The following is a 288,358-nucleotide window of genomic DNA, read 5'->3' on the forward strand; positions in this document are numbered from 1 at the left end:
ATCTCAAGGTGGGTGGCGCATTTACGTCGTAGATGTCTATGGGCTCCAGTAACTCTTTAACACCAGGTGGGCTGTGAGCTCGTCTACCCATCCAAGCAATAAAAAAAAGACGCAATCCTGTCCATCGACAGCCACGACTACTCTGCCAATAGTATCCGACTAGGAAGACGACCAATGGAAGCCGAACAAAACATTGACTCTGTTTTGTTTCTACCACAAGATACGATACGTTATTTTGAATTGCGAAAAAAAAAAAAAATAGAACGAGATTAAATTATTTCCCTCCGCAAAGTATTTCATGAAGGATCATTTATAAACCGCAACGAATACTCAACCGGACGTTTTCCTGTACTCGGGCCACTTTGACCGTCGCGAACTTGAAATGATTTATCATGGGTTGGAAAACCTTATTTTTGGTCCAAAAAAAATCGGTTATATGTAAAGTCGGCTTACTGACGATAGTTGAACGTGAAAACGTCATAAGAAAATACTGATGGAATCAATGGTTTCATTTTTGAAAAGAAAATTTTAATTTTATTTATTTGATAGATGTTTTGTATGGACAATTGAGACCACGTTCACTTTTCACTGAAGTTCATACTTGAAAACATGTAAATGTATTATTGTATAACAGCTGTCCACGCGGATGCATCGCTCGCTCAAGTAGGAGAGAGACAGATGTCGAACGCTGCCGAACGCGGAGGCCGATTGTGCCTCTTTGTCGCTCGTTGCGCGCTCTCGCTTTCGCTTCAAGCCTTATATGGAACGCCTCAATGAGTCATGTTTTTTCGTGCGTGCAGCCGGCTCCATCGAATTATAAGACGTTGTCACGTCAAAACATGCAGGATTTTTGCCCGGGGACAGAACAGCTTACGGCCCGGCTACATTTACTGTGTGGTGCTGGCCTAAATCAGGACCACCTTGTCTCTTCTTGTGAGCATCTTAAAAGCAGAATAGGGGATTCAATGGAGACAGAAAAACAGTAGTCTCTGAATGTTATAAATGTAGGATGGATGAGAACGGAACGTATTAAAAGAGCGTGGGTCGCAGAATTAAGATGTGAGCGAGAGAAAATGGTAAGAAAGAGAGAAGCGAATAAAAGGAAATGTAAGACGGTGTAATTGATTGAATGCGTGAGCTAATTTTAGTTTTAATAATCGGGAATCAGTTCAATAGCGAATCAGTTTTATTTTATGTGCCACAATCCCAATTCTAAATATATTATTATTTCGATCACCAAACTGGCATTTAGTGGTGGTAGGGCGAATTGCAGATACGTACGTATAAGTACCACGATCCTGCCTATTTCTGCTGAGAAGTAGAATTTTTCTCTATTTGAATTGCGAGTCAGTGTTTGTACAAACCAAGTGACTTCGACTTGATGTATCAACATGGGTGGAGGCATTCTGATGTCACCAATATACAATACACCAGGAGCTCGATCACCTAAACAAGAAAAAAAAAAGAATCAAATCTACTGTTAAGCACATTAACCAAGACCACCACCTGTCCCATTGTAATAGAATTTTTTTAAAGAAATGCTAATATAATTGTTTTACGATAGATATAATGTACAATACTTAATTTTAATTAGCTTTTCGCCTTTTTTTCATACCTCGATACCCCTAAAACTCAAGGTATCTTAATTAATATTAACGTAACTTAGGTCATTGGAATGTCGAACGAATGTGAAAACGAACATGAAAATTAAACTTACTTAAAAATAATCAACGTTTTCTTGTTTGGTTTGGTAACCCTAAATTCTTCTTACGGATAACTTCTCAGTGGTACGTACCCCTTTGATTATTAGTTTTGTGATTTAGAAGCCTTATAAAGTTCAAGTTCGGGTATTCGTCCCCCAACAATTTCCTTTTGTCCCCCATACTTCAATGTACTGGGTATTCGAACATCACTTTGATGTTATATTCTCTTGGATTTTCCTTCGAATAGTTGATTTTTACTTTGACGTAAGCGGTCATGAGAATGAAATTCGGAACTTGTTCAGAAACATTCTGAATCACATCAGTCTATGTGTATTACCATTGATAGAACACTTCATTCCGATAGAGGCACCCGTCACGTGCGGACGTGCCCATCGACCACTCGATCGCCCGGCCTTTGTTCGCCCGGCTTTTGTTAGCCCGGCCATTGTTCGCGCGGCCTGTGTTCGTGGTACATCTGCCGACAAACTGCTTTCCTGGAAGTGTTTAATTGTTTTGTTTCTTTTTGTTATTTCCGTTTTGTTGTGTTTTTTCTTTGTCCTGTAGTAATCGCGCCGCATCGCCACCTGTGTTCAATAGAACCGCTCAGGTCCGAGAAGTTGGGGCCTCGCCGCAAGGCGAGTGTTTTCAAGACCCAGGGCTGCCCCACCTGGGAACTCAGCGATCATGGACGCTGTATTCGCGGAATTCCTCCGACTTCGTCATCCACAGCTCGCCTCAGAGTTTCTGGCTTTCAAGGCCAATCACACTGCGAGCTCTCTCGAAGACTCCGCCGTGCTCGCTGCTCCTGCGTCGCCTGTGCCTGCGTGCAAAGCTTCTACATCGAGCACCGCAGCCTCCGTCGTGCCTGCCGTTCCCGCATCGCCTATACTGGCGAGTAAAACTGCTGCGTCGTCCGCCGTGGCCACCGTTCCAGCTGTGCAATCATCCGCGGCCTCCGTCGCGCCCTCCAAAACACCTGCTCGTAGGTCACCTGCGCCCGCCTCCTCGTCCTCTGACTCTGACTCGGAGATGGAGGTCGACCTCGCCCCCGCCTCATCGACGGATGGATTTACCCTGGTACAAAAGGGTAAGAAGCGTGCCGCGGAGTCTCGAGCTCCCGCGGCCGCTAAAATTAGCAAAGCCGCGAACGCGTCGCGCCCCCGCCCCCAGACTCCCGTTGCGCCTCCAGCCCGTGCCAGTCCGTCGCCGCGTCCGGTGGCACAAAATAAAACCCAGTCCCCTCCTCCGGTAATCCTTCAAGAGAAGGCAGCTTGGGATCGAGTTTCCCTGGCCCCTAAGGCCAAAAATATCAATTTCACGAATGCCCGTAGCCTCGCGAACGGCATCCAAATAAAGGTGCATTCATCTGATGACCATAGGGCCCTCACCTCTTACCTCCGTAAGGAGCGTATAAGCTTCCACACTTATACGCTTCAGGAGGAGCGCGAACTCCGCGTTGTAATACGCGGAATCCCTAAAGAGTTAGATGTAGAGCTCGTAAAAGTCGACCTGTTAGATCAAGGCCTACCAGTGAATTCTGTGCACCGTATGCACACCGGTCGCGGTAGGGAGCCATATAATATGGTTCTAGTCGCTCTCCAGCCTACCCCCGAGGGTAAGAAAATCTTTAACACACAGACCGTCTGTAGGCTCTCTGGTATCGCTGTCGAAGCCCCCCATAAAAAAGGCACTCCTAGCCAGTGCCATAACTGTCAATTGTATGGGCACTCTTCCCGTAACTGTCACGCGCGCCCCCGATGCGTCAAATGTTTAGGCGATCACGCGACGGCCCTATGCACTCGCGATCAAAAAACCGCGACGGAACCGCCTAGCTGCGTCCTGTGTCGAACACAGGGTCACCCCGCAAATCACCGCGGATGCCCCCGAGCCCCGAAAATAAATCGCCGCGTCGCCCGCCAAAACCGCCTCCGAGCTTCCGGCCCAGACATCAAAGCCTCGGCACCCTCTACGTCGCAGGCTAAGCCAGCGTTCGTTCCGGCGGCGGTGCCCAGTGTCTCGGCCTGGGCGAAACCGCTGCCGTACACGAACACAGCTACAACTCCCTCCTCCGCGATTCGTCCCGCCCCCGCGACTCGTCCCTCTCCCGCGACTTGCCCTCCGACCGCGTCCGAAAATCTCGCTTTAGCGATCGACTTCTTTCAGTCGATCAACTTTGAGCGTGTTAACGCTTTGGGCGACGCCATTCGCGCTGCCTCCACTGCACAACACTTTATCGCCGTTGTGCAGGAATACGCCGACGTATACGCGTCATTAAATACGTACGTCCTCCCCTCACTCCGCCGGTAATCAATGGCGTATATAAGTAGAATAAAGCCCCTATCCCTGACGATAGGATTTTTTAACGCTTACGGTCTCGCAAATCAACGTGATCAGGTTTCTGACTTTTTGCGTGACCATCAAATTGATATCTTTTTAGTGCAGGAGACCCTACTTAAGCCCGCGCGCCGTGACCCTAAAATCGCGAACTATAACATGGTCAGGAACGACAGGCTCTCTGCCCGTGGTGGTGGTACCGTCATTTACTATAGAAGAGCCCTGCATTGCGTCCCGCTCGATCCTCCCGCGCTCGCTAATATCGAGGCATCAGTGTGCCGAATCTCACTGACGGGACACGCGCCGATCGTTATCGCGTCCGTTTATCTTCCACCGGATAAGATCGTTCTAAGCAGTGATATCGAGGCGCTGCTCGGTATGGGGAGCTCTGTCATTCGGGCGGGCGACCTAAATTGTAAACACATCAGGTGGAACTCACACACCACAACCCCGAATGGCAGGCGGCTTGACGCGTTAGTCGATGATCTCGCCTTCGATATCGTCGCTCCGTTAACCCCGACTCACTACCCGCTAAATATCGCACATCGCCCGGATATACTCGACATAGCGTTATTAAAAAACGTAACTCTGCGCTTACACTCGATCGAAGTAGTTTCAGAGTTAGATTCAGACCACCGTCCCGTCGTTATGAAGCTCGGTCGCGCTCCCGATTCCGTTCCCGTCACGAGGACTGTGGTGGATTGGCACACGCTGGGCATCAGCCTGGCTGAATCTGATCCACCATCGCTCCCGTTTAACCCGGACTCTACCCCGTCTCCTCAGGATACCGCTGAAGCCATAGACATCTTAACATCACACATCACCTCGACATTAGATAGGTCATCGAAACAAGTTGTAGCGGAGGACTTCCTTCACCGCTTCAAATTGTCCGACGATATTAGGGAACTCCTTAGAGCTAAGAACGCCTCGATACGCGCCTACGACAGGTATCCTACCGCGGAAAATCGTATTCGAATGCGTGCCCTACAACGCGACGTAAAGTCTCGCATCACCGAAGTCCGAGATGCCAGATGGTCTGATTTCTTAGAAGGACTCGCGCCCTCCCAAAGGTCTTACTACCGCTTAGCTCGTACTCTCAAATCGGATACGGTAGTAACTATGCCCCCCCTCGTAGGCCCCTCAGGCCGGCTCGCGGCCTTTGATGATGACGAAAAAGCAGAGCTGCTGGCCGATACATTGCAAACGCAGTGCACGCCCAGCACTCAATCCGTGGACCCTGTTCATGTAGAATTAGTAGACAGTGAGGTAGAACGCAGAGCCTCCTTGCCACCCTCGGATGCGTTACCACCCGTCACCCCGATGGAAGTTAAAGACTTGATCAAAGACCTACGTCCTCGCAAGGCTCCCGGTTCCGACGGTATATCTAACCGCGTTATTAAACTTCTACCCGTCCAACTCATCGTGATGTTGGCATCTATTTTCAATGCCGCTATGGCGAACTGTATCTTTCCCGCGGTGTGGAAAGAAGCGGACGTTATCGGCATACATAAACCCGGTAAACCAAAAAATCATCCGACGAGCTACCGCCCGATTAGCCTCCTCATGTCTCTAGGCAAGCTGTATGAGCGTCTGCTCTACAAACGCCTCAGAGATTTCGTCTCATCCAAGGGCATTCTCATCGATGAACAATTCGGATTCCGTACAAATCACTCATGCGTTCAACAGGTGCACCGCCTCACGGAGCACATTCTTGTGGGGCTTAATCGACCAAAACCGTTATACACGGGAGCTCTCTTCTTCGACGTCGCAAAAGCGTTCGACAAAGTCTGGCACAATGGTTTAATTTTCAAACTATTCAACATGGGCGTGCCGGATAGTCTCGTGCTCATCATACGGGACTTCTTGTCGAACCGCTCTTTTCGATATCGAGTCGAAGGAACCCGCTCCTCCCCACGACCTCTCACAGCTGGAGTCCCGCAAGGCTCTGTCCTCTCACCTCTCCTATTTAGCTTATTCGTCAACGATACTCCCCGGTCGCCGCCGACCCATTTAGCTTTATCCGACGACACGACTGTTTACTATTCTAGTAGAAATAAGTCCCTAATCGCGAAGAAGCTTCAGAGCGCAGCCCTAGCCCTAGGACAGTGGTTCCGAAAATGGCGCATAGACATCAACCCAGCGAAAAGTACTGCGGTGCTATTTCAGAGGGGAAGCTCCACACGGATTTCCTCCCGGATTAGGAGGAGGAATCTCACACCCCCGATTACTCTCTTTAGACAACCCATACCCTGGGCCAGGAAGGTCAAGTACCTGGGCGTCACCCTGGATGCATCGATGACATTCCGCCCGCATATAAAATCAGTCCGTGACCGTGCCGCGTTTATTCTCGGTAGACTCTACCCCATGATCTGTAAGCGGAGTAAAATGTCCCTTCGGAACAAGGTGACACTTTACAAAACTTGCATAAGGCCCGTCATGACTTACGCGAGTGTGGTGTTCGCTCACGCGGCCCGCACACACATAGACACCCTCCAATCCCTACAATCCCGCTTTTGCAGGTTAGCTGTCGGGGCTCCGTGGTTCGTGAGGAACGTTGACCTACACGACGACCTGGGCCTCGAATCAATTCGGAAATACATGAAGTCAGCGTCGGAACGATACTTCGATAAGGCTATGCGTCATGATAATCGCCTTATCGTTGCCGCCGCTGACTACTCCCCGAATCCTGATCATGCAGGAGCCAGTCACCGTCGACGCCCTAGACACGTCCTTACGGATCCATCAGATCCAATAACCTTTGCATTAGATGCCTTCAGCTCTAATACTAGGGGCAGGCTTAGGGACCCCAGTAACCGTACTCGTCGAACTCGACAAAGAGGTCGACGTGCAACCTAACCCATGCATCAGCCCGCTGAGTTTCTCGCCGGATCTTCTCAGCGGGTCGCGATTCCGATCCGGTAGTAGATCATTCGCGAAACAATTGCTCTTGAGTTGTTAGGTCTCGTTCGGAGGCGCTCGGGCAGTTGTTAGAAAATCCCACCCCTCTTGGCTGAGCCTTTGCTCGCCCACCTGTCCTGGTGAAACTGGAAAGGCCTTCGAGCCACCAGTAAACTTTCAATCATAAAAAAAAAACACTTCACTGGTGGGTAGGACCTCTTGTGAGTCCGCACGAGTAGGTACCACCACCCTGCCAATTTCTGCCGTGAAGCACTAATGCGTTTCGGTTTGTAGGGTGGGGTAACCGTTGTAACTATACTGAGACCTTAGACCTTATACCTCAAGGTGAGTGGCGCATTTACGTTGTAGATGTCTATGGGCTCCAGTAACCGCTTAACACTAGGTGGGCTGTGAGATCGTCCACTCATCTAAGCAACAAAAAAAAAGTAGGGAAAAAAATCCTAATCTTTAGCCTATAATGCATGATTGCTTTGTTACAGACTTAGAGGGCTTTTGTACTAAAACATGTCCAAGATGCCACAGAAGAAAAATACCTGAAGCTTAAAACGCGAGACAATCTCGCTAAAGTGTTTATAACAATCGCTGTGACCCACAAAGAACTCGGTACAAAAACAAAGGGACAAAGTCAGGAATATTCTTTCTTTCAGTAAAAGCTGGTAAATATTTTAAACCAATGTAAATGGCTTTTAGCGTCACGATAAATATTTTCAGAGGTACTAGAGCACGGCCTTTCATAAATTAATTTTATATTTTAATGCACACTGTAGGTACACTATATAAAGTGATTTCCGGAGCACGTTGTTATCACAATATGAATCACCTCACGTTGACAAGAGGATGAACTCTGAATTCATTTCCTCAGAGTTTCTTGTCGGAACTAAGCAATCTTAAAAAAAATTAAAGACTCATTTTATTACACAATTTTAATCCATCATCCAGAGCGTTCATAAACAAATGTAGCCATGGCATTTGATTTTTTAAATTGTACCAGTGGAGCTTAATTAACATTATTTGTGTTTAAAATTAAGGAAAATGTATTATTGAGAATACCATTGTGTGCTTTTAGATGATGTACGTGTATTATTTCGAAGCAATTTCTGATACAGAAAAACGTAGCCATGCACGGAACCCCGCACTCAAAGCGTCATATAGATTTATGGATGTGTATTGACGAATTAAAATTATAATGTTGTAGTATAATTTTTCATTTATTAATTGTAGTATCTATTAGTTGTTTAATACCGGTGTTACGATGCCATGGTTGCGTAGTATGTTATTCTTTGTATAATACCATGCTATAATTACTTATAATGACCTAATTAATGATGGCAAGAGACATTGTGAGCTCACGCATTCATTCCCATTAAACCCATTCCTGCCAAGAATGATTAAACGTCAAACCATTAAGCCCACTCCTGCTAAAATGAACCATGATTTCAAATGACGCGTGTATGTCTTCACTTCCTTGAACTGTTTCTTGAACCTGTAGTGGACTTATATTAATATTATTATTATTTTCCTTCATCATTATTATCAATATCTAAAAGATGTGTGGTGTCGTAGGACACCGGATAGGAACGAAGTTTCTTATTAAAAAAAATATTAATTTTAAATTCTATTCGATGTATAAAGAAAATAAAACTGGAGGTTTCGCAACAACCCACGGTCATTCGGTAAAGTGCGAACTTATTGTGGTACACTTCATTCACGGTTGTTTGCATAAGAGTTAGTGTATTGCGCAAACGAACGGTCTGAGATCGTGGTCAATGAATGATAAAAAAATATGTTATTTTTGTACGTTATTACAAAGTTAAGTCGTACACCGTGTGCATTACTAATAAAAATCTTACGTTACGGACGCTTTTTCCCGGTTAGGGTACGCCCCCGCATCGTCCCATAAGGAACTTCGTTCCAAAAACCACTGCATTCATTCACAACATAGTGTTCTATTTAGTCCGCTTTAGTGCATCAAATCCACGACAGAAGGAAATTCACAGTCAACTGGCGCACGGGATATATGTTCCTGACAGAGAGACAGAGGCAGCCGTCAACTGTTTTCGAATAATATTGCGAAATAAACAATACGTTTTCCTACAGAATTTAGTAAATGGACGTTGTTTCGGGTATGAAAATTGCAACTTGTACAATTAGCGCAAGTGGATACGGTAGAGAAACATCGCACTTTTCTCTTTTGAATTTTATGTGGCTATGTGAGTGGACGAGCTTACAGCCCACCTGGTGTTAAGTGGTTATTGGAGCCCATAGACATCTACAACGTAAACGCCGCCACCCGCCTTGAGGTATGAGTTCTAAGGTCTCAGTATGGTTGCAACGGCTACCCTTCAAACCGAAACGCATTACTGCTTCACGGCAGAAATAGGCGGGGTGGTGGTACCTACCCGTGCGGACTCACAAGACGTCCTACAACCAATAATTACGCAAATCATAATTTTTCGGGTTTGATTTTTATTACACGATGTTATTGCCTCACCGTGGAAGTCAATCGAGAACATTTGTTAAGTATGTATTGGTATCCGCCTGCGGGATTCGAACACCGGTGCATCGCTCTAGATACGAAAGCACCGGGCGTCTTAACCTTTATACCATGAGCACTTCAAAATTATCACAAATATACATTTCTGAAGAATATATCAGACTAAGGTCATTAAAGGTCCGATCTCCCTTAGATACCATTTCTGCTTTATTAGCTCGTACCCAATTAAGCTAACATGTTCGGCATCAATACGTATTGTGCTTGCTATATAAATGCTACCCGTTACTTGGTTTTTCATCTTGATTGTACAGTCACTAGCAAAGTCGTTATAGTAAATTTATTTGTTTCATTTTTATGTACTCAGGCGGATTTATTTGATATTTTTAAACGGTATTGGAACTGACAGTGCCAATACCTTGAGACACGAGATCGACGTCTCAAACTTACCTCATAATAACTGTCCAGACCAAACTGAAACACACTAGTTCTTCGCCCCAGAAATAGGCATCTTCTATAGGATATTATATATCTATAGGCAGGATTCTGGTAGTCAACCACGCGGAAAAGCTTGGAAACAGTTTGCCCCTGACTGCCACAGTGTCTATAGGTATTTTAAACACTAAACGGGACCGTTTATAGCAGAAATCTTAAGGCTTTTTTCATCTTTCACTATGATCACTTTGTTCTATGCGAGTACAAGTATTAATTGAAAGTGAGTAATGTATGTCCAGGGTACAAATGCATCAATTTTAAGAGAAAATTATAAATGGCTCTGAAATAATATTATGTCTTACAATATAATACAATATAATGCATGTTATAACATGCCACTACGAAGACGAGCTGCTGCAGGACGTGCGATAGAAGTATACTTCTGGTAGCCTGGGAAAGTTGGCTGGGATAAGCTGGGCCGTTCAGATTGTCGATAATCCCAGTCTTGGATCGTTTCGAACCTCTGGGTCTGCGGAGGGACTTCAGTTCCCTCTTTATTTGGTACCGTATGTTCCATGGAGAGTGCTCTGAGGAATTGTTTAAGATGATGCCATCATCCCGTTTTTACCATCGCACCGCCTGCCACCGGAGTAGAGTTCATCCACACTACCTGGAGCCACTGCGTTCATCCACAGTGCGTTTCCAGAGATATTTTTTGCCACGTTTCCCGAGTGCTATGACATGTTTTTCTTCAAACGAGGTTTTTGGAGAGTATTAAAAGGTAGACAGTGGCTTGGCTCTGCCCCTGCCGTTGCAGACGTCCATGGGCGACGGTAACTACTCACCGTCAGGTGGGCCGTATGCTCGTCTGCCTACACGGGCAATAAAAAAAGGCTCATCGTTATAGGCAATTGAAGGCGAAAGGCCTAGAGTCCGAAGCCCGAAGCGGTGGTCCAACTAAAACACGACATATAGATATGCCGGTGAACGTAGCTTTCCACCAGGTGGGTTGAAATAGTGAAAAGACTACAGCTACAATCATCAACAATAAGGAAGCAACCGGAGCGTAAATATTGGTTATAAGTATTTAACCATTCCATAATTATTGAATTGCGCTAATATTTCATCAGTTTTAGTGTAAATATCACTCAGCAGGCATAGTGTAAGCCGTTCCCGCTGACAACCGGACAATTCGGACAGTTGACCATGGATTCGGCATATCATATTATTATGACATACGACCGGTGTAAGAAGCATCTATATAATTAAACATAGCGTGCAGTCGTCAACTGTACCAGTTTTCGTTATGATATGGATACATTAACGTGGATAACCATTATGTTTGCTGAATATAATTTTGAGAATATCACAATTTGTTAACCGGATAAAAACTTATCTATTGTTGAGTGTATTCTGAAGTCATGCTTGTTACTGTCACTGGGCCGTCATGTATTCCGGTTTGAAAGTTACAATTCTTATACAATTAAATCGAGAATTCGAACGCATGTTTCAAGGTGAGATTAAAATCTAAAGACGGCCTCTAATGTCTTAATTAAAAAAGAAGCCTATTTTTTATATGAAAACTAAAGATTGCCTCTAGTATCTTAATAAAAAGAAACCTATTTTTATATATTAACCACTAAATGACGTTAGGCGGATAATTAAAAAGCAACAGATTTGTAAAAAATTAATGTAATCGTAAATCATAATTAACTACGTCATAAAATCAAGCCATTGATTATTATTTTAGACATGATTTTACGACTTCAATTAATTACACTTCTTTATATCTTCCTTAATAATAAAGGTATTATTAAACGAGAAAATGTTTCTGTATTCGATTATATGAAAAACTAGCGACCCGCCCTCGCTTCGCCTCGGAAACATTACATTTTATTATTGATAGCTCGGTTATTGTCGTACCGCGGGTGACGCCGCGGGGCGAAGCTAGTCTAAAAAAAGTAGCCTTAGTATCCTTATATCATTAGCTACCGATCAGTGAAAGTCTCGCCAAAATCGGTTCAGCCGTTCCAGAGATTACCCGGATCAAACAGACAGACAGACAGACAAAAATTATAACTTAAAGGGTCAACAAAACACTAACTAGAATTGGGAATGCAAGAAGTGTTTTCAATTTTTTTATTCCATAGATGGGTGGACGAGTTCACAGCCCACCTTGTCTTAATTAGTTAGCGGAGCCCATAGACATCTACAACGTAAATGCCGCCACCCACTTTGAGATATGATTTCTAATGTCTTAGTATAATTACAACGGCTGGCCCACCCTTTAAACCTAAAGGCATTACTGCTTCACGACTGAAATAGGCAGGGTGGTGGTACCTACCCCTGCGGTCTCATAAGAGGTTCTACCACCTGTAAAGTAGCCAGTAAAATATCAACGAACCAATTAAGAAACAAAACCAAGAGTAGATATCGCATTAAAATCAGTGAAAGTTATGGCTATGGGCTAAAAGTAAAATCGTCCGATGTGCTCGTATTGAACGATATGACTATACGGTATTCGAATTCAGAAGCGTGTACCATATTTTTTCTAATCACGAACGAAATCCAACATTGCGGTTGTAGGGACACAGTTTGTTATGTAAACAAAATTGTTCGTTGTCATAACGTGCGACTGCGCCCGCAAACTCCATTGCTTTTTACTTTTTAAGTTGAGTTGCGAATAAACGCTCCGAATAACCAGTTGTGTTATTTAATTATTTCACTTCCGATAGCGCCCTGAGCCATTATTGACCACTACCAAAATAACTCCTAAGCGGTAATGACACGAGTAATGACATCGTATAATAAAGAAAAGGCACCCACAAGATCGATAAATTTGGGTAATTATTTGTTGTCTGACGTAGGTATTGTGAGCTAGCACGATCGATTCTACCTATCTGCCTATCTCTGTCGCGCAGTAGTCATGCGTTATATCTAGTGACGTCATTAAAGCTATGACATCTATAAGGTCCATTAACCGGTTAGCATCGGTATATAAACATCGCTTGCTCATCAAAACGAATGAAATAAAAATGACGGAAAAAGAAACAGGATTAAAATTTTAATTCATTTCGTATCTATACTAATATTATAAAGCTGAAGAGTTTGTTTGTTTGAACGCGCTAATCTCAGGAACTGCTGGTGCGATTTGAAAAATTCTTTCAGTGTTAGATAGCTCATTTATCACGCTAACATCACACTAAGACCAATACAAGCGGAACACCAATAAATAATGTTTCAAAATCGGTGTTATTTTTACCTTGTGAGAGCTTCCGCTGCGTGCGCTGCAGGAAAGGTTAAAGTTTTGCTAAAATAATGTATGACAGAATTGTTTCCCTTTAAAAGTTCTAAAAAAAAGTCCGCGACATCATATGTCTATATGTTAAGGTTGCCTCACTATAACGTTTTTTATGCTAATCAAATTTGTTCTAAAATAAAGCATTATTTGTGAACTATTCCACGCGGACGAAGTCGCGGGCAAAAGCTAGTGTTTAATATTGTGACACGGAAGTCCGCGAGCTAATGTTTAGAGAGGTCGACTGAAGGAAATTAAAACTTCAGAACATCAACTCTTTGCTGACAGACAAACGGAATGAAGCTAAATAGTTTTAATAAATACAGACATTCGTTTGAAGATTTAGCGAAATAGGAGTAGAGATTTTGAACTGTGCGTATCAAATATTCGTGTCAAATAAAATACTCTAAGTATGATGGATAATTTGTATGTTAACTAAATCAGTAACTAACAAAATATTTTTTATTGAGTATTTAACTAAATTCTCAATATCATGCTTAAATTAGAGCAAAGTTAATGTGGTATGTCAAACAATAAGGCGATTATCATGACGCATAGCCTTATCGAAGTACCGTTCCGACGCTGACTTCGTGTATTTCTGGATTGATTCAAGGCCCAGGTCGTCGTGTAGGTCAACGTTCCTCACGAACCACGGAGCCCCGACGGCTAACCTGCAAAAGCGAGATTGGAGGGTGTATATGTGTGTGCGGGCCGCGTGAGCGAACACCACACTCGCGTAAGTCATGACGGGCCTTATGCAAGTTTTGTAAAGTGTCACCTTGTTCCGAAGGGACATTTTACTCCGCTTACAGATCATGGGATAGAGTCTGCCAAGAATGAATGCGGCACGGTCGCGGACTGTTTTTATGTGTGGGCGGAATGTCATGGATGCATCCAGGGTGACTCCCAGGTACTTAACCTTCCTGACCCAGGGTATAGGTTGGCCGAAGAGGGTGATCGGGGGAGTGATATTTCTCCTCCTAATGCGGGAGGAAATAAGCGGTGAGTTTCCCCTTTGAAATAACACTGCTGTGCTTTTCGCCGGGTTGATGTCTATGCGCCATTTTCGGAACCACTGTCCGAGGGCTAACGCTGCGCTCTGGAGTTTACTCGCGATTAGGGACTTGTTTCTACTTGAGTAGTAAACGGTTGTGTTGTCAGCGAATAAGGCTATCTGGGTCGGCGGCGACCGGGGAATATCACTAATAAATAAACTAAATAGGAGTGGTGAGAGAACGGAGCCTTGCGGCACTCCAGCCGTGAGTGGTCGCGGGGAGGAGCGGGTTCCCTCTACTCGATATCGAAAAGAGCGGTTCGACAAGAAGTCCCGTATGATGAGCACGAGACTATCCGGAGGAGTTTAGTTTCGATGATCATCTATATATAAGTATATAAAAATGAATTGCTGTTCTTTAGTCTCGCTAAAACTCGAGAACGGCTGGACCGATTTAGCTAATTTTGGTCTTGAATTATTTGTGGAAGCCCAGAGAAAGTTTAAAAGTGAGATAAATATGAAAATGCTCGGATATAAAAAAAAATTGTTTTCCCTTTGATGTGTCCCCCGTCGGACGGATTACTTTTGTTTGTTTTAAGTTTATTTTATACAAAAGCTTAGGTCTTTTATTTATCGATGGAGGCACTACGAAGTCAGCCGGGTCAGCTAGTCTTAGATACATATTTATAGGTTTCAGGATACAGAGCAGCAGAGCAGAGATTAAAGATCTTTAAGGGTTGAAGTTCCGAGTATCTGTGGGGCCCTTCAAGCCAAAAATTATAAGAGATTTAATAATGATGTTATTGCGAGATTGTCGATCATATTTAAATTGAGAAAAAGCCGAAAAATAATCAAATCGCTGTGATTGCCGAAAAACTTCAACTGTACATTATTTAAACAGCGTTTCTTTCTATACGAGTACTTATAAATAAATCTTCGCATTTCAATACAATAAAAGATTTAATAAAATTTCATTTCAATTCGAATTCCTTCATAGAAATCGAATTTAATAAAATACGAATATAACTTATTTATTCTCTTTGGCATTGTAAGTTTGCTTAGTGTTTCTTTGTATTTCAAGCTTTGAGCTACAGACCGTTTTGATACATGTGTAAAACTGAGTGCGCTCAATCCAACCTTAAAGATCTGAAGACTAAGGCTCTACTTAAATACGAGAAACACAATGGAAACAATTTTTCTTTTTTTTTATTGCTTACATGGGTGGATGAGCTCACAGCCCACCTGGTGTTAAGTGGTTACTGGAGCCCATAGACATCCACAGTCCGACAGAAGCACCCGCCGCCTGCGGACGTGCTCATCGACCACTCAATCGCCCGGCCATTGTTCGCCTGGTTTTATTGTTAGCCCGGCCTTTGTTCACCCGGCTTTTGTTCGTGGCACATCTACCGACAAAGTGTGTTCCTGGAAGTGTTTGTTTTGTTTTGGTTTATTTTTGTTGTTTCCTTTTTTTTTTGTTGTTCTTTCTTTTTCCTGCAGTAATTGTGCCGCATCGCCACCTGTGTTCAATCGAACCGCTAAGTACCGAGAAGTTGGGGCCTCGCCGCTAGGCGAGTGTGTTTAAGACCCGGGACAGCCCCACCTGGGTCAGACATCATGGAAGCTTTATTTACAGAATTCCTCCGACTTCGCCACCCAAAGCTCACTTCTGAGTTTCTGGCTTTCAAGGCCGATCACGCCGTGAGCCCTCTCGCGGATTCCACCGTGCTCGTCGCTCCCGCGTCGTACACCGCAGCGTCCGCCATGCCTGCCGCTCCCGCGTCGCCTATACTAGTGGGTAAAACTGCTGCGTCGTCCGCCGTGGCCGCCGCTCCCCTGGCGCGATCATCCGCGGGTTCCGTAGGGTCCGACGGACGTCCTGCATCTGCCCGTAGGTCGCCTGCTCCCGAGCCTGCTGCCTCCTCGTCCTCCGACTCTGACTCGGACATGGAGGTCGACCTCGCCGCCGCCTCATCGACGGATGGATTCACCCTGGTACAAAAGGGTAAGAAGCGCGCTGCGGAGTCCCGAGCTCCCGCGGCCGCTAAAATTAGTAAAGCCGCGAACGCGTCGCGCCCTCGCCCTCCGACTCCCGTCGCTCCCCCTGCCCGTGCCACACCGTCGCCGCGTCCAGTGGCACAAAATAAAACTCAGACCCCTCCCCCGGTAATCCTTCAAGAGAAGGCAGCTTGGGACCGAGTTTCCCTGGCCCTTCAGGCCAAAAAAATTAATTTTATCAGCGCCCGTAACCTCGCGAACGGGATTCAAATTAAGTTAACGACACCCGACGACCATAGGGCCCTCTCAAGCTACCTCCGAAAGGAGCGTATAAGTTTCCACACTTATACGCTTCAGGAGGAGCGTGAACTTCGCGCTGTCATACGCGGCATCCCAAAGGAATTAGATGCCGATCTCGTCAAGGCCGACCTTCTAGAACAAGGTCTGCCGGTCAATTCCGTGCACCGCATGCACACAGGACGCGGGAGGGAGCCATACAATATGGTTCTCGTCGCTCTCCAGCCTACCCCCGAGGGCAAGCAAATTTTCAACGTACGAACAGTCTGTAGGCTTTCCGGAATAACCGTCGAAACCCCCATAAAAAAGGCACTCCGAGCCAGTGCCATAACTGTCAGTTGTACGGGCACTCTTCCCGTAATTGTCACGCGCGCTCCCGATGCGTCAAGTGTTTGGGCGATCACGCCACGAGCCTTTGCACTCGCGATCAAAAAACCGCTACGGAACCGCCTAGCTGCGTCCTGTGCCAAACACAGGGTCACCCCGCGAACTACCGTGGTTGCCCCCGAGCCCCTAAAATAAATCGCCGCGTCGCCCGCCAAAACCGCCTCCGAGCTTTCGGCCCAGACATCAAAGCCACGGCACCCTCTGTGCCGAAGGCTAAGCCTGCTTTTGTGCCGGCGTCGGTGCCCAGCGTCTCGGCCTGGGCTAAACCGTTGCCGTACACGAACACGGCTACAACTCTCTCCCTCGCGACTCGTCCCACCCCCGCGATACGTCCCTCCCCCGCGACTCGTCCCTCCCCCGCGACCTGCCCTCCGACCGCGTCCGACAATCTCGCTCTAGCGATTGACTTTTTTCAGTCGATCAACTTTGATCGCGTTAATGCTTTGGGCGACGCCATTCGCACCGCCTCCACTGCACAACACTTCATCGCCGTTGTGCAAGAATACGCTGACGTATACGCGTCGTTAAATACGTATGTCCTCCCCTCACTCCGCCGGTAATCAATGGCGTACATAAGTAGAATCAAGCCCCTATCCGTAACGATAGGATTTTTTAACGCTTACGGTCTCGCAAATCAACGTGATCAGCTTTGTGATTTTTTGCGTGACCATCAAATTGACATCTTTTTGGTGCAGGAGACCCTGCTTAAGCCCGCGCGCCGCGACCCTAAAATCGCGAACTACAACATGGTTAGGAACGACAGGCTCACTGCTCGTGGTGGTGGTACCGTCATTTACTATAGAAGAGCCCTGCATTGCGTCCCACTCGACCCCCCCGCGCTTTCTAACATCGAAGCATCAGTATGCCGAATCTCACTGACTGGACACGCGCCGATCGTTATCGCGTCCGTTTATCTTCCACCGGATAAAATTGTTCTAAGTAGTGATATTGAGGCGCTGCTCGGCATGGGAAGCTCTGTCATTCTGGCGGGTGACCTAAACTGTAAACACGTCAGGTGGAACTCTCACACCTCAACCCCTAATGGCAGGCGCCTCGACGCGTTAGTCGATGATCTCGCCTTCGATATCGTCGCTCCGCTGACCCCGACTCACTACCCGCTAAATATCGCGCATCGCCCGGATATACTCGACATAGCGTTATTAAAAAACGTAACTCTGCGCTTACATTCGATTGAAGTAGTTTCAGAGTTAGATTCAGACCATCGTCCCGTCATTATGAAGCTCGGTCGCGCTCCCGATTCCGTTCCCGTCACGAGGACTGTGGTGGATTGGCACACGCTGGGCATCAGCCTGGCTGAATCTGATCCACCATCGCTTCCGTTTAGTCCGGACTCTATCCCGTCTCCTCAGGATACCACTGAAGCTATAGACATCGTAACGTCACACATCACCTCGACATTAGATAGGTCATCGAAGCAAGTTGTAGCGGAGGACTTCCTTCACCGCTTCAAATTGTCCGACGATATTAGGGAACTCCTTAGAGCTAAGAACGCCTCGATCCGTGCGTACGATAGGTATCCTACCGCGGAAAATCGTATTCGAATGCGTGCCCTACAACGCGACGTAAAGTCTCGCATCACCGAAGTCCGAGATGCCAGATGGTCTGATTTCTTAGAAGGACTCGCGCCCTCTCAAAGGTCTTACTACCGCTTAGCTCGTACTCTCAAATCGGATACGGTAGTAACTATGCCCCCCCTCGTAGGCCCCTCAGGCCGACTCGCGGCGTTCGATGATGACGAAAAAGCAGAGCTGCTGGCCGATACATTGCAAGCCCAGTGCATGCCCAGCATTCAATCCGCGGACCCCGTTCATGTAGAATTAGTAGACAGTGAGGTAGAACGCAGAGCCTCCTTGCCACCCTTGGATGCGTTACCGCCCGTCACCTCAATGGAAGTTAAAGACCTGATCAAAGACCTACGTCCTCGCAAGGCTCCCGGTTCCGACGGTATATCTAACCGCGTTATTAAACTTTTACCCGTCCAACTCATCGTGATGTTGGCATCTATTTTCAATGCCGCTATGGCTAACTGTATCTTTCCCACGGTGTGGAAAGAAGCGGACGTTATCGGCATACACAAACCCGGTAAACCAAAAAATAATCCGACGAGTTACCGCCCGATTAGCCTCCTCATGTCTCTAGGCAAACTGTATGAGCGTCTGCTCTACAAACGCCTCAGAGACTTCGTCTCATCCAAGGGCATTCTCATCGATGAACAATTCGGATTCCGTGCAAATCACTCATGCGTACAACAGGTGCACCGCCTCACGGAGCACATTCTTGTGGGACTTAATCGACCAAAACCGTTATACACGGGAGCTCTCTTCTTCGACGTCGCAAAAGCGTTCGACAAAGTCTGGCACAACGGTTTGATTTTCAAACTATTTAACATGGGCGTGCCGGATAGTCTCGTGCTCATCATACGGGACTTCTTGTCGAACCGCTCTTTTCGATATCGAGTAGAGGGAACCCGCTCCTCCCCGCGACCACTCACGGCTGGAGTGCCGCAAGGCTCCGTTCTCTCACCGCTCCTATTTAGTTTATTTATTAATGATATTCCCCGGTCGCCGCTGACCCAGCTAGCCTTATTCGCTGACGACACAACCGTTTACTACTCAAGTAGAAACAAGTCCCTAATCGCGAGTAAACTCCAGAGCGCAGCGTTAGCCCTCGGACAGTGGTTCCGAAAATGGCGCATAGACATCAACCCGGCGAAAAGCACAGCAGTGTTATTTCAAAGGGGAAACTCACCGCTTATTTCCTCCCGCATTAGGAGGAGAAATATCACTCCCCCGATCACCCTCTTCGGCCAACCTATACCCTGGGTCAGGAAGGTTAAGTACCTGGGAGTCACCCTGGATGCATCCATGACATTCCGCCCACACATAAAAACAGTCCGCGACCGTGCCGCATTCATTCTCGGCAGACTCTATCCCATGATCTGTAAGCGGAGTAAAATGTCCCTTCGGAACAAGGTGACACTTTACAAAACTTGCATAAGGCCCGTCATGACTTACGCGAGTGTGGTATTCGCTCACGCGGCCCGCACACACATAGACACCCTCCAATCCCTACAATCCCGCTTTTGCAGATTAGCCGTCGGGGCTCCGTGGTTCGTGAGGAACATTGACCTACACGACGACCTGGGCCTTGAATCAATCCAGAAATACATGAAGTCAGCGTCGGAACGGTACTTCGATAAGGCTATGCGTCATGATAATCGCCTTATCGTTGCCGCCGCTGACTACTCACCGAATCCTGATCATGCAGGAGCCAGTCACCGTCGACGCCCTAGACACGTCCTTACGGATCCATCAGATCCAATAACCTTTGCATTAGATGCCTTCAGCTCTAATACTAGGAGCAGGCTTAGGGACCCCCGTAACCGTACTCGTCGAACTCGACAAAGAGGTCGACGTGCAACCTAGCCCATGCATCAGCCCGCTGAGTTTCTCGCCGGATCTTCTCAGCGGGTCGCGATTCCGATCCGGTAGTAGATTCATTCGCGAAGCAATTGCTCTTGAGTTGTTGGGTCTCCTTCGGAGGCGCTCGGGCAGCTGTTAGCAAATCCCACCCCTCCTGGCTGAGCCTTTGCTCGCCCACCTGTCCTGGTGAAACTGGAAAGGCCTTCGGGCCACCAGTAATCTCTCAATCATATAAAAAAAAAAAAGACATCCACAACGTAAATGCGCCACCCACCTTGAGATATAAGTTCTAAGGTCTCAAGTATACTTAAAACGGCAGCCCCACCCTTGAAATCGAAACGCATTACTGCTTCACGGCAGAAATAGGCAGGGTGGTGGTACCTACCCGCGCGGACTGATAAGAGGTGCGTTTCGGTTTGAAGGGTGGGGCAGCCGTTGTAACTATACTGAGACCTTAGAAATCATATATCAAGGTGGGTGGCGGCATTTACTTTATAGATGTCTGTGGGCTCCGGTAACCACTTAACACCAAGCGGGCTGTGAGTTCGTCCGATGGGTATCTAGGCAATAAAAAAAAATCTACGATAAATCATTAATCAAAATCTTTTTTTTTTATTACTTACTTGGGTGGACGAGCTCTTTTTTTTATTGCTTAGATGAGTGGACGAGCTCACAGCCCACCTGGTGCTAAGTGGTTACTGGAGCCCATAGACATCCACAACGTAAATGCGCCACCCACCTTGAGATATAAGTTCTAAGGTCTCAAGTATAGTTACAACGGCTGCCCCACCCTTCAAACCGAAACGCATTACTGCTTCACGGCAGAAATAGGCAGGGTGGTGATACCTACCCGCGCGGACTCACAAGAGGTCCTACCACTAGTAAAAATACCACCACAGCCCACCCCGTGAATATCAATCGTCATGAATATCGTAAATTACTAGTGGCAGTGCAAATTGTAAGCCTGCATGGGTGCGCATATGCTTAGTCTGGCCATAAATACTGTTACAATAAAAAATAAAAAATAATTCTATTGCAAATAACATTTATTACTTTTACAGTGTGTTAGTTTAATACATAAATATAAAACAATTTAAAGTATAAAAAGCTTATTCGAAGTGGTCTCCATTGGCTGCAATACAGTCCTTTAAACGTTGAGGCCAGTAATCAATAGAAGCACGCACTCTTTCCATTGGAAAAAATTTCACTGCCAATCGTACGGATTGTTTTAGGGACTCCAAATTATCATGGCGTTTCGAGCAAGCCGTACTCTCTAAAACTAACCATAAATCATAATCCAGCGGATTAAGATCGAGACTAGACGACGGCCAGTCTTCAGCTCTGATGAAGTCCGAAACGTTCGTTTCCAACCAAGACTGCGTAGACCAAGCTTTATGACCTAGCGCCGAGTCTTGCTGGAAGCACATTCTTGATTATTGAACATGGTGTTGTTAAGGGGCTTCACTACTTTCTCAAGATGGTATCTTGATACACTTGTGCCGATGTTTTGATACCTTTTTCACAAAAGTATGGCCCAGTCACTCCTTCATAGCTAATAGCCCACCAAACCATCACTGAAGTCGGATAGTGCCCACGTTGCACTTTGTCTAGTAATTGGGAAACTTTCTTAGAGCTTTGAGCATAAATACGGTTATTTTGTTTGTTAAAATGTTGCTCAATTGTAAAAATTTTCTCATCCGTAAACAATTTTTTTCTATAACCTCCCTTTGTGTACCGCTTCAGTAGTTGTTTCAATTTTACCACCCTATTCTCTTTTAAATTATCAGTTAAGAAATGACCAGTACGTCTCTTATAGGCTGCTAGTCCTAAGTCATCTTTTAAAATGCGCGACATGGTTCTAGGGGCTATCTTCATCTCCCGAGATAAAATCTTTTGCTTTCGGATAGGATTTCTTCGAATTCTTTCCCTTACTGCTTTGACCACATTTTTCGTACGAACACTACGTGGACGGCCAGATCTTTTTCTGGCACAAACAGAGGAGGTCTCATTGCACCTATTAATAGCCCGGTACACAAACATTTTATTAATACCAAGCGTATGGAGAGGTTTAAAAATTGCATTTGGCTTTGTGTAATGCAATCACAGCGATTCGGTTCTCTTTATCACCCTACTTCATTTTAATATCGCAAAATATTGTACAATGTATTGGCGCCAAAATGAGAAAATTCAATGAGCGACCTCTTGTGAGTCCGCACGGGTAGGTACCACCGCCCCGCCTATTTCTGCCGTGAAGCAGTAATGCGTTTCGGTTTGAAGGGTGGGGCAGCCGTTGTGACTATACTGAGAACTTAGAACAATATCTCAAGGTGTGTGGCGCATTTACGTTGTAGATGTCTATGGGCTCCAGTAACCACTTAACATCAGGTGGGCTGTGAGCTTGTCCACACAACTAAGCAATAAAAAAAAATCATATAAAAATGACAGATTCCAAATTCAAATGTAATATTTTGTTTATTTTTAATTGTAACAGTATTTATGGCCAGACTAAGTATATCTATCTACTATCACTATCTTGTCTATTGCTACCGCCAAACTGTCATGCAGTCCAGTATGACATACACGTTGTCATCTCAATGGGTTCCCGTAAAATTCACGAGTTTATCCGGGCAAAAATGTCGAGACATCATCTCATTTGTATCCATAATAAAGATGATTCCATTCAAAATCCTTAATGTTTCACGTTCATTTAAAATTCATACCATTGTTACAATAAAATGAAATCGTTACAGAATACACATAATTTTTCGAACAATGCTACCCCGCATTATTTGCACTATGCCCCTTAACAAGCTACAAAAACGTAAAATTATATCCGAACCGTTTCTCGTATTAAACTCGGCGGATTTTTCCTCGTAGCCTTTTTATTTAAACAAAAAACAAAAAAACCTGTAGCTAAGAGGTTACGCTTAACCGCGCGTTGGAATGTTTGCCTTTTAGGGAAACGTATTTTGACAAAATAATGTTTTCGGGACTAATGCCATAAATATTTTTTAGCGTAAGTTTGTTCAACATTTACTTTCGATAGTCTCATAATTCTAATTAAGTATAATGAGTTACTGTTCGTTAGTCTCGCTAAAACTCGAAAACGGCTCGACCGATTTGGCTAATTTTAGTCTTGAATTATTTGTGGAAGTCCAGAGAAGGTTTAAAAGATAGATAAATATGAAAATGCTCGGAATTGAATAAAAATAACATTTTTGTTTTCCCTTTGGTGTGTCCCCCGTCGGACGGATTCCTTTTGTTTGTTTTATGTTTATTTTAGACAACATTTTAGGTCTTTTATTTATCGATTGAGGCACTACGAAGTCTGCCGGGTCAGCTAGTAAATTATAAAGATAAGATCTATGTATATATTTATGTGAAATTTCATGCAAGTCCGTTCAGAAGTTTTTGCGTGATGAGAAAACACAAACAAACTCAATTATATTAGTAGAGATTGGAATTTTGAGATATACGGAAGCTTTTTCCGACGCTCGTAACCGGATAGTACGCGGTTACGGAAGCCACATTTAGATATAAACATTACATTGCAAATACGGTTACCCATTTCAAGGTCGAAATCTCAATTCTGTTTATACGGGACTAATAACGCGTACCTGAAATATTCTAGCCAGAACAAATGATTGTTTCGCGGGAAAATAAACAGGATAATGGTTCTTACCTCTGTGGGCTTGACTTGACCTTCTCATGACAATTTATCATTAAAGAAACATTCAAGAACTTTCCAAAAATTATGAAACAGACCCATCCCAGCAAAGACGCACATTAATCATTACAAAATTTAATTTGTTGAACATTGCTCTTTATCGCAAAGGCCTAAAGTATATTTTAATTAACATAGCTTGTTGTCTTAAACATAGAAAGTCAAAAGTTTAGGTGCGGCGCGGCTTTGTAACTTTTTGCCAGAATACAAGTTCTGAAAAACACTTTGTTGGAAAATCGCGCGTTATGTCGTCGCAGAAGTTGCCGGTAATTTATTTTAATTTAGTCCCTTTAGTAATTGACTCAACAGAACATTAAAGATATATTTAAAGCTTTCTCACTGTACTGAGTCAAAAGACCACGTCAAAAGATCTTTTAGATGTACTTCATATAGCTGTAAAGACACACGAGACGAGCTTCCAACGCCAAAACACGAATTAATTACTCTAAGGCAGATCAAAACCATTCAATTACTTCACTAGGCGACTAGTACGAACGCGCAATGCACATCGAAGCTAGGTAAATTGTAGTTTTGTTATATTGCGCCGACTTTTTGGCAGTAACGCGAGGGGTGAAGTTGTGTGATTTGTTTTATTTTGTCTTTTTAGTGTTTCTTCAGGTTTAAATGTGTAAAATAACGGTGGTTTATTATCTGTTTAATATCTGTGAAAGTGCAGAAATGTGGGAAAATTAAACAAAGCTGCGGGACGTAACTTCTCGGGATCCTCCAAAAAGCCACTGAAAAAATTTGCAGTAAATGACCACCATTTTACTGAGATTATATTTCATCCCACATCATCTCGTCTCATTTCATTTCTTTCTATTTTGTTTTTATTTCATTTCATTTTATATCATGTTTCGTATTAATCAACTTCATTTCATTTCATAATATCATTTTTCTTAAATAAAAAATATATAAAAGATTATTAACGTACCACATTTCTGTGTCTGTGGCGAGTACGTCAATGAGCTTGGACATCACGGACTCTCGTGCCAGAAAAGCGCTGGGCGCATTCCAAGACATGCGTCTTTAAATGATATGATAAGAAGGGCGCTCACTACAATCAATGTTCCGGCTGTCTTGGAACCCATCGGAATTTTGAGGTCAGATGGGAAAAGGCCCGATGGAGTCACGCTGATTCCATGGTCAGTTGGTAGGTGCCTGGTATGGGATGCTACTTGTGTGGATACTGTGGCTCCCTGTCATTTAGATGGTACTTCGTCCCGCCCCGGTTCAGCTGCAGCTTCAGCAGAAATTTCAAAAAAGCGAAAGTATTCGGGTTTGGGGTCTTCTTATTCTTTTTTACCTTTCGCGGTTGAGACAATGGGCCCTTGGGGCCCTGAAGCAAAGAAATTTTTTACAGAAATCTCCAAACGCTTGAAGGAGGTTACACATGATGCTAAGGCTGGCTGGTACTTTGCACAGAGAGTGAGTCTGGCTGTCCAACGAGGCAACGTAGCCAGTATCTTGGGGACTGTGCCTCCTTCAAGCGCATTGGAAGATCTGTTCTACTGTGTGGGTTGAGTTATGTTAAATTATTTTGATTTGACTTTTTGTTAATAAAAAAAAAATATAAAAAAAAAAAAAAAAAAAAAAAAAAAAATTAGGCTGTATTGTATGAAGCCTTTGCCTTTCTAGTTGGAAAAATTTAAACTACTACTACTTACATTGCGCCTTGATGAAAATTTATTAATTTTGTTAATTATAATATTTTTAGTGGGCTCGCAGTTCTCAGAGCTATAAGAAGCTAGCAGTATTAGTTGTAACGTTAAAAACAAAAAATTAGTATTTTCAGGATTCGAACCGCTTAAAACTTTTCAATTTAAGTAGAACCTTAGAAATTTTCTCCCATGAAAATTAAGCTCTATTTAATCGTTTTATAAACCTTTCTGGAAACTTTAATTTGATTAAAAGTCTTCAAATGGAAGAATGCACAAACAATTAGGACTCCATTAAGAGTTACATAGATTCTATATACATACCTAATCTGAATCAGAATTCAGATTGCTCGTATTCATTCATTTGAAAAATATTAATTTCTTTGTCTTACTTAAATTTGAATTTTCAGAAATTATTTCGCTGAATATTCCACCAATTCGGAATCGCGACTCACTGAGAAGATCCAGCTATAAGCTTAATCAGTTCTTTTTATTTACAAAGCGCATTGTAATTTAAAAAAAAGGATTTCAATAAAATAATTTTATCCTTTACGCCACGACGATTGCTAAAGACACTCAATTAACATGAAAATACATTTATGAACAATTACACTAAATAAATAAATAAATAATATACAATATCTATATATTAATACAATATGAAGCAAAAACTTTGTACCCCTTTTTACGAAAATTGCGCGGACGGAGTAGTATAAAATTTCCCACACTTATAGAGAATAATTATACAGAAGGAGTGCACAATGTTAATAATATATTTTTAAATTATGCATAAAAAATACATTAAATCAATTAACAAAAACATTACACACACTACCATGTATTTGACACAACACGCATACATACTATTTATTTATTGTCAAACTTTTCTTATTGCTTATAGTCTGTGGTGAAATTGGGAATAGATTAAATATTGTTTGTTTTTATTACATAATATTTATCAATAATAATAAATTAATAAAATAATAGTGTACAAACGTATAATTTCAATGAATTATTGTCGAATTTCGACTACCGAGGGACCATTAGTATAATATAATAATAATATAATAATATAAAGTATGTCTTTGGATTTTTTAGATAATAATAAACAATATACTAATAGCTATTTATGCAGGTCTACAAAATAACGTATTACCTGCTGGGCTTATTTATATGTGATAAAAGCGTCAGAGAAGACTCATTTCCGGTGCTGATTAATTTACTCTGGTTTATCCATCTATCCGAGATTTAATTGTGAAAACTTTCACCAAACCTTCTACATAACTTAAACATCATATTCAAATATTTTCATTTGAGTTTTCAATCAATCCTAAAAGCTACATTAAGAGCTATCAGTCGAACGCTCATAAACTCAAACTTTCAAGCCTAGAGTTTACATTTCAAAGCTTCAATTTTGCGTCAATAATTATTTGGGTAACAAAAGTTTTGATGAATTTCATTTTCTCATCGCATATTACCTAGGTTGCTATCTGAAGATATTTTTTACTGCGCATCTGGGCGTAAACAGACGATGTCAATTATGGTCATCAGCAATACCTAAGAAAACTTGAATCTACAATATACAATCTCTTTAAGACCGATGTACCCGTCACTACTTTGAAAATACAGTGCAAAGGGTTATTTCAGAGATAAAAAATAAAATTGGTGATGGGCAACGAGCGATAACGAGAACATCTCAAATAACTTTATAGATCTCTCCTCATGTTCCTTAGAAGACATGGCTACACATGAATTACATAGAAAAGTAAGCTGATAAATAGATTCACATATAATGGTCCTATTTACAATACAATCTATACTAATATTATAAAGCTGAAGAATTTGGTTGTTTGAACGGGCTAATCTCAGGAACTACTAGTTCGATTTGTGTTTGGGTCCGAAAAATTCTTTCAGCGTTAGATAATCCATCACGCTAAGACCAATACAAGCGGAGCACCAATACAGAATGTTTCAAAATCGGGGTTATTTTTACCTTTTGAGAGTTTCCGCTGCGTGCGCTGCAGAAACGATTAAAGTTTCGCTAAAATATTGTATGACAGAATTGTTCCCCTTTAAAAGATCTAAATAAAGTCCGCGACAGCATATTATTATGTGTATTTAAGGTTGGCTCACTATAACGTTTTTTATGCAAACCAAATTTGTTCTAAAATAAAGCATTATTTGTGAACTATTCCATGCGGACGGAGTCGCGGGTAAAAGCTAGTACAATATAAAACCCTTTATTGCATGCACTAAGGTACACCAAAATGATGACAATTTACAGAAAAGGCTAATAATTAAACTCAAAACTATGTAGTCTGTTACCATGGCCGGATTTATCACTGAAATATATCTCTTCCAGCCAACCATTGGATGGATACAATTGGTGAGGTTAGCGTAATCTAAGGACATAACACTTATTTACATAATTAAAAAATACATATCTATAAAGAATTATATACAGATGAATACAAATATAATCAATATAATATATAATACAAATTTGAAACAAAAATATGACACTAGACAATTTAATATTAATTACATAATTCAAGCTTCATTGAAATAGAGTTCTTTGTTTAAAGTAAACAGAAATTAAAAAACTCATATCTTACATACATACGTAATCCAAAAAAGTTTACCAAGTAAATAAGATTCATTTCAATGGGCATTTCTTCTAATTCCTAATATTAAATTTTATTAAAACATCAACTATACAGCACTTTGAATAAATCATAGAGATCTAAAAATTTATGGTAATTAGCACAATTTTTAAATGTCAAAGAATATTTTAAATTATATTTAAATGTCGAAGTCTTAGTCGTTCGAGACACCCAAAACTGATGTACTTGGTAAATTAACCCTTTGACTGCCTGGATATAGAATATCTAGTAGACTCAGGGAAAAGACGAATCCGAAGATACTGAGCATGAATCTATTTTTAAGAGACCTAAAAGACTAAAACATACATTAAAAATAAAAGAAGGCAAAGTTAGGCAATCGAGAGGCTAAGTAACAAAACAACAAAAACAAAAACTAAGTAACAAAAGTAACAAAAATTTACATAATTACTCAAGGGCACCACGTAGGGCACCGGTGACCTACATGACATCTAAAGGGTTAATTAAGCGTTCCGATGTGAGCGTATTTCGAACGATTTTTATCTGATAATCTGAGGCTTGGTTATATTTTTAGGTTCATTAAAGGAATTATGAATAGAAAATACTTGTATTTAATTTCACTATAAAATCTGATCAGTATCGAATTCTGTATAATTCTTGAGTGAATATTAGAAAATTCTACAAAGTAACTGAAAAATTATAAAAACTTATATGGCGGGTTTTTATAAGGAGTTTACTTTAAAAAAATGAATTTCGGATACGGCACAGAAATCCCAGTGCAATTCTTTTTTTTTATTGCTTCGTTGGGTGGACGAGCTCACAACCCACCCGGTGTTAAGTGGTTACTGGAGCCCATGGACATCTACAACGATTTACGCTACCCACCTTGAGATATGAGTTCTAAGGAGTTACAACGCTTGCCCTACCCTTCAAACCGAAATGCATTACTGCTTCACAGCAGAAATAGGCAGGGTTGTGGTACCGACCCGTGCAGACTCACAAAACGTCTTACCATTGACAATTGGAATTTCTGGGGTGAATCATCGAATTCCAGTGGCAACACCCAAAAACTGACCAGAAAGAGGGCAGACAGATTTGTTTTCTGCTAGCATCCTACCCACAGTATTAAGGCCACGCGCGATCATAGCGCTTGAAACACACCGTTGTATTGGTTATAATATCGGGAACATAGATAATACACATAAATTAGTCATAGATAAGCAACTCAAGCACTAAACAAAAATATTTACGGGCGTCGGCCACTAGATGGCTTCGCTTCGATTAGTTTCTCTTTGCTCCTGTAGATGGCAGTAACATATTGACTATCCTATATTTTATTTCTAATGAAGGATTATGTAAATTGTCATAAACCACAAATTGATAAAATTTAATCAATTTGTCTATAATAAAGATTTGTAGGATTTTTATTTTCTGTGTTTAGTTATACATTAATTAAATGCCTTAACTTTAACAACATACAAGTTTAGGGGCACCCGCTACAAGATGTCGCTGGATACAGAAAAAATATTTGTCTTAATGTATCATAGTTTCAGAGCCCTGATCGGGAGCTTATTAAACATGCTAAGAACGAACTCATTAGATAATAGTGTTTATAATGTAGATAGCCGCAAAAGCTTAAAACATTTCCTAAACAAACAAATCTATAGCAAAAACGTTCCAGAGCTAAAATTAATTTCGAAATCTGATCGCAAATTTCATTTTAAACGATTTACAGTGTATATTATCTGCCCGAAGAACTCTGTTGAGAACTGATCAAAGATCGAATTATACGGAAAATGTTATCATAAACAAACGTATAATAAATACTTCATTGCATACTTTTATTGTGTTCTATCTAGTCTAATTTTATTTTAGGGGCTTACGATATTGAAACCAAACTTTTTTTTAGTTCGAGAATACTTGTTATAAACATTGAGTAAGTTTTCTCTTGGTACGTGAAAGAAATTTACAAAATATTTATATGTTCATATCAACGCTACGTTTTAATGGATTATAACAGATAAATCTCTATTTAAATATAACAACTAAAATAAGAGGGACAAGTGACAGAACAATATTAACAACGTATTTATTGAGCATGTAATATGCGATTTTATTATTCAGTTTTTGGAACGAAGTTCCTTATGGGACGATGTGGAGGGGTACCCTGACCGGGAAAAAACGTCCGTAACGTAAGATTTTTATTAGTAATGCACACAGTGTACGACTTAACTTTGTAATAACGTACAAAAAATAATATATTTTTATTATATATTTTTTATAAATCATTGTGAATAAAATAAAGTTGATAACTTTGTAAAGTAATTTATTTTTTTTCAATAGAAAAATCATAATAAAAAATGCATACCCGCATAATAATTATTTTCTATATACCTCGAATAGAACTTAAAATTAATATTTTTATAATAAAGAACTTCGTTCCTATCCGGTGTCCCGCGACACCACACATCTTTTTTTTAATGAAATCGGGTTATGGTGATTGGAATAAAAGGATGACAGCACTAAAAACCTTGAAGATAGGATTGAGAATTTAAATATATTTAATTGTGCTTTGTTTTTTTTTAATTTGAATTGAAAATTCAAAATTTTATCACTGATTAAGTAATTCCATTAACAGTATAATGTTAAACTGACAATACACCAACTGTACAAAAATAAAACCAAATTCGTAATCAGACGACGCACACTTGCGTATAAAACGCAGTAAAATACTGTAAAAGCACTTAAAATTTTCCATAATAATATAACAAAACGTGCAATCGTTTCGTCTAGTTTTTACGATGCTATCATTCATAATAGTATATTGGCTTTGAAGTGAATAAACTATAGATTTTATATGTCCCAGGTGTATTTGGAATATTTGCAGACTAAAACACTTAATGTTTTTATTTTAAGCGTGTGTGTGTGTGTGTTTTTTTTTTAATATCTCTTTCTAGGGGCTTAGTTGCTATAATTATAATCTGGCCGGTCACCAAACCGTTGATCGGATCAGATAACTGCGCTCACTGGACTCTGTTGCGAACGCCTTGAGAGAAGCCGAAAACCGAACCAAATGGAAGCCGATGGTACAAAGAGCCACGAAGGGCTTCCAAGGACACGACCTTCAGCAATGAAGTATTCGACTAAGAAGAACAAGAAGAAGAAGTTGTTATAGGAGCCAAACTTATAAGCAAACTAGCTGTACCCGTCCGTTTCGCTGGGCGTTTAAAATTAATATTATTATTTCTCACCCCCACAAATGTTCTCATCATTAACGCAACTGGTGTAGGGAGCCTAACACTCATATAAATATTAGCCTATCCATTAAGTACATGTATTTTCTACATGGATACCAAGTTTCAAGTCAATCGGATGCATGGTTCAGTAGTTATAACGGAACATCCGTAAAAACCACTGTAGATTTATATATTAGTATAGATTACATCCAACTCGGGGCATGAAGCGGAGGCCTCAAGAGTAGTGCGCCTATCCTTCCCTGAAGACACGAATGAACGGATTCTTCTCAAGCAAGGTGCCACTGCCTTATGAGTGGTATGATGTGTAAGTGGTAAGTACAATTGTGGTAAGATGAAAAACAACCAATGGTACATAAGTAGTAGTACTTTTACGGCTTAAGTCTCATATTCTATCGGTATTACTGTAATGCTCGAATTATTTAGTATTAGATTATTGGATTTATCTAATATTATGTCTATGACTCATGAGAATCGGAGACAAAACTATATACTACATTTTTATTGTACTTAGCTATTCTAATCACGATAAGAGTTTGGATTCTTTGTTCAGCAGCTGCGTTATACCAATATTCGTTTTATTTAATTGTTTCAAAATTATCATAATGCTTCTTGTGTTTCTTATAGGAATTAGTTATTTAGTTGTCTGTTTTGCCACGTACCATCCGGCTATGGAATGAGCTCCCCTGCACGGTGTTTCCCGAGCGCTATGACATGTCCTTCTTCAAACGAGGCTTGTGGAGAGTATTAAGCGGTAGGCAGCGGCTTGGCTCTGCCCCTGGCATTGCTGAAGTCCATGGGCGACGGTAACCACTCACCATCAGGTGGGCCGTATGCTCATCTGCATACAGTGGCAATAAAAAATAAAAAAAATTCTGTGTATTACTCTGTTAACATTGTTTTTAAGGTTCAATAAAACTAGATTGTAAAACTAATTTTGAAAGGCAATTTTTTCTTATAATGTTATATTTTGTACCTTGAAATTTAAAACGTAGCGATATATTATACCTGCTGAAAGGTCGGTAGTCGACAAACTATGCTTTCATTGAAACTAATAAGTAAGTTAAGGCTCTGTTCCTAGAATAGGGAAGCTAATAAAATATAACAATACTAAAGAAGCTTTATAACTTTTGTTGGTACGTTATTTTATTATTGGTTTGAATGGTTGTTCGTGGTTTTATTTTATTTTATTGGTATTTTATAACAGAAGATTATATTGAGCGATGCTCATAAGAAACCACGCATATTAGTAGAACAATGTTTTATATTACTTTACACAGAGTGCCTTCTGGTAATTAATTCACGGTTAATATACAATACTCCATTTTATAATTTATTGTGAAATTATTATGACATGTCTATTTGATGTGAACTACGATAAAAATTTCGAGCCGATACGTATGTTAAAGTACCGTCAGAATGCTATTTCAACAAACCGGCGCGACACGAAAACCTTCTTATCGTGGCCCCCAGTAATTACTTACGTCTTGTCTTGTCCAGGATCCATTCAGGGTGTTTTAGGCCCCTCAAGCATCGGTCACGGTTCTCGTTCTGTGGTAGATTCTGCGAAGCACTACTCTTCCTTGAGCTAGTGTTAGCGAATTCTCTCAGGTTGAACTCGTGAGCTCACCTACCCGTCCGGGCGTAGCGGGATATGTGGTCTGCTCAAGCGCAGAATGGAAATTCTGGTAAAGTTGTGTATTGCCAGCGTAATAATTTTAAATTCCTCCAAAATTTACAACTATCGTTGTGGCCACAAAGCTTAATATTTTTAATTTTTTACTAGCTGACCCGGCAGACTTCGTAGTGCCTCAATTGATAAATAAAAGACCTAAACTTTTGTATAAAATAAACTTAAAACAAACAAAAGGATTCCGTCCGACGGGGGACACATCAAAGGAAAAACAAAATTGTTATTTTTATTTGATTCCGAGCATTTTCATATTTATCTACCTTTTAAACCTTCTCTGGACTCCCACAGATAATTCAAGACCAAAATTAGTCAAATCGGTCCAGCCGTTCCCGAGTTTTAGCGAGACTAACGACGCTGTTCGTTTTTTTCATTCATTCATTTTTATACATATACATTTCTTAGGTATATTTTATTATAACTTTCCTCAACTTAAATAAAACACGAAACACGACCTTACGAAATAAAACAATAGTTTCTTTTGTGTTCTTTGAGTATTTGTTGGCACATTTTTTATCAGTTCATGCCAAAAAAATTCATTCAGCAACGCCAAGAATAAAATAATTACAGTTACATAAGTTAGAGAAAAGTTAAAGGTTGTAAGACTACAAATGTAAGCCCGTCATGTCAAGCCCGCAAAATTATAATTTGCGTAATTACTGGTGGTAGGACCGCTTGTGAGTCAGCGCGGGTAGGTACCACCACCCTGTCTATTTCAGCCGTCAGTGAGGCAGTAATGTGTTTCGGTTTGAAAACACACATTACAGATTTTACACATCTAAATGCTTTAACGCAGTAGGCAATAGGGTCCAAATATATTATGCGAGCCTCCAAGCCAATTACGTTAGGGCGCGTTCCCACTATATCGTAACGATTAATTTATCGTTGAAAGACTATCGTATCTAGCTGTTCCCATTGGATCGCGACGACATTTTATCGTTTCACGGAAGTCGCTTTATCGTTTACACAGCATTAGCGAACTACAGATCTACCGATTTGCCGTCAGGATTTTTTATCGTTTTAAGACTGTCTTGCTAGCTGTTCTCACTGTCATGACAATCTGTCGTCACTGTAAAAAATGTCGTAGACGACAGTAAATCGTGTCGTTTTATATGCGGACCCTTACATGTTACGATACGAGTTACGTGAATACGTCAATTTGTATAGCGAACAACAAAAATATTTATTTATTTTTAATTGTCAAAATATCTGCAAATAAATAAAAAGTTTTTACGTATTATGATATTTTTCATTCGGTACATCTAAAAATAAGTTAGTGAGGCGGAACGAAGTGATATAAACTTTGGGTTTATACGTTCACCGGAACCTCAATGCCACAGAAATATTCCAACCTACCCTCAACCGTGTAATTTTGGAGGTCACACAATAAATGTCAAGTTAAAACAATAAACATTTCGTTTACAATTTAAAGGTCAGTTTTACAACGCACTTCCAGTTTTCACAGGAGATGGTTTAAATTTTCCGGTTACAATCCTCGAAAGGTCATGTTACAGGTAATACAAAGTAAGGGTAATTCAAAGAAAGGTCTATCTGCTAAGCTTGAACAATATCTATAGTAATATTATAAAGCTGAAGAGTTTGTTTGTTTGTTTGAACGCGCTAATCTCTGGAACTACTGGTCCGATTTGAAAAATTATTTCAGTGTTAGATAGCCCATTTAGTGAGAAAGGCTATATATATAACATCACGGTAAGACCAATACAAATGGAGCACCAATAAAGAATGTTTCAAAATAGGGGTTTAAATAGCTCCTTAACATTCTATAATTCAAAAATATTTTCACTTTCAACGTAATGAAGTCGTCGTGGCCTAAAGGATAAGACGTCCGGTGCATTTGTATCTAGCGATACACCGGTGTTCGAATCCCGCAGGCGGGTACCAATTTTTCTAATGAAATACGTACCTAACAAATGTTCACGATTGACTTCCACGGTGAAGGAATAACATCGTATAATAAAAATCAAACCCGCAAAATTATAATTTGCGTAATTACTGGTGGTAGGACTTCTAGCGAGTCCGCATGGGTAGGTACCACCGCCCCACCTATTTCTGCTGTGAAGCAGTAATGCGTTTCGGTTTGAAGGGTGGGGCAGCTGTTGTAACTATACTGAGACCTTAGAACTTATATCTCAAGGTGTGTGGCGCATTTACATTGTAGATGTCTATGGGCTGCAGTAACCACTTAGCACCAGGTGGGCTGTGAGCTCGTCCGCACATCTAAGCAATAAAAAAAAAAAAAAAAAAAAAAAAAAATGAAGTGGGGGTAAAATTTAGTGTTATGTCAAAGTAACTATTCCACGCGGACGGAGTCGCGGGCAAATGCTAGTTATAATATAAAGATGAAATGTACCTATACAAGTGATAAAGCTACCTGCAACTCTAACGTACAGTTTGTTCCTTTAATATTAGTAGTTATTACACGATTTTCGTTCCTTATAATGAATTAATTATGACTTTTCCTAGAAAAAGAGAGAGACACATTATTACACAATAAACACATTTATCATTGAAAAAACAGTCAATTTAAGTCTTGTTGCTAAAAGCGATCTCTTTCAGACAACTGTTTTTATATAGAAAAATCTAAAAAATACACATCGACGCTTGAAAGGCAAACGTGACTAAGCGACAATAACTGCTTTGTACATAAATGATAGGCAATAACCATATTCGATGCGCAAAAAAAAAAATATTTCTAAGTCCATTAAAATCATTTCATCCCTACAGCTAGATTCATTAAAATAGATTTTTTTTCAGGTATTTCAACTTTTAATTAGTCTACTGTAAAGTTCACGCATTGTCGCTTAGTCACGTTTGCCTTTCAAGCGTCGACATGTTTCGGGATACTATTCTTAAATTATTTGTAGCTCATTCTAATTTAAAAAAAACATTGAACGCTTTTTGACCTTCGAATGAATGTATATGAAAATAGCATTAGCTCTTAAATAAGTGCAAACTATTTTCTGCGATCCATCTCCGACGTAAAACAAAATCTGAAGTACAGGTACGTCCTACAGAGCTCTTAGATGTCGGTATTTATCAAAATTACCTCATCAAACTAGGATGTACACATACATCATTGGCATACAGAATAGATATAGTGACATAAAGTTAATTCTGCAAACTTCCGGTGACAGCTAAATAATCACCTCTCTATAAAGCAGACTAGCAAATAGTTGTGCAATCGAAAACTATCATTAATCTTATTGCTCTCGTGTTTGTGTCATATTATAGTAGATATGATATGGAAAGATATATAGAGACTTTACCGTCACCACCGGTGGTAGATGGAAAGCTGAAGCGTACAGACAGCAGACAGCACGTCTACGATCGAGATATGAGCGCCATAAATAGAATTTCAAAGCTGTTTCCGGCCTATGGTTGGCTAGTAGTTAGTTAGGTTAGGTTTTCAAATATGGCTAGTGGACAGATAGGGGCTAGGAATGTATAATATGTGAAAAGACATCACGAAGGGCATACCAGAAGAAATGCTTCCGTATTCACCGTCCAATGGAATTTGTGACATGAAGCTTGACATAACCGAGAAATATTTGTGAAAACCTACTCTCAAACGACTCGCTTAGTCGCTTCTGGGATTCAGAGACTGACTTTCAGAGCATCTGAAATTAGATGGGATCTGTTGAAACAGTCATTTAATAACAAACTTTCAACAAATCCAACCACATTATAAATTACTGTGGTCTGGAATTTATTGATGGTAAAATATTGTTATAAATTACTGTTTTCTGGTTGTCTGAAAGAGATCGCTTTTAGCGATAAGACCGTCTATTGTACCGCTTGTTTATTGTTTTTTTTCCATGTTTTTTGTATTTTGGTATCCAATAAACACATCGAACAAGATCAAAGGACTGCTGATTTATAGCTTTTGCATCAGGCATTTGGGGGCATTTGGAAAATACCTAAAAAAAATCCAATAAATTATCAGATACTAATGTGTTAGGTTTTTAAGTTACTAACTTAGATTTTTTAATACTCATACAAACAAAATGTACGATTTTTACTGAAATCATAATTTTAAAAAAGTATGTATATTGTCTCTCTCTCTGTTGTGTAAATAACTCTGCCTCTGTTAGGTCATACTAATAATAAACAATTCCCTTTATCAAAGAACCGTACATTAACATGGCTCTGTGATAATTAAGTCTCGACGGCGCGGCTTGTTGTGTATGGGATATTATCAAAGTCCCTAGACCACAATAACGATACGCCACGTCCGTATTGCTAACGTTATGAGTCAATAAATCGTTTTATTACTAACAAAAGCTTATGCGGATTAAAAGCGTACAAATACTCTATCGTTCTTGAATATTATTCGGTGTAGTTGACTAGACTGATTCACGACTTAGGTGGTGCCAAGCGACCCTTGCTGCAAACTGATTTGCGATTGTAAAAATTACTATTTCTATGGAATAATTTGTATTTTTCAAAAACTGTTATTTTATCATACCGTTTTGAGTGGAGGAACTGGCGACCCATCTGACGGAAAGCAGAGAAATCATTTGTACCATCTTTCAAAGGGCATTATATATCTACTTCCCGGTAGCAAAAAGCAGGATGTGCCCAAGCAAGATACGATACGCTTTAGTATTATTAACTTCTTCTTTTTGGCTTTATCCCTTGAGATTTATTTATTTATTGATGTGGGATTATTGATGAGATGTGGTCTAGTAATCTTATCGTGTTGCATAGGAAGTTAGCGTGAGTTTCTCGACTGGCCATCTCACTTCAACCTTGGGTCTTTGGGTTATATCACCTGTAGTATATTCATTGCAACGTGCCATAAGCAGGATTTGTCATTTTTTCTTTTGGTGTCTCTTACATTTTTGGATCAATGATTTTCATTTTATTATTATAGACACTTAAGATAAAATTTAGTTTTTCATTTACCAAAAAGATAAAAAATATATATTTTATTCGTTTTTTTTTTTGTTATTTGTTACATTCTACCAATACACATAATTTATAATACAAATAATTGCTGAAGCAATTATATGTGTGATTGTACGTGTATATGGCCCTCTTCTTCAACCCGTGTCCCCCCAATGCTGAGTGTACGTCTCCTCGAATGCACACCATTCTCTTCGGTCTCTTGCCTATGTCATCCAGTCTATACAAATCACTTTGACTAGATCATCGGTCCACCACGTTACGACGTCCAGTACGAGGTCTTCACTCCAATACTTCCAGTATATGGCCCACCTGATGGAAACGAGTTACCGTCACTCATGAATATCAGTACTGCTAAGTACATGGTCCAGACATGTCTCAATGCGGAAGTCTCTTCTCGAACCTCGTTTGAAAAAGAACATGATATAGCGCTATAGAAACAGCGCTGAGGTGAGTTCATTACAAAGCCTAATGGCACCGTGGTAAGTCATCAGTCGTAAACTAAAATGAAGGGATCACCTCTGACAATACCTCAGAGTACTCATCATCGAAATTGTTGATAAGAAAACTGATTCCCTCGTCCTAGAACCAGCTTTTGAATTCCGGTGTTTTTACGTTTTCGAAGTCAACTGGTAATTAATTATCTGGATGCCAAAGTGATCATAATTTCACGATACGATACGATTTTTACAACAAAGAAATATTGTTTGTTAGGGATAATGGATGTCCCTAATATACAAACAATTGAGCATAATTGTATGAAATTGAGTACCCGCGTTGAGATATCGCTTACATTTTCAGTGCCAAATATGATTGGCTCGTTACCAATGTTATATTATTATTAGAGCTATATAATTTATACTATTGTTAGCCGATTAGTCGAAATTCAACCATAAAGCCTGCATTTGAAGAATTACATTCATGTATTACATTTTTTCTTTTGTTTTCAGAAGAGAAAATGTGAATTGTTTTGTCATTGCCCTTTTATGTATAGATTCTTGTTTGTAAAATTCTAATATGAGTAATCATAATTGTTATTTATTGAATTACTTATCAGGTGGGCTGTAAGTTCTTCTGTCTATAAGGGTAATTAAATAATCGCTTTTTGGCAATAGGCATAAATCCACCCATTATCAACAATTTAATGCTGTTGCCTAATTTTTTTTTTTTATTGCCCTAGTATGTACACGAGCGTATGGCCCACCTGATGGTGAGTGGCTACTGTCGCCCATGGACTTCAGCAATGCCAGGGGAGGAGCCAAGCCGCTGTCTATCGTTAAATAATTTAAAATGTATTAAGATTTATATTTCCCTGTGCAATAGTTATCACTTTATCCTAATGTTGTCTTCCATTTTTAAAAACCTAGAAATGATACGAATTGCTGACTTCAATGTTAATAGGTCTAATATCATGCTATTGACTGCAGTAATCTGTCACAATGCTTTTAATTAGCATTTAAATGATACAAGTGCTACTATATAAGTTCTTTGCACAGAACGTGCTTTACGGGTAATGAGAGCTCACGTCCAAGTGTAAGGCGATGGTATCGTGATGGTACCGGAAAAAATATCTTAATGCATCGAGCCCAAAACGACTTTTTGGCCGGCAGAGCGTATGTCATTCTTCGGAAGTTGTTTAAGCGCATAACTTGTAAATATCGTGATAACGTTCGTGCGATTCAATTTTTCCTCAATCACTTTCTATACTATACCATTTTTTTTTCATTTTTTTCGGGTAGAGGGCCGAACCTCCTACGAGGTCCCCGCGCAAAAGGGGCGCGCGGGATATGTGAGACTCAACGGTCTGCACGGTGTTGTGAGCAGACCGCGGGCCCAAGGATTTTAGGGCCACCAACTAAACGACTCCCCTGCACTCTTACACCCGACGTCCAATCCCCTCCGAGGTCAGAACCTGGATGAGGTAGGGGGGCTACCGCGGTCAACACTACAACCAGACGGCGCGGCTCACCCCAAGAACGCCCAGCCGACGGAGCCTCCGAGGCGAATCGAAGGCTCTGAAACGTCGGCCGTCTCGGTACGGCAGCCCGTTTCTATACTATACCAACTACATTCCTTTTTTTGTTCAAAAGCATCGGTCTTTTGCTCTGTGACAATTTCAATATCCAACTTCGAAATAATATCTGTATGTATATCTGACCCATAAAAAAAATTTCATTCATTTTCATTCAAATTTTTCATGTTACTGGTGGTAGGACCTCTTGTGAGTCCAAACAGGTAGGTACTACCACCCTGCCTATTTCTGCCGTGAAGCAGTAATGCGTTTCGGTTTGAAGGGTGGGGCAGCCTTTGTAACTATACTTGATACCTTAGAAATTATATCTCAAAGTGGGTGGCGCATTTACATTGTAGATGTCTATGGGGTCCAATAACCACTTAACACCAGGTGGGTTGTGAGCTCGTCCACCCATCTAAGCCATAAAAAAATAATTGTAATTTATGTTCACCAAAAAAAAGCGTCTTTCACTTGCTGAAGTAAAGTAAGTGCCAAATAGTAATTTTGTATACATTGGGATTAGACGTAGGTAAGTTAGTAGCTAAGTATTTGAGCTCTCATAAACTATCGGTAAAGAAAGTTCGGATCGGCTACATTCGGGATTTTTGGCCTCAGGGATAAAAGCTCTTAGTCTGTTTTCAAGTCAATCTCGGAAAACTCTGAATCTACGTTTTTTGGATACTAAGCAGTTAATATTTTATACAGGTACTCTAATCCAGCCCTATAAACTACTGCACTTTTAATTGCCTTTGTAGGCAAACGAGCATACAACCCACTTGATGGTAAGCGGTTACCCCCGAAAAAGAGTATACAAGATTTAAAGATGATGATCGTATGAGTAGTCAAGATGTATAAGCGTAACAAACTAATTTTTTTTTTTTTTTTTTTTTTTTTCCTACCTATGCTGATAGCCTTGAGAGGCTATTTCAGCTTCGCCCTAACGTTAGTAGGTGAGCTCGCGGGGCTCAACCGGAGAGTTGCTAACACTGACCCTAGCAAGAGCAGTGCTTCGCAGAATCTACCACCGGATCGGAAACGCGACCCACTGAGAAGATCCGGCGAGAAACTCAGTGGGCTGTGTCTATGGGTTAGTTCACTCGTCGAACCCTTCGTCGCAAGCGACGGGTTCGACGAGGACGGTGACCGGTGCTTGTGGTGCCTAAAAGCACCGTTAATGGATCAGGAGGATCCGTAATGACGTGCTTTGGGCGACGTCGACGGTTTACCATTCGGTCTACTGGGTCGGGTATGTAATTTCCAGCGGCTACGATGAGAGGGTTCTCATGTCGTGCCGCCTTCTCAAAATGGCGCAGCGATGCCGACTGTAGATACTTACTAAGGGAGTCGAGCTCCAGGTCGTCGTGGAGATCCACATTCCTAAGGAACCAAGGCGCTCCGACGGCTATCCTGCAGAATCGTGATTGAATAACCTGAAGGGATTTCAAGTTGGTGCGGGCTGCGTGAGCGAACACTACGCTTGCATACGTCATGACGGGGCGTATACAAGTTTTGTAGAGAGTTACCTTATTACGGAGGGACAGTTTGCTTCGACTACAAAGCATTGGATAGAGTCGTCCTAGAATAAACGCGGCGCGGTCGCGTACCGTTTTTATATGGGGACGGAATGTCATCCCTCTGTCGAGGGTGACGCCTAGATATTTGACCTTCGAGACCCACGGAATGGGCTGGCCAAAGAGAGTGATGGGACTAACGGCGGAGGTGTTTGCGCGCCTACTACGGAGTGGGATGCTCGAAGTGATGTTCGGAGGGCGACCCCTTTTGAAGAGCACCGCTGCGCTTTTCGTGGGGTTGATGTCTATTCGCCACTTCCGGAACCACTGTCCCAGGGTGGCTACTGCGATCTGGAGTCGCCGATGAAGCAGCGACATCTTCCTACACGAGTAGTAGATAGCCGTGTCATCGGCGAAGAGCGCTAGATGGGTCTCCGGAGACCGGGGTATATCATTGATATACAAACTAAATAATAACGGGGAGAGCGCGGAGCCTTGCGGGACTCCGGCGGTCAGTTGACGGGGACGAGAACGAGTTCCCTCTACTCGATATCGAAACGAACGGTTCGACAAGAAGTCTCGTATGATGAGCACGAGTCTGTCTGGCACTCCCATGTTGTACAGTTTATAAATTAAACCGTTGTGCCAGACTTTGTCGAACGCCTTCGCGATGTCGAAGAAGAGGGCGCCGGTCGGGATTTGTTTACGCCTATTTAGTCCTATCAGAATGTGCTCCGTGAGGCGGTGCACTTGTTGTACGCACGAGTGTTTTGAGCGGAATCCGAACTGTTCGTCAATGAGAATTTTGTTCGCGGTAACAAAATCCCAGAGGCGTTTCCTAAGGAGCCGTTCGTAAATTTTTCCTATCGTCGAGAGGAGACTAATCGGACGGTAACTAGAAGTTTCGTTTGTCGGTTTGCCCGGCTTATGTATACCGATAACGTCCGCTTCTTTCCACACCGCGGGAAAGATGCAGTGCGTCATAGCGGCATTTAAAATTGTAGCCAACATTGCTATCAGTTGGACTGGCAAAAATTTTAGCGCGCGGTTGTGGATGCCGTCGGAGCCGGGTGCCTTCCTAGGTTGTAGGTTGTGGATCGCGTCTCTAACTTCGTCAGTGGTAATGGGGGGTAACGCGTCCGAGGGCGGCAGGGAAGCTCTGCGCTCGACCTCCCTGTCGACTAACTCGGTGTGTTCGGGGTCCGCGTGTTGAGTGCTGGTGGTGCACTGCTCTTGCAGTGCATCGGCCAGCAGCTCAGCCTTGTCATCGTCATCGAATGCCGGTGGTTGGCCTGAAGGGCGTACGAGGGGAGGCATAGTAGCGGTAGTTTCGGATTTGAGAGTCCTAGCTAGTCGCCAGTATGCTTGGTGGGAGGGCGCGAGTTGTTCTAAATAACTATGCCAATTATCGTTACGCGCGTCGCTTAAGCGGGAGTGGACTTCGCGTTGTAGACGACGCATCCGAATCCGGTTTGAATGCGTGGGAAGACGATCGTAGGCCCGGATTGCCGCGTTCCTAACTCTTAAGAGATTCCTAAGATCGGGGGACAGTCTGATGCGGTGGAAGCTGTCCTCCACATCGACTTCTTTAGAAGATCTAATAATCGCGGAAGATATGTGATCGGTAATGATGTTTATGGATTCGACGGTGTCCTCGGGGGATAGATTCGAATCCGGGCCGTAAGGGAGGATTGGCGGAGCGGTGTCGGCTAGGCACGTGCCCAGCTTATTCCAATCCACCATGGTCCTCGTAACAGTGACTGGGTTGTGGGGGCGACCGAGCTGCATAACGACAGGTCGGTGGTCTGAGTCGAGCTCTGACATTGCTTCGATGGAACGCAAGCGCAGAGTTACGTTCCTAAGCAATGCCAGGTCTATAGTGCTCGGACGGAGCGCGATGTTATACGGATAACATGTTGGAGTTGGGGGACCGACTATTTCAAAGGTGAGGTCGTCTATAAACGCGTCGAGACGCCTACCGTTAACGTTAGTACGATGGCAGTTCCACCTAGTGTGGTGGCAATTTAAATCGCCTGCCAGGATGACGGAGTCTCCCATGCCGAACAGTGACTCGATGTCACTGCTCAGAAGGGGCTTGTCCGGGGGGAGATAAACGGATGCGATGACGATCGGCTGGTGTCCCGTCAGCGAGATACGGCACACTGACGCCTCGATATGTGAGAGCGAGGGAGTATCGAGAGGGACAACGTGCAGGGCCCGCCTATAGTAAATGGCAGTCCCGCCTTTGGAGGCGGTGAGTCTGTCATTCCTAACCATGACGTAATTCGCGACTTTCGGGTCGCGACGCGAGGGCTTCAGACAGGTTTCCTGCACTAATAGAATATCTACAAGATTATCGCGGAGGAATTCGAAAATTTGATCGCGTTGCCGCGCGAGTCCGTTAGCATTGTAGAATGCTAACGTAAGGGAATACAGTTTTTCTCTACCTTTTTGCGCCATTGGTTACCGGTAAAGATTTTATAACGTACGCGACACGGACTCGTAAACGTCCATGTGATCGAAAGCGGCCGCGAGCCGCTGTTCGGGGGTTACCGACCTACGTATCGCGTCTGCGAACGATCGCAGACGGTCGAAGTTGACCGCGGTGACGAAGTCGCGCACGAGCGCGAAGTCGTTGACGGCAGAGGGTTGCGGGGGACGGAACGCGGGCGCGGGGCGAGGTGCGAGCAGGGGCTGGGGCGCGGGGCGTGTCACGAGCGGGGGCGGGGGTGCGGTTTCCGTTCCCGCCTTCGTATACGGCAGCGGTTTTTTCCACGCCGACACCGTGGGAACTGCAGCCGGCACGAAGGCGGGTTTCGGCACTGAAGGCGCCGAAGTCTTTGGGCCGACGGTTCGGGGGGCTGGGTGGGTCGGACGTTTTCGCGGAGCCCTAGGACATCCACGGTAGTTCGCGGGGTGCCCTTGCTTAAGGCATAGGACACAGCTTGGAGGTTCGGTCGCGGTTTCCCTAACACGCGAGCAATCTAGTGTGGCGTGGTCGCCGAGGCACTTTACGCAGCGGGGGCGCGCGTGGCAATTACGAGCCGAGTGGCCGTAAAGCTGACATCGGTAGCACTGCCCGGGAGTGCCACGCTTATGGGGGGCTTCGATCGAGATCCCGGATAGGCCGCAAATTGTCGTGAGACATGCGATCTTCTTTTTGGCCTCCGGGGTGGGTTCTAGAGCTACCAGGATCATGTTGTAGGGCTGCTTGCCCCGCCCACTGTGCATCCGGTGCACGCTAACTAACGGGAGGGACTGAGCGGTCAGATCCTCCTTTATGTAATCGATGTCTAACTCCTTAGGGACTCCGCGTATCACTACGCGGAGCTCGCGGTCCTCCTGAAGAGCATAGGTGTGGAAACCTATGTTCTCCTTTCGGAGGTATGAAGAGAGGGCCCTATGGTCGCCCGGCGTTGCGACCTTTATCTGAATCCCATGCGCGACGTTACGCGCATGGGTGTAATTAATTTTGTTGGCCTGAAGGGCCTGAGACACGCGATTCCACGCTGTCTTCTCTTGAAGTATCAGCGGGGGCGGGGCAGCTACTTTAGGAGCAGGCGCGGGCTTGGGACGCGGCGGCGGGGTTACGCGGCGAGCGGAGTCCGACTCCGGTGTCACGACTACCTGCGGACGGGAGGCGGTCGCGGATTTAGTTTGCTTTGTCGTGGAGCTCCGGGACTCCACGGCGCGAGAACGCTTTTTACCGCGCGTTACGGTTTGGAACCCATCCGAGGTTCCAGGCTGAGGGCTTGACGCGGATTCGAAATCCATCTCCGATTCGGTATCGGAGCCTGAACTCGAAACGATCGAGGTCGCGACGGACGAAGCGCGCGATGACGTAAACGACGCGGGCGCGGGGGTGGGGGTAGCGTTAGGCGCTATGTGAGCCGCATCGTCGGAACGTGCGCTCGAACTTAATGCGGCGGCGGGGGGCGCGCGGCGTGCCTCCGAGGCGCGGTTGAGAAACGCGGCGACGGACGCGGGGGGGGAGGGATTGCCACGAGAGGCCCTATACCTAAGATACTCGGCCCTAATTGTCGGGTACCTTTCCCGGAGGAACCCGACAAAATCACTGTCACTGACACTAACACTTTCACTATTGTCTTCCATGCTTGCTTCGGTCTTCTTGCCCGGGGGGGGGCGGCCCCGGGACTTTTGTTGAACTCGCCGAAAGGCGAGGCCCCGGATAGGATTTGTAACCCCCCTGTGCTGCAGGACAGCAAGGAGCAGGGGGGGGGGAATGCCTATGCCGTGAAAACGGCAATCGGCGGGGAAAAGGAAAGGAACCCGCTCGGGCTGTATAGTGCTACAGCAGGCAGAATCGCGAGCGGGGGTCTAGTCTTGAAAAAGACTGTTGTTTTTGGGAAGGGTTAGGAAATCGCTAGCCTGTGAGTGCCACAGGAAGCTGAACGTAGCGATTGGTTTTGCCTTGAAAAAGGCAGTTGGTAAGGGTGGGTTCGCGGTTACAAAACTTTAGCGCACAAAAATGGACCTCGATACGCAGATCGCAAGCGACCAACGGATCGGCACGTCCGCACTACTGAATTGTACGCACGATGTATTCACGGTCACTACACTGTCGAGCACAACTGTGAGTTCAGAGACGCAGCTCGCAAGCGGGCCACGGATCGGAAAGCACGTCCGCGCACGACCGAGTCGTGAGCGAGAATGTTTTTGTTTTGAACAAACTAACAAATTTACTTTCGCTTTTATACATTTAGTATGGATGATGTTCATGAATCGATACAATGATGATGATCAATTTACTGATGCACACAATTGTACAGTCTTGGAACTACCTCCAATAAATACAAAGAAACGTATAGAAGATTTTCTGTGTTCGAAAAAAGCTCAATAGTTTACAAACAAAAGTTTGCAAGAAGCTCTATCCCGAATATTGCTTCTCACGAAGTTGGCTCAGGGTGCTCTAACAACGGCATATTGGTTACAACTTACCTAATATACAACGTGTTAAAATACCTCGTAACAAATATAATTAATTATCAAAGCCAAAAATTTTGTCAACCCTAGTGGGTCGTTTTCAATTTTGCGGCAAAAAAGTAACTATTTCATGGATTTAAACTTTCTCTAATTTTACATATTTTTTTTTGTATTTAGGCATGTTCAGAATAAAAAATGTTTCATCACAATCAAATCAATCACTCATTTATTGATAATATTCATTTATATTTCTCGTTTCGCATTTGATAACGCCAACAGGGATGAAAATTTAAATAGGAACTTTTTTAAAAGCTTAGAAGTCGTACTTATTTTGTTTATAATAATGTTCTAATATCCCGTTAGTTTTCCTTTATTATTGTATTATATACAGATTAAATAAAATTGCCGAATTTCAACACGCATTACTGGAAAAATAGCAAACAAGTTAGAATTTGAATTTCGAACCAGTGATACGAATGAGATTCGGGGTAGTTTTTAATGTATAACTCCTAATTTATCAGTGTTTCCGAATATATAGTTATAGAACCACGTGCCTGTTGTCATGACAACAAATTTACTGTACCACTTGTGAGTCCGCGCGGATAGGTACCACTGCCCTGCCTATTTCTGCCGTGAAGCAGCAATGTGTTTCGGTTTGAAGGGTGGGGTAGCCGTTGTAACTATACTGAGGCTTTAGAACTTGTATCTCAAGGTGGGTGGCGCGTCCACGTTGTAGATTTCTATAGGCTCCAATAACCACTTAACACCAGGTTGGCTGTGAGCTCGTCCACCCATCTAAACAATAAAAAAAAATTATAATTACGGTAACATTAAGGTTATGAGAATTAAATCAAATAACTCGCTTTTGGCCCGAAATCTGAAAACGACCCTAGTAAGCTGTCATGTCATGTTAGGGAACCATAGATTATTTAACAGAAAAGCCTACGTACCTACTTTACCTAATAATTGACTACTTTAATAGTTTTTCTATTTAAACAATAGAACGCTAGTTTTCAAAGATTTAAATTATTTTGTTTACTGGACAAGATGGGGAAACATAAAAATGTTCGTGTCCTAATTGATAACTTGCCTCGGTTGACCAGACAACGACTCACCTAGACCTAATGATCACAGTGGACAGCCCAACATGAATCTCACCACTTATAATACAGACATGACGGTAAAGTCTCAATTATATTGTACAACGGTTGCCCACCCATTAAACTAGATTAAGTGGGTATTGCTTACAATGCGGGCTCACAATTCGACCTAGCTTCTATCCAATTTGCAAATATGTAATTAATACATTAATGTCTTCTGTTAGGATAATTGATTAGTTTGCACCAACCCTCGATAGACAGCGGTGTAGCGGTTTCTTAAATCCCGGCTTAGTATGCAAAAGATATTATCTCTTATTTAGTCGCCAGGCAACCTATCTTATAATAATACAATTATCCACATTAAAATTATAGTGAATATGATTGAATTTTAGTTATTTTTTTTTTATTGCCCTTGTAGGCAGACGGGCATACGGCCCACCTGATGGTGAGTGGTTACCGTCACCCATGGACTTCAGCAATGCCAGGGGCAGAGCCAAGCCACTGCCTACCGTTTAATACTCTCCACAAGTCTCGTTTGAAGAAGAACATGTCATAGCGCTTGGGAAACACCGTGGGGGGGGAGCTCATTCCATAGCCGGATGGTACGTGGCAAAAAAGACCTCTGGAAACGCACTGTGGATGATCGCACTGGCTCCAGGTAGTATGGATGAACTCTACTCCGGTGGCGGGCGAAGCTACGAAGAAATTGTTCGTTTATTCAGGATGTAACAAACCACACCCTGTAATTAAGTACGAACGCGATGAAATTCGCGACAGCAATCAATTTAATAACGTTACAATTTAGCGTAAGCGGGACGTTTTTAATCAAGGCAGCGGCTTGGCTCTGCCCCTGGCATTGCTGAAGTCCATGGGCGACGGTAACCACTCACCATCAGGTGGGCCGTATGCCCGTCTGCCTACAAAGGCAATAAAAAAAAAAAAAATCAAACTCATTTTGTGACTAAAAATAAATATTGCACGGTCGTTATCAGACCGTGTCCTTGTCACACTAAAATATTAGAAACATCGACAATTTTCGTGCTGGATAAACTTGGAATAATAAATTAAGTAAAGTAGTATGTAACTTTGTTTTACTTGTGTCAATCCAAGGATAGGTACTACCGTTCTACTTGTACTGCTAAGCAGCTATGCATACCAGTTTGAAGGGTGATACAGCGGTCATACAGCACAGCTTAATCTTTGACTTTTTTTTTATGATTGAAATATTACTGGTGGCCCGTAGGCCTTTTCAGTTTCACCAGGACAGGAGTCTTTGACTATGTCTCGACTTACGTAGTGGCATTCACACTAGAGTCGTATAGCTTATTTTGACTTTGAATAAGAATGTTTACTTATATTGAAATAGATATAAATGAATTTGAATTTAGGGTATCGAAATAAGAGTTATGTGATCACGGTATGTGATGTTAAATGCCTACCAAAAACCGTTGTACTTACAGCCCGAACGCCACCTTAAAAATGAGGTGGGCTTCAATTTAATCGGATAACGACTGTTCTAACTTTCAAACCAAACCGTGAGACTACTTGGAATGGATAGGGTTGTGGGTAACTACCAATACGAACCTAAAATTTTCCTTACCAACATACTGAGTCAAAGAAGTCGTCATGGCTTAAAGGATAAGATGTCCGGTGCATTAGTATGTAGCGGCGCACCGGTGTTCGAATCCCGCAGGCAAGTACAAATTTTTTGATTGAGTTCCACAGTGAAGGAGGATAAGTATCGTATAATATAAATTAAATCCGCAAAATTATAATTTGTGTAATTACTGGTGGTAGGACGTGGTGAGTCCGTACGGGTAGGTACCAACACCCTGCCTATTTCTGCCGTGAAGCAGTAATGCATTTCAGTTTGAAGGGTGGCGCAGCCGTTATACTGAACTTGAGACCTTAGAAGCCACGTCTCAAGGTGATGACGGCATTTACGTTGTAGATTATATGGGCTCCGGTAGCCACTTAACACCACATGGGCCGTGAGCTCGTCCACCCGCCTAAGCAATAACTTTTTTTATTAAGATATACCTAAAAGAGAAATAATGACTAACGTAACGGATCATAATCATTTGCAATCCCCTTAACCCATTAATAGTAATCCTTATAGCTTCATATCGTAAGCACCTGCGCTCGTCTCCGGTCCTATCTATGACAAAAGCAAACATTAATGTCCCGTTTTACACAGTCTTACATTTATGTAGGAGCCAGTTCTGAAATGAGCAGACTTGTCGAAATGGCGAATTGAAGGAAAATCTCTTAAGGTGCAGTTTTACGACTATTCGAGGAAATATTTGAAGTTGAAATTAAGGTTTATTTCGAAGAACAAATAATTAAGTATTATGAGACGATAGTGCACATTGACGTTCGGAATGAAACAATCTGCTTATTTTATTACATTTATGGATGGATAAGCTCACAGCCCACCTGGTGGGCTATAACCACTTATGGTTACTGGAGCCCATAGACATCTTTAACGTAAATGCGCCATCCACCTTGATATATAAGTTCTAAGGTCCCAAGTATAGTTTTAATTACGCAAATTATAATTTTGCGGATTCGATTTTTATTACACGATGCTATTCCTTCACCGTAGAAGTCAATCGTGAACATTCGTTGAGTACGTATTTCATTAGAAAAATTGGTAACCGCCTGAGATTCGAACACCGGTGCATCGCTCAACACGTACGCACCGGGCGTCTTATCCTTTAGGCCACGACGACTTCACATGTTACTTATATTTCCGAAATAATGCTACAAAAATTCCCAATAAAATATCTTCTTTTGTCACCGAGAAAAACAAAACTATTTATTTCACCGCGTGTCGCTTGCGTAGAAATATACGATTTGGTTTGATTTCGCCAACAGTTTTACGACCAAGCTGTATCTCAACTAAATTTGCTATTTTAATGCAAATGAGACTCCAACCACATTTCTCAGAGTCTTTTACCTGGCCTTCACCTGGTGTACCTAACAATCTCTATACATACATATTATATAAAATCAATTGCCACATGTATGACGAAGCATCGCTTGTAAAGGGCTTGACTGGTTTGGCGGATTTTTTTTTTCATTGCATTGATAATTGTAAGGACAGTATATTAGTAAAGAATGTTGTTTTGAAAAAACCTAGTGAATCACGGTTAAACGTGACCGAATTAAATAAAAAATAAAAATTATAATGATTATATTGGCAAGGATGGCGGGGGGGGGGGGGCTATGTCCAGCAGTGGACTTCTGTGGGCTGATAAGAAGAAGAAGCAGAAGAAAACTTATTTATAAGAGATACACATCGAAAATCTTACAAATTAGGACCTTCGCATATTAAATAATTTAAGTAATGCACATTGTAAATTTTGGCATGTTCGTTTCTAAAATAGAATTTAATTTATCTCAAAAACGATGAAGAATGAGCCTTCATTTCTAGTCATTAAGATTATTAATTATAATTCTGTTTTGTTAATAGTTGAAATAGCACTATGCGGTTCGGCGTATATTTAATGGCTAGCACTTAAAATGGCACCAGTATAATAGACGCCGGTTTCGTGGGCACGAGAAATTAATAATAATGACGTTCAATACATTTTAGATTTAAAAGGTCATAAATGAGCAGAGCAATGCCCACACTTGCCCAAACAACACAGAAATAAAAATTGTAGTCTCATTATGGCTAAACTTAATCAAGATAACAAATGCGCAACAGTACGGTTCGGTTTGAAGGGTGGGGCAGCCGTTGTAACTATACTGAGACCTTAGAACTTGTATCTCAAGGTGGGCTCAAGGCGCGTCTACGTTGTAGATGTATATGGGTTCCAGTAACCACTTAACACCAGGTGGGCTGTGAGCTCGTCCATCAATCTAAGCAATACAAAAAAAAAAGTACTGTTGGTTTGGTCTTTTTGTTTCCTGTTGCGGTAAGAGACAGACAAGCAAACTGCTCTTCTGTTAGTGGTCACCGTTGCTCATGAAAACCAACATCACCAGAGGTACAGCCAATACCTACTGTTGAGGAATGCAGCTGTTCCAAACGATAAGGATGATCTTGACTCTGGCGTAGTGTGATTTTCGACTCCGATGATATCTATCATATTATCCTGACGCCGCTCCAAGCTCTCGATCCTAATGCCGATACTCATTTGTGATTCTTTATTACGACGTAATGAAACCGAACCATTTTTGAAGAAGCCGATAACTCGTGATGAAAAGTGGATCACGTACAATAAGAACGTGCGAAAAAGGTCGTGGTCAAAGGCCGGTCAGGCTTCACAGACTGTGGCGATACCCGGGTTAACTCGCAACAAGGTGATGTTGTGTGTGTGGTGGGATTGGAAGGGCATTATTCATTATGAGCTGTTACCACCACACCAATGTGTTACCACACGTGTGTGTGTCGCGGTATTTAGTTAAATGTTAATAAACTATATTGAAAAATGTTGTGAATTTTCTTAAAAAATGCGAAGAAATTTTTTCCCCAACCTATTAGATCAAAACAGGAGATGTTTATGTGATAAACAAATTATTGCTTAAAACTAATATCAACTATAGCTTGACGGTCCACAATCTGGCCACAAATGTAGCTGCGTCGCGGCAGAAACAAGTTCTACAATCGGTAACTTTATCTCGAATATTGTTCGTGATAATTGTTTTTTATGTTGTATTTTGAAAAACTGATATTTGAGTCGTCTATTATCAAAGGTGGCAATCTGTGCATTTGGACAAAAAAAATTTATTGATATGTCAATACAGATTGATTTGAATATAATCGTCTCCTTCAAAGAATACGGTTCAAAACCTGCATTAAATAAAGGTTAATAGTTAACCTGTTATTTATCTAAGATGTCGTTCCGAAGAGTTTTGTGACTGCCGATGGAATACAAAGTCAATAATTCGTTTTTCTGATTTACCAATCATTGTCCAAAAGTCAGATTGCCGCCTTTGATAATAGTCGACTCATTTGTTAGACGTATTAATCCCGTATTTAAACCATTGCTTGGTAATATCCATTTATACGAGACGTCTTACTGTTTAGGTCACACTCAAACCAATTCGTTCATGAAACATTCTTCAGCATTAGCTGTGCATTAATTCAATAATTAAGGGCGTCGACTTAAAGTAATCACAGACAGATGCTAAGACCCCAAAACGCTAAAAACAACCTTAACAACCTTCGACTCTGAAGTGTAACGACTTTGATATTTCAAATTCTTTACGGCTCTATTCAACATGAACAGTTAGGTCTGTCAAAAACAGCCAAGTAGACAAAAGTTCTAAGAAATATACCTATTATAAATTAGTATATTTTTGCGTTTTTAATACGAAAAAAGAAAGTAGACTAGATTTAGTTGATTTCTCTAATGGTCTTGAATATCACGGAGAGCAGATTTGATTTTCCGTCGCTAGCAATTATTATTTTTGTTTGAGATTTTATTATTTCTATCAATAGCAGACAAATTTATCGTGTATATCGATAGCGCATATGATTGTGAACGATCTTTTTCTCTGCAGAGCCACATGATTAGCAGCAAAAATCATCTCTGAATATCCCTTATGTGTGTCAGACATTCGCTTGTCTAGTAAATATATGAGGATAAGCAGATTTAAATAAAAGTTTAATTGGGCTCCTCCTCTGTGCTGAGGATCGTGACCTTTACGGAAAAGTTTTCTTCGAACTATGTACCTCCATTGATTCCGGTCCTCTGAGCAATGGATAGCGACATTGATGCTCGAGCCCAATGTCCTCCTAATTTGATCGGACCAACGCATGGGACTCCACCCAATTGCCCTCTTTCCTTCCACTTTGCCGGTGATGAGTAGTCTACGGAGACTATCACTCTTTTTGATTTAATTATCTAGATTTGAATTGGAATCAAATACAAAATTCAACTTAATTTTTGGAACGAAGTTCCTTACGGGACCATGCGGAGGGGTACCCTAACCGGGAAAAAACGTTCGTAACGTAAGATTTTTATTAGTAATGCACACAGTGTACAACTTAACTCTGTAATAACGTACAAATTAGTAATGCACACACTGTACGACTTAACTTTGTAATATCATACAAAAAATAACATATTTTTTTATCATTCATTGACCACGATCTCAGAGCGTTCGTTTGCGCAATACACTAACTCTTATGCAAACAACCGTGAATGAAGTGTACCACAATAAGTTCGCACGTTACCGAATGACCGTGGGTTATTTCGAAACCTCCAGTTTTATTTTCTTTATACCTCGAATAGAACTTAAAATTAATATTTTTATAATAACGAACTTCGTTTCTATCCGGTGTCCCACAACATCACACATTTTTTTTTTTTAAATGAATGTCTTAAACTGTCTTCATTCGTTCGTATTGGGAATATTGCTAGCTCAAACATCGCGTACCTATGTTCCTACTGCAAAATTGTCATTCGTTACAATCTCATACGTTAACATTTAGATTGTTGAGACTATTAGCTTTGGAAAAGAACTAATAACATATGAGCAACGAATATATGATATGGGCGCAAACGCCATTATTGACAATAATTAACATGATTTATATAGTTTATTCTATGTTATTGTTTATTTATTATTAGGAAGATGAAACTATTTTTCTACCATATTTAGTGGACACGGTTTTATTGTGAAAATGTACAGAATATGTTTAATGTTTATTTTACTTTCTAAGAACACAGATAACTGTCAAAATAATCCATTAGATTAATAAACCATAAAGGTTATTAATAAATTGTGTTATAATTGACATTAATAATTTGATTAAGTATTGTTATTGTTATGCAAATCATGTTGTTGGCGCCATTTATTATTAGGCTGGATTATAATAATATTACTTTAAAAGTAATTTATGTAAAATTAATTAATGTCAGTCACATTCACTTCACAACACATTTTATGAATTGGACAATTAATTGACTTCTTATTTTTAATTATTATGAAAAATTTTGCTTCTTTACACATAAATAAAAATAAGCAATTTATATATAAAACATACTTAACATACCTTTGAAACATAAATATACAATTGAAGTAGAAATCAATTTCACAAATCTACCTTATCACAAATTAAACTAGTTGACAGCTAATAATTAAAAAAATTCTCCTTAATGAGGCATATAATATATATTACATACATACACATATATATTTAAGTAGACTAGAGGTCCCGCAGTAGTCGAAATCCGACTATAATTAATTGGAATTGTAAGTTTGTACACTATTATAATTGTATTTTATACTTCTATAATCACAAATTTCGCCAAGACTACACTATAAAAAAATATTAATAAAGACAAACAACATTTAATCTATTCTCAATTTGACAACAGACGTCAAGAACAAAAGTTTGACAATAAATAGTATGCATGCGTGTGTGCGTCAAATACATGGTAGTGTGTGTAATGTTTTCTTATTAATTTAATGTATCTTTTATGCATTATTTTTTAAAAATATATTAGCATTGTGCACTTCTTCTTTATATTCTCTATAAGTGTGGAAAATTTCATACTCCTCCGGCCGCCCAAATTTCGTAAAAAGGGATACAAAGTTTTTGCTTCACGTATTAATATATAGATTTTGAAATCGTCGTGGCCTAAAGGATAAGACGTCCGGTGCATTCGTGTTGAAGCGATGCAACGGTGTTCGAATCCCGCAGGCGGGTACCAATTTTTCTAATGAAATACGTACTCAACAAATGTTCACGATTGACTTCCACGGTGAAGGAATAACATCGTGTAATAAAAATCAAACCCGCAAAATTATAATTTACGTAATTACTGGTGGTAGGACCACTTGTGAGTCAGCGCGGATAGGTACCACCGCCCTGCCTATTTCTGCCGTGAAGCAGTAATGCGTTTCGGTTTGAAGGGTGGGGGCAGCCGTTGTAACTATACTGAGACCTTAGAACTTGGTTGAATCTCAAGGTGGGTGGCGCATTTACGTTGTAGATGTCTATGGGCTCCAGTAACCACTTAACACCAGGTGGGCTGTGAGCTCGTCCACCCATGTAAGCAATAAAAAAAATAAAAAAAAAGTATCACAAAAAGGAAAATGTCATCGTAATATAACAAACCGTAGACCGTACAACTCTGAATGTTTTTTTTTTCATTTTACATTTTTCCTTGAAAGAAGTAAAAACACTTTCTGTTTCTGAGCAGCTTATTTAAAACAAAATACAAAAAACATGAACGCATGGAACGTATTAAAATAATGAGTTCAGTTGACATTGGTACTACATAAACGGGTCCAAATTAGGGTTGCTAACTAAATTTTTAATGCATTCTTGATATTTTTTTTCTTTTGTTGTGTAGATTCGTGGACGAGTTCACGGCCCACCTGGTATTAAGTGGTTATCGAAGAAATTTCATTATTCTCTCAACCAGATAATACAGCCCTCACAGCTCATGTTTTGCGGATCTAGCCTCATTTTCAAGTATCTATTCCCAAGATACGCTAACTTTAGATTGGCGATTAGTTGAACTAGAAAACCTAAGCTAAAATACGATATAGTACAAGTTAAATCTCGGCGCAGCGTATGGCTTACACACATCTACCATTTTGACAATTCACGTTATTTTAAGATCTGAATTAATTTCATAGAACGTAAATTGTCAATTTACAAAAATCGATCTTCGGTGAAATTTTAATTGACTTACTTACACCCCTTTGTGAATTCGAAGTTCAGTTAATTTGCATAATTTGAATCGATCAGAATCAGTAATAGGTTTACAATTCAAGATTTCCAATTCCAAATCAAGCGCGTGTCTGAGTATTCTAGATATCGGAAAAGTTTCATCAAAAATATTTTTTGTTGTTTAAAGGATCCGAAATCTTAATATTTTCTGAACAGATATTTATTTTAAGAAGTTTTCTTTTTGGATAAGCGAGGATAAAGTGTCCAGCTAGTCTGATGAAGCGATGCGACTATGCCAGTCTTGAAAGCCCTAAACACGTCATTACGGATCCTCCGATCCATTCACGGTGCTTCTAGGCGAAGGGCTCGACGAGTAAATTAACCCATAGAGACAACCCACTGAGTTTGTCGTTGGATCTTCTCAGGTCGCATTTCCGATCCGGTGGTAGATTCTGCGAAGTACTACCCTTGCTAGGGCCAGTGTTAGCAACACTCCGGTTTGAGCTTCATAAACTCACCTACACGTCAGGCAGAAGCTTATATAACCTCTCAAGGCTATCAGCATAGGTAGGGAAAAAGAAAAGAAAAAAAGTCTTGAAATTCTAGAAACAGATTATCGACGAAAATACGTATTCACGAATCACATCCACAGTGACGGAATAAAAATGTATCCTATGAATGAAATTAGTAGCTTAATTACTGGTGGTAACTGCAGTTCAGGTAGTTTATTAAGTATTATGTGGTTAAGAGATTGTGTATCAAGTAGGACACTGCAGTTGAGGTGATATCGTGATGAGTAAATTTATATTATGGAGTTTTATTCGATTCCAAAAAACAGTAAATGTAATACAAGGGGACTATTCTTTTTTTTATTGCTTAAGTGGGTGGACGAGCTCACAGCTCACCTGGTGGAAAGTGGTTACTAGAGCCCATAGACATTTACGACGTAAATGCGCCACCCACCTTGAGATATCAGTTCTAAGGTCTCAAGTATAGTTACAACGGCTGCCCGCCCTTCAAACCGAAACGCATTACTGTTTCACCGCAGAAATAGGCAGGGTGGTGGTACCTTCCCGCGCGTACTCATAAGAGGTCCTACTTTGGGGATACTTAACGACGAAGGGAAGATCTTCCACCGAGCGGGTGATATTTGCTCGGTAGACCGACGGTCCTTTTGTTGTTGTTCGGAACTTATATATATGCGTTTTATCTTGAAAATGTCGTAAGCGAGATTCAGGCATCTGTCAATTATCTTGCGTTGTATGATGGCTAACCGCCACATCACTCCCCTCCGAGACTGGAGGTCGTGTCATTTTTAGTTAGCGTTGTCTGTGCTGAGATTAGCTTGCAAGGGCCAGTGCTGCTCGAAGCCTGCGGTGAGTCGAGGCTGAGCTTGAATGCTGCGTGCGTGTCGCCAGTGCTGCTCGAAGTTTTGCAGTGAGTCGAAACTGAGCTGAATGCTGCGTGATTGTCGCCAGTGCTGCTCGAAGTCTGCGGTGAGTCGAGACTGAGCTTAAATGTTGCGTGCGTGTCGTGCGTAGTCCATGTGATGCAGAGCTGCCACGCCGGAGATGTGTGACCCCAAGCGTTGATGATCCGGTCGTGGGCTGCGATGAACTGTAGCGGCGTGATGAGGCAGTGAAGTTGCGTGCCGTAGGACCAGGAAGCGCGGTGAGTCGGCTGCAATGGTCCTGTTGAGGCTGCGATGCTGGCTTGCTGTGGGATGACTGTCAATGACGTGCTTTTATCTGCGAGAATGCGGGGATTGTGGTAGCCGAAGTTCTTGATGCGCTGATGATGAATCAGAAGGTTGCGTGTTCATATCTCGTCGTAGGTCACCAGTTTGGGGAAGGCTTAACGACAGAGGGAAGATCTTCCACCGAGCGGGTGATATTGCTCGGTAGACCGACGGTCCGAATGTTGTTGTTCGGAACTTGTATATATGCGTTTTATCTTGAAAATGTCGTAAGCGAGATTCAGGCATCTGTCAATTATCTTGCGTTGTATGATGGCTACCCGCCACACTACCACCAGTAATAAATATTCTATTCTATTGCCAACACGAACATTAACAATAAGAGCTCTGCTAAGTAAATTTGAATATGTAACTTTCTTATTGTAATTATCCTAATTTATAAATTCAACATTTTATAGGTACATAATTAAGCTTAATTATTCTTCTAGAGCAATAAGAATTACAGACCTTATTCAAAACGCGAAAACTCAACCCTACACAAGGTAATTGCAAACAATATAACAGACCTGACGTTTGACCTTTGCAATTTAAAACTACAATTTTACTTTTGTAAGTTTATATTTCAATTTCAATTTTTTACTTTTTAAATCTTATCTTCATTTTTAATACGCTTAAGCTTCGTATGTTATTAGTGTATATGTGTTAGTATGTAACGGAACATGATTTTGACCCCCTTTAAAACGTCGGATTAATTCGAAATTGGTAATACAAGGTATCAATATTTATAAATGTTTTATGAACAGATATGAATAGAAGGGTTATTTTTATAATATCCTAAAAATCACCCCATGGTTTTTTTTAACAATAAAATCATTTTTCTTACACTATTTTTAATTCAAATTTATTAAAATTTATTTACTATTTTTCAATTGGATTTTCTACAAAAGCGTATTTTTTTGTTTTTTTAAACTATTACTTATTTGTACTGAGCTCAACACTAGGTCAAGAGTTCGCCTACTCATCTATGATAATGAAAATATTATGCGTGTCAGCTCCTACACGTAACTGGAGTTTAGTCTTTAAATACGAATGTCATTGAATATAATATAACACGCAAAAGAAGATAAATAAACACACATCTTATTTTCCTGAAAACATAATATACAAACTTTTATATGGATTTGTTTAAATTGCGTCAATAATATGTAATATACAAAAAACATTTCCGACCTTTCAAGAACATGACTACAATTTTAAACAGAAGCTTCCGAACTTCAGCCCCTTGAAATACCCAGCTACGAATTTTGGCTCGTAGCGCTGTAGTCCGTAGTAGATATTCGTAGACCTTACTACAGTCGAACGTTGGAAACCGCGGGCGACGGCCGCCTGAGTGTTCCTATAACGAGCGAACAAGTTCCCGCGAACCAGAATCCGAGCGCTGGTTCTATTTTCAAATTTAAGTGGTCATTATACGAAGTGACATTGTGTTTTTATTTTTTTTTAATTGGAACCAGTACTTTCTTTTTTTGAAAATCGGAATTTTTTTTTTTGTTGAACCTTTGAAAAATTTTGTAGGAATGTTTTCGTGAGTTTTTTTTTTGTGATCTAAATTATTTTCGAGATCCTCATCGTAAGGCCGTAAGTCCAAATTTTTGGTTTTTATATGCAAATTTTCAGAATTATAAACAAATTCCTTGACCACATACACAATACAGCTTCGTATAATTATACTTACAAATGTACACGGATTTAGTATTAATATATATATTTTTTTTAACTATGATTTTCAGGCAAAGGGAAACCGAAACTGATGTTCTAAAGATTTTGCAATTCGTGATTTTTCTATTCTTTTGTCACATGACTCGCGTTCTTGATGATCTGTCATCTCTTAATAAATGAAAACGCTGGAGCAGACGACAATAAATCATGTCGAATTCTGCGGTAATAGATTTATCACACAGAACGAATTTATTCATATTTCCCCGTTTGACATGAAAACTAGTAGTACTTTGATATTTGCATATGTATTTCGTCTTTTGTTATCGTTGTATACGATGTCATCTTTTGTTATTATAATTTGGAATTTATTTTCTACAAGATAAAAGTGGATTACTGTGAACCAAATCTTAAAGGTTTTTTTATTTCGTTTTTTTTTATTGCCCTTGTAGGCAAACGAGTATACGACCCACCTGATGATGAGTGGTTACCGTCGCCCATGGACCTCAGCAAGGGCAGAGCCAAGCCGCTGCCTACCGGTTCATTCTGTTTCATTAATCATACTGGAGTTGGCTCAAAAAAAATATTACAAGAAGCTTCCGTGGCCCTTTGTCTTGACAGCTTTAACAAGGCTTTCCTATTCAATTACGTACTAAGCGCGTTTTTACGAACGACAAGAAGTCACTACTAAAATTTTAATCCCGTCATTACCGGTGGTAATATGTACTATGGACCAGCTTAAAATTTTGGTGGTGACTTCTTATAGTTCGTAAAAACGCGCTTAATACTTAATTGAATAGGAATCCCGTCATTACTGGTGGTAATATGTACTGTGGCCCAACACAAGCACTACAATACAGCTTATTTAGACCGCTGTATAATCCTACGATCCTCTTTATACTTGGACAGCTCTTATATAACATTTTGGAGCTCGCATCTGAAGGTGCGGCATTTCCGTTGTTTTTTTTTATTGCTTGCTTAGGCGGGTAGTCGAGCTCACAGCCCACCTGGTGTTAAGTGGTTACTGGAGCCGATAGACATCCACAACGCAAATGCGCCACCCACCTTGAGATATAAGTTCTAAAGTCTCAAGTATAGTTACAACGGCTGCCTCACCCTTCAGACCGAAACGCATTACTGCTTCACGGTAGAATAGTAAGTCGTCGTGGCCTAAAGGATAAGACGTCCGGTGCATTCGTATCGAGCGATGCACTGGTGTTCGAATCTCGCTGGCGGGTACCAATTTTTCTAATGAAATACGTACTCAACAAATGTTCACGATTGACTTCCACGGTGAAGGAATAACATCGTGCAATAAAAATCAAACCCGCAAAATTATAATTTGCGTAATTACTGGTGGTAGGACCTCTTGTGAGTCCGCACGGGTAGGTACCACCGCCCCGTCTATTTCTGCCGTGAAGCAGTAATGCGTTTCGGTTTGAAGGGTGGGGCAGTCGTTGTGACTATACTAAGACCTTAGAACTATATCTCAAGGTGTGTGGCGCATTTACGTTATAGATGTCTATGGGCTCCAGCAACCACTTAACACCAGGTGGGCTGTGAGCTCATCCACACATCTCAGCAATAAATAAATTTAAAAAAAAAATATGGCAGGGTGGTAGTACCCACCCGCGCGCACTCATAAGAGGTCCTACCACCAGTAAGTCCATTTTCCAAGTTTATGCTTCGATTTGGTCAAGCTCACTGCGACTAACGGTAGTTACAAGAAAACTTCCCCTAAAAACCTTAGTCCTAATAGTTAAGGACAATTAATATTCGGCTGCTCGTTTTGAAATACGTTAATTGCTCTTAATATACAAACCAACTAAACATATCTATATATTAATACGTGAAGCAAAAATTTTGTATCCCTTTATACGAAAATTGCGCGGACGGAGGAGTATGAAATTTTCCACACCTATAGAGAATATAGAGAAGAAGTGCACTATGCTAATATTTTTTTTAAATAATGCATAAAAGATACATTAAATCAATAAAGAAAACATTACACACACTAAATACCATGTATTTGACGCACACGCATGCATACTATTTATTGTCAAACTTTTGTTGTTGACGTATGTTGTCAAATTGAGAATAGATTAAATATTGTCTGTCTTTGTTAAGATTTTTTTATAGTGTAGTCTTAGAGAAATTTGTGATTATAGAAGTATAAAATACAATCATAATAGTGTACAAACTTACAATTCCAATTGATTATAGTCGAATTTCGACTACTGCGGGACCTCTAGTACATAGAAGAGAGGAATGAAAATTGTATGCAATAGATTAATAACGTCAAAGCTATCGGTTAGTACGTGCGAAAGGTAAAAAATATATTTGATAGCGATAGATAAACATACTCGAATTTGTCTGTTTTATTTATTGGGAGATACAACGTGGCTTTCGTTATTATTGAGTAGAGGTATGCGCCGAATTGCAGAGTTTTATTTTTAACTGATGAACTGACTTATTGTTGCTTGACATTGTATAAACGTTTCTTCTTTTTGATATAACATGACATTTTTAGACATTTTTATTAATACTAGTGGTCCCGCAGTAGTCGAAATTCGACTATAATTAATTGGAATTGTAAGTTTGTACACTATCATGATTGTATTTTATACTTCTATAATCCCAAATTTCACCAAGGCTACTTACTATATAAAAAAATAATAATAAAGACAAACAATATTTAATCTATTCTCAATTTGACCACAGACGTCAAGAACAAAAGTTTGTCAATAAATAGTATGCATGCGTGTGTGCGTCAAATACATGGTATGTAGTGTGTGTAATGTTTTCTTTATTGATTTAATGTATCTTTTATGCATTATTTAAAAAAAATATTAGCATTGTGCACTTCTTCTCTATATTCTCTATAAGTGTGGAAAATTTTATACTCCTCCGTCCGCGCAATTTTCGTAAAAAGGGATACAAAGTTTTTACTTCACGTATTAATATATAAATTTCAACAAATAATACTGTTTTTTTTTATTATTATTGTATTCCATTTTTGAGCCGATGAATTGCTAATGCTATGTACGCCATTGTTGTCACATGCATCAGGCCATAAATTAAATAGTTTAAGTTTCTTTTCAATGTTAGATGTTTGTTGGCAGTACTTTTTTAAATAAATAAACTGATAAAAATAACAATTTATCTTTAAATTTTGGATTACAATAGCCAAATAGTCAAGACCTAACCCTTGTAATAAATCCTTTATTTCTGTATGTATTTATAAATACTAGTGATCCCCCAGTAGTCAAAAATCGACTTTAAATAATCGAAATTATAAGTTTGAACATTATTATGATTCTACGGTCAAAGACTATTTATTATACTTCTATAATCACAGATATCACCAAGGCTAAACTATAGACAAAGAATATTAATCAATTCTCAGTTAGACCACAAAATTTAACAATAAACAAAAGAATATATGCGTGTGTGTATGTGTATTTTTTTTAATGATTTGATGTATTTTTTATATGCTTAAAAAAATAGCATTCTACACGTTTTCTCTATATAAACTATTAGTGTGGGAAATTTGACACTCCTCCGTCCGCGCAATTTTCGTAACAAGGGGTACAAAGTTTTTTCTTCACGTAATAATCTATAGATATTGGATAGGTATTTTACGGAAATTCCATTGTTGCTTATTTTTTTTTGCACTTTAATAATGGAGCAGATTTCATGGACTGCCTTTCGAACCAAATTTAACCTGCTCTGAACATCAAATACGGCAGTAAATGGAACGAAATGGTACGTGAGAAAATGATGCAGCGGTAGAATCACGATCCTCAATAATGAGGTAAATGACGCGAGGACTGGTGGTAGGACGTCTTGTGAGTCCGCACGGATAGGCACCACCACCCTACCAATTTCTGTCGTAAAGCAGTAATGTGTTTCGGTTTGAAGGGTGGGGCAGTCGTTGTACTGTAAGACCTTAGAAATCATATCTCAAAGTAGGTGGCAGAATTTATGTTGTAGATGTCTATGGGCTCCGGTAACCCCTTAACACCAGGTGGGCGTGAGCTCGTTCACCCAACTAACCAATAAAAAAAAAAAAAGAATGTACCAATGTTATTATACGTGAGGACAAAAAGACAAGATTTTTCTACTACCACTCTAGTTGAAATTCGATCATAGAGTCAACACTAGTGCATTTGATAGGGAAATAAAAATAAAAAAAACGTTATATCAGATATCGCTAGATAAATATCACTCAATAACCTAGATATGCTCCCTAGTGAAATTTATTTACGTATCGCGCACTTACGGTGCTAGAATGTCACTTATGCAATTTTTTTAACACTGAACTGAGTATGAGAAAATACATTTTTTAATAGTATTAGTGAGACGAGAGAGATATTTGCTTTTACTGATGAAGTGAAGATATAAGAATTATATATTAAGATGTTGAATTTTCCAACGTTTCTCCTGAAAAGTTACATAATTTGCATAGGTGACGCTATTGCACCGTACGTGCGGTATATTATGGACGTGATACAAGAGATAGCTCTTTAAAAAAAAGTGCTTAGAATTAAACAAAACTTTCAGTTAACAGGTATCGCGAAAATGAATTAATCTCATACGTTTTCGAGATACTGCCCCTTATCTAAATTAAATCAGAAGGTATTGAAAAATGTTGTGCATTTGTTTTTCCAAGCAATTCAGCTCTTTGTTCTGTTATTAAGGTTTTTTTTTACATTTGTAATTAGTAAGTCAGAACCAATAAACTAATATAAATAAATAAATATTTACTAACAATCACGCCACGTTAACTGGTCCCGTGCTAATTTCGTAAAGAACTTGTGTTACAAGTACCAGATAACGGAAATAAAGATAATATTTTTATTATACACATACATATATTTAATATACACCCATAATCCTGGAAAGACATTTATATTTATCATACAAATATCTTCCCTTGGCGGGATTCGAACCCGCGACCTCCTTGTGTAGTGACCATGTCACTTACCACTACACCAGACGGCCGTTTAATAATATATAATATGTATAGTGATCATTAATTTTTTATAAATGAGTCGTCTATTATCAAAGGCGGCAATCTGACTTTTGGACAATGATTGGTAAATCAGAAAAACGAATTATTGACTTTGTATTCCATTGGCAGTCACAAAACTCTTCGGAACGACATCTTAGATAAATAACAGGTTAACTATTAACCTTTATTTAATGCAGGTTTTGAACCGTATTCTTTGAAGGAGACGATTATATTCAAATAAATCTGTATTGACATATCAATAAAAAAATTTTGTCCAAATGTACAGATTGCCGCCTTTGATAATAGACGACTCAAATAAAAACAGGATAAGGACAAAAAAAACGTTCGACATTTGCACTATATAGTCGACTAGTCTACTCTATTGGTGAAACAGGTTTTCTTTTATGTTAAGGTGTGTCCAAAATCAATGTACACATATGTACATTTTTTTCTAAGCGATTATTTGCGAACTTGATTATTATTATACATTTATACTATACTTTTACATTCAATAATTAAATTTGGGTAAAAATTAAATTTCGTTGAAAAACAGTAGAGATAAATAAAAAACAGGACATATTTTGTGCTTTAAAAAAAAAAGGACAGCGTCTTAAAAAGCACTACTGACCAGCCAAAAACAGTACAAATGGTCACCATACTAATATACCATAGATACACAGATGATCTCTGGCCATCCAGGCATTATACAGTCATCAGAGTATATAGACAACACACTCCGAATACTATCGTCCATATTGAGATGCGGTTATAAATGACTTTGTGTGTGTTCAGCTTGTCCTCTGCGCAAATTTAAAACGATTGAAATGAACATTTCTTGACTGAGAGAAAGAAATATCACAAAATTCTTCTTGTATAATATTAGCTGGCCATTATTATATTGTAGAAGGATTATCAGAGTGGCGGTGACAATTGAGACACTTTACATCCACAGGAAAATATATATTTTCTTTAATACACATTAGGACAGGTAGAATACGAATGAACAGATTTTTTTCCTACTTATGCTGATAGCCTTGAGAGGCTATTTCAGCGTAACCTTAACTATTAGGTGAGCTCACGGGGCTCAAACCTGACGACGTTGCTAACACGAACCCTAGCAAGAGTCGTGCTTCGCAGAAGCTACCACCGGATCGACCCTTTGAGAAGATCCGGCGAGAAACTCAGTGGGCTGTGTCTGTGGGTTAATTTACTCGTCGAGCCCTTCGTCGCAAGCGACGGGTTCGACGCGAACGATGACCGGTGCTCGAGATGCCTTAGTGGATCGGGAGGATCCGAAAGGACGTGTTTTGGGCGACGTCGACTGCTTTCCATTCTGTCCGCAGGATCGGGAATGTGAATAGAATATGCTTACCGCCGGTATTTATACAATCACCTTGACCTATTTTAATACAAACTTAATAGGTAATATTAAAAATTGTTTATATTAATTATTCTGTTGATTATTTACGTACAATTATTGTTTAATAATATCGAATTATATAACATAAATAACAATAAAGGTTTATTGCGCCGGAAGCTATCAAGCGGAAGGCGCCCATAAAATATTATAAGTAAGAAATATGAACTGTTTACTTGATTATAATATTGCTGATTATATTATAAAACAATAATAAGTTCTATATATTATTGCCTAATCATTAAAATGTACATGAACTAGTTCGTAAATAATGGCTCATATATGAGGCCGTCAGCGCAAAAATGGCCTAAGCTTATCATAGTTAGTATGGAGGCAATTAATTAGGTTTGAATTTTCATGAATATGAATTTGAGTAGGCAAAAAAACAATACGCGCAAAAATAACGTTTACCAAGCTATCTGTTATCAATGGGTGAAACTGTGAATAGACCGGCTTTGCATCAAAATTTATTATATTTTAAATAAATTCCAATATACGTCATATAAGTTTGAATATAAAAAAATATAAGTTAGGCCACGTTTGCGTTGATGGCCTCATATAATGTGAGGCTGAAACGATAACAATATTCTGGCTGGGTGGTACAGGCTTAGAATAGCATTTGGCTATCTGTTCACGTGAGTGTCTTAAAGAGCAACTAAGAGATTCACCGAGAATTGAGCAGCCGCTTTTTCTAATGTATTACATTAGCGTGCTACAATCGTCAACCTACATTCATTAGTCGTATTGTAAGCCTGCATGGGAAGATACCAACCACTAACCTGCTTATTTTTGCCATGAAGCAATCACGCGTTCTTATTTTAAGGATGAATGTGACAGCTGGTGGTAGGACCTCTTGTGAGTCCGCACGGGTAGGTACTACCACCCCGCCTATTTCTGCCGTGAAGCATTGATGCGTTTCGGTTTGAAGGGTGGGGCAGTCATTGTAACTATACTTGAGATCTTAGAACTTATATCTCAAGGTGGGTGGCGCATTTACGTCGTAGATGTCTATGGGCTCCAGTGACCACTCCAACACCAGGTGGGCTGTGAGCTCGTCCACCCATCTAAGCAATAACAAAAAAATCTGTTAAATAATGCAATTGAATCTTTAACATCACGTATGTCGGCCATGTTACCAGTTAAATCCAGATCAGCAATAACTCAAAATCAGATTGCCGGAACGATACAGGGGTCATATGGAACACAAATCATGATATTATGGAAATCTGATGTGTAATTTCAATCTTAGCCAATAAGTTCTTTTAAAACGCTGTGAGATCCAGAAACTTATGTACTTTTATTTTACTGGTGGTAGGACCTCTTGTGAGTCCGCACGGGTAGGTACCACCAACCTGCCTATTTCTGCCGTGAAGCAGTAATGCGTTTCGGTATGAAAACTGGGGCAGCCGTTGTAACTACTTAACTTATATCTCAAGGTGGGTGCCGCATTTAAGTTGTAGATGTCTATGGGCTCCAGTAACCACTTAACACCAGGTGGGCTGTGAGCTCGTCTACCCGTCTAAACTAAAGAAAAGAAAAAAAAGATTCTGCGAAGCACTGCTCTTGCTAGGGTTAGTGCTAGCAACGTCATGTACGAACCCCGTGAGCTCACCTATACTCGTTAGAGCACGCTGGCGTAGCCTCTCAATGCTACTACTACCTTAGGTAGGGAACAAAAAACCGTCGTTAGCATAGTCAAATTTGTTATAAATTTTTAATTTCGTCGTTTATTTTCGTCGTTAGGATAGTCAAATTTGTTATAAATTTTAATTTCGTCGTTTATTTTCGTCGTTAGGATAGTCAAATTTGTTATAAACTTTAATTTCGTCGTTTATTTTCGTCGTTAGGATAGTCAAATTAGTTATAAATTTTAATTTCGTCGTTTATTTTCGTCGTTAGGATAGTCAAATTTGTTATAAATTTTTAATTTCGTCGTTTATTTTCGTCGTTAGGATAGTCAAATTTGTTATAAATTTTAATTTCGTCGTTTATTTTCGTCGTTAGGATAGTCAAATTTGTTATAAACTTTAATTTCGTCGTTTATTTTCGTCGTTAGGATAGTCAAATTTGTTATAAATTTTAATTTCGTCGTTTATTTTCGTCGTTAGGATAGTCAAATTTGTTATAAATTTTAATTTCGTCGTTTATTTTCGTCGTTAGGATAGTCAAATTTGTTATAAACTTTAATTTCGTCGTTTATTTTCGTCGTTAGGATAGTCAAATTTGTTATAAATTTTAATTTCGTCGTTTATTTTCGTCGTTAGGATAGTCAAATTTGTTATAAATTTTTAATTTCGTCGTTTATTTTCGTCGTTAGGATAGTCAAATTTGTTATAAATTTTTAATTTCGTCGTTTATTTTCGTCGTTAGGATAGTCAAATTTGTTATAAATTTTAATTTCGTCGTTTATTTTCGTCGTTAGGATAGTCAAATTTGTTATAAATTTTAATTTCGTCGTTTATTTTCGTCGTTAGGATAGTCAAATTTGTTATAAATTTTAATTTCGTCGTTAGGATAGTCAATTTTGTTATAAATTTTAATTTCGTCGTTTATTTTCGTCGTTAGGATAGTCGAATTTGTTATAAATTTTTAATTTCGTCGTTTATTTTCGTCGTTAGGATAGTCAAATTTGTTATAAATTTTTAATTTCGTAAATGAGAAATGAATTTTTCATGTCAAATATCGTTACAATTAAATTAATTTGTTGTTTTTCCTTACACAAGGAAAGAAAAGGAATAGCTTTGGCCGCTTCAACTTTTTCGTTTATAACCATGAATAAATAATATTTCAGGATTGTTCTCACCTAACGAAAAATAAAAAATAAAAAATATTTTAATTTTTTTTTTACTTTTTTTTCCCCTTGTGATTGTGTTTTTTTTTATAATGGATTTTAGAGCGTATTGTGAAGTATACATGAACAGGTAGGTACTTACTTCCAAACTACGAATTGCAGTCTCAAAGAAGTTATTACAATCTGAAAGGTGCCACAGACGATAATGTTAGCAACGATACAATTAAACGATACTATTTACTGGTGGTAGGACCTCTTGTGAGTCCGCGCGGGTGGGTACCACCACCGCGCCCATTTCTGCCGTGAAGCAGTAATGCGTTTCGGTTTGAAGGGTGGGGTAGCCGTTGTAACTATACTTGAGACCTTAGAACTTATATCTCAAGATGGATAGCGCATTTACATTGTGGATGCCTATAGGCTCCAGTAACCACTTAACACCTGGTGGGCTGTGAGCTCGTCCACCCATGTAAGCAATAAAGAAACCAAAATTTACAGTAAAACAACCACGTTCGGAAATCAATGAAATATTCTGCCTCTACTTTTAAGACAGCAGTTAAGTTTTGCGCTTCCTAGAAATCAGAAGAATCATGACTTTTTGTTTTTTTTGCAATTATCTCTCGGAACACAAGAAAATCTTCACTAAACAGCGCTGAGTCAGTATCCGCACAGACTCTCCGTAAACACTAAAAATAAACCCGAGTGATTGATTTAGTGAGAATCTGCCGGCTATTTCCTCAGTTGTATAAAAAACCATTTATAAACGCTATCACGATAATTAAGGAAATATGTTTATATGTACGTGGGAGACTTACAAGTATTCTATTTTTGTTTTATCTCTCAATTCTTTTTTGTTCTATTTCAAGAAATCTCTAGGAATACGGACATACATATATTATACGTATGCTATTGTACAAATAAGTGAGCGAGCTCACATGGCTACTCTATTGTTAAGTAACTATGGGTATCCATACAACAGTGAATACCATCCCTCCATATATTTTTTTGCTTAGTTGGGTGGACGAGCCCACAGCCCACCTGGTGTTAAGTGGTTACTGGAGCCCATAGACATCTACAAAATAGGCGGGGTCGTGGTACCTACCCGTGCGGACTCACAAAAGGTCCTACCACCAGTAATTAGGCAAATTATAATTTTGCGGGTTTGCTTTTTATTACACGATATTATTATTGGGGGTCGCGGGTTCGAATCCCGCCAAGGAAAGATATTTGTACGATAAATATAAATGTATTTTCCAGGGTTATCGATGTATATTAAATATATGTATGTGTATAATAAAAATCTTACATTTATATCCGTTATCGGGTACCTGTAACACAAGTTCTTTACGAACTTATCACGGGACCAGTTAACGTGGCGTGATTGTTAGTAAGTATTTGTTAGTAAGTATTTATACATATTACTTCAGCGTGGAAATCAATCGTGAACATAATATTATAACGTATTTCATTAGAAAAATTGGTACCCGCCTGCGGGATTCGAACACCGGTGCATCGCTCGACACGAATGCACCGGACGTCTTATCCTTTAGGCCACGACGACTTCAAAAACTTCTACGGCTTACTATCACGTTTTTTATTGTAATTATATTATTTCAGACTTTTCGAATAATTTACAATTTTCAGATATTGTATTGTGTTGTGTTGTGTTGTGTTGTGTTGTATTGTGTGTTGTGTTGTGTTATGTTGTGTCGTATCGTTCGTTCGATGGTTATTATTCGGTTACGCCTTCAACTTCATGTTTTAAGTTGGGCATTTACGAGCTCTAGTAACCATTTTGCTTCATGACAGCCGTGAAATCTCCCATCTACAGCAGCAATCTTGAAAATAATTCATGAATGCGGGAAAAGCTCGTTTTATATCCAACAAGAAATCGCGCGTTCAAATCCGACTTCGAACACGCTTCGGCGTGGTTTTCGTTAAGAAACTTTATTGCTTTATCGGTTATCATCAAACTACAGACGTTTGTTACTAATATGAAACGCGTGAGGTAAATAAAATAATACGAAAACGTGAAGCTTTCCTTTACACCAGGGAATCCGGCTAGTTTCTGCTGTGACTTACTCTTCTTTTCAGTCGTGGTGATAGGACCACTTCTGAGTCCGCGCGGGTAGGTACCACCATCCCGCCTATTTCTGCCGTGAAGCAGTAATGCGTTTCGGTTTTAAGGGTGGGGCAGTCGTTGTAACTATACTTGAGACCTTAGAACTTATATCTCAAGGTGGGTGGCGCATTTACGTTGCAGATGTCTATGGGCTCCAGTAATCACTTAAAACCAGGTGGGCTGTGAGTTCGTCCACGTATCAATGCAATAAAAAAAATCGTAGGCCCTCTTGGCAGAGTGGTCGTGGTCATCACTTCGGTTGGTGGTGCGTTTCACCAGACGTCGCCATTCCTCGTGTACCGCGGCCCTTCTTATGCACTCGTTAACGAGACCCTTTAGAACTGCCTTTTTTTGGTCGGTCCATCGTAACGATGATCTGCCGCGCGAACTTGTACCCTCTATCATGCCCTGCACCACAAGGCGCTCAACTATGTCATCACGCCGCCGCGACACATAACCTTATTCCAGATGTGTGAAATATAGTAATGCATTGAAACGATTCGTGCGCCATTAAGTGTTGAAATATGGCTAAAAAAAACTTCCTCGAGGTATCAACGCCGGCCTACCGAGAAATTTCACCCGCCCTGCAGAAGATCTGTCCCTTGTTGATTCTTCAAAACAAACTTAATCGAATTCTAGTTGAGGGTCAGTTGGACGTGTATGTTTTGTCCACAATAAATAGTATATGATGTAATATATATATATGTCGGCGGCGGCGCCAGGGATGGCTAAGCGGTAGTTTCCGTTATCACTCGTATTTGGTTGAACTCAGTTTATAAAAAGTCAATAAAACCTTTTGAATAATAATTATTGAAACTCAATACACACAACTTTCACAATGACAGGATAAACCGACAGTTTCGTTGCACATACCGACAGACCGACTGACTGACTGAGACGGACGGAATGACTGTCTGACACGGAATGCCACGACTCTGTCCACGTACCGCTATTTTATACTGTGGCGTTACGGAGTCTACCCTTCATTTTGTGATATTTATCAAAACAACATTTCATCATTTAAAATAATAATCAAAACCACCGTCTTAATATTACTAAAAGTCGTTATCCACGACAACTAAAAGTCGTTATCCACGACAACTAAAAGTCGTTATCCACAACAACTAAAAGTCGTTATCCACGACACGGCCATTCTGACACGTCACACGTCCTCGTGTGATGGTTAACCTACAATCCAAAAACATCCACGAGAACACTTGTTCCGCTCGATCACTCCTGACTACACTTTACGACTTATCGGAAAATTAAAAGTCATCAAATAATTTTTATTCTAAACACAAATTCTATAACGACAGTGAAAGATTACACAAACGAAATAAGTGATTTACTACTGCTGCAAGTTCTCCCCGTACAATTCATGTACACAGTAACTAAGTCATCCCTGTGACTACAAGTGTTCAATGATAGTCGTCCCTGTGACTACAAGTGTTCAACGATAGTCATCCCTGTGACTACAAGTGTTCAACGATAGTCATCCCTGTGACTACAGGTGTTCAATGATAGACATCCCTGTGACTACAAGTGTTCAACGATAGTCATCCCTGTGACTACAGGTGTTCAATGATAGTCATCCCTGTGACTACAAGTGTTCAATGATAGTCATCCCTGTGACTACAAGTGTTCAATGATAGTCATCCCTGTGACTACAAGCGTTCAATGATAGTCATCCCTGTGACTCACATATCAACAGTCATCCCTGTGACTCACATATTAACAGTCATCCCTGTGACTCAAATCAACAGTCATCCCTGTGACTCTAATCAACAGTCATCCCTGTGACTCTAATCAACAGTCATCCCTGTGACTCTAATCAACAGTCATACCTGTGACTCTAATCAACAGTCATCCCTGTGACTCTAATCAACAGTCATCCCTGTGACTCTAATCAACAGTCATCCCTGTGACTCTAATCAACAGTCATCCCTGTGACTCTAATCAACAGTCATCCCTGTGACTCTAATCAACAGTCATCCCTGTGACTCTCTAATCAACAGTCATCCCTGTGACTCTAATCAACAGTCATCCCTGTGACTCTCTAATCAACAGTCATCCCTGTGACTCACATATCAACAGTCATCCCACTTCTGATGTCGGCGGCGGCGCCAGGGATGGCTAAGCGGTAGTTTCCGTTATCACTCGTATTTGGTTGAACTCAGTTTATAAAAAGTCAATAAAACCTTTTGAATAATAATTATTGAAACTCAACACACACAACTTTCACAATGACAGGATAAACCGACAGTTTCGTTGCACATACCGACAGACCGACTGACTGACTGACTGACTGAGACGGACGGAACGACTGTCTGACACGGAATGCCACGACTCTGTTCACGTACCGCCATTTTATACTGTGGCGTTACGGAGTCTACCCTTCATTTTGTGATATTTATCAAAACAACATTTCATCATTTAAAATAATAATCAAAACCACCGTCTTAATATTACTAAAAGTCGTTATCCACGACAACTAAAAGTCGGTGTCCACGACATATATATGTAAAGAAAAACCTTTATTATTTAAAACACTTCAGTTTATAAAAAGGATTTATCTTCAGTGTCATTCAGTGTCATTGAATGAAGTCTGTCATGGAGTAAAAAAGAGAGTCCAGTTTTATAGAGTTTATTAATACTGTTTAATTTTTAATATTAATTTTAAAAGAGATTAAGGGCTTTAAATGTTCTTATTATATTATCTCTGTATATATAAAAATGAATTGCTGTTCGTTAGTCTCGCTAAAACTCGAGAACGGATGACCGATTTGGCTAATTTTGGTCTTGAATTACTCGTGGAAGTCCAGACAAGGTTTAAAAGGTCGATAAATATGAAAATGCTCGGAATTAAATAAAAATAACAATTTTGTTTTTTTCCTTTGATGTGTCCCCCGTTGGGCGGATTCCTTTTGTTTGTTTTAAGTTTATTTTATACAAAATTTTAGGTCTTTTATTTAACGATTGAGGCAATCTGTCTGTCTGGTCTGCCGAAGTCTGCCGGGTCAGCTAGTATTATATATAAAAGAAAACGCAATTAAGCATTTTATTGTTTATTCATTCCGAAGTACCCAAAATCATTATGTACCTATATAATATATTATAATATAACATTTAAATTTGTATTAAATATAACGTTAATTTTGCTGGGAACAAATATATGTATCAGCGAAACCATCGAACATTTTAGAAAAATTGTATACGAATTAATTGGAGTCCTCGACATAAGTAAGGCTCGGTATTTTTCTTTTACCAGACAAACAAAAACAAGTCGACTGACTTCCGCGCTGTAGAAATAACACGGCGCTAAAAGTAAACCCACACAGGTATTTATTTTATAGGTTATTGCTTGCGGAAGGGCTTCTGCACAGCGATTCATTAAATTAGGTCGGTTTATTTTCTCATTCTGAAGCGAAGTGATAATTCAGTTGTCAGGTTATAGCTTCAACAGATGGTGTTTTTATTTTAAATTTATTCAAGACCAAGACCTTCAACTTTCTTTCATATTTTTCGATTTTCGTGAATAGTAAGCATAATTAAAACTAGTTTTAGGGTTTAAATCCCCCTTTTTTTCGTTAAGTTACTTGCGATGTTACGGATACTTGACACTTTTTGGGGTGTTGGACGACTAAGGCGTCATTTGCCATAACATCTTCATTAAGAAGATGGTTGGCGCTTATAACTGCTAGAGTTCGAAGGCATTATTAGTTCGTTCTGCGTGAAATGAAACGTAAAATTCTAGAAGTATTTCTTTACCAAAAAACGGGCGATGGTTAACACAATATTCATATATTCACGAACAAAACCTTAGTCATCCGCGACCACGACAACTGTAAATCATTCGAAACTTTGGAGTTAATTTAATGATAATAAAAAACACGAGATTAAGTCGTAAAAATAATTTTCATTACGACTACGTCATCTATAATAATAATTAAAGTTTATTTCACTTGTTACGTTAAGCTTGCGTAATAACGTCGGTGGTCGGCATCCGCCTTCAATAATTCTAGTCCTGTATGACTGGGACGCGGGTGATATTTGTACTATTTATCTGCTTATAATGAGGATCACGGTGATACTAAATCTATACTAATCTATATCTATCTAATATATAAAATTCTCGTGTCACAGTTTTCGTTGCCATACTCCTCCGAAACGGCTTGACCGATTTTGATGAAATTTTTTGTGCTTATCCGGTATCTATGAGAATCGGCCAACATCTATTTTTCATCCCCCTAAATGTTAGGGGTAGTCCACCCCTAAATTTTTTATTTTATTTTTTAGACAAAATTTTTATTTTCTATTTTTTTATGATACAACATACAAAAATACATACAATCCTCAATTTTCACCCTTCTACGATCAACCCTTATTTTTTATTTGCTAATTAAAAACTTTAAATTTTTTTGCGACAATTTTGTTTTTATTTTGTCATGACGTAGAATAAAAAAAAACATATTACTCGGAACATTTCACCCCTCTACGATCAACCCCTATTTTTTATTTGTTAATTATAAACTTTAATTTTTTTGGCAAGATTTTCATTTTTATTTTTATTTTATCATGAATTAAAATAAAAAATCTGATGTTACTATCAATTTTTCATCCCTCTATGATCAACCCCTATTTTTTGTTAATTATAAACTTTAATTTTTTTGGCAAGTTTTTTATTTAGTTTTATCATGACTTAAAATAAAAAAAATCATATTACTCTCAATTTTCACTGTTATACGATCAACCCCTATTTTTCCATCCGCAATAAGGTTGCAAGATGGCAATCAAATATTATAATTGTAGTACGATAAATTCTTATTCAGAGTTTTTATTTCAAGTTCCTTTAATTATGATTTTTTTTAAATTGAATTTGATCTCCCGCGCTCGCCGGTCGACTACTGATCAACTATCAATCGATCAGCTATCCCCACCAGGTGTCACCACTGATCCAGCAAACATCACGTAGTAGGGATGGGGACGAAGCCGATCTCCTGTCTTACTTACTCACTATACATCATAGATTATACACTTAATATATTTGAGAGCTATACAATACTATACATTTTTCAGCCATGTTTTGTTGGTTTTATTTGTGTATCAATAGTATGTTCAGTAGGTCTGAGAATCGGCTACTATCTATTTTTCATACCCCTAAGTGAAAAGGGTTGTCCACCCCAAACATTAATTTTTTATTTTAATTTTTTGGATATATTTTTTTGTTTATAATGAGGTATTATGTGGTTAAATGAGGTTTTTATTTCTACAGTAGAATTTCCCTAGAAATCTTATTTAAGGCAACACAACGTTTGCCGAGTCAGCTAGTACTAATATATAAATCTACAGTGGTTTTTACGGATGTTCCGTTATAACTACTGAACCATACATCCGATTGACTTGAAACTTGGTATCCATGTAGAAAACACATGTACCTACTTAATGGATAGGCTAATATTTAAAATTAGTGTTGGATTCCCTAATAATAATGATAATAAATAATAATATTGATTTTAAATGCCCAGCGAAGCAGGCGAGTAGGTACGGCTAGTCTTTAATAATTTTGCTCGTTAACTAGAGGAAAAAAAATTGGAGAAAATGGACTAAATGGATGCATATTATGTTCCAAAGCAGCAGTCTTTATTCAACTTTTTTTTTAATTGCTTATATGGGTGGACGAGCTCACGGCCCACCCAACTATTAAATTCTGGGTAACATAGTGCAAACCATGACTTTGCCGTTGATTCTAAATATTTTTATATCTCTTTGTGGTTTGGAGGTGAACTCCTCTTTATATAACCGTACTAGGAGCCATGACAATCTATTTTGCTTCGTCGGAGAATCGACCATGCCTAAAAAGGGGGTATTTAGTAGGAGGTCGATTTTCATAAGCAACAGTGGCCAGTTTTCAGGATTTTATGCTTACATAAACATCCAATAATAAAACAATATACAGTTCACGTACAATTTCCGTTCTGATTCAGAGGAAATTATCAAAATTAATTCTGCTTGTGACGAAAATAGCGCCACACTGATTTTCCTAGCAGAACCTTATTATCATATTTTCCGAATTCCTGTATTATTATTATTTTATTTTTATTGCTGAGATGGGTGGACGAGCTCACAGCCCACCTGGTGTTAAGTGGTTACTTGAGCCCATAGACATCTACAACGTAAATGCGCCACCCACCTTGAGATATAAGTTATATATATATATTTTTTTTATTGCCTAGATGTGTGGACGAGCTCACAGCCCACCTGGTGTTAAGTGGTTACTGGAACCCATAGACATCTACAACGTAAATGCGCCACACACCCTGAGATACAAGTTCCAAGGTCACAGTATAGTTACAACGGCTGCCCCACCCTTCAAACCGAAACGCATTACTGCTTCACGGCAGAAATAAGCAGGGTGGTGGTACCTACCCGTGCGGACTCACAAGAGGTCCTCCAGTAAATTAGAAATATATTCATTATCAGTATCTTCGCATTAGTCTCTCCCAGAATCTACTAGATATTCCGGCGCTTTAATAACAGAAACCGACATAATTACTTCAGTGCGCCACGTACATGGCAGTCAAAAGTTCCAAAAGGACGATTCTTATACCTCGATATACGATAGATGTACGGTTTGTACATACCTAACTCAATACGTTGACGCGCCGTGCCTCGTCATTGTGGTGTCAAATTATTATCTAATATATCAAATTCTCGTGTCACGGTGTGCGTGATTGAACTCCTCCGAAACGGCTCGACTGATTTTTGTGAATCTTAGCGTGCATATAAGAATCGGACAACATCTATTTTTCATCCCCCTAAATGTTAAGGGTGGTCCGGTCCATCCCTAAATTTTTTGTTTTATTTTTTAGACAATTTTTTCTGTTTTATTTTTTTTATGATACAACATACAAAAACACATACAACCCTAAATTTTCACCATTCTACGATCAACCCCTATTGTTTATTTGTTAATTATAAACTTTAATTTTTTTGGCTAGATTTTCATTTTTATTTTTATTTTGTCATGAATTAAAATAAAAAATCTGATGTTACTCTCAATTTGTCATCCCTCTATGATCAACCTCTATTTTTTATTTGTTAATTATAAACTATAATTTTTTTAGCAAGAATTTTTGTTTTATTTTGTCATGACTTAAAATAAAAAAAAACATTTTACTCAATTTTCACACTTATACGATCAACCCCTATTTTTCCATCCTGATTTTTATTTTTTTTATTCTATGCACAGATCCGCAATAAGGTTGCAACATGGCAATCAAATATTATAACTGTAGTACGATAAATTCTTGTTCAGAGTTTATGATTTCAAGTTCCTGTAATTATGATTTTTTTTTAATTCAATTTGATCTCCCGCCCTCACCGGTTGACTACTGATCAACTATCAAACGATCAGTTATCCCCGCCAGGTGTCACCACTCATCCAGCAAACATCACGTAGTAGGGATTAGGACGAAGCCGGTCTCCTGTCTTACTTAATCACTACACATCATAGATTATACACTTAATATATTTGAGAGCTGTACAATACTATACATTTTTCAGCCATGTTTTTTTGGTTTTATTTGTGTATCAATAGTATGTTCAGTAGGTCTGAGAATCGGCTACTATCTATTTTTCATACCCCTAAGTGATAAGGGTTGTCCACCCCAAACATTTTTGATAATTCTTTTTTTTGATGTGAAACATCTATAGCCACACGTAAAACCGATTTCTGGCGTGGCGACGCATGCCGTGGTGACGCGTCGCCATCCGCAATCGACTGTGCGATTCTCTCCTACCCTATCCGGCGTTAAGCTATCTCTCTCGCTACACTGAGCTCGGATACCTATAGCGCATACTCCGTAGTGTATACAGTGTTGTTTACTATAGTACACGTAACCTGTGTTTTACTTGAAAACAAATTATTTTTTCGTAATATTTTATTTTATCATTATGACATATTTAGTTCCTATCACAATCTGTTCTTTTCTGCATATTACTTTTACAAAATTATGTCGATGTTTCACATCTGCCAGGCATCCCGTGACGGCTAACATTTTTTTGTTATAATGAGGTAAAATTATGGTTGAATGAGGTTTTTTTTTTGTTCTACAGTAGAATTTCCCTAGAAATCCTATTTAAGGCAACACAACGTTTGCCGGGTCAGCTAGTATTATCATATATTTTTGTATAGCAGTGCACTTAAAACACGTACTCGTTAACACGCTACAGACTTCCCCTTGGATCCCAACAATAGATAATAATTCCGTGATTTATCCGTTTGTTTACGTACTCCATAAATATTACAGTAACGACACCAAACGTAAATTAGGTCTAAACACATACACATACGTTCGCAATTAATCAAAGCGAAACTACTACAAGCTCGCTATGAATTCTTTTCGCGTTATAAATCAGACAGTTTGTTTCTCCGTTTGTATATATAATTTTATGGTTTCATAAACAATGGTATTTCACCTTTTTTTATTTGCATCCTTCTGTATGATTAACCGCATGCGTTATGCTCTGACCTCAAGACGAGCAATCGTGAAATTTCTACGATCAAAGGACAACATTAGGTATACATATAAATCTGGCGCGATGAAGCAGCGCAGTGCAGAGGCAAACGGAAAATTGTTTATAATTCATAAGAATCTTTGGAAATAAAATGTTCTTATATGCTAACTAGCCGTACTCGCCATGTAAAATTAACATTACTATTTATTGTCATTATTATTAGGGAGTCCAACACTCATATAAATATTAGCCTATCCATTGAGTACATGTATTTTCTACATGGATACCAAGTTTCAAGTCAGTTAGAAATCTCATTGGATAATTGATAACAGCTATCTCAAACTTCAGCTGGAGTCATGGTCCAGACGGCTGGCTGATCCTTCGGCTGGTCGTAGGACCGTCGAGGCGATCCGCCCGGTCCTTGTGGATTGGGTGAATCGTGACAGAGGACGCCTCACTTTCCGGCTCACGCAGGTGCTCACTGGGCATGGTTGTTTCGGTGAGTTCCTGCACCGGATCACAGCCGAGCCGACGGCAGAGTGCCACCATTGTGGTTGCGACTTGGACACGGCAGAGCATACGCTCGTCGCCTGCCCCGCATGGGAGGGGTGGCGCCGTGTCCTCGTCGCAAAAATAGGAACCGACTTGTCGTTGCCAAGTGTTGTGGCATCGATGCTCGGCGACGACGAGTCGTGGAAGGCGATGCTCGACTTCTGCGAGTGCACCATCTCGCAGAAGGAGGCGGCGGGGCGCGTGAGAGACGCACAATCCCGCCGCCGTCGAGCGGGGGCCAGGGAGGCGGATATCGCCCAAGCCCTGGCCCTTTAAGTGTTTCGGGTCCCCCTCACATGTTGGTCTGGGGACCGGCGAGGGGGGCTTAAGAAGACGTCGTGCAAGCTGCTCTGCACGCGTTTTACGCAAGAGCATCCGGGTGATGGAAGGCCGGCTATCCTCGACCCACGCTGGTTCTGGCCCAGCGGGGTATTCCGTAGGGTAACCCACTCTAACCGGCGCCATCTAGGCAGGCTTCGGACAGTCTGCCGACTGAGAGGACTGGTGGTCGTGGCGCCGACGACCGCCAGTCCGGCGTCCCGAGGGGGAGGGTGATGGGAGAGATGTGCTCCGCACTAAACGCTTCACTTTCCCCCCTTTGCCTTGTCATGAGTTCTGTCTCATGCGAGGTTTGGACGTTGGTTGTTGAGCGACAGGAGGTTTTAGTCAGTTCGACTCTGACACACCCCGCCCAGTATCCCCAGAAAAGGGCGGAAGTCCGGCGATTTCCTCCTGACCAAAAAAAAAAAAAATCTCAAACTTCAAACTGAAACGCCGAACTGCCTCACGTCAGATTTAGGCATATTAGTGTTATAATTTTTTAAATCACTATGTTGTACCTTCATTGGACATGCATGCGGGAACTCATAACTCTATATGTACTTCGACGTATTAACAAAAGGGTACTCTAAATTCTGAAGCCAACGAACGATACATTACCATATAAATTAAGACTTTCTGTCTCCTTGCGTGAAGATGCATTTTAATGAGAACGTCCGCGCTTGCCCCACTTTTAATCAGAAGATATGACACATTCGGAGTCTAGTAGTCTGCGTGTTTGTGTGCTGGAGGTAACAGATTCGTCGGTTTTGTTACTGCGATATAACAACTTTTGCGGTATAAACTCATTTATTCATTACTAGCTGACCCGGCAGACTTCTTAGTTCCTCAATCGATAAATAAAAGACCTAAACTTTTGTATAAAATAAACTTAAAACAAAGAAAAGGAATCCATCCGACGGGGGACATATCAAAGGAAAAACAAAATTGTTATTTTTATTCAATTCCAAGCATTTTCATATTTATCTACCTTTTAAACCTTCCCTGGACTTCCACGAATAATTCAAGATCAAAATTAGCCAAATCGGTCCAGCCGTTCTCGAGTTTTAGCGAGACTAACGAACAGTAATTCATTTTTATATACAGAGATTTAAAATTATAGCATGCTGTTAAGTATAAGATCAAGAGTACATCCCTATCTCTCCCGTTTTTCATCAATTTAGAATTTCCCGTAAATCTAATTTTTACTGTCCGAAATATAAGTTTCTCAAATTTTCTTCCTACCGTAGGTTTGTGATCCTGCACGCGAATAATCCTGCGTGTAGGTTTTTCACATCGTATCTCAAAGTGGGTTTGTCGTCGTCATCGTATCTCAAAGTGTCTCAAGTTGGGTCAGAATGCTTCTTCGTTACCATTCACATTAGGTTTTTAGACTCCAATAACCAGTTAAGACTCTATCAGCTCTTTCATATAAAACAAAAAAGTCATAAGATTACAGTAAGCAACTTTTTATGAGCTCTTAAATTCACAGCAGTCCTCGAATAACTACAAATTTATTTCCTTACACGCGTAAAAAAAAAAACATATGTACTCAATACGAACTGCTTGAGAATAACGATATTATGGCAATGTCATTCCGGCCTATCTTGACAAGGGTCTCTTGATAAATCTAATCAATTGGATTTGCTTCTGATCATAGCTTTCATATGGATTTTTTTTAGTGAATTAAGCATTTTTAAATCATGAATGGTTTGATTCCTCATTATACGTAGAAGAAATTGCAATGATATTTGAGAATCAATGGCTATTTTATACTTTTTTCTTTTCATATTGATAATCATGTATTTATTGATGATTTTACAAATTTTATAATGGAATAGACTTTTATAGTTAATATTCACATTCACTTGATTATTTCACATCAAAATTTGACACATAATTTATTTTAATTTACAATCTCCAACATTTGAATATTTATATCATCCGCGCGTCTTGTATCCGGAATGTCGGACGCATGTTAATTCGAAAATTGTTTAGTAAGCAATATGGAACTTAAAGCTTAACTGTTAAAACTTTACAGGCGGTAGATTATTGTGAGTCCGCACGGGTAGACACATACTCGTGAACCCGCAAATCGCACAATCGATTTGTTTCATGATTTTACTCATCTATATATTAATACGTGAAGCAAAAACTTTGTATCCCTTTTTACGAAAATTGCGCGGACGGAGGAAGTTTGAAATTTTTCACACTTATAGAGAATACAGAGAAGCAGTGCACAATGCTAATATTTTTTTTAAATAATGCATAAAATATACATTAAATCAATAAAGAAAACATTACACACACTACATACCATGTATTTGACGCACACACGCATGCATACTATTTATTGTCAAACTTTTGTTCTTGACGTTTGTTGTCAAACTGAGAATAGATTAAATATGGTTTGTCTTTATTAATATTTTTATAGTGTAGCCTTGGCGCAATTTGTGATTATAGAAGTATAAAATACAATCATAATAGTGTACAAACTTACAATTCCAATTAATTATAGTCGAATTTCGACTACTGCGGGACCACTAGTTCAATTTAATTTGTAATTACAAAATTATTTCTATTCAGTTTGAACAAATACGATAAATTTGAATACTCTGATAATTCAAAGCGATCTTACTATTTGTAGCTTTGTAGATTAAATAATATTACGAGGGCTTGTATTCGAATTAGTACCTTTGATTATGCTTTCAGCTCCAAATTGATTTCGTTATAGATAACTAATTATAATGAGCTTACTCTAAGATTGATCTAGTTGATTACAGTGTTGCTATTGACACAAAAAATACAGGAATTTCGGGAGAAAAATCGGGAAATACATAATATACAAAGATAAGTCAACGGTTCTTAATTATAATACGTTATTGATCATAAACTCGGGTATACATGACTGATTGGCGTTCACCAGTTTGTCCACTGGCTACTAACAGACCCATGTCATGACTAGGTATACTGCAGGGAGCGAACCCAAAACGTGTCATAGTATACAATTATTTTCAATGGTAATATAGGCTTTAGGTATATCGCACACATGATTGAAAATGCTTTTACGGAATTTCAAATCAGTTCTTACGATGTCTTTTAACACTCCTTACATTGGATACTTATTAAAATTACGTAATTTCAAATTGTACCACAAAACAAATCTCATACAACATACCGAATACCAAACAGTTTAACTCAAATTAATATTTAAATAAAATTTGAACTTGGGCCATTGTAAAAATCATTTTTCGATCGTTGCGAGAATTCGTTACATGAAAAAAGTTTTTCGCATCAATTATCCTGGATTATTTTCAAGTTTGTAACCCCATTAATCTTGCTTAGCGCCAAGGAAATATTGACTGTGATATTTACATAATTATATCCTTGTCACAAACTCTCAATTACTCATTAATGTGTATTTAAGGTAGTAGTTAATATCGATGTGTATCGAAGGTATCAATCACATCTTGACTAAATATATATATATTTTTTTATTGCTTAGATGGATGGACGAGCTCACAGCCCACCTGGTGTTAAGTGGTTACTGGAGCCCATAGACATCTACAACGTAAATGCGCCACCCACCTCGAGATATAAGTTCTAAGATCTCAGTATAGTTACAACGGCTACCCCACCCTTCGAACCGAAACGCATTACTGCTTCACGGCGGAAATAGGCGGGGTGGTGGTACCTACCCGTGTGGACTCCCAAGAGGTCCTACCACCAGTGATTACGCAAATTATAATTTTGCGGGTTTGATTTTTATTACACGATGTTATTCCTTCACCGTGGAAGTCAATCGTGAACATTTGTTGAGTACGTATTTCATTAGAAAAATTGGTACCCGCCTGCGGGATTCGAACACCGTTGCATCGCTACATACGAATGCACCGGACGTCTTATCCTTTAGGCCACAACGACTTCAAAAATATATTAATTTCATTGGTATTTATCTCGTATAATTGGTATATAGATAAATTACACCGTAGGTTGTACTTGTGTGTGTGTATAACGCTATTCTGGTATTCCTATGGGCGCTTCAGTAATCACCTAAAATCGTAAAGGTCACGAGTTCGTCTGCCCAAATACATAATCCATTCGAAATATCTATACAAATAAATAAAATTGGAGTGTCTGTTTGTAATAATAAAATAACCACTTTTTACTAAATGCGTAAGTATGTATACACAGTACATATAACAAAACAACATTTATTTATTTATTTTGTCTGTCTGTCTGTTTGTCTGTTTGTTCCGGCTAATCTCTGGAACGGCTGGACTGATTTTGACGGGACTTTCACTGATAGGTTCGCTGATTATATAAGGAGTAACTTATGCTACTATTTTTAGACTAGCTTCGCCCCGCGGCGTCACCCGCGGTTATTGTCGTACCGCGCGCAACATGGCGGGCTTCGCCTATCAATAATAAAATTTAATGTTTCCGAAGCGAAGCGAGGGCGGACCGCTAGTGTTACATAAAGTCACACTAATTAAAACACTAAACAATATGTTATATACATATATCTGTAATCGTCTGTTGTATCTTATCTTAATATATTTATGCCGTATGTGGTTTATGTATGTAGCGTCCACAATATTTTTTCCAAAAAAACTTGCACCAACCACATTCAGCTCTACATCACTGACATGACTGAGAATGCGTTAGTCCGCCAATGTATACAAATATATTGAGTTGTCGTGGCCTAAAGGATAAGACGTCCGGTGCATTCGTATCTAGCGATGTAGCGGTGTTCGAATCCCGCAGGCGGTTACCAATTTTCCTAACGAAATACGTACTTAACAAATGTTCACGATTGACTTCCACGGTGAAGGAATAACATCGTGTAATAAAAATCAAACCCGCAAAATTATAACTTGCGTAATTACTTAGGACCTCTTGAGAGTCCGCGCGGGTGGGTACCACCGCCCTGCTTATTTCTGCCGTGAAGCAGTAATGCGTTTCGGTTTGAAGGGTGGGGCAGCCGTTTTAACTATACTTGAGACCTTAGAACTTTTATCTCAAGGTGGGTGGCGCATTTACATAGTAGATGTCTATGGGCTTCAGCAACCACTTAAGACCAGGTGGGCTGTGAGCTCGTCCACCCATCTAAGCAATAATAAAAATAGTAATGAATAAATGAATAAATAAAAAATTAAAACCATCAGAGCAGTTCTAGCATTTAGAATAAAATCGTAAAAAAAAACTTAATATAAAAGAAAATGAATTCAAATAATCTACTAATATACAATTTACTTGAAAGATATAAATTTTTTTTTCCAACAGGAAGCATCGATTTACTAACTAAAGTACTTATGACTTATTATTTCGAAGACAATCAGTCCCGAATTTTTCGTTTTAAAGGAAACCTTTATCTCATTCATCCATTTCATTAGTAAATTGTATTTCACTGCTGAGTTTCGAGAGCTTACCTTTTGTTGGAAAGCCAAAAAAGTTTTAATTACACACCGGAAACGAAGCCAAATTGGCGTTTCAAAGTTCCGCCAAATAGTCGAATGAGGCCAATAAGGATTTGGTTTCTGAAAGGGCGTTTACCAAAATCGTAGCGTGATGTTAAAATGGCGGCTGGGCTTATTACATAAACATGAATAAATCGGGACATTCAATATTTAGACGTGCATTTAAACAAAAATATTTTTGTAAATACTACGTTTGAATAACACGTAAAATCATCATGTTGCATTAATTCAACAATTTGCCAATATTTTTGAATGCATTTCAAACATGAGCATGAGCAAATCTAAATAATATAGGAACTATCAAACGAGTATTTAAAAACAGCTAGTGGCTCGTACAACATTATCCTCTCGCAGGTCTGCTGGAAGAGATTTCTTAAAGAAATAAGCAGTGCCTTTGTACATATTTTTCCTATTACTCTGTACTATGCCTTGTTTTCTGTGTGTACATAAATAAATAAATAAATAAATAATATTTTTTACGCTTTTTTGCACACAGAGGACTGTCACTTTGATTTGGCCTTTCATTTTAATTCTTTAAACGTAAATCAACTTTTTTTTTATTGCTTAGATAGGTGGATGATCTCACAGCCCACCTGGTGTTAAGTGGTTACTGGAGCCCATGGACATCTACAACGTAAATGCGCCACCCACCTTGAGATATGAGTTCTATGATCTCAGTATAGTTACAACGGCTGTCCTACCCTTCAAACCGCAACGCATTACTGCTTCACGGCAGAAATAGGCTAGGCGGTGGTACCTATCCGCGCGGACTCACAAGAAGTCCTACCACCAGTACAATACAATAGACAAACGCTAATATATTTTTTTTTAATTTTATAGAACATTTAACATCGATTTATTCACAACGCGCTATGCGTTAAGCTACACTGTCACAACAATGCGCCCTGATAGAAAAAAAAGCATTGCCTTTCTGTGAATTAGACAAACGGCTTGTTTTTTTTTTTTTTGTATCCCACAAATCGAAAATCTTCCCACTTTCTCACTTCGAGAGAGTATCGAATGTTTTGATTAAATCGGGACCATGAAAGATTTATTGAGTTTATTGGTTTATAACTTGAAAATTTTAACGTGTTTTCGTTTTCTCGTCGGAGGTTCTTGTTTATCTTGTTCGATGGAAGTTTGATTTGATTCGATTAACGTAGATGAGAATGCTGCCATCTTAGCTATGAGTGCTAATAACGATAATAACCTATTAAACAGACTGTATACCAGTAGTAAAAAAATAAAAATCCATTTAATGGAAATGCTCATTTAAAAGTTACACCAGTGTCGTGGCGTGCAACCTCTTTGACAGGACATAAGACCTACAACGACTAGACACAGACTAAGACAGACAATTGACAAGAATTCAAAGATAAAGGAGAAATGCAATGAGGGCGGACGTAACTAGCGGCAAGCAGTACTTTTTTTGACTTCCTAAAAGACGGACACGAACCAGACGACAAGGAACGAATTGACCGTTCTCATATGTACATAAAATAGACGCCAAAGAACTAATCGAACGTTCAAGGGGTCCTTCGACCGCTCAACCAGTAAATTATAATATTCCTACGACCAGATAGATAGGAGTACGGCAAGCCCATAAATATGGGTACCACCATGCTGCCTAGATATCTGCTGCTAAGCAAATGTTGACTCAAATAGCTAGTCACAGCTACTACGGTTTATCATTACAAAATTCAGCCCACTGAGTTTCCCGCGCGATCTTCTCAGTGGGTCGCGTTTCCGATCCGGTAGTAGATTCTGCGAAGCACTGCTCTTGCTAGGGCCAGTTCTAGAACACTCCCGGTTTGAGCCCCGTGAGCTCACCTACACGTCAAGGAAAAGCTGAAATAGTCTCTCAAGGCTATCAGCATAGGTAGGAAAAAAAGAAAAAAAAACCAAAATAATTTAGTACGCACCTCGAATACATTTTTGTGATTTAAAATATTTGATTTATTCAAAAGGATCAATCATTACTCAAACAATATGAAATGTAAATTACATTTTCAAAAAAAAAACATAATGCATTGCATTAAAGAAATTCCTAATTTAAATTACAAAATATATAATAGTATTTTAAATTTTAGAATGAAAACGTTTTGGACAGAATGAAAAATTAAAAGAACACAGTGCCATTTTCGAAAGAATATGTATAACAATATGTATTTACAAAAACGACTGCGTGATTGTAGACATTTGAATGATCATGAACGATCTATGTATACTTTAAGAGTAATAATAACCAAGGAAATACTTTATGAGTATAGTATATGAAGTATTCTTTCACTGCCATTACTGAGCGAATCGAGTTTTAATCGTTTTCAGCGAAGGAATGCAGCACAGAGAGATATACTCGTAAAAATCATCAGAAACTTCGTAACAAATGTATTAAATAAATAAAATATTTTGAATATATTTAATTTATGTACTGCGTAATAAAACTCTGGAGAACGATAAGATAACCCTAAAATATGTTCAAGGTGCGATGAGCGAACGGAAAATACACGTCACATAAATAGCTGTCGTGAATATAAAATAAAATGGCAGCGATACATATTTTTAGAAAATTTAATACTAGATAGTATAATTTATGTTATTTTTTGATGGTTTTTCGCTAGCAGAGCCTTACAGCGTGAATTTAAAATGACTTCGAAATCTCAATTTTACAAATTTATCGATAAAGGTTCTCAACTCAAGCATTGTTGGCTCATTCTCAACATTTCGCACCAAATATAAATGTAAAGCTGATTATGAACTGAGGCCGACAATAACGAATGACTTCCACAATGAAGGTATAACTTCGTGTAATAAAAATTTATTTTTCTCTGAAGGATCGAATCCGGAACGAGGTGATCCAACAGAAAACCAAAGCTATCGATATAACACAACGGATTAGTAAGCTCAAGTGGCAATGGGCGGGCCATATTAGCCTGACACCCGATAACCGTTTGGGTAATCGCGTTCTTGAGTGGAGGCCCCGAATTGGCAAACGAAGTGCAGGACGTCCTCAGGGAGGTGCTGGATGAGAGAAGCCGAGGATCATGCTCAGTAGCGAACAACTGGAGAGACCTATGACCAGCAGTGGCCTGCTATGCCATAGGCTGATGATGAATAAAAATCAAACCCGCAAAAAAATATAATTTGCGTAATCACTGGTGGTAGGGCGTCTTGTGAGCCCGCACGGGTAGGTACCACTGCCCTGACTATTCTTGCCGCGTCCTGGTTTCGGTTTGAAGAGTGAGGCAGTCCGCGTACTGTACAACTAAGACTTAGAACTCATGTCTCAAGGTGTGTGGCGGTATTTAAGCTGTTAATGTTTATGAGCTCCGGTAGCTACTTAACACCAGGTGGACCATGAGTTCATCCGCTCATCTATGCAATAATAAAATAAATATTTCAGATACATAAATTAAATGTGTGCCAGAGTCCTTAAATATCATAACGTGAGCCATCTTCTTTAAGCTTTGAAACTTAATGTCTAGGTAAGTCTCAATTCTACAGCATCGCGGCTGTTACTTCAAGCTCGAACCCACTGGTGCTCTACTGACCAGATAGAAAAAGAGCTCTTTGCTCATAGTAAAGAATCGATAATCTAATAAATAATGAAAAAAACGGGTGTTCTATTTTAATAAAGCTTACGTAAACAAAACTGACAACATTACTGTTTGACCGGTCATTTCCATTAATTAACATCAGGTTAATTGAATAAGGCCTTTCGTGCCAAAGGATTCGCGTCACACCTGCTTTAATTTATTGAATTAGTCTTAATTCCGTTCCTTCAACGTTGCCTACCTTAGGTAGACGTCCGATGCATTCGTGTTGAAGCGATGCACCGATGTTCGAATCCCGCAGGCGGGTACCAATTTTTCTAATGAAATACGTACTCGACAAATGTTCACGATTGACTTCCACGGTGAAGGAATAACATCGTGTAATAAAAATCAAACCCGCAAAATTATAATTTGCGTAATTACTGGTGGTAGGACCTCTTGCGAGTCCGCGCGGGTGGGTACCACCACCCTGCCTGTTTCTGCCGTGAAGCAGTAATGCGTTTCGGTTTGAAGGGTGGGGCAGCCGTTGTAACTATACTTGAGACCTTAGAACTTATATCTCAAGGTGGGTGGCGCATTTACGTTCTAGATGTCTATGGGCTCCAGTAACCACTTAGGCCCTTAGGATTGCTTAGCTCACAGCCCACCAGGTGGGCTGTGAGCTAAGCAATCTAAGCAATAATAATTTAAAAAAAAAACGGTTTCACACAACACGGGACATTAAAGAAATCTACCGTGTTATAGTATAGTTATAGTATATTTATTTATTATTTATTTATTTATTTATAGTAGGGCTACCTGTACTGTACAATCCACTTCGTGTAAATTATTACTAAATTGCTACTATTTGGAATTGAAGTATGAAAGTACCATTGGGCCTGGAGGGACCTTTAGAAATGCTATAACTCTTTAGAATACGCTCTCTCTAAGATCAAAGGTCCAATCGCCATGGGATCGCTCATACTACATATGCTCTTTGAGTAATGGAAGCAGCGACTGCAACGTTCTTAACTAATGCGAGGTTTCGTGATGTTGAGGGTTTATTGTGCGTTACGGAAAGCTCATCGGAGCGGTCAATAAAACACTACGTATAATTACATGTTTATTCGCGTCAGCGACCGCGGTGGATCGCTGCACGTTGACCACTGACTGACTCGTATGCTGCTCATTACTGTATGCACAATAACTGCATAGTAAGCTAAGCGGGACGGGGTATCATTCCCCTACACTTAGTTAATTCGATGTTTTTATGTTTCTATGTTTTTTTTTATTGCTTAGACGGGTGGACGAGCTCACAGCCCACCTGGTTAAGTTAAGTAGTTACTGGAGCCTATAGACATCCACAACGTAAATGCGCCACCCACCTTGAGATATAAGTTCTAAGGTCTCAGTATAGTTACAACGGCTGCCCCACCCTTCAAACCGAAACGCGTTACTGCTTCACGGCAGAAATAGGCAGGGCGGTGGTACCTACATGTGCGGATTCACAATAGGTCCTAACCATCAGTAATTACGCAAATTATAATTTTGCGGGTATGATTTTTATTACACGATATTTTTCCTTCACCGTGGAAGTCAATCGTGAACATTTGTTAAGTTCGTATTTCATTAGAAAAATCGGTACTCGCCTGCGGGATTCGAACATCGGTGCATCGCTAGATACGAATGCACCGGACGTCTTATCTTTTGGGCCACGACAACTTCTATAGATGCTTCTAAAAACCAACATCCTCTTAAATATAGAACATTTAAAATTCAACAAGGAAATACAATGCTTCTAGAACACATTTTCAAGTTGACCGCCGCTTTAGATATTCTGGACCGGCTTAAATGCATACATTCAAAGAGCACTGGGTCGAATTAAAGTTGTAAACTACTGTTTGTGGGAACACACAGAGCGGATACGTGAAGGCTTGTGGTTGAAATCTTATTTAAGTTGCTCATCTGAAAGTTGGTTCTTTGTGAAATATTTTTTCGTAAGCATTTCACTTTTGTAGAAGAATACATTTGTTTGTCTTTATATTACTGGACTTTATATCTTATACTAGCTGACCCGGTCGACTTCGTAGTGCCTCAATCGATATGTAAAATACATAAACTTTTGTATAAAATAAACTTAAAACAAACAAAAGAAATCCATCCGACGGGGGACACATCAAAAGGAAAAACAAAATTTGTTATTTTTGTATTTAATTCCGTGCATTTTAATATTTATCTACCTTTTAAACCTTCTCTGGACTTCCACAAATAACTTAAGACCAAAATTAGCCAAATCGGTCCAGCCGTTCTCGAGTTTTAGCGATACTAACAAACAGCATTTAATTTATATATATAGATGTATAGATTATATATATAGATATATAGATTATGTTTATATTATACTAGTTCTGGACTGGAGACCACGTACCGGTAAGCGCAGCGTTAGGCGCCCCCTTGCCCATTGGACCGATGACTTGAGTCGATATGCTGGGAAAGATTGAAGCGGATCGTTCATTGTGGTGGTTTATGGGAGAGGCCTACATCCAGCAGTGGGGAGATACAGGCCGATGATGATGATATTACGAGACGGTGTTTCGCTCAGAGCATCATCGCCGTAAACTTTTTGGAGCTCATTATGCTCTTCAGCTACTGTTTCCTTCGAATTGAAGATGAAAAACAATTCCCATAATGAGTGCTTAGTCGACACAAATGTACTTTCCTAGACACATTCCTCTTTATCTATTAAACTTATGATATATTAAAAAAAAACCTTTAAAAAAAGAATCCGGCTTAAACGCTTACCCAGGTTAGACCCCTTTGGTAAATTATAGTTCGTATCGATTTCAAATATTTTTTTGTACGACAAGAAAGGATTTATGGGCGGTAATACCGTGTGGGTTTCGAAAATTGCTCCGTACTAGATAAAAATTGACCTTTTATACTGAAATCTATTTTGTAGCTAGCAGTCACGATCAAAACAAAAAAGCAATATGAAAAAGTAAACTTTTTTTTACTTTTACAAATAGCCTGTGGTTTTATGAAATCTACTATCTCAATAATATGCAGGTGTATAGAGAATATTTAAAATAATCTTAATTGAATATTTCACAAGACCGCATTGGAGACGCTTGCTGAGAATAAAATGGACTGCTCATTATTTAAGTCATCTACTAATTCCCTTACTAATTGTAGAGAGAGAGATAGAGAAGCCTCGCATAAGAAGCACCCAAGCAATAAGACATACATAACCACGACCACTCCGCCAGAAGTGATCGACTGAGAAGAAGAAGACTGTTTCTTCAGGTAATTTCACTATGAAATGAATACAGAGTACACTAATTCATTCACTACTACTAGTACTAGCAAGTACTGTTAATCTCTATATATAAAAATGAATTGCTGTTCGTTGGTCTCGCTAAAACTCGAGAACGGCTCAACCGATTTGGCTAATTTTAGTCTTGAATTATTTGTGGAATTCCAGAGAAGGTTAAAAAGGTAGATAAATATGAAAATGCTCGGAATTAAATAATAATAACAATATTTTTTTTACCTTTGATGTGTCCCCCATCGGACGGATTCTTTTTGTTTGTTTTAAGTTTATTTTATACAAAAGTTTAGGTCTTTTATTTATCGATTGAGGCACTACGAAGTCTGCCGGGTCAGCTAGTAAGTACTAAATATTAATATTAATACCAGTACTAATAATAATTATGAACGCTTCTTAATTGAACCATTAAACTAATGCAGTAGTAATTATCGACTAGCGGATTCGGCAAAAGGCCTAGACTGCGCTAATAATAATTTCAAGAAATCTTTTGCCTGTACAAGCTCGCACCACAACATTAGAACCGTCTACTTAGGCTAAGCGGAAGATATTTCCTTTACAATTACGTTTTCTAATTTCCTTTTACTTAAAGCTAATACTTTAATTATATAATCAACTATTTTGCGTGCGTGCTCACCCAGCTTCAAACATGAAATTGAAGTCTCAAATATATTGAACGTCCAAAGGCAATCACATGGTGGTTTTGTCAGAAAAGTAGCCTCGGCTTTACTTACTCATATGCATGTAAAAAGCGGTTATTTCAATATTACAAACAGACACTCCAATTTTATTTATATTTATAGATTTACGGTATATACAAAATAACATTATTTTACAATTTTTGTCTGTCTGTCTGTCTGTTTGTTCCGGCTTATCTCTGGAACGTCTGGACCGATTTTGACGAGACTTTCACTGATAGGTAGCTGATGATATAAGGAGTAACTTAGGCTACTTTTTTAGACTAGCTTCGCCCCGCGGCGTCACCCGCGATACGACAATAGCCGCGGGACTCAGCTATTCAATAATAAAATTTAATGTTTCCGAAGCGAAGCGAAGCGAAGGCGGGTCGCTAGTATATTCATATGCATGTAGTAAAAAGCGGTTATTTCAATATTACAAACCGACACTCCAATTTTATTTATATATATAGATTGAAGGAAATTTCTAGAACCGAATTCAGCACAGGCATATATGCCTGAATTGACTTACATACGAATCGAATAGTGCCTTCAAGCTTCAGTGAATTTCTAGTAAAGCTAATATCTAGGATAGACTTAGTTTACTGTACTGACCATAGTAAATACAGGATTTATCGAGTATCCTAGAACAATTTACAATAGAATGGCTGGACAAAATTAGAAGTATGTATAAGGTCGTATCCACCTTTTGCAAAATTCGTTTTAATACGAAATCGTTTGCTTTTTTTTCATGGTCTAATTTTGAGACCAATCAATAATCACACTAGTTCAAAACTAAATATGGTCGCTTTTTCATAGCCTAATACAATTTTAATTTGACAAAAGGCAGAATGATACATTTATCCGTGCTGGCTCACAAAACCGAAATACCACGAGTAATTACGCAAATTTATATTTTTTATGGACCAAGGTAATAAATATTAGATGTCGTTCCTTCATCGTGGAAGTCATTTGTAAATACTTGTTAAGTACATACGTATTTGCATGAAAATATTGCCGTTTGCTTTCTATGTTTGAACAGAGGCATAGTTGCTTCGCTTGATACGAATACACGCGCCGTTTTATTTCAGTCCAAATTTGGTCATTATCAAGATAACTTACTACGCCTAGTCTTCTTGTAGTTCAATCACAAAATCCTTCAAACAATACTACAATAATAGCTCAACCCGCTAACAATATATATTTTAAAAAAACATTTCGTAGAGTGATTTGACAATGAACACAAAATACAAGCATACTATATACAAGTATATTTTTGTTAGCCCCTTAAAGCCCCACCGAATGCAGTTCCGCCTTGTCGTGGCGGTGGGGCTTAAGCGTGCGTCCCTAAAATCGCGTGCAGAGGAATCTGTGTGGGACGCCGCGACCAAGAGAACTGCGCCCAGCTCTCTTCGGCCGCCTCCGCGTTCTGCGGGGGATGCCATGAGAGAGAGCGAGGGACCTTCTCCCCTCGCCCTTTGCACTGACAAAGAGTTCCATTCTGGGGATGAGGGGTTGGCTCTCGGGAGCCTGGTGAGCCAGCGGCACTTTTGTGTCTTCCGGCTGCGGGTTGCCATGTCCCCGGCTTTGGCTACAGGGGAAAGCCTTCCAGATATGGGAGGTACCGGTTCGCCGGCGTGGCTCCGCACCGCGTTATGGGCGATGGACAGGCTTCGGCCACCGTCGGTCAAACCGTAAACCCCAGTCATGGGGAACGGGGGCTTCTGCCTTTACTGGTCGAAGCCGCGAGGATGCAAACCTCTTCAAAAATGCCCTAATCCCAAGCTCGACACCCGGCGATGGGATGTATGGCTGGAGGGTTTCCAGTCCCGAGGGTGTCATAGATCCCAGGGGACCAAACCCCTGGTTAATAAAAAGGCAATATATGATGGCAAATTGTGAAAAGTTTGTACCCCAGGAGGGTACCACCCGCGAGTCGGGCGGAGAATCCCTCCGTGCTTCCTCAGTGGAAGCACGCTGCCCCACGTACTCTGGGGGGGGCAACAATTGTCAGGATGAAGGGGGCTGTGCGACGGGCAGCGGAATTCCCGTCGAACCGAGGCGCTCCCCGATCGCCGGCTCGATGCGCTCTGCGCTCGCCAGCGACTCGGGTGCAATCAATCCCACCAGACCATCGGCGGGGAAAAAGAGGGGGAGAAGAAAGACGGCATTACCAACTTCCGATGACGGCGGCGCATCATCCTCCGGCACTGAGGTACCGGAAAAAACGATGGCCATCGAGGAGGTGACTCCGGTAGTTTCGGTGCCTGCTACGTCGGAAGACGCGATGCCCGCTCCCCAGTGGGCACCAGTGAGGAGGAGGGGCGCTGTGTCACCGGCGACGTCCGTGGAGTCCATGTCGACGTCGGCCGCGTCCCTGGCTAGCGGGGACGAGACGTTCCGGGACCTCGACCTTGCATTGGTTAATTTGGGTAAGTTGCTGTCGACTGTGGCTTCCAAGGGCGCCGAGCCAGGCAGCAGTTACCGGAAACGGCTCCGGGAGGCAGCCGCTATGGTGAGAACGAGGCTGATCCCCACCATGTCCAAGCTTTATGACTTGGTAGAGAGCCGAGAGGTGGAGAGCAGCAGAGTGACTCCAGCGAGAGTCGCATCCCGGGAGACACCCCGGCCTTGCGAGGAGGGACTCCCTTGTTGCCGAGGCCTCCGCTAGCACGCTCTGGACCCCCCGCGGGGGCGATGGATACTGACGTGCACTTGCGGTCGGCGGTGGGTTTGACAGCGCAAATGCCAGAGCCCAATCCTGTGGTCCCTGTCCCGCTAGCACCTACCCCCGCGCTCCCTCGCCCTCCACGAAGGGTTGAGCTAAGGCCTGCGCCGCCTCCGCGGATATCGGCCGCCCCTGCGTCTGCACGGAGAGGAAGGCTAAGCCCTGCGCCAGCGCGGGCTGAAGACATCCGTTCGCCACTGGCGAGGATGGTGGATGAGTGGCCGGCGCTACCGCCGCCTCTTTCACCCTCGCGTGCTGCGGGATTGCAGGCTCGCGGGCCACACAACACGGCTGCTGGGATAGAAGAGGTGGACTACTCCCTCCCAAGCAGAGAGGAAATGGTGGCCTGTATCTCGCGGGCGGTGGCGGTTGAGGTCAGCAAGCACTTTGCCGGCCTCGAGGAGATACTCCGCTCTTTGATTGATTCCGGAGATTGCGTCCCGGCGCCAACAACCGCAGCCGCCCCGCGGGGCCAGGCCGCCCGGCCGACCTCTACCCCCACGCCATCCGCGAGGTTGGCCCGGCGTAGAGGCCGGGACCAGAATAACAAGGGTACGGGTGCCCAGAATCCTGCCCCGAAATCCCAACCCCGTCCCCTTCCTGCTCCCCCGTCAAGCATGGACGAGGGCTGGACGGAAGTGGTGAAGCGGGGCAAGAAAGCTAAGCAGCAGACAGCGGCTCTGGCAGCTCCCAGAGGGGGTCGAGCGCCAACTGCGGCAGCCCGAAGCACAGAGCTGGCGGCCGTGGTTGCTCCTCGTGAGAGTCGAGCACTGGCAACCAGGAAGCAGAACGGCAAAAAGAAGAAGCCGCGCGCAACGCGGTCGGCTGCCGTCGTAGTGACGTTGCTACCGGCCGCCGCCGAAAAGGGCCTCACCTATAATGACGTGATGGCCCGAGCGCGCGCGGCTGTAAGTTTGGACGAAATCGGGGCGGAGGAGGGCCTCCGCTTCCGGCATACAGCCAATGGAGCGAAGCTGCTGGAGTGTCCCGGTGCCGACAGTTCTGGCATCGCAGACAAACTAGTGGCGACGCTCCGCGTGGCACTGCCGGAGGATGAGGTGCGCGTGCACAGGCCGGTGAGGATGGCCGAGATTAGAATCACCGGCCTGGACGACTGTGCTACCAAGGAGGAGGTGGCAGCCGCAATAGCCGCCCAAGGTGGATGTGCCTTGGAGAGCGTGACCGTGGGCGAACTTCGCTCAGGGTACTCCGGAGCTAGGTCAGCGTGGGCGCGCTGCCCTGTGGAGGCAACCACTTCCTTGGCCACTCCTCCGCCGGGAAGGTCAATGGGGGATCCGGGGAGACTGCGCGTGGGCTGGATAGCGGCCCACGTGCGTCTCCAAGAACCACGTGCCTGGCGATGCCTCCGGTGCTTTAGCACCGGGCACGGCCTCGCTAAGTGCACCAGCTTAGTTGACCGCAGCGGTCTATGTTTCCGCTGCGGCCAACCGGGTCATAAAGCGGCGTCCTGCACGGCCGCCCCGCACTGCGCTCTGTGCGCTGCGGCCGGGCGTAGGGCAAACCACCGGGCGGGAGGCAAGGCTTGCTTCCCGTCCAGTGTTAATACTGAACGCAACCGGCGCCGAAAATCGAGGCGCCGGCAGAAGAGAAGGTTGGCCAGAGGAGCACTGGCCAATGTTGCAATCCCCACTGCGGCGCCGGTGCCGGAGGGTGGGGGCAGCGGTGAAGAGGAGGGGGCGATGGATGTGGTTCAACAGTAATGGACCGCACCTATCGCTTCCTCCAAGGAAACCTGAACCACTCCGCCAGAGCTCAGGACATGCTGTCTCAGAGCATGGCGGAGTGGTCCATAGACGTGGCTGTGGTCGCCGAGCCGTACTTCGTTCCCCCGGCAAATGATTGCTGGTTCGGGGACGATAGCGGCCTGGCGGCCATAGTCATAAGAAGAGACGCGACGATCCCCCCCTTGGCGATGGTGACCAAGGGCCAAGGGTTCGTCGCGGTACAGCTGGAAGGGACCGTCGTGATCGGGGCGTACTTCTCTCCGAATAGGCCTACTGTCGAGTTCGGGCATTTCCTGGGCGGGATCGGGGCGATTGCTCGCCGCCTCGCTCCTCGTCCAGTGATTCTTGCGGGGGACCTCAACGCGAAGTCTGTCGCATGGGGCTCCCCCCGCTCGGACGCTCGTGGTAGGCTGTTGGAGAGGTGGGCGAACGTGACCGGCCTCTATTTGTTGAATAGAGGGTCGGTTGCGACGTGCGTGCGGTGGCAGGGCGAGTCTATTGTGGACGTTACGTTCGCAAGCCCGGCCATCGCACGTCGTATCCGCGACTGGAGAGTTTTGGAGGGGGCGGAGACACTGTCAGATCACCGATATATTCGGTTTGATCTCTCCGCCCGCTCCGCAGTCGCGGACGTCCACGGGGACCACCCCCGTGGTGCGTCCCGGTCATTCCCCAAGTGGGCACTGAAGCGCCTGAATAAGGAGCTCCTGATGGAAGCCTCTACGGTGGCGGCGTGGGCGCCCATGCGTCCACACCCAGTTGAGGTCGAGGACGAAGCGGGGTGGTTCCGGGACACGATGCGTCGCATCTGTGACGTGTCGATGCCCCGGATTAGCCCTCGACCTCCCAATCGCCAAGTGTACTGGTGGTCGCCCGAAATCGCGCAACTCCGCGTGGAGTGCGTTCGGGCGAGGCGCCAGTGCGCGAGGCATCGCCGCCGTCGCCTGCCGCGGCGCAACGATCCGGTGGCGTTCGCGGTGGTAGAGGCCCAGCTGTACGGCGCATTTCGTGTCGCACAGAGGGCGTTGCAGCTGGCCATCAGAAGAGCCAAGGACCAACACATGGAGAGTCTCCTGGAGACGCTGGATGAGGATCCGTGGGGGCGACCCTATCACATGGTGCGCAATAAAATGCGCCCATGGGCCCCCCCAATCACGGAGCGTCTCCAGCCTCAGCAGCTGCGGGACATCGTCTCGGCACTGTTCCCGCAGGAGCAGGGGGATTTGTCGCTCCCGCTATGGGCGCGCCGCCGGAGTACGACGGCGTCGCCCCTGCTGAGGTGCCCCATATAACAGGGGCGGAGCTCCGTGTGGCAGTACGCAAAATGTGCGCAAAGGACACTGCACCTGGCCCGGACGGCATCCATGGCCGGGTTTGGGCCTTGGCTCTTGGTGCCCTAGGGGACCGACTCTTGAGGCTTTATAACTCCTGCCTCGAGTCGGGACGGTTTCCTTCATCGTGGAGGACGGGCAGACTTGTGCTGTTGAGAAAGGAGGGGCGCCCGGCGGATACTGCCGCCGGGTACCGTCCCATCGTGTTGTTGGATGAGGTGGGCAAACTGCTGGAACGCATTCTGGCAGCTCGCATCATCCAGCATCTGATCGGGGTGGGACCCGATCTGTCGGCGGAGCAGTATGGCTTCCGAGAGGGCCGCTCAACGGTGGACGCGATCCTTCGCGTGCGGGCCCTCTCGGAGGAGGCCGTCTGTGGGGGTGGGGTGGCCTTGGCGGTGTCGCTCGACATCGCCAATGCGTTTAACACCCTGCCCTGGTCCGTGATAGGGGGGGCGCTGGAAAGACACGGAGTGCCCCTCTACCTTCGCCGGCTGGTCGGCTCCTACTTGGAGGACAGATCGGTCACATGTACCGGACACGGTGGGGTCGTACATCGGTTCCCGGTCGTTCGCGGTGTTCCACAGGGGTCGGTACTCGGCCCTCTTTTGTGGAATATCGGGTATGACTGGGTGCTGAGGGGTGCCCTCCTCCCGGGCCTAAGCGTAATATGTTACGCAGACGACACGCTGGTCGTGGCCCGGGGAGGGAGCTTTGCTGAGTCTGCTCGTCTTGCCACCGCTGGGGTAGCGCATGTCGTCGGCAAAATCAGGAGATTGGGCCTCGACGTGGCGCTCAGTAAATCCGAGGCCATGTGGTTCCACAGGCCCCGGAGAGTGCCACCTGTCGATGCCCATATCGTGGTTGGAGGCGTCCGGATCGGGGTCGGGGTGCAGTTAAAGTACCTCGGCCTCATTCTGGACAGTCGTTGGACCTTCCGTGCTCACTTTCAGCACCTGGTCCCTCGTTTGTTGGGGGTGGCCGGCGCGTTAAGCCGGCTTCTTCCCAACATCGGGGGGCCTGACCAGGTGACGCGCCGTCTCTATACGGGGGTGGTGCGGTCAATGGCCTTATACGGGGCACCCGTGTGGGGCCAGTCCCTGGCCGTGGGGGTAGCGAAGTTGCTGCAACGGCCGCAACGCACCATCGCGGTCAGGGTCATCCGTGGTTATCGCACCATCTCTTTTGAGGCGGCGTGTGTACTGGCTGGGACGCCGCCTTGGGTCCTGGAGGCGGAGGCGCTCGCTGCTGACTATCAGTGGCGGGCTAACCTTCGTGCCCGGGGCGTGGCGCGTCCCAGCCCCAGTGTGGTCAGAGCGCGGAGGGCCCAATCTCGGCGGTCCGTGCTGGAGTCATGGTCCAGGCGGCTGGCCGATCCTTCGGCTGGTCGTAGGACCGTCGAGGCGATTCGCCCGATTCTTGTGGATTGGGTGAATCGTGACAGAGGACGCCTCACTTTCCGGCTCACGCAGGTGCTCACTGGGCATGGTTGCTTCGGTGAGTTCCTGCACCGGATCGGAGCCGAGCCGACGGCAGAGTGTTACCATTGTGGTTGCGACTTGGACACGGCGGAGCACACGCTCATTGCCTGCCCCGCATGGGAGGGATGGCACCGTGTCCTTGTCGCAAAAATAGGAAACGACTTGTCGTTGCCGAGTGTTGTGGCATCGATGCTCGGCAACGACGAGTCGTGGAAGGCGATGCTCGACTTCTGCGAGTGCACCATCTCGCAGAAGGAGGCGGCGGGGCGCGTGAGAGACGCACAAGCCCGTCGCCGTCGAGCGGGGGCCAGGGAGGCGGATCTCGCCCTAGCCCTGGCCCTCTAAGTGTTTCGGGTCCCCCTCATATGTCGGTCTGGGGCCCGGCGAAGGGGGCCTAAGAAGACGACGTGCAAGCTGCTCTGCACGCGTTTTACGCAAGAGCATCCGGGTGATGGAAGGCCGGCTATCCTCGACCCACGCTGGTTCTGACCCAGCGGGGTATTTCGTAGGATAACCTATTCAAACCGGCGCCATCTAGGCGGGCTTCGGACAGTCTGCCGACCGAGAGGGCTGGTGGTCGTGGCGCCGACGATCGCTGGCCCGGCGTCCCGAGGGGGAGGGTGATGGGAGAGATGTGCTCCGCACTAAACGCTTCACTCTCCTCCCCTTGCCTTTTCATGAGTTCTGTCTCATGCGAGGGTTGGACGTTGGTTGTTGAGCGACAGGAGGTTTTAGTCGGTTCGACTCCGACATGCCCCACCCTCCATCCCCAGTGGAGGGTGGGAGTCTGGCGATTTCCTCCTGACAAAAAAAAAAAAAAAAAAGCCCCTTAAAGCAGTCCCATAGTTAAGTGATCCAAATATTTAAAGGTAAATTACGATTTGCCTTGCATTTTACGAGCAAAACCACATTTGGTAGGCGGTGCTAAAAACCGCTAGCCTCTCCGGCGGCTAGGGAACGAAACATAAATTTATTTGGGACAAATTGAACCCGACCCAAAGTTTGTTATAAGATTAGTGATTCATTTTGTGTTCACTTTAAATTAAGCACCTCATTCGGAGAACACATATAGGATTGGTGCTTACATTATCTGTACTCAAGTAGGTAGAGATCGGTGTCATAGTTTTGTCTTTAATTTAAAATGATTTAAAACACAGTTTTGAATTTTAATTACCAAATGCCAATTGCTTGCGATATCTCAAATCAATTTTTAATGAATGTGAGGTAAAATTCCGTTTACTTACTTTAGTAATGATTTATTGTCATTGTTAATAACCGATGATAGGTATAATAGATTTCCTTTTTGTATATGGGAAAATTCCAAAAATTTATTTTACATTTTATATCAAAAACTGTTTTTTAACTACATATTATTTTTCTATAAAACTTGAGGTTTCGCAAAATATGTGTATTAGAGCCACCGAGTCTGGCCACAGATTCCTACATATCCAACGCTCTCCTTTAGCGCGAGAATCTCGTAGGAAGGGCGGACCACGGCTCGCAAAAAAAGGTATTCTAGTATGAGTATGAGCTCACCGAGCTACGTGTCACCCTCGTATCCATTTTCAACGCGTTTATGAGTTCTTCTTTGAAGTAAGAAAAGTAAGAAGAAAAAGAAGATATTCCAATGTAAACGAGAATTTACCAACATATTTATCGGGCATCAACAACATGACTCTGTGACTGTGATAATCAAGGGTTTTTTTATTGCTTAGATGGGTGGACGAGCTCACAGCCCACCTAGTGTTAGGTGGTTACTGGAGCCCATAGACATCTACAACGTAAATGCGCCACCCACCTTGAGATATAAATTCTAAGGTTTCAAAATAGTTACATAGGCTACCCCACCCTTCAAACCGAAGCGCATTTCTGCTTCACGGCAGAAATGGGCAGGGCGTTGGTACCTACGCGTGGGAACTCACAAGAGGTCCTACCACCAGTAAAACCAGTTCGAAATGTGGAGCTGCCGTCATATAAAAAAATTGAGACGCTCGACCTCATCTCTCAAGGTGTCACATTCAGGTTGAGATTTTAATAGCTTCAACAAATTAACACCAGCGGGCCGTGTGATCGTGTCCCCTATCTAAACCAATAAAGTAAAGTAAAATAAAGTGTTGTATTATTTTTTGGCCGCAAAACTTTGAACCGAAATAAATTAAGCCATACAAAATAAGTTATAGAAGTTGGACAACTAAACTAAATGTTAGTTTTTTATATATTAAGTTTGAAGAACGATTTATGGGTTGCCAATGAAAAAAGTTTTCCTCTTAATCGTAAAGGGGTATCTTGACTCGGGTTTACTCTAATAAGTACAATGGTTTTTTCTTCTCTATTTGTTTTTCGTTGGAATATATCTCGTAACATGCTGCGCGAATGTGAGTAGAAATATTTATTTTGCTTATAAAGATCAGGGTGAACATCACACCGTCAAAACTAAATCGAATAGGCAACCAAAATCTACTATATATAATCTACTATATAGAATTTACTTTGAATTTAAGACAAAGAATGCCACTATATAACTGATGCTGTTTTGTTTTAAACTTTCCCGGCCTTCTTCTTTATATGTAAATATTATTATTTGACGACTTATTATTTAAAGGTTCTTACCACGGTTAGGTATCAATTTTAAAGAATACCGATATTTCGGCAACATCACGGGTAGACTAAACTTTTTTATTTACCTATGTTAAATAAGAGTGTTTACAACCTACTTATTTTCTATATGTAATCTTTTGCTTTCATATAGTCATTCACATACCCCATCCATGTCTTCTTCGTCATGTCCTCTTCCCCCTCTACCTTGCTGTCTGCTGTCTAAGAGATATGAAATTTCTTTTGAAAATTAATATACCTATATTTACACTGTGGCTTAAACAATAAAACAATCGAAACTCAAACATAAATACGCTTAATATTGGCTTAGTTCGAATCGCTTCACAAATAATATAGACGAAACCCACAGTCTCTCATGCAGAATGAAAACATGAAATCCTTCACCTGGTCATTCTTTCTTATATTCCAAGTAATAAAAAAGGATCACCCTTTGTGTAAGAGATAATTTCTCTTCGGATACAAAGCGGTCGCGTGTCTTTGTCGAGGCCAATTCGGTTTTTGTTCGAAATTATTGTTTTTGCGGCCGGCTGACGACCAAGCTTATATTAGCTTTTGTTCAGAGCTGCGGGCTGTTCTCAATAATTTTCGTAACAATTTTTACACTCATTATTTTTTATTGAAGATTTTGTATGGGCTGGATTTTATTTTGAAATTGCTAACGATCTTTGCTGGCGCTGACGGACATCTACGTCTACCAAACCACTATTGACAGTTTATCCAAAGACTTCCAGCCAAGAGGCGAACCTCCTTCCTGGTCCCCGCATCCAGGAAGAGACGCGCGGTGCACGTGTACTGCGAATATATTGGATGTGACCTAATAAACAACTCTCCTGTACTCTCACTCGAGCGTCCGATCCTCGCCCGATACAGAACCAGAATTCTATCCAAACTCGCAACTCACCCCAAGGACGCCCGAGGGGCTGAGTCGTTAAACGGTGACTCTACGTAGGTCGTCGGACTCGGCACAGTGGCCCGTACGTCTAGAATCCCGGAATATCTTATTGGACCAGAACTTATATAATGCGATGAATCGCCAACTAATCGCTTTTAATAAACTAATGCTGGATAATGCGAATAAACTACAAATGGGAACGCGGCGCGCGGTCTCGACCCCTTTAGGACGCCTCTGAGTGTTTAAGAGGGGGGGGAGGTTCTGCCTCCAGTAGAGGCCAGCGCTGGCCCGGAATCCCTCCTCCAGCGATATGAGGGGGAAGAGCTCTGCCTCTCATATTCACATTCTGCACATCTTTTACAATTAGCTTACGAGGGTAGAAGGGTACGGTACTAGACAAAACAATGTTAATAAATTTATAACTAAATACTAATTCAGCTTACTCATAATAAGCACACTTCACGTAATATACATAATTTTTTATTACCTACCTAATAATACAATGAAATAACCCTATTTCATAATTGCGACCTCTCGAGTAAGGACACAGTCCGCGCCGGTCGATTAATTTCATCAGGGCCGAATTTAAATCCTTTAAAAAGTTAACAACAAATTCGGTCTCAAATTCAAACGCAACATCTGACGGCCCCGGATTCCTTTGGCATACTTGACCCATTTTATTGGTGGCTTGTTAACCCATTGTTCAGACAACAATGAAGCGACAAAGCAATGTGTGGTACGTAGGTACGCGTCATCCGCATCCTGAGTTTCTCAGATCCAATTTGACTGGAACGTGCTAACAAATGAGAGAGATTAATATATCTATATATTAATACGCGAATCAAAAACTTTGTACCCCTTTTTACGAAAATTGCGCGGACGGAGGAGTATGAAATTTCCCACACTTATAGAGAATATAAAGAAGAAGTGCACAATGCAAATATTTTTTTAAGATAATACATAAAAGATACATTAAATCAATAAAGAAAACATTACACACACTACCATGTATTTGAGACAGCACATACGTATAAATATACTCTTTGTAAGTTGTCAATTGTGAAAATTTTGTTATTCTTTAAAGTCTGTGTTCAAATTGAGAATAGATTAATATTGTTTGTCTTTAACATTATTTGCCTATAGTGTAGTCTTCGTGAAATCTGTGATTATAGAAGTATAATTAATAGTCTTTGGCAATAGAACCAATAAGAATGTTCAAACTTATAATTTCAATTAAAAATGGTCGAATTTCGACTATTGCGTGGACCACTAGTCCGTGTTAATTGACAAACCAGTTATAAGTGTTATGTATACTGTGGTTGTTCTTAACTTAATCGGGATATATCCTATTCAGTTTCGCATTTTACTTCACATATAACATCAAGGAGTGATAGAAAAAACCTTTTATCATAATAACCGCACGTTTGGCGTAACAATTCACATGAATACATTTTGTTGCGTCATCCATTCATCATCATTCTCATTTCTATGCAGTAAAACCACGAAGTATTGCATAGAATAATTACCCGAACTTTAGTATAATATTAAATGTTGGCGAGGAAGAGGAGGCAAGCAGCGGTATATTAAACTACATACCCGATCCTGTAGACCGAATGATAAACAGTCGACGTCGCCCAAAACATGTAATTACGGATCCTCCCGATCCATTAACGGTGCTTTTAGGTACCACAAGCACCGATCAACATCCTCATCGAACCCGTCGCTTGCGACGAAGGCCTCGACGAGCGAATGAACCCCTAGACACAGCCCACTGAGTTTCTCGCCGGATCTTCTTAGTGGGTCGCGTTTCCAAACCGGTGCTAGATTCTGCGAAGCAGTGCTCTTGCTAGCGTCCGTGTTAGCATCACTCCAGTTTGAGCCCCGTGAGCTCACCAAGGTTACGCGAAAATAGCCTCTCAAGGCTATCAACTTATGTAGGAAAAAAAAAGTGGTGTACGACAGTAATGAATTTTTTATTGTTTTCTTTCCAGTTATATTTTAAAATAACGGCTGTGACGTTGCACATGTACACGGGTGTTATGCATAAGGTTGTAGCGATTGAAGTGTGTACTGTGTGTGGTGGCAGTGATGCTGCTTGACCACACGTTGTTTTGTTGGTAGTATTGTGTGCATAGCTAAAAAGAGATTTTTAAGCTATTGCATAGCTTTTATCGCGGGTTTTGAGCGCGGCGACCGAATCAAGAAATTCCGTAACGAAAATAAAACCTAACACCCCCCCACTCCGCCTACCATGTAGCTCGCATTCAACACGTTCACACGTTGCGCTTGTGTAGTGTTTGTGAATAAGCGCGCGGCGTGACGTCGCACTGCATGCGCATCATGAAAAGTCTGCCCATCTCTCTCTCGCGCGGTCTAGCTTATGAGTGTGAAAGGGACAGTTAATGTTTTGCTTTTGTTAATGTTTATGAATATAGCGTGGTCCTATTTTATTATTGTTTTAATATTAAATTATCATTGTCTGATTATAATTGAATAAGTTGATAAAAAATGCTATGCAATAGCCTTACCGTGACAGTTCCCGAGTGCCACGTGTTTTTTTTTTTTGCTTTCTTACCTATTATACTAATATAATAAATCCTTCGAATCAAAATCTATTGGATTAGCAAAATCTTACAACCAGCGCGATAAACGGAGATGGAATATAAACGGGTCGAAGCCACATGAAAAGGTTCCCTTTGATTAATATCCAACAACACCCCTTGCCAACCGTCGCCATTAACCTTATTGACCTTTTTTGATGGACATCCTTCCGACTCCAGATAACTGTGAATTTCGGAGAGGCTCTGACGATCGAAAGACGGATTAATGTTTGGAAAATAAATATAATCAGTGAACATTTCAACAAACGGAATAACGCACTTTAGATGAATTTAAAACAGAACAGATAAATCTTTAATCAAAACTACTTTTACGATTTAAGTTCACGTTTTTTATTGTCACTAGATAATATTATTACCGATTTTCTGAATACTTTACAGTTCTCCTCTCGTATAAGTAAGACCACGGAGAGTCTTCCGTGACTTAATAGAAGTTTTAATTATGTCTACGGCTTGGGAAAATCAAAGAAAATCCTACATAAATCTTTGCTGAAACTCCACTAATACATAGCAAACAGTAGAGACAAAGTAAAAACGGAAATGTTAGCAACAATGAGTGGCCTAATTACTTAGACAGATAGACTCGTCCAAGAACTGGTGCGGATAAGGTGGATAGATGAGACCAGCACTTTTTTATGGGAGATTGTCTTATCATGAGTATTGATTGTAGTGGCTGGCTGTGAGATATTGATGATAAATAATGTTCTTTGCAAGTTAATGTTGACGGATTTGGACCAAAATTTTTTATTCTAATCCTTTTCGAATTCTTGGTCACAACGAATATTAATTTCCATATATATCTAGAACTGAACTGAACTCCTTATTTAAAATCCATAATCGTATCCTCTTGTTTTATTTGAGCATCCGAAGATACACTGGGAACTCAAACGATGGACAGTTTCCGGTAAGGTAAAATAAATTAGGTAACTATTTTCACATACATTTCATTTTAAAAGTGGATTCATAGTTAGCGGATCCTGAATCTTTGACCTGTCTTCCGGCTTTATCTACGACATATCTATTGTTGGTTGACGACTGAACGGTCGGTTCGTTCGTTTGTCGTCTATTTCGTGTACATATGTGAACGGTCGGTTGGTTGTTTGTCGACTGGTTCGCGTACATCTTTTAGGGAGGCATTGAAAATACTCCTCCAGTCACGTCTTCCCTCTTTCCATTTCTTTTCTCTTGTTTCTTTTCGAATCACCTGTCAAGTCTCTATCTTAGTCCAATCGTTGTAGATCGTATATCCTGTCAAAGATTATTTCTTCAACTTCGCGTGTGATTCAATCATATTCAAAGTATAATTTTAGAAGTCACCAGCACTGCTATATGCTTTTTCTTTATCCAGGTATGATTCTTTGTAGTCCTGTATTTTATCATTCAACCAAAATCCCACCACAATTTACTGACGGGGCTTATTTTACGCATACGGGTTGTTAGCACTATCCAGCCTAGTTTTGCCGCGAAGTAATCATGTGTTCCGGTTTGATAGGTGATATAGCCATTATTTGATGCTGCTAAGACTTGCAATTCATGGCTCAGAGTGGACGGTGGTTCACATGACTTCCATGGACTTCGATGACCACTTAACTTATGACCTATGAGCTCTTTCATATTAATAAAACATAATATACATTCTCGGTTTTTGAAATTTAATCCCCCAAAATCCAATTTCGCATAAGCCAATATAACACTGAAATTAATTGCGCTAATAGAAAAGTTTTCCTCCCGATCCACTAACGGTGCTTTTAGGTACTTCAAGCACCGGTCACCGTTCTCTTCGAACCCGTCGCTTGCGACGAAGGGGTCGACGAGTAAATTAACTCAAAAAAAAAAATTGCAATATCTATGTGATTACATTAATTTCGTAGAAAAAAATATTATTACATTAAACAATAACTGACGTTAATATTTTGTGATTCGTTACTGTGGTTTGTTCGTAAAATGGGATGGCTAATAAAAATTTTAAGGCATTGACTACGGCTCTGCAGTATTGTATTACTAATTAGCATTTGGCAGCCCAACTAGGTGCTTAAGCATTGTCCGTGATAATAACTGCTAATTAATTGTCGACATCGGTTTGCTTTACATTACGTACTCACAGAGAACAACCATAACGTTCCTTCCACTGCGCTTTCATTATTTAAGAAAGAATAAACAATCACTAATGATACTCTTTGATCTATGAAAATATACATTTTTTATGTCAGGCTTACGCGATGTTAAACAGAAGCTACCGCACATTTCTAATCAAATACGTACTCAACAAATGCTCACGATTTACTTCCACGGTGAAGGAATAACATCGTATAATAAAAATCAAACCCGCAAAATTATAATTTGCGTAATTACTGGTGGTAGGACCTCTGAGTCCACACTGGTAGGTACCACCGCCCTGCCTTTTTCTGCCGTGAAGCAGTCATGCGTTTCGGTTTTAAGGGTGGGGTAGCCCTTTTACTGTAAATACTTCCTTCAAACGAGGCTTGTGGAGAGCACTTAATGGTAGGCAGCGGCTTGGCTCTGCCCCTGGCATTGCTGAAGTCTATGGCGATGGTAAACACTAACCATAAGGTGGGCCGTATGCCTACACGGGCAATAAAAAAAATACTGAGACTTTAGAACACATATTATCTTCAAAGCGGGCGACGGCATTTACGTTTTAGATGTCTATGGGCTCCAATAACCACTTAACACCACGTGGACCGTGTGCTCGTTCATGCATCTAAGCAATAAGTAAATAAAAATCAAAATCGAAAGAAAATAGCAAAAAAACGATCTTATAACTATATCGTTCAAGCAATGAAATCAAATATTGCTTTGGTATTGTTTGCAAAGACGAACTAATGTTTTGTGACCAAAGCTGTTTGTGAACAAAGACAAATAAATACCTTTTAACGTGAGCTAATTTTCTTTTGACTTACCCCACGAAATTCCTTAGAATTTTGTGTCCTTGGTTTCTAAGTGGGAATAATATTAATAAAATTTGAATTCAAACAATGATAAAAATACTAAATCCGATTTATTCAATTCGATCACATTGTGATGATTTTAGGGCGTTTTATAAGAGCATGCAACAGTATCCTGCTGTTTCTACCACAAAGCAGTAAGCATACGACTCGGAATTATGGGATAGCCATGATACTGTACAATTGAGACATAAACCATCATGTCTCAAAATGGGTGATAGTATTTTTTATTGCTTAGATGGGTGGACGCGCTCACAACCCACCCGGTGTTAAGTGGTTACTGGAGCCCATAAACATTTACAGCGTAAATGCGCCACCCACCTTGATGTAAGTTCTAAGGTCTCAGTATTACAACGGCTGCCCCACCCTTCAAGCCGAAACGCATTCTGCTTCACGGCAGAAATAGGCAGGGTGGTGGTACCTACCCGTGCGGACTCACGAGAGGTCTTACCACCGGTAAAAAACGTTCACGTCGAAACCTCAATTGTAACGACTACTCCACATTCGAACCGGACTCGTGTTGGATAATGTTACTAATTCGTGAGAACTCAAACTATGAACTACCCTAAATTTTTGTGTTATCACTACACACAAATAGCAGATACCTCGAAGAAGTCGTGTTCACATATTTGCGTCTTCTAATTACTAACGTACGGGCTGTTTTGGTCCAAGAACCTATAGCGGTTTTTTTTCCTCCTAACCTCTCCTGATAGCCTTGAAAAGCTATTTCAGCTTCACCCTAACGTGTAGGTGAGCTCACGGGGCTCAAGCCGGAGTGTTGCTAGCACTGGCCCTAGCAAGAGCAGTGCTTCGCAGAATCTACCACCGGATCGGAAACGCGACCCACTGAGAAGATCCGGCGAGAAACTCAGTGGGCTGTGTCTATGGATTCATTCGCTCGTCGAGCCCTTCGTCGCAAGTAACTGGTTTGACGAGGACGGTGACTGGACCTATAACGGCAGTTATCACTAGAATATAAGAGAATTGATAAATTCCTCGATCGCGCTGTCGACATTATCAAGATAAGTTTGCACATATACAAGCTACGGACCGCAAAGTTCATGTCAGTATATCGAGCAATTTCACCTGCTGGTTGGAAGCTATTAACAATATTAAACAACTAAAATGAATGTAAGTAAAAAAAAACTGTCTGAGTTTTCCTTGAGTTTCATCTCTACTTCGATAGAACACGCTGATGATGTCACACTAGTTAAAAATACAAAAGCAGACCATATTCCATTTTTTTAAATTGAAAATGAAAAATTAATTAAAATAAAACAAAACAAGCTATACCCAAAAAAGCTTACCAAAAAAATAATTAGAAATACTTTAATACTGACGACAGTCCACCAGACATCTGCTGTTCTCATTTTCAAAAAAGTTTGTAATCATAAATCAGAGCTTTCAACTCGCTAAACGAGTTATAATTTTCATTTGTCATTTTGGGAATTGTTGGGAACTTGTTAATTATTTTACTAGCTTGGTTGGGAAAATAAACTTTCTAAAAACGGATAAGTTACATATTAGTCTGGTTTATCATCTTAGTTTACTACCGAATATTTATTCATACAACTTTACGCACAAGAATACAGTGGCGAACTTAATGCAAAAGGCACTCTCTACCCGTCAAACAAGTCATGTTGGTTCTGAAATATATGCTGGCCACCGGCCCCCCTTAAGGCATAACCCCTTGCACATATTTTGCACATGAAGCATAATTGTGTTGTGAAGTGTAGATTTGTGTTTGTTGAAATTTAAACAAATTTAAAATATGTCAACTGAACTAGCACATAACGTACATCACATTAGTAGATCATTATGTACGAATGTTTAATATATTGTTACGCCGGTAAGAGCAACGTCACCTGTCGTCAAATAGCAGAACCGAATATCAAAAAAATTGTAAAATCGAAAACGCTCGAAAAGTACGTTGCCATCTATTGTCAAATATAAAATACTCGACTTGTGAGGAATCTTCTCGATAATGTTAGGGATGTCGTATCGATTATAAAAGCGTTACAAGGATGTCATTTCGTGACAGTTAATTAAGACAGTACAGTTAATTTGTAATCGAATCTACTCGAAGAGAAACAGCGAACAGATCACCTGAAGCAAAGCCTAAGAAGTGAATTGAGAATTTCGTTCGTTAAGATTTTTAAGTTTTAAGCGTGTTAGCAATAATTTATGTAGTATAATACCAAAAAAAAACATTTTTATCTTTACATCATTTAGAAAAATATAGTATAATATAAATTGCTCGTAATATACATGACACTTAATCACTTAAAATACACATACACATAATGAGTTAACTTCAACTGAGTTTAACGAATTTTGTATGATATATTAAATGAAAACATATTTGATGTGTTGGAACTACATACGCCTATATCTGTATGAACGAAATAACCTACCTACCTACCTGTACCTACTGTGGTACAAAACATGACGTGCTAATTAAAAACCTAACCAGAAAAGTGCTTCACCGGAAAATCGATATTCCCGATTCTCGGAAACGACAAAATCGATTCGCGCCAAACGTACTTAATGGTCTTCAATGTGGAACGCAAAATAGCAAATAAAGCCTTTGCTTTATCCAACGGACACGATTCATTAAGCAGTATAAAAACATTATCACGCATTAAGCTTATTGTTTTAAAATTAATACTAAATCATAGTATATCTTTTTCGTGCTTCATAGAGTGTCATTAAATCTACAATGTGTCGGTGCACCAGTGTCGGAGACTTAAGGGATAAAATATGGGGATTTTCATCGACAAATCACTATCCCGATTACCTCTTGTTTCCTCCATACTAGAATGGTAGCCATTTTGTTTTTTTTTCCTTCGCAGCTCAGGCGCCTGTACTGATTTAATCATTGCTGTCGATGAAGACGTCTTAGGACGACGAAATAGGTGTCATTTGAAAGCTAACAATGTAGACAATCAATCTATGTTACTTATCAATGTATGATAATTAATTTTCACAAAATAACAAGAAAAGTATTAATAAAATAAAAATTATTGCATTTTTTTATTTATTTTATTCATCAAAACTAACCCTGTCAATTCAATTTTTTTTTAATTTTTTTCTCATAATACAATATATTTTCATTAAAATAACCTTTACATCAAAGTCATAAGTAATGTAGTTCAAAACTTGTCATGGTTTAAATAGGAATGAAATTGGAATTAGTAAAAACTAATTGTTCGACTCTATTTTAAGAGATTAGATCTGATAGTAATACGCTTCAAAAAAAAATTTACCATACGCAGAAACACTTTTATAGCCATTCAACTAAACAAAAAAATAAAACCGGCTGACAAACATATCACAAAATTCTTTTATCTTCTTCTTAACTTTTTTGTCTATGCCTAATTATAATATATACAAATCTGTATTTAATGTGCTCAATTGGTAAGGATTCTTCTCTAAAAATATTTATCGTTTCTTACACAATATGTACATATTAGAATAACATGTCAATCACTTAGTTCAATTAACGTATTCTAAGCGGCTTACGCTGTAATTTTGGTAAATATATTATTACTAAACCAAAGCTATTTTCAATATTTTTCTGTGCGTGAATTCATTTGAAAATTGTATAAATTTGTAGATTATTTTTGGAACGAAGTTCCTTATGAGACGATGCGGAGGGATACCCTAACCGGGAAAAAACGTCCGTAACGTAAGATTTTTATTAGTAATGCACACAATGTATGACTTAACTTTGTAATAACGTACAAATTAGTAATGCACACAGTGTACGACCTAACTTTATAATAACATACAAAAAATAACATATTTTTTTATTATTCATTGACCACGATCTCAGAGCGTTCGTTTGCGCAATACACTAACTCTTATGCAAACAACCGTGAATAAAGTGTACCACAATAAGTTCGCACGTTACCGAATGACCGTGGGTTGTTGCGAAACCTCCAGTTTTATTTTCTTTATACCTCGAATAGAGCTTTAAATTAATATTTTTATAATAAGGAACTTCGTTCCTATCCGGTGTCCCACGACACCACACATCTTTTTTTATCGAATTTAAATAGCTTGTTCGTGTATGTTGATATCGCAACTGCTAGTATCGTCGTGCTGCCTTTTCTACCTCAAACGTTCAAACTTGAAACATAAGGTACGTCAAATTAAAAAGTGAGTAAGTAGTAGCTTAAACACAGGTGCATCAATTTGATATTTTAATCATTCAAAGCTCCCCTCCTCCTTGCGTCGATAATCCTGAATCCTGAGGGTCATGGCCTCATGAGGCTTTCTTGGGAAAATACACATGATGGGTTCCCGCTTCCTTCCATGGCAGTGCTTTTGGGAGCGATTTAGTTCTTCGAGGGCGCTGAAGTCTTATTTGGGTCCGGTTAATTAACCGCCGCCAGATGTTCGGCGTTGACTGTTTTACGGTGGAAAGATCGAACTCCAACTCAACCCTCATCTTTTCTTATCCGGGCTTGGGACCGGCATTGGCAGACTTAAATAGTTAAGAGTTAATAGAGCTAAACATCCAAAAAAGGCCCTCTGCCATTTGCCAAGTACGCGTTATGTGCTTCTTCTGACACATCATGTGGTCACCCAGACATGAAATAGAAACTCATCATTTTGAGTCGCATAGAAGGCAGGCGCGTCATGGGCAGCCAGATGGTCAGATCTGGTTAAGAGAGCGGTTAGTGGTAGTCTATACCATGCGGTCCAAACAACCCGTGAGCGAACACTGTGGAGGAGGAAAATCACATATGGTGGCTATCCTCAGCACTGCGAGAACAATGAAAAAGAGAAAGATGAATCAAATAGATAACTACATAGATAAATATGTAACTATAATTGAGACCTTAGAACTTATATCTCAAGGTGGGTGGCGCATTTACGTTGTAGATGTCTATGGGCTCCAGTAACCACTTAACACCAGGTGGGCTGTGAGCTGGTCCACTCTAAGCAATACAAAAAAAAAAAAAGATAAAAAAATCTATAGACTGAAAAAAGCAGTTATAAAATTTAATAACACAAGAAAAAGCGTTTTCCGAAAATAATTAAAGCTCAAATTTGACACCACTCTAATGCAAATATTAGATGATATTTATAATCACAATCTATGCTTACTATATCACTATACCTGATGATTTATTATCAATAGTTATTGAAAAAAGATTTATCGCCTACAATATATTGGTGTGAAATGAAGGATCATTTGATAACATATTAATGATATAGTGAAGGTGATATTATATTTTATCGAGTGTAAATTAATCTCTGCGTACTGTATAGTTAATATTGATGAAGTATATGAATGGGATATTGATTATAAATATATATACATATACATATGCATGTATACATAATATGTATCTACGTGTATCTTGCCTGTCGTCAACTCTTCTTGGAATTTATAGGTGCTAATGTATATCAGCTCACATTTTCACTAAATACACTAAACAATAGGTCCATTAAGTAATTGATTCTTCTAACTACATTAGTATGTGTCGCATTAAGACAATATAAGCTGCTCTTCATTAGACCTGTAATTTGCAAGGGTTGACGTAAATCGTGAAACTTGACTTTTCATGAAGCGTTGATAAGGGTATGATGTCCATGGACTTCGAGTATATTTCCTGTCTACATGATAAAAACAAAGAAAGCTTGAAAAGTAATAACGAATCATATTGATTCTATAAAGAGATTTAAATTTTAATTAAAAATACATTCGTGTATATTACAAGCAAAAACTTTACCGATTTATAAATCTCAGTTATTCAATTTGCACGCTCGCATACCACAAATCCTCCGAGATAAAACTGTGTGCTCAGAGTTTATGAGCGTAATAAAGAATCCATTAATCTTAGTCCCCAACGTGTAATCAACTTGTATTTAATAAGATAAGTTTACCCAAAATCGAGCGGTACGTACCATTGTCATCAGTATATTAAATTTTAATTCGTAATTCATTATTGAAATTCGACGTTATTTTCATGAAACAAAATTCCAGATGATTGTTTGCATTGATGGCGCGCTGTGAAATAATTTTAAATTAAATGTAGTTACGAATAATCAAGAATTGAAAAGCAAATAAATTTTGCATTATTAAGGGTTTTAAGATTTTGATTCCGACGAGTCGTTGCGAATTGTTTCAGAATAAGTGATGATGACGTGACGGACGATTTCTTTGATTGCTTGTAATGCAAAGCTTAAAAAAAATTATAAAGATTTAAACTTCAAACGAAAATTAAAATGAATTTTTTTTGCCTGTCTTCGGAGCAGAGTTCATCCATATCATCTGGAACAGCTGCGTTCATCGACAGTGCGTTTCTAGATGTCTTTTTTGCCACGTACCATCCGGCTATGGAATGAGCTCCCCTCCACGGTGTTTCCCGAACGCTATGACATGTCCTTCTTTAAAAGAGGCTTGTGTATCAAGCGGTAGACAGCGGCTTGGCTCTGCCCCTGGCATTGCTGAAGTCCATGGGCAACGGTAACCACTCACCATCAGGTGGGCCGTGTGCTAGTCTGCCTACAAGGGCAATAAAAAAAAATAAAAAAATTACAACATAAATTTTCTGAAGAAAAAAATCTATGTCTTTTAAGAAAAATACATTACAACAGATTAATGGACAAAAACGTACTCAGTGTAGCTTATGAATTATGACGTCATAACTCAGAAGCCGAGCGCCGAAGCTGATGTTCGTTTTCAGCGAGAGCCCTACTGTTTATCACATGACTTTAATGCCACGGCACAATAAGCTATGTTACAATCTTCTTTATGAATGTTCTTTTTAAAGGAGTGGTGTAAGCCATGTTTCTATTTGTCGCATGATCCCCATTTCTAGTTTGAAAGGTAGGGCAGCGGCGCTATTGAGATTATTAAGACTTCAACCCCTTTCTAAATTCTTGTCATGTCTTTGTCACTCTTGTCAGAGCGATCGAGGTCGTCGTTCAGTATCATTGCTGTGGTCAGATGTTATGTGCCTCGCCACTTCTCCTCTGCTTTTTTTTCTACCTAAGCTAATAGCATTGAAAGGCTATGCCAGCGTAGTCCTAGCCCACTGAGTTTCTTGTCGGATCTTCTCAGTGGGTCGCGTTTCCGATCCGGTGGTAGATTCTACGAAACACGGCTCTTGCTAGGGTTCGTGTTAGCAACGTCGTCAGGTTTGATCCCCGTGAGCGCGAAGGCGCTCTATCAGTCAGAGTAATTTTCTCGCCTATATATCCATATCCTAAATTAGGTGACAATATTTACTTTAGCGTTTTAATTAAATTAACTGGTCGTTTATAGCTTGTTTCCACTTCAGTAAATAAAAACAAAGATGAAAGTCTTAAATTAAATTAAATAAACCATTACGAACGAATACGTCTCATTAATCTTTACTTTGTAAATGTAATTGAGTTTTCTTTGTTCACTACGTGTAATGGAATACAGGTATTCTGAGAGATGTTTCTCTCTGTTTGAGTTAGCACGAAAATAATTTTGATACTTTAACGGACACGAAAAGGGGCTAGGTTGAATGAATGAACCATGAAGGTTTTGTTTGCGGTGGTTTTATTTCTCTACGGCTAATGCTTGCTAATGCAGTATAGACAATCTTATCGTTAGCCTAACCACAGCGTTATTTTAAAGTGCATACGCAAAAACATTAAGGTCATTCTAGACCCTTAGAGGAACACCAAAAATTATATTTTTGTACAAACTGTTTATGAAGGTAATTTTTTTTGGCCTAGCTTTGCTTAGCCACGTTCTTGTTAATGTTGATATTGACTGTTGACTTTGAGGCACGCTTTCAAAGTCACAAATATATTGAAAACCGGCTGTAGCTCATTCATTCATTTGTTCATTCATTCAGGATGCTTGCTTATTTGGACATAAATTTTACCTCTAGTTTAAATCCAGTGTCATATTAAGGTATTATTATTATATTTCCTTTAGCTGATAAATAACTACATGCCTAGTTTCGCTTATGCAGAGAGCAATAATAATTGGTCCATCAGACGAGAAAACTTAAATGTCCGGTGATTATGCTAAAACACTTTTTTAATTGGCAGATAATCGAACACCAGGTCAAAGCTTGCATGAAGCTAAAATAAAGACAATTTTTCCAACCACATTAGAAGAATTGTAGTAAGCATTAGTAAGCTTTAGGTAGCGCAAGGTAAAGGAGGAAGAGGTCGACCGAAGAAGACACATGGATGGAGTGTGTGAATGACGATATGAGAGAGAGGAGTGAGTGTTGAGATGACGGCTGATAGAGGAGAATGAAATTAAAAATAAGGGATAAGAATGATAAGGGAGAATAAGGGAGGAAAGAAAATAAGGGAGGAGAATGAAATAGAAAAAAAAAATTACAGGGATAAGGTGGAGACAAATAAGAAGAATAGGAAGCATTAGTAAGGAAAATTAAAAACCCCATACCTAACACTGCTACATAAACTATATTATTATGATCCACATTAATTATTTGCTGCCAACGTCCGTGCAACACTGGTACCAAGTACCAGTATATTTTCATGGAAGATCCTGAAGTATTCTTGGAAGCATAAATTTAGACTTTCAAGAGTTTTTTTTCTTTCAATTTATAATCTCGGATTTTAAATGATCTGATGAACAACATACAAACGACTTTATAAAGACTGGCTGGCCCTTTCATGTTCATGCTTAGCGCGACTATTTTAAAACTTTACGCCGTCTTTGAAAAGCTACTTCGATGCAATCCTTTCAAATTACAAGAAAGTTTTTTTTTAATATTTTTATTACTCGTTTATATATTTAACATTAACGTTATATATAGGTGTCATTAGGCAACGCAAATCATCACGTACAGTACGTATCAGCATTTTTGCTTTCAGCACAATTTTAGCTTGCTTGTAATCTAGTTAAATTCACAACAGTCAATATACCAATTCCAGCAATAATTTATTTGCCTTAAAAACAATGAAATCCCAAACTTATTTATTCTAATGTTTCTTCACTCAATCCAATTAACTAAATGAGACAAACTTACACGAAAAATAACAAATAATAGTATATTCCTTTCATTATTAGTTCAGACTATTGCGGTGTGTTAATTCTTTTGGCGCTATCACATTTACGGAAAATAATTAGACTGAAATTACGTAATTCTTTTATATATAACTTTTATTTTATTTAAATAGAATGTATTGTCTATTGATCTGTATTGAATACTAGCAGAACCCGGCATACTTCGTGGCGCCTCAATCGATAAATAAAGGGCCTAAACTTTTGTATAATATAAACTTAAAACAAACAAAAGGAATTCGTCCGACGGGGGACACATCAAAGGAAAAACAAAATTGTTATTTTTATTTAATTCCGAGCATTTTCATATTTATTTACCTTTTAAACCTTCTCTGGACTTCCACAAATAATTCAAGACCAAAATTAGCCAAATCGGTCCGGCCGTTCTCGAGTTTTAGCGAGACTAACGAACAGCAATTGATTTTTATATATATAGATTGGGGCTTATGAAATCGAGGACCGCACCAGCAATTACCAGAAATCTTTACTAATATATAAATCTACAGTGGTTTTTACGGATGTTCCGTTATAACTACTGAACCGTGCATCCGATTGACTTGAAACTTGTTATCCACGTAGAAAATACATGTAGGTACTTAATGGATAGGCTAATATTTCTATGAGTGTTAAATTCCCTAATAATAATGACAATAAATAGTAATGTTAATTTTAAATGCCCAGCGAAGCGGGCGAGTACGGCTAGTCAATAATAATTATTGCAGAAAATTCGAAGCAAAATTCGCGCTTTCAGAATTGAATCAATCTAACATTTCGATCATTGAACGGATCCTATGCAAAACCGCTAAAAGCATGCTGCAATTCTGAATGAGAAATTGAATTGGGCTTCGGGGAATGCTCTCGAAGCACGTTTCCATAATCTGGAATATATCAAGCGCGTTTCCGATTTTTGCGTTATCGCTTTTATGGTTGGCGCTTTTCATAAACAGGTTAATGCCTGTAAAAAAAGTATAATGGCACGTAAAAGACTTTGACCTTGACGATTCTTATCGTATAAATTTCTTGAATGAAAATCCTAATGCGTATTTACGACGACGCCTTGCACAATTCGAATTCGTGCACAATTCTACGCAGAAATTAGTTTTATGACTTCGTATTTCTTCATCTCTGTCATCGGTATTTTATTGACGTTCTACATTAATTCGAATTGGTTTTCAAACAGTGCAAACATGGACAAGGAAGGAAAAGGAAGTCCACTTTCTTTAAATGTATTTACTTCGTTAATACGTTTACGTTTTCACAATCAGATTCGTAATGGAACTGTGCAACACATTTTAACTTGATCGTTGTAGACCTCATATGTAAATTACATGCAAATCACTACAGAGTGAGTACGGCAACAAGACGCAATAAAGTCTACGTCGCCTGTACAAACATAAGTACGGACAATGGGTTGTGTTTATTATATTATGTAAGTGTAGAATTGGGGTCGTAGTACATAAAATACAATTATTCTACTGTTGCACCTTTACTCTTCTTTTCCAAAATCTTCTTTGTTATAATAATTAAAAATTAATTGACACCTTTTTACGCCTTGCTCATTTAATCGTTGTCGCCATCTTACTTTTCTCTGTCATTCCGTCTGTCATTCTCTTTTCCCTTTCTTAACGTTTTCTCTCACTCACATCTTAACGCTTCGTTCCACACTACTTTGATACGTTCCGTTCGTACCAATCCTACATTAGTTTATTATATTTTCGGATTATTATTGCAACTAGAAAATATATGAACCCGCAAAGATATGTACTACCATCCGGCCTAGATTTTTTCCCATCAAATAACTTTTATAACGAAACATGAAAATGAATAATTCGATCTTTCATTTCTTCAAAATGAGACCTAATATCTCGGCTTCAGCTCAATATTATAATATCGATATTGAAAGCAGAATATAGATTAACTCGAAGGTCTTAATTGAAAACATTCCTCGTAGTTCGCGGGCTTTGCTCAACTATACAAGTAGATATGTGACCCGGTCCCTTTGGGTCGTTATTTGACGAATATAAATTCCTATTGGCATTTTTGAGACCGTGACTAATTAGTTTCACACGATTTATGTGCGCGATTTAAACGTTACAGTCGAGTATCTGTTCAGTGAGCTCTGGCGTGTATGAACGACTGCAGATACTCTTCATATTGTGTACATATGAATTGACGCGTGATTAAGAGGCAAAAATGCCGGTATTGCGCGCGGTTATTGATTACTGTTTACGTGGTATGACTAAAGTTCTTAATCGGTGTTCTAAAACTGAATTACAAATGATTTCGAATCGATACCCTCACACGGTGATAAAATTAGAGTGTTCTGTATGATTTTGTTTGAAATAAAATCCTCTTGACTGAATTTTTTTACTGTTGGTAGGACCTCTTGTGAGTCCGCGCGGGTGGGTACCACTACCCTGCCTATTTCTGCCGTGAAGCAGTAATGCGTTTCGGTTTGAAGGGTGGGGCAGCCGTTGTAACTATACTTGAGACCTTAGAACTTGTATCTCAAGGTGGGTGGCGCATTTACGTTGTGGATGTCTATGGGCTCCAGTAACCACTTAACACCAGGTGGGCTGTGAGCTCGTCCACCCATCTAAGCAATAAAAAAAAAAGAGTTATGAATATGGACTGTCTGTATTAAGCAAAAAATATGTGACTCTACATTTTTTTGTATGACCAAGGCACATTTGAAAGTGTAGTTTTTGTGGCGAGATATTTTTGGGATTTTGGGGTGGTATGTAATAAGAGTTGAAACCTTCTAGCGACCTTAACCCTCTTAAGCCTCCGATTGCTGTCAAGACAAAACTCGAAAAAAGTATTGCTGGATGACATAAATTTCGCCATCTTATTCGACAATAGGCTATACTGATGGTCATCGGCTTCTTTTTTCTATGTTTTTTATTGCTTAGATGGGTGGACGAGCCCACGGTCCACCTGCTAAGTGATTACCGGAGCCCATAGACAACTATAACGTAAATGATGCCACCTGCATTTAGGTGTGAGTTCTAAGTTACAACAGCTGCCCCATTCTTCAAACCGGAACGCATTACTGCTTCACGGCAGAAATAGACAGGGTGGTGGTACCTACCCGTGCGGACTCACAAGAAGTCCTACCACCGGTAATTACGCAAACTGTAATGTCGCGGATTTAGTTTTTATAACACAGTGTTATTCCTTCACCGTGGAAGTCAATCGTGAATATTTGTTAAGTACGTATTTTATTGGAAAAAATGGCACCTGCCGGCGGGATTCGAACACTGATGCATCGCTACATACGAATGCACCGGACCTCTTATCCTTTAGACCACGACGACTTCAGACAATTCAATTATCCCGGTCGGCTAGCAGACTATACGAAACCTACCTAGAAGTAGACACCGTGCTCCCTGGGAACCCAAACAAAATCAAAAACAGAAAGTATGGCGATTTTTTGGGTAAAAAAGTTGTGTCCCCAAGGCCTGTCCAGCTTTCACCAGGTTAGGTAGTGTGGGATTCCGGACCTCTGTAGCTCATATAGTCATTATAAAAACACCAGAATGGCAATAACCTAACCTTCATAACGAATATTGGAAGTTCAAATGAAAAATAAAAACTATGGAGCAACAAATTTTTGTATTTTCATTTTAAAATGTCAAATAATAGTGAATGAAACATAGAAGATATTATATTTCGAACACAATGATATGAAGATTTAAAAATAAAAAGAAAGTGCACATCTCTGTAGTGCCATGTGTCACCAGCTGTGAAACTCCGCATAAGCTCATGTATTGGCGATTGTATAAACTAAAAAATTTGTGAAGACTCGATAGTTTTCGCTTGAACTAATCAAATTATCGTTTACAGCTAACTAAACTAGAACTAACTAAGCTCGTTCAACAATTCAATTTTTACTATTTGATCTCGTTTTTTTTTAATGTAGTATACATATATACCATATTACAAGCCGAAACTAACAAACAGGCTTAGAAGCCATTTAGAAGTCATCGTCGAGACTTTTTGGCGAGAACGCGATGAGTGAAGTAAATACCTAATAACGCTGGTTTATTAACTGTTTAGTATCTGTGAAAATGCAAAAATGTGGGAAAATAAAACAAAGCCGCTGGATGTAACTTCCTCCTCCAAAAAGTTCACTGAAAAAGTCTGAGTAAATGACCACCATTTTACTGAGATTATATTTCATTCCATATCATCTCATCTCATCTCATTTCATTTACTTTATATTATCATTTTTCATATTTAAAAAAAAAAGTATAAAAAAGATTCGTCTGTATGTATACCTTTGCCTTTCCAGTTGGAAAAATAAACTATTACTACTGTCATCGTACCTAGATCTAATCTAATCTAATCTATCTAATCGTAGAGCGATGTGACTCTGCCAGGGTTCGATTCCTGAATACGATAATCAGTGCCCTGAAACTGCGATACTTTAAGACAAATATTTTTTTGTATGGAAACTAGCGACATCTTGTAGTGGATGTCCCTAAACTTATATGTTGTTAAAGTTGAGGCATTTAAATATTGTATAATTGAATACATAAATAAATCGTACAAGTCTTTATTTGTTATAGACAAAATGATTAAATTTTATCAATTTGTATTTTCTGAAAATTTACAAAATCCTTCATTAAAAATAAAATATAGGATAGGTAATATGTTACTGCCATCTACAGTAGCAATGAGAAACTAATCGAAGCGAAGCCATCGACCGAGTAGCCGACTGGACGCCCGTAAATATTTTTGCTAAGTGCTTGAGTTGCTTATCTATAATTAATTTATGTATATTATCTATGACTATAATATAATTTTCTAATGAAATAAGTACTTGACAAATGTTCACAGACGACTTCTCGTAGAGGGATCATGTAATACAGGAGAAACATGGTGTGTGTAATAAAAATTTTGCCTGTAAAAATTACAATTTGCGAAAGGGTAGGGTGTCTTGTGAGCCCTCACAGATAAATACCACCACTCTGACTATATCGGCCGTGAAGTAGTAAATTCGAAATTAGGATAGCCATTATTCAAATCAATTGAGACTTCAACCTTATGACGCTTATGATGCCATGTGATGCTTTAAGCTCCAGTTACCGCTTAGCACGAAATAGGCACCGAGAACGAGCGCCCATCGAGGGAAATAAAAAAGACGTGTGGTGTCGTGGGACACCGGATAGGAACGAAGTTCCTTATTATAAAAATTAAATACATTTTTATTATGATTTTTTATTGATAAAAAAAAAAAAAACTTTACAAAGTTATCAACCTAATTTTATGATTACAATGATTTATAAAAAATATGTAATAAAAATATGTTATTTTTTGTACGTTATTACAAAGTTAAGTCGTACACTGTGTGCATTACTAATTTGCACGTTATTACAAAGTTAAGTCGTACACTATGTGCATTATTAATTTGCACGTTATTACAAAGTTAAGACGTACACTGTGTGCATTACTAATAAAAATCTTACGTTACGGACGTTTTTTCCCGATTAGGGTACCCCTCCGCATCGTCCCATAACGAACTTCACTCCAAAAAGATAACAAAAACGTAATAAACCATTATAAATATTCAGATAGCGATCATCAATCGTTACTGACAATCGCTTTTATCCGAACTCAAACGAGCATTGTTTGTTAAACAAACTCAGGCACTTCGGAAAGAATTCCTTAGAAGTATATCGTAAAATTTGAAGAACGTACTCATGCTAGTTTTTTTATTGGCCACGTGTAGTAAAAGCAAAAACAACACACGTACTTGGACTACAAAATGATCACATACACTTATTCTATAAATATATTGTGTATTTTTATACGTTTCGCATTTGCCTAAAACATGTCATGACTCGTATTTATTTGAAGCGATAATTTATAGTTAATATATATGTCGCCGCAGCGATTTTTAGAAACTTGATTTTAAGTTTATTCATTATAAAATTATTGTTTAAATTATTTAATGACTATTTGTTGATTTGTGAACAATGTCGCAATGTCAATGTCGTTAATAATTAGGCGTTGTTTTACTACGAGGCCGAATTCCTTTGACTACTTCCATTTTTGTTAAAATGGTGGTAGTCACATTTATTGTGATTGGTCAATTCTAGACATGAATTACTTTCGCTGATAGATTATTCTAGTGCTAATATTTTAAAATCAATTGTAATAAAATCAAATCAATTTAACAAAGTAAAACTGCATCGATTACCTTAATAATTATTTTGTAAAAATATTGGGGGTAACTCTAAATGTTATGGTGTTGAACAAATGGTATAAAAAGGGAGTGACCTGCGTCACACCGACACTTTTGCTCCAGCTCTCGGAAAGGAAACATTGTAAGTACAATCTATGTCTGTTTGCATTTAAAAATGTTCAAATAGGTAAATTCTTGTGTTCATAATTAAAAGTTGTAAAATAATTATTAAGACTTATTTCTCATTAAGTAAAATTCCTCTGCATACTTTCCTTCTAAGCTGCGGTTTACTCATTTGTATTTCATGTAAATTACATACACTGAAATCACACTTTCCCTTTTATTTACACCCATAACCTTGTAATTTTGACATATATATATTTTTTTATTACTTAGATGATTTATTGATTTTTTATTGATTAGATCATCGTGACAATCCATCCGTATTTCGCTATAGACTGTCCAGTCTATCCCGTTTAAATGGTTTCATTATTTATTACCACTGATTTTGACTCAAAATTACCAAATGGTGGCCGTTTTTAACTGTAGTGATATCTACCTGCATATAGAAGAGAATTCTCATCTCGCGAACCTCGCGAAAGAATCTATGTCGCGTGTAATGAATAAAAATATTTATGTTGGGACACTATATTAAACCTAAAACAACACTAAAATAGGACAAACATATATGATTTAACCTTCCAGAGAATGAGATAGAATACTTCTGAAAGTTTCTCTTCTACTGCTCGTGAGTTGCACTCATGCTTTAATAAGTTCTTAATCATTGTTTTATTATGAAAAAATACTCGATCGGGTTTAGTTGTGATAAATAAATAATAGTACTATAATAGTAGTAAATAACATATACCTAGTTTAAATTAGTAATAAATATCTTCTTCTTGTTATATGTGGTCTTTATAAGTTTCAATAACGACAATCCTATCATTATAACACGATATTATTGGCTCAGTATGTACATTTATATGTACCATATATATAATATTTGTCTGTCCACTCAAACTCAAACTCATAATAAGCACACAATTGAATAATTGCAGACTAGAAAAGCGGTGATCTCAGAAATGTATCCGATCTCAATGACATACCAATGAAGCACAAAAGCATGGAGTTGATAAGTACCTACAAAGAGAATGACCTCTCTTTAAAATGGCCCCGCTGTCATAGACTAACTTGTCAAATGTCAAATACATCTATGTCATATGTCAAATTATTAACTGACACTTGTTACATGTTAATGTCGAATGAACGAGTAAATAACAAGTCTACCATTAATCAGTTGCGATCGCGGCACCTTCTCCGGATCTACACAGACAATTAACCTGACGTTACCAATTTAAAAAATAAAAGAATTTCCACGGATGTTCTGGCCTATTTACATATAATATGAATTTGTTTATACGTACCGGAATCTTAGATTGCCTTTTTCACCAATTTCAAAATTTGCACATCCATCAAGGACCGTTGATACAATAATCTTATAACTTTGCCTTAAATACCAGTAGCGATATAAAAAATGATGAGAATAATTGTTGGTTCAATTTTCTCTTTAAGTGTGTTTTTTTAAGTTTTAAACCATAACATTCAAAGGAATATTAATTCGCGAATTCTTATCGCACGGAGCCGTCAAATATTAATAGATCTAGTATCTTTTTGTAGCGACCTCTTGTTGGTGTAATAAAACCGAAATCATAATACTAAAATCCATCTCCACGTTAACAGCCACTAAAATAATAAGTGCCGAAGGAAAATACTTAAGTTCACACGTCATCCGTTTATGTTGGTATCTCTGAAGTTTCTGACGGGAATTTTATTTTGGTTTCCACTTATAAATCACTTTTGAAACACATAAGGAACAATGCTATGATCCAATATTGTTTGTGCTCGCAAGTACGTATGTATATATGGAGACCATCTGTTTTCATTTTATTACTCTTTTTTTTATTGCTTAGTAGGGTGAATGAGCCTACGGTCCACCTGGTATTAAGTGGTTAGCGGAGCCCATAGACAACTACAATCTAAATGCTGCCACTCATCTTGAGACAAGAGTTCTAAGGTCGCAATTGCAACAATACAACGGCTACTCCACCTTTCAAATCTGCGTACAATAGCACAATAAAGAATAAGAATTTAAATTCATTTATTTGCCAATCCAAATGTTTTGAAATGTATATTGATATTTCATTCTTTTCAAATGAAAATCGTGTCGTAGATTAAAGAAACCTTGCTCTGAACGTTATGGCCCCCAATTTTCGCATTTTAATCAATTGCCTCATCCAGTTTCTAATTTATTGTGATTCGACGAAGAATTTTCTATATTCTACACTGTTTTTTTTTTTATTGCTTAGATGGGTGGACGAGCTCACAGCCAACCTGGTGTTAAGTGGTTACTGGAGCCCATAGACATCCACAACGTAAATGCGCCACCCACCTTGAGATATAAGTTCTACGGTCTCAAGTAAGTTACAACGGCTGCCCCACCCTTCAAACCGAAACGCATTACTGCTTCACGGCAGAAATAGGCAGGGCGGTGGTATCTACCCGTGCGGACTCACCAGTAAAAAACTGATTTATGCCAGTCTTATATCTTTTTATACGGTCATAGGTCTAACGTGATTTTATCTTTAAATCTCTTATTATATTGTACTCCTGCTTCATATTTGTTAAGTCTGTCGCAAAGATTGTTGGAACTCCCTGCCCAAAACTTCCAGATTATTCCAGAAGCAATATCAGTACAAAAATCCCAAGTTGTAGGTAAACGTGTATATTTTATTATTTTTTACGTCCACGCATCATCCACTTGACCTATCGTAGTGTTTTATTTTTGGTTTACGCCGCTTATAAATGAAAGTGTTAACGTTGTTTTTATTCTCGCATTACGGTGATCAAACGAAATTTGTCGTTCGGAATGTTTTTTTTTATTAATCACCCACGGCGCTAACCGAATAATTGGAAAGTTTTTTTTTAGGATTCGCTCGGCACATAATTACGGCAGATACCATTAGCTGGTTTTTTTTTTTTTTTTTTTTGTTGCCCTTGTTGGCGGACTAGCATACGGCCCACCTGATGGTGAGTGGTTACCGTCGCCCATGGACTTCAGCAATGCCAGGGGCAGAGCGAAGCTGCTGCCTACAAATGGTATTTGAATTGTCTAAAGCAATATGAAGTCCCGCATGTGATATTTGATTGTTTTTCTTATAACGTTATACATAACAGCAGATAACAATTCTAGATTTCTACGTACCATTTCGAAATGAATAGGAACGTTTTATTAAATTGAAAACAGACGGTAGTTAGCACAATATTCAAATTTCGATAAGACAGCACCTTAGTCAACCCTGACCAGGAAAACTGTAAATAAAGTACTCGAAACATCCGAAACATATAATCTTTATAAATATACTACTATTCCTCACCCCCACAAATATTCTCATCATTAACGCCCCCGCAACTGGTGTAGGGAGTCCAACACTCATATAAATATTAGCCTATCCATTAAGTACATGTATTTTCTACATGGATACCAAGTTTCAAGTCAATCGGATGCATGGTTCAGTTTTTTTTTTTCCCTACCTAAGCTGATAGCCTTGAGAGGCAATATCAGCGTCGCCTTAACTATTAGGTGAGCTCACGGGGCTCAAACCTGATGACGTTGCTAACACGAACCCTAGTAAGAGCCGTGCTTCGCAGAATCTACCACCGGATCGGAAACGCAACCCACTGAGAAGATCCGGCGAGAAACTCAGTGGGCTGTGTCTGAGGGTTAATTTACTCGTCGAGCCCTTCGTCGCAAGCGACGGGTTCGATGAAAACGATGACCGGTGCTTGAGGTACCCAGAAGCACCGTTAGTGGATCGGGAGGACCCGAAATGACGTGTTTGAGGCGACGTCGACTGCTGATCGGGAATGTACTTACCGGCGACCACGATGAGAGGGTTCTCGTGTCGTGCCGCTTTATCGACGTGGCGCATCGACGCCGACTGCAGATTCTTACTGATGGACTCTAAGTCCAGGTCGTCGTGGAGGTCGACGTTCCTAACGAACCACGGAGCTCCGACGCCTATAGCGTCGTAGATGGCGCTGCAGTCGGTATTTACCTAGCCGTTGGTGTGATCAAGTAACCGCTCTAGCTGGGTTGCCAGTCGCAACCGCTATTCGAGAAGCTGAGGACCGGACGAGATGAAAACAGCTCACGAGACAGGTCACGGTCAAGTTTCAGGAACACGACCTTCAGCAATGAAGAAAGCGACGAAGATGAAGTAGAAATAAATTATATGGCAAAACAACGTTTGTCGGGTCACCTAATAATAATTATAAATACGAGATCATACCCGTAAATTGTAATTGTATTTACGGGTCGCGAAAACCGAGAAAAACGCCTCAAGGATATCCCTGTTATTTCTCAACTCTCGTATTGGTCTCAATCGTCAGCATAGCGGCGTCTGTCTAAAATCCGTGAATGAAGCTCATGAATTATGCATCGCGTCGAAATAAATCATTCGGAACAGTTCATCCTGTTTTATATACGATTCAAACGAGCGCCCTCAATACTGTGGGAGGAAGTCATCATCTCAATAATTTTAATAATGTTATACCTTTAAACGAGCAATTCTTGTATATTAATATATATATATATATATATAATCTGAATCTCAGAAACGGCTCCAACGATTTTCATAAAATTTAGTATACAGAGGATTTCGGGGGCGATAAATCGATCTAGCTACGATTTCTTTTCAGAAAATGTTGTTTTATTCGTGTTTTCAATAATCAACTCTTCCCGACATCTATTGGCGAATAGTAATACTATTTTTCTTAATTGAGGGCAACTAACTGCTTTAAAGACACAACAAGATGGCGTTATCAAAAAAAAAAAACCACGGTGTTTCCCGAGCGCTATGACATGTCCTTCTTCAAACGAGGCTTGTGGAGAGTATTAAGCGGTAGGCAGCGGCTTGGCTCTGCCCCTGGCATTGCTGAAGTCCATGGGCGACGGTAACCACTCACCATCAGGTGGGCCGTATGCTCGTCTGCCTACCAGGGCAATAAAAAATAAAAGGTACGCCACTCTGCGAATTTCGGCCGTGAATCAGTAACAGGCAGAGTTGGGTGGCGGCAATTACGTTGTTGATGTCTATGGGCTCCGATAATCTCTTAATATAATGTGGGCCGTGACCTCTCCCACACATCTAAGCAATAAAATAAAAAGAAACCGAATAGAAAGGAACTTTAAGTTAATAAAGATGACAATGTACCCTAACTTAAAGACTACTAAAAATAATCAAAACACTTTTTCGTCACGTAGGTATAAATTGAAAGCAGAAACGTGTCACCCTTTATCTTATATGTGTCACGCTTTCGCTTCGGCGCGTACAAATTATGTGTTTAGTATTCGAAGCAACACCACTTGTAATAAGGGTTGGCCTTCTGCTAATACAGTAGAAAATATTTGGAGTACTGGTGGTAGGACCTCTTATGATTACTGGTGGTAGGTCCGCACGGGTAGGTACCACCACCCCGCCTATTTCTGAATACTTTGGATGTTAGAAAGGCGTCTAAGTTTAAATGCTTGGATTACCAAGTAGGATGGAGCGATGCTTTTTTCACGGGTGCAAGATGACTTTTTTAATTGTCCTTGTAGCTAGACGAGCCTACTGTCCTGTTCTATAATAATATAGTCAAATAGAATTTTTTTTTTACTGGTTGTAGGACCTCTAGTACGGGTAGGTACCACCACCCCGCCTATTTCTGCCGTGAAGCAGTAATACGTTTCGGTTTGAAGGGTGGGGCAGCCGTTGTAACTATACTGAGACCTTAGAACTTATATCTCAAGGTGGGTGGCGCATTTACGTCGTAGATGTCTATGGGCTCCAGTAACCACTTAACACCAGGTGGGCTGTGAGCTCGTCCACTCATCTAAGCAATTAATAAAAAAAAGAGTAGGTTAACTTACAAAGAATTTAATAATACCCGTCTCACACATCACAGTCCGCTGTTAGAACCACATCAAAGCTGTAGAAGAGGCAAAAAAGCTGTGGAAAAGCTGTTCAGTATATTGTCTAGAAAAAATTATATCTTCAATCATTTTTCTGCTACCCATACTACTATGTTAATACTTATGGTAGCTTTCACATCAGTCACATTTCAAAATGGACTAAACTGTTTTAATGACAAAGCCTGCTACAGATAATATAATTCTAATTTTATTCAGGCAAGTGATAAGAGTACTCGCTGCGTAGGTAAGCAGTTGTAGCTAGTTTCTAGCTGTTATGGTAAAAATTACTATTACAATTAATAAGTTCTGAGAGCGTGTTTCACAATGATGAAACCTTTTGTATTTACTAGTTTTTTTAATTAAATTTACTAAGGGGAAATCTTCACCAACATACATAGTATAATGTACTTTTACTACCCGATGATATTATTATGTAGGCGAAGTAAAATGTCCCTTAGAAATAAGGTGACACTCCACAAAACTTGCATACGCCCCGTCATGACCTATGCAAGTGTAGTGTTCGCGCACGCGGCCCGCACTCACTTAAAATCCTTCCAAATCATTCAATCCCGTTTTTGCAGGATAGCCGTCGGAGCCCCGTGGTTCGTCAGGAACGTCGACCTCCACGACGACCTGGACTTACCACGTCCACCAGTAAGTATATGCAGTCGGCGTCGATGCGCCACTTCGATAAAGCGGCACGACACGAGAACTCTCTCATCGTGGCCGCCGGTAACTACATTCCCGATCCTGCGGACAGAATGGAAAGCAGTCGACGTCGCCCTAAACACGTCATCTCGGATCCTCCCGATCTACTAACGGTGCTTTTAGGTAATTCAAGCACCGGTCACCGTTCTCGTCGAACCCGTCGCTTGCGACGAAGGGCTCGACGAGTAAATTAACTCTCAGACACAGCCCACTGAGTTTCTCGCCGGATCTTCTCAGTGGGTCGCGTTTCCGATCCGGTGGTAGATTCTGCGAAGCACGGCTCTTGCTAGGGTTCGTGTTAGCATCGTCGTCAGGTTTGAGCACCGTGAGCTCACCTACACGTTAGGGTTACGCTGAAATAGCCTCTCAAGGCTCTCAGCTTAGGTAGGAAAAAAAAAATGTACTTTTATATTATTTTTGCCTTACTTTGTACCATGACGTCAACGTTCTAGAAAGCGATACAAATTCTGTAGTAACTGAAAGACACAGACACAAACAGCTATGTGCGTCACAATGATATCAGGATCTCCAGTTTAGATATTGAAGTCCAGTTACAATACAAATAATAGCCCGATTATTCGCCACACGTACTATGGTTTAACGTGTTTAATTAAATTCCTCACTAAGCCTATAGATTACCCAGCTACCCAATTAAGGTATCGGTTAAATAATGATAAATATCTGAGTTTGTCCGTTCATAATTGGCCTTGACTTGGTATAACTGTGGACACTGAATCAGTATGTAATGTATTTATTTCCTAAACAAAGCCAACAAATTCCTGAATTTTAAAACAAGGTGATTTTTTACATTATTATAACTTCAATCTCATTTAAATCTATATATATATATTTTTTTTTATGTTTCAAAATTTACTGGTGGCCCGGAGGCCTCTCCAGTTTTACCAGGACAGGTGGGCGAGCAAAGGCTCAGCCAGGAGGGGTGGGATTTACTAACAGCTACCCGAGCGCCTCCGAAGGAGACCTAACAACTCAAGAGCAATTGCTTCGCGAATGAATCTACTACCGAATCGGAATCGCGACCCGCTGAGAAGATCCGACGAGAAACTCAGCGGGCTGATGCATGGGTTAGGTTGCACGTCGACCTCTTTGTAGAGTTCGACGAATACGGTTAATCTGAAATTGTATTTTGTTATAGCTATTAACTGGGTTGCCGCGTTTATACTAGGACGACTCTACCCAATGCTTTGTAGTCGAAGCAAACTGTTCCTCCGTAATAAGGTAACTCTCTACAAAACTTGTATACGCCCCGTCATGACGTATGCAAGCGTAGTGTTCGCTCACGTAGCCCGCACCCACTTGAAATCCCTTCAGGTTATTCAATCCCGATTCTGCAGGATAGCCGTCGGAGCGCCATGGTTCCTGAGGAACGTGGATCTCCACGATGACCTGGAGCTCGACTCGTTTAGTAAGTATTTACAGTCGGCATGGCTGCGCCATTTTGAGAAGGCGGCACGACATGAGAACCCTCTCATCGTAGCCGCTGGAAACTACATACCCGACCCAGTAGACCGAATGGTAAACCGTCGACGTCCCCCAAAGCACGTCATTACGGATCCTCCTGATCCATTAACGGTGCTTTTAGGCACCACAAGCACCGGTCACCGTCCTCGTCGAACCCGTCGCTTGCGACGAAGGGCTCGACGAGCGAACTAACCCATAGACACAGCCCACTGAGTTTCTCGCCGGATCTTTTCAGTGGGTCGCGTTTCTGATCCGGTGGTAGATTCTGTGAAGCACTGCTCTTGCTAGGGTCAGTGTTAGCAACTCTCCGGTGGAGCCCCGTGAGCTCACCTACACGTCAAGGAGAAGCTGAAATAGCCTCTCAAAGCTATCAGCATAGGTAGGGAAAAAAAAAGCGAATGAATCTACTACCGAATATACATAATAATTATTACTGATTTAACTTCTGCCATGGAAATATCTTAACTTTTGCTTTATAATGTAAAACGCTGATCAACCCTCAATTTTTCAACGATTTTGAAGTTGTAATAGAAATTCGCATAGTTTTAAAGTTCAGGCACGTGCTGGCTCTGTTTTGGAGCATGTATGGATTTTAAGTACTGCATCTATCCTGTATTACAGATTTTTTATTAATACGCTTTTATTAGCTTCAGACGTACATATGTATAATATATTAGTATGTAACGGAATCTTTGAACATGATTTTGAACCCTTTCAAAACGTCGGATTAACTCGAAATTTGGCGTACTTATTAAGGACCGATGACAATTCAATAGTTAAAAAAAAATTAAAAAATTGAAATTCAACTAAAAAATGAAAAATAAATAATGGTTTAAAAAAACTAATAATATCCGCTTTTATAGAAAATCCAACTAAAATTTAGAAAAAGAAAAAAATATTTTATTGTAAAAAAGCGTGGGGTGCATGGTATGAGTAGCTATAAATATTTTATCTATATCTATACTTAATCTATACTTAATATTATAAAGAGGAAAGATTTGTTTGTTTGTTTGTTTCGAATAGGCTCCGAAACTACTGGACCGATTTGAAAAAATCTTTTTCCTTTAGAAGCCGACATTGTCCCTAATGAACATAGGCTACTTTTTAAAATTTTTTTTTTCTTTTTTTTCATGTGTGTTTTAATGTTTCCGAAGCGAAGCGAGGGCGGGTCGCTAGTAATAATGTTATAAAGAGGAAAGATTTGTTTGTTTGTTTGTTTCGAATAGGCTCCGAAAGTACTGGACCGATTTGAAAAATTATTTTTCCATTAGAAGCCGACATTGTCCCTGATGAACATAGGCTACTTTTTTTTTTTTTTTTGTTTCATGTGTGTTTTAATGTTTCCGAAGCGAAGCGAGGGCGGGTCGCTAGTGAACAAATATGAGTAGAAGGGTTATTTTGATAAAGTCCTGAAAAGCACCCCACGCTTTTTTACAATAAAATTGCTTTTTCTTACACTATTTTTAATTCAAATTTATTTTCTATTTTTTTGGTTGGATTTTCTATAAAAGCGTATTTTTTTATTTTTTTAAACTATTATTTATTTACGTTCAAAAACTGAACAAGAATGCATGACTGGTTCGCGGCAGATATAGGTAGAAATACGACTGTAATTGCATCCTCGGGCTTCAAATACGCCTATTGTATGTCTATTTATTTAAGTGGCTTAAATGCAGTCTCTTAAGGTCATTAACGATTTCAATACATTGCTAGCACACTGATTTAAGTAGATTCCTAATAAGATGATTCCCTCCTGATTGGCTTAGCGAGTCATCTATACTAATAAATAAATCTACACTGGTTTTTACGGATGTTCCGTTATAACTACTGAACCATGCATCCGATTGACTTGAAACTTACTATCCATGTAGAAAATACATGTACTTAATGGATAGGTTAATATTTATATGAGCGTTAGACTCCCTACACCAGTTGCGTGGGCGTTAATGCTGAGAATCTTTGTGGTTAGTGAGAAATTTTAATGTCAATTTTAAATGCCCAGCGAAGCGGACGGATACAGCTAGTATTATTATAAGTACTTCTGCAAATACCTTAATTAAGTAAGTACGTAATCCTTAAGAGACGATAGATATCGCCATTCAAAATAACTTACATTTTTTATTATTGCTTAGTTAGTTTTGTTTCTTTATAATAAGCTCAGTGTTAATACGTTATAAGTCAGGTTATCTATCATACTCAAGACTTGAAATTCTTTTTGAAGATCGTTTTGTAAGCATACAGACGAACCTGTGTCCACAACTTACTAATAAAACCGAACCAAATATTGACTAAAATATAGTAATAATTTTTTTGGCACGAGTAGATAGGCGTTTGAAATCCATTTTATTATGCCAGAAAAGCTAGTCCTGACAATTTCGAAATCTAATAACAACGTCTATAACTTTTTTTCTGATACTAAAAGATCTTTGGACTATTACGATATAGTCTTGCTTGGAATTTTTATAGGGGTCTTATCCATAAAAAAGTTTTCCTTTTGAACTACACGGGGCTTATATCCGAAACGGGTTATAATTTTATGACATTGTTATTTGATACAAGCGTTCAAGCAAAAAAAAAAAAGAAACAAAAAAAAAAATTTTTGATGTCGAATTTTTTTAATTTCCCAGGATTTTTTGCAGGCACGGCTACAACTGGAACGTTTGTATTAACGTCCTGTTTGTCTGCATCACGGTCGTTTGACTAAAAGACAAATTGTTAACATGAATATTTTTGACGTGATAACGCCTTATAAGTCGATGAAAACCAGCAGCACGCACGAAAAAGTGTCACATTCCGCCTGAGCGTGCGAGCGAGAGCGCGGAACAAGCGATAGAGAGACACGATCGACCCAAGCGTTAATTTATCGAAAAATAATTAATTTTCAATTAACTCCTTTGTATTATACAAAATAATGATAATTCAGTGATAATAATTAAATTCAATTCATTCATTCATGCAATTTTTCATCAATGTTTCTTTATGACGCTATCACGTAAAACTATCGTCCGTAAATTGACTTTACAGACAACCAAATTTTTTTTCTATGTACAAAAGAATTCGCGTCCCACCTGGTTAGCTACGGGAGCCTACAATTAACACAACGTGTTATATACCGCTGAAATCTCACTTGTATTGTATTTAGGTATGTCCCACATCTCACATCGGAATGCATCATTGCATCGCGAGAGAAGAAAATATCAACGGAAATAGTGTGAGCCTCTATATACCTATAGTTATATAGTTCTCATGAAGAACCTTTTATTGCTTTGGATTCGCTGTAAAAATAGAAAGGAAGGCTCTTAAAAGATATAAAAAATAATAAGGTGAATACACAAAAGATAACTAAACAGTTACTTATGCTTAACTAAAGATTGTTGAACATAGAACAATTAAGAATCCTGCGAGACTTCAGAAATCGTATCATATAATATCATATAATTGTTTTGCCTATTTGCCGTGAAATCGGAGTAGAGTTCGTCTACCACTGCGCTTATTCATTAAGTTTATCTAAGAAATATTTCTATAATAAAGGCTATGTGCCGAAATACTCAATTTCTCAAGATTAATAAACTATTGAACGACACCACGTTCTATCCATTTGCGGACTGGAATGTACTTTGAATAATAATGAGCGGTCATTTCCGTTTTTCATTATCTTTGAAATGCCAATATCAATTTTTCTGAATAAAGTAACCATAGTTAATGAAGGTTCTTAATGATATGTGTGATCTTGCTAATGAATACTTCGAGCGTCGTGTTTTAAAGACGTAGGCATTTAAATCTAAGCCTGACGTAGAATAAATCCGTCTACTATATTTACCTATATAGTATGAACGTATATGTTTGTACTCAGTATGTATTCCTAAACCAAACACCTGACTGTCATGAAACTTAGAAGAGTAATTGCCGACACTCCATGGAACATTTCTGTAATAGTACCTTCTTTTATTTTCCTCCTTATTTTAGTATCCTCGGGCTATGCTAGATTCGCAGAACAAGTAGGTCACGGGCCTCTAATCTGAGGACATTGCTAACACTGGCCCTAGCAAGAGCAGTGCTTCGCAGAATCTACCACCGGATTGGAAACGCGATCCACTGAGAAGATCCGGCGAGAAGCTTCGTGGGAAAATAGTACCGTGAACGTGTAATAGTGTAGTTTAATAAATCGATGTTTTTATAAGTAGTCTCAGATTTAGTCGCACCGCAGCGTAACTGGATTCTAATTCTAATCTAATTCTGAATCAATGTTGTCTTGTCAATGTGACTGCTTTTTTATTTTTATTTATTGCTTAAATAGATGGACGAGCACACGGCTGGCCTGGTGTTAAGTGGTTACCGGAGCCCATAGACATCTAGAACATAAATGCCACCACCCATCTTCAGAAATGAGTTCTAAGGTCTCAGTTCTTATAGTAACGCGGCTGCTCCACCCTTCAAACCGAAACGCATTACTGCTTCACGGCAGAAATAGGCAGAGTGGTGGTACCCATGCGAACTCACAAGACGTTCTACCATCAGTAAACAATGTCTTATAATGAAATCCCGCATAATTAGCTAATTCGCACAACTACTACTGTGCTACTAAAATAAATTTATGTCGTAAATATAATTAAAAATATTTCATTAAATAAATCAGTTTGAAATAAACATTGTCATTAAAAACATTCTTAATACTTGCATTTGTGTTTTGAAGCAAAATTGATTTTCTAAGTTACATACAATTCCGAACTTTGGCTTATTTACTCAGTCGGCTGCTTGCTTTGCGATTTCAATCGCTTAAAACTCGTATTTCATCCAAACTTTGCTGTTGAAATTGATTTATTGATTAATGTTTGCTCTAAAAATCACTACTTATTTTTCATTAGATTTAGCTTAGATTTCAAAAGCAGTTTTTGTAGTTATACTTCTTTAGGCGCGCTATGAAAAATGGATGAGAGTGAAATTTTACGATGCGCGCGCACCGTGACACAAAATGAACAGAATGAAGTTGCTCACTAAATCGCTCATTACAATACGACCGACGTAACTTGGCGAGTCTGAATATAGCCGCAGGCGAACTTTCCGAACGGTACCGAGAATTACCGAATTTATACGATGTCAAGAAAAGGGATGTCCAATATGCGTGTTTGAGGATGTTGTTTAATCGATTTTTTTCAAATTCATTAAAGTTTAAATAAAAAAAAATAAAAAATTTAATAAAAAAAAGTATTACTTCTTACGCGCGTACATAAGTACACGCACCCTTTTTAATTTTTATCTAGTTAACATAAGATTTATCATAAAATAATAAAACATTTTCTATAACACATTACTTACAAAACCTCATAATTTTACCGGCAAGAAGTTCATGACTTTTTATTATTATCATAGATATTAGTTGGTATTAAAAAGGTAATTGAGCTCACTAATCAACCTCGACTTTAGTACCGAAACTCATAGACACGACAAGAGTGAGACATCTATCTAAATCCCAATTGTATAGTATAACAGTTATTCCCTTTTTTTGGGCAAGGAATCGAACCTCCTACGGGGCTTTAAGCCAAAAGGGACGCACTTTTTTGCCTACTTATTGCTCTTGTAGTCTCGAAGGGCTTATACGGAACTTAAGCCCACTGAGTTTCTCGCCGGATCTTCTCAGGGTGTTGCGATTTTGATCCGTTCATAGATTCTGCGAAGTTAGATTATCTTGCTAGGGCCAGTGTTAGCAATTCTGTCAGGTTGAGCCCATGAGCTCACCGACCCGTCGGCGCGTAGCTGTAATAGCCCTTGAAGCTTGACCAGTGAATAGGTAGGGAAAAACAAAGTGCTAACTATTCCTGTTACAACCGGGTATATCTATTTTATGGTAGCCAAAACTGAGTACACCTTGATGAGGATTTTGTTCTCGATTTCATGTTTAATTTTGTTTTGGCGCGGCACCCTAATTCTTGATCTGTATAAAAAGTAGCTTAAGTTACTTTTTAAAACATAAGCTACTAGCCAGTTAAAATCTCGACGGAATCGGTGCAGTAATTTCGGAACAAACAGAAAAACGAATATTTTTTTATTTATTGTTTTGTTGTTGTAAGTTCCGTTTTTTTTTTCTCCTACCTATGCTGATAGCCTTGGGAGGCTATTTCAGCTTCACCCTAACGTGTGTAGGTGAGCTCACGAGGCTCAAACCGGAGTGTTGCTAACACTGACCCTAGCAAGAGCAATACTTCCCAGAATCTATCAGTAGATCGAAATCGCGACATACTGAGAAGATCCGGCGAGAAAGTGAGCTGTGCCTATGGGTTAGTTCGTACGTAGAACTCTTCGAAGAGTTTGACGAGGACGATGATCGCCTAAAAAAACCAAGAACGACTTCGGAGGATCTGACAAGACATATTGTAGGCGACGGTGGCGTTGCTTTGTCCCGTCGCCTGGATCGGATATAGCGGTAACCACGATAAGAGGGTTAACGTGTCGCGCCGCCTTCAAAGTAGCATCAGTTGTTTTTCGAAGAGATTTTCTCGTAATAAAAGTTGAAATGCACTTGATCAGTGGAAACGTTCATCGGAAATTCCAATTAAGAGCGAGCTTAAAGTGTTCGAAGCTCACATAACAGACGCAATGTTGATTTAATTAAATTCGGTCTGCGATCATTAAAATACCACCTTTGTTGGCGTAATGGATGTATGTATGTACATATAAGTTGTGTTCTTATAATTTCCGTTCGCTCCGCCTACCATTAGCAGTGACAATTCGTGCCGGGGACTTAGAAATTGTGTCTCACGTTGGCGGTATTAATGTTGTTGATATCTATGGGGTCCGGTAACTAATGAACATCAGGCGGACTATGAACAAGTCTACTCGCCAAAGCAATAAAAAAAGATGTGTGGTGTCGTGGGACACCGGAGAGGAACGAAGTTTCTTATTATAAAAATATTAATTTTAAGTTCTATTCGAGGTATAAAGAAAATAATTATTCGGGTATACATTTTTTATTATGATTTTTTTATTGATAAAATTAAAAATAATTAAATTGATGTCAGAGAAAGTAGATATTGTTATTATTTAAACAAAATTTAATTATGCTCAATAATCTCATAAATAGAAAAAACAAAAAAAAACATTAAATAAAAAAATAAAAAATATTTCTAAATTTTCTATTATAATTATTAAAATAATAATAACCGTCATCACGTAGACTATATATTAGACACTGTATAGCCATAATACTACGACTATACGTAAATAATACTATAAATAATAAAAATATTACGTTACGGACGTTTTTTCCCGGTCAGGGTACCCCTCCGCATCGTCCCATAAGGAACTTCGTTTTAAAAACGCATGCCATTAGTATTTCACCGGTGAAAACTCGCAATTCCACCGTCGACTAGTCACGTCGGAGTTACGGGGGCGCGGATCGGGCCTCGGGGCAAACCTTTCTGCCCGGGCTTGGACCGCAACTTTTTGGCTGTCGCCATTGAGCCACACACATGAGTAAAATTCGTAGGCTGTCATACCTTAGGCAGTTTGCCTTTATTACTTTACGGCAGAAAATTTTGTTATGGTTGTTTTAATTCTTATGAAAGTTACAACATGGTGTTGGATAGCAGTACCAGAAACTTTCCCCGAAGTGCCAAGAATAAGGCACAAACCAAACTATACAAGGTTTTTCCAACTCGATAGATGAATAACAATAATACGCAAACGCCAAGTTTATGTAGAAACAATTGTAAATTTTAATGAACACTGAAATTTTAATACAATTTTAATGAAAACGTTTTAAATAAAGCGAATCTTAAATAGAAATTTGTTGGTCGTTGAACGAAAATTATTTTCGATTAACCCTTTTTTGCGATGGGATTGTAAATTTTCCAAGTTTTTTGGCTTTTTTTTTTCTTTCTCTTAAAATTTAACTCTGAATAAAATTTATTGGCTTAAAATTTACAGCCCATAAGTCAAGTTGACGTTTGATTTATAGTTCACTTTATATTAGAGAATTAATACAGGCACGTAAGAAGTAGACCTTCAATAAAACTATGATGATTGAGACTCAAGTATTTTGGTTCAAGTCAATCTTATGAGTTTCCGAATTGTTTAGACTCGGTGGGGAAATTTCGCTGCATAACAAGTGAGCCCACAGCTCCTCCGGGGAACTTTTTTGAAATTAGTCGGATAACAATTTGGTTTATTTAAATTTATGACTATTTCTCGGTAGATGAACATTTTAATTTTTTATATATGATCATTTTAAGTTGATAATGATGATGATAATGATATCGGAGTAGTATGATAAGAAAGGGGCATCCTAAAAAGACTTAAATGGTCCGTGTAAAAGAGAATGTACATGAGAAAGGGGAGAGTGCAGAAATGACACAATAGCCCGAATGGAAAAGGGGGATACCATAATATGAGATAAGGGTAAGAAGAAGAAGAAGATTCAACGTGCTCCTCATTAGATCCCGCACGATTCACTGCCGATTCTACCGCGATTATGAATGTTTAGTCCCATATTTTAAGGTGCTAGCTTACTAGCTTAGTCCATTTTTGAGTTAGGTACGTCTATGAGAAAGTCACTATTTAATTAAACACAACCACTCTCGTCCAAAGTACTCTACTGAGAATAAGAGGACAATTTATTAAGTACCAAATATGGAACTATCCCAGTTCATAAGTTCCAGAACCCTAAAGTTAAATAGGACGAGACTTTCAGGGAGAGATATATGTTAATAGACGAATAATTATTAAAACATTTTTACGGCTTAATCTCGCGTTTATTACATATGAATATTCCTTTTATGAATCCTTTACAGTTTTTATTTGCGGAAAAATGACCGTTGTGACTGTTATAGATAGATTAAATCGTAAAAGCGTTAAGCAGCCGCTTGGCTGACATTGGTGACGTCTAAGACGGTAAGCACTGACCATTAGGTAGACGGTATGCTCAAACCATACGGTCGGTATGGTCAAACCAAAATCTGCTATGTGCAAAAACTCTATTTTGAATTAACGAGTAAAAACATTTTCGTATAAAATTTTATATGAAGGTGAATTTTTAAGAACTATATCAAATGAAAGCTATAGACATATAACAGTTTTTTTATACGGCAGATAGGGCTGTGAACTATACGAAAAGGTCAAAAAGTAAAAATCTCAAAAAGTGCACATAGTAGATTTTGGATTGACAACGACGATATACTGAACAGATTTAATTTTTTATTATTATTTTTAAGTGCATTTATTACAATATCGTCTTAAGAAAATCCCATGTACTCTGTCAATAAAATCGTCAAAGCATGTAATATGTACATATTATATTTGCGTCAATATCCATGTTTACATTCTACGAATATTCCGTCAATATACACCTACATATTTTCGATCACCGACCATCCGAACCGAAAGCAATTTTGTATAATAAAAATGCAATCAACGCGTTCTTGACGCGTGCGTAGGTACGTCAGATTTCCCCCAAATTTTCCTCGTCACTAAACTACACACCATATTGCCTAGGTGCGGAGGGACATGTTTCTCGAGCACGTACGTTCCACAAATTAACAGTGAACTGTCAGGATAATATGGTTGTTTCGTGTTTTGAAGGACTCGTGCTTGACTATCGCTAAAAGTGTGACCCGTATGGAATGTTCTCGACACGTATTTCCACGTTTTTATCCACCAACCTTAGTAAAAAGCAACTCTATTTTTATTCTATATATAGTTGGACGAGCTCACAGCCCACCTGGTAAGTGACTACTGGAGCCCATAGACACCTATAGCATAAATGCCCCAACCTACCTTGAGATATGAGTTCGAAGGTCCCAGTATAGTTACAACGGCTGCCTCGCCCTTCAAACCGAAACGTATTTATTACAGCTTCACGGCTGAAATAGGCAGGGTGGTGATGCGGACTCACAAGAGGTCCTACCACCAGTAATTACGCAAATTATAATTTTGCGGGTTTGATTTTTACTACACGATGTTATTCCTTCACCGTGAAAGTCAATCGTGAACATTTGTTAAGTACGTATTTCATTACAAAAATTGGTACCCGCCTGCGGAATTCGAACACTTTTGTAAAAATTTGCTCAGTGTGCCTCTGCCATTTTTTATATCCCACATTTCAGTATTAAATATAATCATGATAGTTTACCATTGCTAGATGGCTGCCAAAGTTTGTCATGTTTTAAACATGTCATGATTAAAGAAGATTAAATTTCGTGAACGCGCAGTGTATGTAACACAACGGTAGCGCTCTCCGCGTTCTCTCGAGAGCGTTGACACCGCGCATTAAATAAATTTTGATAATGTGTTACATTGCGTGCATAATGAAGCTTTGTGTTTTTAAAGAAAGAAAATATTTTTTTAACTGAATGCGTTAGTGACAGCGTGTAATATAAACGTGGGAGACATAAAAATAATTCAGCAATGTTGGGTATCTTTTTTTGAAGCTCCAATTATGATTTATTCAATTACGATTACGAAAAAGTCACATTCGGTATAAATATTCGTAATAAAGTGACACTAAATGCTATTAATATCACACGGGAAATTCTTTAGTAACGTAAAAAATTCCAAACTGAAATTTAGAAAGCTCATGAATAAATTCAGAAGTAACAATTCGAATCTTTCGAAACTACGTTAAAGAGAAGTAATATAGCGGAAAAGTTATTGAGTGAGTGCTTTATCTTTAACGCGGAAAGTGAGCTTTTTTTTTTGAGATCTCCGCCTCGGGCGCTCAGGGATCCAGCTAATCTTACGGAAGTCATTTTTCAACATTTTTCACCCGCTTTTATTGACTTTCCGTCGCAAATTGCAAAAATGCGACTTGATGATTCAACATTTAAAAATTATACTTTTTTGCTGTTAGTAATACGTATTGCATGCCCGCAGGGGTAGGTAACACTATCCTAACCAAATTCCAATTTGATGCCCGGGTTCGCCCTGTGGCCCGTTCCGTGCCCCCCCTGTCAGGGACTATAACGACGCCGTTAAGTATAATTCCGCTTTTATAACAACGCAATTGCAGGCAGCCCTTAGACAACGCAATTCGATATTATGTCTCAAAATGTGTCACGGAATTCACTATGTGACCTCTACGGGGCCGAAATTTCAATTTCGGCTGTTCCACACTTCAAAGTCATGCTCCACGACTGAAACAATATATTGGAACAGTGCAGGCGATGTTATTCCTTCATCGAGAATCTGAAGTGTTTTTACTAGAGCTCGTAGAGTAGATAGATAACGTGACCCACCCAACTTGAGGTCGAATTCTCAATTGCCTATGTAATTCTATAAGGGGATATTTGCTGTCCCTTTCTTCGAGCTGTAACGCGAGATTATTCGCGTAAGGACAGTTGTACCTACCCGTGCGGACTTCCAATAAGCCCTACCGCCGGTAATGTTTTTAAAGATAGCTTACAAGACATGAGTGTACATAGTCATAAGTATATTTTGGTGTAAATACCATCCTAAGCTACGCAATATTAATGAGTTGGGGACGTCGAAATTTTTAATATAATACTTTTAAATATATCGTATATTGATATACGTGTATTAGTTTTGAAAGGTTTCCAAAACTTTCATCAGCCCGTGCTACATCGCATTCATAACTAACTTTTGTACGAATCGGTTTACAAATATTCATTGCTCGCGATTCATCCTGATCGTTCTTTTACATTAAACGACAGGGTTGGCACGTTGACTGTTTTAATTGAATGTTATTTTTTCTATAAAAAATTGTGTATCCCTATTGTTTTCTTACAATGATGGTGGTAAAGCATTATATGAATTACGGTTACATATTATCATATATTTTTTAAGAACACTGAATTTTTTAAATATTTGTCCCACCTACCCCCAATCACACACGTTGTATCTATTTTCAAAATTTCTTTAGATTAAAAAATCGCGGTTTGGAAGGCCAACTTATTATACAATTAAACTTGCCTATTGACCGTTTTTCAATGTTAATTGTCTTTTGGCGTGCCATCAAGCTTTATCCTTCTCTTTTGCTGACAGTCGCTTCACAATTGAAACTAGAACATCACGTCTCAAGATAGCCGGCATTCACATTTTTATGACACCGCTTACAATGGAATAGTTAGGGCATGGTATAGTGGCCATACAAATGGCAGGTTGAGTTTACCAAATATTACTGGTAGCAACGAATTTAATTAACGAAATTGGATTTTTTAAAATTAAAATATAGGCATACGACCTAAGAATTAGATTAAATAATTCAGAATAGTTATACGATAGGACAAAACAATAAAATTATTGTGTGTTGTTGTGTCCTTGATAAGAATGCAAATTTTCGAGTAAATGGGATATCCTGAAATTAATTTGATAACTGTAAAGCTATTAAAAGCTTGTTAAAAACGCATACTTATATGTGAATCTACTACAATTGTAAAATAAAAGAACTTTAACAACTTAAAGCAAAACTACCTCTTGGTTAATCAATATACATAAAGCATACACATAAAACAAATACATATCGACGCTTGAAAGACAAACATGACTAAGCGACAATGCGTGAACTTTACAGTAGACTAATTTAAAGTTGAAATACCTGAAAATAAAATTTATTTTAACGAATCTAGCTGTAGTAGAATCTAGCTAGTAGCTGTAGGATTGAAATTATTTTAATAGACCTAGAAATATATTTTTTTGCGCATCGAATATGGTTATTGCCTATCATTAATGTACAAAGTAGTTATTGTCGCTTAGTCATGTTTGCCTTTCAAGCGTCGATATATAATAATATAAAGCGAATGGAAATACGAAATTTACAATTTCATCATTGTTTGAAATGTTAATTAACTTAAAACCTCTTAAGTGTCTCCAAAATAAGGTTGAGAGTTAAAGAGAATTATTATCACAAACAATATTTAAATAGGAATGTTGTCCCGAGTCATTTAAATAACCTCTTCTTAACCGCTTTTAGAATAATCTGCGGTTAAGTTATGTGGAATCTATGAAGAAGACTTCTTCTCTTCTTAGATATTTATAAATATTTATCTATACTAATATTATAAAGAGGAAAGATTTGTTTGTTTGTTTGTTTCGAATAGGCTCCGAAACTACTGGACCGATTTGAAAAATTCTTTTTCCATTAGAAGCCGACATTGTCCCTGATGAACATAGGCAACTTTTTTAATTTTTTTTTAAATTTTTTTTTTTTTTGTTTCATTTGTGTTTTTTTAATGTTTCCGAAGCGAAGCGAGGGCGGGTCGCTAGTATGTATATATATGTCGCTAGTTAAACTAAACTAAAGAATAACACGCTTTAATATATAATTACAATTAGATTGTTTTCATCTAATTAGAACAGCCATTTGAGAGGTTAAGGTTTTTTTTGTAGCTTGTATAGTTGGACGAGCTCACGGCCCACCTCATGTTAAATAGTAACCGGAGCCCATAGACATCTACAACGTAAATGCCGCCACCCACGTCGAGGCATGAGTTGTAAGGTCTCAGCTTTAACAGTACAACGACTGCCCCACCCTTCAAACCGAAACGCAATAGGTCGCGTAGTGATACCTACCCGTGCGGACTACCAAAATACCATTAAAAAAAAAATTGTATTATGATCGATCTTTGACACATGTGTAAATTTTCAAATTAACCAGACGTTTTTTTAGTTTATGAAAATCAAGTCTATCGATTCGGTCACGTCAAAAGATACATAAATACATATTATGTAGTTACCGGTCAAGCTAATCATGCGCTAAGCGTCGTAAAAAGAGCTACCTGTTCTTCTTCTCGGTTCTGTGGCTTATTTGGGAGCCGGCGGAGTATTCAGTACGTCAAGCACGAAAATCTATCGAATTCGTAATGTAAATTGCATTAGACGGTAGTACTCGATAGCCAGCCTTCGAGAATTACGTTACCGTTTAGTAAAACTATTTTCGTGAGTGATACTTATGAGTATAAGTTTCGAGTTTCGAGAACGTGACGATTCGATCGCGAAATTAAAGTACCTAAGTAAATTTATTCATTCATTCATTAATTCGTTCATTCATTCATATTTTTACGGACAGTAGGCGCTTTTTAGATCCTATAAAAAAAAATCTCGATAGCGATACGAATACTTTTTTGATAGTCATTCTTGCTCGCCCTTATGAACTTGAATACGTCTGGTAAATGAAATCCATCCATCCATCTGTATTTTTTGAACTGGCGTATATAAAGTGGCGTCCTTCTTCAAACGAGGCTTGTGGAGAGTATTAAGCGGTAGGCAGCGGCTTGGCTCGGCCCCCGGCATTACTGAAGGCCATGGGCAACAGTAACCACTCACCATCAGATGGGCCGTATGTTCGTCTGTCAACAAGGGCAATAAAATACTTTACAAAGATATGAACTTTATTTTATTCACAATGATTTAAAAAAAATATATAATAACAATATACAAAGAAACAGCTATTTATATGAATAATAATAACAACCGTTATCACGTAGACTATACATTAGACACTGTATAGCCATCATACTAAGACTATACATAAAAAATCTTACGTTACGGACGTTTTTTCTCGGTTAGGGTACCCCTCCGCATCGTACAATAAGGAACTTCGTTCCAAAAAAAATAATTGAATCGACGAACACAGGATCTCAAATATTACACAGGCAACCCTAAATTTAGAGTGTGGCCAGTCACTGATAAAACGCCGCACCGCACCGTAATAATATTCGTCAATCAATCATCGTTTGATGAATATGTAAACATTTCAGTGTCTGAGGCCAAACGGCTCCGGACGATACTTCTATTGTGATTCATTTATTACGACGGACGTAAACGGACGCTTAAAGAATTTCGAAGATTTTCCTCAGAATTATTTTCATTATTTTTTATTGCTCTTCTGGGTGGACGAGCTCACAGCCCACCTGGTATTAAATGATTACTGGACCCCATAGACATCTATAATGTAAATGCGCCACCCACCTTGAGAATACCTATAATGACGAATATGCAGTAAAAAATTTAAGCACACAATGAAGATGAACACATTAGTATATTTTTGAATGTTGATAGGCCAACGAACCAGTCCTAATGTTAAACGGTAATCGGAAATTGGATTAGATCTCTTTGAGACACTTTTGAGACACTCAAATTTAAATAGTTCACTAACGAACCTAGTAACCCGAAATGCGTAATTTCTTTGCAATGAAAATAATTATAACAGTCATACTAATTAAATCCGGCTCCCATCCAACCACAAGATTAACTAATTTTATGAATCTGCATTCCGAATTATTCTGTCAGCAAAAACTGTTGTAGATTTTTAAATTATTTGCCTTGTAGACAGACGAGTAAACGACCTGAATAGTTATTTATCATCGCTAACAGACATCATCAACAATGCCCGCAAGATCGCCCGATTTAACCGTTCCAGACTTTTTTTGTGGGGTTTTTTGAAGTCCCGGGCTTACGTGAACAAGCTCGAGACCCTCAAGAACAACATTCGAGACGAGTGCGAGAATCTCTCGCCCGAAGTTCTTGCCGAAGTGATGAAAAATGCCACAAAACGAACCCGTAATGCAATCAATTGTGACGGCGTCCATTTGGCCGATATCATCTTCTCGACTTGACCAATAAAATTCTAAAGGTTCAAATAAAGATAATCAAAGAACAGAATCGAAGTTTTTTGATTTAGAAAAAAAAAGAGAGCCAAACAACATCGGATGACTTCTTTTGGCCCACCTTGTATATACGGGACATACACCAAAATAACATTTTTTACAATTTTTGTCACTGTCTGTCTGTCTGTCTGTTTATTTCGGCTAATTTCTGGAACGGCTGGACCGATTTTGACGGTACTTTCATTGATCGCGCACATAGCGATACCTGGGTCCCCGCCCAGCCGGAGTGGAGAAGTTCGTTGGGGCTTAGTCGGTAGTCGTTAAGCTGGGTGAGTTTGGCGAGAGCCGAACTTAGCCCAGCGCGCCTTTCTAAAGTCTCCTGTGACTAATTGGGGGAGGGCGCGGACCTTGCCTTGCGACCTCTCCCTCTTTATCCACTGGAGGCGCGGAGTCCGACATAACCCGGTCCGACCCCCGTCGGCAGGGTATCCGTAAAGACAGGGATTCGATACCCAAAAAAAAAAAGGTAGCTGTTGATGATATAAAAAGTAACTTAGGATACCTTTTTTAGACTAGCTTCGCCCCGCGGCGTCGCCCGCGCGGTACGACAATAATCGCGGGTAACATCGCGGGACTCAGCCATCAATAATAAAATTTAATGTTTCCGAAGCGAAACGAGAGCGGGTCGCTAGTACACAATAAAATAGTATTTTCAATCTCGTACTCATTGCGATGTACCTACATAAGAAATCCAAAAACCAAGCCAAACTAATGCAATTAAATGTATAAAATATTAATGTATATATTTGCGTAATCACTGGTGGTAGGACCTCTTGGGAGTCGGCACGGGTAGGTACCACCACCCCGCCTACTTCCGCCGTGAAGCAGTAATGCGTTTCGGTTCGAAGGGTGGGGTAGCCGTTGTAACTATACTGAGACCTTAGAACTTAATCTCGAGGTGGGTGACGCATTTACGTTGTAGATGTCTATGGGCTCCAGTAACCACTTAACACCAGGTGGGCTGTGAGCTCGTCCACCCATCTAAGCAATAAAAAATAAAAAATAAATCCTGTTTATTCACAGCGTAAATCAACAGATTCGATAAGCATTTCATAAGCCATTTGCTAAGGATCGTAAAGGACGTCCAAAACGCTTCAGGATTTTATTAAAATCAGCTATTTGAATTTAAGATGAGAATCACGTGGCACTCCCTCGTTTCTCTGGTTTATCAAGGGTATCAGAACGGAGAAAAAGGCGTCTTATTGATCCTTAAGATAAATGAGTTCGTTTTATTCGTAGCTTCTAGTTAATAATACCACAGGAATAAACGTCAATCGTAACTGTATACTATGAATACATATAAATAAAATTACAGTGTAGTCTGTTTGTAATATTTAAATAACCGCTTTTTATTACATGCATATGAATTTATAATACGGTACATACACCAAAATAATTTTTTTTTACAATTTTTTGTCCGTCTGTTTGTTCCGGCTAATCTCTGGGACGGCTAGACCGATTCTGACGAGACTTTCGCTGATAGGTAGCTGATGATATAAGGAGTATCTTACGGAGTAGTTATATCATATCTAAAAATATAGGTAGTTAGCTGCATTTGCACATATCACGTTATAATGTCTATGGACTCGGATAACATCAACTTCAGGCATTGAAGCAATAAATAAAAAGTCCCTAATATCCACGATGCATCTAGAGACACCGTCGTTAATACATATGTTTTAATCAAACTTTATTTTTTAAATTAGGATTAAAACAATCGAATCTCATACATTATATCGAGAGGTGAAAAGCTATTTGGTTTAAGCGCCATTTCGCTTAATACTTTCTTTGTAATCAAAGGTGCGTTTTATTCGTTATTAGCGTCAACAGTTCGATGTTTTAATTGCATTTTAATTAAGATTACTCTACTGAAATAGCTGAAAAAGGTTTTTTTATTATGATATTTTATTTCAAATTTTAAACTTTAAATGGCTTTTTTTTATTGCTAGATGAGTGGACGAGCTCACAGCCCACCTGGTGTTAAGTGGTTACTGGAACCCATAGACATTTACGACGTAAATGCGCCACCCACCTTGAGATATAAGTTCTAGAGTCTCAAGTATAGTTACAACGGCTGCCCCACCCTTCATACCGAAACGCATTACTGCTTCACGGCAGAAATAGGCAGGGCGGTGGTACCCACCCGCGCGGACTCACAAGAGGTCCTACCACCAGTAAGAAAGTGGCTCTTCTGTAAAGTTGCAAGGAAATTCGCCTCTTTCGCCTCTCGATATGTAACTTCCAAAGAAAAATCAAAAGGAATTGAAAACGGACAGTATATAGGTGGATTATGCAAACAACATTTTCAAAAAAGTTTTCAAAAGAGTTTCAAAATAATTTTCAAGAAAAGACAAAATTTTCGTTTGCACCAAGCCCCGCTTCCGTTCAACTTTGTTTCGTATAATTAATACCTGTACTCATTTCTACAGTCTAACTACCGAATATAACGAACCGAAAATGTAGCGGAACTCCGCAATTTTACTTAAGATCATTTTCGCGAATACGAGAAACAAGTCAACGAGAAACTCATTCTCGTCGTCATTATACGAAACGTCGCCGCGTCGTTTGGAATAAATAAGTAAATAAAATTATTATATTTCAGGAGAAAGGAAGTTCTCGTTTCAAGATTACGCTTATTTAGCGCCTGAGTAATAACTATATATAAAAATGAATCGCTGTTCGTTAGTCTCGCTAAAACTCGAGAACGGCTGAACCGATTTGGCTAATTTTGATCTGAAATTATTTGTGGAAGTCCAGAGAAGGTTTGAAAGGTAGATAAATATGAAAATACTCGAATAACAATTTTGTTTTTCCTTTGATGTGTCCCCGTCGCCGCGTCGGATCGATTCCTTTAGTTTGTTTTAAGTTTTATTTATCGATTGAGGCACTACGAAGTCTGCCGGGTCAGCTAGTCCGCAATAATTATTCAGAGTGAATTTATATCGGATGAAAATAAAAATGTTACGACTAATTTGTCTACGTATTTTATGGATAACTTCCGTGTGGCGAACATTTCGAGGAGTTAATGATCGATTCTTAGTTAAAGTTTTAAGGACGTTATGAAGTAAACAATTAAAAACCCAATATAGACGTATCAAATGAATCATATTACAGCGGTGTTCGAATTCCGCAAGCAGGTACCAATATTTCTAATGCGAACTTAACATGTGTTTACAAGTCACTTTCATCAAACCCGCATTTATAAATTTCATGATTAATAAAAGCATAACGTATTGTAATTCGTCGTGGCCTAAAGGATAAGACGTCTGGTGCATTAGCGATACACCGGTTTTCGAATCCCGCTGGCAAATACCAATTTTTCTAATGAAATACGTACTTACCAAATGTTCACGATTGACTTCCAGGGTGAATGAATAACATCGTGTAATAAAAATCAAACCCGCAAAATTATAATTTATGTAATTACTGGTGATAGAACGTCTTGTGAGTCCGCACGGGTAGGTACCACCTCCCTTCCTATTTCAGCCGTGAAGCAGTAATGCGTTTCGGTTTGAAGGGTGGGGCAGCCGTTGTAACTGTACTGAAACCTTGGAACTTATATCTCAAGGTGCGTGGCGCATTTACGTTGTAGATGTCTATGGGCTCCAGTAACCACTTAAAATCAGATGGGTCGTTAGCTCGTCCACCCAACTATGCAATAAAAAAATTCCTTTCAAGAATCACCTTTCACGAATATACTATTACTAGAAACTAAAGGCACAAGGCAATCGGATCAGCACTTCTTTGTGGTGATTGCTCTCAGTACAAATTTGAGATAAATTTACGGGCTTTACAATCGCCTAGAAAACATTAGGCTGTCTGTCATAAATACTGTTTTTTTATTGCCCTTCTAGGCAGACGAGCATACGGCCCACCTGATGGTGAGTGGTTACCGTCGCCCATGGACTTCAGCAATTCCAGGGGCAGAGCCAAGCCGATGCCTACCGCTTGAACAATATATGATACAAGATATGTCTTCATTTACAGGTATCCTTCATGATGCAAGAAACGAACGAAACTAATGATAACAGCACGGAGATCTACCAGCCCTACTACGAGAGGCCGGAGACCTACATCGTGCCAATACTTTTCGCTCTCATCTTCGTGATCGGTGTTGTAGGAAACGGTACCCTAGTAGCGGTCTTCGTTAGGCACAAGGCCATGAGAAACGTTCCAAATACGTAAGTAAACTGCTTATAAACCTTTTTTGGTGTAAATGACAAAACAAGACCATCTGGCTGGGTTTGCGACTAGATCTACTAGGCTTTACTGATGGTAAACATAATTTTAGGTAGAATACAAGGCAAGGCAAGTAGGCAAGTAATTTGGGTAAAAAACGAGTTTCCTGTCTAGGTCGAATTATAGCAACACTACCGGAAACTTTTGCCCAAAGCATGATTATTACACACGTATCTTTTACGTTATGTTGATGTTCATGATTCTAGAGCACGCGATGCGAGTTAGAATAAGTCGATTATAACAATAATTCAGTACCAAACTTGCTGGTTCTTAAAATAATATTTCTACACAAAAAAAAAACAGCATTTATCTTCCAATCCTGATTAGAAATCCCCCAATTTCTCATCGTTTTCAAATCACTTATAATATGCCCGATCACCTCAATTGAGTATCTAATGGGAATAAACCGAGTTTTAAAACATGCAATAAAATTTTATACAAAAATGGGAAACATGAAATCGATAGTTGACGTAATGTGATAGATTCTGCGAAGCACTGCTCTTGCTAGGGCTAGTGATAGCAAATTTTCTCAGGTTGAACCCGCAAGCTTACCTACCTGCCGCGCGAAACTGGAATATCACCTTAGGCTACCAGCAAATAGGTAGGAAGAAAAAACATATAAGAACGGTAACAAAAAACTCGCCACGAACTCAATAAAACTAAAAAAATCAATGAGAAAACTGAATTAGCTAATTAATGTTCTTAATGAGCAATTAGTCTAAAGATCCGACACGCTGCCAGAATTTTATTACGCTTGGCAACTCATGAGCAATAAATTATATCAAATGAATATAATACAAAGCTAAAGAATGCAATGCCAACTGTGATCTCTATCTCGTCGCCGCTAGTAATAAAAATACTAAAAGTATAGCTTCGAAACAAGTAGCCTGAATATCCTTTGAAAAATTGCTCAGCTTGTTTGAGATCTTTATATTCCATGAACATTTTTAATAAGCGGATTTGTCCGTCCGAGATGACACGCCTTAGGGGATACTCACTGAGAAATGTACTCTGCAAAGTATAATAATATTATTTCTCTTCAATGAATAACTAATTGAATTAATTCAGATTTTTTCGGACAAATCCCTCACAGTTGACACGGTAACATTTCGCTATGTACATGAAAAATACAATGGACGTGTGCGTGTACCTATCAATCATTCTTTACAGCTACATTCTATCACTGGCCTTGGCTGATCTGCTAGTCATCATCACCTGCGTCCCCTTTACTTCGATCGTGTACACCGTGGAATCCTGGCCTTGGGGTAGGACTGTGTGCCAAGTGTCGGAAGCCGCCAAAGACGTCAGCATCGGAGTGTCAGTTTTCACCCTGACAGCGCTGTCAGCTGACAGATACTTCGCCATCGTAGATCCGCTGAGGAAACTACATGCAACAGGTAAAAATGTTTCTAGTGTAACGTTATTTAAGTATGTTTCACTCTTTTGGAGCGTGCAACATTTAGACACAAATCGCATTCGGGTGTCATCGGGCGCGATCGGAAATTCCCGAACGCGCAGGTGTCCTGTGACGTCATTCAACAAGATTCGCCCGCCTATTTAAGTTCAATATAAAATCGTAATTTTTGTATAACTTGCATAATCTAGTTCTACTGGTCGTTTACTCCTTTTTGTTCATATATTGATATTATACACTTACCTACATCTAAAACAATGTATTTACGAATTAAGGTGTTTGACATATGCATATCCTGATTGAAATTTTCCCGCTAAAACAGAGAGCAAATAACAAACCAGACTTTCAATACTTCACGTATATAATATTTCTCAACGAGTTTCTTATTCATCAAAAAGTTTTCTTTCGTTTTTTTTTCTAAAAAGTTCTTATTTGTTCATCCAATAATCTCTCCAAACTCTATAATTTATATTTGTATAACTTCGATATAAATAGATGTATATAAAAATAAGTCTTGCTTGTCTCTATATAGGTACGTTCCAAAACTATTGATCCAATTATTATGAAACTTGTTACAATCGTTAGTGGAACTCCAGGAAAAATTTCTATCAAAATCATATCAACGCATAGGTAGCATATGAGTTATTACACAAAATTGTCTACTGCAATTTTTAGACGGAGAACCTGGTAAAATTGTATGAAAAACATCGATTTCTTGCGATTTCGATCCGGTGGTAGATTCAACGAAGCACTACTCTTGATTAGGGCTAGTGGTAGCAAGTTCTCTTAAGTTAAGTCCCCTGAGCTCACCCACCCAACCGTGCGTAGTTGGAATAATAGCTCCTTAGGCTACCCAAGATTAGGTAGGTAGGATTGGGTAGGTCTAAGCCAACAGCGAATATAACAATAAATAATGAGAAAACATTTAAAATAATAGAAATTGTAAACGTTACAAACGAAATTTTGAGAACAATGTTCGAGAACAAATTCAGAGTTTTGACGGCGAAGAATTTTCAACGAATTAAACTTTATCTTAACAAAAGTACTGATTCTTTTTTTTATTGCTAATTGGGTGGACGAGCTCACAGCCCACCTGATGTTAAGTGGTTACTGGAGCCCATAGATATCTATCTACAACGTAAATGCGCCACCCACCTTGAGATATAAGTTCTAAGATCTCAGTATAGTTACAACGGCTGCCCCACCCTTCAAGCTGAAACGCATTACTGCTTCACGGCAGAAATAGGCGGGGTGGTGGTACCTACCCGTACGGACTCATAAGAGGTCCTACCACCATTCAGGTAACTAGAGAAACTTTTGAGCCTTTAAAACATCTAACCCAAAATAAGTTAGAAGGTGGAGTTATAATTATTTTTGTGACAACATCTGTTGTGGTACATTTAGTATTACGCTGTGAGGATCATCAAAAAATCTTAAGTTTTTTTTTTAATCCAGTTATTTAGTTAAATGTCCAAAATACACAACGAATGTAGGTATTCCGTCAAACCAAAAAAAAAATCACGACTCGCAGTCCCGCCCCTTCTGGCTGAGCCCTTGCTCGCTCACCCGTCCTTGTGAAACTGGAAAGGCCTCCGGGCCACCAGTAAACCTTCAATCATAAAAGACTCACGGACAAAATTAAATATAATCTATATATTAATACGTGAAGCAAAAACTTTGTATCCCTTTTTACGAAAATTGCGCGGACGGAGGAGTATGAAATTTTGCACACTTATAGAGAATATCGAGAAGAAGTGCACAATGTTAATATTTTTTTTTAAATAATGCATAAAAGATACATTTATATTTTCTTTATTGATATATAAAGAAAATATTACACACACTACTTACCATATATTTGACGCACACACGCATGCATACTATTTATTGTCAAACTTTTGTTCTTGACGTCTGTTGTCAAATTGAGAATAGATTAAATATTGTTTGTCTTTATTAATATTTTTTTATAGTGTAGCCTTGACGAAATTTGGGATTATAGAAGTATAAAATACAATCATAATAGTGTACAAACTTACAATTCCAATTAATTATAGTCGAATTTCGACTACTGCGGGACCTCTAGTAAGACATAAAACCTTATGAATCGACGATGCTCTTATAATTGAAAATCTGTCATGCTTTTAATTGAGAGTTTTCAATTTGACAACAACAATATAAATTGACTTCATTAAATACAGCTAATGATATCACATCGTAAATGACGAATTGGCCGAGAGCCCGCATCCATCGATGTTTCTCTCTGAGGTCATTACTGATTTTAATTACAAAATTCAGCTTCGTAACTTTACAAAAAATCCATTTTCAATTGACTTGTGCTCATTGAATTTTCAATTTCAATGAACAGTATACTGATACCCAATTACGTAACTGAAATCGATGATTTGAAAATTGTGCTCCCAATTACTGGCTTAATCAGTAGTTCGTGACCACTGAAATCGTAATATATTCGAAGCGCATGAAGTGATATGAAATATATATCAAGGATTGAAATGCCATTTGGTTTAAGCAGCATTTCTAAAAATTACCGCAGAGCCATTTAAAGTTTAAAATTTTGGAAAAAATATCATAACAAAACACTTGCTGCTGCACTGCAAAACACTGCGTTTCGGCTTGAAGGGTGGGGCAGCCGTTGTAGATGTCTATGGGCTCCAGTAACCACTTAACACCAAGTGGGCTGTGAGCTAGTCTACTCAACTAAAATACAAAAAAAACCTCTTCAGCTATTTGAATGGGGTAAACTTAATTGAAGTTAAATTAAAAACATCGGATTGTTGACGCGCTAATCTATATCTATCTATATATATAAAAATGAATTGTTGTTCGTTAGTCTCGCTAAAACTCGAGAACTGCTGGACCGATTTGGCTAATTTTGGTCTTGAATTATTTGTGGAAGTCTAGAGAAAGTTTAAAAGGTAGATAACTATGAAAATGCTCGGAATTAAATAAAAATAACAATTTTGTTTTCTCTTTGATGTGTCCCCCGTCGGACGAATTCCTTTTGTTTGTTTTAAGTTTATTTTATACAAAAGTTTAGGTGTTATAATTATCGATTGAGGCACTACGAAGTCTGCCGGGTCAGCTAGTACCAAATAAAATGAACCTTTAATTACAAAGATAAATATCGCGTATTAAATGAAATGTCGCTTAAAACTATTATTAGAATTTCACAGTAATGCGTTTCGCAGTAATGCGTTTCGGTTTGAAGGGTGGGGCAGCCGTTGATACTGAGACCTTAGAACTTGTATCTCAAGGTGGGTGGCGCATTTACGTTGCAGATGTCTCTGCATGCCTATATTACGTTGTGATTGTATTATCTTTTCTTTTCAAATTACTACAAAGTACTTTTATATAACACAGCAATGTATCGGTGGCAAAAAGTTAAGCACAAAACTTTTGCTATCAACACGGTATGCTCCCGCGGGCTATTTGAGTTCAGAACACAACAGGATAAAAGTTTCAAATCTTTGTGTGTTATTATTAGTGACTTGTGTATTGGAGTTTCGTGTTTGTAACCAAATTCATAGTCCGCCCGATTTTCACCCTAATTTATATCAAATTAAAGTTAGAATTTCATTAGATCATCTGAGCTTCAAATAGGAACACAATATTTCACTGTGGTCAGCCCAGACAAGATAATCTCATTAAGTAAGGGTTTTAGATACACAGGTATATTTTAGAGGATTCCATACTGATAAATGCGTACAAAATCGTAAATATATCGGCCACAAAGCACGTCCTAAGTTGATAGTACTATATTAATACTTATAGTACCTCTTTTGTGACTGACCACAGAACTTCAGATAGCTGAGATGTTATCATTTTATCGAAGACAATATCTAGCTAAGACTAAAATAGCTAGTGTCTAGCTAGAATATTTAGCTAAGCCTGTCAAAATCATCAAATGCTCATACTATTTATTACCAGTTCTTATGATAAGCAATTTTCTACCAAAACACAGTTGCTATCAAAAACAAAGTACAATATAAATCATATCTGAAGCCATTGGAACAATTATTCAAATACAAAGTAATACGTGCAAACTTGAGAGAATCGATTTTCAGTAAAATATGAATCATTCTCAGAATTATTAAAAGGGAACTTTGAAATGAAACCCTACAAGCGACGATTAAATTTTACGACCTTCCCAAGTTTCAAAACGACCCTTAGGTATTCGATATATCCTGCCTCGAGTCGGGACGGTTTCCTTCATCGTGGAGGACGGGCAGACTCGTGCTGTTGAGAAAGGAAGGGCGCCCGGCGGATACTGCCGCTGGGTACCGTCCCATCGTGTTGCTGGATGAGGTGGGCAAGCTGCTGGAACGCATTCTGGCGGCCCGCATCATTCAGCATCTGGTCAGGGTGGGACCCGATCTGTCGGCGGAGCAGTATGGCTTCCGAGAGAGCCGCTCAACAGTAGACGCGATCCTTCGCGTGCGGGCCCTCTCGGAGGAGGCCGTCTCCAGGGGTGGGGTGGCTTTGGCGGTGTCGCTCGACATCGCCAATGCGTTTAACACCCTGCCCTGGTCCGTGATAGGGGGGGCGCTGGAACGACATGGAGTGCCTCCCTACCTCCGCCGGCTGGTGGGTTCCTACTTGGAGGACAGATCGGTCACGTGTACCGGACACGGTGGGATCCTGCACCGGTTCCCGGTCATGCGCGGTGTTCCACAGGGGTCGGTGCTCGGCCCTCTTTTGTGGAACATCGGGTATGACTGGGTGCTAAGGGGTGCCCTCCTCCCGGGCCTGAGCATAATCTGTTACGCAGACGACACGTTAGTCGTGGCCCGGGGGGGGAGTTTTGCTGAGTCTGCCCGTCTTGCTACCGCTGGGGTGGCGCATGTCGTCGGCAAAATTAGGAGATTGGGCCTCGACGTGGCGCTCAGTAAATCCGAGACCATGTGGTTCCACAGGCCCCGGAGAGTGCCACCTGTCGATGCCCATATCGTGGTTGGAGGCGTCCGTATCGGGGTCGGGGTGCAGTTGAAGTACCTCGGCCTCATCCTGGACAGTCGTTGGACCTTCCGTGCTCACTTTCAGAACCTGGTCCCTCGTTTGTTGGGGGTGGCCGGCGCGTTAAGCCGGCTTCTGCCCAACGTCGGGGGGCCTGACCAGGTGACGCGCCGTCTCTATACGGGGGTGGTGCGATCAATGGCCCTATACGGGGCACCTGTGTGGGGCCAGTCCCTGCCCGCGGGGGTGGCGAAGCTGCTGCAACGGCCGCAACGCCCATCGCGGTCAGGGTCATCCGTGGTTATCGCACCATCTCCTTTGAGGCGGCGTGTGTACTGGCTGGGACGCCGCCTTGGATTCTGGAAGCGGAGGCGCTCGCTGCTGACTATCAGTGGCGGGCTGACCTTCGTGCCCGGGGCGTGGCGCGTCCCAGCCCCAGTGTGGTCAGAGCGCGGAGGGCCCAATCTTGGCGGTCCGTGCTGGAGTCATGGTCCAGACGGCTGGCTGATCCTTCGGCCGGTCGTAGGACCGTCGAGGCGATTCGCCCGGTCCTTGTGGATTGGGTGAATCGTGACAGAGGACGCCTCACTTTCCGGCTCACGCAGGTGCTCACTGGGCATGGTTGCTTCGGTGAGTTCCTGCTCCGGATCGGAGCCGAGCCGACGGCAGAGTGCCACCATTGTGGTTGCGACTTGGACACGGCGGAGCACACGCTCGTTGCCTGCCCCGCATGGGAGGGGTGGCGCCGTGTCCTCGTCGCAAAAACAGGAAACGACTTGTCGTTGCCGAGTGTCGTGGCATCGATGCTCGGCGACGACGAGTCGTGGAAGGCGATGCTCGATTTCTGCCAGTGCACCATCTCGCAGAAGGAGGCGGCGGGGCGTGTGAGAGACGCACAATCCCGCCGCCGTCGAGCGAGGGCCAGGGAGGCGGATCTCGCCCAAGCCCTGGCCCTCTAAGTGTTTCGGGTCCCCATCACATGTCGGTCTGGGGACCGGCGACGGGGGCCTAAGAAGACGACGTGCAAGCTGCTCTGCACGCGTTTTACGCAAGAGCATCCGGGTGATGGAAGGCCGGCTATCCTCGACTCACGCTTGTTCTGGTCCAGCGGGGTATTCCGTAGGATAGCTCACTCTAACCGGCGCCATCTAGGCGGGCTTCGGATAGCCTGCCGACCGAGAGGGCTGGTTGTCGTGGCGCCGACGACCGCCGGTCCGGCGTCCCGAGGGGGAGGGTGATGGGAGAGATGTGCTCCGCACTAAACGCTTCACTTTCCCCCCTCTGCCTCTTCATGAGTTCTGTCTCATGCGAGGTTTGGACGTTGGTTGTTGAGCGACAGGAGGTTTTAGTCAGTTCGACTCTGACATGCCCCGCCCTCCATCCCCAGGGGAGGGCGGAAGTCCGGTGATTTCCTCCTAACAAAAAAAAAAAAAAAAATACGTATTCGATATATTATAATTTATGAAATATCAATAAAACTATACATATGCATCACACTACGCTGTCAAACATAATAAATAAAATAATAAATAAATAAATATTTACTAACAATCACGCCACGTTAACTGGTCCCGTGATAAGTAAAGAACTTGTGTTACAGGTACCAGATAACGGAAATAAATGTAAGATTTTTATTATACACATACATATATTTAATATTTTAATATACATCCATAACCCTGGAAAAGACATTTATATGTATCATAAAAATATCTCCCCTTGGCGGGATTCGAACCCGCGACCCCCTTGTGTAGTGACCATGTTACTTACCACTACACCAGACGGTCGTCACTCTCTATAAACACAGGCCCTAATCTTTATAAACAAAACTACACTTTAGCATCATGTCAATAAGTCAACTTACACCGCCATATTAGGAACTTAACTTAACTAGCCCTTTATCATATAAATAAATATTTAGCGATAAATAAATAAAAAATATTATCAATTGAAATTAAAAAAAATATATATAACATCCCTCAAGTTGATCCAAAATAGACATTTTGAACAAAAAACCATTAGATTCGTATGATTAGTTTCAGGGTTCATCCCGGACAAACATCGTGAAACGTGACTGATGATATAAAAGTATTAAGGACGTTTTCACGAACGATTTTCACCGTGAAATAACGAATTCGTGTGACAAAAACAAAAACCTTAAAAGCTGTAAAGCTGCGTTACGTCACTGCGATATTAAGGCGTGGTTTACTTAAACCCGCACGTGTTGCTACCGTAACGCTGCCGGCTCTGCTTGTTTTTGCCGCGAGCCAATCCAGTCTGAAACACGGAACAGCTGTTGTACAGTAAAATTGGAACCTGAGCCTCATGCCATTTTTTTTATTCCTTAGAAGGGTGGATGAACTCACAGCCCACCTGGTGTTAAATAGTTACCGGAGCCCATAGATATCTATAACGTAAATGCGCCACCCACCTTGAAATATAAGTTCTAAGGTCTCAAGTATAGTTACAATGGCTGCCCCACCCTTCAAACCGAAACGCATTACTGCTTCACGGCAGATATAGGCAGGGTGGTGGTACCTATCCGCGCGGACTCACAAGAGGTCCAACCACCGGTAAAAAGTCTCAAACTGGATAGCGGCAATTACGTCATAATGTCTATAGATTCCGGTAAACACTCAACGCCAAGGTTGCCGTGTGATTGTGAAAGGTGGCCGGTAAGAAACGAATGAGGAAAGTGGAAGATCGAGCTCACTGATGGAAATTTAAAAGTACAGTGGTAGCGACAGTATTGGAATAGTTGCAGACATATCTACACACGACGAGGTGTCATTCGTCGAACTTTCAAAATTATCTGCCCACTTCCCATTAATTATTGAAGATACTTCAACTAGGGAGTATGTTTAATTTCTGAACTTCAATATTTCAGCGTGCGACGTCCGCCATGAAACCAATTCTCTTTCAAATTCAATCGCCAAAAGCATCAATTTTATATTTCTCTTACATTAAATTTAAATTGTAATATGAAGGTTCAATAAATATTTCATACACAAAATACACTCCACGCTTAATTATCTTAACGCAACACGAGGCCAATTATTTTTTTCCTACCTGTTCCCTGGTAGCCTAAGGGGATATTCCAGCTAAGCTCAGTCCGGTAAGTGAGCTCACGGCTTCAACCTGAGAGAATATTTTGACACTACCCCTAGGTAAAGCAGGTGAAGCACTGCAAGAATCTACCACCGGATCGGAATCGCGACCCACTGAGAAGATCCGGCAAGAGTGAAACCTACGCCTAGCAGTAGACCTTGGACTATCGATGATAATAGGCCGTAGCAAAATAAGGATATGAACGCTCATAGAAAATTTCAAACATTCAAATAAAACCTAGGCTAACTTGAAATAATCAAGTAACCTGACAATTCTACTCAGAGAAAACAATGTTATAGACCAACGAAACAGATACACGTTATGGATTCGGTAATCAGTCATCTTTCTGCCCTTACATCACTTTATTCAGTCTCGGCACGATGTGTTTTCGGTCATACACTGTCTAGCGTTTAGTTCCGTTCCGGGCATATGATATTTCAAAATAACTCATCCATCTTTTCATTGATCCTATGGATTCACATTACGTACACTTTATCATAACAAGAAATTTGAATTTAAAAAAAAAACAGCGATTTGTACATTCCATTCTCTTCTGACGGAGCCAGTCCTCTCAACCCTGGTCAAATTGAAAAGGCATCCTAAGGCGACCAGTTATATCTCTTAGGAGCTAAATAGGAGTTAAATAACAATCCAGTCAATACTTGCATTGCGATTATTACAAAATGCCGCAGATACTATAATACTATGCTTTTATTTTTAATTACTGGTGGTAGGACCTCTTGGGAGTCCGCACGGGTAGGTACCACCGCCCCGCCTATTTCTGCCATGAAGCAGTAATGCGTTTCGGTTTGAAGGGTTGGGCAACCGTTGTAACTATACTGAGACCTTAGAATTTATCTCTCAAGGTGGGTGGTGCATTTACGTCGTAGATGGCTATGGGCTCCAGTAACCACTTAACACCATGTGGGCTGTGAGCTCGTCCAACCATCTAAGCAATAAAAAAATAATTATTAGTTCGATACTAAAAAAAACATACTAGGGCTTGTTCGGAACGCGTTAATTCAATTTTACGGGTATCAAACTCGATACGAAACTGCCACTAAACTGTCAGCTTATCGCACGAATGAGCGATAAATGGTGACATATATTAAACATGATCACTGATGCGGTGTAAGGGTTAGTGAGAGAAAATATTGCTATCGGAAATTTAATTGCGCACACTGACATTTAAAATAGTATCTTCTTCGGTTTTTGCCGTCGTTTCGGATACTCTACAGTTAAAGTGTTTTTCGTCGACATTCTGTGTGCTTAGTGCAAGTTTTTTAACGTTTTCGATAGTGTAAAAGTCAACTCCAGTTGGAACAGCGACTCTAACGCCAAACGTAGGTAAACGTTCTAACTCCATACAAATTGAGTTTACTTTTACGCTATCGAGAGCGTTAAGAAACTTGCACTCAACACACTGAATGTTGGGCGTAGTGCTCCTTAATCGTTTGCGATTCCCAAAACTATCAAGCATTGAGTTAATGTAAACTTAGGAAATAATACAATTTAAAGACAATAAAAAAAAACCGATAAATGTTTTAAATTTATAAAAGTATTTCAATTGATTAATGAAAATACTGCTGGGAACGTGTTAAAAAAATCTTCCTATTTTGGTGAATTTTTTTTACAAGGCAAAGGGAATTTCAATAAGCATTAAAATTATATTTATTAGCCTTTAATAAGGCTTACCAACATAACTTGTAATACGACCACTCAAATAAAAATATGTATACCTACAATTCTTCGATTGAATACTTCGATTGACAAAAATAAAGATGTCAGATGGATGTCGGTGAGCAGGATATGGACATGTGTGGCGTAGAGAGGAGATGCATGTTACTAGGAGATGTATAGAAATGGTAGTGCAAGGTAAAAGGGTCGAGCGAAGAACACATGGATGGAGTGTGTGAATGAGGTTTTTTTTTTATTTATTACTTAGATGAGTGGACGAGCTCACAGCCCACCTGGTGTTAAGTGGTAACTGGAGCCCATAGACATCTACAATGTAAATGCGCCACGCACCTTGAGATATAAGTTCTAAGGTTTCAGTACAGTTACAACGGCTGCCCCACCCTTCAAACCGAAACGCATCACTGCTTCACGGCTGAAATAGGAAGGGAGGTGGTACCTACCCGTGCGGACTCACAAGAGGTCCTACCACCAGTAATTACGCAATTTATAATTTTGTGGGTTTGATTTTTATTACACGATGTTATTCCTTCACCGTGGAAGTCAATCGTGAACATTTGTTAAGCACGTAATTAATTATAAAAATTGGTACCCGCCTGCGGGATTCGAACACCGGTGCATCGCTACATACGAATAAACCGGACGTCTTATCCTTTAGGCCACGACGACTTCGATATTCTCATATCGACGACGATATGAGAGAGAGTGTTGGGATCACGGGTGATAAAGGAGAATGGAATAGAAAAAATCGCTGTGCCGACCCCACCTAGTGGAGTCAAAGAAGAATAAGAAGAAAGATGTCAGTTAATAGTTGTAAATATCCTGTTTCCTTCCTTCAGACTACCACCTCAAACCTAAACATGGCCTTGCACAGTTACGTTTGTGCTTCGAAATTAATAAAAATTAATATATTCAATCATGCTTGTTCATTAAACTTTATTATCAAACAGTCTTATGGTAAACAGTATTACGTTGTTAGGTGAATGCGTGCATTACTTTTGGTATTTGTCTTACAGATTCAAACGCAGTTATGTTTATCTTGGCGTATGATCAAACACTGCAGATGTAGCACTAGAGATGTGACTTCAATTCGAGAATTCAGTTTTCCAAAATATTATTTTTACCAATAATCTATATCTATAAAAATGAATTGCTGTTCGTTAGTCTCGCCAAAACTCGAGAATGGCTGGACCGATTTGGCTAATTTTGGTCTTAAATTATTTGTGGAAGTCCAGAGAAGTTTTAAAAGGTATTTTTATATATGAAATTTCTCGGAATTAAATAAAAATAACAATTTTGTTTATCCTTTGATGTGTCCCCCATCTGACGGATTCCTTTTGTCTTTTATTTATCGATTGAAGTAACACGAAGTCTGCCGGGTCAGCTACTCTAAGTATATACCCAAAAAACTATAAAGTCGATTGTGACTACAATAGTAATAAGTCTGTTCGTTGTACTTTGTCCGTACCAATTTCATACCGAGTTCTCTGGTTCCTACCAATATTCCAACTAAATAAGTATCTTCTACCACGTCTTTAAAGATGACTGGAATTCGAAAATGATAAAGAAATAATAAGCTGAAATAAAATCAAATCTGCAATGCTTATCACGTTATAGGCCCTGTAGGTCACCAGTGCCCTACGCGGCGCAATGAAGTAATTATCTCGATTTCTGTTACTAAGCGCCTGCATTGCATTTTTTTTTCGGACCGGGGCCAACCTCCTACGAGGTCCCCACGCCTAGGGGGTACGCGGGGTATGTGAGACTTAATGGGACTTGACGATCTGCAAGGTGCTTGGAGCAGACCGCGGGCCCAAGGAATTTTAGGGCCCACCCACTAAACGACTCCCCTGCACTCTTCGCCCAAGCGTCCGATGCCCTCCGAGGTCAGAACCCGGATGAGGTAGGGGGTTTACCGCGGTCAAAAGCGCCTGGATTGCCTAGCTTTGCCTTGTTTTGTTTGTTAATAATATATGTTTTAGTCTCATAGGTCTCTCAGAAAAAGACTTATTCTTAGTATCTTCGGATTCGTCTTTCCTTGGATCTACTAGATGTTCGGGCGCCTTAATAAGAAGATCGAATAGAGAAATCGATATTATTACTACAGTGCGCCGCGTAGGGTACCCGAGACCTACATATCAGTCAACGTGTTAAATATGTATTTGTGTAATTGCGCCATACGCCCTGTTATGTATCTGCGCCAATAAGCACTACCGTCCTAGTATTTTTTGTAGCGAAAGATAGAACGGTCGTTTTTATATTATGCATAGTACATTAAATAAATAAACAACGAGGACAAATCACACATAATCATCTCCAACACCATTAAAATATACATACATATATACATAATTAATTTAACATTAAAGTTTCTGAAATGAAGATGATATCGTCGACAAGATGCAGGAAATTAGGTTGAGATCGAATTTAGACTGGTGGTAGAACCTCTTGTGAGTCCGCACGGGTAGGTACCACCACCCCGCCTATTTCTGCCGTGAAGCAGTCATGCGTTTCGGGTTGAAGGGCGGGGCAGCCGTTGTAACTATACTGAGATCTTATAACTTATATCTCAAGGTGGATAGCGCATTTACGTCATAGATGTCTATGGGCTCCAGTAGCTACTTAACACCAGGTGGGCTGTGAGCTCGTCCACCCATCTAAGCAATAAAAAAAAAAGATCGTCGGAACGATTAATGGCTCAAGGAAGAGTAGAAGGTCAACATTCTCTACTCATTCATCTATAGACTCCAAAAACAATTTATTTATTTGCTTTTAGGACCCTAACTCGAAAAATATCCTCCATTAATACTAGCACTGCTAATAAAAATCGTTCGTTTGAACTATAGTCACCGGCTCTAGTGTGTTCTATTTTAGATATTAACTCATACGATTTGTTTACAATTAAAATGGGTCGTTGAAACAATCGATAAATGACTAATTTTATGTATTGTTTGTTTGTTTAAACGCTTCGATCTCTGTGTTTCTGTTCGTAAAATTATCTGATCAAATTGAGAGGATCTTCATTTTGATTGTCGAGTTTTATCGGTATTTACATAAACGAAGACTTGCATCTTGAGTATCAAACTGTGCCGTAACTGCATAATTTTGTAGGAATCCTTACTAAATAATTGAATGTTTTTATTGCATACATAAACAGGTTCACGATCCATCTGATTTTAAATGGAACTAAAATACATGAAGACGACAAAGTGAGCTCCAACTCCCATTTGTCGTGGTCGCCGGGAATTACATACCCGATCCTGTAGAACTAATGGTAAACCGTCGACGTCGCCCTAAACACGTCATTACGGATCCTCCCGATCCATTAACGGTGCTTTTAGATACCAAAAGCACCGGTCACCGTCCTTGTCAGACCCGTCGCTTGCGACGAAGGGCTCGACGACTGAATTGACCCATAGACACAGCCCACTGAATTTCAGGCCGGATTTTCTCAGTGGGTCGCGTTTCCGATCCGGTGGTAGATTCTGCGAAGCACTGCTCTTGCTAGAACCAGTGTTAGTAACACACCCGGTTTGAGTCTCGTGAGCTCACCTACGAGTCAAGGAGAAGCTGATATAACCTCTCAAGGCTATCAGCACAGGTATATAATAAAAAAAATCGACTCCCATATTGAAACCTGGAATCAAAGTCTCGCTTGTATTTCAGCTTCGCCCTAACATGTAGGTGAGCTCACGGGGCTCAAACCGGGTGTGTTGTTAACACTGGCTCTAGCAAGAGCAGTGCTTCGCAGAATCAACCACCGGATCGGAAACGCGACCCACTGAGAACACCCGGCGAGAAACTCAGTGGGCTGTGTCTATGGGTTAATTTACTCGTCGAGCCCTTCGTCGCAAGCGACGGGTTCGGCGAGGACGGCGACCGGTGCTTGAGGTACCTAAAAGCCTCACGTTAATGGATCGGGAGGATCCGTAATGACGTGTTTAGGGCGATGTCGACTGTTTATCATTCGGTCTACAGGATCGGGTGAAAGCCACTAATATTATCAGCTGTTTTTATACACATTTTCTTGTCAGAAGCGGCTTGGTTGTTCCCCTAGCATTGCTAATTGCCGTGACTGACTTGCTGTTTTCGGAGCCGCATACTTGTCTGCCTACAACAGTAATAAGAAATACATAATAAAATAACTATATAGTAAAAATTGATTAAAACACGCGAGTGAATCAAATGAATCCACAAGATTTATTTCTAAATATGCAAACTTATATCAAGATATTCTTTCGTAAATTTCTACTCTTGGTGGAATGTATTGAAATACGAAATCTAAGGAGCACGTTGTTACGTAAATTCGCTATTGATATTCCGTGTGAAGCTTTTTGAGTTGCCAGAATACTCATGCCAAGGTAAATGTAACGTGAAATTGAATCTGTGAAAACAGATGAAACGGTTCAAAGCGTTGGTATAACGTTTACCTGCTCCGAATTATTTGCCTACTTCGTTGGTTAAGTATCACGTCATTTCCGATCCTCCCGGTCCACCACCGGTGCTTTTAGGTACTTCAAGCACCGGTCATCGTTCTCGTCGAACCCGTCGCTTGCGACAAAGGGCTCGATGAGTAAATTAACCCTCAGACACAGCCTACGGAGTTTCTCGCCGGATCTTCTCAGTGGGTCGCGTTTCCGATCCGGTGGTAGATTCTGCGAAGCACGGCTCTTGCTAGGGTTCGTGTTAGCAACGTCATCAGGTTTGAGCCCCGTGAGCTCACCTACTAGTTAAGGTTACGCTAAAATAGCGTCTCAACGCTATCAGCTTAGGTAGGAAAAAAAAGGTTAAATATAAGCAACTCCATTAACTTTGAATAGTGAATGCATCTGTTGTTTTTATCTTCGCTATATCACGGATCATCAGCAACGGATCTGGAACGCGACTGTCCAATATCCCATTTCCACTATCCGCTTCGGATCCATTTGACAAGCTCAGCCGTCATTACGTGATATCGTTTACAATTAGTCCGGTAAAAAAATTCAATATACAAAAATCATTGTTATTTATTATTTACTTTGAACACACAAGAATCCAGATATTACCTGTGAAAGAGGGAAATGTCAAATAAAAATGTTATATAATTATTAGCGCCAATTCGTTGTCACATTTTAGTCTTAAATATTAATTATTATATATATTATCTATATTATGCTGTCTGTATATATACATATACCTAATATGTTTGATAAATAGTTTAGTATAAAAATAACTTATACCCTTACATGACAACAGTACATTATTTAAATTAACTCGATTCTTTCATTTGCATAGTTGCTTGAGAATTTTTTGTATTTAAAAATCTAATCTTTTTGCTTTTCCTATAAAGAAATTTTAGTTAGTTTTATAAAAATATTTTGTGTATACTTAATGTGACCATATTTTCCGATTTGAGCGGGACAGTCTCGCTTTCGGGCATTCTGTCTCGCTGTCCCCAGTGAGGCCGACATAGTTCACCTTTGCGAACATACAAATGATAAATTTATTTTTCAATTGAACACAGAGCTAGAAGTGTTTAAATGGGCTAATTTAACAAAAGAGGTACAGACTATTACACAGTACTAACTATTCTGTATTTAGTGCTTTGATTATTTTGTGTTATTCTATGTTCTATAAGAAAATACTTGTTAAACACTAAATACTTTTTTTTATTATGTAATTCCGCAGATGTCCCGCTTTGACAAAAAAAATAATGGTCACGTTATATATACTTCTCCAAGATCGAACACCGAACAATTCACACAATATATTTATATAATATATATACATATTTGTTTCGAAACCTTCATTCCCACAAGAAATATCGGAATGATGCATTTAAACTAGTTTACAAAAATATCATAGGATCGACTAGACTCGCGCATTACTTTGCTAACAGAGAGACTAGGGTTGTCGCTTGTTAGTCTTGCACTTATCGCAATAAACAGGATTACTGTTCTCGACTCTACCCAACAATGCCTACGAGTACATATAGTTAAAACTAAGCCCCAGTCTTTATTCACCTACTAGCGACTACTACTGACATTGCTAAAGTCCATGGGCGACGGTAACCACTACCCATCAGGTGGGCCGTCCGCTCGTTTTTTTTTTTGATGGGTGGGCGAGCTCACAGCCCGCCTGGTGTTAAGTGGTTACTGGAGCCCATAGATATCTACAACGTAGACGCACCACCCACCTTGAGATACAAGTTCTAAAGTCTCAGTATAGTTACAACGGCTGCCCCACCCTTCAAATCGAAACGCATTACTGCTTCACGGCAGAAATAGGTAGGGCGGTGGTACCTATCCGCGCGGACTCACAAGTGGTCCTACCACCAGTAATTACGCAAATTATAATTTTGCGGGTTTGATTTTTATTACACGATGTTATTCCTTCACCGTGGAAGTGAATCGTGAACATTTGTCGAGTACTTATTTCATTAGAAAAATTGGTATCCGCCTGCGGGATTCGAACACCAATGCATCGCTTCAACACGAATGCACCGGACGTCTTATCCTTTAGGCCACGACGACTTCATCTGCCTAATAGGGCATAAAAAATATAAGAAAAACACACAAAGTAACATTAGTGTTCCCTCTTTCTCTGTCTGGATTGCTAATCAACGGCGATAGCATTTTCGTTAAAAATATAAAAATTAAGGAACTAAAAAAAATTTTTGCTAACCCTACTATGATATTACGGAAAATATGGCAATGTGAAGTGAAGAATAAACACTGATACAAAACTGGTTCACTTAGCGAATAAACACATGAATATATTCGTTCCATCGTCTTGTTAGAAATTCTTTGAACAACATTTCTGTTTGCTATGCGGATTAAAATCCTTTAAGCTTTTATGATGCATCATTTGATATGGGCATGGTAATAAGCTTTAAAAAATCCTCAATTAAATTCGGAATTTATTGTTGAAAATTTTCATATACGCGAAATGGAATTGGAAAAGTATGTAATTTAACCGGCTCCAAAATTTAAAACAATTAGGAGGACTCCGTTTATACTTCCTAGTTCCATGTAAGAAAGAACCACTTTCTCTCAATTTTGTATAATAATTTAGTAGTTACTATGAATACTTGAATTTGAACCTCGAGCTCGGTGCAGTGATGTTCTGTGCAGGATAGCAGGCAGAAGCTGGATGAGAGAAGCCAAGGATCGTGCTAAATGGCGAGCAATTGCAGAGGCCTATAACCAGCAGTGGACTGCTATAGGCTGATGATGATGATGATAATGATAATCACTTGAATTTTTTTTTATTGCTTTAGGTGGGTAGACGAGCTCACAGCCCACCTGGTGTAACCACCTACAACGTAAATTCGCCATCCATCTTGAGATATAAGTTCTAAGGTCTCAGTATAGTTACAACGGCTGCCCCACCCTTCAAACCGAAACACATTACTGCTTCACGTCAGAAATAAGCAGGGTGGCGGTACCTACCCGTGCAGAATTTCCTTGTCTAGCCTTACAGCACGTAATTTAGCCACGTTTTATTTACAGCACTAGTACATCTTTTTTTGCACTTCTCGTGGCCCCAATTTTTATAGTGACTCCGAATACCCATCGGGACTGCTTGGTCCTTTAGGACCCATCGGGGTTCGTCACCGGAACCACTCTCTCAATCCTTTTTATCACTGTTTTTTTTTACTATCAATGTTGGTCCCTCGCCAATAAAATTTAGACTAACGTCAGAAGTAATATAATATAGTATCTATATATTAATACGTGAAGCAAAAACTTTGTATCCCTTTTTACGAAAATTGCGCGGACGGAGGAGTATGAAATTTTTCACACTTAAAGAGAATATAGAGAAGAATTGCACAATGCTAATATTTTTTTTAAATAATGCATAAAAGATACATTAAATCAATAAAGAAAACATTACACACACTACATACCATGTATTTGACGCACTCAGGCATGCATACTATTTATTGTCAAAATTTTGTTCTTGACGTCTGTTGTCAAATTGAGAATAGATTAAATACTGTTTGTCTTTATTAATATTTTTTTATAATGTAGCCTTGGGGAAATTTGTGATTATAGAAGTATAAAATAGAATCATAATAGTGTACAAACTAACAATTCCAATTAATTATAGTCGAATTTCGACTACTGCGGGACCTCTAGTTTTTTGGAAAACCTTAATGTTATTATAGATGATTTGATGTTGAAACTGACAACGACATCATGACGTTCAAAACTAATTTGATTACCGCTTAAACTATAAGCATCCTAATTGTTCGGTATATTTTAATTATTCTTTCGTATAAGAAATAGTTTGAGTTAAACACACATTAGGAATGATTTGGACAAAAATATTCGCTGAACATTGTTTTGCCTTGCTTCCACACAGGCAATTAAATATTCAAAGAGCAATTACTACATTTCGTTTATAAGTATTCTTTATTGAAGTGAAAACTTCTTTAGAATCGTTGTGATTTCAAACCGGATACAACGGAAAAAACGACAGGTAAGAGACACAAATACAAAAATGTGTAGGATGAAGCCAGCAAAGAATGAGACAGAAATATACATACTATTTAATACAGCGCCATCTGTGAGATTTTTTTAATACTAACGTGTGTATGAAAGCTCTTGTAGTGAATTTTAATTTAGGATTATACGTGAAATTAAAATATCAATTCACAGAGGGCGCTACCTTACAATTATTTACTAATGACAAAATTTTACATATACTTAAGACGTTTAGGATAATTGTATTTTAATTTTGGAAGGTTTCACTTCTACCACGTGTGAATTGCACACATTTTGTTTTTTTATTTTTTTATTTATTTATTTATGTACATGTATTATTTACACAAAAAAGAAGACATAGTACAGAGTAATAGGAAAATTATGTACAAAGGCACTGCTTATTTCTTTAAGAAATCTCTTCCAGCAGACCTGCGAGAGGATTATGAGAATAATAATTAAAAGTGATGAGAGTGTGTGTAGAACAGCTAAAATAACAAATACAACATGAGAATTATAGTAATGCACATACACATAGCAAATATTGTTTGTTAATAAATAATCTTTGTTAAATGTGCTACCTTAAGACACTAATTAAGACTAAACCGGGCCTATAAATATGCTTCAATATTCCTTCTACAATTCAAAAGCAAACAAAACAAAATGAAATCTATTTTTATGCTTTAATCTCCCTTTTTTTTATTATATCGTCTGGTGATTTAAGTCAGCTATTTGGTTAAAGCGACATTTCGCTTAATAGGTACGCGACATTTATCTTCCTAATTAAAGGTCCGTTTTATTTAGTATTGGCATCAACAGTTCGATGTTTTTAATTGAACTTGATTGTTCCATTTAAATAGCTGATTTTTTTTTGTTATGATATTTTTTCTAAATCTTAAACTTGTAATAGCTGACCTGTGAAATTGCAAACATTTCCCTCAAAACAAATAACCTTTCTTCACCCTTCGATATTATTTCAGAGGTTTTTCAGTCGTCCGTGACCACGAAAATCTTAAGATAGTGGGAACGGCAATAAAAAAAGCAAGATTAACCGGTAAAAGTAGTTTGTAATTACATATCTGTACGGCTCGCGAAAACCGACAAAAAAATTTACCGTAAAACAAAGTTGAATAGAAACGTATCCGAATGGTTGTTAATCGTTTTTTTACGGTTCCCATAAAACGTGTCCGGTAAACGCTGTACCTTACAGTAAATAAGAACGATCGTAATTCCTTTAGATTTATTGCGTGAAGGCGGCCTTATTCTGTCTGCGTTTATGTTCGAGAAGAATAATTATACTTACTATCTTAATATATGTATATATTATATATATTTCTTCTGTGCGTGTGTTTGTCACTAAAGGGCTGGTCCGATTTTAATGAAATTTTCTGTGTACCTTCAGGTGAATTCAAGAATGGTTTAGATTCACAAATCAGCCCGGCAGATGGCGCTGCACTCGGTATCTAGGTTATTTATCTTTTCTAGAAATAATTTATGTGGCAAAACAACGTTTTCCGGGCCAGCTAGTACTAATATAAAAAAAATACTAAAAAGCGTTAACTATTCGAGTTAAGAAAAAATATACGTACCGAAAAAATACCATTTTGCAAGGGTAGCTGGCATATGTCTTACGACACTACAAGAAATACAACATCGTTTTAATTATTAATGAACGGGAATGAGTTGCTCGCTCCGGGCATTTCAATATTGCAATAATTGTTACGTTATAATACTCATTGTAAAAATGAATATTTAAAAAAAAATTCTAATGCCCGCTGAGTTTCTTGCCAGTTCTTCTCAGGACGGGGGCTAGTTTTTGTGAATTGGCGGTAGTTCTTTTTGACGTTCAATTTTTTTTTTTTTTTTTTCCTACCTAAGCTGATAGCCTTGAGAGACTATGTCAGCGTAACCCTAACTTTAGTAGGTGAGCTCACGGGGCTCAACCTGACGATGTTGCTAACACGAACCCTAGCAAGAGCCGTGCTTCGCAGAATCTACCACCGGATCGGAAACGCGACCCACTGAGAAGATCCGGCGAGAAACTCGGTGGGCTGTGTCTGAGAGTTAGTTTACTCGTCGAGCCCTTCGTCGCAAGCGACGGGTTCGACGAGAACGGTGACCGGTGCTTGAATTACCTAAAAGCACCGTTAGTGGATCGGGAGGATCCGAGATGACGTGTTTTGGGCGACGTCGACTGCTTTCCATTCTGTCCGCAGGATCGGGAATGTAGTTACCGGCGGCCACGATGAGAGGGTTCTCGTGTCGTGCCGCTTTATCGAAGTGGCGCATGGACGCCGACTGCAGATACTTACTGATGGACTCTAAGTCCAGGTCGTCATGGAGGTCGACATTCCTGACGAACCACGGGGCTCCGACGGCTATCCTGCAAAAACGGGATTGAATGACTTGGAGTGATTTCAAGTGTATGCGGGCCGCGAGAGCGAACACTACACTTGCATAGGTCATGATGGGGCGTATGCAAGTTTTGTAGAGTGTCACCTTATTTCTAAGGGACATTTTACTTCGCCTACATATCATCGGGTAGAGTCGTCCTAGAATGAAGGCGGCACGATCGCGTACCGTCTTGATGTGGGGGCGGAATGTCATCCTACTGTCGAGGGTGACGCCTAAATATTTGACCTTCGGGGCCCACGGTATGGGCTGGTCGAACATCGTGATCGGGCGAACGGCGGGGGCGGGGGTATTGACGCGCCTAGTCGGGAGGGGGATGCTCAGCGTGGTGTTCGGAGGGCGACCCCTTTTGAAGAGCACCGCTGTGCTTTTCGTGGGGTTGATGTCGATGCGCCACTTCCGGAACCACTGTCCCATGGTGGTAGCTGCGGTCTGAAGTCGTCGATGAAGCAACGCCTTCTTCCTACACGAGTAGTAGATGGCGGTGTCATCGGCGAAGAGCGCCAGATGGGTCTCCGGAGACCGGGGTATATCATTGATATACAAACTAAATAGTAACGGGGAGAGGGCGGAGCCTTGCGGGACTCCGGCTGTGACGTGACGGGGCCGGGAACGCGTTCCCTCGACTCGATATCGGAACGAACGGTTCGACAAGTAGTCTCGTATGATGAGCACGAGTCTGTCTGGCACTCCCATGTTATACAGTTTGTATATCAAACCGTTGTGCCAGACTTTGTCGAACGCCTTCGCTATATCGAAGAAGAGGGCTCCTGTCGGAATGGTGACGTTCAACAAGTGTGTACTTTCATTTATGTTGGAAACAAAAAAAAAAATTGATTTTGATTTGATTTTATATTCAACAAATCATTTTTCAGGGAGCAGCAAGAGAGCCACACGCTTAACAATAGCTACAGCAATCGGGATATGGATATTGGCAGGTCTGCTGGCAACGCCCGCATTCATCGGCTCCTACTTACGACCATTCGTTGTCAATCCAACTACACAGGTCTACATTTCTTTGATAATTATAATTTAAAATAATATCCTTTCTCTGCTTTATACCATTACCATTAATCCTTCCTCTCCTTTTTAAAAGACATTTCGCGTGCATTTGACAAGGTTTTTTTTATTTTTTATTGCATAGATGTGTGGACGAGCTCACAGCCCACCTGGTGTTAAGTGGTTACTGGAGCCCATAGACATCTACAACGTAGACGCGCCACCCACCTTGAGATACAAGTTCTAAAATCTCAGTATAGTTACAACGGCTGCCCCACCCTTCAAACCGAAACGCATTACTACTTCACGGCAGAAATAGGCGGGGCGGTGGTACCTACCCGTGCGGACTCACAAGAGGTTCTACCACCAGTAATTACGCAAATTATGATTTTGCGGGTTTGATTTTTATTGCACGATGCTATTCCTTCACCGTGGAAATCAATCGTGAACATTTGCTGAGTACGTATTTCATTAGAAAAATTGGTACCCGCGAGCGGGATTCGAACACCGGTGCATCGCTCGATATGAATGCACCGGACGTCTTATCCTTTAGGCCACGACGACTTCAAATGTTGTGCATACTATCAATATAACAGATTGTATACTAAAATATATGTGAATTTTACTATTTACACCACCTTAGTTTGTACGAAAAATTAATAACGTGTTCACATTTCAAAGTTTGATCAAGGTTTTATGAACATACCTTCATACGACATGCTAAAAGCTGATTTTTTTTTATTTTTTTTTATTGTCTAGTTGGGTAGACGAGCTCACAGCCCACCTGGTGCTAAGTGGTTACCGGAACGCATAGTCATTACAAAGTAAATGCCGCTACCCACCTCGAAATATGAGTTCTAAGGTCTCAGTATAGTTACAACGGCTGCCCCAGCCTTCAAACCGAAACGCATTACTGCTTTACAGCAGAAATAGAGAGGTAGGTGGGTCCAACCTTCTAAACAAAAAAAAATTTTAAAAAGTTTATGAAAAAACGAAACTAGAAAAGATTATGTTACAAAACGAGAACGTTAGAAATAATGTTTGAATTAGGTGATAGCATAGAAAAAAAAATATATATCTAAGCGTTTTCCCGTGGTGATGGTAGACCGCGTTCCCCCGACCGCTCTGGGGGAAGGTGTAACGCGGCGCCATCAAAGCGGGCTCTCGGCCCGCTGAACGAGGGAACCGGTGGTCGTGTCGCTGGCGGCCGCCGGTCCGGCGTCCGTGGGACGGTGGGATGGATGTAATGTGCTCTGCGTCAACCCTGTCCCGCCGTTTCAATAGCCCCGACTGGGCTCCGGCCCGGTCCGAGGTAAGGCGCCGGTTGTGAGCGGCAGGAGTTTTTAGTGAGGTTCAACTCCCACACATACCCCACCTGCCGCGCGGGTGGGGATCCGGCGATTTTCTCCTGTGGAAAAAAAAAAGCGTTTTTCCGTGACATATTAAGACCATTATACAAGTTAGTTACTAAAAACTAGTAGCTTAGTAAACCGCAACAAAGTTAAATCTGTGTCGTGATCTGCTATAATTAAGTTCAGACAGACATAGTTCAGACTATCACTTTCGGGTCGTTTTCCAGCGAAAATTACGTTGAAATCTTCTTAATTAGAAAGTTAAACAGGGTCGAACAAGTTTGTTGCTTGTTTTCTAGTCAAATTTAATTTGGCATGAAGGAGAATATAATTAGTTTGAATTCCTACTTTTTTTTTATTGCTTAGATGGATGTACGAGCTCACAGACCACCTGGTGTTTAGCGGTTACTGGAGCCTATAGACATCTATAGGTACAACGTAAATGCGCCACCCACCTCGAGATATAAGTTCTAAGGTCTCAGTATAGTTACAAAGGCTACCCCACCCTTCGAACCGAAACGCATTACTGCTTCACGGCGGAAAAAGGCGGGGTGGTGGTACCTACCCGTGCGGACTCCCAAGAGGTCCTACCACCAGTGATTACGCAAATTATAATTTTGCGGGTTTGGTTTTAATTACACAATGTTATTCCTTCACCGTGGAAGTCAATCGTAAACATTTGTTGAGTACGTATTTCATTAGAAAAATTGGTACCCGCCTGCGGGATTCGAACACCGGTGCATCGCTCGATACGAATGCACCGGACGTCTTATCCTTTAGGCCACGACGACTTACTATTCCTATTGCTCTCAAGAATCATTAATTTCATTTGTTGCCGATGGTATACTGTATTATCTGATAGCATATTTCAGTTTATGTTATTTATTAATTTCCTTGTAATCCTTAAAGACCCTAACCACATCGTACTCTCTATTTTTTTCCGTCACAAATCCTAAATTCGTCATAGCTTTATCATAGTGATATTCGATCAACAATTATTGTTACTGTTCGTAACATGGGTAGTGATTGTATTAATAATGGCTTCAAATCCACCTTCCTACGTGAGACTATAATTTTAGTTTAAAAACATTTTTTTTTTAATGTGGAAAGGAAAGGATGCCCTTATAAATTTGCCAATATCTCGCCTTGACAGAAAGGCTTTTTTATACTCAGGGAACCAGACTCGTCCATGGTAATAGGTTGTTATACGCTAATAAAAGACTCCTTTAATAAATCTATTCACAGTTTCTCGTCTGCTACCCATACCCCCAAGAGTGGGGAGAACACTATGCCCAAATCGTGGTCATGGTGCGTTTTCTTCTCTACTACTCGTTGCCACTAGCTGTGATTGCGTTATTCTATGTACTCATGGCCTGGCATTTAGTGCTCAGTACTCAGAACATGCCTGGTGAAATGCAAGGGACTCAGCGACAGGTAACCAATATATTATTATTTGGTATTAGTATGAAGAGGTATTACTTGGCACTAGCTACGCTTCGATGTAAAAGTAAAAGGTAGTTTACAGCAAAACCAATATCTTACGAATATGATGGCGTCTCTCGAAATTGGTAACAACACTACATATCGATCAGTGCTCTTAGTGCGAGTTTTTTAACGTTCTCGATAGCGTAAAAGTTAGCTCATATTTGTATGGAATGGGATCGTTTGCGTGCGTTTGCCGCTAGGGGCGCTGTTCCAACTGCATACAAAATTGAGTTAACTTTTACGCTATCGAGAACGTTAAAAAACTCGCACTAAGCATACAGATGAGTCAATGCACCCCCACTTTCACAAATTACTAGGAAACAACTACGCCTTTGGCCAGATAACGAGGGTCGGTTCTGAGCGGTTTCCCAGTGGGAGTGTCCGAATTCATTCAGTGCTATTTTGCGCACTTGCGACTGCCGATATGCTGAACGCTACTCCCAAAATGTCGAATCCAACTCCCGATAGGGGAGCGTCTGGCGACAAATTAATACCTGCATTTTGTATTAATAATCTTAATCGATTTTAAAAAATAATATGATAAACAAATAAAACGCAACTTATGTAGATTTATTCCTTCTAATTAAAGATGCGGGCGCGCAGGAAAGTCGCAGTAACTGTGCTCGCTTTCGTTCTGGTCTTTGCTGCCTGTTTCCTACCCTCACACGTCTTCATGATGTGGTTTTATTTTTGGTGAGTTGACTTTCGTTATTTTTGTAAATCTTAAACATTTCCTATCTGGAAATGATTTGAAGAGTTAGTTTTATGGTCTTATCTCTTTGGATGCCCGTTCCTACAGCTATATGTATTTCATATTATTTCCATAATGGGCTATTATGTGGAGACTGACTATAAAGCCGCACATGCAATTTGTAGCAACAGTGGCCATATGAGTAAAATATCCGGTATATCCATATCAACTAACATGACTATAACGCTGCTCAAATCCTGGTAGACGCCATTTTTTCTCAGCAATGTAATACCGCAACGAACCAAACCTGACCAGAATTCATAAATGACTTCGTGTAATAAAATTGAAATACGTAAATTTATTAATTGCTACTCGTGGTCTGATGCTGTGGAAGGAATTTTACGAGAGCTCCGAATGCCGGTCTGGTAAGATGTTGCGCAACGCCGGGATGAATGACGGCGCTTATTGTCGGAGGCCAACATCGAATGGAGGCCAAGACTCACTCAGGGGTCATAGCGTTAGCGCAGAGTAGTAAGAGTACTAGTTGTATTGTATATCTTATGATATAAAAAGCCTTTTTATTTCTTGCAACCAATAATTTACAATTCTTATAATACATCCAATTTCTTTTTAAGCGTTTGTGAATAAGCGCGCGGCGTGACGTCGCACTGCATGCGCATCATGAAAAGTCGGCCTATCTCTCTCTCTCTCGCTCTCTCGCGCGGTCTAGCTTATGAGTGTGAAGGGGACAGTTAATGTTTTGCTTTTCTTAATGTTTATAAATATAGCGTGGTCTTATTTTATTATTGTTTTAATGTTAATTTATTGTTGTCTAATTATAATTGCATAAGTTAATAAAAAATGCTATGCTTTACCGCGACAGTCCCCGAGTGTCATACGTGTTTTTTTTTTATATTAATTATTTGCTAGAACCTCTCTTCGAGTGAAGGCCTCCTCCAACGAAAACCCACGTTCCCTATTTTGGGCCACTTGTATCTAGTTTGGGCCGGCTGTCCTTGTTATGTCATCCTGGACCACTGGACCGCTCCACAAAGTAACTCTTTTGGTTCATGTAAAACTAAGACTTAAAACTCATATCTCAAGTTCGATGGCGGAATTAGCATCGCTGATGTCTATGACCATCAGGATTGTGAGATTTAGCTTTTACTTCCAGTCCAACGGCCGAAAATGATTATAACGGATGGTGGCACGGGCTCCGGATCGTCGGCTTCTGTCTTTCGTTCCTCAACAGCTGCGTCAATCCAATAGCTTTGTACTGCACCAGCGGAATCTTCAGGAAGCACTTTAACAGGTGATGTTAATATTACCTCCTTGCGTCGTATTCCTCACTGCTGAGGGTCGTGACCACCCTTTTGTATCGCCTTCGCTCGCACGATCTTTCTCCATCTATTCTTGTCTCTGTCGTTGTGGAGGGCGTTGTGAAGTGTGGAATCAAGAGCGGAGCGGATCTGGTCGGACCAACGTATTGAGCCCTTAATATTACACAACATTCATAATTCTCTGTCTCCTTACAACTTAATCGGTCAGTGAAGTTGTTAAACACCCGTCTAAAGCAAACAGAGGTATCCACTACATCTTAGAGATGAAAAAACTTTTGATTAGGGCTTGTAATTAGGACGATTAAGCACAAATAATATGACTAATTTATAAATATACTTATAACCTTATCTTACAAAGGCGTTTTATTAAATAATAAGATATGGGCCGACGACCTTACGGTGTTGAGTGATTGCTAGAGTTCATAGAACAAATGATTTGCAAATCACCAAGCAATTGCCGTTACCGACGCTGAAACAGCAGGTCTATAATATATTATTACGACTATCCAACACTCAGATACGCGAAGGGTTCGCGGTAGAACTTAATAGGTGGATGATATCCATCTGTAGAGGCAGGCAATAGGTCATATCACCAGTAAAGTTTGGAGAAAATTAGGGATGGTGGCCAGTATAATTTGAGAAAGTAATTGATGAATACTAGGACATAGATCATGACAACACAGAGAATACAACACAAGAAGAAGAGAGAAAACTATTACGGTTTGGTTAAGAATATACTCTACTAACAGCAGCGAGCAATAGTTAGGGTTGCGTGTATCTTCTAGTATGGCGAAATTGATTTGAAATTGAAATAGCTGTCATATAAGATCGGAGGATCTTATATGACAGCTACTACATTATCATGCGGTCACATTATCAATTTGACTAAAGGCAACCATCAGCCACACTATTAACCCATTTAAAGCATTCAGGAAAACTAATAATCAATGTACAACTACTGAATAGCCCGATTGACTCTGCCTTTCGCTAAATGTTGAACATACATTTATTAGAAGAAATCGCGCAGCACTTATTGTAAGTCTAATACTAGATAACAAAATCTGAAATACAAACATTATAGAAATGATGAAATTCAAGATCTATATAATATTAATACGTGAAGCAAAAACTTTGTATCCCTTTTTATGAAAATTGCGCGGACGGAGGAGTATGAAATTTTCCACACTTCTAGAGAATATAGAGAAGAAGTGCACAATGCTAATATTTTTTTTAAATAATGCATAAAAGATACATTAAAACAATAAAGAAAACATCACACACACTACCATGTATTTGACGCACACACGCATGCATACTATTTATTTATTGTCAAACTTTTCTTCTTGACGTCTTTGTCAAATTGAGAATAGATATATAAGAATAGATTAAATATTATTTGTCTTTGTTAATATTTTTTATACTGTAGTCTTGGCGAAATTTGCGATTATAGAATTATAAAAAAAAAACATAATAGTGAACAAACATACAATTCCAATTAATTATAGTCGAATTTCGACTACCGGGCGACCACTAGTCATGATAAAAATCGTATCAATCAATTTCAAGTTCAAGTAACAAAATCATTTACATCTTCACAGATATCTCCTTTGTCGAGGCAGCTCCACCCGCGGTGCTAGAGGATCCATGTCCCTCTCCACCTCGAGACGTTTGCATTCGAGTCGGAAGACCAACGTCAGCATGGTGCCCAGAACGTGAGCTTACATAAAATCTTATTTCGAAGATGAAAGCAAGGGTAGAACAACGGATTTTACTGGTGGTAGGACCTCTTGTGAGTCCGCACGGGTAGGTACCACCACCCTTTCTATATCTGCCGTGAAGCATTAATGCGTTTCGGTTTGAAGTGTGGGGTAGCCGTTGTAACTATACTGAGACCTTAGAACTTATATCTCCAGGTGGGTGGCGCATTTACATTGTAGATGTCTATGGGCTCCAGTAACCACTTAACACCAGGTGGGCTGTGAGCTCTTCCACCCATCTAAGCAATAAAAAAAACTACCTCAAAATTATTATTATATTTTTTCGAAGCTCATTTGTGACTTTTGTTACATAATATATTTGAATTAGAATGATTTCCTTTTCTTCATCGGTTTTGGAATTTGCTAAATCTTATTTAAATTAACTGTATTATTCAGTGGTTTTGTCAGTTTTTTCCCTACCTAATTGTTGGTAGGCTAAGGTAAGGGGTTATTCCAACTTTGCGCGAACCGGTAGGTGAGCTCACGGGCTCAACCTGAGAGAATTGCTAACACTAGCCCTAGCAAGAGCAGTGTACCGCCGAATCTACCACCAGATCGGAATCGCGACTCACAATATATATTTATATATATAAAAATGAATTGCTGTTCGTTAGTCTCGCTAAAACTCGGGAGCGGCTGGACCGATTTGGCTAATTTTGGTCTTGAAGTATTTGTGATCGGAACTAAATTTTAATAAAAATAACAATTCTGTTTTTCCTTTGATATGTCCTCCGTCGGACGTATTTATTTTGTTTGTTTTAAGTTTATTTTATACAAAAGTTTAGGTCTTTTATTTATCAATGTGCCTCAGCACTACGAAGTCTGCCGGGTACACAATAATTTCAATTTAAACAACAACAAAAAACTGGTTCCTTCCAGCACTAGCATGGGTCGTGACAGCAGCATTCGTCTGCTGAACAACGGCTCCTCGAAGCTCTGAGGGCGCGCCCGCCGCCCGGCGCGGGACCTCCCCTTGCAGGACAAGTTTCATTTCACGAACAAAACAGATATCAACGCACCCTTCCCGAAATGCTGCGAGAAGGAGAACGGCAAAGACAGCAGCACGGAGAGTGTCTTGATGCCCTTGGACACCTTCCGTCCCTGCTAACCCAGAGCCGGTCGGTCTGTCAAAACAGTCAGCTGGCGTCGGAATTTAGAAGATGGGTGATCTTAAAAACCAATTGACTTGGGAATGCTAGAAATGATACAAGGTTTAAAAAACAAAGTGAAAGCCCTTAATAGTTTCGCTCTGTTCGAGTAACAATGATCTTTTAGTTCTAGTCTGTTAAGGACCTTTTGGTTTCAAGTTGTGAGAAGTCTAATATCGTAACATTGTAAATGTTAGAAGTCACTATACTCCTTCCTACGTTTAATCCTTATTAGCTTACAACTCCTTTCTCAGTTGAATTTCAATAATGGAAACTATTGTATTTAGCATCGATGTAAATTTTTTTGTATTTATAAAACTTTCGTTACCTACCGCCTAGATTTTTTTTATAATTAAAATAAACTAGTGTCTAATTTAATTAATTTGAAAATAATGAGTAGATACCTGATGAAATTAATTGATTTATATTATGTTTATTCAATGGAATTTTCCTCACAAATTTCATTTGATAAACATTGACTGTAGTTGTTTCGTTTTCGTCTTTAACTACCTACAAAACGATCCTTCCGTGTGTTCCCTGAGAATTTTAATTAATTTGAACTTAGACATTTCTTTTAAATAATATATTGTAACTATATAATATTAAGCTATGTATGTTAAATGTGTATTAATATTAATAAAAAAGTAATCAACTGGAGAAATCGACGTAAGAAATTTAATAATAACTAGCAACCCGCCTTCGCTTCGCTTCGGAAACTGTAATTTATTATTGATTTCTCCACTATTTAAAATGAATGTTATTATACATAATATAAACCTTCCTCTTCAATCACTCTATCTATTAAAAAAAATCGCATCAAAATCCGTTGCGTAGTTTTAAAGATTTAAGCATACATAGGGACAGACAGATATAGGGACAGAGAAAGCGACTTTGTTTTATACTATGTAGTGATTATGTAGTTTTGTTTTCATGCTAGACAGAGAGCGCTCTATGTTAAATAATGGTATTCACATGCAGAGCAATTTACTTAGCAATATACTTACCAAACGGTTATGCGGAAAAGAGAGAGAGAATTCCCTCTTAATAACAACTTGAAATATTGTTTCGAGAAAAGTATTATCTATTTGTTATTATTTACTATATCGAGGGATGTGTATCGACCATTTAAATGACATTTTTGCAACTTTACAGGAGAGCCATTTTAAGAGTTAAAATTTGGAAAAAATATCATAAACTTGAATAGAAACTGAAATAGTTTAAAAAACCTTTTTAAGCTATTTCAGTGGAGTAAACATAATTGAAGTTTAATTAAAAATATCGAACTGTTGACGCTAATAACAAATAAAACGCATTAAAAAAATTAAAGTCGCGTATTAAGCGAGATTGCGCTTAAACCAAATGGCTGGTGGTAGGACCTCTAGTGATTACGCGCGGGTAGGTACCACCACCCGGCCTATTTCTGCCGTGAAGCAGTAATGCGTTTCGGTTTGAAGACTGGGGCAGCCGTTGTAACTATACTTGAGACCTTAGAACTTATATCTCAAGATGGGTGGCGCGTTTACGTTGTATATGTCTATGGGCTCCAGTAACCACTTAACAGCACGTGGGCTGTGAGCTCGTTCATCCATCTAAGCAATACAAAAAAAAGGCTTTCACGCCTGGATATAATAAATGCATCATTGTTGGTTTTAAAAATTTAATCACGGTCGTAGTAAGCAATCATATTTAAATGTATTATTTAATTTTAATGTAACGTACAGTACCAGGCAATAAATAGTGCACATCGATATTTAGAAAGAGACAGTCGTCTAATTTTGTTTTTGTTGTAGGGCTTTACCTGTGTGCGACGAAACACTAACGATCCGGTATCTATGGAGTTCAAATGTCAATTAGGTAATGTGTGACAGGTATAACGCTCTACGAAGCAAAAATTAACCGTCTCTCTCCCACGGTCGATGTGCAATATTTATCGCCGGGTACTGTAAATGTGTAATATGAGTTAAACGTTTAGCTTAAATCCCTGCTAATATATAAATATGAATGTAAGTTTGTTTGTTACGCTTTCATGCGAAAACTACTCAACCGATCATCATGAAACTTTGTACACATATTCTTGGAGGTATTAGAAGTAGCATAGGACTTTTTATTATGAAAAAAGGCATAGGGCATAGGGCATGATAGAGGGTACAAGATCGCGCGGCAGATCACAGTTACGATGGACCGACCAAATAAAGGCAGCTCTAAACGGTCCCGTTAACGAGTGCACAAGAAGGGCCGCGGTACGCGAGGAATGGCGACGTCTGGTGAAGCGCACCACCAACCGAAGTGATGATCACGACCACTCTGCCAAGAGTGCATACGACTGAGAAGAAGAAGTACTAATAGATTGAATCAATTGAATTTTTCAATCAATCGATCAATCAATTGATTTTTTTTTAAATCTATATGGAAATAGGTAAAGACAAAACCATTTTCCCCTATACTTTGCAGCTGATTTACTTTTGTTAATTTTTAGTTTGATACCTTTTAACGAGCTTAAGATATATGAACTAAATAATTTCATAAATAGTTGATTTTAATTATTTTATTCTTACAATATAGAACATTCACTGCATCCTATGGCAAAATTTGATACATTATCTAGATACCTATGTAATAAGTGTGATAAAAAGTTTTATTATGTCACGTAAACATTTTAAGAACCTGTCATTAGATTGGATGTGACAATTAGTTAACTAAGTAATATTTGAGAAAGCCTATCATTATTCGAAGTCGTCGGATGCGACGAAGAGCTCGACGTGCAACTTCACCCACAGACACAACCCGCTAGGTTTCTCGCTCAATCTTCTCAGTGAATCGCGATTCTGATCTGATGGTTTCAGCGAGGGACTTCTCGTGCTGAGACAGATGTTAGCAAGTATTTTGGGCTGATCCCGTGAGCTTGCCTATAATTCCGGATTAGCAGGAGTCGGCCCACGAAATTACCGATTTTATAAGAGAGAAAAAAAGTCATAGCTGTCTTATAGACACCCGGTGCAACGGAGCGGTGCTTTTAGATACCTCAAGCACCGGTCATCATTCTCGCCGAAACCGTCGCTTGCGGCGAAGGGCTCGACGAGTAAATTAACTCACAGGCACAGCCCAGATCTTCCACAAATCTTCTCAGTGGGTCGCGTTTTCGATCCGGCAGTAGATTATGCGAAGCACGCCTCCTGCTAGGGTTCGTGTTGCTAACGTCAGGCTTGAGCCCCGCGAGCTCACCTACTAGTTTGGTGAATCTAGAATAATCCCAGGAGGTTACTCTCGTAGAACAGGTAGGAAAGAAAAAGAACGGAGTTCCTTTGCCTATATCTTTTTTGTGTTTGTAATAAGTAAAAATAATTAAATTAAAAATAAAGAGTTAAAATAAACTAATCGTAAAATGTAAATAAATGTGATTGAAGTTGGTATTACAGATCAATTTCTAGTATACTAGGTCTTGTAAAAAATTGTAATTACATATTTTATTATTTATTAGAAATACATCAAACATTTCTGGGTATTCTCTATGCTTAAGTTTCTCTGGTGTTTAGGAAGTGGTTCAAAAATCACTGCTAAAATATGCTGGTTTTTTTTTGGTATCATTTTTCACTGTTACAGTTATTCGATCTGGCCCCTGAGCTCTCATGTAAGAAGCGTTTGAACTTCATACAAAAAAAACAATTATTCGATTTGAATGAAAATTAGAAAGTTTTTGGTTAACATTATTTTTACTACTCATAAAATTTTCGTTAAAGGGTTTTATATGAAATCGATTAATAAAGAGGAAACTGAAAATACAGACTGTTCTTTTTTTTAATATTTCGATTGAGAAAACACTTAATCAAAATTTTATTCAAACAAGAAATATTCTAATAGTTTATACATACGTCTTTCGTATTGTACATAATAATACCTATATGTTAATTGTTTTAATTAATATTAATAAAAAGTATGTACGTTTTAAAATATTTACAGGTGAAACTTGATGAACTTTAAAATGATCTTCAAAATTAACGGTCGCTGTTATGTAAATTTGTATTTTAGATTTTACTAAATTATTATTAGGGGGTGGATTTGTTAACATAATTAATGCACACCTATGTAAAGTTAATAAATATTTTTGAATAGATAAAAATGGTTTTACTGAAGTATTAAAAATGCATTTGTGGGAGCCCTTTTTTTATTGCACGGATGAACAAGCTCACGGCCGAAGTAAATTTAGAAATTTATAAGTCGTGGCCTAAAGGATAAGACGTCCGGTGTATTCGTATGTAGCGATGCACCGGTGTTCGAATCCCGCAGGCGGGTTCCAATTTTTCTAATGAAATACGTACTCAACAAATGTTCACGATTGACTTCCACGGTGAAGGAATAACATCGTGTAATAAAAATGAAACCCGCAGAATTATAATTTGCGTAATTACTGGTGGTAGGACCTATTGCGAGCCGCGCGGGTAGGTACCACCGCCCTGCCTATTTCTGCCGTGAAGCAGTAATACGTTTCGGCAGCCGTCGTAACTATACTTGAGACCATAGAACTTTAATCTCAAGGTGGGTGGCGCATTTACGTCGTAGATGTCTATGGGCTCCAGTAACCACTTCACACCAGGTGGGTTGTGAGCTCGTCCACCCATCTAGCAATAAAAAATAAAAAACAAGCAAAGGAATGAAATTAAATCCTTTAACTGCTATATTGAGAGTACGCTTTGAGGTTAGAAGGAAAATGCTGCAATGATTATAAAAATCCAATAGCCGTTGCAAATCAAATTGGTACTAAAGAGTCATATAAATCTGAAACCGATGATCATAGTGCAGACAAAAACGATTCGTCTGAAGAAGACGACTTAATTTAGAATTAGTCGTTATTGAACAATTTTTGTGTTGATTTACCTACAAATGGTATGTTCGTTACTAATTATTATTTTTGTAATAAAAAAGGAAACTAATAATTTCTAAACTTATTTCCTTTCATTAAATTTTATTTTAGTGTAAAATCTAGCGAGTTTGAATGTAGTACTACATATATTTTTCAGTGGTTTTCTGGTGGATTTAAAGGTTGAATCCGGTGGAAAGCTGGCATAGCTGCTGGCAGCACTGGTTACCAACGATTAGGTATTATCGGGGAAAAAAAACGCAAGCGTCATAGATATAAGGTCCCTTAGAGGTCTTCTATGTGTGTTTATTATTTAAGGAAGGCGGCTCTTTAAAAGTAGTTTTTTTTGGCGGGAACGCGAGGAATGAAGTCTTGTGATTAGTTTTATTTTTTCCATTATTTTTAGTGTTTCTTCAGGTTTAGATGTGTAATAACGGTGGCTTATTAACTATTTAATATCTGTGAAAGTGCACAAATGTAGCAAAATGAAACAAAGACGCTGAACCTAACTTCTCGGGATCCTCAAAAAAGTCCACTGAAAAAATCTCAGTAAATGACCACCATTTTACTGAGATTATAATATTTCATCATATATTTATTATATTTATTTTATTTATCATATTGTTATGATTATATATCTCATCTCATTTCATTTCACTCCGCATTATCATTTTTCATAAAAATAAGAATATACATTAAAATCAGACATGACCTAAAGGTTTTAGTTCCCAGGACATAAAATCCATTTAAAAAAAGTACGGTAATGTTTACATGTGATAAATTGATAGTGTAATCGTAAAATTGATAAAATGAGCATTTGTTACAATAAAATGAAATCAAAAACGTCACAGCGTTTCAATTATAGATTAAATGCACTTAAAGTTTTAAAGTGATACTTGTGTTAAATAAACCCTAGGATACGGCCACTGAGTTTCTCGCCGGATCTTCTCTTACTAGGCAAGCAAATTCGTCAGATTTGAGCCCCGTGAGCTCACCTACTCGCTCGATTAAGCTGGCATAGACCCTGAGTTACCAGTTTAAGTACGTGAAATTAAAACATGGAAAACAACAATAAAGAGATAACAGAGGGAAAGTCCACGGGGGATGAAACTATTTTCAACAATTTGACGAAATATGAGTCATCAAGTGACAGCTCTGGTGACGAATACCAGTACGAAAAGAATAGCGATTCTGCTGCCATTGGAGGGCAATTGTATGAAACCAAACTAATATGCCTTACATTGCTGCGAGCGCTTAAAGAAAAAAATTCAGAATTTTACTTAGGCTCCAACTTGGGTTCCATCGGAGCATTGGATGATATAATAATCAGATTTGACTATCCTAACATAGCTAAGAAGTTAAAACCTACACTGCTCTTAATCCAAACAAAACATAAAGATAATGTAAAGATAAATAAACAGAAAGATAAAATTAATGAAACAAATGTAAAAAAAGAGAACCACATCTTCAGCGTACTGTTATATTTAAAAAGTTACTTTATAATAGTTAACAAATTTGATCCTGAAAGCGAGAATCCTGTTTTCAGAGCACGTTTTGAAGATTCAGATTGTAATTTTATCATCTATACTTGTTATCATGAAAATTTCAAAAGTAACAATGTAAAAGAAGTTTTTGAAAATCCTCTTTTAAAAACAACTGATAGTGGAAAAGCTATCAAGATTAATTATGACAATTTCATAAATCTTATAGACATTTTAGTGGAAACCTATAGAAGATATCGTGCACAGTCACTAGCTGAGACCTTTATGAATTTTATTTTAGAAGATAATTATGTGAATATGATGACCAATAATCTGATTGCAGCTTACCATGTTTATCTAAAAGAAAATGTCATAGAGATATCTGACACTGATGAATCATACACAACATTTAAATTTCGTGAGAGCTTCTTTACGTCTGATGATTATTTTATTAAGATAATAAGAGATGTTATGCTGAATTCTGTAACAGCAAAACAACTAAGTGTATCAAAGAAAATTTCTTTATTAAAAACTAAACCTAATAAATTACCGAAACAATTTGGTAATCTTGATATTTTTATTGCAGACAATAAAGATGGAGAAATCGAACACATTTGTAAGCAAATACTTAACTTGTTAGATTTAGCTGATCATTCTACATATGTTGTATATTTAGATGACAGTAAAATTGGTTCTTGTAAAGATATAAAACATAGTGATATGAAACCATCTAGAATTGGTGGTCTTGTTGGAAATCTTTTAATATTGGACACAGCCACAAATATGCTTAAAATCAACAATGAAAACCTACCCATCACAGCAAGAAAAATTTTGAAGGAACTCAAAAAGGCAAAAGGTAGAAATTTTGATTTTTCAAAATACCGATTTGACATTGATGTACGTTATTTCCCAAAATTTTCAATGATGCATCATGCACATGATGTAAAATTTGTTAAAACTTATTTAGATAAGTTAACATTCTATTGTCATCAAGCTCAAGATACAGATCTAAATAGATTAGTGAAATATGAATTAAAGGATTTATATACAGATAACAATGAGTATTTTCGAATTAAAATAGATATATTGTTTCAAAATTTTCACCACAGAATCCAGAAGTGGTGGAGAAGATTAAATCGTATGCCTTATTATACTAAATCCAAAACTAATAAGCTTTTGGAAAAATGTAAAACATCTATTCTTGAAAACCCTCTAATGTCATTGGCTAACTACTTATATGTAAATTCCCTTGAAAAGTACTCTATTAAGTTCAATAGCAATGCAATAAATTCTTTAAAATATATAGACTTTACAAAAAATTACTTTATATCGACCAATTCCACATCATTTACCAGTATCAAATTACTTCAATACCTAAAAGAAAATCATAGTGGATCCTACATTTTCCTAGACCTGATTTACCTAATGACAGAAAATTATTATAAATGCATAGTAGAAAATGTCACAGAATCAAACTTAGACTTGTTGATATGTGTCATCAAAAAAACAGGAAATGAACAAATTTTGCAAGGAATTGAACAACTTTTGACAAAATTCAAAGGTAAAGTAATTGTAATATCAAATTTCGATTCACATTTCTCAAGACCCTGTGCTGATTTTGTTGAAACTGAAGACAACAGAAATCAAATGAGTGATATTGAGTCATATGAAGAAATTTCGCAGGATACAAACATATGCTTTCAAGGACAACAAATACCATTAGAAAAACTTTTAGGGAAGAACATAGATTTTATAAGCGTTGGCATTCTTAAAAAAATATTAAATAAAGAAATTATTGATGTTGGTGAAAAGATCTCCTATAAAAATTACCTTCCGGTTATTAATTGCTACCAAACTGCTCAAATAAATCGTTGTATTAAATTAGATACCAAAAAAACTTTGAATAATTTTAATATAATTGATATGACAAAAGATGTTGACAATTTAAAAGAAATTGATAGTGAAAAAGATAACTTGGTGTTTGTCTCCTCCAAAGAAGGCTCGAATGATACTACTTATAAACAATACACAAATTGTAATATTCACGTCTTTGTTAAAAATGAGAAGGATCATATTTGGGAAAAGAGTTATGGAAAACTGAATAAATTATTCAATATTATTGAGAGACTAAAACCACAGAATGACTCCTCAGAAATAAATAATTTAAAAGATTCAAATGAAAGAGTAAAGATAATTGCTGCTGAACCAGGAATGGGAAAATCTACACTACTCGAACATCTTAGCATGGCCACAAAGGCTAAATATGAGAATGAACTGATACTAAATATTGTATTGTACGATTACAAAACAAAATTTGATGCATGGGAAAATTCAGAACTAAGCTTAGAAGAAGTTTTGATTTTTTTGTTTAACATATTTTCGACTCACTGGTCTCTTGATCAATCAGACATTCATACCAATAGCAAAGGATCGAATTTAGATACTAATTTAAAACTAGACCTGAATGGCGGCAAAGTATTATTGAAATTCCAAAATGAAAATAAAAAAAATGAGCTTGCTCTTTTAGAGTTGCTGATTTTCAATCAATTCTACAATGACGGAAAACTTTCAGTTCTACTAGATGGATGTGATGAAATTTGTCCAACCTATTTAACTACACTCATAAGCCTAATAAAAATTCTTAATACAACAAAAATATCTCATTTATGGATCACTACTAGAAATTACAACAATGTATTAAATAAATTAGAAGATACGCTATGTTTATTTTCTCATATGCTGTATGAATGGTCAGATACTGTACAATTGAAATTTTTGAAACAATATTTTTCGAGATCTTTTGATATAGATCCAATTGATTTAAAAAATTTCAAACATTTAGAAGGTTATGTTGAACAGTTTCAAAATGAAATTTCTCATAAAATAATGGACAACATACGCAATAATAAATTCACCAGTATACCATTACATATCAGCATGATCGCTAAAATTTACGAGGATTCATTGAAGAAGGATTTCAGAAAAGTAATCGAAACATGCCCAACTGTAAATAACATAAAGGACATTGTTGATACGTTAGATTTGACAAAACTATACAATAAATTCATAGATGTTAAATTTAATGAAATCATGTATGGTCAAAAGAGGCCTTGGATCGATCCCCATGATTCAGTCTTAAAAAATTTGAAGAATATAGATTATTCAATGTTTATAAAAATGCACCAAATATCTGCTGCAGTTGTTATTTTCAGGCAAACGTCCATAACATTTCTCACTGATCAAGAAGAATTATTATTTAAAAAATTCGCCATTGACATTGAATCTAGTGATGAGAAACACGGTATCGTCGATGAAATAGTGGACGGTAAACCAAAATTCGTACATTATAGCTTTGTCGAATATTTTGCAGCAGAGTTTTTGTGCCTCAAATTAAAATCAAAAACATGTTCGGAATCAATTTTGAAATTCCTAATGGACGTTGTTTTCGTGGAAACGGAGTACCAAGGTATCAGAAACTTTATGGATAGTAAACTTTATAACGACACTGAATCCAGTAATTCTTACTTATATTATAATGAACAAATTTGCGAACTTTTATCATTGAAATCGATGTATAATGACAATGCATTATACATAGCGATTGAAGAATCTTTGAAAAATATTATAGTATTCATATTGAAAGCAATAAAAAATAACGTAGACGCGTTAATAAAGATCGTAACTCATCGTAACTCCTGGAAATGTATATTGTGTGCAGCAGCTGAAAAGGGATATCTGGATGTGATTAAAGAAATTAAGGACTCTGTACACGAATTTGATGAAAGTAAAGTTATTAAATTGTTTGATTGCGAAGATTCTCCAAACAATCCTTTCATAATCACACTTTATAAATGTAAAGATAATTTTGAACACACAAAAACTTTAGAGGCATTGTTACATAATTTACGTGATGAAGATGTGGCCGAATTATTTTTAAAGCCCTACCCGCCTATAAATAGCATATGTGCCTTTATTACCATGGAACCAGAAACCGTTGATTTCTGTATGAAATATTTAAAGAGACTAAATCGACAACAACGATGGAACTTGTTATCGGCGCAAGACGTATGCGGCCGAACTGCGGCACATCACGCTATCGATATGTGTAGATTTCCTTTCTTTTTAATAATGAAAGATTTATTAGATTCCGAACAAAGCAGGCGTATTTTCTCTACAAGAAACACGTTCGAAGAAACTGCACATGACATTTGGGAGAAAAAAGTCCGTGAATTCTCTTCTAAATGAAACACCAACTTAGTTCAAGACAATGCTGTTAAATGCGATATTCTTCGTTTTAACGGCATTAATTTAACCAATATCTAAGAAGGGCAGGCGAGGCGAAATCATGACCACAGGTGCCTATTACAAAGTACATAAATGGCAAAAATGAAGAAAATATTACACATGGAAGCATTTGAGATTTCTCAAATTTATTGCAAATCGTTTTTTTTTTTGCTGAAGGAAGAAGATTGCTTTGAACCCGAAGATCTTCTTAGTTTAACTGCGACGGGTGAGCAAGCACGGGTCAGCCAGAAAATGTGGAATTTGCTACTGGTGTTAGGACCTCTTGTGATACTGGTGGTGGGACCTCTTGTGAGTTCGCGCGGGTAGGTACCACCCTGCCTATTTCTGCCGTGAAGCAGTAATTCGTTTCGGTTTGAAGAGCGGGGCAGCCGTTGTAACTATACTGAGACCTTACAACTGATATCTCAAGGTGGGTGGCGCATTTACGTTGTAGATGTCTATGGGCTTCAATAACCTTCTTAACACCAGGTAGGCTGTGAGCTCGTCCACCCATGAAAGCAATAAAAATAATGAAAAAAACTACCTGAGAGCCTTATAGTAGTTGTTTCGCTAGTGTATACATCTACAATCGCAACCCTATAAGAAGATATCACGAGAACCTGTGCGGGCCGATGTAGTGGACTAAATGTCACATATCACTCCCTTGAGTCATTAGGGGATTTATGCAAGTTTGGTAAAATACCACCTCACTATGAAGGAACGGGTAAATCCGTTTACTCATTATTTGGTAGAGCCTATTGAGGACCAAGGCAGCGTGATCAGTGTCTGAACTAACCGGAAGTCGGTAGGTCATGGATCTATCCAGGGTCACTCTTAAACATAACTTACCGAGCTCAGGCTATAGATTAGTCGGAGAGGTTGATAGGGAGGACAGTAAATTGCAATTAGTTTATGTAGTAAACTGCTTTATCTAAATAAAAAGAAAAGCGTAATGGCTATCTATATATTTAGAAATTAATTGCTGTTCGTTAGTCTCGCTAAAACTCGAGAACGGCACTACCGATAATTATTTGTGGAAGTCCAGAGAAGGTTTAAAAGGTAGATAAATATGAAAATGCTCGGAATTAAAGTTTAGGTCTTTTGTTTATCGATTGAGGCACTACGAACTCTGCCGGGTCAGCTAGTATTATTATATGTATTGTATGTAATCAAATTGTAAGATAGGTACTGTAAAATAACACAAAAACAAAAAATGTTTATGAATTAGAAATAATTACTCTTATATAAATTAATTACAATATTATTATAACAAACTCAAATTAAAACAATAAGATTGTTTATTTATTGTATATCCGCGAATAGTGAAAACGAGAATGAAGGAAGCGCGAATAAGGAGTACTTACTGTATATTCAATAACAAGTATATAAACTGAACATTACCCATACTTTTCATACCATGCAAACTGCAGACAAGCATCTCTCTCCGCTCTTTCGATCTCTTAAGAGTAAGATTAAAATTATTGTACCGACATCAACCATAGGTCGCCCGAGATAAATAAACCACTGCAAGCATCAGTGGATTAATACAAACCAATTAGGTACCAAAATACAAATCAATTTGTACGTATTCATTTTTATAATTCGATAGTGCCTAAGATTAATCTATTAATACGTGAAGCAACAACTTTGTACCCCTTTTTACGAAAATGGCACGGATGGAGGAGTATGAAATTTCCCACATAGAGAATATAGAGAAGGAGTGCGGAATGTTAATATTTTTTTAAAAATATGCATAAACAATACATACATTAAATCAAGAAAAAAAAACATTACACACACTAACATATTTGATACTTCACACACGCATGCATACTATTTGTATAATGTCAAACTTTTCAGTCTGTGTGCTTAGTGCGAGTTTTTTAACCTTCTCGATACATAGCGTAAAAGTTAATCCACTTTTGTATGCAGTTGGAACGGCGCCCCTAGCGGCAAACGTAGGCAAACGAACCTATCTTATTATATTAATATCTTATACCTTCGGCTCGGTTCGATTTCGATTTCGGGGGCGATAAATCGATCTAGCTACGATTTATTTTCAGAAAATGTTGTTTTATTCGTGTTTTCAATAATCAACTCTTCCCGTCATCTATTAGCGAATAATAATACTATTTTTCTTAATTGAGGGCAACTAACCGCCTTAAAGACAAAACAAGATGGAGTAATAAAAAAAAAAAAACGAGCAAAGCTCGGTCATCATCTAGTTCCATACAAATTTGAGCTAGCTATCGAGAACGTTAAAAAACTCGCACTAAGCACACTGTTGATCAAATTGTGAATAGAGCAATATTGTTTGTCTTGAATATAGTCTGGGCGAAATCTGTGAATAAAGAAGTTTATTAGTGTACAAACATAACATTTCAATTAATTATAGTCGAATTTCGACTACCGGGGGACCACTAGTATATAAATATAAATAGACGACTATAGGTGTAAGAATAAGTAAATAATCTGGTGCTACTCATAGTTGTAAATTAATGTAATGTATATGTACAACGTATGAATTAGTATTTTTTTAATAAAAATTGTTCTAGTAGATTTGTTTTTTGTTTTATCAGAAATTATTATTTATTATGTGTCCTGCGAAAAACTGAAGATTTGAAATTATTAAAATGGAAACAATATAATAATATTACAAAATATATAAAAAACCAAATTAAACGCAAACTCGTGGTTTATCAACCTTTAAATTTATGAGAACGCTTACACGGAGAAAGAGAAATGGTGCTAATTCGCTGGACAATACTTTTCTGTTTTTTCTTTTTTTCTCCGGCATTTGTTTTTTTAATCCATAGGTGGTTGAACGACATCATGGAGCGACTGGTTTTAATTGGTTACCGGAATCTAGGGGGCCTCAAAGTGGTGGACATAAACGACAAGTGAATGTGGAGATCGACGAAGTCTAAAAATCAACCCCTATCAATCACTGCAAGTTCTTATTTGAAACTTTAAAAAATACAGCATCTGTTATTACGTGATTTTGTTCTATTCACTAATAACTTAAGGAGCTACCTCTTTAAGTCACGCACGAACAGGTACCTAGGCACATGGGCCCAATCTGAGAGAATTTGCTAACACTAGTCTCAGCAAGTGTAATGCTTCGCAGAATCTACCACCGATTGGAATCGCGACACACTGAGAAGATCCGGCGAGAAACTCAGTGGGTTGTGAGTATGGGTTAGTTCGCTGAGCGAACTCTTCATTTTAATCGACGAGTTAAACGAGGACTGGGAACGGTGCTTAAAGAGCCTAACAGCACCAAGAGTGGATCCGGTGGATCCCATTCAATTCCGCTCGCAACGCCATCAAGTACGGACGTGCTGTTAAAAATTGTCGCTGTCAACGCGACCTTATTTTTCTCAAAACGTTGTCGCTGTAGTCGCGACCTTGAGTCGAAAACGCACAATTCGTGTTTGATTTGTTTTTGCGAACGAAAACTTCACTAGCTATCTTTCTCAAGACAAAAAGCTCACTACGATCTGCTTGTTGTGGCGTGTCACAACTTAGTGGGTTCCCACCTTCCTGGACTACATCCCAATGCCTACGCAATGTCGTTATTTCATTTAATTTCATCCCAGTTGATTAATGTCTCAAATTAATCATCTTCATTTCACTCCATATTATCATTTTTCATCGAAATAAGCATTTATATTAAAATAAGACATGACTTAAAAGTCTTAGTTACCAGGTCATAAAATCCCTTAAAAAAAAGCTTACACTTACGTCTTAAAGGCTTATTACACTTGGCTAAATTTAGTCGACTGAATTCAAAAGCAAATTTAGAAGCAAGTTGGAAGCTTCTGATTACACTGTTCTTAACTTCAGTTACTGAATCAATTGTCAGTATAAACGCGACGAAGTAGGACATGTCGTGTGTGTCTGAATGGCCCCAGTATTATCTAAACAACAAAAAATTGATCTAGGCGTAGCCCTCGCTGTCAGCTCAATTGAAATATCATTGAAAATGAAGAGTAGGGGCGAAGAAATATATATTACTGCGCGGAAAGTTAGCAAATATGAACATTATGAGTGATTTAGAACCAGCAGACTTCAGAAATGATCTACGAATGGATTCGAGATCGTTTGACCAAATATTAAGCCTTGTGACACCATTTTTTTCAAAAGCAAGATACTATCCTACGATACTACTATAGTCTATTATATATCTATATTATATAACTATAACATATCTAATCCTACGATAGTATAAGTCCAAAAGAAAGATTGGTTGTAACATTAAGATTTCTTGCAACAGGAAATTCGTATCAAGATTTAATTTTTAGTTCTTTATAATATCCCACGCCCTGCTGACAAAAATTATCCCTGAAACAAGTTGGGCTATTTATAAATGTTTGGCACATTAAATAAAGGTGACCGAAATAAATACTTTTTATTCGGAAGTAAAAAACAAACTAAGCCGTCCTTACGCACGGAGAGCTATGGGACGACTGAAATCATTAAGTAACTAAATGCGATTACACCTTCCTAAATGCGTTTCTAATTAGGCTTCTAAATGATTTAGTCAGTCAGAAACCATCCTTGCTACTGAATTTAGTAGGCTAACTTACTGAATACTATTACACCGACTAAATTTAGCAAAGTGTAATGAGCCTCTAAACTTACCCATAAATAATAGATATTAAGTGTATAGTCTATGAATAATAGTTTATAATAGTAATAGCATTCTGTATAATCTATGGTATCTACTGAAAGTTGGGAGTAAATAGGTACGGTACCTACATACTTTATTTACAATTAATTAATACATAAAGTGACAAGTTCTAAAACAATGAACCATGGTGAATGTAATGAAAGGTGTCCTCGTTGAATGGTATTTATTATTTTTATTTCCCACAAATATTACTTTTACGCAAACTTACAGATAAAGTTAAAATCGTTACAATGTGCTTTAATGATTTGTATTTTAAATTACATCAGTTAATCAATTTACTACGTACAATATATTAACATGCCAAACAATTTCTTCTTTGGTTTTTCCCATACTTAAATTTAATGTTCTGGGCCTAGGTTATGAGGAATGCCTTGTATATAAATCTTCATTCAATGTAATCCATATCTTTAGGTATGTTAAAATTTTCTTCTAGTGCATCAATATCTATTTGAAAACTATTTTTTATATAAGATTTCAATATATATACATTTTCTGTCCATCTGTTGCTGGCTGTTTTCAATTCCTACAAAATGAAACATTTTTAATCCAATATTATTATTTGATAATATTATAGTTATGCTTTTGGTTATACATACTACCACCTACAGAAAGCTATTTATCAAAACATAGTCTTTTTTAAATGTACTTTATTTTCCTTATTTTTAAATAATGAATACAATGCTTAATTAATATATTGATAAGTTATATTGAGTAATATTACCCACCAAATAATAAAATATATATTTTCTAGCATGAAATAGACATGTTAGACTTAAAAGTCATTACCAGTTGTAAGCTCATACAGTTTTGTCATTCTGCCTACATCTGCCAAAAAAAATATACACATTCCAGTTTGATCAGTTCACTTGGCCTTTATGAAATATAATGGTAACTGATCTAATGTGTGCAATATTAAAGTGGGTAGCAGAAGTCACATTGTGATACCTATCAACTTCAGTAACTTACTTAACACTTCAGAAACACTAAATACTATACTACTATAGAAAGGCCATGAACTGATTCATCAATTACTAGATCCTTAAACTTGGGACATTGGCCTTATCTATTGCACTCACAGTGGGGCGCTAATATGAGCTTGAATGGAATATAGACCTTAAGACATCATCTCATCTACATTAATATAAAAATTGGATTTACAGTTATTTCACGTCTCAGTTGTGCAATATATTCAGGATCAGATTCTCTGTATTTTTGTAATTCTCTCTTATATGAAACCTCTTGCTTTTGAAGATCTTCTAAAGATGATAATATTTTTATTCTTTCTTCAGATATCTCTCTGCCTTTCTAATATTAAAGTCAATTAATAAATATATCAGTCTCTGATAAATATAGAATAGAATTAAGTTTCATTATAACTCTATAGACTATACTATACTAAGTAAAAAGCTATAAATATTCTGACCGATTCTGCTATAAGGACTTCCTCAGTTTTCTTTAACTTCTTCGTACATTCATCAAATTCATTCTGGAGTTCTTGTAGCTTCCTCTTCTTGGTACTTTTTGCTTTGCTACAAGTAATTTATTGAATGTTTGCATGGCATTACCACAGCTTGCTTGATTTGAAAAATAATTTTGCAGTCATAAATTTTTAAAAAGCACAATTGTTTACTCTAATTTCTCATAGCATCAGTGTGTAAAGTCCATGTAAATTTTATTATTCAAAATAATTAAACTAGTCTTAGTCAATGACTGACTCGGTGGTGCAAAAGTTGGCACCCCTGACTGCCGAAAGATGTGGATTCAATTCCCATATTGGGCAAAAATTTATTCATTCAGCTTTATTGCTTACATGAGTCCACCTGGTTTTACATGGTAACCGAAGCCCATAGACATTACAACATAAATGCTGCCACCTGCTTTGAGACAAGATTTCTAAGGTCTCCGTTGTAACAGCATGATGACCCAACACCCTTCAAACCGAAATAAATAACTGCTTAATGGCAGAAATAGGCCAGATTTGACGCCAGATGATAATGTACTGTTCTGTTCCCAGTTATTTAGTTAGTTGTTTAACATAGTACCTTGGGAAAGACCAAAAGTACACTGAAGTCCCAATTTTTTCAGAATCAACCAGGTGATCATCAATTAGACTCTGAATCACTTCTTTAACTGATTGCATTGTAATACCCTTTTCTTTTGGTGCTATTTTTTCTAGTTCCTGTAAAAGTTAAAATATAAAATATTATCTTAATAGATTTTGTTATGGCCACTTCTGTTTTATGTGCTGTCTAAACATTTTCTTTTGAACTAATTATTGACTATCTGGTGACTCAAATAACATGATCACCAACAAATAAGAAATTGGACTCCTACCAAGTAAGTCAAATGATGAGTAAACGTTCGTGAAAACTTCATTTATTATTACTTTGCTCTCAATTAATTAAAAAACGACCTTGCATTGCTAGTAAGTAAGAAACTCCAGACACTATTTCACACTGTCTCATTTATCCTAAACAAGAGATATATTTTATTGCTTACTTGAGTGGAAGAGCTTAATACCCACCCCTGGTGTATGTGATTAGGTTACTGGAGTCAACAGACATCACAATGTATGTGCCACCCATCAGTATTATCAGATTTCATTAATTATTAATTGTGAAAGTCATTTATAAACATGTTTAATTACAAAGTTCATTACTAAAATTGGCACCTAACCGCTGGGTTTAAACATTGGTGTACACCTGGCATCTTATCGTTTAGAGCAGAGTGACATCGTAAGCTATGTATGAAGTTGTAATTTAATGAGGTTACCTTTAATTGAAAAAAATCTTGACTTTGATGGAATATTTCAAGCATTCTGGTCTTCTTTTCATCAGCACTAAGACCTCGTTTCTTGGACATTTTCAGTGATCCGGCAATGAAACAATTCTTACTACACTTGGATGAAACTCTTGCACTCGGTAGAAAGTTTATTCTTCAAGACCTGGATGAAACACACTTGTTCATATCAGCTGATATTGTGGAGACTCTACAAGCTCGCGTTGACGATTTAATGGACCAGCTCAGCATACCCGTGCACGATAAAGGATTATAAATTACGAGGTAAATATTCAAACATATTTGTATAATATATGGTGATAGAGATCCGCATTTGTGCGCAAATCGCGAAATTTTACTTACATAATATTATTAGGTTTATGTACATATGATTCGATTTTCAATTTTTATAGTTTTACTTCTTATTTAACCTATTTATCCTATTTGTAAATAAAAAATATTTATATTAAATAATATTTAAAAAAAGACTAAACAACACGCTTTTATAAAAACTTCAACAAAAAAAATTTTTAAAAAATTATTTATATAAAAGCGTGGGGTGCGTGGTGTCAATAGTTCGAAATATTTTATTGACAGTGATATGAGTGGAATTTGATAATACCTAAAGCACCCAATGCTTTTTTTACAATAGATTTATTTATTGTATTGTACAGATGGAGCTAATATTATGAACGTAAGTTAATTACACAAAAACTAGTTGTTCTATAATTAACTATTATAAAAATATATTAAGGATGTCCTTTAATTATGATTAAGACATGTGTAAATTAATGTTAACTCAGAAAACAAGGCTGCCGGAAAATGTTTTAGCATAAAATACAGAAGAAGACTACTAATCAGTGCAAATATAAATTAGTGTTATAAAATAAATTTAAATTTAAAAACATTTACATAATTAACTGTGTATTCTATTTTTATGTGATCTGTGTTTGTATTGGTTTGCACAATGTTAGATCATTTAAGAATAACATAACATTTTAAGAATAATAAGAATGGTTAGTATTGTCTGTTGAAGATATTAGGTAATTAAAATCAGTCTCTGTTCAAAGCCTCAATGGATATAGTCAAGATTAGTCTAATCAGATTCATCATACTTATTTATCTATTGGCACGTCAAAGAAAGTGGGCCTATTGCAAAGTTGTGTTGTATTGTTCTATTATAAATCCTATTGTTGTTGTACTATCAAAGTTATCTACAGCCTGCCTTAAATCTACACTATATTATATATTTTTCGATGAACTAAACAAAAGATACAAGAAAGATAAGAGAATCAATTAATATATTCTTGATTATAGTTGCTACATCAAAATGACCTCACGCGAATCTGGAAGAGTCAAAGATGCCGAGAGAAGAAAGGTTTTGGATGATGTGGCGAGAAAACGTCGAGCGAGAAAAGCAGTTGAGGCCCTAGAACAAGATAACTTTCATGAAGACCCACATGCAGATTTAGTTATGTCAAAGAAGGTAACATTGTTAAACTACGGAGCTTCATTCTTAATTATTTATTCAGGACGTCAATTCTGATTCAACTCATCAAATTTATTAAATTTAAAGCCCATAAGTCAGTAGACCAAAAATTGTCTTAATTAAATCATTTTTGTGATAGAATCTAGATTTACGATATGCTGATGTTATGATAAATCAAAAAAATATAATAATATAAATACTGAAATTGAAATGGTCAAATTATTACAGGTGCCGAAATTCGCAGACTCTAATGAGAAACCAACTAGGAAGAAGAAGTCTAAAAGCGCTGAATATTATAAGATGCGATTTCGGAAAACGTTTGCGCAGCTGGTAGAAGAGGATGCAAGTTTTAGATCAAAACCTCCTAACTACTTGTCCGCACAAGCGCCACCTTCTAAGTAAAAGCACTTGTTAAGTTATTGTTATTCACTTAGTTTTGGCATTCATGTATGTAAGGTCGTAGGTACAAGACGAAATTCGTGCCAATATGCAGCTTTGGAAATACTTGTACATAATATTATAAACTGTGGTTATGAGTGGTATTTTTTTTTCTCTTCTTTGAACTGATCTTCTGCAAATCCTCTTGTTATAATGAAACAATTATTCGAACTGTCGAAGTTCATATTATAGTCGATGATGTGTTAACTTAAAATCTTTTCAAATATATCTCAATAAATTGATGTATGAATTAATAAAAATAAACTATGTATTATCGCCTGAACTATTGTAAAACTAAATAGATCGTTCGCGAAAATGGTGTAGTCTCTCAGAAATGATAAAATCCTAAGCATATTTTGGCGTATCATGAAATTAGTCTTGAAAAGTTAGATTGAAAAACTTTATATAACTGTAAAGGATTTCTAATACTTTATAATCTTAAATAATGGGAAATTTAATAAAATGCGACTTAATTTCAGATTTCCCGAGCGACATTTCTGTGCTGTTTGTGGGTTTCCATCGAATTACACATGTATACCATGTGGTGCTAGATATTGTAGTGTAAAGTGTCTCGGAACTCACTTGGATACGCGATGCCTCAAATGGACTGCTTAATTTCAAGAAACTAGCTTTACGTTAATATTGTGATAATTTACGTAATAAAATTTAATAAAACAATAGTTCTGTTCAAAATTCCCGCGTAAAACCTTTAACATTCTTTTTGAAGTTGACGAAATCTAACGCAAAGTATCAAACTCATACAGCCAATTCAAAATGATTTATGAAAACTATTACTTTTTTGTTTTTAATTTTCATACAAAATTGTTTTCGATAGTTTATTAGATTAATAATTTGTTTAAAAGAATAGAAGAATTTATCTCACCTTGTTTCGAATTGCTAGAAGAACCACAAGTAGCGAGGCTTTGGATATCATCTAATAAATTTTAATGATGATGCGTTTTTGAAGAATGCTAGGAGTGAAATCATAATGAACACGAATGTTTAAATACCTATACACTTTATTCATCTAATTTCTTCAGGGTTTATTACTACTACCTTCTACCTTTATTAATGGTGAACAAGTGTGGGAAAATGAAAAATTCGCTGACTTTTTCTTGATTCTTTCATTTGACTAAGACTGTAATCACTTTTTTTTATTTCATTTAATTTAACTCAACTATCATCGTAAATCAACAATAATACATTCCGCTCCGTATCATTATTCATTTAACAGCTTACAGCAGCAACGGACTAGCAAAAAGCCATACTGATTTTTTTTAGATCATATCAGTTTTATTAAAGTTTTAACTATCTATGCATGGCGGTTTGTAAATTCCTGAAGTCTACGTTAGTTATTTTCGGTGTTAGTGTCCTATTATGTAAAAATTGGTTATAATATTACGTATTAATTAATATATTTTGGCGAGAATACTGTGCATATTACGATCACTGTACCTAATATTTACCCGTTCGGTAAAGCTAGAATAACCCATCGAGGTAACTAGCTTAAGTAAGCAAAAAAGTAATACTGGTCTGAGAAAAAAACGCCTCGCAGTAACATTTCCTATGTGTCAACATTTTCTGTCTGTCGGGATTCTAAGTTTTCCTCTGATTTTACAAGGGCGGCACTGAAAATTTCGGGAATGAAGTGACACAACATTACTATTTAAAAATGTATTTATTGCTTTTCGAAGCATTCTCCGCGAAATTTGACACATTTTTCCATACGATGGAACCAATCATTGAAGCAACCATTCCATTCGGAAGTTGGGGTCTCCAAAATGGCCGTTTTGTAGGCGTCCACAGCTTCTTCAGGTGATGAAAATCTCTGTCCACGCAATTTATTCTTTATTTTAGGGAAAGTATAGAAATCATTAGGGCTTAGGTCGGGGCTGTACGGCGGATGGTCTAATAATTCTATGTTTTGCTCTAAAAACTCTTTTGTTCTGTGCGCGGTGTGAGAACTCGCATTGTCGTGATGGAGGATGATGCGGCGGTTGCAGTTCTCTTTACGGAGTTGAGAAACGACCTGTGGCAAACAAATGCTAGCATACCATTCTGCATTAACCGTTCTTTGTCCCTCAAGAGGAATAGTCGTAACATGGCCGGTTTTGGAGACAAACGTGGCCACCATTTTTTTTGCAACACTCGGTGAACGAACAATTTTTGTTGGCTTTAACTCATTTTCGAACACCCAAACTCGTGACTGGTTTTTTGTTTCGGGTTCGTACGCGTATATCCAGGATTCGTCACCTGATACAATATTGTATACATCATTTGAGGATCCTGCGTGGAATCTTTCGAGAGTTCTGACGCACCAAGTAACGCGAGCCGCTTTTTGCTCTTCACAGAGCGAATGCGGTATCCATCGGGAAAACAACTTTTTTACACCTAATTGTTCATGCAAGATTATTTGTATTTGACTCATGCCAATGTCTAAAGTTGCCTAAATTTCGCAGTATGTCACATGTCGATCTTCCTCAATCAGCTTACGCACAGCATCAACGCTTTCTTGGGTGACTGCAGTTTTTGGACGACCTTGACGGCGATCATCACTGAGCTTGACAAGTCCACGTTGAAACTCAGCAAACCAGCGATAAATTGTGGTTTTGGATGGGGTTTCATCACCAAATGCAGAAATCATCCGGTCAACACACTGTTTTTGTGTTAAACCACTTCGAAAGTCATAATAAATCATCGCTCTTGAATTTTCTCGAGTCAATTCCATTTTCTCAACGACTAAAAAAGTTTGACAAATCCTCGTGACAAGACCGAGAATCTTTTTTTAAATAAATAAATGGTATTCGATTTTTAAAACCAAGGAGTTTTCAATTAAAAAGATTTTAATATGACATGAACAGTGGAAATATTCCATTCCCGATACTTTTAGTGCAGCCTAGTAATATATACATCGAAAAAGTAAACTAAACTGAGTTATTTTTTTTTTTTTTTTTTTTTATTGCCTTTGTAGGCAGACGGGCATACGGCCCACCTGATGGTGGGTGGTTACCGTCGCCCATGGACTTCAGCAATGCCAGGGGCAGAGCCAAGCCGCTGCCTACCGCTTAATACTCTCCACAAGCCTCGTTTGAAGAAGGACATGTCATAGCGCTCGGGAAACACCGTGGAGGGGAGCTCATTCCATAGCCGGATGTTACGTGGCAAAAAAGATCTCTGGAAACGCACTGTGGATGACCGCAGTGGCTCCAGGTAGTATGGATGAACTCTACTCCGGTGGCGGGCGGTGCGATGGTAAAAACGAGATGCTGGTATCATCTCGAACAATTCCTCAGAGCACTCCCCATGGAACATACGGTATAAAATACAGAGGGAACCGAAGTCCCTCCGCAAACCCAGAGGCTCCAAACGATCCGAGAGAATGGGATTATCGACAATCCGAACGGCCCTCCTCTGTATGGAGTCAAATGGAAGAAGCTGGTATTTGGGAGCCCCGGCCCAGAGATGGGAGCAGTACTCCATGCGAGGCCGGACTTGTGCTTTATAAAGCAAAAGTCTTTGTCCAGGCGTGAAGTACCGCTTCGCTCTGTTGAGGACTCCCAGCATTTTGGACGCCAACTTGGCTTTGCCTTCCAAATGACTCCGAAACTGGACATCGCTCGAAATGTCGACCCCAAGTACCCCGATACTCTCGGAAGGTTGCAGGGATACTCCTTGGAATTGCGGCGCCATGACAAAGGGGTCCTTCTTCGCAGTGAACGCGCAAACTTGTGTCTTTATAGGGTTGAATTGAACCAAGTTCAATTCACCCCATTCGGAGACTTGCCCCAGAGAGTTCTCCACTTCAGACACAAGTTTTGATCGTCTCTCTTGCACCATGCTCCGAGAGAGACTCTGATGGCCGATATATCGCGCATCCCCCGTGCTATCATCTGCATAGCAATGCATGCCATCAATAGACAGCATGTCATTGATATACAGGATGAAAAGCGTGGGGGAGAGCACCGAACCTTGTGGAACGCCAGCGTTAATGGTCATGGTGTCAGAACAATCACCGTCCACAACGACCGTGATGTTCCGCCCATCCAAAAAGCTAGCGATCCACTTGCAGAGACCCTCGGGGATTCCGTAAGATGGTAACTTCGACAGAAGTGCCCTATGCCAGACCCTGTCGAAGGCCTTCGCGATATCAAGGCTCACGGCAAGAGCCTCGCCCTTGCTCTCCAAGGCTTCAGCCCACCTGTGAGTAAGGTATACAAGAAGATCGCCAGCTGAGCGACCGTGACGGAAACCGTACTGTCGGTCACTGATCAGCTGGCGATCTTCAAGATACTTCAGGAGTTGTGTATTTATAATTCGCTCCATCACCTTGGAAAGCAAGGAAGTTATCGCGATAGGCCTGTAGCTCGATGGGTCCGACCGGTCACCCTTCTTGGGGATAGGGTGGACATGGGCGGTCTTCCATGAAGACGGAACCCTGTTAGTGCAATAAGAGAGGCGATACAAACGCGTTAGCGCAGGTGTCAGCTCAGGGGCGCACGTTTTCAAAACCACTGCTGGGATGCCGTCTGGCCCACTCGACTTATGGACGTCCAGGAGTCGGAGCTCCCGCCTGACTGCACACTGTGTGAAGCAGATATCCGGCAGGGAGCTATCACACCGGGGGATGTTCGGTGGTGTGGCACCCCCGTCGTCCACAGTCGAGTTCGAGGCGAAGAGTTTGACCAGAAGGTCAGCCTTCTCTTTCGCGCTGTGGGCCAGACTGTCATCGGACTTGCGCAGTGGTGGGAGACTAGACCTGCAAAAGTTTCCTTCTGCAGCTTTGGCGAGCGACCAAAAAGCACGGCTCCCGGAGGGATAGCTCTTCAATCGCTCGCCAACTCTAGCAACGTGCTCCGACTTCGCCTTGGCAATTATCTTCTTGTAGGACCTGGAAGCGGCGTTATATTTCCGCCTTTCCCCTGAGATGTTAGGATCCCGACGTCTCCTGGCATTATCCCATGCCACGTATGCGGACCGCTTGAGGTGTGCAGCATCCCTGCTGGCATTGTTATACCAGGGTCTGCTGCGACCCCCAACGGGCACTTCAGAGGAGGGAATAAACAATTCCATCCCCTGGAGCACCACGTCTTTAAGACGGTCCGCACAGACGTCAGGATCAGCAGAGGAAAAGCAGAACCGCCCCCATGGGTAGGATGCGTAAAATTCACGCAATCCATCCCAATCTGCTGACATATACCGCCAAACTCTTCGATACCCGGTCGTCGTTCGACGATCAGGACGAGAGAGTGGTACGGCAGCACGAATAAGGCAGTGATCAGACGATCCAAGCGGAGCGTCGACCACCACACTGTATCCGGCCGGATCTGTGGTCAGCAGAAGGTCCAACAAAGAAGGCTCGTGCCCCTCGATATCTGGGACACGGGTGGGCTGTGTCACCAGCTGGGAGAAGCCGTAGGCCAAGGCGAAATCGTAGGCAGTCCGACCCGGGAGGTCAGTGGTTCTGGACCCCAACCACTCTTGGTGGTGAGCGTTAAAGTCTCCAAGAACCACCACCTCCGCAGATGGGTACTGCTCAAGCACGCGGTTAGTCCCCTCTTGCACATGCTCAAACAGAGCTGAACCTGCATCACTGCTGTGGGACCTGTACAGGCACGCGTAGATTCGGCTACGACCCCCGTGATCTACGCGCAGCCACAAGAGGGACAGGTCCCGTTGTTCGAGGCCCCGAAGACGGCGACAACAGACATCAGCCCGGACGAATACGCACACCCCGGCTTTACGCAGGAAGTTGTGCTCCAATACGTAGCCGGGGTACTCAAGGTATGAGGTATCATCCGGAGCAGATATCTGCGTCTCCGTTAAAAAAAGCAGGGCAGGCTGCGCCGTCTCAAGGTGGTGGTGTACGGCGTCAAGGTTGCTATGTAGGCCCCTGACATTGCTGAAATCCACATTAAATGTGGAATGGGGAACCGCCTGTGAAACCCTTTTCTTTTTTTTTGTCGACTTCATAGTTGTTAAATTTTCGGAGAGTAGGATTAGGAGAGGTAGGATGTTGGAGGTGAGATCGAGGCAACACCTGAATGAAGCGCGGAGCATAGTACGCGCTCGACCACGGATTGCGTGAGAGACCGACGCAGGGCATGGAAGGGCCCCCAGTCCACTCTGCGTGCGATCGCCGGGATCCACTCCGGTCTCCGACTCCGGCACGACGACCGCACGACAGGATTTTACACCGGTTGGCGGGACAGCTTCCCGGGGCGGAGTTTAGTAGAGACACCCGGGTTCAGGTCCCCTACTGACCGGCGGGCGGCAGCGGGTACCGTTTCACTGGGTCTCCCTATACCCCCGTCAAACAATCACGCCCCGTGAGTTCGCACGCACGTCTGCTCCGCAAGTTCCAGGCGTCACCAAGACTCACCCCCAACAAGGAAGGGGAAAGGGGAGGGATAGAACTGGCTCTCCAACCCACACGCCGGAACACAGCTAGGCTATTTGGCGGCGGACTCTAGTTGGAGGGTGGTCGCCAGCCAGTCGGACTAGGTCCTACCACCGGTTATGTTTTCGGCTCCCGTTTAGCACCACCCAGGGGTCACTTGTAGGGAAGTTAATAACGAAGATGTTGAATTAAATATTGTATCGTCCCGTCAATCTTTCTATTTGCACGTTTATGAACTCATGCAGACGACTTAAAAGTATGTGTGGCACGCGCTCGAATCTGAGGGACTCTATAGCCCCTTCTTTATTTCGCGTGAAAATTGTGTTATTGGATCACTCGTAATTAACACCACATATGAAACTATAGGAGTTTTATTGTTACAGCGGCGTACACAGTTTTAAGTTATACACTAATTTTTTTTTTGATCTAATGTATTTTCGGCGGTAAAAAATCTCTTGTCACAGACTATCTTGTTTTTTCCACCTCTCGTGTGTTCCGGCTTATGCATCATAAAAAAGGTGTGTTCTTAAACGTCATAAATACAATCGGAACTCTTACGAAAAATTTATAATTTTCGGTGGCGTTGCCATGGTTACGAAGTTGTTGATGAGACATTTTTTTATCTATTTTCTCTTTTATAAAAAAATATGTGTGATGACGTGCTAACAATACATAGCCTGCGGAGTAGATTACAAATATTCATAAGATACAGGTTTTTTTTCAGAATAGCAATCGATTCCTACGAAGCAATTAAAAAAATTCTGATACTTAGTTAATTCAAACCTACGATTGTAGTGGTAAATTATTTTATTATTGCTCTACGTTAGCAGATAAACTCGTGCCTTTACTAGTAATAAATGGTCAACGAAACCCATATATACATTAATAACGTGAATTGTCGCCACCCATCTTATTCTACAACCGCAACTTAAGTTTTTATTTTTATTGCATAAGTGGGTGCGAGCTCACGGCCCACCTGGTGTTAAGTACCATAGACATCAAAGTAAATGCCGTTACCCATCTAGAGATATGAGTTCTAAGGTATAATTATTACGGCTGCTTCACCCTTCAAACCGTAACGCATTACTGCTTCACGGCAGAAATAGGCAGGGTGGTGGTACCTACCCGCGCGGCCTCATGAGAGGTCCTCCCTATAGACAGCCCACTGAGTTTCTCGCAGGATCTTCTCAGTAAGTCGCGATTCCGGTGGTAGATCCTCCGAAGCACTGCTCTTCGTAGGGCCACTGTTAGCAACACCTCCGGTTTGAGCCCCGAGAGCTCACCAACACGCTAGGGTAACGCTGATATAGCCTCTCAAGGCTATCAGCATAGGTAGGAAAAAAAGAAAAAAAAGAGGTCCTACCACCAGTAAAGTCTCATTTGATTGACTGTCATACAGTAACAATATAAATACGCAGTACAATGTTATCTGTGGCCTCACAATTATTACTAAATTGGACTTTTTGGCGGGAACGCGAGAAGTGAAGTTGTGTGATTTGTTTTATTTTGTGTTTCTTCAGGTTTAAATGTGTAATGACGGTGGTTTATTGACTGTTTAATATCTGTGAAAATGCACAAATGTGGGAAAATGAAACAAAGCCGCTGGACGTAACTTCTCGGGATCCTCCAAAAAGTCCACTGAAAAAAATCTCAATAAGTGACCACCATTTTACTGAGATTAGGCAGGTATATTTCATCACATATCATCTCATTTTATTTAATTTCATCCCAGTTGATTAATGCCTCAAATTAATCATCTTCATTTCATTTCATTTCACTCCATATAATCATTTTTCATAAACGAATATAAATTAACATAAGACATGACTTAAAGGTCTTCGTTACCAGGTCAAAAATTCCTTTAAAAAAATTTACTAAATTGAGCGGCGGTTGCGTTCAAGCTACTCACGCGTCTGCCTACAAACATCAGCAGATAAACATATCCTAACCAAAGAAACTGTCGGAACAGCAGGCACCCTATTGATTCTTTAGCGCGTGCCCTTATCACCGACCCCCCGACAGCTGTGTGATAACAGACCCCATTATCACAAGCAGATGTAGGTCTTCAAAATCACTTCCTATTCGACGACAAACAATATTGAATTTTTCGCACAAGAAATCTTAGTACTGTGAGAAATCCGCTGAAATCTTACAATTTATAACCAAAGGTTTTAGATATTGGTTTAACGTTATACGAATATGGTTTACAACTACATATTCCGATAATATTCAGGATAAATTTAATGTCGGTATCAATATAATTTCTTTGTTTAATATACTTAGAAAACTAACTTTTTTATTACATTCATGTTAAAAAGCAATATGCAAACCGCAACAAAAGATTATTTCGCGCCAGAAATAGAAATAAGGAGGTACCTTTTGAAGTCGTCGTGGCCTAAAGGATAAGACGTCCGGAGCATTCGTATCTAGTGATGCATCAGTGCTCGAATCCCGCTGGCAAGTACCAATTTTTCTAATGAAATACGTACTTAATTAATGTTCACGATTGACTTCCACGGCGAAGGAATAACATCGTGTAGTAAAAATCAAACCCGCAATTTTTTTATTTGCGTAATTACTGGTGGTAGGAGCTCTTGTGAGTCCGCACGGGTAGGTACCACTGGTGCCTATTTCTGCGGTGAAGCAGTAATGCGTTTCGGTTTGAAGGGTGGGGCAGCCGTTCTAACTATACTGAGACCTTAGAACTTATATCCCAAGGTACCTATGTGGCGGCATTTACGTTGTAGATGTCTATGGGCACCGGTAACCGCTTAACACCAGGTGGGCCGTGAGATCGTCCACCTACGAAAAACAAAACCTATTCGTACAGGTTACCTAACAATTATTCTTGGAGATACGATTTTGTAACAACATATTACCTGCAAGTTGCTACATCTGGCGTGCCAGATTTCAGATACTGTCATAATCAATGTTATTGACAATGCCAATTATTTAGCCACTAGACCTCGGGAACTATCCGCTTAAACTTGATGATTTGGTTCTATATCAATGATTTTAATAAAATATTTAGATTACACGTAAAATGGTAATGAAACAACAAAATACTCATGTAATATTTTCTCATTTATTTCATTTCTTTCGTCCTTTAATTGAAGCAACTCTAATAAATCATTGCAAAAATGTTTTACCGCTGAGTAACTCTCAAAGCACATGTGCTCTTTTCATTTCAAACAAACAAAGTAAGTGGATAGCTCAGATTTAACTCAAAGCAAATTATTACATAGGCCAAAATTTCTCAAAAGAATACCATGTGCGTGAATTTTAAATCTCATAACTTTTCTTTCATTTTCTGCATAAATAGTATCATTTCGCGATTTCGTATAATTGCTGGTCACAATATAATTTTTATTTGATTTTCATACATTAAAACTGCATCTGCATGCTACAATTTGTATGAGATTTGGAAAACAAAATGGCAACGATTCACTAAAGTCACTCTTCAAACTTATTGTAATAATATATTTACAGGTATATCACAATGTGTTCTCAAGGCAATTAACAGACCCAAGCACCAATTAGGTTTCATTGTTTCTAGGGTTCCGCACATAAATTTCTTCACAACCGATTCCGGAGAGGCTTGTTTTACAAATATGTCTTTTACATAATTTTTCGTGATCTTAAACAATGTTTAATATTCATACAATTGAAGACATGAGTGGATGAAGCGCTTAAGTAATATTTTTAAGATTTTTGAGTTTTTACATTGAATGAAGATGTTATGTGCCTATAAGCCATACTAGACCTTAATACACTGAATTTAAAGACAATTTTTAGAAATTGCATGTGATGAAGGATTTATGTACGAAGAAAAAGTACAAATTTGTTGCCCGCTTTCTCAAAATTAACAAATTGTATCATATCCCCTTCATCCACCCACGTTTTTTTTGTTTGTTTTTTTTTTTTAAATAAAACTCATATCTTTAATTCACTGGAATAATTTAGAAGTATCCCAAATAGTATGTTTACGTGATAATCAAGCTTGTGGAGAGTATTCAGCGGTAGGCAGCGGCTTGGCTCTGCCCCTGGCATTGCTGAAGTCCATGGGCGACGGTAACCACTCACCATCAGGTGGGCCGTATGCTCGTCTGCTTACAAGGGCAATAAAAAAAAAATATCGCATCGCAAGCTTCCGGAACATGACAAAGCCATTGTATTCAATGTTTAAATATAGTAATCGACACGTGCGTAAAAGTTATTTGTATTATAATTTGGCTGGTGTAATAACATGGATGACCAGTTACAAAAAAATTACAATAATGAGAGCCTTCTCGTTCATAACACATACCTTACAAAACATTACAAATATTAACTACCCTCTAACTATTTACACAAATGCAATAACAATCTCCCTTAATTATTTTCTTAATATTAGTGACTCATTTTTGATAAATATACATATATTAGTTTTAAAGCCACGTACATGGTGTTTTAATTTTTACATCACTCTGTTTCACCCTTATGCTTAATACTGGGTCGAAGGAATGGTTAACATGGTTTTGGATAGGATTCTCCTCAGTAATTTTAACGGAAAACATGCCATTTTGTCTTTTTTTCAGTCAAAGATACTGCTATTGGCTTCTTTTTTTTATTTTCCAAGGTCAGAATGGCACAGATGTGTTGCAAACAACAACAAAAAATCTTTTTTTAATTTACTACCAATGACGAAAAATTTTGACATCGCCATTTTAAATATTAGAGAGATCTCCTGTTTCCAAGGAACTTTTCAATACGTAGTAGTAAGTTTGCACGACATCTTCAAGAACATCTTAAAATGATCAGTCATAATAATAATAACAAATGAGATTCGATTTACGGACGCATCTCGCGATGCCCGCATAAACCAATTTAGCTGTTTTATATAAGTAATTCTTAATCAGTAACAGGAATATTTTTAGATAACATAAAGATATATGTTTTTAATGGCAATAAGTTTCAAAGCGCATGCCGATGTCAAAGACTCCTACAGATTTACTATTTAAGAGTGAAGCTCATAACACTAAATCATTATGAATGTATCAACAACCTAATTTAATAGGTATTTAAAATTTTGTATTCAACATTATTGTCATAAAATTGTACCAGTTATAATTTTGTATAGGCCATTTGGGACGGTATATTTAATCAATAGTTTTATTATCAAATTCGTATTACGCTTTACAAAGAACAAGTTCTAAAAGACAAATGTTTTTCAATTTTCATTGCTAAATGATCTGCCTTTTTGTCTTATAATGGAATTTAGAATACACAAAACAATTTAAAAAATCCATAAGGATTTTCACTGAACAAAAATCACGAACACCGAAGTAAGGTTCAAGTGATTTTCATTCAAGATTCATCCTTCTTTTTTCTTAATTTTCCTTCAGTGTGTATCGTGTGTGTCACGTTATCCACTGCGTTGTTGAGGTCACTGTCCGGCTCGATGACTGCGGAAAGTGCCGCAATGTACGCGCACGCTATCCTTAAAACCGAAAGCTTCGATAGCTTTTGGTTATGGCTGTAGGCGGGAACGGCGCGCCTTAGCGTGTCGAACGCCGCACTTATGGTATGGACTCTCGTCCTTTCCCTGGCATTGGCTTCTATCCGTCTCTCGCGGGTCATGTTCTTGTAATTCCTTTGCTCCCTGGGTTTTGATTTTTCAGGGTACTCCATTACTCCCGGATGAGGGGGCACTCTCGGAAGTCCTTGCGGTTCGGGCGGCGGGGGAATAGGCGGTACGGGGGGCGGAGGGGGATCTAGCGGTCTCCTCCTTTGCCTCAAAAGACTAGTTTCACCGCTTTTCTTGACTAAAGACAAAGGCTCTCTCTGCGGTTCTTCGGTGAAAGACCACGGCCGAAACGGGTTCTGCGAGTCACTGTCCGGGCTGGCCACGTCATCACTGGAACTGAGGCGTATTCGTTTCTTTGGAGGCTGGAGTCGGCTGGGTGTCCGCTCCCGCTTGTTCCGGGTCTCAGACTCCACCAGCCGAACTCCGGAGTCATCTGAGTGCGCAGGTCCCGAGCATGAATCGTCGTCCTCGCCACCCGAAACAAAACCAGCGTCTCTTTCTAACATACGATCTGAAATGAAACAGAAAACATGTTATAATTTACATTTGAAAACGATTAGGTACTGACTACTGTATTGTAATGGGTGACACTAGTCATATATGTATAGGCAGTAATGTATTTCGAACAAATTCAAGAAATTGTAAAGAAATTATTTGTTACAGCAAATATTTAGTGACCATTCAAAAATAAAATAATAAAAAATACATTTCGACTAGAACATGAATATTATACGCCACTTCCACATATTTGGAATAGCAAACACGAATCTCCATAGAAACAGATCAGAATTGAGAAACATTTCCTACGTTTTTATTATCATTTTATGTTGAAACCGTCCGAATTCCGAACACCGGAATTGTTGTTCTCCTATTTGGTGAATACCTGATCATTTTTGGCTAACACGAATTAAAAATATACATTTTAAATGTTTGTGTTCTTATATATTCTGTCGATCTTTGCTTGTGTGTCACTTGGCGCCGGCGCTCGCGAGCTTACGTCACCATAGGTACAGACGTTATAATCATTAAATGATAAACATATAGACGAGATTTCTCAAGTCAATAAAATACCATAACTATTAGTAATCTATTAAGCGGTGGTAGGACCTTTTGTGAGTTCGCACGGGTAGGTACCACCACCCTGCCTATTTCGGCCGTGAAGCAGTAATACGTTTCGGTTTGAAGGGTGTGGCAGCCGTTGTAACTATACTGAGGCCTTAGAACTTTTATATCTCTTATTTAGCCACTAGACCTCGGGAACTATCCGCCTAAGCTTTTGTTCTATGTTAATAGTAGTACGTTCATTAATCTGACTTTAGCGCTCCGAAATGGTCTAATCCTAAACCATTTATTTATACCTAAGCAAAAGCCTCAAAAAGAAAACAAAAAATTGGATTTGATTTGATTGGTTTCATTGAGAAGCTCCGTTTGAAAATTAAAATTATTATACTAAAGCATCATTAAATCTAAAACGACATTGCGATGATTATTGAGAAAAACATCAATTAGACACATGTAAGATTTTTTTCGAAATCGTTGTTTAAAAAATATATCTTAAGACTCATCTCGAGGCTTGAATCTGAATGTCGCGTACACCGTACAATCTCGTGGCATGCACATATGTATCTATAAGCGCCCAACCGGTTCCACATATGGTCAGGCCGGCTCTGATTGTTATTTAATCATATCATTTTACGCGCCGATAGTCCGCATTCCTGCACCAAAACTATATAAACTATTGAATGATTCTGACTTCATTTGAAATAAGCGTATTTGTTTTTATTTAGCACACAAAAAAGTTGAGACTAACAGGAATAATACGAAGGTACCTACTACAGAGTTCACAGAAAAATCTCTACAAGGAATGTTTAGAAATGGCGTGTGGAAGAAACAAAGTAGCATCGGTCTCACACGTCCTTACGTGTCCTTCAGATCCTATAACTCTCGTATTGGACGCCTTCAGCTCTAGCACTAGGAGCAGGTTTACGGCCTGGCCACGGGGATCGGCGGTGCGAACAGCGAAGCGGTGGACGAGGCGACCATTCGCGCAGCACCGTTTGCAGGCCACGGGTACTCACGTTCGCCGCCGCGACTAGTAAGGAAGTCCGACAGCGAAATGTCTATATCGAAATTATCTCGATATTGCTTACAAATTAATAGTTTTTTGGTTCAGGACCTATTATTTGGAAAAGATTGTGAAGTACATGATTTGAATAAGAATCGGAGTGTACCTATAGATGGAGAATTCCACAAGAAGTACGAGAAATACTTTGGGTGGCTAGACCTCCAAATAGCTGGTCTAGCTAGTATTTCAGCTATTTTTTTTTTTATTGCTTAGATGGGTGGACGAGCTCACAGCCCACCTTGTGTTAAGTGGTTACTGGCCCATAGACATCCACAACGTAAATGCGCCACCCACCTTGAGATATAAGTTCTAAGGTCTCAAGTATAGTTATAATGGCTGCCTCACCCTTCAAACCGAAACGCATTACTACTTCACGGCAGAAATAGGCAGGGTGGTAGTACCCACCCGTGTGGACTCACAAGAGGTCCTACCACCAGTAATTACGCAAATTATAATTTTGAGGATTTCATTTTTATTACACGATGTTATTCCTTCACCGTGGAAATCAATCGTGAACATTTGTTGAGTACGTATTTCATTACAAACATTGGTACCCGCCTGATATTCGAACACCGGTGCATCGCTCAACACGATTGCAACGGACGTCCGTTAGGCCACGACGACTTTAAAAATATAAAATAAAAAATATAAAAATTTCGGTTTTAATTTTTCGCGGCGAAAACAACTAAACTCATTTAATCACTGTACTATTCGCCGCGACTACCGCTCGACTCCGTGGCTCGCGCCGTCCGTATTCATGCATTTGTTTTGCTCGCCCGCCGCATCGCGCGATTCGCTCGGTACATTTCGCCGGTCGCTTCGCCGGTCGCCCGTGCGCGTGGCTTGTTAGGTACATTTCTATGCTCTTATTTTAGTCGCTAGACGCTTCGCCGTTCGCACCGCGCGAATATTCGTATCGGCGAATGTCCCGTGGCCAGGCTGTTAGGGACCGCGGTAACTTTACTCGTCGAACTCGGCAAAGAGTTCGACGTGCATCCTAACCCATACATCAGCCCGCTGAGCTTCTCGCCGGCTCTTAACAGGTCGCGATTCCAATCTGGTAGTAGATTCATTCGCGAAGCAGCTGCTCTTGAGTTGTTAGGTCTCCTTTGGAGGCTCTCGGGCAACTGTTAACAAATCCCACGCCTCCTGGCTGAGCCTTTGCTCGTCCACCTGTCCAGGTGATACTGGAAAGGCCTCCGGGTCACCAGTAACCGTTCAATCATAAAAAAAAGTATCAGTCTCATTTTACCTTCTTCCCAAATTCTTTCTACCCGCGATCTTTACTGCGATAGGCCGTACTCTTAAGCCCACATCTGCTACATATTTCAACAAGGAATCGGTTGTGCATTTTTGTCTCCGAGGTACTATTAAAATTCACCTCATAGCCCAGTTCGTTAAATTCGATTTAGATCGAGATAGCTATCGATTCGATAGAGTTTTTAAAGTAAATTAACTATTAAATAGTGTGTGTGTGTGTATGTGTGTTCGAGCTTAAGTTTCCTGTGGAGCTTAGAGCAATGTTCATCATTATTAAAGGCATCAAACAGCCCAGCGGCATTAGATACAAACAAAAATACTTCAGACGCGTGACAAACGTATTCCAACACAGTTCCAACACATGTATAAATATATTTTTTTACAATGGATCCAGCTAAGCGTCGGTTTTCCCCAACTAAAAACTGCCGGTATAGAGTTCCATGTTTTTATTAACATTTCACGGACATACGGATGTGTTCGTGTTTAATATGTTTGTTGTGCAATTATACGTTAAAAATATTTTTTGTGATCGAGAATGTTATTGTATTTCCATCAACAGATCTAGAATAAAATAATTTAGACTCCATCCTCTTTTACTTCGACATAAACCATTATTATCACACCACTGAACCATACGAGTAATATGTAATACTCAATATGTTTATTTACCATTCCCCTTCATTACATGCCTAAATCATATCAAAATTAATAAAACTTTTGCACACACGCCATTTTGCAATGCCTTTGTAATACTTTGTTTTTTTTTTTTTTTTTTATTTATAAAATTAGCCGGATACAAGTCCATTGGCCGTGTAATACTTTGTATCGGCAATACTTGCCACCCTAAAAAAAGACACAGTAAACATTGCACAATAAAAAAAATTCTGCACCAAATTCATTTATTTCTTAGAATTCGATAATGTTTTCGGTGAAGATCTAAAAAGATAACAGCCACACATCCGTAGACATGAACATAATCGTACTTTCTTAATGGGTGAGCTACTGGAATTAGTTTATGGCTCATAATCGGACCACGGCGCCGCGGAGGCGTTCCAACAAATACGCTAATACCACGTTACCGATAACCGGACCGAAAACAAACAAAACTATACTTTAACGTAATGGAATAAGGATGTACATTACGTGTTCGGTTGAATTTAGTTTGTCGTCGATCCAATGGGCTTTTATGAAGCAAGCTTCTCACACTACAGGTGTTTTTATACCTACAAAACGATAGAAAAGTGCTAAGACAGCCCTGCCCGCCTACGCCTGATTGAAGTTTTAATTGCTCGGGACCTATTGAGATAAAAAAAAAATATTTGTTTTGAGTTCCGTAACTAAATTGCGAGGAATGCTATTTATAAGTTTCTAAAATATGTAGTCATGATACTCCATCTAACTAAGGGTTAAAAGAAATAACTGGTACTTATGAATGTGAATATATTATTATACTGTTACGTGCAATCTAGTTCAGTTGAAAATAAGCGGCCATTAGTGGTTTCAAATTGTAATATTTTTACACATCAAAAATAAAACACTGACCGTTAAAAAGAACAATGAAATGCATTCATTTGGTGCGTATTATTTACCTACCTAAAGTGTTAAAAGAGGTGTTAACTCAAAGGTTCCGCCATCAGCCCTCACAAACGTTGAATAAGTCGATCTCAGCATGAGATAAACCCTTCTCAGATTCCCTTCGCATTGATCGCGATAACAAACTGGCGCCAAATTTCACAGAAATCGAAGGCATAGTTAACGTAGCACCTATAGTAATGTAGACCTTACGTAAGTTGTTCTTTATCATCTTGGGATTACGAATATTTTTTTATATTAAACAACAAACGAGCTGTCATAGCCCCAAAATATGAGATCGAAGACTTATTTAAATTGGAATATTTTCTATGTACGCAATTACGGTATGTACGGTGGTATCAACCCACAGAACACCCGCGCAAATCAGCTTAGCAAACTCAAATCTGTAGAACTTCGTATGAATTTAATAGAGAAAAGAACTCGGATCACTATGGCCGCAAGTGCATCAAGATTAGATTAGATTTCGTCATTTATTTAATGTACTTTTAGTACTGAGTTCAAAGATCACATTAATTGTAAACTAAGATTACTTTTGTAATATTTTTCACATAACAAAAACCGGTATTTAATATAAAGTTAACAACAAAAATTTCATACATATTATCAAGAATGCTATTTTCAATTTAAATTATAGATAGGTTTGTTTGTTTAAAGTCAAAATTTTTCAATCGAAGTTGGGACTTAAATTTTTTTGGAAGCCTGATTTGATGAGACCGGTTATTACCGGAATTTCTTGGTACGATAATATCGTTCTGAAATGAGTTTATGATGACCGTTGTCGGTGTAAAAATTCAGCCGGTAAAGTCGCATAGCATTCGCACGGTCCGTTCGACATTTAATGTATGAGAAGTCGTGATGTTTGACTTTCACCGAATACACATTAACCAATATGGCGCCGTCTTGGTGCTGTATCGATACGTTTAATGTTGATTCATAAATGTTTGATTAATTACTGAGACTTAAATATAATGTGTTATTTCATTATTAAATGTATAAAACTTTTTTGTGTATTTAGTCTCATGATCCGTTTTGAAAATTACTTTTTAAAATCAAAATTCGATCTTGTTTAATATGTTTAATCTGTGCAAAGTCAATACAATAAAATAACAATTGACCACCATTTTACTGAGATTATATTTTGTCCCATATTATCTCATCTCATTTCATTTAATTTCATCCCAGTTGATTAATGTCTCAAATTCTTCATTTCATTTCATTTTATTTCACTCCACATGATCATTTTTCATAAAAATAAGAATATAAATTAAAATGAGACATGACCTAAAGGTCTTAGTTACCAGGTCATAAAACCCCTTAAAAATAATAATAAAATCACAATTGAAAAGGAATTAGTGAACAAATCGAAACAACAAGTAAGTAATTATTCGTCCGTGATCATGAAAAAAGTATTCGAAGCGTCGTAAATAATATCTAGGTATGAAAGGCGAAATTTTTACAACTTAACAGAAGTATCATTTAAGTTTAAAATTTGAAAAAAATGTCATAACAATAAAAAAAAATCAGCTATTTTAATGAAGTTAATCTTATTTCAAGAACTTCAATTAAAAACTTGGAACTTTAATGCTATTGTCAAATAAAACGCACTTTTAATTACAAAGATAAATGTCGTCTGAACTAAATACCCCTCGATATAACGACAACTACAACAAAACGTGAGATTCAACCGTAAAAGTAGATTTAATTACAACGTAACTGCACTTAATGCTGATCAGCATTGTAATGAGAATTGACTCAACGTGATCCAAGACCCCGTGAGTTCCCGTGATCCCGCTTGTCACGTTCACACACGACGCCGCTCTGACGACGCGAGGCGCCGGTCTGTCGCCGTTGTTACCTACAAGCCACTCACTTTACTTATATGTAGTTAATTAGAATATATTACTTGCATGCGCATATGCATCATTAATGTCCCACGGTTATTTAGGTTTGGTTTTTATTGATAATTAAAATGTTTGTACTGATTTGATTTTAATATTCGGCACTTTTCCTATAAAGTGTAATGTTAATGTTTTTTTTTTCTGCGGGAAGGGAAGCTGGCGTATGGTTTTTAAGTCTAATTCGGTCTATATTAGTAGACAGACCTACCAGAATATTGGAAATTTTACCTTTTTTCGGTGAGTCTTCTTGCCAGTCACTGCTTAGTGCAATTAAGATTATGTGCACAAAGCGATCTAACTGCGCATTAGAAGTGTACTTTTAATGCATTCGAAGGCAGTCGTTATCGACTATCAAATTTGCTAGTGACCTTATGAGACGCAATGACATAAAAATGTAAAAAATAAAACATAAATGAAATATAGGAGACTTCATTATATTACTTATTAATTGACGTATGAACTAATGATGTGTTTTTTTTTCTTCTAAATACGGTATTAAATAAAATTAGCTAACTCATGTTTTATTCAAGATTAAAGAAAAATAATATTCTTTGAAATCCAACAGACCTTCGGTAGAATTAGACAAAAAAATTATTTTATTCACGACTTTGTGTGTGTGCTCCCACACATAACTAGACTTCGTAGTAACGTAAATAAAAAATTCAGATCGATTGCTTTTCTAAGAATATAGAATCGATGGGCTGAAATGAAACAATACATCTTATAAATAAATACCTACTACTAAAATCGATAAATATTGTAAAATCGATTATTATGAATGCGTTATCGAAACGTAGTTTTTTATCGTTTTCATCGTCCCTCATGACGTACAGAGGGGCTATTGTCGCCAACTGAACAAACATTGAAGCACAGCATAGTCAGCGGAGTCAAAATAATCCATTGTTTCATTAGCGTAGACTCAACATCGCACCTGGGAGTCACGTGCTGACAATCAAACTCCCTCTGTCAAAGGGCATCCCTAATTTTAAATATTATCTGCGTTTTAGTATTGGCGCGAAAATGATTGACATTAGATGTTTACAGTTTCAAAAAAGTATTTTACTAACACAATACTTTAATTTTGTTGCTATATTACCGTAGATGGGCAGACGAGGTTACGGATCATCTGATATTAAGCGAATTCTCGATCGCAATCGACGAGTTCGAGTCTTATCGTTTTAGTCGTTTATTATAATTTTGTTTTTAATTTTAGAACCCAATTCATTTGAATGTGTCTTCAGCCTCCAAGAAAAATAATTGAGCATTTATTTTATATCTACGCATTTCATATAATATACGGTATGCAAAAGCAGTCTTAACAAATGTTTACAATTCGAACACAGCATTGTCTATGGTAAGATTTTTTTGCGCTCTAATCTCCCAAACGATGTTTAATGTATTTCGCCACCTGGTCACTTTAGAAAAATTGCATCGCCCTGACATTTTGTCAGCAGTCATTTGTCGTAATCCGCTAAAAGAACGGGCTTAAATAAAACATAGACTGTAACTGAATAATTCTATGCCTTTTCGTAGTAAAAAACTATTCAGTCATTGAAAAATTCAGCGCATTATCTATGTTTGAACGGAACTAGGTACAGTTGAGTAGAAAATTTTTATGTGTAACGATTTATCAAATGGTCAACTTTTAGAATAATGTTTACGTCTCTGTTCTCAAACTTTTTGGAACAATTTGAAAATAAGCGTCGTCACCAGTGGTGTCAGCGTGAAATAATAATATTTAATAATAAAATTAATACTTGTTTGCTTACTTCCAGTCAAGTAAAAACTACTTTTATGGTTTAATCTCTGTTTAATTACATTCTTTAATTAGGTTATTTCTGACGTGTCAAATGCTTTACAATTTTCATGCTCAAAAAACAAACACGGTGTTTGTTATTCATCGACGTTGGAATATTATACTACTCGTAATTATGAGGTATTCGAAACGTCAAAAATAATATGATGACTAATTAACAAATCGCGAATTTACCGTAAAAAGAATTGTAATTGTATTTACAACTCGTGATATAAAGATAGGGACTCGGATCTGAGATCGTAGTCGGACCCCATAGTGCGGGGATCCGTGTGCTTAGTGCGAGATTTATAAATTCTCGATCGCGTAAAAGTTAACTCAAATTTCTTTCGAGTTGGAACAGCTTCCCTTCGTTTGCCGCTAGGGGCGCTGTTCCAACTCCAAACTTGACTTATACAATATATTTTTTTAATTCGTACTAAGCACACAGGTTCACTAACTTTGAAACCAATGAGATTAAATCGTAAAAGTATTTTTGAATCGTTCAATTTTCAACGAAAATATAAAAATTCTCGAAACGAGTTAGCAAAAAGACTACGATGACGCGGCGTATGAAAAAAAAAAAGAAACAAAAAAGCCCGAATAAAGATTTAAAAGCCGAGACATGACGTATTTGCCCGCGGATTTTAGGAGGTGATTGTATCTCTGTTTAGCATCGACCCGGGTTAATGCCATGTAAAACATCCAAATGTAATGATTTTCAATGTAAGCCATTAATCTAATACTTGTTTTGCTTATAACTGCATGTATTTTGCCGAGCCTATACTGTCTTCCGTATAAGCTATTTGTAACCGCGACCCCGATATGTCCATTTTTATGTGATTTTTCATTATAAATTAGTATTCATTGGGATGTTTTCATATAGTATTTCATTCATCATACAGTTACGAGGGTTGATCTTTGTAAAATGTGCGTGGCCAGATTAGTTGTTACAGCAAATACATTGATACTTTGATTTTAATTGTATTTGAAAATAAACGATGATAATTATTTATAATAATATATAATAATATAAGATTTTGTTTCGTTTTTTTTTGTGTTTTTTATATATCTTTAGCTTGTGATGTGTATTGTGAGCCTAATAAAATAAATAAATAAATAAAATTTGTTTTCATTCACGTGTTTAAATAGAATTGAATTATCTTGATAAATTACATTTAGGTTTGTAGGGCGTGGCTCTGAGTCGACATGGATTAGTCCTTCCTTTAATATTTTTTTTTTATTGCTCAGATGGGTGGAGGAGCTCACAGCCCACCCGGTGTTAAGTGTTTACTGGAGCCCATAGACATCTACGACGTAAATGCGTCACCCACCTTGAGATATAAGTTCTAAGGTTTCAAGTATAGTTACAACGGCGTATAGTGTTCTAAGGTCTCAAGTATAGATACACATATAGTGTCAAATTCTATTTCTTTTTCCTACCTGATCGCTGGTAGCGGAGTTATTCCAACTAAGCGCGTACTGGTAATTGAGCTCACGGGCTCAACCTGAGAGAATTTGCTAACACTAGCCCTAGCAAGAGTAATGCTTCGCTGAACCTACCACCGGGTCGGAATCGCGACTCAATGAGAAGATCGACGAAAAACTCGAATGGTTAAAATGTTAACATTTTCAAATATTTAACAGCCGCTGAGTCTTAAGATTGGTAGCAATAATATATTGTAAAATTATTAAAAATTATTCCCCTTTTAATTAACTAAACACTACCTATTCGAAATATGGTCATATTTCTTCAAAATGCCGAATTGACGGCAACGGTCGCAAGGCGTGACCTCGCTAAGGCGCCTGCGAGTCGATAATATAAATCAACAAAAAAAAATTAATCTCGCAGGCGACAAACTTGCGATCGAGGCTCCAGATGGTGTACTCGTCAACCCACATGTTAATCACTAGTTACCGAGGGTTGAACTCATAGTAAATTACACACTAGACACATATTTATTGTTAAATAATAGCACACGAAACGAGATACTAAGCATTAGTTACATAAAAGAACTTAAAAAAATTCACTAATTTTAAGTGGTGGTAGGACCTCTTGTGAGTCCGCGCGGGCAGGTACCACCACCCCGCCCATTTCTGCCGTAAAGCAGTAATGCGTTTCGATTTGAAGGGTGGGGCAGCCGTTGTAACTATACTTGAGACCTTAGAACTTTTATCTCAAGGTGGGTGGTGCATTTACGTTGTAGACGTCTATGGGCTCCAACAACCACTTAACACTGTGAGCTCGTCCACACATTAAAGCAATAAAAAAAAAATTGCACCTAAAAATTCAATAAGAAAATCCTCGAACCGTCCACGTCGAACGTGTTTACACGTTTATCTTTTAATTAATTCGTTTTAAGTTTAAATTAAACATATCAATGATAAAGGCGATGTTTGGCGCCACTTAAAAATGTGGAAGCGCCGTTCTCCCGGAGCTCGGAAACGTGTTGCAGCTAAACACCGCTCAACTTATTCGGCAAATCATTTGAAACGCAATCACGGATTCAGACTTGTGTTATATCTTATACCTTTAAACGAGCAATTCTTGTATGTGTATATATAATCTAAATCTGGAAAACGGCTCCAACAATTTTCATAAAATTTAGTATACAGGGGATTTCGGAGGCGATAAATCGATCTAGCTACGATTTATTTTCGGAATGTTGTTTTATTCATGTTTTCAATAATCAACTCTTCCCGACATCTATTGGCGAATAATAATACTATTTTTCTTAATTGAGGGCAACTAACCGCTTTAGAGACACAACAAGATGGCGTTATCAAAAATAAAAAAAACCGAGTAAAGCTCGGTCATTATCTAATAGCAAATTAACGCGAATGAGTCGATGGCGCGCGCGGAACGCTGTGACGCGCGCCTCTCAACTAAACAATAACATTAGCATGGTTTTAAGTTGCCAATAAGAAAATCAAGCTATAAGATAAACCAATCAGGTTACTTTTTACTATGTATGTATATCGATAGGTGAAAAGCTATTTGGATTAAGCAACATTTTTGCCAATTTACAGGAGAGCCATTTAATATTTAATTATATTTTGGAAAATATATCATGAGAAAAAACTTCTTAATCTATTTGAATGGGTTAAATATAATTGAAGTTCAATTAATAACATCGAATTGTTGATGCTAATACAAAATTAAACGGAGGTTTAATTATAAAGATAAATGTCGCGTATAAGCATAATATATTAAGCATAATCTAACACAGTGACTGGTATGGTGGCGGTTACTCAGTTAACATTATTTCATTATTTATTGTATTAGTTCCTTTATTAATTTTAATTTTATATTAGTAGTTGACAATATTAATTTTAATAATTTTGATTCGGTTTCATTTGATTTGGTTTCATTTTTGTTTGTTATTGTTTTTAATTATTCTGATAAATTGTAATTTTAATTTTATTGTATGTATTTTGATTTAGATGTTAGGTAAGTGTATGTGAAATTTTATGGGCTTAAGTTGCCTGAAATAAACGTATTTCATTCATTCATTCATTCAATCATTCATATAATGAAGACATTAAGCTGAATTTTTCCAAATCACCCACCGCATGCAACTTATCAAAATGTCAATGAAGCGTTTCATCTTATTAGCCTAGTTCATATCCCGCGCCCCTAAAACATAAACTTAACATACAGTGTACATATTACAACGTAGAGCTATTAATGACTCGCGGCAGAAGCAACGTAGCGAACAAAATAAATAAATGAGTTCGGACGTCCTTACAAGGCCGTTTCGCTTGTTCACACTTCGTCAAATACGATGTGACGTTGCGTGAGTACAAGTGATCAATTGCCGCCTCCTTTAATATAAAATATGTACATAATTACTTATAACGCACACATTTTATGAACATATTTGAAGGAACGCAACTGGAACGAGTGAAATTTTCATTAGTGTGCTTATTGCGAGTTTTTTAACGTTCTCGATCGCGTTAAAGTTAACTAAATTTTTTATGGAGTTGGAACAGCGCCCCTAGCGGCAGTAGCGGCAAACTTAGGAAGAAGTTGAAAAAACTCACACGAAGACGTTTGTTTGACTTCCAATTGAAAAGCAAAAATCTTTAAATGATTTGTGTAGGAAGAATCGGCGTAGCCTCGGCGTCGGGCTCTAGATAGGTTGTTAATAAAACATCTATTGTAAAGACGCACAATATGTCAAAGATACATTTTTTGCAAAATACATATCAGTCGGTCACTTGTGTCGTGTCATAGTAATTTTTATTGATTGTCCTAGTGAGCAGATGAGCATACGGCCCACCTGATGGTGAGTGGTTACTGTCGCTCATGGAGGTCAGCAGTTTAAGCGGCAGACCCAAGCCGCCTACCGTTAAGTACTCTGAACTCTCAATTATAACTTTTCACACTATTTTAAAGATAGAGATATATCCTAAAATTTAAATGTTCGTTTGTATGCAGCCTGTAAATAAAAATCTCGGGACAGATTCTGAAAACTACCTTTTATATATACATATCGGTATTTTTGGTAAATAAGAACAATCTGGTGAGTCGTATTATTTTTATTTGGATTCTGGTGCCGAATGCTCTCTTGTCAAGAAATCTATTAGTAGTAGCTTCATAATTCAGCAATTTTATACGATGGTTCTCATAAAAGGTTTCTGTTGTTTTGACCCAAAACTGTACGGAACAAATCCTATGCGATGGTTTATTGCTCACCTATTGTATGTCATGTACTACCTGATAGTTGTTTTAATCGGTTCAGTGAGATTGAGCATTCAGCGAAATAGAACACTTAAATCTAGTGTCCTTATTCGAAGCCCAGACTTGCGTTATTGATGACTAAGCTCGTGATGAGCTCATGGAATTGTTCTTGACAAGAAGTGCTAGAAGCCGTACATCTTTTTTTAAATTGTTCTACCCAAAGAATAACAGAGGCGAGCCCCTTCGAATTCTTAATAGTTCGCGTGCCATATCCCTAAAGGTTTTTACTTAAAATGATACTGAAAGTAAGAGATTAACTTTGACGAGACCAAAACATTGGAAAGTTAGTAAAATTTGATGTTGAATTTTGTTGAAATGAAGATAGATGGCTTTAACTGGTAATAGAACCTACCGCTCAGCCATCCCTGACGTGTGCCAACATACATAATATGTTTGTATCGTCGAAATTAAGTTTTCTTCTTTAATCTTTAAGTAAGTAATGTTTAATGTTCCTATATTAACGACGGGAGAACTTAATGTTGTTTTTAAAACAAAAATAAGAAGCGTTAAATCGGTTCAGCGGCGTCGGAAAGCAATAAATCCGATCTTTAGTTATTCTTAATTACAGGTGCTTCTTTCTTCTCGTGGCTTGATTTGATTCGCTGTAAAATTATTGGCAATGCCCCCCAAGTTTGAAAATGCATTCGTTCTTCATTGTATTTCGTAAAAGCAATAAACTTGCTCCCGAATATTGGACGCGTCATCATCACGAAGACTTCCAGTGTTGACCGCAGATTTTCAGTTTTTATGTCAAATGTATTTCTATGACCTTAGAAGCGTAGGACTGCCAGTCGTTGCGCATATGCTAGCGGGTGATATCTTCAATATTCGACATAGAACAACAATGTTAAATGACATCCAAATTGAAATAATATATTTTTAAAATTGAATGCGAATATGATCTCTTGAAAGGCGGTGTATATCAAATGATTTCAGTAAAGCAACACGAGTTTTGCTCCGATGTTGCGACGGTAAATTGTAATGAAGGGTTATCTAAAAAACATTTTAATATACGATCCAAAATAGTGAGTGAACTAATACTCTTTGGGTTCAAAGTTCCAAACAGTTTGTGTACGTTTTGCGTCAAGTAAAATGTATTACATACGTACGTACAGTACGCGGAATTTTGGAGCCTCGGTCCAGAGACTATAAAACTGAACTCACTGAGTTACTCGCCGGATCTCCTCAGTGGGTCGCGATTCCAATCCCGTGATAGATTTTACGAAGCAACGCTTTTGCTAGGGCCAGTGTTTTTTTTTTTTAGATGGGTGGACGAGCTCACAGCCCACCTGATATTAAGTGGTTACTGGAGCCCATAGACATCTACAACGTAAATGCGCCACCCACCTTGAGATATAAGTTCTAAGGTCTCAGTATAGCTACAACGGCTGCCCCACCCTTCAAACCGAAACGCATTACTGCTTCACGGCAGAAATAGGCGGGGCGGTGGTACCTACCAGCGCGGACACACAAGAGGTCCTGCCACCGGCAAACTCCCTCAAACTGAGCCCGTGTACTCACCTATCAGCCATAGCCAATTTTTAATTTAAATTTATTAAAATTTATTTTTTATTTTGATTTTCTATAAAAGCGTATTTTGTCAGTTTTTTTAAACTATTATTTATTTTTCATTTTTTAGTCGAATTTAAATATATTCAATATATTTTTTCAATTTTTTTATTATTCTTGAATTGTCATCGGTCCTTAATAAGTATACCAAATTTCGAGTTAATCCGACGTTATGAAGGGGGTCAAAATCATGTTCAAAGATTCCGTTACAAACATACAAACATACATACGTCTGAAGCTAATAAAAGTGTATTAAAAATGATAATATTAATATACATAGTTTAATTTAGTTGTAAGCAATCGAATAGTAGGTACTATTAATACTTTTTCGTACGTTTTGATTTTATTCCCCACTCTAATGTAATCTCAAAGAGCCTTGAAGATTATGCTTATCAGCGGCCTGCGTTGTAGTTGTGAAAACTGTTAAAAAGCCGTTTCCTGCGGATGTTACGAAACAAAACATGAATGTAAGGCAAGAAAATGCTGTTGATTTTTCATTCATGCTAGCTTTTTTTGTAAGTCACATGATTATAGAAGTTTTCGTTGACTCCCTGTGATTAATGTGAACGAATTTGGCCCTGTACATCGATCGTAGAGCCCTATAACGTACATAGAAGTAAAGTTGAAACGACGCAATGGAGAACGATGCGGTTAGCATTTTCAAGTTCGCCTGACTTTATCTTATAAAAATCACTTAAAAACCTGTTTACGCGTCTATAAGACATCCCTTCAAATATCTTATAATGTGTATGTGTACATACGTTGAGCTTTTTTCTGTATCCGTAAGGGAAGCGTGGACAATCTTTTGTTTCTATCGTTGATCACCTACCGCCTTCCTCCCTTTGTGTTTTTCATCGAACCCACTGTGTCTCTACATCATGCCTTCGCATTAATATGCACGCCAAATATCATAACTATTGTAACCCTATTCGGTAAATGAGAACTATCGATATTATAATGCGCACTGTCTGAAACTCTATTATACTTTATAAGTAATTGATGTTTTTAAATAAATTTGAAAGAATTATGTCAGTGCAGAACCTAGTGTCATAATGATTATTTAATTTTATAGATAACAAATTTAGGGACCGTTTAATGTTTAATCAACAAAATTATTGGTACATATATGAATCTCTGAAAGGTGGTGGTGGTATTTACATTCCGCAGTTGGATACAAAATTTTGTAGTGAAATACAAACTTATCATGTACATGTGTCTGAATGACTTCCACTGTGAAGGACCTACATCGTGTGATGATATTCTAACCTAAATAATTTTTGATTTTCGTAATTACTGGTGGTAAGAAGCCTAGTAGTGTTATTTAGCCTAGTCTTGTACACCCACCCTAATATAAAACGGAGGATAGCTGCTTTAAGTGCTCTCGCTAGGGCTAGGATTAGCAAATTCACACAGGAGCCTGTGAGCTCACCTACCGGTCCGGACGTAGCTGGAATAGCCCCTTAGGCTACCAGCCAATAGTTAAGGGGAAAAAAAGGCCCCCGTTAAACTTTTAACACCAGATGAGCCCTGAGCTTCGTCCACCCATCGAAGTAATAAATAAAAATGTTTCCCATTATTCTTTTTAGTAATTCTTTTCATAAATATTAATATGGCCATGTGCTACTTAAAAGACTGACACCTTAAAGATTTCCCACCATAACGTTTGACATCAGCTGTCAAAATTATCCTCCATCATTGTCCGAAGTGTAATCGACCCACATCTGTCATCCGTATGTCGGGTCTGTAGTGGTGTTTACGACTGCACTATTGTTTTATGGGGTACCACTTTCAATAATTGTTTTTTCTGTTGACATCTGTTACAAAGGTTTGCTGCAGCGGTAATGTTTATTGATCATAGACCCACAGTCTTTCCATAGACAATATTTTACGTGCTTAATAACAGAGTATGTGTGCCACATGCCAACTTACTATCATTAGGAAAAATGAATAATAAAATTCACGATATTCATCAGAAATATAAAAGAAATATCTTTTGTTGTGAATGTGACTTTTAAATGACACTGAAAAATATTCGCAACAGGATTGAGAAATCTAGGTGACGGTCACATTAAGCGAAATGGTCTGTCAACTCAACCGTCTGGGCTAAAAAAGTCAATTGGCGATGGGATGTTTACAAGTCCCATATGAAATATTAGTCTCGACTGTAGTTTGGCAGTAAAAATCTCATTATGAAAGTACCTGCGCCATTTTGAGAAGGCGGCACGACATGAGAACCCTCTCATCGTAGCCGCTGGAAATTACATACCCGACCCAGTAGACCGAATGGTAAACCGTCGACGTCGCCCAAAGCACGTCATTACGGATCCTCCTGATCCATTAACGGTGCTCTTAGGCACCACAAGCACCGGTCACCGTCCTCGTCGAACCCGTCGCTTGCGACGAAGGGCTCGACGAGCGAACTAACCCATAGACACAGCCCACTGAGTTTCTCGCCGGATCTTCTCAGTGGGTCGCGTTTCCGATCCGGTGGTAGATTCTGCGAAGCACTGCTCTTGCTAGGGTCAGTGTTAGCAACTCTCCGGTTGAGCCCCGCGAGCTCACCTACAAACGTTAGGGTGAAGCTGAAATAGCCTCTCAAGGCTATCAGCATAGGCAGGAAAAAAAAAAAAAAAAAAAAAAAAAAAAAAAAATGAAAGTAAGTTACAAACAGTTTATCGGCATCCGGAGCGCACACGTGTTACGGCACACGTGAACTGCGCACTGTTTCAAAATATTGCCAGTCGTAAAAACTCTGAACGATAACAACTAAACGGAACCAACTTTAGCAAAAAAAGTGGTTCGAATTGTTGTTTTAAAAAAATATATATACATATATCTTATTTTTATATACATATTTCCTATGTCTATCAAATTTTTCAACTTGGACTTAAAAATATGTACTATTGACTATAAGTATTCAAGCTATCATTATCACCGCGATTAATATAAAGTTTCAAAATCGATTAAATTTTTTTTAATAAATTTAAAGTTTGCGGGCGCGTAAGTTTGCATTTAGCAGTCTTTATAATTAACCTTAAAAATCGTGAACATATTCGCACAGTGAACGACAAACTTAAAATAGCTGACGTAAAAATTCACCGAACACTGAAAATAGATACAAAAATATTACATGAAGGCGTTCTGGTGTCCTTGACCCTGAATCACCGAATCCTACTTGTAGGTTTGACGAGTAATATAAAACTAGAGACTGTTAAAATTCTGATACCTTACAATGCACGATAGATTTAGAGTAGTTTTTTTGGCCACACGAATCTCTGTGATTGCGGCATCGGGAAACCCCAACGATTACCGACATCATAACACATACGCCATAAGAATGCTCTATACTTCACAGCCAGACACTAATGCGAAAGACTAACTTCACTATTTTTGACTAAACACGTTTTTTATTAGATTTACGCTTATCGCTGTCTATAATTCAATGAAGGAAGGTTAAAAACGGATTCTGTTTTGTTGTTTTTTGTCAATTACACAGAATAGTGTTCGTTTCTTTATTGAATATCAAAACAGTATTAAATCTCAAATATTTTTACTGCAGATTGTCAGAAATGTAGATAGATAGATAATTCTTTAGATTTCTATGTTAGGTGCGATAGTGTTTTATTTTTAATAGCATAGTTTTAAAGTAATCATTTTGGTAGTTAGTCTATTTAAACTTATGTCCTTATAATCACTCCTAATCGATAATAATGTGATTGTTATGAAAAATCATTCTCAAATATCCGTTGACTTCAAAAGCACAACCCAGTTAGTTAGTTAGTTTTTTTTTTTTTTTCCTACCTAAGCTGATAGCCTTGAGAGGCTATGTCAGCGTAACCCTAACTTTAGTAGGTGAGCTCACGGGGCTCAACCTGACGATGTTGCTAACACGGACCCTAGCAAGAGCCGTGCTTCGCAGAATCTACCACCGGATCGTAAACGCGACCCACTGAGAAGATCCGGCGAGAAACTCAGTGGGCTGTGTCTGAGAGTTAGTTTACTCGTCGAGCCCTTCGTCGCAAGCGACGGGTTCGACGAGAAATGTGACCGGTGCTTGAAGTACCTAAAAGCACCGTTAGTGGATCGGGAGGATCCGAGATGACGTGTTTTGGGCGACGTCGACTGCTTTCCATTCTGTCCGCAGGATCGGGAATGTAGTTACCGGCGGCCACGATGAGAGGGTGGGTTCTCGTGTCGTGCCGCTTTATCGAAGTGGGTTAGTTAGTACAAGACGCGTATGACTACGATAGATTTTCTAGCCTTTATATGTATAACACAATTGAGACGACTTCATCACTTCATCTTATAGAAGGTTCGTGAATTCGGATGCCTACCTAAAGAGATACAAAAAGCAGTTGTAGTAGGTACGATTGGAACCCTAAAGAGGGTCACAAATAGTATAATCGTTTTTCATAAAATTTTACATTCAATATTATACGACCAAATTCAATTCAACTTTCACGTGTGCAATGGAGACATTTATTATAATTATTTTATATAATTAAAATAAAAATTTTAAGTACCGATGTTTAGATGGCATTTAGTAATGACGATCTTCATAATGCTACATATTAATACATTTCATCATACGCTACATACTACGGATTGCTATTGCGGAAAAAATATGTTTATAATGAAAAATTGTCTAGTCATACGCGTCAAAAAACACTTACACGTAATCTGTTTGATGTATTTGGATGTTGATTATCTATGTAGCATACATAATCTGTTATCTTCAGGCAAAAGAACTTGGGCCGGGCCTTGCATATTAAAATTTAGATACATACATATGTAATTATTCTAAGCATACATATATGCATTCGTAATTTCCGATATTTGCTTGAAAAATTGTAGTTAAAAAATAACAATCAAAAATAACTGGCCTGTTTAGCAAACCGAACTAAAGATCAATTTAATATTTTTTTATTCTATTTATATTGTTCAAGATTTTAGAGCAAAGTTAGAAAAAATATTGTTATTTCATTGATGATTGATGCCGGTGCACATTCTTAAATAAGTCGGATGTCTTAAAGTCGATGAGAATGACGTTCAAAGACTTTGTTACATACAAACAAACTTAACCATTTGACTGACATGTAGGTCTCCGGTGCCCTACATGACGCATTGAAGTAATTATGTCGATTTCATTTTTTCTTTTTTTTTATTGCTTAAATGGATGGACGAGCTGACAGCCCACCTGGTGTTAAGTGGTTACTGGAGCCTATAGTCATCTACAACGTAAATGCGCCACCCACCTTGAGATATAAGTTTTAAGGTCTCAGGTACAGTTACAACGGCTGCCCCGGCCTTCAAGCCAAAACGCATTACTGCTTCACGGCAGAAATAGGCGGGGTGGTGGTACCTACCCGTGCGGACTCACAAGAGGACCTACCACCAGTAATTACGCAAACTATAATTTTGCGGGTTTGATTTTCATTACACGATGTTATTCTTTCACCGTGGAAGTCAATCGTGAACATTTGTCGAGTAGGTATTTCATTAGAAAAATCTTCTGTTACTAAGTAAATCTGTGACTAAGGCGCCGGAATATCCAGTAGACTCTGGGAAAGACGAACCCGAAGATACTAAGAATGAATCTATTTCTAAGACACCTAAAAGACTAAGACTTACATTAAAAACAGAAGAAGACAAAGTTAGGCAGTCCAGGCGCTTAGTAACAGAAAAAGACATAATTACTTCAGTACCCCGCGTAGGGCACCGATGACCTACGCGGCAGTCAAAGGGTTAACAAACATACCAATACGTACTACATAAATACGAAGCCAATAAAAGCATGTTAAAAAGATAATGTACACTTAATTACATTCCATTGCATTTAAAAATAACAGGGTTGGCAAATACTAAGAAAACGCAAAGAATATGGCTTTACACAATTCTTACTATGATATATTATCACTACCCATTTTTTGGCATACATATACCAATTAACATCCGAACGTTTGAGTCGAGGTCTCAGTTATTTGGACATACTAGCTATCCCACCTGTCGGACTGACCATAGGCTGACTACAACGAAACTGGTACATCAATGATACGAATGACCATAGTTATCATTTTGAGTAGTTTGGCAAATGTTTGACCAACACTAAACAAAGGTTTGCTAAGTCTGAAGATTATCCAAGCACAATTCGTATGAATTTCGTAACAGTGATACAAGATAAGTCTATAGACGTTTTAGGCCTGATATCCACTGTATAAATGACAATATCTGTTTACGCTTGATCATCGCACTAAAAAAACAACGCGCTAGTTTACAGCCCTATCAATATTGCTCAAGAAATAATTAGGAGAACAGGTAGTTAGGAGAATAGATAGGAAATATCTGCTGTGAACGGAGGGGTGGGGAAACTGGGGCTGCGTATCATCTAAATAATAACTGAAATGGCCTATTAGCACGTAACAGTCTGAGACTTCGTAATTTTATTAACAAATTTTTATTATTATTATATTAATATAATATATTATATTAATATATTATATTAAATTAATATATTAGATTTTAACAAGTTTCATACATAAAACTACCGTCATTATTTAAAGTCGCATATTTTATTGTAATAACATACATTGCAAAATTATAATTGAAGTGGATAAACTAGATTTTTTATAAAAAAAAATATAAAAAAAATTCATTTAATTATTTTTTTACTTTCAACGACTTATAAACATGCATTCTACAGTTTACGATAAAAAAAATTAAATTAAAAATGAAATATAAATTTTAGTTAGAAAAGGACAAACTACACTTTCCGTCTCTACTAAATAAAGTGGATACCTTAAACTTTAAGGCCAGCGCTTTAAAGCTTAAAGTATTTTAACAAAACTGAATACCTAATTACAATTCTTCAATAGATTTCTTGCGTTTTTTCTTTTGGATTAAGAGATCTAAACAAGATTTTTCGATTAAATCGCTTCAATTCATAAGGTGCGTATTGTATTATCCGACGGGACTTTTCGAATTCTTTTCTTTTCTATTAAGCTTATTTCTAGTCTTGTACATTTCATTTCAAAAGAACGAACTAATAATATCTTGAGGTCTGTCAGTTTGTTTGACTTGCGTTTTCATATTCACGATAGGGGATCCCAGGTGGTTGGTTAGATAAGCATCAACCATCATCTCATTGAAAGTGAGGGATTTTGTTTAATGACAAATAGAATTTAGTTTATAATGACAATAAAAAACGTGATTTTTTTTTTATTGCTTATATGCGTGGACTAGTTCACAGCCCACCTGGTGTTAAGTGGTTACTGGAGCCCATGGACATCTACAACGTAAATGCGCCACCCACCTTGAGACATAAGTTCTAAGGTCTCAAGTATAGTTACAACGGCTGCCCCGCCCTTCAAACCGAAACGCATTACTGCTTCACGGCAAAAATAGGCCCGGTGGTACCTACCCGCGCGGACTCACAAGAGGTCCTACCACCGGTAATTAAATCGTAAAAGTGCTTTTAATTGTTTTTGTATTATTATTTACGCTGTACGTATCAGGAACCACCAATAATTACAACACATCTCATTACACAGTACTCATTGCTCAAGTCGCCAACGCCGTTTCAAAATAAACTTATCGTTTCTATGAATATACGTGGTAAAGTAGCAATTATGAATGAACAGTTAATCTTAGGATGTTGTGTTCTATCACGGCGGTGGATGTTAATTGGCGCCTTAGTAGTAATAAAAGAACAGTGATTAAAACAATCGAAAGGCTATGGATCTTCTTAGTGGGTCGCGTTTCCGATGCGGTGGTAGATTCTGCGAAGCACTGCTCTTGCTAGGGCCAGTGTTAGCAACGCCAGTGTTACGCTGATATAGCTGATATCGTGTAATAAAAAATCAAACCCGCAAAAATTATAATTTGCGTAATTACTGGGGGTAGGTCCTCTTGTGAGTCCGCACGGGTAGGTACCACCTCCCTGCCTATTTCAGCCGTAAAGCAGTAATGCGTTTCGGTTTGAAGGGCGGGGCAGCCGTTGTAACTATACTGAGACACCTTAGAACTTGTATCTCAAGATGCGTGGCGCATTTACGTTGTAAATGTCTATGGGCTCCAGTATAACCACTTAACACCAGGTGGGCTGTGAGCTCGTCCACTCATCTAAGCAATAAAAAAAAAGCCTCTCAAAGCTATCAATCAGCTTAGGTAGATAAAACGGTAGCACAAGTCGTTCATAGTCGATGACTAATTCTAAATACCCGTGTGCGTATCAATTTCTTAAAGTACAATATTGACATAATTACGGCAAGTCACAATTACGAGGCAATAATATTAATGTAATTAACAATAATAATTTGGATTTCCCGAATGAACTAAATTATGTGTTTACGATATGAATAGTGAGTAATCTGAGTTATAAAATTTATATCACTGTAATCTTTGGTCGATCGAGTGATACGGATTAGAGCTGAACTAAAAGTACATAAGAATATTTTAAGAACTATTAAATAATACTAGAGGTCCCGAAGTAGTCGAAATTCGACTATAATTAATTGGAATTGTAAGTTTGTACACTATTATGATTCTATTTTATACTTCTTTAATCACAAATTTCGCCAAGACTACACTATAAAAAATATTAACAAAGACAAACAATATTTAATCTATTCTCAATTTGACAACAGATGTCAAGAACAAAAGTTTGACAATAAATAGTATGCATGCGTGTGTGCGTCAAATACATGGTATGTAGTGTGTGTAATGTTTTCTTTATTGATTTAATGTATCTTTTATGCATTATTTAAAAAAAATATTAGCATTGTGCACTTCTTCTCTATATTCTTTATAAGTGTGGAAAATTTCATACTCCTCCGTTCGCGCAATTTTCGTAAAAAGGGATACAAAGTTTTTGCTTCACGTATTAATATATAGATATGTATGCTCGAGTAGATACTGATATTGAATTGCGGCTCTACGTTATTAATAAAATTTTACATTGCAATAACTCAGGTAAGACGCCTTAAGTAAGTACGGGGAAGCTTTGGTTTTGAGGGTGGGGCAGCCGTTGTACTGTAAAAACTGAAACATTAGAACTTATGTTTCAAGGTGGGTGGAGGCATTTACGTTGTAGATCTCTATGGGCTCTGATAACCGCTTAACACCAGATGGACAGCAAGTTCGTTTAACAGTTATACAGGCTATTTTGTTATGAAGATGTTATGAAAATGTTTTTTTGTTATGATATTTTTTCCAAATTTCAAAACTTCCAATGGCTCTCCTGTAATTTAGCAAAAATATCGCTTAAACCAAACCGACGGCCCTTACGTACAGAGCGTCATTTCAATGTGTGTTCAAAATGTTGGTTTACAGGAGAGCGTTTTAATGTTTCAATCTCATATCTAATCTATACTAATATTATAAAGAGGAAAGATTTGTTTGTTTGTTTGTTTCGAATAGGCTCCGAAACTACTGGACCGATTTGAAAAATTCTTTTTCCATTAGAAGCCGATATTGTCCCTGATGAACATAGGCTACTTTTTTTATTTATTTTTTTATTTCATGTGTGTTTTAACGTTTCCGACGCGAAGCGAGGGCGGGTCGCTAGTTAAATCATAAAAGTAACTTCTATCTTTTAGTATTGATTTCAAGTATTCAATTTAGGCGGGTCCTAATAGTATATTAATTATTTAAAATATCCTCGATTTTTTCGGAAAATTAGTTAGATGACTGTATCTACAATAACTATGAAATAATAATAATAATAATAATAAAATAAATAAATAAATACAAAACATCTCGAGTGGCTTGGTCTCAACAAAAAGTCGGTGGTGGCCCAAATGCAAAAAGCAGTCTTGCTCGACAATGCCCGTATAGTTCGCCGGTTTCTCTCCCAATAGTCCCTAACGCTCCGGCCGATTGTTGCCCACCTCGCCGGAGTGTGTCCTGCCGTCTTCCCAGGCGTGGCAGTGCTTATTACACATAATAATAAATACTAACTGACAAAACTATACACAATAATAGGCCAGATATAACTCTAATTGATAAAATAAATAAAGTAGTGCATTTAATAGACATAGCAGTTCCTAACACCAATAATATACAGAAATCAATAGCTGAAAAAGTAAATAAATATACAGAATTAAAGGAAGAAATTTTAAGAATCTGGAAAATGAACAAAGTCTACATTGTACCACTGGTGCTATCCAGTACAGGCGTTATACCTAAACACCTACTCCAATCTTTAAAAATATTAGACATAGCAGAAAACGCGTACATGATCATGCAAAAAGCCGCAATATTAAACACATGCCGTATAGTCCGTCAATTCATGCAGGAAGACTTAAATATTCTGCAAGTAGAAAATGAAGCTCACTTGGCATAGGCCCGTGATCTTCATTATACCGAAATATATTAAGTATTTCGAGAGACACAATACAAGAATATAATAACATCCACTACTCAAACCCCTACAACACTACACAATGAACCAACTCACTTGGCGTAAGCCCGTGCTAGGTTCACATTTACCAGCATTAGCTGAGAAAAAAAATTATCCATAATCCGTAACAATAATAATTTTTAAGAACGTATAAAAATTCATGTAAAGATAACTGTCTCTACATCAAGAAAGTCTTTTAATTTTTAAAAGTTCATATCTTATATGTTTATTATTGAAATAATACTTAAAATAACCTTTGACCCCTCGATATATAAAATGTTTATTAAATTTTATACAAAAACCCAACTTATCAAAAACTAACGTCAATCTTGAACCCCTAATTTTCTATAATTTGTCAAACGTTATTACAGAAGCAACCAACTACAATTTTAATCAATAAAGATACAGATGTCAAACAAACATTGTATGCGCCACATCTGGTGGACCACATCTGGTGTGACGTCACCAACTGAACATGTGGCGACAAATGGCTTTCATTGCACGATCATTGTTAATTTTATTGTGTTTGAACTGCTAAATAGGTGTTGGGGTCGATAAAGCGGGGTCATTAGGCTTTCAAGTTTCATAGGATCTAAAGATACTTTACTAAACTGGTGGTAGGACCTCTTGTGAGTCCGCGCGGGTAGGTACCACCACTCTGCCTATTTCTGCCGTGAAGCAGTAATGCGTTTCGGTTTGAAGGGTGGGGTTAGCCGTTGTAACTATACTGAGATCTTAGAACTTATATCTCAAGGTGGGTGGCGCATTTACGTTGTAGATGTCCATGGGCTCCAACACCAGGTGGGCTGTGAGTTCATCCACCCAACTAAGCAATAAAAAAAAAATTACATTAAATGTTTTCGGTTTACTTACACTCTTAATTTTGTTGGGTTACTATCGAGAAAAATATTTGACTAGACTATGCAGAAATAAAATAACAGAAGACTGTTTAAAATTGTGTACACTAGTGGTGTCACCCAGTAGACGAAATTCGACTATAATTAATTGAAATTATAAATTTGAACATTATTAAATAATTCTTTATATATTATATTCCTTATATATTTTTTAACTAATATTTAAAGACAAACAATACGCATCTATTATCAATTTGACCACAGACTTAAAGTAAGTAATAACAAAAGTTTCACAATAAACAAAGTGTTTATGTATGTGTGTTGTGTCAAATACATGGTAGTGTGTGTGTGATGATTTAATGTATTTTTTATGCAAAAATGAAAAAAAAAATTTTTTCTCTATATTCTCTATAAGTGTGGGAAATTCCATACTCCTGAGTATGCGCAATTTTCGTAAAAAGGGGTACAAAGTTTTTGCTTCACGTATTAATATATTATTATATGTATTGAAACACCGACGGCTGCCTATCAATCCGATATTAAAACTTCAATTCGGGCATAATTATTTTACATGTATAATATTAAACGAAATATAAAAAAAATATTTTTTTTAACGCGGCACCTATGATCGAAACAAAAAAAGAAAATTTAACGCGATGTCTATGATTATCTATGTTTTTAATTTACATAGACTTTTTAGATTTAAATCATAACGATTATTTTACATAATATATAATTAAAATGTATAAATTGTCAATTATCAATAATACATCATAAGTTACAGTTACTAATAATATTATGTACGCACATAAAACATATACCGACAAGGGACTATAAAGGAACAAGTGTGTTAAAATAGGAAAAAAAAAAATAACCGCCTTAACAACATAACGTTTCTATCACACATGAACAAATAAACCAGAGCCGGTACTCATTCATGAACCTTAAGTTCTAACCAATAGGGTAGGTTTTAAAGATTTCGAATACAACCTTTATTTTTTTATGATTTTACACTTGTTTCCTGACACGTGAGAATGTTTAAAAGACCTTTACTTCCAAGTTTTAAGGTTGATTTTGCTGTGAGATTATGTTAAATATATTACAACAGACACTTGTTTCGCTCAGTGGGGTTTTCACCCTCGGAACATGTGGTACCATTTGTTTTTGCGTTGGTTCAAGGGTTGAAATGCTCAGCAATTAAGCGCGCGAGGATCCTGATAAATGTGTAATTACTTTTGTTATAATAACGACTTTAAAAAAAATTATCCTTAAATCAAAGTTTTTATTTTTGTCCTCTTTTATGTTTTTAGGTTAAGGTTGGAAATGCATTTTATTATTTAAATCATTATATCATCAGATTGGTATGTGCATACACATGTACCTACATTTCTTTGTAACGGGTTTTTTAAATTAATTGTTATTTCGGATTGCCATTTAAGCGTGCATTCCTGTTTTCAAACCTACATAATAATAACTAGTCAGGTCATAAGTATTGTCACACAGTAAAAACTTTTCTTTTAGAATGCTGGCCACAAAAAAGTTTATTGAATTCGAATTTCGAATTGTTCATGAAAATAAAAATGTATACTTTTAGAATTTTACTCATTTTTAAATATGGAGTGGACGCTTAAAGAAGACCGTGTTGCAGTTATTGCGTTGCATCCTTGCGGTTACGCGCCAATTGAAATTTTTAACATACTGAAAAATTTGAATATAACCAAAAGATTCGTTTATCGTACCATCAAACGATACAATGAAGACTCTAGTGTAGATGACAGGTCAAGAAGTGGTCGCCCTCGGTCTGTTAGGACTCCAGCAGTGATAAAAGCTGTAAAGGCGCGAATTCAAAGAAATCCCAAACGTAAGCAGAAACTGTTGGCCCTTCAGATGGGGTTAAGCAGAATTACGGTGAAAAGGGTGTTAAATGAAGACTTAGGGCTTCGGGCATATCGAAGAAAAACAGGACATCGTTTGAATGCTCGTCTAATGGACCTGAGACTGAAGAGATGCCGCGCTTTGTTGAAGCGGTACGCGGGAAAAAAAAATCGGGAAATTATTTTTTCGGATGAAAAAATTTTTACCGTAGAAGAGAGCTACAACAAACAAAATGATAAGGTGTACGCACACAGTAGTGAAGAAGCGAGCAACCGTATTCCGCGTGTCCAACGAGGTCATTTTCCATCCTCGCTCATGGTATGGTTGGGAGTTTCTTATTGGGGCTTAACAGAGGTACATTTTTCAAATCAAAATACAGTCCTGACGAACCTTGTGGAACCTGTTTCTCATACCATGTTCAATAACAGGCACTGGGTATTCCAACAAGATTCGGCGCCAGCTCATAGAGCGAAGAGCACACAAGACTGGCTAGCGGCGTTTGAAATCGACTTCATCCGGCACGAAGACTGGCCCTCCTCCAGTCCAGATTTGAATCCGTTAGATTACAAGATATGGCAACACTTGGAGGAAAAGGCGTGCTCAAAGCCTCATCCCAATTTGGAGTCACTCAAGACATCCTTGATTAAGGCAGCCGCCGATATTGACATGGACCTCGTTCGTGCTGCGATAGACGACTGGCCGCGCAGATTGAAGGCCTGTATTCAAAATCACGGAGGTCATTTTGAATAAACCTTAGTGTCATAAGAATCTATGTTTTGTTAAGTTCATTTTGGTATATGAATGGTTACATAATGAATAAGCTTGTTTCAATTATTTTACATTAAACATGTGACAGAATTTATGACCTGACTAGGTATATTTATTTCAAATTTTGAATTCGTACACGCTTTTTTGTCATTGAGAAAAAGCACAACTATTGGAAACTCAGCAATTTTTATCATTCTATCACCAATGTACTTTGAATGACGTCAACAGTATCAACGGATTATTCTATAAAAAATTTAGCTGCAATCACACTTAGTATTTTATAATTTATCTTCTATATACATATATAAAAATGAATTGCTGTTCGTTATTCTCGCTAAAACTCGAGAACGGCTGGACCGATTTGGTTAATTTTGGTCTTGAATTATTAGTGGAAGTCCAGAGAAGGTTTAAAATAAATATGGTAAATAAATATGAAAACGGTCGAAATAAAAATAACAATTTTGTTTTTTCTTGGATGTGTCCCCCGTCGGACGGATTCCTTTTTTTTGTTTTAAGTTTATTTTATACAAAAGTTTAGATCTTTTACTTATCGATTGAGGCACTACAAAGTCTGCCGGGTCAGCTAGTATTTTATAAATATCGACTAATATATCAATCACTTCAATGAACAATGAACTGTCACTCCTGTTTATTACTATACAACGGAATGTTAATGTTATGGTATTATGAATTCTAGTCATTGAATATTTAGGCTTAATACGTCCGGCTAATAAACAGTTAGTATTCATTACTTCATAATGATAATAATAATAATGTTTTGCGTGTATTGTTTTATGTATTGTTACGCTGATGTTGGTAAAGGATTATATATAAAGGTATAAGGAATAGAGAACAGAATTATTGTCACAGATTACACGGGTCAACACCAAATTTGACTTTGATCGCAAAGCGTAAAATTTCGATATTTTAGATCGTAATTAGACGAAAAAAAATACATGGCATGAAACAGTTTGCTTTTGAACTTAAATAAATTGACCACATAATATGAAACAAAATGCATCAGCATCGTATTTACACTTTAGTGACATAAGTTTTTCTGGGCTTGTACAAAACACCTGATCGTTGTTTATGACTCGTGCGCCATCTAGCGGCACTGTGTAAACGTAAACACCCCACTCTCACAGCGCGATTTTTTTGAAAGTATTAAAATTAATTAAAATTCATAAAAATTTTTTTTTTTTTTTTTTGCTTAAATGGTTGGACGAGCTTCACAGCCCACCTGGTGTTAAGTGGTCACTGGAGCCCATTGACATCTACAACGTAAATGTGCCACCCATATAGTTACAACGGCTGCCCCGCCCTTCAAACCGAAACGCATTACTGCTTCACGGCAGAAATAGGCAGGGGGCGGTGGTACCTACCCGCGCGGACTCATAAGAGGTCCTACCACCAGTAAAAACGAGTATTATTACTATAACTATCACAAAAGCAAACTTTATACCAAAAAAAGGTATTTTATTTTCGTTTTTGTGAATAATTAACCGGAAAAACCTAATATAAACATTAGGACAAAGAACGAATTTTTTTTGTAGAGTTGTATTATAGATGCTAGATACTGTCATCCATTTTGAATCGGGAGATCGAAGACTCAATTGAGACTTACCGCTTCCTTACTATTTAAAGCAAAACCCATGCTTAGCGTTCCAAGTAAGAGGATGGAGTAATACTTAGTAAATATCTTAGTATTAAATTAATACAATGATCTCTATTATATAAAACGGTATGTGTAACGATAATATGTTATTATTTTTTCTAAAAACTGGTAGTTTTTTACTGGTGGTAGGACCTCTTGTAAGTCCGCGCGGGTAGGTACCACCGCCCTGCCTATTTCTGCCGTGAAGCAGTAATGCGTTTCGGCTTGAAGAGTGGGGCAGCCGTTGTAACTATACTGAGATCTTAGAACTTATATATCAAGGTGGGTTTTTTTTTTCCACAGGAGAAAATCACGGCGCATTTACGTTGTAGATGTCCATGGGCTCCAGGAACCACTTAACACCAGGTGAGCTGTGAGCTCGTTCACCCACCCAAGTTTATAAAAAAAAAAAAAAACCTACCTGAACCTTCTGTTTAAACTTTATAATTTGTTTGTTAATGTTGTTGAAACTTTTCGAATTTTTCTTGTCTTAAAAAATTTCATATTTGATACGATAAATCGAAATCGGTTTAAGCATTGATTGATGCGCTTATCAACAATAGTAATAGTGGTATAATATCGAGGGGTGAAAGACGATTTGGTTTAAGTGAAATTTCTTTTAATACGCGACATTTATCTTTGTGATAAAAGGTCCGTTTTATTTGATACTAGCGACCCGCCCTCGCTTCGCTTCGGAAACTGTAATTTATTATTGGTTTCTCCACTATTTAATGAATGTTATTATGCATATAAACCTTCCTCTTCAATCACACTATCTATTAAAAAAAACCGCATCAAAATCCGTTGCGTAGTTTTAAAGATTTAAGCATACATAGGGACAGACAGATATAGGGACAGAGAAAGCGACTTTGTTTTATACTATGTAGTGATTACCATCACCGATTCGATGTTTTTAATTGAACGTAAATTAGGTTTACTTCATTCAAATAGCTAAAGAAGTTTTTTTTTGTTTTATTTTTTTTCAAATTATAAATTTTAAATGGCTCTGCTGTAATATTGCAAAAAATGACGCTTAAAACAAATAGCCTTTCACCCCTCTCAATACTAGGTAAAGTAAATCACTACATAGTATAAAACAAAGTCGCTTTCTCTGTCCCTATATCCCTATGTACATATGCTTAAATCTTTGAAACTACGCAACGGATTTTGATGCGGTTTCTTTAATAGGTAGAGTGATTGAAGAGGAAGGTTCATATGTATAATAACATCCATTAAATAGTGGAGAAATCAATAATAAATTACAGTTTCCGAAGCGAAGCGAGGGCGGGTCGCTAGTATATAATATAACAAATAGTAGGCACGTCCGTCTGTATCGTCGGCGTTATCACCGACTACCGTCAACCTAGTCTAAATTTTTTTTTACAAATTTTAAACCCTTAATACACAATGTTTCTTCAAAATTGGATCAATAGTTTTTGGTAAAGCTCGAACTAATTTCCACACAAACAAAAGCAATTAGGTATGCGTATTTAAACTCGCGATTTGTGACAACGTTATAACATCTAATATATAAAATTCTCGTGTCACAATGTTCGTTCCCATACTCCTCCGAAACCGCTTGACAGATTCTCATGAAATTTTTTATGCATATTCAGTAAGCCTGAGAATCGGCTACTATCTATTTTTCATACCCCTAAGTGATTAGGGTTGTCCACCCCTAACATATTTTTTTTTATTTTGACTTTTTTTTTGTTACAGTGAGGTATTATGTGGTTGAATGAGGTTTTGTTATTTTTATTATATATTCCCTCATCGTTCACAGCACTACATACCTCTTTCACTCATTTACCACATCCTTACACACTTACAATAATTTAGTTTTTTTTTCTACACTAGAAATTCCCTAGAAATCTTATATATGGCAAAACAATGTTTGCCGGGTCAGCTAGTTTTTTTATAATAGTTAATAACTTCTAAATAGTAATAGATAAGTCCATAATTTATTTATTTCTGCATCTTTGAGGTATATGATTGGTTACGGATAGCAGCCTGCTGGCGATGGAAATTGTTAATGACATGCCAGTAAAAATTAATTTCGTGAATTGAGCTTTTAAGACGCCATCTCCAGATATGAAGAGACAATTAAATATGCTTTCGCGATACATCATATATCATAAAACTACCTCGGAGAAACGAATTTAATTAATGGATTGTAATAAAATTATAAGTCAATCGACTTTCATTAATAAAATGGTCTAGTTTAAATTTCATATAGTTAATTACTTTATCATATAATTTTTTACTAATGGAAGTGTCATAATTATTATTTCTTGCTTAGATTTGTTGATTGATTCCTTGAACTTGAAACCAATTTAGAAGAGATAGAATTAGAGGAGATATTCACAAATCAAGTAAAATACTAAATAAATAAAAAGTATTTAATGTTGAAGGAAGATCCTTTTTTCCAAAACTTCTTTGTATATTTATAAACCCTAGGGCTTTTTTCAACTCTAGTGCAACAGTGCGATTTTTTTTATAATATTTTTTTTCCAACCATTTGAATATAAAGAAAACAAACCTTTAACAGTAGACTGTACAGCGTCTCCATTTGTACTGAAATTAGACATTTTCAGTGACAATCCTTTGCCATAAAAAACGAACATCCAAAAAAAAAAACAAAAATTCAAATCGTCATAGATAATTATATTTTGTAAACCACTAAACAACTTTGTTACTGGCACGTCTTTTAGCACAAAAATAAAAAACACTTAAATTGTCAATTTATAATTATATTTCGAACGCGCGTTCGATTACGTTCGGCGCGTATTCAAATCGATCGCAGACATCATCTCAACTCAACACGCTGCGTTAGACTGACAAAATGAAGCGTATAAAGTTGGACGGAGTCAACCGAGCCAGGGTAAAAAAGCACGGCGCCAGCCCAGTCTCGCCCTTAGAGATGCGACAGACGCGATTTCATCGGAATTTTATCGTACGATGCGTAATTATTACTACATTGCAAAGTTAAGTGAAACAGAGAACTCGAAATTTCGGGAATAAATATCCATACAGTAGAAGCTACATTCGAATTGGTGGGATTTTTTAGGTAAATATATAAATGACAACATTAACTAATCATACTTAGTTACATTCTGTTTTAAGCAATAGTTAAAACAATCGATTTTTTTGTTAACTTTATAACTATTCTTTTCAATACATCTGAATTTGAATATCTATGTAATTAAAAAAATATATTGTTATTTATAAATGTCTCAAGCAAAGAGTCCGCATTAAGGGTATCGATAAATTTTGTTGGATCGCATCACTGGTGCGCCAGCCGGTCGCATTCTCTGGCCGTCGGCGCGGCGACTTGTCGTGAGGATCGCCACACAACACTATGCGTTCAGCAGAACATTTGTTCAAACTTACAGGCTATTTCCACGACCACATGTGCACATCCGTGACTCACGCACGCACACGCATTATACAATAATTTACGTACTTTATTCTCACCGTGCGACCGCTGCATTCAAGTCACCGATCAGAATTCGGATCGGATAATCGATATTACAATCATGCCAATTTATTCTTAGCCAATCGTTAAATGCTAAATGATTGATACAAAACTAAACGTAATCTTTGTGAACGCTAGATTGTTTCCATTTGAAGATAATACGCAAGTGATTGTATCATATTTATTTTTTTCGATAAAATGACGCTCACGCCTACAAATAATGTCGCATCATAATGATATTGCTGTTTCACATATTTGCGGCAAAAACTGCCAGATATATGTATATTAATCTTGTTTGAGTTTCTAATGCTTTTAACATTGCCCGAAATACCTAAATCGTTCCCCATATTAGGAAGCGTGTTCTTTTTATTTTGGTGTTCTTGTAATTTTTTTTGTGTACCTCGATTGCAATGTTTGCCGGCGCGGCGTCCTCTTTATCATTTCTTAACGCATCCAGATTTGGCGATGTCGATACAAAATCCTGTTTCGTCGACTTTTTGCTCGAACATTTCCTTGGTTTCTGGGAACGTATCGCTAAAGTTTCGCCTCTGGCGACAACCGTTTTATATACAGGTTTTGCCATGAATTTTTATGGCTTCAAAGAGGAACTGCCACATGCGTCCGAGTAATAATAGCAAATGCATTTTCGGCGAAAGGCTTCATCGAAACGAAATAAATAGATCAAAATATCTGTTATCTTTGAAGCAGATCTCTTTTCCGTTTTATCTCGAACCTCGTCACGATTTGACCAATCTACAATACGTGCCATATTCTTAAAAATTTAGGCTCTAATGTTTATACAATAATTTGAGTAGCGGCCTCAATGCCGAAGTGTGAAAGGATAACTCCCGAACAAATATAATGTCCCTGAGATAGTAAACAGAGGTCGGACATATCCGTGTCTCGCGTGGGTGCGCTACGCCCGGTCAGGTAAAGCTTTTGACACCTAGCCGCAGCCAGTGTAGACATGGCGTGAAAATCGGCGCGTTTTATTTAACAAGTTTTTTTTTTAATTTTTATTATTTACAGAGGTCTATCGAAAACTTTGACCTGGCTAGTGCGATTTTGAGAGAAACACGTATCCAAATATACGTAAAATAAATGGTTTCTTTCCAACTGTATTATCAATGAGTGATGCGCTCCGAAAATGCACACTCAAAGGTCAGTGAATCGGCAAGGCTGTTTCACTTATCCCCACACCTTGAATACTGTGTAAGTGTAAAATTAATCGGTTAATTAACGCCAGCTCTTACACTGAGTATTGAACGGCCACCTGGCAATGATAAGAGTGCTGCCAAATATAGGTGCGCATATAGTTCCAATGCTTCAATAACGAATACACCTCATGCTTAATTACAATATTAATTAATACTTTGTATGTCAAACGTGATGCCTCCAGCACGCCTATACCATTACAGGATATTGCATAAATTTTAAAACAATTAAATTTTTGTAAGCATGAAACAAACGCTACCTATCTAAAAATCGCTTTCTTTAATTCAACGCTCAGAATACTGAATCGAAGAATGGATCCAAAACGAAGTCAGTCATATACAACAACACATTGTGAGACCTTATGAATATGCGTATAAAGTAAAAATTCAATTGGCATCGATTTCACAGCTGATCATCGTTGAGATTTTGAAATAAGAACCTTCAACGGGTTTGTTTGGATCGCTTTTTGCTTGGAATCGGATTTCCTCGGTTGACAGGATAGCAGGCGCCGCATTTGCCGCCGTGGCGCCGGCTGGCCGCCAACACCTCGTGTATACTAGCCTCGCGACCTGGCGTCCATCAACTGGTATTTGACTGAGTAAATGAGCCAATACCGGTAATTCATTTCTAATCAAATATGATTCCGGCAGAACTGATTGACATTCATTCGTAAATATTCATGTTAATCATAAAAATACGACACTTGTGATACGTACCGATAATTCAATTATTACGGTAGAATCGAAAACAATATTTTACTAATTAAACATTATATTATAAATTATAAGAATTAAATTCAAGTCACGAACAAACTAAAAGGATTCGTTGGTTGAGAAACACAGCACTTGCCTCGTCCACACATTCTCGGCGGGCGTTCTGAAACAAAAACAAGTGTTTAGAAAGAGACAAACTTATCACAGAGGCGATGCCGCGAAGTGAAACATCGATAATTTATGCGAACATCCCTACAACTCAAGGGTAAGGTAAACGAAAATTCGACCTACGCCTCCAATCTTAAAGCACAAAATAGATTTATCATATTCTCCACTCGCATTGATTGAAACAGGTGTTCAGAAGCTTGTGTTCCGAAGCGTTACAATTGAATATAGAACTTATTTCTACTATACATAGGCTATTTTTTTCTGTATATATGCTGTTGCTTAAGCTGTTTTCTTTTAATAAATCCTTCATAGCTCCCAGATGTGCATTCTGTACGCGCAAACCGTATCAGTGGCGGAGACTGCGTAATGGGAACGCGATGCCGGCAATTAACGGGGCTTTTAAAACTTTTTCTAGTAATGACTTTGGATGTTATATTTAATCGAATGAACTTTTCCTAAAATTATACATAGGTTTTAAGTGATTTATTTTAGGTAACTTGAATTTTAATTTAGAATTTGTTTAAGTTAACTCGTGTATTCTTAAAAATAATAATAATAAAAACGATAGCGAACGATTCTGTAGGATTTGGTATCAATCGGTCACTTTTACTGGTGGTAGGACCTTTTGTGAGTCCGCACGGGTAGGTACCACCGCCCCTCCTGTTTCTGCCGTGAAGCAGTAATGCGTTTCGGTTTGAAGGGTGGGGCAGCCGTTGTAACTATACTGAGACCTTAGAACTTATATCTCAAGGTGTGTGGCGCATTTACGTTGTAGATGTCTATGGGCTCCAGTAACCACTTAAGACCAGGGCTGTGAGCTCGTCTACACATCAAAGCAATAAAAAAAAAAACTCGAAATCAACGTTCAAATTAGGACTGCCAGCCGGCCTCTTTAATTACATTACACATTATCTTTTTATTGTAATCTAATAAAAGTATCTACTGTTATTACAGCTCACGAAAAACATTAATGTTACTAAACGGAGCCGAACGTGTATCAATAATACCGTTAAACAAAACAAAATATAACTAAATTTCTAAATTTACAGTTTTTTTTTTAAATAAATAATGCGAAATTACTGATAACTGTAAAAAATCAAGTACGCGTATGTAAAACCGTTCATTATTCTATACGATCAATCTGTTTAAAATCCTATGCCTATGCTATGCTATTTTAGCGTCTAGAAAAAGTTGGTAACCCTAGTTCACTTTTTTTTCCGATTGACTTCAAAATGTAACATTTCTAAAAGACTGTAAAATAAATAAACAAACCAATTTTTGTGGAACGTATTAGATATTTTAAGTTATAGGGCGTTGATTTTTTCCGAAATCTCCCCACCATAAAGTTAGAGACGAATTTTTAGACTTTAACAGCTTTGAATTGATACTTTTACTATGTACTAGCGACCCGCCCTCGCTTCGCTTCGGAAACATTAAAACACACATGAAACCAAAAAAAAAATGAAAAAAAATTTAATAAAAAGTAGCCTATGTTCATCAGGGACAATGTCGGCTTCTAATGGAAAAAGAATTTTTCAAATCGGACCAGTAGTTTCGGAGCCTATTCGAAACAAACAAACAAAGAAATCTTTCCTCTTTATAATATTAGTATAGATAGCGACCCGCCCTCGCTTCGCTTCGGAAACATTAAAACACACATGAAACAAAAAAAAAATATTTAAAAAACATTAAAAAAAGTAGCCTATGTTCATCAGGGACAATGTCGGCTTCTAATGGAAAAAGAATTTTTCAAATCGGTCCAGTAGTTTCGGAGCCTATTCGAAACAAACAAACAAACATATCTTTCCTCTTTATAATATTAGTATAGAAAACAAACAAACAAATATTTCCTCTTTATAATATTAGTATAGATAACCGGGTGCAAGTTAAAAGCGGTCATCCGGGCCTCAAAATAGGATTTATAGCACTATGCGAAGCAGAGGTCGATATATACATACTTCAATACGTTAAAATATACACATGCCAATATTAAATCTGCGGACAAAGAGCAAAAAAACATGTTAATAGCACGAATATTTGCCCGATGCAAAAATTGATCTTGCCGAGTCAGTCTTTAATTCTTTCATGCTTTATTAAATAAAAATGATAATTCAAACTCATATCGTATTTCAGGAAATATCAAAAGATAAGCTGCATGTGTACTGATTATATTTTAGATTGCAACCCCTTTTTTGTTATTTTGCTATATCACTCTATAACCGTTCAAAGACAACGTTAATTTTCGTGGCGGACGTGAGAAATAGAAATGAAACAGCTTTTTTATTTTTATTGCTTAGATGGTTGGACGAGCTCACAACCCACTTGATGTTAAGTGGTTACCTACTGGAGCCCATAGAGATCTACAACGTAAATGCGCCACCCACCTTGAGATATAAGTTCTAAGGTCTCAGTATAGTTACAACGACTGCCCCACCCTTCAAACCGAAACGCATTACTGATTCACGGTAGAAATGGGCAGGGTGGTGGTACCCGTGCGGACTCACAAGAGGTCCTACCACCAGTAATTACGCAAATTATAATTTTGCGGATTGGATTTTTATTACACGATGTTATTCCTTCACTGTGGAAGTCAATCGTGAAGATTTTTTTAAGTACGTATTTCATTAGGAATATTGGTACCCGCCTGCGGGATTCGAACACCGGTGCATCGTTAGCTACGAATGCACCGGACGTCTTATCCTTTAGGCCACGACGACTTCAAATTTTAGTGTGTGTATTTTATGTTAGTATTAAACTTTTATGTACGTAGGTATGTTTTAAATAGGGCTTCTTATCATAATCGGCTAGCTGAGCCTAGTCTAAATTAGCAATGTAACATTATAAGACTTGAATGTCAAAATGTCAAATTGTATGATGACCATCTTAAAACTAAAACTGGGTTTGTGGCGGAAAATGAAACAAATTGCCTGGGCAATTTCTATCGTCGCTTTTTCTTCCTACTTATTCGCTGGTAGTCTAAGGGACTACTTCTGATTCTCGCAGACGGGTAGCTGAGCTCATGGGCTCAAACTGAATTAATTTGCTAACAGTAGCCCTAGCAAGAGCAATGCTTCACAGAATCTACTACCGGATCGGAATCGCGACCCACTGAAAAGATCCAGTGAGAGACTCAGTTGGTTCAATAGTCTCTTATAATACAGCGTTAACGCAAAAAAATTGAGGGTTTTTTTTTTGCCTGCGCCGGCGCATATATGTCAATGTTTTTTTTTTTTTTTTTTCTCCTACCTATGCTGATAGCCTTGAGAGGCTATTTCAGCTTCACCCTAACGTTTGTAGGTGAGCTCGCGGGGCTCAACCGGAGAGTTGCTAACACTGACCCTAGCAAGAGCAGTGCTTCGCAGAATCTACCACCGGATCGGAAACGCGACCCACTGAGAAGATCCGGCGAGAAACTCAGTGGGCTGTGTCTATGGGTTAGTTCGCTCGTCGAGCCCTTCGTCGCAAGCGACGGGTTCGACAAGGACGGTGACCGGTGCTTGTGGTGCCTAAGAGCACCGTTAATGGATCAGGAGGATCCGTAATGACGTGCTTTGGGCGACGTCGACGGTTTACCATTCGGTCTACTGGGTCGGGTATGTAATTTCCAGCGGCTACGATGAGAGGGTTCTCATGTCGTGCCGCCTTCTCAAAATGGCGCAGCGATGCCGACTGTAGATACTTACTGACAGAGTCAAGCTCCAGGTCATCGTGGAGATCCACGTTCCTCAGGAACCATGGTGCTCCGACGGCTATCCTGTAGAATCGGGATTGAATAACCTGAAGGGGCTTCAGGTTGGTGCGGGCTGCGTGAGCGAACACTACGCTTGCATACGTCATAACGGGGCGTATGCAAGTTTTGTAGAGAGTTACCTTATTACGGAGGGACAGTTTGCTTCGCTTGCAAAGCATAGGGTAGAGACGTCCTAATATGAAGGCGGCACGGTCGCGTACCGTTTTAATATGGGGACGGAATGTCATCCCTCTGTCGAGGGTGACGCCTAGGTATTTGACCTGCGAGGCCCACGGTATGGGCTGGCCAAAGAGAGTGACGGGGCTAACGGCGGAGGTGTTTGCGCGCCTATTAGGGAGTGGGATGCTCGAAGTGGTATTCGGAGGGCGACCCCTTTTGAAGAGCACCGCTGTGCTTTTCGTGGGGTTGATGTCGATGCGCCACTTCCGGAACCACTGTCCCATGGTGGCTACTGCGATCTGGAGTCGCCGATGAAGCAGCGACATCTTCCTACACGAGTAGTAGATAGCCGTGTCATCGGCGAAGAGCGCTAGATGGGTCTCCGGAGACCGGGGTATATCATTGATATACAAACTAAATAATAACGGGGAGAGCGCGGAGCCTTGCGGGACTCCGGCAGTCAGTTGACGGGGACGAGAACGAGTTCCCTCTACTCGATATCGAAACGAACGGTTCGACAAGAAGTCTCGTATGATGAGCACGAGTCTGTCTGGCACTCCCATGTTGTACAGTTTGTAAATTAAACCGTTGTGCCAGACTTTGTCGAACGCCTTCGCGATGTCGAAGAAGAGGGCGCCGGTCGGGATTTGTTTACGCCTATTTAGTCCTATCAGGATGTGCTCCGTGAGGCGGTGCACTTGTTGTACGCACGAGTGTTTAGAGCGGAATCCGAACTGTTCGTCTATGAGAATTTTGTTCGCGGTAACAAAATCCCAGAGGCGTTTCCTAAGGAGCCGTTCGTAAATTTTTCCTATCGTCGGGAGGAGACTAATCGGACGGTAACTAGAAGTTTCGTTTGTCGGTTTGCCCGGCTTATGTATACCGATAACGTCCGCTTCTTTCCACACCGCGGGAAAGATGCAGTGCGTCATAGCGGCATTTAAAATTGTAGCCAACATTGCTATCAGTTGGACTGGCAAGAGTTTTAGCGCGCGGTTGCGGATGCCGTCGGAGCCGGGTGCCTTCCTAGGTTGGAGGTTGTGGATCGCGTCTCTAACTTCGTCAGTGGTAATGGGGGGTAACGCGTCCGAGGGCGGCAGGGAAGCTCTGCGCTCGACCTCCCTGTCGACTAACTCGGTGTGTTCGGGGTCCGCGTGTTGAGTGCTGGTGGTGCACTGCTCTTGCAGTGCATCGGCCAGCAGCTCAGCCTTGTCATCGTCATCGAATGCCGGTGGTTGGCCTGAAGGGCGTACGAGGGGAGGCATAGTAGCGGTAGTTTCGGATTTGAGAGTCCTAGCTAGTCGCCAGTATGCTTGGTGGGAGGGATGTCAATGTGTCAGTCTGACGGGAACAGGTAGCCCTTTGTTAGAGAACAATGGGTGATCCGCGTCTTCCCTTTTTTTTTGTAACGAATGTAAATCCGATTACGATGCTTTATTACTTAATAATTACATTACGAGATTAACCCTTCGTAATTTGAACGCAAATAAACTTGATGAATGATTTAATTAACGCAAATGACGAATTTTATCAGTGTGTTCTATTTAGCTGGACTTAGTCGAATAATAATAACGACCTATAAGGTAAAGTTAAAAAATTTACGCTACACGATTACACAGACTCGTGATGGGTTTTTTTATAGAATAATCTAGGTCGATTTAAAAAGTATTATTTGATTGATTAGGTACGGAAACTCAATAAAATTATTATAAAATACACTATTGCATTGCGAAAGGCAAGAAGATTGTAGATGATTTTCGCCGTGTTCCCTTGAGCGCTATGACGTAACCCTCTTCAAACGAGGCTTTAGCCTTCTGGCACGGGTATTTATTCAGAAAGATGTATTGTGTAAAATGTTGTGTGTAAAATACCTAACATAGAATAAAAAAAACATGTTTTAAATGACCATTTCTTGTGCGCATACCGAAATATGCGCCCTTAACGTTCAACATGAAGGCAAAGTATTTGTGTATATCTCACGAAAATTTCACTCTATTCTTATGTCCACAACCGTAGATAAAGTCCGGGCGTAACTGGAATAGCCCTATAGGCTACCAATGAACAGGTAAGAAAAAAGTAGTTAAAGATTTAAAAGAGTCCGCAGTGTTTGTGCTGTAGCTTGGCTATCTATCACTGCTGACGTCCAGGATTGACGGTGACAGCTCACAATCAGGTCATCCACACGCTCGTCTAACTTCGACAGCAATAAAAATGAACAGTAATTTTCAAAAAGTAATCTTTCAATTGGATATCGTTAATGGGTTTCACGAAAAAAATATGAACCACGTCTCATACCATTGGAATCGTGTTACGAAATAATAACACAAGCCGCGATACTACTATGATTAACAACTTATCACATAACAAAAACGCATTCAAATATCCGTCTAGTACCTGGTAACCTAAATCCAAGGCACCTGATCGGGACGCACCTGCGTGTGTCCGCGGCGAATCCTTTCGTTTTTTATCCCAACACCTGCCTCTTGTGCGGATACTCTATTGTGCAACATAAAGCTTATAAGAGATAGAAGTGGCCCGAACGTAAAATATTTTTTGATAAATTAATTTACAACCAAAGGCTTTTCTTTAGATTAGATTTTTTAATCGGAATTCATTTAAATACAATTTTATTTGTAACGGAGATAAATAATATTTTGGATTTTTCTTTGCAGTGTAGATTTTGATTTTCAGTGTCACAAAGGGTATTCGTAAATAATGTGAAAAAGAAAATGTTTGTTATCCGATAATATTTAATGTTTCACTCAAATTTGTTGGTATTTTCTATGTTTATATATAACTATCTTCGCTCTAGGTTTAGCTTTGTGCAGGATCATAAAGAATAGTGTCGTATTTGTATATTTTTATTTTTTTTAACCAAAAATTCGGATGTAACGTGAAAGAGAGAGGGCACATAAAAAATTACCATTTATGAAAATGCACAATTATATGCAACGAAAAAAACTCGTAAAATAGTAAACTATAATAATTTTGTAAAAAGAATTACCGTCGATCAATCGTCTATCTGTTCGCGTCAAAATGTAATTATAATATGTAAAAATGTATTGATAATATGTTTCGATAGTGCCAAGAACAGCTGTACAGGATTTTGACTTAATCAGATTTAGGATTTGAGACGGGGTAAAGCGCGAACGAAAAAACTAATCCATATATCTTCGATCAATAAATGCTTGGCTATAAATATTATATAGATGACAAATTTACAGAGATACGTCAATTTTTTGTTAATTATTTACGTCAGTTTTGAAATATAGTTAAACAACCAAAACTATATATCTAAGCATTGTAAGAGTATAATAATGGAGTTAGTGTCGAGTATAGTTATTTTGTCATGTAAATACTGCCAAATGCGAAATAACATTTCTAATGCTAGTGCGTTTTCAGTTCTTTTGATACTCAAATCTAGCATTCGAGTTAAAATTTAATTTTGTGCAATATAAAAAAATGCATGAAGTTTATTTAATCTTAAGAGTTTGAGTTATATTGTTTACTGTGGCTTTTTTATTCAATTAATATCTTAGGGTTAAAAACCCAAATTTTTGGAGAAATCTTAAAATTTTCCACTGAATCTTTGACCTTTAAGATAGTCGTCGTTAAGATAGTATAAAACAAGCTGATTACTTTTTCATACAGGTGTTTGTTAATAATCATAATAAACGATAAATAATTTCTCAATCCAGTGATGTTTGTTTCGATAATAACTGTAACGATAACAGAATATTCAATATCAATATTTCTGTTTTTAAACGTCAATACTTATTACAATTATATGAAGTCCTTGATTTTTTTTTCCGTGTTAATACTCATATATATTATTTGCAACAATTTTGTGTTAGCAAATGCATCCTTTGAAATTTCTCTTATTGGTTTTTTAATACCATTTGAATGAAATAAGCAGACAAGTGGGTACAGGAGCACATTAATGTCCCAAAGTGATTTGAAACATCAGGTAAAAGAGTGAGCTGTGTTTGGATCTACACAAGTTCATGTTTGGATTTGAACATCTGCATGGCAAATAAAACTGAAGCTGCGATGTTTCACTTATGTCAATATTTAATTTGACATGTGTCACGCAAAATTTAATTACACAGATAATGTGATGCAAAAAAAATTGAATACAAAAGACGTAATTGTGTAATTGCTCGATAGACCGTCCAAACGTTATTGTTCGGAACTTATACATAATATGTAAAATTATCCACGTCCTAGCTTAGCTGGAATAGCACATATGCTACCGGCCTTTAGATAGGGAATTAAGAAAAATTATCTTGAAAATGCAATTAGCGAGATTCAGGCACCTGTCAAATATCTTGCGTTCTATAAAGCCTTCGTCAAACAGAACGCGTACTTAACGTCGCGCTCTTCAAATTGACTAGATGAGTCTAACGCTCCTTGACGCAACGCATTCGCCAAATCATAGTGCCTTTCGATAGCAGTGTGAAAATTTAAAAGTATTAAGAAACCGAGTGATTCAGATGTGGCATTGTATAAGCATGGGTATTTTCTAACTATATATATCATTTTTTCGGGCATTATCTAGTATTTTAATACACATTCACTCGGACGCTAAAATAAAATTTGTAAAAAATTACAACGCCTGACGTCAAAGTGTCCTAACGCCGCGACAGAGCGCTGCGTACTTATAGCGCTGGGGCTCTGTTTGACGGTATGTTACCATAGTAGTACAACACATCTCGGCGTCATAGCGCGGCGTCATAGCGTAGCGCTCTGACGCGCGCTAATTACGGGTTCTGTTTGACGAAGCCTTAAGAGCTAGCCGCTACACACTTACCATGGCTTTTAGAAATGCACTTAACTTGAATAAGCCTGAATAAATTTATGAAACAGTAATGAATCATTCAAGCTTATTGTGTAGGAAAACGAAACATGATAATATTGGTTGCCATACAAATGAAGTTGTATTATTAGGGGGATTAAACTGATAGATAGATAGATAATTTAGATTGTGCTTATATTGTCTTTATTAGAAAATTGTGATTCCGATAATTTTTTGTATATTATTATTATTTATTATTATTGTATGTTATTACGATTATTTGGAGGAATACGTCATACGGATATACAATAGCCCTGTACCCCTGGCACTGCAAATACATACCTATGAATAACGGTGACTTAACATGTGGCTTGAGTTAAGACGATACGTGAATATTATACGGATTTATGATTGAGGAGTATTTGCAGCATCTCTAGGAGATCGATCATATTGATTAAAAATTTAAAAATAATAATTAAATTAACATCTAAGAAAAAAAAATTAAGTCTGCCTACAAAGGCAATAAAAAAAATAAAAAAAAAGTAACAAAATTTTTGGATGGCCGTGTCTAAGCATTCATCGCTCTACGTTTTGCATTTCGACAGTGTATAAAGGACGTTAGATGAATTTTTTACATGAAAGGTGTGATTCTGTAGCCGATTAACTAGTCTTTTTTCATATCAAATTACTTACAGGTGAATAAATATTATAGAAAAATGTTTTTATGTATCAATTCTGTGAGAGGCCTATTTATTGTTTTACATGGTTTTTTATTTTCAATTTCTTATTAGTTTTTAATAATCAAACAATTCCGGTCAAACAAAATACGTATATCATTATTTATTACGAAAACATCTTATTAATAATATTAAAATTTATTTAACTAGTAATTCTTGTCTTTTCTTTCGGAGTATTTATTTTTATTAAACACCCGTCGACGACACCGCAGAACAGGAAACCGGACCGGCAATCATCGACATTATTATTGTGGAAAACTAAAATACATCGCACACGCAATCTGTGGGGTCCGCGTTTGCAAAAACTGTCTGGTCGAAATGAGTGATGACGTCATCAATCGCACGTCCACGCCGAGACACATGCAGACGCGACACATGTCAGCAAACGACTTGATGTTTCCGCTGCGAGAAGGGAAGGGTTTAATGTGGATATGCTGCGTCCTAAATATTAAGATTATCTATCTGTTTTGTTAGTGCATTTTAGTTTCGTTATTTGGAAGCCGCTTTTCAATGTTGCAGAATTAATATATGATTTTTTGAATGAAATTATAATGAATACCGAAGTAAGCATAAATAAACTATTGAATTTCTCACAAACCTTTAGTAATTAAATGATAATTATTGAATGTACATCTTCGATAAACAATACTGAAAACTTTAAGTTTAAAAAGGATGTAAATTGACTAACTTCAACAATAAATAATTTATAATTTGACTCCACTCGTTGTTCTACTTTTTATTTTATTAATAATTATTTTCGTGATTAATTCAAGTTGGCTTTACATCAGAAAGGTTTAGCTTCTAATACACTTGAGTACCCTTACCGTTTTCCCATGCACTAAGAATACGAAGTCTTCACTGATTTCTCTTTAGTTCAACGCGTTTTTTTTTGACGTGATAACGCCTGAGCCTGAGCGTGCAAGCGAGAGCGCGGAACAAGCGATAGAGAGACACGATCGGCCCAAGCGTTAATTTATCGAAAAAATTGTAATTTCCAATTAACTTCTTCTTTGTATTATACGAAATAATGATAATTCAGTGATAATAATTCAATTCAATTCATAAAAGTATGCAATTTTTCATCAATGTTTCTTTAAGACGTTATATCACGTAAAACTAACGTCCCTAAACTGACTTTGGAGACAACCAATTTTTTTAATTTTAAATATTAATTTGACGTCCCGTCCACGTATCGTGACCGTAACTTAAGCCATGAAATTTGCCGTCAAACATTCCACGAGCCTGTAACGCATCTCTTTGCGAGAGAGCGTCTCAAGCAAAAAAGGCTGAGGTTCCGATGAACTGACAACCAATGAGCCGGATGTGAAGCTAAATTAGTTTAAATTGCCCTCACATTTAACTTGCCAGCTAATTAGGTGTAACTTTCACAATTAACATATTTGTTTAATTGCTAAACTTTTAGAATTTGTTGTTATCGACTCTAGAAATAAATAACGCAAAAGTTATTAATGTTCTAGAATGTACAATAAAAGCAAGATGGCGTCATTGAAAACTTTGAAATGACGCGAGGATGTTGACCACTGTTTTATTCGTATAAATGGGGGTATGACGGTCTGATTTAAACGGATAGCTACTAGAGCCACTAAGAACATTCACAAATACCGTCCTTGAACTTGAGGCGTGAGGTCTAAGTGTAAATTGTACTTGAATGATATAAAGCCTGTTCAAATCGTGATTGTTTCCCAATAGTCATAGAAACAGTGTCGTACACACATAATTTTCCTGAAATTACCGATAAACTATTATACTTATAGGGCAAAAAAAGCATTTTCTAAAATATTTGATGCATTAGAATAATATAATGACAAAAAAACCCGAGTTAAAATCGTAAAAGTACGTACAACTCGCGGAAACTGAAGAAAATTGTACACGAATCTTTTTTGTTTTTTAGTAACAACAAAATATTTAGGTACTGTAGATAATTATTAGAGCCCACTGAGTTTCTCGCCGGATCTTCTCAGTGGGTCGCGTTTCCGATCCGGTGGTAGATTCTGCGAAGCACTGCTCTAGCTAGGGCCATTAGGTACTGTAGATAATTATTAGAGCCCACTGAGTTTCTCGCCGAATCTTCTCAGTGGGTCGCGTTTCCAATCCGGTGGTAGATTCTGCGAAGCACTGCTCTTGCTAGGGCCAGTGTTAGCAACACTCCGGCTTGAGCCCCGTGAGCTCACCTACATGTCAAGGAGAAGCTGAACTATCCTCTCAGGGCTATCAGCATAGGTAGGAAAAAAATGTAGATAATAATTTATGGTAATGACTTTACTATGCAATACAATTCCTATAAAAACAAATGTATAATGGCGTATTCAATTTATACTAATCTATGTTTATTTCAGTCCACGTACACTCCTGGACATAGGCCCGTCTCAAGCTTCACCACAATGATCAGTGCTGCGCTGCCTGCATCTGGCGGGTTCCCGCCACCCTCAACAGGTCATCGGTCCTTCTTGTGGGAGGTCTACCCACGCTACGTCTTCCGGTACGCGGTCGCCACTCGACAACTTTTCAGCCTCAAAAGCCATCTGTTCCACGAGCAAAGTGCACTGCCCAGTGCCACTTGACCGTAGCAATCATTTGGGCTACAATGGGTTTCTTGCGAATCTCATCATTTGATGCACTAAAACTTTTTTTTAAATATATAATAAACTCTTTAAAATTCGTTTTTATGTCACAAAGATCCACGCTTTTTATTATTATAATTGCTTAGATGGGTGGACATTTACAACGTAAATGCCGCCACCTACCTTGAGATATGAGTTCTAAGGCCTCAGTATAGTTACAACGGCTGCCCCACCCTTCAAACCGAAACGCATTACCGCTTAACGGCAGAAAAAGAGTGGTGGTACCTACCCGTGCGGACTCACAAAACGTCCTACCACCAGTAATTACGCAAATTATAAGTATGTGGGTTTGATTTTCTATTACACGATGTTATTTCTTCACCGTGGACGTCAATCCGGAATATTTGTTAAGTACGTATTTCATTAGAAAAATTAGTACTTGCCTGCGGAAATCGAACACCGAAACAGTCGCATTTCTCGACACGAATGCACCAGACATCTTATCCTTTAGGACACGACAACCTCAAGGTATTTGTAAACTCAATAACAGTGCCCCTCTTACATTGTAGTTCATTTGTTATTCATACTGGTGATTAGGGTGCCAATACTCAAGCTGGGATTTGCAGTGTCATAGATTGTTTTTTTTATGAATTCATTGTTTTAAACAATTTTGTACATTATTGTGTAGCGATATATTATACATTTTTTTTGGAAAAAAAACGCAAGCTCCGATTCTCTTGACTATTCTTCTCAGTGGTGTATCTGCATTCCGAATCGGTGTCAAACTCATCAGGATATCTGAAGGCCCACAAAAAATATTTTACTATTATATAATATATTTTTACTATAGTAAATTATTAGGTATTAGGTTTAGTGTTTTAATAGATCCCTCTGAGTATTGTAAAGAATACTACACCGCAACATACCTACTGTATCTTTTTTAGAATTAATTGAAATAAAAACGCGTGTTCTGGAAGAGGTCGCTCTTAGCGATAAGACCGCTTATTCCACAATTTTATCTAACACTTAACTGTATTTGCCCGTCCGCACTGGTGGCAATCGGGATGTGGCACTCAATAAAAGTACTACTTACAAAATGTATGGTACATTAGCCAGTCTTATCGCTATTAGGAAGCGGTAGGCAACGCAGCTGGTTATAATTCCCGATCTAAGTCCGTGTCATTGTTAAAACTATTTTGTATTTGAAGTCTTAGGTCGTATGTGTCTTCCAGAATCACATAGCCTACTGAGTTTCTCGCCGGATCTTCTCAGTGGGTCGCGTTTCCGATTCGGTGGTAGATTCTCTCAAGGCTATCAGCATAGGTAGGGTAGGAAAAAAAACCAGAATCGAAAAAACGTTAGAAAACTTGCTACTCCTCGTTTGAAGCCGTTAAATTTATGATTAACAGTTTTAAACTCAACTCTTAGTTAACACACATTCCTTACAAATCTTAACATGTCCCACGAGATCCATATAACATCTCGCTGTTCAAAATATCAAAGCTGTTTGACTTATAGACTGCGGTCTTGGCAACAAATTAAATTATTACATTTCAGCGGGACTGTTGACATTTTGAATTTATTATCATACGTTTATACGATCTCTTTAAGATTTTAAAGGAAATCCATATTAAAAAAACCACTTACCATTCTATGCCGAGAATATCAATTTCTTTGGACATATAACGTGGTCAAATATGCACGAGTTAGAGAAGCAGTCGTTTGTGGTATAGATACAAGGGAAGTGATCCAGAGGCCGAGTACTAGAGAAGGGCAAACTCTGCCAGGATCTCTTGAGCTGACGCATGACTGAAGTAAATAGAAACAAATCATATATGGTCACGATCCTCATTAGTGAGGAAACGACAAAGAAAAACAATACGATCTCTTAGAAATTCAATTTATGATTTATAATAATTCACAAAATATTATTTTAATAACCTTAAAGTACATGTTATTATCCGCAACACGCTTCGTCAGATTACAGAAATAGAGTTATCAGCAACATGCTTCGTCAAAAAGTACAATACTTATTTTCAGCTACAAGCGTCGCTCGTCATACGAAATGTCTCTTAGAAATGTGTTTTAATTGATACATTATGTTTTCAGATTACAAGTTGACAAATGGATACTTTTAAATGACCCATGATCCAATGATTTCCCATGATGCAATGTATTTGCAATGTCTGGGGTACAGACAAACTATGTATATATGTGTATATATTTCACTGTATAAATTATAAAAGTTATATAATATACATATATATCGAGGGGTAAAAAGGCTTTTTTTATTGCTTAGATGGGTGGACGAGCTCACAACCCACCTGGTATTACGTGGTTATTGGAGCCCATAGACATCTACAACGTAAATGCGCCACACACCTTGAGATATGAACCTTAGAACTTATATCTCAAGGTGTGTGGCGCATTTACGCTGTATATGTCTATGGGCTCCAGTAACCACTTAACAGGTGGGCTGTGAGCTCGTCCACACATCTAAGCAACAAAAAAAAAAAAAGATATAGTTCTAAGCTCTCAGTATAGTCACAACGGCTGCCCCACCCTTCAAACCGAAACGCATTACTGCTTCACGGCAGAAATAGGCGGCGGTGGTACCTACCCGTGCGGACTCACAAGAGGTCCTACCACCAGTAATTACGCAAATTATAATTTTGCGGGTTTGATTTTTATTACACGATGTTATTCCTTCACCGTGGCTATTTGGTTTAAGCGACATTTCGCTATATACGCAACATTATTCTTTATGAAAGGTGCGTTTTATTTAATTGAACTTCAATTAAGCTTACTTCATTCACATAGCTGAATAAGTTCTTTTGTTATGATATTTTTTCCAAATTTTAAACTTTAATTTGCCCTCCTGTAAAGTTGCAAAAATGTCGCAAATAACTATTGACTCCTCGATGTACGAATGAAGAACTTCAAAGTGATTATTTAAGTTCTGGGTTTTTGTCTTTTTTTTAATGCCTTTGGCGGGTAGTGACAGGTCTGACGCAACGCGAGCTTTGTTACCGAATTTGTATGCCAGATGTGAACATTGGTGTCATTATTCAACACAAATTTTTTTTTTTTTTTTTTTTTTCCTACCTATGCTGATAGCCTTGAGAGGCTATTTCAGCTTCACCCTAACGTTTGTAGGTGAGCTCGCGGGGCTCAACCGGAGAGTTGCTAACACTGACCCTAGCAAGAGCAGTGCTTCGCAGAATCTACCACCGGATCGGAAACGCGACCCACTGAGAAGATCCGGCGAGAAACTCAGTGGGCTGTGTCTATGGGTTAGTTCGCTCGTCGAGCCCTTCGTCGCAAGCGACGGGTTCGACGAGGACGGTGACCGGTGCTTGTGGTGCCTAAGAGCACCGTTAATGGATCAGGAGGATCCGTAATGACGTGCTTTGGGCGACGTCGACGGTTTACCATTCGGTCTACTGGGTCGGGTATGTAATTTCCAGCGGCTACGATGAGAGGGTTCTCATGTCGTGCCGCCTTCTCAAAATGGCGCAGCGATGCCGACTGTAGATACTTACTAAATGAGTCGAGCTCCAGGTCATCGTGGAGATCCACATTCCTAAGGAACCATGGCGCTCCGACGGCTATCCTGCAGAATTTTGATTGAATAACCTGAAGGGATTTCAAGTGGGTGCGGGCTGCGTGAGCGAACACTACGCTTGCATACGTCATGACGGGGCGTATACAAGTTTTGTAGAGAGTTACCTTATTGCGGAGGGACAGTTTGCTTCGACTACAAAGCATTGGATAGAGTCGTCCTAGAATAAACGCGGCGCGGTCGCGTACCGTTTTTATATGGGGACGGAATGTCATCCCTCTGTCGAGGGTGACGCCTAGATATTTGACCTTCGAGACCCACGGTATGGGCTGGCCAAAGAGAGTGATGGGACTAACGGCGGAGGTGTTTGCGCGCCTACTACGGAGTGGGACAACACAATGTGCTTGTATTTGTCTTTTTTTTTTTTTTGAGACAAAAAAAATCACTCCACACACGCATTCGAGTGGGTAGAGACCGTCCGATTAGTCTCCTCCCGACGATAGGAAAAATTTACGAACGGCTCCTTAGGAAACGCCTCTGGGATTTTGTTACCGCGAACAAAATTCTCATAGACGAACAGTTCGGATTCCGCTCTAAACACTCGTGCGTACAACAAGTGCACCGCCTCACGGAGCACATCCTGATAGGACTAAATAGGCGTAAACAAATCCCGACCGGCGTCCTCTTCTTCGACATCGCGAAGGCGTTCGACAAAGTCTGGCACAACGGTTTAATTTACAAACTGTACAACATGGGAGTGCCAGACAGACTTGTGCTCATCATACGAGACTTCTTGTCGAACCGTTCGTTTCGATATCGAGTAGAGGGAACTCGTTCTCGTCCCCGTCAACTGACTGCCGGAGTCCCGCAAGGCTCCGCGCTCTCCCCGTTATTATTTAGTTTGTATATCAATGATATACCCCGGTCTCCGGAGACCCATCTAGCGCTCTTCGCCGATGACACGGCTATCTACTACTCGTGTAGGAAGATGTCGCTGCTTCATCGGCGACTCCAGATCGCAGTAGCCACCATGGGACAGTGGTTCCGGAAGTGGCGCATCGACATCAACCCCACGAAAAGCACAGCGGTGCTCTTCAAAAGGGGTCGCCCTCCGAATACCACTTCGAGCATCCCACTCCCTAATAGGCGCGCAAACACCTCCGCCGTTAGCCCCGTCACTCTCTTTGGCCAGCCCATACCGTGGGCCTCGCAGGTCAAATACCTAGGCGTCACCCTCGACAGAGGGATGACATTCCGTCCACATATTAAAACGGTACGCGACCGTGCCGCCTTCATATTAGGACGTCTCTACCCTATGCTTTGCAAGCGAAGCAAACTGTCCCTCCGTAATAAGGTAACTCTCTACAAAACTTGCATACGCCCCGTTATGACGTATGCAAGCGTAGTGTTCGCTCACGCAGCCCGCACCAACTTGAAGCCCCTCCAGGTTATTCAATCCCGATTCTGCAGGATAGCCGTCGGAGCACCATGGTTCCTGAGGAACGTGGATCTCCACGATGACCTGGAGCTCGACTCTGTCAGTAAGTATCTACAGTCGGCATCATTGCGCCATTTCGAGAAGGCGGCACGACATGAGAACCCTCTTGTCGTGGCCGCTGGAAACTACATACCCGATCCTGTAGACCGAATGGTAAACAGTCGACGTCGCCCAAAGCACGTCATTACGGATCCTCCCGATCCATTAACGGTGCTTTTAGGCACCACAAGCACCAGTCACCGTCCTCGTCGAACCCGTCGCTTGCGACGAAGGGCTCGACGAGCGAATTAACCCCTAGACACAGCCCACTGAGTTTCTCGCCGGATCTTCTCAGTGGGTCGCGTTTCCGATCCGGTGGTAGATTCTGCGAAGCACTGCTCTTGCTAGGGTCAGTGTTAGCAACTCTCCGGTTTGAGCCCCGTGAGCTCACCTACACACGTTAGGGTGAAGCTGAAATAGCCTCTCAAGGCTATCAGCATAGGTAGGAAAAAAAAAAAAAAAAAAAGTGGGTAGAGAACATATGTGTCCATTCCTTGAATTGATACAAAGATTTCTTGTTTTACTTATTAAACTGAAAAACAAATATTATATTCTACTAGCTGTATCCGTCCGCTTTGCTGGGCATTTAAAATGAACATTATTATTTCTCACCCCCACAAAGATTCTCATCATTAACTCCCCCGCAACTGGTGTAGGGAGTCCAACACTTATATAAATATTAGCCTATCCATAAAGTACATGTATATTCTACATGGATACCAAGTTTCAAGTCAATCGGATGCACGGTTCAGTAGTTATAACGGAACATCCGTAAACACTACTGTAGATTTATATATTAGTATAGATATGCCCCAGAACAACTTGGCGTCAACAAAGAGCTAGGGGTCTTGGGCATGACGTGGGAGGAGCTAGAACAGACTGCCCAAGACCGATACAAATGGAAAAATTTGATTCGAGCCCTACACCCCAGCAGAGGGTAATAGGAAAGCATGATGATGATGATAGATATGCCAGAGTTTAATCGAATTGTCAGTGACATTCTAGTTTTGAATTTGACATTAAGTATTATATTGAAAACAAAATTGTGCTTATACTTTACTAAGAGTGTCCTGTGACTTCCCATAGACATAGCCCATTGAGTTTCTCGCCGAATCTTCTTAGTTGGTGGCGATTCCTGACAGATTTTACGGAGCACTGCTCTTTCTGCTGGTATTAGTAAATTCTTTCAGGTTGAGCCCGTGAGATCATCAGTCCGCGCGAAGTTGTAATCATATCCGTTGAAATATCCTTGGGCCCGCGGTCTGCACCCAACATCTGCAAGCCGTCACGTCCCAAAAATCCTGCGTGCCCCTTAGGCGCGGTTACCTCAAATGAGATTCCTGCCCGTAAAAAAGCCCCTTAAGCTAACAGCGAATACGTAGAAAAATTAATTCACCCGCCATAATTTTTGATATGAAAGTGTAAAAAATCATACACAAAACGAGCGCATTCTTAAATTTAAACACGAAAACCAGCTGCTACAAACATTTGAAGTCGTTCAAAAATAAATACATTATCTCACTCCCTTCGTCTTAAACTGACACATTGATAAGTCCAGTTATTTATGTGTTTCAAAGAGGAGTTTCCTTAAAAATAAATAGAACATGAACATCGTGGCATCAGTCAGCGTGTGTTAAGCCCAACACTTGTTACGGATGTCCGACTTCCTGTCAGAGGTGTGGAACATTTTATAAGCAGTTAATAAATAAACTCATACAAATTTGTTCAACGCTGAACTATTTAACAATCCTCTCCGGAGCTTATGTTCAAGTTATCTTACAATGCTATTAGTAGAACAAACTAACCCATAGACACAGCCCACTGAGCTTCTCGCCGGATCTTCTCAGTGAGTCGCGATTCCGATCCGGTGGCAGATTCTGCGAAGCACTTCTCTTATATAAGGCTAGTTTTAGTAAAATCTCTCAAGTTGAGCCCTTGAGCCGTCACCTACCCGTCCGCACGTAGCTGGAATAGCCTCTTAGGGTACTAGTGAATAGGTAGGGGAAAATAGAAATGCTATTAGTTTGCTCGGTTATTAACTAAGGAATAACAACCCTCGCCACCCCTAGCTCTGCTACTACTCAAAAATTAGAATTTCAAGCTTCAAGATCAAAAGTCATCTCTATCATTGTAAACAGAAGACTACTAAGGATGCTAAGGGGTCAGCGTCGTGTTAGTGGGTACATCCCTATTAAGAAGTGTGAGTTGTAGCACAACACTAGTAATAGTAGAAAATATATAACAGTAATGTCTTAAATAAATAACATTAATAAAAGGTTCGTTTCTCTCGTCTGAGCATTTCCATACCCTTCAGGTCGATCATGGACATCTACGCAATGCCAGGGCGAAAATAAGTCCCAAGCAGTTCACTATATGTGTCCACGGCGATATGATCCCATGTATTTTCACTGGAATAAAATTTGTTTCAGCATGTCTATGACAGTAAGTAGCACGTCATCGGTGTTGGCGGCACACCAGAGGGCGCCGTACAATATAATAATTTATTATATAAAATCCAACACCTGTTTCTACAATTTAAACTACAAGACATATGGATACTGTTTCTTAATAGATTTGTGTCAATAAGATATAGTAATAATTCAGAATTCAATTACCACGTGCCTAAAATAGTTACGGCGTCACGAGCGCTGTTCAAATGTTTGTGTATTAACTTACACGATCTAATTTATTAAGTTTCATTCATACTCGTTGCTGGTTTCGATAACAATAGACCTTCTGCGTACAGAAGAAAATTTTCAACGGACTTTTGTTGGTATGTTTATACGCTAATTTCGACAATTGCTGTACCAATTTTATTGAAGTTTACAGAACGTATTTCGATAAATCATTTTTCTTTAGTCCGTTTCTTTATTTGACTGCCTAATCGTTGGCTATGCCAACTATAAGCGGAGGTGTGAGTTCACCTTCAGTTCGGTGTCAGATATGGCTGAGTTAGAACTGGTATTATGTAGAATTGCGACTGATAGTAAGCAGTCACCGTCGCTAATGGACATCAGCCGTGCTACGGAATACAGATGAGTCGTCTGATTGTAGATTAATGAGGTCATGGTCATGCGACCAAGATGCTCCCACCACGCAGGCTCTTTGGCAAAGTATGCATTTCGACAATAATTTCACAAATTTACTAGGTATTTTTTGTCTATAAATTAATAAACAATTGTAAGGTTTCTTGTAAAATAATTAAAATTAAATGGATCATGTTAAAATTAAGACAATTTTCGGATTGCCAAATAGCGACCCTGTTGGTGGGAGCAATGGCAGTAGTGGGGACGTGACATAATAAAAAAGGCGGTAATCTGAAAAAACGGAAGAAAAAGCGGTGTATTCTGTAGTGAGCACGTAGCTAAAGATTGTACAAGTGGAGTTACAAATAAAGCAATACATTATTAAGTGAACTACAGCAATCTGTGTGTTATTTCCTGACTGTTGGAATCGGAGTTCTACACAATGGTTTGATAGATTTATCAGCAGGTCACTATGCGAAGATTACTTCGTAATATAGATGTAGGTATAGTGACATTAATATTGTTAGAAATCTTACGGTAGGTCCACGGAAAAAAAAAACAAATTTACATATGCTCGTCATTTTCTGTGTATACCTAAATTGTAATGTATTTATTTTTAAACAAGCCACACATAGTACGAGCGTATGTATTTACAATGAATAAGATCTCCAGTGTTGGCTTCGAGCTAAACACGTGCCCACTTACCGACTATAATTAACATGAGTTCGCTCCGACAGGATATCCCCGGCCATCTGGAGCCGACTATTCGGACTCCACGTACGTCCGCTATTTATAGTTTATTGTCTTCGATGCGTTTCGTGGTTCGGTTGTAGAGTACAGAAATTATAGAAAGAGTGATAGAACGTGCCCAATAATATTGTGTCAGGCACGTGTACTATTAACGCTAATCATCAACCACGTGTACTGTTAACACTAATCATACCAACACTTACGGGTACCTATTTCTTGATAGATAGATTGTAGTTCTTGGTAGACTAATTCGTAAGAAAAAGTAATGAATGTGCAAAAGCAATAAGATCGTAGGTTTCAATGCAAAAGTCCAAAATAGGCCATTTGACCCGTTATGTTTTTTTTTTAATTGCTTAGATGGGTGGACGAGCTCACAGCCCACCTGGTGTTAAGTGGTTACTGGAGCCCATAGTCATCTATAACATAAATGCGCCACCCACCTTGAGATATGCTCTTAACACTAGGTGGGCTGTGATCTCGTCCACCCATCTAAGCAATAAAAAAAAAGTGCTATCCCACTGACAATCGGTGGTGCACAAAACTACCGGAGTGGAGTCCTCGTACTGGACGTCGTAACATGGGAAGAAAACCAATGAGGTAGACTGATGACCTGGTCAAAATAGCTGGTAGGGACTGAATGCGAAAGGCAAGGCCGAAAAGACCGAAGACTTTGCGAGACCGAAAGGAATGGAGTGCAAATGAAGAGACCTACATTCAGCATTGGGTGTAGACGGGGTGATGAAGAAATATTCCTTCTGATTCGTACCTTGCTTAAATTTATATACCTGGTAAATTAATAATCGTATCAATTAGGAGATTTCAAAAATTAATTAAAAATTCAATATTTTTCCGATGTCTGACTGACATTCATCAATTGTAAATTTCTTGATTTTTTACCTGTTTTTACATTATGTATTCATAGTCACACCTGAGATTGTTCCTCTCGTACTCCACTGTGAAGGTTTGAAGAACACTTGACAACAGTATACCTAATGTCAAAATATAAAAAAAACCGGTTTTAAACCTTTTTTTTTATGCGTACTCGCTTCCTCTTAATAGTCTATGAAACTATTCTTGAGACCTTAGAACTTATATCTCGAGGTGGGTGGCGCATTTACATCGTAGATTCTATGGGCTCCAGTAACCACTTAACACCAGGTGGGTTGTGAGCTCGTCCACCAACCGAAGCAATAAATAAAAATAACTTCGCTAACCACCTAAAATTATTATGTAATTCTTGCACGTGTCATGTAAGTTTTTGAATACAGCTTCAAAATAGATATATCGCTCTGTTATCGATAGACGATTGATAATCAAAGTAGTTGTCTCATTCGGATCTTAAATTCGTAACAGAGCGGATTTTAATAAATATCCACCTTTGTTGCCGCCTTTATTTATTTATTTATTTATTTATTGCTTATATGTGGGGACGAACTCACGACCCACCTGAGGTGAAGTGGAAACGGGAGCATATAGACATCAGCAACGTAAATTCCATCACTCACCTTGAAACATGAGTTCCAAAGTCTCCGTTTTTACAGTACAACGGCTGCCCTAAACTTTCAACCAAAACACACGGCATAAATAGGCAGTAATAAGATAACTTATATTTTTACGCGTTGATTTTATTTGTGTCGTGTGTGATCAGATCATTAAGAAACTTTAATCAATATTATTTAATATGAATACAATTTTATTAACTATAGAGCTTCATAAGTCTCAAAGAATTTTGTCACGGAAAGGTCCCGTTCTTGATGTTTTCTCTAGATAAAAAGTGAAAATACATTGTTCTATACGAATTTATGATTTTAATTATTTAATAAGATCACTAAAACTGAATAATCATACGATTTTAACTCCACCAGCTATAAATTGATAGCTATAAATTTCCTCCCACTCACAGCCCACAGTTTTCATTTTCCCTCAGTGCTTCCCCGCGGAGTTTAATAATACTCCATGACAATTTATTCAGGTTTTACCCCGTACGTAGGGTCACAAAACGACCCTCGAAAATAATGAGTAGAAAGTACAACAGAGGTCGCCACGTGGCCGCCACGCGTCAGTCGCGCGCCGACCTCCGGCCAGACAGCATCTATTGTAAACAACACGCGCTGCATTATAAAAACGGAAGAGTGCAATAAACATTTCATTCGCTCCGTTGGTTGTTTACATCCAATTTAATTTCATAAGATTTAGTATCATTTATTTTTGTCAAAACTAAAATTGGCTTGCATGAATTTCAGAACGCGCATTAATTGTGCGCATTTGCGTAACCGTTTGAGAACGCATACAGATTTGCGTCAATCTAAAGTTGAATCACATGCATACAGTATTTATTTCGGTTTGTCGAATATAATCTCCAAGATAAATACAGGCGTTCCCTGCTATCCTCAGATTCTGTATCGTTTCCTGATATAGAGTGATATTGATGTTTTTGACATTAAAATATTGGTCCAATATAAGATTTTTTTATCCCAGCAGTCCAGTTGATATAAAGTATAGAGAATAGGGTTGTCGTTTTTCCAAGGAATGAGTACATAATACGTGCTTCAATATTAGCATTTCCTTTATGTTTATCACGGGTTACAGTTTCTTAGACCTTAATTAAAGGAGTTCCAAAAGCAGATTAAAAATCGTCGTTACTAGAAATGTATTTCTTTATTATATCAAAAATCTCGGGTCTGTATGTATCTTGAAAATTGCTCTTGGAAAAAATCAATCAAAATTCTCGATCGAAATTTGGTTGTGTGCAAGATTGCGTGCATTGCTTTCGAGTCATTTACCGACTATTGGATACGGCATTTGCATACGAGCTCATTTCATTTTAAGTTTTTCTTAGGGTTTTGTAAATTAGCGTTATGATTATACATATAATATGAATTATGAAATTGTTATCTTTCTGTCCGAGGACATTTTCATTACTTTGTATATTTTATTCTTTTTTTTAATTACATAGGTTGGTGGACAAGCTCATAGCCCACCTGGTGTTAAGTAATTACCGGAGCTCATAGACATCTACAACGTAAATGTGCCACCCACCTTGATATATAAGTTCTAAAGTCTCAGTATAGTTACAACGGCTGCCCCACCCTTCAAACCGAAACGCATTACTGCTTCACGGCAGAAATAGGCGGGGTATTGGTTTATGATTTTTATTCGTGAAGTGAATTTTCTTTAATTGTCAGGTCAAGTGAGGGATGATATGTCCCGTCATATCCACGGAAACCGCGCTAAGAGGCTTCACCACAAGATCAGCAAGCGGCTTCCGTGAGCAATGTCTTACAGTTTAACGTTTTCACGTGCGATGATTAAATTACAATTTGCATTCAATTCGTGTTATTGTGCTCATAAAACACGGTACAGCGTTGCACTGGTAGGACCTCTTGTGAGTCCGCGCGGGTAGGTACCACCACCCTGCCTATTTCTGCCGTGAAGCAGTAATGCGTTTCGGTTTGAAGGGCGGGACAGCCGTTGTAACTATACTTGAGACCTTAGAACTTATATCTCAAGGTGGGTTGCGCATTTACGTTGTAGATGTCTATGGGCTCCAGTAGCCACTTAACACCAGGTGGGCTGTGAGCTCGTCCACCCATCTAAGAAATAAAAATAAAAAAACTCTTATAATGCAAAATCCTTTTTTTATATTCGTAATTGTATTTCAGTTCATTTCTATTGCAGTGAACAAGGTCACGGCGTATCTAACATTTAGTAATTCCAAAAACGCATAGACATCACCATGAAACAACAATGAGGTCTAAGTCTTAATTGTATAGTGAAACTCTCTACCATTCAAACTGGAACGCATTACTTTCTTAACAAAAATAAGCCGGGTGGTGATACTCATCTGTAGGTGTACATGACGCCCTACCACTATTAAAATTAAATATCTTCAAAGCTATCTATGCGACAAACAATTTTGTATAGCAGCTTGCATCTGCTAAAACCGATCAACTCAACGACTATTTCGTGTCTTGATTAAGAACGTATAATATTTGAATTAACAACATCTTATTTCGACACGCGATCTTCGCTGCGCAGCTGTGCAGGCTCGTTTCATTTTATACGTGTAGCTTTTTCTATGAGATGAAAACTTATAAATCTACTGCAATTTTCCAGAGATCTTTTTTGCCACGTACCATCCGGCTATGGAATGAGCTTCCCCTCCACGGTGTTTCCCGAGCGCTATGACATGTCCTTCTTCAAACGAGGCTTGTGGAGAGTATTAAGCGGTAGGCAGCGGCTTGACTCTGCCCCTGGCATTGCTGACGTGCATGGGCGACGGTAACCACTCACCATCAGGTGGGCCGTATGCTCGTCTGCCTAAAAAGGCAATAAAAAATATTTTTTTTTCTCTCCACCTATCGCTGGTAGCCAAGGGGCTATTTCAGCTACGACGGGTAGGTGAGCTCACGGACTCAACTTGAGAGAATTTATGAACATTAGCCCTAGCAAGAGCAGTGCTTCGCAGAATCTACCACCAGATTAGAATCACGACCCACTGAGAAGATCCGGCGACATACATTGGTCTGTGTCTATGGGTACTGCTATTATTGCTTAACGGCTAACATTACTGAGCGCTTGGAGCGCTTTGACGTGTCCTTTTGGAAAACCGGCTCTGATATGAACTTTCGTCTATAACCTTTCTCAGCACGTGATTTTTTAATCGGTGTTTGAAAATAGTCTTCAATGGAAGGTAGGTTCGATTTGACTTTGCTGATGTCGGTGAAAATTGGTAACCACTCACCATTAGTCTTTGATGGCAACGGAATAGTCCGGCTATACGAATACGACTCGTGTTGGTCGGTTATTTTTACTGTCGTAGATAGCCGATCTCCGAATCCCATTAAAATGGCCCACCGGTTTTAATCAAAACGTCACAATTGCAACTGTGTTCGAATAGTACCTAGCCATTTTACAGGACTTCAGGACGATATGTGGCGGTAGTCATCATGCACAGCATATTTGACAGATGCCTGAATCTCGCTTACGATATTTTCAAGATAAGATTGCATATATACAAGTTCCGAGCAACAACATTCGGACCGTCGGTCTATCGAGCTATGACCCGCTTGATCCATCAAGCTTGAATGAAGATCTAACCTTTGTCGTATACCTACAGAGTCATGGGGTGATATATTGTTCAACAGTACTCAGTACTAGACCTGTTCTAAGATTAATCTTTCATATTGTGCTGGGTTCCACGAACGGTAATAGTGTAAATAATTTTTGGCCTTTATTGCCTAGACGGGTTACGTAACAGGCCACGTAAATGATCAGAAAACTTAACCAATAGTTTTGTATGAGAACTGTCATCTAAATCACAACAGAGTACGGTGGAGAAGAATTACGTATGGCAAAATAAATCTAGTCATATTATCTCAATCACACAACAATCAGCGGAAACCGTACAAACCAAATTACATTATAATTACATTGTAAATTAGTAGTGACCACAAAAGACGCTTAATGAAACGGGGAAGCTCCGTAAAAGACAAGGTGTTGGTGGTCATCGGATCAGCTGCGGTCGACATCAGGTGCTCCGATTCGTGGCCAAAGGTGTTCTCGAAGGAAGAACGAATTGTTTTTTTTTTTTTACATTTCTATCATTCTCATTCTAATTACCGGAAACATACGGTCTTTAATTGTTTAAATGCGAAATAGGTCGGCAACTGTATGTTTTATGTAACGGGTCTTTGTAGGTGGACGCAGGGGAATACAACGCTTATGCCCGTATCTTTAGACGTTTCGTAAAATAGTCCTCCACTCTTAACTCATCCGATGATGCTCGAGAATTCCCTCCAAACTTACTCGAGTTTGGTATTTTTAGTCGACCATTACAATATTCCTCAACTGTCCTCGAGTGAGGTAATAATGATGAAAATTTGATCAAGCTAGCATCAAACCCATAGAGTTCTGTAGTCTATGGTCATTGTTTAATGTCAAAGTCAAGCTGCCGCTGTCTGTTTGACACTAGATGAACTTGTTTGATGTTTTAGTTGCTGAGTTATTCGTAAATATGTGTGTGTGCGGTAAATCTGAAAGTGTATTATTTATTTTCTAACCTATTATTATTTTAGATTTCGGATCCGGCTTTGTATTTTTATTCGCCGCTTTTGTGTGATTTTGGTTGCATCGTGTTGTTGAAGTGCTTTTCCACAACCACCAGTTTATTATTATATAAATAAAACTTATAATCGCATTGACTTTATTTATCAGGTAGTAAGCAAAATATGTCTCTTATGTAGGTAAATAAAATAAAGAGTTTCAAATGTCTAACCTCGAACTATTTACTTTATTAATAAATATTATCAAACTTAAATTATCAAAATATGCGGGAATCATGCACAGATCCAGGCCATTGCACAACAATATCATATATTTCCATTTGCGGTCCACATACTATTTGGACATTGATAGAAAACCAGCCTTGAGGAACGTTCAAGGTACGTCGCGACGTACCTTGACTTGACAGTTCGCTTACTTCACTCCGGTTAGGAAAATTTTCCAAGGACGTTTGAGTGGAATTTATTTTTACGACTAATCATACCAAAACGCGCGTTCGAGGTTGAGTCGAGTCGAGTTAAGCTCGTGTAAACGACTAAAGATACGGGTGTTAGTATATTATAATTAAGTGATATTTTTCACAGTTTATTTTATTTTGTTGAATTCAATAGTATGTACCTATTCAATAAGTATAGGCAACAATATATAATTAAATATTTGCAAACACAAAAAATTACGTAATTAGAATGACATAAATAACATTGACATTTTAAAAAATAATAACGTATATAAAATAAATATTAAGTTCATAAAAATTAAAAAGGGGAGAAACAGGTGAACCATTAAAATGAAAACAATAAAAAAAAAAAGTTAAAAACAACATCACTAAATTACAAGCTTAAAACCGCTCCGAATTACCACGAAACGATATTCAGAAAATTAAAAACGGCCAGCCTAAATAACAATGATGTTGCCAACGTTAAAAAAGCGTTATCGTCCAGCTGTCTGGCAAAGAGAGCCACGTGCGCGCGAAAAAAAAATAAAAGAACGAAGGGGACAAGATGGCGGCGTGCACTTGACATTTCCAATTAATTTGCGCGGAACATCTGTGCCGTTAGCAGCTGAGCGCCACGAGCTGTTCGGAAATAATGCGGATTACTTTTATATAAGTACAGACCGAGAGGCGTTATTGACTTATAGTCAGAGCGTCGGGCAGTCTGTCTGTGGAAAGTATTGAATTACTGAGTTATTGCTTTTGAAAGCCGATATGTGTTTGTATTAAAGTGCTATTTTATTCGGTTATAGAATATTCAAATATTATTTATATTGTTTGATTTAAAATTGTGCCCATTTATCCGAGGGTTACAATATAGACTATTATTACTACACACAAATTAAATTCGTCAACTGGATTAATGAAGAAGAAAGTTATTCCCGATAAATTGATTCTATGGTATATTTTTGTTTAAGATAAAGATGAGTAAGATATGGGTAAGAGGGGAGTGAGCGAAGAAATGGTATATGATAGAAGAGTATAGAAGGAGAAAACATGTTGCGCCGACCCCAGGTGATTGGGAGAAGGGCAGGATAATGATGATGATGATGGTATATTCGCCTGAAGCAATAAAACATTCTAATTAGCTAAGCACTAATGTTAATGGTTTTCCAAACACTAAAGTCCGTTGAAATTTTACAAGCTATGAACAAAAACATGAGATATAGTTCGGAAACGTATGACAATTTATTACAAACAAAATGAAAACAAATGCTATGTACTAACAAACACAATTGCGGTAACCGATTGACAGCGTAACACTTAGAACTTCTACAAATAACGCGTGCCCGCGAACTCGTCAGTGTTGCCAATTAACAGTACTATAATTAACCGAGCATGAACGAATTTCATAGCAAATTACGCAAGAAACTTCTTTACCCTTTAAAACGTAAACTTTATATATTCCACATTCTACAGCTATATGGCTACATAGCTATTAGAAGTTAATAAGGGAATAGATTCACTGGCTTAAAATAAACTTAAAGAAGCTAGGCTATAAAATAGATAAATATGTACTCTCATTTTTTCATTTCAAAAATGTTAATTATAATCATATTTCGAATACTACTGAAATTTATAATGACCATGACATAGTTAATAAACATGTCCTTTTGGATGACAAGCTATGGTGAACCCAGAAAAACCCCTCGAAGCTACTGGCAGATAGGTAGATTGGCAGTTTTATTTTTATTTTTTTTATTCCTTACATGGGTGGACGAGCTTACAGCCCACCCGACGTTAAGTGGTTACTGGAGTCCATAGACATCTACAACGTAAATCCGCCACCCACCTTGAGATATAAGTTCTAAGATCTCAGTATAGTTACAACGGCTGCCCCGCCCTTCAAACAGAAACGTATTTACTGCTTCACGGCAGAAATAGGCGGGGTGGTAGTACCTAACCGTGCGGAGTCACAAGAGGTCCTACCGCCAGTAATAAAATAATTGCAGATCGGTAGACCAGAAAAAATAAAAGTGTTAGCTTGCTAACATTAATACTTTTTCACTTACAATCAATGATAAATATAACTAGCTGACGCTAATTCGTCCCCCGTGTGATTACTGTGTGCCACCTCAGCTAATTCTTGAACGACGCGAGATCCCGTGCAATATACTGTAGTCTCTCCATTGCCTAATACTTCAATGGAAAATCAACTAGATCTTAAATTTAAATTGAATCATTGAAAGGTCTCTGTGTTTACATATTATTTAATATTGTTAAATGAAGTATACACAGAACATCCATCATACTTAGCGTTGCACCAATAAACTTGAACCGAATCCGACCCCATAACACCGATTCGAAGCTCAAACACCGTAGATTAAGAGGAAACAAGCAATTACCAGACCTGCATCCTCTATAAAACCTTCTAACTACCAAATACAACAGTCTAGGAACAATAGAACTCTTTGTGATAGCCATTTGGTAACTGTAGAACAAATATTGATTTTTTTACAATTCGTTTTAGAACATTCTAGAACTCGTACACTAATAATAATCTAAAGAATATAAAAAAAGATGTGTGGTGTCATGGGACACCGGATAGGAACTAAGTTCCTTATTATAAATAATTTAAGTTCTATTCGAGGTATAAAGAGAATAAAACTGGAGGTTTCGCAACAACCCACGGTCATTCGGTAACGTGCGAACTTATTGTGGTACACTTCATTCACGGTTGTTTGCATAAGAGTTAGTGTATTGCGCAAAGGAACGCTCTGAGATCGTGGTCAATGAATGATAAAAAATATGTTATTTTTTGTACGTTATTACAAAGTTAAGTCGTACACTGTGTGCATTACTAATAAGAATCTTACGTTACGGACGTTTTTTCCCGGTTGGGTACCCCTCCACATCGTCCCATAAGGAACTTCGTTCCAATAGTCAATATTTTCAAGTATTCGATACACTGAATGAGGTAATATCGGGTCTCTGGCTTCTTTAAATTGTGGCGATATTTCTAATGGTATTATCAACAACAGGAGTGGTCCTAAAACTACTTGATCGATCATAAATTTAAATGTACAACACATCTATACATACATAGATGATCCGATAGATTTTTAACAACCAACTCACATTTACACGCACAATTAACATAACATATCATCATCAGAGATAACAGCGAAATGGACTAAAATTTGTGAACATTTCCCCTTCGTTGATAATATAGCGTAGGCATGTATCTACAATCACCCGGTTACCGAAATGACCAAGATAAAACTAACACACAAAAAAGGTTGTATTGAAACAATGATGTCCGTACCTGGACTAACAGATAAAGAATCACAATGTGGACAACAGGAATGGTACTAAGTATTTAATATAATACGCCAGGTTCGTAATTAAAGAAAAAATGGTGGACATGGTTTAACTTTCTTAATTCACGGTGAGCCCATCAAATTATTTTTCGTTATCATTAGCGCGTTTCTAAATCAATCGCAGATTCGAGAATAACTAAGTACATACTACATATTCTCTAAGCTTCCAGCTGATCGTAAATGGTAACCGTTCCGTATAGACGCTACCAAATATGTCGCCATAGGGCCCGCCTGGTGGTATTGGAACCATTGGCATCAACAGCGTTAATATGACTATCGAAACACTCAACAGATCGCATCTCATCAGTAAACTTTCTTCTAAATTGCTTTTCAGGATACATAATGTACACAAATGCTATTATGCTATAGTATGTCATCAATAAACCTGACCCTTGTGTAAACTGTTGCATTCAATTTGCAGTATCAATGAGATTCGATAACCGCATAACACCAGGTGGTCTGTGAGCTCGGTATACTTATACCGATATTTCTATACCAGTAAAATGATTGGGATTGTCGTTGGAATACAACAAATACCCAAACAGTAACAGATGCTACACTCGATTGAATCTTTCGTCGTTATTAAAAAACCCTTCACCGTCGTCCTTCGCAGTCACAATACCCGATACAAATCTGAGGCAATTGCGAAAGAAACATGTGCAAAACGTAATTGAACATCCCGTATGCTGTTTGCGCAACATATTGTAATCCGATACGGCGTGCTAAGGGATGACGATCCCTTGAGACAAGGAATTACCCTGTTTACTTTCCACTAGATCTAATGTAGCCGCGTGTACGTCTGTAGGATAGCCGGCTAGAGATTCAAGAGAGAGACTAGGAATACTATGATTCTATTTCATCTGTCACTTGGTATAATGCAATTACCAGTTCATTGGCACTATATCGCAACTACAACCCCCGCAAATATAGTTTTTATTGCATAGATAGGTGGACGAGGTCACAGCCCACCTGGTATTACGTGGTTACCGGAGCCCATAGACATCTACAACGTAAATCCCGACGCCCACCTAGAGATATGAGTTCTAAGGTCTCAGTATACTTACAACGGCTGCCCCACTCTTCAAACCGAAACGCATTACTGCTTCACGGAAGAAATAGGCATAATTTTGTGGGTTTGATTTTTATTACAAGATTTTATTTCTTCACCGTGGAAGTCAATAGTGAGCATATTTTGTTAAGTACGTAATTCATTAGAAAAAGATTCGTGCACCGTTGCATCGCTAGATACGAATGCACCGGACGTCTTATCCTTTAGGCCACGACGACTTATAACAGCTCTGACCAGACAAACAATGATTCTATGTCACTTTATCACCTGGCATTATGCAATTACAAGTTTATTACCTCTATATCGTGAGCAGGAATTTGTCCGCAGCTTTGACCCCTCTGTTGGGGGAATCACACGAAAAGGCTCTAAAACAATAGATTCAGGTTACGCTAATCTGCCTTGGTTCCAGTAACGAACATAATGAGAAGATGAGAATAATACGCAAGAACATAGGATCCAGAGTATCGCATCCACAAACCTGGAGGTAGTTCCAGCTGAAATGACGCTAAACTAGAAAATTAATACCATATCATAAACGCCAAAGATTACCTTAGAGTCATTAAGGCGAAGGTTTATCTAATACCGTGGACTGCAGTCAAGTCCACGAACCACCTTCAACTGGACTTCGAATACAAAAATTGGTTATAAAAAAAAACACTAGCAAAAACAAGAATGGATCGCTATAATTTTGTAATGGCCCTTTTTAGCTACGCATCGCCCAGATGTGGATGAGATATTCTAATAGTAAAAGAAGAAAATTTGTTTAAATCGTAATAAGGCAACTAGTAAATAATATAATCAATAAATTCAACTGTAGAAATAGTTTCGGTTATTTATTAAAACAGAGTAACAGACACATATAATACCTAATAGAAATAGGTTTTTGCTCTGATCCCAAGTTGTTCGCGGATTCCTTTGATATCAGTAAAGTGAATATGAATATATATCGCGGTAAAAACTAAAAAACTAAAACTAAACTTGGCTAAAACAGCTATGACGCAGTTGAGCAAAGTTTGGAAAGATCGTAATATTTCGAATAGGACCAAAATACATCTTGTGCACTCACTGGTCTTTCCAATCGCTCTCTATGGAGCAGAAACATGGACCATAAAAGCAGCTGACCGAAACAGAGTTGATGCTTTTGAAATGTGGTGTTGGCGCCGCCTATTAAGGATTCCATGGGCAGCCCACCGCACGAACATCTCGGTCCTACAACAGCTTAAAATGGACACGGCCAACGCCTGTCTACCACCTGTCTGCAACGCATAATGCGCTACTTTGGCCACGTTGCCCGCAGAGGTGTAGACAATGGAACGTCTGATGGTCACTGGGAAAGTAGAAGGAAAACGTCCTAGAGGCCGGAGCCCCAAACGTTGGTCCGACCAGATCTCCGAGCAAACCAGCGGACCACTTAGCGCTGCACTACACCAGGCAACTGACCGGAACCGATGGAGGCTGGCAGTCGACAAGCTGAAACGGAGTCACGATCCTCAGCAATGAGGTAGCGATGGAGAAGCAGAAGAAGAAGAAACTAAGTATAATAATATAATGCTATGTCCACAAAAGGCCTTACTTGCTTCTAGTAATCACTCAAATGTACAATACATAGATATTAGAGTCACAAATTAAATAGTTTTCAATGTAACAATAATATGTTATCCAAAACTTTTGACAAACGCCTTAAAAATATAAGAATTGTTCGTTTAAAAGATGAAATATAAAATGAAAATGTAAACATTCAAAAGCTCTTTTTGAATCTATTGCGCATTGCTATTACTGTCTCCTGTACAAATACTATGTTTAAACCTATACTTCATAAATATATTTTAAAACGGAATACACTAAATTCAGATTCAATTTTACAGTTATCGAATATGATAATGCAAAAAAAAAATATAACTTGAATTAGTACCAAAGAATGGCGATTTCACGCATAACCCACTCCTCAACAGGTAATCGCAAGCGCCATCGTAAAAATCTTTTTTTTTTTTGCAACGCACCTGCGAAAAAGGGAAAAAAACTTCTTTAGGAACCCACAAAGGGCAGCGAACGTTCTGTTTTGACAAGCGGCGCCTTTACACATCTTCTGATATTCAAGGGTAATTGAATCGCCAAATAACAAGTTTTTGTGGTACATTTACCATTATTTATTACTTTTTGCATTAAACTTAATCGAAACAGATTGGACGCGCAATACTTTTTCACTTAGAATTAAAAAAAAGTAGTATAACAACGTGTTAGACGTTGGTGGATAAATAGTAAAAGTATATAAATAAATACAAGTAAATACAAGTATATAAATAAAACTTAATAAATACATCTAACTTGCCATACCGAAATAAATTCTTAATAAAAATAGTGCATCTTATACATTGCTCAGTGAAGTTTTGTTAAAAGTCGAATTTAAGAAAAATACTGCTAAAATACACAACATTCCATAAACTTAATATGTAACTTAAAATGTCTTCTTAATTATAATTTTACTTTTGAAAGTCTTTCAAACAGTCGAAAAGTTATTAATCTTTTCGGTTTTTCCGGAGTTACATATCTATCTATTTCGATTGAATAGATTTCTCGATTGCCATCGATTTGTGATAACACACAAACTTATGGGCCTCGAATATTTTTTACATCGTTCACATGGATAGACTCTGGCAACTTCTCAGTGGGTCGCGATTCCGATCTGACGGTAGATTCGGTGAAGCACTGCTCTTGCTCGGGCTGTTGTTAGCAAATTTTCTCAGATTGATTCCGTGAACGAACCTGCCCATCGGCGCTAACTTGGAACAGCCCCTCAGGCTACAAGTGAACAGTTAGGGAAAAAACTGCCTACCATAATTATATTTCCATTACTTTCGTTACCGCCAAGGACTCTATACAAGCTCAGCAGAGGTGAGACCTTTACAGAACTAGAAGGTACTTAGTAAAAACTGTCATTGCACTGCGGCTAAACGCAATCGTTTTAAATTATTTGGCCGAAGTCAACCTTAATTTTGATGCGGACAACGATATAGAAAAACGAAATGAAATTATTATCTCAAACAAACTCTCAAACTTCGTCTTTCTGTTGATACTACATACAAGATAACAGAAGGAGGTTACATCTGAGTCATTTCTTCGGTTCACTATTTTAATTCTACATCAATGGCAATTAGATTTTTATCTAAAAGCTCCTTAATCGTGTGAAAGTTTCAGGTGATATGCATCGGATAATGTCCGTGATTAACTATTTCAACATTTATTGTGTGCGGCCTGAGAATATTGTGGTTTTGGTTAGAAATCGCATTTGAAAATCAGTTCAATTTTAAAATGTGTACGTACTTTGTTTAGAAATTGATGTGAAATGTATTATTATTTTTTTCGTTGTATAAATATACTTAGAAAGTACGCAAGGCCGTGATAAATGTTGATGAGGAGAGTAGATTATTTGATTTATTTTAAATATCCGGTACTTTTGTGAGCTTATCCGGTATGCGTGGCATGTCACATTTAAAAGATTTGCCTCTAGAAACCCACAGACACAGCCTACTGAGTTTCTCGCCGGATCTTCTCAGTGGGTCGCGTTTCCGATCCGGTGGTAGATTCTGCGAAACACTGCTCTTGCTAGGGCCAGTGTTAGCAACACTCCGGTTTGAGCCACGTGAGCTCACCTTCATGTTAGAGCGAAGCTGAAATAGCCTCTCAAGGCTATCAGCATAGGTAGGAAAAAAAAACCTCTAGACAGTGTCGGTCTGCGCCGACCTTCCTATAATGTTTCCCATTGCACACAGCGTTAGTCTAAAAACAAATTCAATTCATTCAAATGTTTATTGTGATTATATTTTTTCCGATCCGATAAAACCAGTGTTGTCCCTATAGATTCGGAGTCAAAATATCAACCGTGAGAATGGAATTCAAACTGCCACTGTTTGTGGCGAAATCCATATCACGGCGCAGTCGATTTATTCAAATTTTTATAATTCATCCTCCCGGCAAGCCCAGGCGACCCTCAATTTACAAAGGAATCTGTTAATCTGGTAGCTCGTGACCGCAGGAGACGCTCTGACTTTATATTTTTTTCCCGAATTCTGTTACTACTGTCTGGAAGTTATTATGAAATTCTTTTCGACATTACAATTTATTTTTGTTGTTTTCTCATACATATGTACATACGCTTGCATTTAATTAATACATGTTACAATTACCTGCGTTTTGACTGTCCTAAATATGATTTTCGTGGTTTTTTTTAATTGTGGTACACATTTTCAAAATAATTTTTATTAGTTACTTTACCTTGTGATGTTCTTTTAAGAGTTTTAAGTGACTATATTCACGGGACACGATCTGAAAGTTGAAGTGCTTTATCCTACGGCAATTGTCCAGCCTGTAGTCATTCATCATAAAACAATCGCAATTGAGGT

General features: G+C 38.8%; 6 protein-coding genes across 7 annotated transcripts; 4 read left to right on the plus strand and 2 right to left on the minus strand.

Moving 5' to 3' along the window:
- The first annotated feature begins 59,415 nt into the window (after positions 1 to 59,415).
- Positions 59,416 to 188,134, plus strand: NGR-A15 (neuropeptide receptor A15). Its single transcript, XM_089737684.1, has 9 exons — positions 59,416 to 59,713; positions 152,943 to 153,136; positions 154,365 to 154,591; positions 176,135 to 176,265; positions 178,856 to 179,044; positions 179,685 to 179,788; positions 180,961 to 181,098; positions 182,725 to 182,838; positions 183,763 to 188,134. Exons 2-9 carry the CDS (start codon positions 152,952 to 152,954, stop codon positions 183,821 to 183,823), a joined length of 1,149 nt encoding a protein of 382 aa, XP_089593810.1. The 5' UTR covers positions 59,416 to 59,713; positions 152,943 to 152,951; the 3' UTR covers positions 183,824 to 188,134.
- Positions 188,135 to 189,642: 1,508 nt separating this feature from the next.
- LOC149503314 (uncharacterized) lies at positions 189,643 to 197,208 on the plus strand. Its single transcript, XM_089737622.1, has 2 exons — positions 189,643 to 191,223; positions 194,829 to 197,208. Exons 1-2 carry the CDS (start codon positions 189,945 to 189,947, stop codon positions 194,843 to 194,845), a joined length of 1,296 nt encoding a protein of 431 aa, XP_089593748.1. The 5' UTR covers positions 189,643 to 189,944; the 3' UTR covers positions 194,846 to 197,208.
- A 2,138-nt stretch (positions 197,209 to 199,346) lies between these two features.
- Tfb5 (transcription factor B5) lies at positions 199,347 to 202,399 on the plus strand. The gene is made up of 2 exons (XM_028173558.2): positions 199,347 to 199,503; positions 202,213 to 202,399. Exons 1-2 carry the CDS (start codon positions 199,469 to 199,471, stop codon positions 202,397 to 202,399), a joined length of 222 nt encoding a protein of 73 aa, XP_028029359.1. The 5' UTR covers positions 199,347 to 199,468.
- LOC114242417 (meiotic nuclear division protein 1 homolog) lies at positions 199,531 to 202,246 on the minus strand. 2 transcript variants are annotated; one of them, XM_028173559.2, is made up of 5 exons: positions 202,117 to 202,246; positions 201,387 to 201,523; positions 200,768 to 200,873; positions 200,503 to 200,649; positions 199,531 to 199,867 (listed from the first exon to the last, which is right to left on the minus strand). In XM_028173559.2, exons 1-5 carry the CDS (start codon positions 202,204 to 202,206, stop codon positions 199,730 to 199,732), a joined length of 618 nt encoding a protein of 205 aa, XP_028029360.2. In that variant the 5' UTR covers positions 202,207 to 202,246; the 3' UTR covers positions 199,531 to 199,729. The 2 variants fall into 2 exon arrangements, with proteins under 2 accessions (XP_028029360.2, XP_089593907.1); XM_089737781.1 differs by lacking the exon at positions 200,503 to 200,649.
- Positions 202,400 to 203,452: 1,053 nt separating the features above from the next.
- LOC114242415 (zinc finger HIT domain-containing protein 1) lies at positions 203,453 to 204,729 on the plus strand. Its single transcript, XM_028173557.2, has 3 exons — positions 203,453 to 203,608; positions 203,840 to 204,009; positions 204,529 to 204,729. The coding sequence occupies exons 1-3, from the start codon at positions 203,453 to 203,455 to the stop codon at positions 204,662 to 204,664; spliced, it is 462 nt and encodes a 153-aa protein (XP_028029358.1). The 3' UTR covers positions 204,665 to 204,729.
- Positions 204,730 to 213,509: 8,780 nt separating this feature from the next.
- On the minus strand, positions 213,510 to 249,390 carry net (atonal bHLH transcription factor 8-like protein net). Its single transcript, XM_028173564.2, has 2 exons — positions 249,083 to 249,390; positions 213,510 to 216,523 (listed from the first exon to the last, which is right to left on the minus strand). Exons 1-2 carry the CDS (start codon positions 249,165 to 249,167, stop codon positions 215,793 to 215,795), a joined length of 816 nt encoding a protein of 271 aa, XP_028029365.2. The 5' UTR covers positions 249,168 to 249,390; the 3' UTR covers positions 213,510 to 215,792.
- Positions 249,391 to 288,358: the final 38,968 nt, after the last annotated feature.

Source organism: Bombyx mandarina, chromosome 03, assembly GCF_030267445.1.
Source record: "Bombyx mandarina strain Sakado chromosome 03, ASM3026744v2".
In the NCBI taxonomy this organism is placed as follows: domain Eukaryota; kingdom Metazoa; phylum Arthropoda; class Insecta; order Lepidoptera; family Bombycidae; genus Bombyx; species Bombyx mandarina.

Coding starts and splice junctions, on each gene's coding strand:
- LOC114242415 (XM_028173557.2), top strand. CDS start 203,453: ATGACCTCACGCGAATCTGGAAGAGTCAAAGATGCCGAGAGAAGAAAG. Junction 203,609..203,839: donor ATTTAGTTATGTCAAAGAAG/GTAACATTGTTA, acceptor AAATTATTACAG/GTGCCGAAATTCGCAGACTC. Junction 204,010..204,528: donor GCACAAGCGCCACCTTCTAA/GTAAAAGCACTT, acceptor ACTTAATTTCAG/ATTTCCCGAGCGACATTTCT.
- net (XM_028173564.2), bottom strand. CDS start 249,167: ATGTTCGTTTTTTATGGCAAAGGATTGTCACTGAAAATGTCTAATTTC. Junction 216,524..249,082: donor TGTACAGTCTACTGTTAAAG/GTTTGTTTTCTT, acceptor GTTTCATTTCAG/ATCGTATGTTAGAAAGAGAC.
- LOC149503314 (XM_089737622.1), top strand. CDS start 189,945: ATGGAAAACAACAATAAAGAGATAACAGAGGGAAAGTCCACGGGGGAT.
- NGR-A15 (XM_089737684.1), top strand. CDS start 152,952: ATGATGCAAGAAACGAACGAAACTAATGATAACAGCACGGAGATCTAC. Junction 179,789..180,960: donor ATGATGTGGTTTTATTTTTG/GTGAGTTGACTT, acceptor TTTTACTTCCAG/TCCAACGGCCGAAAATGATT. Junction 181,099..182,724: donor TTCAGGAAGCACTTTAACAG/GTGATGTTAATA, acceptor ACATCTTCACAG/ATATCTCCTTTGTCGAGGCA.
- Tfb5 (XM_028173558.2), top strand. CDS start 199,469: ATGGTGAATGTAATGAAAGGTGTCCTCGTTGAATG. Junction 199,504..202,212: donor AAAGGTGTCCTCGTTGAATG/GTATTTATTATT, acceptor GGACATTTTCAG/TGATCCGGCAATGAAACAAT.
- LOC114242417 (XM_028173559.2), bottom strand. CDS start 202,206: ATGTCCAAGAAACGAGGTCTTAGTGCTGATGAAAAGAAGACCAGAATG. Junction 200,874..201,386: donor TACTTTTGGTCTTTCCCAAG/GTACTATGTTAA, acceptor AATTACTTGTAG/CAAAGCAAAAAGTACCAAGA. Junction 199,868..200,502: donor AACTGAGACGTGAAATAACT/GTAAATCCAATT, acceptor TTCATTTTGTAG/GAATTGAAAACAGCCAGCAA.